Source organism: Ylistrum balloti, unplaced genomic scaffold (assembly GCF_031769215.1).
Source record: "Ylistrum balloti isolate Yb309-2 unplaced genomic scaffold, AGI_CSIRO_Ybal_v1 Utg370094, whole genome shotgun sequence".
NCBI classification, from domain to species: Eukaryota; Metazoa; Mollusca; class Bivalvia; order Pectinida; family Pectinidae; genus Ylistrum; species Ylistrum balloti.
The window spans coordinates 20,498-308,855 of record NW_026782124.1 but is presented as its reverse complement, the minus strand read 5'-3'; the positions used below and the strand labels follow the sequence as shown (position 1 = coordinate 308,855).

Here is a 288,358-nt window from a genome sequence, read left to right as displayed (position 1 = left end):
ATAACATATTAATACATTTCGACAAAAACATGTCTCTTTTTGCAGCATTCAGATTCAATTCTCCAATCACTATAAACAAACATGTACCAGTGTATAGTGCTCTATCTTATGTATATTTTGAAGCTTTTTTTATTTTCTTGTTATTTCCTCTACTTTAATTTCTAGTTTCACGTTTCGAAATTTATAATTAAAGAAGATAAACAAAATTGCGAAAAGAAATTAAACAGAAATCTGTGACAATAATCAGTTTGTCTGAAAAAGTAATCTAAAGGTACATAATATTATGTAGATGTGGATTTAACCAAGGAAGACCTCGTGTTTCATATTAATACATTTTTTGTCTATCTAAGGGACCGTCAGTAGTAAGATTTATCATGAAGTAGAATATCTATACTCTGTGATTATAGAATAATAGAACGGTGTTCTGGATCTAAAGAATAGAATTTGATAGATCACATGGAACCAAGAGTTCCCACGAGAACTGTTCTAATGAGATATTTCGCATCACTCTTTCATTGAAATCAATAGCCTTCAGAGAAAAATTTACATTACCTTCCAATGGAATTCCTTTCTTTTGAAAGTGAAATAGACAGCTTCTATGAACGAAATCAGCTGAGTTCTGGTCGGAATTGGATCATTCATCTATATCTACAGTTTCTGTAACATGGTGCGTTTTTTCTATTTTTATTTGAGAAAAGTCTGCAATGTACTTCAATATGAAACTACAATTACAGTTATTTATATTTGGAATGTAACATATAATATATAATCAAAATCCTTTCATTCAATTTCTCTTACAGTTTTACGACATAACTCAATATGTATTTGTGTTTTACGTCAATTTGTGTGTTACAAGTTTTGATAATTATGCTGGTGGGTTGTTAGTATAGTGCAAAAATTGTAGGGTTATTTGGATATTTGCCTGTTGCAGATTATTTACATTACGTATAGTAGGGTTATTTGCAGGGTTATTAATCTTTTAAATGTTGTAAGGTTATATTGTATAGCATTTACATTTAAAGTTTTGCAGGATTATTTTGTATGTCATACACTGTAAGGTGTTATAACCCTAGCGGGTCATGGGACGATAACCCACTAAACAAACAAACAAAGGTGAGACAATTTGTACCATTATCTGGACTGGGAATGTGATACTATCATCAAAGACATGACTGTAACGTATTTATAAGAGAAATTGGATTCGAGAAGTACGTGTGACTTAATTGTTACAGAAACAGACTACTTTATATAAATTGCATGTGGAATTCTTTTGCGGACAAACCGTCCTTATTATTAATAGGATTGTCGTTCTCTTCAGCAAAAAAAAACCAGAGACCGCCCTGAAGAATTTACGATTGTTTTTAGAGTAAAACAGCGGAAAGAAAATATATTTGTTTCATTTCCTACGAGGGTCTGGACAAAGATGACAAATGACGTTTTCTCGGGATTACATACGATTCTCTTACAAAATTAATGTCTTGTCAACAGAGAAAAAATACTCAACACGAACGGAGACAAAACCCTGAAATTTGATTTTGTGCTCTTAGTATTTCGGTGCACATTTTTTTCCCTTTTCGTAATTTTGGTGTTTGGCCATTACTTCGGTTTTTAGATCACATGTTTTGTGTCAGGAGTCAGTATGGTTTTGACTAATATCTTACTACTCCCTGCTTCCTGTTTCTTTTCCTTGATGCAAACTTCACATGTTGCCTGTGTGTTTCTAACTGGGTAAATGAATGATGGATGGAATGACTTCAGTCTAATAGCGCCCCAATACTTGCCTGACAGAAACGGAGTGAATTTTTACGAGAATGTCAAATCGGTTCCTCTACCGAGATTAAATATCGGAGGAAAGATAGTTTCGTGTAATGTCTGAAGAGATGAGATGGAAGTCTGAGCAAGCCATTAAGCCCGGAAGTTCGTCAATACGAGACGTTTCTATTTGCAGTCACCTAATTGAGTTCTCCAGGTATGTTTCACGGCATACACATGGCTAGTTTACAGGTATTAGCCTATTAACACTTGGAAGTACATTTCGTAGACAGGTATGTCCACAATCCATCAGTGGTGACCTTATTATTTAAGCTGAATGCTGGCATTGATTTTGTTTACAACACTTTGTTATTCAAAGAGTCTATATAAATGAAGTGGACGATAGTTTTTAATACATTTTCATCTGTCCATCTATACGAATTAAAAGATACACGGTATATTTTTAATCGTTTCATAGGATTATCTATCTGTGTTTAGGTAGCATAAGAGTATATAGGGAAAACATCAATCACTATTATACAAATGGCAAACGTGTGTGTTGTAGACGAGATTGCTTGTCTGTTGTAGACGAGATTGCTTGTCTGTTGTAGATCTTAGGTATTCTTGAGTTACAAGGTGAGTTTTTTCTGGGTCTTAAACCTAATATATTTTGTAAAGTGGTGCAACTAATAAACATATATGCAAGTTAATAGTAACTTATTTCATTTATGACATTTTTTTTAAATTCATATTTTTATACAGAATGAAATATATATGATCAGATATATATAATTATAGCGTTAAAATTTTGTCATTAAGAATATACATGTGTTTACATTGTAAGTTTTAATGTTAAAATATGTATCTATATATAAAATTAGTTTTTCTTTTTAAGAATTGTATAACATTGTAGAATAATAAAAGTCAGATGTATTATATGTTTTAACACTTGCTTGTGCATATTTTTGTATAAACATGAATTGTACATTTTTGGATTATTATTATCATTATCTGTGCCAATAAAAAATGTGCTGATGATCTTGTTATTATCTTTGATAATATTTAATCAAAGACACAAAGCACTGAAACAAACAATATCATTTTTATTTACACTATATATAATTAATATTACATACAAAACGTATATTAATCATACATAGCGGTGTCTTGAATTCAGTTTTATTATTTATGTTATTTAAGTTTATAAATGAATAAATAAATAATTTAATTAATGAATAGTAATATGTTTGTAGAATATTCACATGTTTTCTTATCTTCTGTTGCTTTACAGTTTCCCAATGGAATGTCTATTTATCTAACAACAAAGAAAGGAACACTGTCTAACTAACATATTCCCATTCATGAAACACGCTTCATGATCAGTTCGACATTCTTCTCAAATCTACTTACCAGAGACCTAAATAGAATAAAGGTCTCTATTCTACCCATAAACATATAATAGATTGACTGTTTCACTATTTGCTGGACAAAAATCAGTTAAATTGCTTTTTTTTTTAAACATCTCGGATCAGAAAAAAATGTTATTGATGTGATATATTTTATTATACTTTTCACAACTTTATTATACACCCGGAAAAATCACTTCAAATTATCCATCAGTTATTTGATACATAACAATGTACTTGCATAACATTTTTACATAAGAATTTTTTTTTAATCAGAAATTACATGATTAAAAAATCACAAATTACATGATTATTTTCCCCAATATATAGATGTATGAAAACATGTTTTCATGATATATTCAACATTCAAATATGTACAAGATCATGTTAATTTATATTCGCTAGACATATCTCAAAAGTACATTCACATTTTCCATCTATATACTTGACACGTGTCACTATTACGTGACATATTATGATGATGTAACATATCTTACATATACGTAGGAATATTTCACAGTTTACATAACATATTGTACTGTAATAACAAATATCACTATTCATTTGACTAACGCCACTATTCCTGTTAGGAATAACCTATTGAATGATTGACATATTTTCCCATTTACTTCATATCTTTTCCATTGCATATTTGCAATATTTGGGTTGATATCAAGAAAATGGAATCTTTTAAATATGTCAATCCATTGGTGAATATTGTAAGTCTACTTTTTTGCATCTGCCTGAAAACAATTATTATGATTATCTGTTAAGTATGCTGAATGAGAGTACACATTACACAATGTTACGTTAGAAATATGATAGCAACTCGGATAAAAAGATATAAATTTCGTTTTATCAATTATGATGAAATGAAGTGATCGTTTTTGGCTGATGTTTTCTCTTTCTGATTTATTTGTCCTTTGATATCGATGAAGTACGATTTGTAAATTATCATGACTAAGACATCCTAAATGACGGACCCAATCGACTGTACCTTTATCCGGAAAATTGTGAACTGGATATTCTTCAGTGTATATAATGTGAAACGCTAGCCTAAGGCTTAAGCAGGACTCGTCTTCAAAAGTCAAACTTGTACATTACCATTTAACCGTTGTTCCTTGAAAGAAGATAGTGATAAATGGGTTATGGAGATGTAATCATGTGCAGAAGCAATGTACAGGGGCGCTTCAGTGTTAAGTCCCTTGCGTAATTTGAAACCCACGATCCCGTATTTCATTTGTTTGAGAGTGACAGGCACATATTTACCCAAATTATGGACACAATTTATTTTCCCCAAAGAAACTAAGTTTCGTATATTGATCCCTGTTGAAATTCCCCTAGAAGCCAATCAGATAGCTTTTACTTTTGGTTGATTTGGTACACAATACCGTGGAACATTTCTCGTGATTCAATAAAACCCGCCCTTGCCGTCCAGTCTCTTTGTCGCTGTGAAATAAGCGACATAAAACTATTTTCTTTTCAAGCTTTTTTATAACACAACGGTTTTCATGATCCCCTGAACAAGACTAAACCTCAACGATTTAGGACGAAGGGCCCATTCCTTTCCTTATTCATGGCTCTCTACGGGGAACGTCTGAACACAGTATCAGTTACAAATTAATAATCAGCTACCAATATTCAATTCACGGTTTAGGCGAGAAAATAGATTTTGTGGCCATAAATCGCAGACTATGGTATCTCTAATCAAGCAAGTTTGAAATAAGAGGAAGTTGGGAAACTTCGAGACGATAACACCAGATGGTTTCACTTTCTATATGACAAATAAATAAGAAATATATTGTTCGGAAGAAGGAAAAAAAACAAAGCATTCTGTATCAGCAGGAGAACGTTATGGAACAAATCGTCCTTACTACGGCTTTAATGCGCATGCAACATGGGAACGCGCGCACGGGATGATGGGTAATTAACCAATGGCTCATCACCATAAACAAGATGGCTGCCTGACCAAAATCGGAAATGAAAAAAAATCAACGGAACTTGCTGAAATGAGTTGCGCAAGAAATCAAAACAGTTCAGTTGTCTGGTCGGCAGGTGTCAATGGTATGATAGGCCGTTATTTATTTCAGATTTATCCTTTTTTCATGTCACACACATCTTCAAACGTTTTTTTCAATTAATCATTCTTCCGCTGTTAGCAGACTGCAATGTATTTGTTTCATGCTAGAACACGGATGATTTGAATATATACAACTTTAATGGTATATGAGTTTTTTGCGTGTAAATGATCCAAAGCGATCGCAACCATTTAATATACTATATTCATGATATGGTTTTGAGAATAAAATTGAATCCCTTGTGCTTTCAGAATAGTCTAAAATGTTTATAACATTACAACACTTTCCGAAATCGTTCCATGATTCTGGGAGATACTAAGATGACTCATAGATTTGACATAATTTCATTTATTAAATGTTGCGGTACTTACACAAAACAACACAATGGCTCATGAGAGTTGTTTCAGTATAATGTTCACAATTGTAATTTCTCTGGAGGGACGTCCGGAAACATCGTTACCTGTCCGTTTTCTATGTTAATTATGACTGATGGCCAGTGCTTTCCACATTGGTATGACATACCATATCAAGCCCTCATCACTCAGCCTTCGACAGTACTGAAGGCGCGGCTCTCCCCTCCCAACTCCTCCCTGGGGACAATCGAAAGGCTCACTGGCATTTAGGATAGATTGAAATTCGACACCATGGCGAAACATACTAATATGATATTAGCATTATCATCCCACGTTTGGTAAGTAAGGGGTCTCCAGTGTTATCGCTAACTGACGATGCTCATATAGTAGACTTTTTTAAGAACAAACGATACGTGATCTAATTAATACGGCAAGAACTTTGTTTAGGGAAAACTTGAAACGAACCAAAATATGCAGGCAGCGTGAACTAGATAATATACATTGAATGCAGAAATATTTAAATGGTTGACGAACGAAAACAAGAAACAAAACAAAGTGGTTGATATATCAAATACTATCAATGTTTCAATGAAAAAAAATGAAACAAGTCTCACTATGATACATATTCAATAACCTTGTATTTAAATGCGTCAAACATCCTTCAAAACGACAGTTTAGTCGGCCCACGTAACTTCGGGTAAGGACCCATGGATCCAACGTGTGTGGGTCTACAATCCATACTCGAGGCGGTTTGTGTTGAGATTCGGACCGGTTTATGCTCAAATGGTTTTATCCTTGGGCCAAGACTCTTTTTGCTCCAGATGGCATTCAGCGGGCCTCACGCATGGTGTTCAGTGAGGTAACTTCCAGCTTCTATCCAGCATGAAAACGATTCTGTCAGATCGAAGTGCGATGAACCCAGCAAACACACAAACAAGCCTAATAAAAATCACACATTGTTACCTCCAATAGAAGAGATCTTTTTCCGAAATATACAGGAAATTGTTTGGAAAAGAGATCGACAAACGGTTCTGAAAATCGAATATCTCAGAGCAATTCTGAAATGCTAATCTCTTGGAACTATAAGGTGATATGAACACATATCTAAATACCAGCGATTTGAAGTCTGAAGGCGACGTTAGTCTAGGCGGATTATGTAATTGGGCTTTAGCTAGAGCAATTAAGTACAAAGGCTCACATTATGTTATGGTAATTTTATGGCGAAAGCTGTTAAAACAAAATGAAAGCATATCAAACAACAAATCGGATTGTGGAACTCTGGGAAAAGCTGCGCAAAACGTCGTGTTAAACTTTGCATGTTATAAAATGTTAATAACTGTAATACTTAGTTTGTCAAAAATAAAATGTTTTTCATTTTTTATTACATGTCTAATACTCCGAGGTATGGAAATAACAGCGCGCAGGGAAATACTGTTTCTCGTTAATGATCTGGTACTATACAAGCCCAACTCCCCAATATCGATAAGGCATATTCAAATACACCAAGTATGGGCATCCATGTACAAAAATTGCCAATTTTACGAAAATGGTGTTATTTTAAGTCCTCTAGGCATGTCGTTTATAGTTCTCTGTCATTTAGTATGCACGCTAATCCCCAACTATAAAAATGCTAATGTGATATATACTTCCGCTTTCGCTGCAACGTTTCTCTTGAAATCTTATTAAATAAATTCGAACGCTCAATAAAACGGCAAGAAGTAACGATTCCGAAAAATATGGCAGAAATTAAACTTGATTTCGTCCTCAGAATGCCACGCGCTATGGCCGTGCGTTGTCCATACTTTGCACGTGTCGATACACGTACTACGACACCTAACGTGTTATTTTTTCAATCATAAACATCTCTGACTTAATGAAATTTCCCGCAAGCTTTGTTTCTCAATTTCACTTAATTAATCTAAAAAAAACTTTAGACGGACTTGTACAAGAACGCATGTCGTTTTTTTATTATTATTATTACTCTGGTGTTTTTGTAAAACTCCAGTTTAAAGACTTTTGTGACCATCGAACTTGTTGAGTAACAGCTGTAATTGTGTGGTAATGAAAGAGTGTGTATTGTGATGCATAATGAAGATGGATAAACTGTGAATCGGAAAATATACAACAGACTATTGATCGCGGACACATAAACATTTTCTACACATTTACACAGATTTCGGGGATCTCGTTCAAACTTAATATGGGTGTGTTAATTATTTCATACAATTTTTATCTATCTGTTGCTGGGATTGGCGGCAGGGAGAGACGTTTTTTTCAGTGGTTCAAATTTTTGCTGGTTTACTAAAATTTTGAAGCAGCAATGAGGTATTTTTAAGGAACGACCCATGGGTCTCTTTTACTTTCATGTCCATTTTCACGATTTTATTCAGAGTGTGCCCTTAAAAATAACGAAAAATTAAAACCTCTCTAAAATGGCACCCTTTACAGTATAAGTCAGCGTTTAAAAACAATATGTACATTCTTTTATTACAGCAAATGTTTTTTCTTTACGTGTAAATAAGAAATATACTTTTATATAAGAAATTTTGTAGCCTGGTATATGAATGAATTGTTAGCAAACAAAACCAGAAAATAAATTCAACTTAAAACAAACGTGTCCCTCCTCAAGACATAGTTTTCTCTCCCTGCTCATGACACAGTGTTTTGTCGGTTTTGTCGTCCAGCTCATAGCACGTTTTTGTCTCCCAGTTCAAGACATGGTTTTGTCGCCCAGGTCAAGACACGGTGTTGCCTCAGTTCAGGACACTCTGTTGTCTCCCACCTCATTTCTCCCAGCTCATGACACGGTTTTGTCTGCCAGCACATGACACGGTTTTGTCTGCCAGCACATGACACGGTTTTGTCTGCCAGCTTATGACACGGTGTTGTCTCCCAGCTCATAACACGGCGTTGCCTCCAAACTCAAGACACGTTTTGTTCCCTCAGTTCATGACACTCTGTTGTCTCCCACCTCTTGTCTCCCAGCTCATGCCACGGTGTTGTCTCCCAGCTCACAACACGGTTTTGTCTGCCAGCTCATGACACGGTGTTGTCTCCCAGCACATGACACGGTGTGGTCTCCCAGCTCATGACACGGGGTTGTCTCCCAATTCATGAACGGTTTTGTCTCCCAGCTTGATCACGGATTTGTCTGCTTTTCGGTGATAAGGTAGACAAGAAGGACAGAATGAGAGATATTTGGAAATCATTTATCTTATATTGATAAAGATTTGCTCACTTCAAGTAAATACTAGAGACACACTGAGCAGGGGCTGTTGACAGAGGAAGTCCTCGGGTATTGTTTGTCATCTAGGAATTTGGAACGTGAGAATAGTCTCAGTACCTGAAAGTACTACTTTCACACGATCTTTCAACTCTCTCCTCATTATAACACCATAATAGTATATCTCTGTAATTTTGTAATTTGTCCACTTTTGGGTCTCACGTGAATCATTTCCCGATGATAAGTTAAGCTTTCAGATCTTACACCAGGCCAAGACACAACGAAATCTTAATGAATGTCAGTCGCTTTTCTTCTTAATTTCTAAATTACGGAATACTTCAGCTATCAATACAAAATAAACGGACAGAATATCGTGCTTAGTGACTCTACCGACAATGCCATATATAAAAAAAACTTATTTTACAACAATTATGAAACAAGTTTTTCAAACTTATATTATCCACTATTGTCGGCCTGAATGGAAGCGTGCGAGGGGTCTTTATGTGGGGTACACGAGGTCAACCCACGTGAACGGACAGGTGACCCTATACTTTTTCACGTCCGTTTGGGGAATCGAACCTAGGACGGCTGATTGAAAGGCGAGTGCGTTACCACTGCGGCATCCGACAACCCATGCTGTATATTTGAGAAGATATTTGTGAGAGGAAAACAAGTAAATAGTTATACGATAAAAACCCCTAATCTCTATCATATTCTGTTTTTCGTTTTTGTTTTTAGGCATTTCTTTTTATATCAAACATACCTGGCCACCACATGCTTTTCAAGTCTACACGGAACTCGCTACTCGGTAAGGGGGAAATAATCATTTTAGACACCAGGTGTGTAGACGTCGCAGATGACAACTTAGGTAGAATTTTGGAAGGTATAAAGACAAAAACAACACCAGGAAAAGTCAGATATTGTTTTTTTTCATAGTACATCAGCGTTCATAAAAGATGCTTATATCGGTATGGCGGCTCCAGGGCCTGATACATGTAGTTTATACAAATCCAAAGTCTGACGAGGAAACCGTCATACAACAACCTCTATAGGCCTTCCTCGATGTCACATATTATACACAGACTCAACGACGCAATATTTCTCCCGGAGACAATCAGCTAAAATGTCAGCCATCCCATCACTAATAACAAATGCAAACTTTTTATCAGTGTTGACATTCTCATCCACAATTTTACTAATTTTCGTGTTACTTTCGCACCATTCCTTTCACACAAAATATTCATTCGTTTGTTTTTCGCCAGTTTCGTATTTTTTATCAACCTTGTCAGTTCCGGTTAGGTGCTGACGTCACATTCCATGCTCTGGACCGTCCAAGGCTGAGTTTGGCGTACCACGTGATAATGCCGAGGTGTCATGGAAGGTGACAAGCCCGCCCAACTCGACTGCAACATTGACACTCCGATGATCAAATCTCAATCAAGACTGTCAACATTCTCCAAATTGAACGACCAGTACATTTGAAAACTGTCACAATCGTCGATTGCGTCGAAATTGATGATATTCGCGTTAGAAACCTCAATTGTTTTTGTGTCATTTTGTACTTTATGAGCAATATCCTGTTGTAAATGTCTTTGTTTCAGCGTGAAATGAGATCGAGAAAAGTATCTAATATTTATTCAAAGGGGAAATACTCTTGGTTTATTTCACATGTGAGCAGATGTTTTAAATTTGAATAGATGTAAATATCTATACCATGAGATCATTCATTTTTGTGGGGAGTTTATTTTCGTCGGTTTCGTGGCTTATCTTAATCCGTGAAGTAATATGTACATGGACTGTAAAAGTTAGAATAACGAAATTAACTTAGCAATAAGTATGAAATCAAGTGTCAATGAAATAGTGATTATTAGCTTTAAGTATGAAATCAAGTGTCAATGAAACAGTGATAATTAACAAACCATGAAAATTGAGCCCCACGATACATTCAACAGAAGAACTTGTATTGAAGCATTCTTATTAACATTGTTTAGACTTTCTTAGCGGTGAGTCGCACAAGCGAGGGATGTTTGGGCGTATGTCTGCTATACATAACATTCTAAAATCTTTCAAATCATACTTTCTTCTCTCTATCCGACGTCCAGTTTAAATCCGTGACGAAAAGAATTTTGACCACATTTTGTGATCTGATGACACTTCAGTATCAAATCCTAACCGTTTCCAACTGTTTGTCGTTTCTGAAATATCTTCGGTGGTATAACTGATATTACATACATTAAACATTCCGCCGAAATGGCAAATATAAGATTTATAAATGTAACAAATATTTTTCGAAGACGAAAACTTTAGAATGCCTAAACCACACAGAGATAATAAACTATGCCCATTTAGTGTGGCGGTGCTTTGTTGACAAGCATCTTATGAGAGAGATAATTTCGATGATGGTGACTGAAGTTAGTCCTATAGGGGATGCATTGTAAGGGGTTCTCTTAAGGGGTTGATTCATGACCCAATGAAGCACATCCATCATGGCGCGAGGGAGTCCTCCCTCCGGAAAAGCCCGTACATCGTCACGAGTGTGCGCTTGGGAGAGATCCCCGGCGGAGCATGCGTCCATACCGCCACTAATGCATAGTGTTAATGGGATTTTGCTTATGGACAAAGGCGAGCATATACATCACCGGGGTAAATGGATGGAGGGTCTGATGTGGTGATCTGGTCACAGTCGTGAGAGTTTCTTCGCGTCGTTGGTGATCAGTTTCCAGTCGTTGAACCATGGCGCTGGTGTGACTGACCATTGCTTTAATGATGTATGGGTTTGTGTCCATCCTTATGTTCACGTGTAGAACAACACCGTTTGTCAATATGTTTCTTATCACAGTCATTCAGTATGCTGTCTTGTCTACAAAGTTTACCATAATCTGAGAAGTAACATATTTTTTTGTGTTCTAATTTATTCAATACATAATAAAACAAATATATCTTTTAATTTGGTTACTATTGGAAACAGAAAAATTGCATGTATTTATATATATCAAATAATATATAGTTATCCAGATATTTAAGTAAAACAATAATCCAAGTAACGGAAAGTCACAAAAAGAATAATTTAATTGTTTTAAAATTCCTCTTAATTTTAATTATCCAGACATTCCCACGTTTAATATTTTTTTGTATACGTCACTAGTGTAAATATACCCAGAAGCGTTTTTATTGGATGCACCATTCAGTAATAGACTGTGACGTCACAATATACACAATGACGCAACATCATGCATTGAAAAAGGTGAAACAAAATGGCTGTCTCTCTTTAACTTTACCCTCCAATTTCTTACTTAAACTTGTAACTTTTCTCAGTAATATCAAAAGTGTTTCAATTTGTTTTCATATCATGTCATGTTTTATGAAACTCGTTTCGCAGTTTTATCTTTTGTTTTCTTGAAATATCATGTGAAATGAAAGTTAATTTTAAAAAGTGACATATATATCATAAATTGCTTTTTTTAAAATCGATTTTACCCTAAAGGAATTTCACAAATTTAAATCAAATTTTATCCTGGATTTTATACACTTTGTCAGTTTAATAGACATTGTCTCCATTTCGTGTAATCTATTCCTCTAAATGTTTACACCAGCAACATTTCACGTTGTTGTGATGTCTTAATTTCGAACTATTCAATGTGACATGTTATAAAGGAAAAACTTTTTTGATACAAAAAATATGTCATCATTTTTTGACATTATGGAAGCTATACTCTTTATCCACTGACATTGACATTTAAAGATGAAAACAGAAAAACAGGAATTGTATCAAAGGCATAAAACAGAAATCACCAAACGTGTACTAATAAAAGTGCGGGATACAATTTGTAACGACTTTCAATATGTATCATAATACAACGTTATATGAGAAAAAACACCTATATCTAAGTATCGATACACGGAATGAGAAAAATAAGGATGGAGAGAACGCATAGAGAAGATCGTGGCCAAGAAAACAATGACGGTATTTTTTGCGCTACATTTCTTCTGTACATACAGAAATAAGTGACATGGTTATAGTAAGTACAATGTGCACCATTTGCAACAAACAAGGATTATCAATGGATCTAATTGTTCGAGAATTTCCGTCGAGATTTGACGGCAAATCACGAATACTTTCCGTCTTGTTTCATTATCGCATAATGGATATCGACAATGGCAATCAAACCCTGTTCCGTAATTCGTTTAACATAATCTGTATTGACGTGGATGTGTCCTTGGGTAAGACATTTCACCATCATCACTCTGGATTGCTTGCGACGGGACTCCCATATTTTGTTCAATGAGGTTAACACCATCATCTACAAGAAGATCCTACAAGACAATACGTGGGGCAATTAACCAAGTGAACAAACCATGATCAAGGGTAAATTAGAGTTTTACTGTCTGGAAACAAGGAGTACATGACTTATGTTCTAAAGCCTGCTGCCTCTCACAGCTTAACGAAACAAAGAAAATCGTATATATGGAAAATAAATCGAATTCTGAAAACATGTTAAAAGAAGATGAAGGAGATAACTCCTACAAAAAAATAAGTTGTACATTTGCCTATTACGGAGAGCACTATGATCAGGATGTCTCAATGAGGTGAGTCTTGTTTTGGTCCGTCATCACTCAAGTCAATTACTCTCGTCTGAAATAAGGCAATTTACAAGTAAGGTTTCATCAGGAACGGAATGCCACACACCTGCTAGTGTCGGAGAACATGCAGATAGAATTAAGGCGTGGTAATGAGGCGCCCAGAGTTCAGAGACACTACCTCGTCCACCGTAAAGTCACCACCTAAACAGTAACAGGCTACAATGCGGAAAGATTGATCATATATTCTACAAAATTACGTCACACTTTTAAATCCATTCCCCGGGACCTCTTAAGACCTTTCAGATATCTTACCTCGGCCAAGTTGCCACCTCGATGAATGTGATATTTGGCCGCGGAAGTTGACGAATAGACGACGTTTAAGACGCGCGCGCGTTATTTCGGACAGAGAAAACGGCAGCCACGTTTTGCTTCTCATAATTCGTCTTACAGAAAATCTACAGTAAACTGTTTGGTTTATAGATATGAGATACGAGGTGAAACTGTTGTGAAGATTTGTGGTGAAAAAATAGGCGTCAATCCCGAAGGGAACGAGACCAAAAAAAATAAATGAAAATAAACTATGAAACAATTTACTCTGTCGACGAGTCAACAAGAAGACTTCAAACACCAGCAGAAATCCCGTCCCTAGATGATAATAGTATTTATCATTGAACGAGATTTATTAAGAGAATATATATGAAGTTCCACGTGCATCTCAAACCAGAACATTTAACTTCAAATTCAAATGCGCCAGTTCTTTATCAGATGCCACGACAAATAAGAAACATAAAAAATAATAAAAAGAATGAAAAGAAAAATAACAATTTTCGAGCGGCATCAGCTTCGGGTTTGTTCGGCTATAATGTCATAGTATTTACAGACCTTCCATCCAGCCATGCCTGTCTCCGTCTACGTCAATAAAAACACCTTTGAAATATTCTGTATGAAAATAATTCGATCCTGGTCTTTAAATTGCTGCGAGGCTACAAATTACCTGCCCGCGAATTGATTCAAGAATTCTAAGGAAGATAACTCGTACAAATAGCACATAATAGTTATCAAATGTAGTGTATCTCTTTAAGTCATAAACTTAAAAGAAGCAAAAAACGGTAACGACCATTTTGTTATTCGTTGTTCGCATTTAGTACTAAAATGATAAAACGCCATACAAACAAAAAATATTCAAAAATGGCAAATTTACCGCGAGTCTATCATTTCATTTTTTTATTTGATCTTCTCGATGTGCGATCTAAAACAATTCTTCGTTGGTCGATTATTAAGTGAATTTGATATCTTTTTTACAAATGACAGTTCTTTCTAAATGGGCTTACGATGGACTGAAAGATATGGAAAGAGATATTGTTACGTTTTCTGCTGATATGATAAGAAAAAAAGGACAGTTTACTGGAAATATACGTCTGCATTGCATGGTGGCCTGCATTGAGTTATCACAACAAAAATTTCTCAGCACTAGGTTTATTTCAGTTCTGACGTAGGTAAAACCTTATGGTTTTTATAAGCGATATTTCCAGAGTGAATGTAGTTTAAAATTTGACAAAAGTCATATGCGTTGTTATCAAACATTGCCGTCGATTTCAAACTCTGTAATAATATCAATTTATATTTTCTATGTTGTTTTTTTCATCAATCTACTCTCCTGACACGAAACCCGAGGATTGAGCGTTTTGTTGATAAAGATCATTCTGAAACTGCCGCTGTTTTAGTGGGTAGCCTTGTTAATCGTACTTATGACAAGCTTTATACGTGCATGTCAAGAAAGATACGTAACTTGTATAACTTGACACGTAGTATGTTCTGCCAGGGTAACAACAGACGTAGAAAGACGGAAAGACGGAATTACCATGTAACAGCGGCCATTGATAGCAGCTGGGAAAATATACTCTCCCCCACCGTCCTGTTCTATACTCCTCGTGATTAAGAACAAATACAATTATATCTATTAAGGAATTCTTTTGTCAATGTGTTATTATCATCTCAATGTTCTATTAACAATGAAAATCGTCTCAAATTTCGCTATCCGTGTAGCTGTCAGAGACCCACAGAGCCGATCTATCAACCGACTGGCGGGCAAGACCACCGACCCTGCCATCTCCGGCTGGCTTGGTGGCGCTAATGTCTTCTATGGAGAGAAAGACCGTGTGGTGAGTGTGTGTGTGAGAGAGAGAGACAGAGAGACAGAGAGAGGATACACCAGAGGATTCATAAAAGAGTGTTGGAGAAAGAACGTACGAAAAGGCGGAGAGACAGAGAATAGTCAGAGACAGAAAGCAAAGGGAAAACTATAGAGATAGGCAGATTGTCATTGGTCAGATCTTTGGAAGGGGAGAATGAATAAGTTAAAGATACCCTTGCAACAATGTGTAGGGAAGAAGTGGAGATATATTTGCAAGAGAGAGAGAGAGAGAGAGAGAGAGAGAGAGAGAGAGAGAGAGAGAGAGAGAGAGAGAGAGAGAGAGAGACAGGGAGAGAGAGAGAGAGAGAGACGGACGATCAAGCAGACACACAGAAAGAGACACAGAGGGAAAGTGAAAAAAAAAACAGAGAGAGAGAGAGAGAGAGAGAATGGAGTATGGAGGCAAGACAGATCGCCCCACAAAGAGAAAAATTAATAAGATGAAAATAAATGTATGTACCCGATCTCCTATACAATACGAACAAGGAATAAGAAATACTATCTGTGTGTGTATGAGGAAATTATCAAAAACTTTGCTTATGTTTAGAGGCGGAAAGAAAGCACAGAAAAATAGGGAGAAACTGAAGCCAAGGCTGTATTGAACGAACAATTAATACGTGGAATGAGACAAAATAGAAATGATGACAGAATATGTGATTGAGAAATAAAAAGGGAGCTGTCATCAAGCAAAAGCGAAGAGAGGAGGAACGAACGAGTCGACGATATCGCAACATCAGAAGGATAAGATATTTGGAGAAAAACATACATAATTACAGAGGTGCCTGGATACTCAAAAAAACGCACATACCTGAACACACGCACTGGATAAAAAGTCGTGTCTTAATACACACACTGGATATATACAGTCATGTCTGGATACACACACTGGATATATACAGTCATGTCTGGATACGCACACACAAGAGATATAAAATCATATCTGGATACACACACACTGGATATATACAGTCATGTCTGGATACACACACCTTGGAGATATATAGTCATGTTTGGATAAACACACACTGGAGATATACAGTCATGTCTGGATACACACACACTGGAGATAAACAGTCATGTCTTATTACACACACCCTGGAGATATATAGTCATGTTTGGATAAACACACACTGGAGATGTAGAGTCATATCTGGATACTCCAAAACTGGAGGTATACAGTCATGTCTGGATACACACACACTGGAGATATAAAGTCATATCTGGATACACACACACTAGAGATATACAGTCATGTCTGGATACACAAACATTGGAGATATACTGTCATGTCTAGATACACACACACTGGAGATATGCAATCATGTCAGGATGCACCCACCGAAGATATACTGTTATATCTAGATCAACATACATTGGAGATATATAGTCATGTCTGGATACACACATCCGGGAGATATACGGTCATGTCTGGATACACACACTGGATATCTATATTCATGTCTCGATACACACACTGGAGATATACAGTCATGTCTGGATACACACACAGGAGATTTACAGTCATGTATGGATACACACACATTGAAGATATACAGTCATGTCTGGATACAAAACACTGAAGATATAAAGTCATGTCTGGATATACACACTGGAGATATACAATAAAGTCTGGATACACACACACTGGAGATATACAATAATGTCCGATACACACACACTGGAGATATACAATAATGTCCGATACACACACACTGGAGATATACAGTCATGTCTGGATATACACACACACACAGGAGATATACAGTCATGTCTAGATAAATTAGACTGGAGATATAATGTCATATCTAGATACACACACAATGGAGATATACAGTAATGTCTAGATCAACACACACTGGAGATGTACAGTCATGTCCGGATACACACACACTAGAGATATACAGTCAGGTCTCGATACACACACAATGGAGATATACAGTCAGGTCTCGATACACACACACTGGAGATTTACAGTCATGTCTGGATAAAACGACACTGAAGATATAAAGTCTTGTCTGGATACACACACACTGGGAATATACAGTCACGTTTGGATACACACACACTGGTAATATACAGTAATGTCTAGATCAACACACCCTGGAGATATATAGTCATGTTTGGATAAACACACACTGGAGATATACAGTCATATCTGGATACTCCAAAACTGGAGGTATACAGTCATGTCTGGATACACACACTGGAGATATAAAGTCATATCTGGATACACACACACTAGAGATATACAGTCATGTCTGGATATACAAACATTGGAGATATACTGTCATGTCTAGATACACACACACTGGAGATATACAATCATGTCAGGATGCACCCACCGAAGATATACTGTTATATCTAGATCAACATACATTGGAGATATATAGTCATGTCTGGATACACACATCCGGGAGATATACGGTCATGTCTGGATACACACACTGGATATCTATATTCATGTCTCGATACACACACTGGAGATATACAGTCATGTCTGGATACACACACAGGAGATTTACAGTCATGTATGGATACACACACATTGAAGATATACAGTCATGTCTGGATACATACATTGGAGATATAAAGTCTTGTCTGGATACACACACACTGGAGATATACAGTCATGTATGGATATACACACACTGGAGATATACAGTCATGTCTGGATACAAAACACTGAAGATATAAAGTCATGTCTGGATATACACCTGGATATATACATTCATGTCTGGATGCAAAAACACTGAAGATATACAGTCAAGTCCGGATACTCACACACTGGAGATATACAATAAAGTCTGGATACACACACACTGGAGATATACAATAATGTCCGATACACACACACTGGAGATATACAGTCATGTCTGGATATACACACACTGGAGATATACAGTAATGTCTGGATACATACACACACACAGGAGATATACAGTCATGTCTAGATAAATTAGACTGGAGATATAATGTCATATCTAGATACACACACAATGGAGATATACAGTAATGTCTAGATCAACACACACTGGAGATGTACAGTCATGTCCGGATACACACACACCAGATATATACAGTCAGGTCTCGATACACACACAATGGAGATATACAGTCAGGTCTCGATACACACACACTGGAGATTTACAGTCATGTCTGGATAAAACGACACTGAAGATATAAAGTCTTGTCTGGATACACACACACTGGGAATATACAGTCACGTTTGGATACACACACACTGGTAATATACAGTAATGTCTAGATCAACACACACTGGAGATGTACAGTCATGTCCTGATACAAACACATTGGAGATATACAGTTATCTCTCAATACACACACTAGAGATAGACAGTCATGTCTGGATACATACACATTGAAGATATACAGTCATGTCTGGATACACACACACTGGAGATATACAGTCATGTCTGGATATACACACACTGGAGATATACAGTCATGTCTGGATACAAAAACACTGAAGATTTACAGTCATGTCTGGATAAAAAGACACTAAAGATATAAAGACTTTTCTGGATACAAACACGCTGGAGATATACAGTCACGTTTGGATACACACACACTGATAATATACAGTAATGTCTAGATCAACACACACTGCAAATGTACAGTCATGTCCGAATACACACAAAATGGAGATATACAGTCATGTCTGGATACACACACTGGAGATATACTGTCATATCTGGATACACACATCTTTAGATATACAGTCATGTCTATATACACACACTGGAGATATACTGTCATATCTGGATACAAAGACACTGGAGATATACAGTCACGTTTGGATACACACACACTGATAATATACAGTAATGTCTAGATCAACACACACTGCAGATGTACAGTCATGTCCGGATACACACACAATGGAGATATTCAGTCATGTCTCGATACACACACTGGAGATATACTGTCATATCTGGATACACACAACTTCAGATATACAGTCATGTCTAGATACACACACTGGCGATATACAGTCATGTCTGGCTACAAAAACACTGAAGATATACAGTCATGTCTAGATACACACACTGGAGATATACAGTCATGTCTGGATACACACATAAGATATATACAATCATGTATGGATACTCACACAATGGAGAGATACAGTCATGTCTGGATACACACACACTGGAGATATACAATCATGTCTGAATACACACACTCGAGATATACAGTGATGTCTTAATACACACACACACTAGAGATATATAATCATGTCTGGATACATACACAGGATATATACTGTCATATATGGATCAACACACATTGGAGATAAAAGGTCATGTCTGGATACACACTCTGGGGATATACAGTCATTTGTAGATATATACACACTGGGGATATATAGTCATATCTGGATACACACACACACTGGATATATACTGTCATGTCTGGATACACAAACTATAGATATACTGTCATGTCTAGATACACACACACTGGAAATATACTGTCATGTCTGGATGCACCCACTAAAGATATACTGTTATATTTGGATCAACACACATTGGAGATATATAGTCATGTCTGGATACACACACTGGAGATATACAGTCATGTCTGGATACACACACACTGGAGATATACAGTCATATCTAGATATACACACACTGGAGATATACAGTCATGTCTGGCTACAAAAACACTGAAGATATACAGTCATGTCTAGATACACACACAGGAGATATACAGTTATGTCTGGATACACACACATTGAAGATATACAGTCATGTCTGAATACACACCCTCCAAATATACAGTAATGTCTGAATCCACAAATACACTCGAGATATACAGTGATGTCTTAATACACACACACACTAGAGATATATAATTATGTCTGGATACACACACAGGATATATACTGTCATATATGGATCAACACACATTGGATATAAAAGGTCATGTCTGGATACACACTCTGGGGATATACAGTCATTTGTAAATATATACACACTGGGGATATATAGTCATATCTGGATACACACACACACTGGAGTTATACAGTCATGTCTGGATACACACACACTGGAGATATACAGTCATGTCTGAATACACACCCTCCAGATATACAGTAATGTCTGAATCCACAAATACACTCGATATATACAGTGATGTCTTAATACACACACACACTAGAGATATATAATCATATCTGGATACACACACATGATATATACTGTCATATATGGATCAACACACATTGGAGATAAAAGGTCATGACTGGATACACACTCTGGGGATATACTGTCATTTGTAGATATATACACACTGGGGATATATAGTCATATCTGGATACACACACACACTGGAGATATATAGTCATATCTGGATACACACACACACTGGAGATATATAGTCATATCTGGATACACACACACACTGGAGATATATAGTCATATCTGGATACACACACACACTGGAGATATACAGTCATATCTGGATACACACACACTGGAGATATATAGTCATATCTGGATACACACACACACTGGAGATATATAGTCATGTCTAGATACACACACACACTGGAGATATATAGTCATATCTGGATACACACACCCACTGAAGATATACAGTCATGTCTGGATACAAAAACACTGAAGATATACAGTCATGTCTGGATACACACACTGGATATATATATTAATGTCCCGATACACACACTGGATATATACAGTCATGTCTAGATACACACACACTAGAGATGTAAAATCATTTCTGCATACACACACAATGTATATTTACAGTCATGTCTGGATATATACATTGGAGATATAAAGTCTTTTCTGGATACACACACACTGGAGATAAAAGGTCATATCTGGATACTCAGACACTGGATATATACAGTCATGTCTACATCAATTACACAGGAGATATAATGTCATGTCTAGATACCCAGACAATGGAGATATACAGTCATGTCTGGATATACACACACTGGAGATATACAGTCATGTCTGGATACAAAAACACTGAAGATATACAGTCATGTATGAATACACACACAGGAGATATACAGTCATGTCTGGATACACACACAGGAAATATAGAATAATGTCTGGATACACACACATTGAAGATAAACTGTCAAATCTTGAAACATACAATGCAGATTTACTGACATATCTGGATACACACACTGGAGATATACAATAATGTCTGGATACACACACACTCGAGATATACAGTCATGTCTGGATACATACACTGGAGATATACAATAATGTCTGGATACTCACACACTGGAGATATACAGTCACATCTTGATACATTCACTGGAGATATACAATAATGTCTGGATACTCACACACTGGAGATATACAGACATGTCTGGAAACACACCCACTGGAGATATACAATAATGTCCGGATACACACACACTGGAGATATACAGTCATGTCTGGAGGTACACACACTGGAGATATACAGTCATGTCTGGATATAAAAATACTGAAGATATATAATCATGTCCGGATACACACACAATGGAGATATACTGTCATGTCTGAATACACACACACTGGAGATATACAGTAAAGTCTGAATCCACTAACACACTCGAGATATCCAGTGATGTCTGAATACACACACACACACACACACTGGCGATATGCAGTTATGTGTGGATACACACACAGGAGATATACTGTCATTTATGGATCAACACACATTGGAGATAAAAGGTCATGTCTGGATACACACACAGTAAAGATATACAGTCATGTCTGAATACACACACTCAATGGAGATTTACATTCATGTCTGGATGCACGCACTGAAGATATACTGTTATATCTGGAGCAACACACATTGGAGATATATAGCCATGTCTGGATACAGACACCCTGGAGATATACGATCATGTCTGGATACACACACACTGATATTATACAGTCATGTCTAGATACACAAACACTGCAGAGATACAGTAATGTTTGGATACACAAACATTGGAGATATATACTCATGTCTGAATATACACACACACTGGAGATATACAGTCATGTCTGGATACACACACACTTCAGAGATACAGTAAAGTTTGGATACACACACACTGCAGAGATATAGTAATGTTTGGAGAAACAAACAGGAGATATACAGTCATGTATGGATACACACACAATACAGAGATACAGTCATGTCTCGATATACACACACTGGAGATATACAGTCACGTTTGGATACACACACTGGATATATAATGTCATATCTAGATACACAAACACTTTAGATATACAGTCATGTCTGAATACATACACACTGGAGATATGCAGTCACATCTGGATATACAAACACTAGAGAGATACAGTGATATCTGGATAAACTCACACTGGAGAGATAAAGTCATGTCTGGATACAAACACTCCAGAGATACAGTAATGTCTGAATAAATACACACACTGGAGATATACAGTCATGTCTTGATGCACACACTGGATATATAGTCATTTCTGGATACACACACACTACAGATATACAGTAATGTCTGGATACACACACACTGGATATGTACAGTCATGTCTAGATATACACACTGGAGATATATAGTCATGTCAGGATACACACACTCGAGATATACCGTTATGTCTGGATACTAACGCACTGGAGATATACAATAATGTCTGGATACACACACACTGGATATGTACAGTCATGTCTAGATACACACATTGGAGATATGTAGTATTATCTGGAAACACACATACTGACAATATACAGTCATATCTGGATACTCAGAAACTGGATATATACAGTCATGTTTAGATAAATTAGACTGGAGATATAATGTCATTTCTAGATACACACACACCAGAGATATAATGTCATTTCTAGATACACACACACTGGAGATATACAGTCATATCTCGATACAAAAACACTGAAGATATACAGTCATGTCTGGATACACACACAGGAGATATGAAGTCATGTCTGGATACACACCCTCCAGATATACACTTATATCTGAATACACAAACACACTGGAGATATACAGTGATTTCAGAATACACACATATATTGGAGATATACAGTTATGTCTGGATACACACACACTAGAGATATACTGTCATGTCTGGATACAAACACTCTAGAGATACAGTAATGTCTGAATAAATACACACACTGGAGATATACAGTCATGTCTTGATGCACACACTGGATATATAGTCATTTCTGGATACACACACACTACAGATATACAGTAATGTCTGGATACACACACACTGGATATGTACAGTCATGTCTAGATATACACACTGGAGATATATAGTCATGTCTGGATACACACACTCAAGATATACCGTTATGTCTGGATACTAACGCACTGGAGATATACAGTAATGTCTGGATACACACACACTGGATATGTACAGTCATGTCTAGATACACACATTGGAGATATGTAGTCATATCTGGATACACACATACAGACGATATACAGTCATATCTGGATACTCAGAAACTGGATAAATACAGTCATGTCTAGATAAATTAGACTGGAGATATAATGTCATTTCTAGATACACACCGGAGATATAATGTCATGTCTAGATACACACACACTGGAGATATACAGTCATATCTCGATACAAAAACACTAAAGATATACAGTCATGTCTGGATACACACCCTCCAGATATACACTTTTATCTGAATACACAAACACACTGGAGATATACAGTGATTTCTGAATACACACATATATTGGAGATATACAGTTATGTCTGGATACCCACGCTGGAGATATACTGTCATATCTGGATCAACTCACATTGGAAATATACGGTCATGTCTAGATACACACCCTGGAGATATACTGTCATTTCTAGATACCTATTCACTGGAGATATATAGTCATGTCTGGATACACAAACATTGGAGATATGCGGTCATGTCTGGATACACACATTGGATATGTAAAGTCATGTCTGGATACACACACACTTGAGATATACAGTCATTTCTAAATACACACACACACTGGATATATGCTGTCATGTCTAGATACACAAACTTTAGATATACAATCATTTGTTGAAACATACACACTGAAGAGATACAGTGATGTCTAGATACACACACTGGAGACATACAGTCATGTCTGGATACCCACACATTGATGATATGCAGTCATATCTCGATACAAAAACACTGAAGATATACAGTCATGTCTGGATACACACACTCGAGATATACCGTCATGTCTGGATACACACACTGGAGATATACAGTCATGTCTGGATACACACACTGGAGATATACAGTCATCTCTATATACACTCACTGAAGATATACTGTCATATCTGCATACACTCACTACAAAAGACAGTCATGTCTGGGTAAACACACTGGGGATTTACAGTCATGTTTGGATATACACACACTTTAAATATACAGTTATGTCTGGATACACACACTAGAGATATACTGTCATATCTGGATACACACACTAAAAATATGCAGTCATATCTGGATACACACACTGGAGATATACATTCTGTTTTGGATACACACACATTGGAGATAAACAGTCATGTCTGAATACATACACTGGAGATATACAGTCATGTCTGGATACAAACACACTGCAGATATACAGTCATGGCTGCATACACACACTGAAGATATACAGTCATTTCTCGATACACACACACTGCAGATATACAGTCATGGCTGGATACACACACAATATATATATACAGTCCTGACTAGATACACACACACAGGAAATATACAGTCATGTCTGGATACACACACACTGGAGATATAGTCATTTCTGAATACATACACTTTGGAGAGATACGTCATGTATGGATACACACACTGGAGATATACAGTCATGCCTGGATACACACACAATGGAGATACAGTAAATTCTGGATATACCCACACTGGAGATATAAAATCATGTCTGGATACACGCATACTTTAAATATACAGTCATGTCTAGATACACACACAGGAGATATAGAGTCATATCTGGATACATAGACACTGACGATATAGAGTCATATCTGGATACTCAGAAACTGGATATATACAGTCATGTCTAGATAAATTAGACTGGAGATATAATGTCATTTCTAGATACACACACACCGGAGATATAATGTCATGTCTAGATACACACACACACTGGAGATATACAGTCATATCTCGATACAAAAACACTGAAGATATACAGTCATGTCTGGATACACACACAGGAGATATGAAGTCATGTCTGGATACACACCCTCCAGATATACACTTATATCTGAATACACAAACACACCGGAGATATACAGTCATGTCTAGATACACACACACTGGAGATATACAGTCATATCTCGATACAAAAACACTGAAGATATACAGTCATGTCTGGATACACACACAGGAGATATAGAGTCATGTCTGGATACATACACTGGAGATATACAGTCATGTCTTTATACACATATACTGGAGATATACAGTCATGGCTGGATACACACACAGGAGATATAGAGTCATGTCTGGATACATACACTGGAGATATACAGTCATGTCTTTATACACACACACAGGAAACATACAGTCATGTCTGGATACACACACACTGGAGATATACAGTCATGTCTGGATAGACATATACTGGAAATATACAGTCATGTCTGGATACAAACACGTTTGAGATATTAAGTCGTGTCTGGATACACACACACAGGAAATATACAGTCATTTCTTGATAGACACATATTGGAGATATACAGTCATTTCTAGATACACACACACCGGAGATATACAGTCATGTCTAGATACACACACTGGAGATATAGAGTCATGTCTGGATACACACCCTCCAGATATACACTAATGTCTGAATACACAAACACACTGGAGATATATAGTGATTTCTGAATAAACACATATATTGGAGATATACAGTTATGTCTGGATACACACGCTGGAGATATACTGTCATATCTGGATCAACTCACATTGGAGATATATAGTCATCTCTGGATACACACACATTGGAGATATGAGGTCATGTCTGGATCCACACACTGGATATGTACAGTCATGTCTGGATACACACACTTGAGATATACCGTTATGTCTGGATACTAACACACTGGAGATGTACAGTAATGTCTGGACGCACACACACTGGATATGTACAGTCATGTCTAGATACACACACTGGAGATATAGAGTCATGTCTGGATACACACACACTTTAGATATACAGTCATGTATGAATTCATACACTTTGGAGATATACAGTCATGTCTAGATACAATAACACTGGAGATATACAGTCATGTCTGGATAGACATATACTGGAAATATACAGTCATGTCTGGATACAAACACGTTTGAGATATTAAGTCGTGTCTGGATACACACACACAGGAAATATACAGTCATTTCTTGATAGACACATATTGGAGATATACAGTCATTTCTAGATACACACACACCGGAGATATACAGTCATGTCTAGATACACACACTGGAGATATAGAGTCATGTCTGGATACACACCCTCCAGATATACACTAATGTCTGAATACACAAACACACTGGAGATATATAGTGATTTCTGAATAAACACATATATTGGAGATATACAGTTATGTCTGGATACACACGCTGGAGATATACTGTCATATCTGGATCAACTCACATTGGAGATATATAGTCATCTCTGGATACACACACATTGGAGATATGAGGTCATGTCTGGATCCACACACTGGATATGTACAGTCATGTCTGGATACACACACTTGAGATATACCGTTATGTCTGGATACTAACACACTGGAGATGTACAGTAATGTCTGGACGCACACACACTGGATATGTACAGTCATGTCTAGATACACACACTGGAGATATAGAGTCATGTCTGGATACACACACACTTTAGATATACAGTCATGTATGAATTCATACACTTTGGAGATATACAGTCATGTCTAGATACAATAACACTGGAGATATACAGTCATGTCTGGATAGACATATACTGGAAATATACAGTCATGTCTGGATACAAACACGTTTGAGATATTAAGTCGTGTCTGGATACACACACACAGGAAATATACAGTCATTTCTTGATAGACACATATTGGAGATATACAGTCATTTCTAGATACACACACACCGGAGATATACAGTCATGTCTAGATACACACACTGGAGATATAGAGTCATGTCTGGATACACCCTCCAGATATACAGTCATGTCTGAATACACAAACACACTGGAGATATTTAGTGATTTCTGAATAGACACATATATTGGAGATATACAGTTATGTCTGGATACACACGCTGGAGATATACTGTCATATCTGGATCAACTCACATTGGAGATATAGAGTCATGTCTGGATACACACACAATGGAGATACAGTAAATTCTGGATATACACACACTGGAGATATACCGTCATGTCTGGATACACGCACACTTTAGATATACAATCATGTCTGGATACATACACACTGGAGATATACAGTAATGTCTGGATACACACACCCGAGATATACCGTTATGTCTGGATACTAACACACTGGAGATATACAGTCATGTCTGGATACACACACACTGGATATGTACAGTCATGTCTAGATACACACACTAAAGATATATAGTCATGTCTGGATACACACACACTGGAGATATGCGGTCATGTCTGGATACACACACACTGGAGATATGCGTTCATGTCTGGATACACACACTGGATATGTACAGTCATGTCTGGATAAATTAGACTGGAGATATAATGTCATTTCTAGATACACACACACACCGGAGATATACAGTCATATCTCGATACAAAAACACTGAAGATATACAGTCATGTCTGGACACACACACAGGAGATATAGAGTCATGTCTGGATACACACCCTCCAGATATACACTAATGTCTGAATACACAAACACACTGGAGATATACAGTGATTTCTGAATACACACATATACTGGAGATATACAGTTATGTCTGGATACACACGCTGGAGACATACTGTCATATCTGGATCAACTCACATTGGAGATATACGATCATGTCTGGATACACACACACTGGAGACATACAGTCATGGCTGGATACACACACAATGGATATTCACAGTCCTGTGTAGATACACACACACAGGAAATATACAGTCATGTCTGGATACACACACAGGAAATGAACAGTCATTTCTTGATAGACACATATTGGAGATATACAGTCATTTCTAGATACACACACACCGGAGATATACAGTCATTTCTAGATACACACACACCGGAGATATACAGTCATTTCTGAATACACACATATACTGGAGATATACAGTTATGTCTGGATACACACGCTGGAGATATACTATCATATCTGGATCAACTCACATTGGAGATATACGGTCATGTCTGGATACACACTCTGGAGATATACTGTCATTTCTAGATACCTATTCACTGGAGATATATAGTCATGTCTGGATACACACATATACTGGAGATATACAGTTATGTCTGGATACACACGCTGGAGATATACTATCATATCTGGATCAACTCACATTGGAGATATGCGGTCATGTCTGGATACACAAACTCTAGATATACAATCATTTGTTGAAACACACACACTGGAGAGATACAGTGATGTCTAGATATAAACACACTGGAGATATACAGTCATGTCTTGATACACTCACTGAAGATATACTGTCATATCTGGATACACTCACTAAAAATATTGTCATATCTGGATACACACACTGGAGATATACATTCTTTTTTGGATACACAGACATTGGAGATATACAGTCATGTCTGGATACATACACTGGAGATATACAGTCATGTCTTTATACACACACACTGCAGACATACAGTCATGTCTGGATACACACACTGGAGATATACAGTCATGTCTGGATAGACACACACTGGAGATATACAGTCATGTCTGGATACACACACATTTGAGATATATAGTCATGTCTGGATACACACACTGGAGATATGCAGTCATGTCTGGATACACACACTTGAGGTTGATGGTCGTTTCAGGTTACACATAGACACCCCTATATGTTCAATAGCTTGGAGAATTTTTCTTTCGTGTTAGGTTTTTGTTGAACAAGGGAGATAACCTTAACAAGCTGATCGACACAAACAAATTCTGAGTTTGTCCAGTTGAGCTTGTTGGGAGAGATGAATTTACGATATTTGGAATCGTGATCTATAACATGATTTCAGCTGTGTTTATGACGTATTCTTTAAGCACCATAAGTGTCTCTCATTGTGACAAAGCCGACATGAAACGGAAGACAAAGATGATTTACAATCCACTCCGTACTTAAAGATCTGAGAGCTATTAAACGCTGACTCAGGGAAAAACCACGAAATTCTGTCTGGCATTAACAAGTTATTTTCCATTTCTCAATTTATTCCCGATTGTAAAATCTACAAATGTGACGTCGTATCTGATATAAGAAAATGTGTTATTGCATTGAAAAACAATACATTTTTTTCATTGAAAAACATCGTTAGGAATGCTTTCGGTATAGCTAAATAAATATTCAACAAGAAAAAAACATGGATTCAAACGAAACTTGGAATGCTAGGAAATTTTCATAAGTCTCTGATCATTTTGTCTTTTTGGCAAAGTAACGTGAAAGTGTACTAGGGAGGGTGAAGACGTTATGTGTCATAAGGAAGTCTGAATATGCTATCATATGAAAATGACATCGTCACAACAACTTCCCTGATACATGTCAGCTGATACAACCGAGCGAAAAGCGAACAAGAAACGTTTGGTGGCGTCTAAATCACACCACGCGAGATTCCAACAAAATATAGATAAACTGGCCTTACTTTGTCAATCTAAAGTCAGCGTTAGATTTATTAGGGGCCGTTTTGCACGTGACCCCGACCAGCAACTCCTCGTTAGCGAGACGCGTTTGAGTTTATTAAGCATATTTGTTTCAAGATCCACCCTGTTCCGACAACAGCAAGTATTGCAAGAACGTGCACTTCTGGGGTCGAGCGCTGTAAATCAAGAACCCGGATCAAAAGAGCTGAGCAAATGAAGTCCGTTTAGCTGGTACAGCAACGCCAACCCAAGCTTCTCTAGGCAGCTAAGTACCATTTTAAATCCATACATTTTATAAAGCATGACAAACGTTCGTTTGATCTTGTGAACAGGGTGATTTACTAGATCGATAAGAGCCGCCATGTTTTATTTCTTATCATCAAGGGTTTCTATATTAGATTTAGGTAGAGTATGGCGACCACGCCGGACGGTCACTTTGAATGGTAGGTAAACATTCGGCGGGAAACACGCGATATGGTGACCGTGTGGATAGCCACCCAAGGCAGACATGCAGATACGTAAACAGTCGATTAGTGACGTCACACATTCATGCACTGGGGTCAATAATGAGATCCTTATTTGACCTCTGCACAAGATTTGCCTTACGATCTACGGCCATTCAAAGCCGGTTATATGAGGTCAACGTCACTCGCTATCAACACACTTGGCATAAAGTCAAAAGTACCCGATAAGAATTTAGGAAGTCTTCCTAAAGTAAATGAATCATTGATAATGAAAAAGGTCGGTGTGTATCTGCGTCAATCCATCGTGTTACTCCGGCCATTTCTCTGTATTTTGTAGTCTCGTTTGTCTTGGAACGCTTCATAATAAACGAAACTTTGTTACATACACATGTAACTCTTTGATATAATTCTCGGAGAGCTAAATAAACTCTATTGTTCTATTTTACAGTGGAACTTAGCTGGTCTGAAGAATTTGGTGTTATTTTACAGTGGAACATCGCTGATCTGGAGAATTTGGTGTTATTTTACAATAGAATCTCGCTGGTCTGGAGAATTTGGTGTTATTTTACAGTAAACCTTGTTGGTATAGATATTTTGACGTTTATCGGTCCATGAACAGTCAAGGTAATTTTGAGGCGGGGTTTCCCTGTATAAGCTTTTGACAATATCCCTGAAGAACATAGAAGAGGCATGTCGTCCAAAGCAGCTAGGGTTACCAAGTGCAAGGACATCACCAAGTCAAGCAAAGACCGTAGCGAGTAAGGAGTGTCGAACCACACACCTAAGGTTCGTCGTCCAATTCTCTACCGGCTGAACTATTGCGCTCATAGACATTTTGGTTCTGTCGTATAGATGAATAGCGATACACATGCAGCGTGTGTTACATAATCCATTTGCAAGTAGTTTACAGTGTGTAAGATAATCAGATTTTTATACATGGTCTTTCATATATCGTTTTAGGTGAATCGATACGAAAACTTGTTTAATGAGGTAAGTTATAGATAGGTAGATATATAGTCTAAACAAACAACTGGTCATTATACCCTTCCCTGGACATCATTTGTCCATTACATGTTCCGTCTGAGATATGACCAGTAGTTACTCGCCATATCGGTCCGTAATGGATGGACAACGCCGATCGACTTGTGAGAGTTCACAACCTTGTCGCTTTGTGCGTCACACTGGTCTCCGGACACGCGTCAGCCGGACATCGAGTGACTCCCAGGGAAGACCGTCCTGTGAGGGTCAAGTAAAGAGTCAAGCTACAATCTTGTTCCAGTCGGTCGGGGACAAATATGGAACAGGTCATCTTTTCTCGTCACATTACAGTCGTACTCTGTTAAACACGTGATGAGCAAGGCGCCATTTTGTCCTGGAGTGTGTCCACCAACATTTGTAATTGTCAACACGATTCTGGTCTTTTCGCAATTCGAATTCAGCTAAAAATGGAAAAAGAAGGAAAAAGAACGGAAAATGAGATGTCTTTCAAGTCGTTCAAATTTAGTTTCATTTAAAACTTTAAAACTTCAAAGTTAAAAAGTAATATTGTTCATTATATACACTTTGCCACAAAAAGGGATATTATAAAAAGAAATTAATTTATCAATGCAGTAATTAATTAATCAATTTAGTTTGTTCACTTTTTATGGCTCCGTGTCATTTAGATTTTATATTTCTATATATTTAGTTACTTATTTAAAAGTCATAGAAATATTATCTTGGTGGTGGTAAAAGTTTCAGCGATTTCAATACAACATCAACGGAGAGAGGGAAAAAACGAAATCGTGATTGATACCACACCACAGCGGTTTAAATCGGTGTTCGTGTGAGATTTATAGTAGTAAACGTGAAGAGTATTGTATATTTTGATATAACCTTGTACATGTATCTGTCCTACAGGTCTTTAAACTTTATATACTACCCCTCATTCAAAGGGAATAAATCGCACGTGCGCTCGGAGGAAGTACGGAGGATATTGACCGGCTGCTAATCGTCAACAGGTTTATTTCGGAAACTAAATACCGGCTCCCAGTGGGGAATTATAATGTCATTATTTAAAACTCCTTTGGATTAACTTTAGCTGAATCTCTTAGTACTTACGAATGAACTATGTATTTAGTCTAGAGCACGAATGTGAACGTTTTTTCAACGCATAGCCCCTTTGACAGCTCAAAAATATTTTATGTGAAAGTAAAATACTCTTCAATCTAGTGTTGTTATATTTTCTGCGACACCAAAAGCTACCCTGACTTCTGATGATAAATTAGTCTTCGCTTTTCAACCAACATTAATTCGGAAATACAACGAACAAATTCTCCGGATCCCACAGGACATTTGAATAATCCAGCGTCATCAAAGTGAAATTTTAGAAAATTAATTTCCATTTTAAATCTACCTGTTAAACCCCGATGCTCCTACATCATCAGTTTGGAAATGAAATGTTAGACTAAATGATTAACCGACATTTATAAAGATAAAGATGAAAGATCTGTGATAAAGTTTTAAATCAATCTCGCTACACTACTGATTTGTTTTCAATTTTACTTACTCATTTGATAGTGTGTTTATAATGTTTAATATTTCACAAAGTAAAAACACCACAAAGGTTTACTCATGAACAATCAAAGACAACTCGATCCGTGAAAAATTTCACAGAAAAAAAAGAATGGAAATTTTACACCAGGAAATCGATACCCGAGGGTATGAATCCAGACTAGAGACATTCACTTACATGTTTGTAACAAATTTACTAAATCCTTGTCATTTCATTTCACAAAGCTATCAAATAGATGAAAAATTGTAAGTAAAGGTGTTTGTTAGTCTGACTGACGATTTAGTCCAAACCACAATGACAAAATAGATGATGATATATTATCGTCTTTGGAATATTTCAACAACAATGTTGTTATTTTTAAACATCTTCAGCATAAGAAAACTCATATCAGGAAAAGACACGTGTCAGTATAAAAACTGATGTCAGGACAAAGACACGTGTCAGTATAAAAACTGATGTCAGGACAAAGACACGTGTCAGTATAAAAACTGATGTCAGGACAAAGACACATGTCAGCATAAAACCTGATGTCAGGACAAAGACACGTGTCAGCATAAAAACTGATGTCAGGACAAAGACACGTGTCAGTATAAAACCTGATGTCAGGACAAAGACACGTGTCAGTATAAAACCTGATGTCAGGACAAAGACACGTGTCAGCATGAAACCTGATGTCAGGACAAAGACACGTGTCAGTATAAAAACTGATGTCAGGACAAAGACACGTGTCAGTATAAAAACTGATGTCAGGACAAAGACAAGTGTCAGGACAAAACAAACGTAGTTTACAGGGTACATTACCACAGACAGTGAAAAATAGGGTAATCAGGTGTATAATGAAAAAAAGTGTTAAAATGCATTTCATTACAATAGTTTCAAAGTTAAATGGATGAGAAAGCATTGATGTCAAGTTTTTATGATGTAGTATTGTATAGTGTTCTCTACACGATTTTACATGAATGAAATCTAAATGTATAACGTTCATTTTGTTTTATTCATAGTATTGCGTTTGGTGTTGTTACGTTGCTTTCTTTGCGTTGTACTGTAAGTACCGTTCTACTTCTCAGCAGTGTACTGCAATGTACTGCACTGAGCTGCACTTCAATGTACTGCACTATACTGTGATGCGCTGCACTTCAATGTACTATTTAATACTGCACTGCAATGTACTGTACTATACTGCACTGCAATGTACTGCACTATACTGCACTTCAATGTACTGCACTATACTGCACTGCAATGTACTGTACTATACTGCACTTCAATGTACTGCACTGCGCTGCACTTCAATGTACTGTACTATGCTGCACTGCAATATACTGTACTATACTGCACTTCAATGTACTGCACTATACTGCACTTCAATGTACTGCACTATACTGCACTGCAATGTACTGCACTATACTGCACTGCAATGTACTGCACTATACTGCACTTCAATGTACTGCACTATACTGCACTGCAATGTACTGCACTATACTGCACTGCAATGTACTGCATAATACTGCACTGAGCTGCACTGTATTTTTGCAGTTCGGTGCTTAGTACTGTACTGTATTACTAAGCTGCACTGCACTGCAAAGCTTTGCATTGTACAGCTTTGTACTTCTGGGCTGTTCTGTACTGTAATGTAGTACAGCACTTCATTGCGCTGTTTTTATTGTATTGTAATTTATTGTACTGTACCCCGTTTCCGGAATCATATATTGCTCCGTATCATTATACCAGCCATATTCAGATTCCTTTCTACCCCACCCCTCCACAGCAGTAATCACCACCCTGTCAGTAAACCTCCTTTCTACTCACCCCCTCCACAGCACCGATTCACACCTTGTCTGTATACCTCCTTTCTACCCACCCCTCCACAGCACTGATTCCCACCTTTCCTACACACCACCTTTCTACCCACCCCTCCACAGCACTAATCCCCACCCTGTCTAGACACTTCTTTTCTACCCAACCCCTCCACAGCACTAATCCCCACCCTGTCTAGACATTTCTTTTCTACCCAACCCCTCCACAGCATTAATCCCCACCCTGTCTAGACTCCTCCTTTCTACCAACCCCCTCCACAGCACTGATCCACACCCTGTCTAGACTCCTCCTTTCTACCCACCCCTCCACAGCACTAATCCCCACCTAGCCTACACATCTCCTTTCTACTCACCCCTCCACAGCACTAATCCCCACCTAGCCTACACATCTCCTTTCTACCCACCCCTCCACAGCACTAATCCCCACCTAGCCTACACATCTCCTTTCTACCCACCCCTTCCACAGCACTAATCTCCACCTAGCCTACACATCTCCTTTCTACCCACCCCTCCACAGCACTAATCCCCACCTAGCCTACACATCTCCTTTCTACCCACCCCCTCCACAGCACTAATCTCCACCTAGCCTACACATCTCCTTTCTACCCACCCCTCCACAGCACTAATCCCCACCCTGTCTAGACACTTCTTTTCTACCCACCTCTCCACAGCACTAATCCCCACCTAGCCTACATATCTCCTTTCTACCCACCCATCCACAGCACTGATCCACACCCTGCCTACACACCTCCTTTCTACCAACCCCTCCACAGCACTGATCCACACCCTGCCTACACATCTCCTTTCTACCAACCCCTCCACAGCACTATTCCCCACCTAGCCTACACATCTCCTTTCTACCCAACCCTCCACAGCACTAATCCCCACTTAGCCTACACATCTCCTTTCTACCCACCCCTCCACAGCACTAATCCCCACCTAGCCTACACATCTCCTTTCTACCCACCCCCTCCACAGCACTAATCCCCACCCTGCCTAGACACCTCCTTTCTACCCACCCCCTCCACAGCACTAATCCCCACCTAGCCTACACATCTCCTTTCTACCCACCCCTCCACAGCACTAATCCCCACCTAGCCTACACACCTCCTTTCTACCCACCCCCTCTACAGCACTGATCCACACCTTGTCAGTAACCCTCCTTTCTACCCACCCCTCTACAGCACTGATCCACACCTTGTCAGTAAACCTCCTTTCTACCCACCCTTCTATAGCACTGATCCACACCTTGTCAGTAAACCTCCTTTCTACCCACCCTTCTACAGCACTGATTCACACCTTGTCAGTAAACCTCCTTTCTACCCACCCCCTCTACAGCACTGATCCACACCTTGTCAGTAAACCTCCTTTCTACCCACCCTTCTACAGCACTGATTCACACCTTGTCAGTAAACCTCCTTTCTACCCACCCCCTCTACAGCACTGATCCACACCTTGTCAGTAAACCTCCTTTCTACCCACCCTTCTACAGCACTGATCCACACCTTGTCAGTAAACCTCCTTTCTACCCACCCATCTACAGCACTGACCCACACTTTGTCAGTAAACCTCCTTTCTACCCACCCTTCTACAGCACTGATCCACACCTTGTCAGTAAACCTCCTTTCTACCCACCCCCTCTACATCACTGATCCACACCTTGTCAGTAAACCTCCTTTCTACCCACCCTTCTACAGCACTGATCCACACCTTGTCAGTAAACCTCCTTTCTACCCACCCTTCTACAGCACTGATTCACACCTTGTCAGTAAACCTCCTTTCTACCCACCCCCTCTACAGCATTGATCCACACCTTGTCAGTAAACCTCCTTTCTACCCACCCCCTCTACAGCACTGATCCACACCTTGTCAGTAAACCTCCTTCCTACCCACCCCCTCTACATTTCTTTACATCCTGTTCCGTACACCTTCTTTTTAAAATCCATTCTAACGTTGTCTCTGTTTTTGTATTGTATTAGGTTTTACCAAATTTCAACCAAATTCCTAAAAACTGATTTTTAAATTTTATTTCTCTATAGGAAGTGAATTTGTCTTAATTTTTAAGTTCTTTTCCAAAGGTAGGCGATATTTAAAGTGCAAACATGTAAAATTGATTGAAATAAACTTTTCTGACATGTTAGCAAATTACGTCTAACTGACTCATTTTTCAAACTATTTCTGTCGTTTTAGTGCCCAAAAAACTGTGACGTCATTAAAGAAAATTGTCTTAGGTAAGTAAGTAATTAAAGTAGAGGAAATGACTATTTTTAGAAATGATACCGTTGTACACTTTAGCATCTCAAGTCGTTGATTGAAACTTGTTTGTTTCAAGAACTTCAAAACCACATTTCAGTATAATTTCTTCATCAACAGCAATGAATTAATATACAATGTAAATCTACCGCAATGGCTCAGTCCAATATTCTTTTTCTAGGAAGGAATTTTTTTCTTTTTTTCTTTTTTTCCATATTACACATATACGTATTATGCAATACTAAATGACATAAGCAAAAAAAATGGGTTTCATAAAAAAGAAATTAAAAAGTATGTTTTTTAAAAAAAATTAATAATTTGTTTAAGTAACAAAAGCCCTGAAATATACAGTATACATTTACAATGTATCCATTTGAAGCAGATTTGATTATTCATTTATTCATGATTTGAAATATACTATAGTTAAATCGGAAAAAAAATTATAAACGATTTTCGAAGGAAAATAGATATTTCATGGTGTCAAATATTTTTAAGACAAGCGGTGTGGATTTCATAAACTATCTTCTGTATGTGTTTGTCAATAGTGTTTTCTTTCCTATGGATAATATTTTTGTGATACATTTAGTTTCTGAAAATGGGGGGTTTGGAAGAAAACGGTTACGTATACAAGTAATATGGCTTTGGAGAAGTACTATATATCATTTTTATTGATATGTATTTTTTTCTGTGCATTTGACGAAACGAATATTACATGGCTCTAGAAAACTCCTAAATGGGATAAAAATATATATTCTTACATGCTTCAAATAAAAAAGAAAGCTAACTTAGAGATTGAATTGTTCACGCACTCGCCGATATGTCAATATATTCAGGCGATCACAAACATCTTACGACAGCTGCGCGTGTTTACAAGGAATACAAAACCCTCGACACTGTTGCAGCAAGATTTGACAAAAGATGAAGTTTAAACTTGTATTTTATGTTTATAGGTAAATTAAAATTAATATTGGCGTAAAAAGAAACTATGCACATATACATTTCATTAAACAACATCGTACTTTAAAATGAAATTTAAAAAAGTTTTTTATCTTTATTCATTTTTACTGAAATGCATGCATTTATTTTCGGAAAATAATACACATGGACATTTTGCTATTATAGCTATTTTTTCTAATTATTTTGCTGTATATGCAAATTATCGTTGACGTAATTTTCACAAGTAAGGTGCTGTTTGGCGGATGAGGGGGGTGAACACTGGCCAACCTCCCGACCCCCATCAAGACAACCACACCCTAAATGACAAGCCAATCAATCTTCACACTTCTGGTATATATAAAAACAACAAAAATGCCAAGTTTTCTGTTTTTTATTATATTCACTACATGCACGACATCCGCTGTGTTTTTTCGCCCGTTTTTAACTGTTATATCTTAATGATAAATTTGAAATGAACGTCAAAAGTTGACACGCATCTCCTAAAGAATCGCCTAAATTACACACGTCATAAAGTCAGTTTAGATCCCATCTTAAAGTACACTTAGAGGAAATATATGTTAAAAAAAATTGTTGAACAATCATGTGAAAAGTCTGTGCTAAATATGCTTATTTTATTGTCTAAAAATAAATAAATACTATCTTTTTGATAAAGCGGCTTGCTTTATCACATTGATAAATGTCGGTTTAAATATTCAAACCTGAAAAACAATAACAAAGAAATGTTTCTGTCTCGTTAAACAATGATAATAATCTTTCAGTACAGTATAGTGTTATCCTGTATATTTATTTGAAACAATTGTTTACAATTGTTATAACACATTTGTGGAGGAATAGAGATTATATTTTCTGCTTTGGAGTTGTTTATTTTCTTTTAAAATAATTAATTTTGTTGTCAATGTATTGCTATAGTTATTTTTTCCCGTAACACAGACAGAATAACCCTGTGACTCGATTGTTTATGTTGGTGCTAAATGATGCCATCAATAATTAACTATTTATATCAGAGGAAACTTCAACTTTAGTACCCTCGAACTTTACGAAATATCCATACATTACACATCAGTACAAGGAAGAAATTACTATTACACTTCGCTTTGTTTTTACACATTCAACTTTGCTCGTTTTATTTAATTTACGACAATCGTAGATCTGGTGAACTGGCGAATAACCTTTGCCCATGTCAGCTGTGAGATGGATACCTACCGTCCCGAGGTCGTCCGTCACGGCTCCTGTTCCCGAAAGTCCGAGGTTGTCCGAATGATGAACGACCGCGTTCTTGATTGATGGTTTCGTCCAGTCTACCAAAGAATGTTGTTTTAAAATCCGATACAACCAAGGACCACCCTACGGAAGAAAAAAATACGAATCCCCGATTTTCTCACCGACGAGGGTAAAGATACTGGTGCTAATTCTGTAACTGGCTATTTCAGAATGAAACCGATGAACTATTTTGATATTCCGAAGGTGCGTAGGAACCTCAAATTTGAATGTTTGATGGATACTCGCCACAAAACATTCCAGTCAAATTCGATAGATTTATGAATCAAGATGTCGAAGTAAATAATTTGTTGTATCAATTATTTCATCTTGGTATCTTAATTTATAGTGTTTTAAAAAATAGATAAATTTGAAATGCCTTAAAGACACGCGGCAGTTGTTGTCGCACCACACAAATGCTTCATGATAATGCTTTTATCTTAGATTTTTTTCATTGAAAATATATTTTGCCTTCATCAGTATTTTAAGATATAGACATAATATGAAGATATCTCGTTTAAAATATCTATAAAGCTGTGTGAAAAAATTTTCCGGAATTAATTAATATCCTCTACCGTGAAAGACAATACCCTTTTGATGATGAATAAATTATTTATTTTCCATCTATAAATAAAATATATATGTTTAAATTATCATATCAAAACCGATATGTAATATGTGACATCACCATTTTGAAAGAATATTTAATTTTCTAAATTTGCGAAAGGTAAATGAAAAGGAAAATAAAATGTAGTATTATGTCTTTATGTGTTTTTGGCTCCTGAGAGGAGCCTTTATTTCATAGTAAATTTGAGTTTTAACTATTATTTTTATTTCACATTTTTAAAGATGCAGTAACGCCATCAGCTCATTTAATAGATGTATTGTGGTCATTTGTTGATTTTTTAATTTTTATTTTGCTTGAAAAATAGTAAATAAAAATGCAAAGAATTATTAAAAATATGTAAAATGTTTTTACAGTTGTTTTGGAGAAAATCCGTAGTCCAATTTAATTCCGCGCTTCATATCAATTCAACATTGCCATCAGAAACGATAGCGCTAAGGTAGAGTGATATCCCTATTTGGGAAATGACAGATTCTCACAAAAGAAGATACTGTGTTATCAAGGGTGCCCAACCAAGTGACAAGGCAGATTTCAGATGTATTTGTTAAAACCATTAACTATGCTAAGTGCTTTGTGTTAGAGGGACACACACGATTTTACGTAAAATATTGCCATATATTTTAGAAATGAAATATGTCTACAACGAAATTAAATGAAGCCTTTCTTACAGACAATATGCGGATTATGTATTTTTAATTCAAATGGTATTTATTTACATATATATGTAATAAATGTTTTAATACTTTTCTATATATATATATAATATACACTTTAATACATTTAATTCTATATATATAATATGTTTTCTAATACGTTATATATATGTAATACATATTTCAATACATTTCCCTCTGTATATCCAATGTATATTTTGATACATTTTTTATTCTATGTATGAAAAAACACATAAAACCATTAAATGTAGGTATGATAAATGTCATAAAAATATTTAAGAATTTTTCTTTTTTAAATCCTGTCTTGTACCTAATTCATGGGAGGATGATAAGATTATTACGATGCAATATAAATGTCAGTATTATCTTTCTTATTTCAAATAGTATCTGTGACAGTTGCTGGAAATACAATCATACACAGTATGATTTAAATGAAGATTGTACAAAAGGCATACCAGTGAAGAGTATATTTTTTAAACATAAAGGCAGTATGGTTTAAATAAGATGATTTCCAGGGTGATGTTAACGCTATGTTTACATTGTAGTCTATGATTGATATAATATTACTTTAGTATGATGTAAACAATACTATTTACATTGTTGTTGGCATGACTTAAATGAGATTATATTCAATACGATGTAAACAATATTGTTTATATTTTTGTTTCGTATACAGAATAAACTGACCAGAATTTCATATCACAATCATGCATGGTTAATGACATTGTAAAGTACATATAAGTGTTTTGCTTTGTTTTTGTTGTTGTATGTTTCATCATCATCATCATCATCATCATCATCATCATCATCATCATCATCATCATCATCATCTTCTTCTTCTTCTTCTTCTTCTTCTTCTTCTTCTTCTTCTTCTTCTTCTTCTTCTCTATTTTTAACATTTTATATTCAAGTTTTTTCGACAAAAACTTATGATACCGAAAACTCGCATATTTTGGATACGTATATAAATACTCTGCAAAAAAATGACAATCAACAATACACATCAACTTTCCTTATCGATAACAATGCAATATTTCTGAAAATACAGAATATACATCGCATGGGACCTTAAGTTTCCAAATCCCTTGTTTAATTAGGCCATCGAAACTATGCTTTAAAGCACTGAATGTAAGTAATATATATAAGTAAATATTGTATGTAAGTATATGTCGTCTTTTACTCGTGTACAGAGGATTATTCACGGTATAAAAAAATAAAACTAGATATCAGCGAATCTAAGTAGCTGTGGCATTAGTGTACTCATACGTAACAGTATATTGTCTTGTATAATTAATATCCTATGTTGATACTTACATAATGATATGTAAATAGGACATGTATACCTTATATATTACGTATTCATAAAGATATAGTCCCTTATTTTCCACATTAATAATCCACATCAACATTTTTCTCTTATAAAAGTCGTCTATCCGTTTATCTCCATAAACTCCTCTCAGATGATCTTAATAAACTAAGATTATCTTCGAGGTGACGAGTATGTTATCAATATATATCAAACTAGTTGTAATCTTATCGACATCATTAATTTATCTTTTATTTTCATGTCAAGTTTATGTCAATAAAATCTTAATTCTATGTAAATGTTTTGCCATTAATACATCACTTTAGAATAATATGAATATTATGATATAAAATTAAATACAAAATGATATTCAATTCGATTAGGAGATTAATTTTAACGGTATTTACCATTAATAGATTATTCAAGAATAACGTACGTTTTCTAAGAGTGTATCTATTGAAAAATACCGGTATGATAATATTTTGAATTTGACTATTGAATTCAAGACTATATATTATCTGCAATATAATGTATACGACAGTAGGATTATTTTCCAGCACAACTGATATTATGTTATGTGTACATTTGATACAACATACACATTATATCACACATATCTAGCCGACGATGATGTCAATCAGATAACTTTCAGTACATGTCACGAGTAACACCTTAGTATAAACTAGTTTACCCTCGAACTGCTGTATCTGAAAGGGGTCTACTTAGTATTTAGGACCAGATGTGGACAAGCCATTGTAAATAATTGATGATGAAGTTGAGAGATGCCTTCAGCATCAGATAAAGCGGGACACATGCACCCAGCCGCTGTACCAACTTGGAATGGCGGGAGCGTCTTTCATGTTAGTCTATCAAGTCTATCTCATGCTTAATCATCCTTTGTTCAATTCTGTTGGGAAGCAATTCGAAATATCCTTCATGTAGGTATAAAGGATTGTAGTCTTACGATTGTCATTAACCAGCATACAAGAGATTGGGTGGGTAGATTGTGGCTGCGTTTTCTCCTCCTTTTTAACACAGTTTTCTGTACTAATCAGACTTAATAGTTGGTGATATATGACTTCTATTGAAACTCAACCCGGCTAGTCACAATAGCCTGGAATTGTACAAGTTTCTGAAGTTAGAATTATGCATGCAAAAAAGCACAGACACTATAATTTGATTAAAGACTTAAATTGTATCGAGAAATTTGAGACTGAATTGGATTCTCTGCGTCCCGTACTGGCGTGTCTCACCGCTGGCATGAGACAATGAGACTGGAGATGGGAAAAATAGCAGTCCACTATTGACCATTGTTTGCAGTAGTCTTCGGATGTTAAGTATATAGTATTGATTCTAAGCGAGAATGTGTCATATTTTTTGGTTAATTTTCTCTCCTAGTTATACCAAATAATACCCCTTGTCACTCCAATTGAATACGCCAATGTTCAAATGTACAAGCAAGCCAGATTGTATTTCGCTGAAATTACGGTATCACACTTTTTTAAAAAGTCGCCCGATACCGTGTCACTTCCATGGGCTACAGTTTGAATGGTGTACTCTGCTTATACGGTGTCATAGTGGCGGCACAGATGTGGTTTGTGGTTGAAAATAATCCGTGATATAGGATACTGTACAATTGCCAGATCAAAACTTCAGTTTTGTGGCAAGAAGTGTAATTGATATTGTAACAAAAAGGAGATATGTTTAAAAGACGCATGACGGAAAAATTATCTTGACCGGAAGCGGAAGAAAATTCGGTTTGTAACGAAATCACTTTCATTTAAACGTAGAAAAATAATTCATTGTTCCAAAAAATCGATCGAGTGATCTGTTTAATTGAAAGTTATAAGATTCTTCATTATTTTCAAAATTAAGTTTTCAATCTTTCGTCTGTTTTCTGACCTTAATATGGAATCGTCCCGTAAATTAAAGTTTTAAGATGAGAAAATATTTATTAAAAAAATATTAGCAATAAGCTGTCGAGACTAGAATATTTATCAACCAATGTTTTTATTTCTCTAGGAAACCGTGATTGATATTGAGTTTGCGAATATTTCAAAGAGAAAAAGGAATAACACAGAATCGACCTGAGGGTACCATCAGTACGTTTGGGACGTGTACAAAACTGTTTCAAAGTGACAAAGTTTTTGAGGAAAACGTTTTCTTACTATTTTTTATTCGGATTGTTCGGTTTCCAATGGTTTCGAACTTATAGCTGTCGGCTTGTCTAAATGCAGACTAGGAACATATTTTCCGGGTTGGAGGCTAGGGAGATGGACAGCACCCCGTAAACTATATAGAACTATCCCGTTTGACAGGATAATTGACTAATGAAATTACAATACAACTCTCTCCAGTTTTGCACTTGCGAAAACATGCGTAAAACGACCGAATCATAGTCCAACGAGACCCAAGCGGATATTTTAGTTTTCTGCGAATTTGCCAGCTTGACATAGCTTGTTTTTGTGAACGTGCCAAGTGAATGCAGACGGGGTTCATAAATATTCATAACTAACCTGCCCTCTTGTATCATATATATCTCTGAAATATCGATAAAACAGCAAAATACCCTAAACAAATGACAATAGAATTTTTATTTTTTCCTGAAAATTAAAGTGTCTTCTTCTTTAATGGCTAGGTCAACTACAAATGCAACTGGGAAACTCTAAAGAATATAAAAATGAAATAAAGTTTACCGACTCTGGATTTATTACCGACTAGTTCTAAGCCCTTGATGCTGGGTCTAATTGAAAGCTCTTTTGCGTATTTTTGGTACGAAACCGAACTAGCTGCATTCACATCGCGCGTTTTTAGAACTGAACAAATATGTAATTCATATATATTGCTTAATGGCATTTTAAAAGTGATTTTTTTAAAACATTTATATCAAAGAATACTCAATAATTAGAAAACATTCTTTATTAAAGAAATCAATCCGAAATGCAGATCTCACTGAACTCGTGCAGTCGATTAGTGAAATTAACTTTGAATGAAAAAAATACAAGTATACCGTAGGTTTTATTATGTTCAACGAAGAAGAGTATAATGTATTCAAATTAAGTAAATGAAATAAAACAGGGTATCTTGCCGCAAAACATTTCGTATATCTAACGAATAAAATTGAAGGAAACGAAGGAAACTGTACAAATCTTATTCTGAAAAAGTGCACTTTATTCTACCTAACGACTATCCCTTCGCTACAGAGAAAATTATTTGAAGTAAAAAAACTTCCGCGGGATCTATATAGAAATCTCCTTAAGGCATTTTCCAGCAGGAAGTTAAATGGAAAGTATTTAAAACAGTACACGACTGGGTTTGATGGGATCCATGCACGTCATTCATGTTTGTGTTAATGACATTGACACAGCTTACAGAGACATTTTAATCTACTAATTCCTCTGATCAAACGATAATTATATGTTCCAAATAAAGCTCCGGTAGATACTGGGTAACTTACTTACATGTTCTCGAATGCGTGCTACTTTGAATTGTTTTCAATTTAAATTGAAGCAGCTTATCTCTGATTTTTTTCAACCACTAAAAGCTATTTATCTTCTGACATTAGAAGCAACATAAGGATCAAGTGGCATAGAAGTACCTGATTTGAAAATATTCCATGGTAACTGCAAGAAAGTGCTTTGAAAGTCTTACGCATCCACAGAACAGAATGTGTTCACAAATGCCAATCTACCATTTTAAATATTAATTATGACCTATTTTTTACTTCTGTATAATCGCAATCGAGATCATATAAAAAGGACATATGGAGTGTCTGTCATCTCGTAATTGTTCGCTGTTGTTGCCGTCGTTCATGGAAATGGTGAGTTGTCGTTCTTGTTTCTTAACTTTCGGGGGATGATACGTCTTTTGGTGTAATTGTCGTTGTTCGTTTGTTCTCACTGTTATTGTGCTTGATGCTGAACACATTGCTTAATTTCTAATCATTATTACTACTATGTGTGGTGTTGTTATGCTGATGTTTGGTTTTAGTTGTTGCCTGTTTTAATTGTATATTGTTTTTGTTGTTGTTTCGTTGTTGTTTTGTTGTCTAGTTGTTGTTGTTGTTGTTGTTGTTGTTGAGTTTTTAGTTGTTGCTGTATCTCACGCTGTCTGTTCCTTCTAGTTGTTCCTGCTGCTTAGGCTGTTGTTATTGTTGTCTTTACTTTTCAACCTATATCTTTATCTTTTATCTGAGGTCATCTTGTTATTTTTTCGTCGAGCTGACTCCGCCCTGTGTATCTGGTTCATTTTTGAGTCACAAACGTATCATTAAACTGTATTTTCAGGCCTGACGTGATTCGTCACAACGTCACTCTGATTTCGTCCGTGATAGAACGGCCTGGCGATGAAGTAGACATCCTACTGAGCTAAACCCGGGGGGAGGAACACGTCCTCAATAAACTTCCTAAAGAAAGAAATGTACAAATGATACATATACATGATTATAGCTTTATCAGAGACCTGAAAATAACAAGCAAATGCTGTCACAGCGGAATCATCCTTAAATTAGTGAGATATTTGATTGGTAAGTTCGAAATCAGCAGGTACGATATAGTTTCCATGTAACAGAATATATAGAGCGACATTGTTGGAGGCCAAAGCTTTTTTCTACCCGAGATAATTTCTCATTAAAATGAATTTGTTAGTAGATAACTTGACAAAGGATTTTTTAACTTGTCTCCGCTAGGTAAATCATGTCTCCAGCCTGTAATGAATTGATATGTCAGACTCACCTGCCACCTATCATTACAGAGAATGCCGAATGGTTTCCTATGTAATACAATGTATTTCCAGAGAACAGCAGTATAATATCGCAGGTTTGAAGATATGAGTATCGTAACTGAATGAAAATAGCTAATTTCTTCAATACTCGTATATGTAGTCATTTTTAATACCATTTCGATAGGAAACGAATAGAAAATGTAGATCTTGGTCAATACAAGTAGGTAGTGTCAAATTCCCTACGACGGAAACATCAGACATTCTAACGAACATCAAACATGTCTATTTTTATATCACACAAGGAAATAGAGTATTTTTCAATGAGATCAATATGACAACAGTAAAACTAAACTTCTCTAATTTCTTTATCAACCTGCATTTCTCGAAATTCTGCATAGCAGGTTTATCTGTCAGCCGTTGACAACAGCGCAAGATTCTGGAAACGTTTGCAGAAGAGGAACCTGCTACAATGTTTGATTATGGTTAGGATGAAGAGTGATACACTTCCTAAAGGGAACATCTACTGTAAAATCTCCTAAACTGAAGGCACGCCTTCATTATCTGGTTATGATATCTTTCTTTCCAAACGAAGACGAACAGTGGTTATGAATTTTACTGGAGCATATTTCGTGAAAAGTAGAAATATCTTGAAAGTAAAATTGTGAAAGTAATTTAATTCCTTGAAAAGTGAAAAGTGCGTCTAAAGCCGCGAGGAAATTATAGAATTTCTCGTTGACAGAACGCTCTGACAATAGATTATATGTATTCTTACGGAAACAAACTGCATTTCTCCTTTTGCTGCGCTGTTTTTGTTTTCTTACAATGCTGATTTCCCCAAAACATTACTGCCATGTCTTTAAATGTTATTTATATATACATCTCTATATATCGATGTATGGACTATGTCCATCGTATATACCCACCAGAATTGGAAGAAAGGACATGACATACTCTACTGCATCCACTTATTTCAATCTTTTCCTACCAAGAAGCCAATGTAAAAAGCTTTCTACCGAACTCTATGAAAAACGTGATAATTTCGAATTACTTATCGTTTCTCTTTCAGAAAATCTGCTTAATCTGCTTTTACCAAAATAGCGTTTAAATGTCGCTGTTGATTCGATATTCAACGTTTTGTTCCCAAAATCATTTATGATTCCATGCAAGATATAAACACCTAAAAGAAAAAGTCATAACACATGATTTAAGGAGATGTAAATGATTTTCAAACCTTAATTCAAACACAACATAGAATTCAGGATGTAAGAACATTTTGGTTTTCCAGTTGGGGATAACTAGCGAAGCGTTTAACAAACAGCGATGACAGGTATCCGAACGAAGAAGGAATGATAAACAGAACGACACATTCTATGATAAGAATGAAGAATGGGGGAAAAAAGAGAGTTAAGATATTTGGGTTTAGTTTATTGTTGTTTTACGTCCTATTAACAGCCAGGGTCATTTAAGGACGTGTCGGGTTTGGTCGGTGGAGGAAAGCCGGAGTTCCTGGAAGAAACCACTGATTTGCGGCCGGTACCTGGCGATTGCCCCACGCAGGCCACGTGACCGAGAGGTGGAGGACTAGAAATAAAAATGCTCAGATGCCTTAACAACTTGGGCACCACGGCCCATTTTATGAAGTATGAGAGTTTGAGGAAAATGCTTCAAAGGAAATAAAAGGAAAAGACGAAAAATGATAAATGATGAAAGGAAAAAGAGAAGTTAGTGAGTATAAAAACAATAAAGAAAATACCAACCTGTAAGCAGAATCTTAAATTCAAATATAGATTCGATGCATCTTGGGGGGGGGGTGGAAACAAAGGGAAGGTTCACATGAAGACTCCTTAAAAAGTATAGACGTGTAGTAAGACAAAAACAGGTGTTCCAGGAGGGTAAGCACCTTCTGCTTTATCGACGACACCCGCCATGTAAATTTTGGTAAGTAAGTAATGTCACGTTCCTAAACTAAATGAGAACAAGGTAAAGAACAACGGAACTCCCTTATGCAAACTATGAAGCATCAAACAGTTGTAATTTACAATACTCATCTTCAGTGACTTTCCCAATGATCCTTTTTAAGGAATTTGTGTAATTATAAAGAGAAAATGTAGTAGAATACAGGACAGACTGCAATGGTTGAAATAAACTTAAAGCATAGAAAAGGAGACAGCAGGATTGGGAATGAGAGTCACATCAAACGGGGAAGTAAGAAAGGTAAGAAGGTCTGACATAGGAGACGGAAGAAATAACAGCATTCAAAAGGGGAGTCATGAAGATTAGTGGAAAACTGGTCTAGGTAAAAAGGGGGAAATGGAGTATGAGCAGACAATAGGGTGTGCAAAATAGGGAACAAAACTAACGGCTCAGGGGAAGACCGAGGGTGCTTACGCAGAATTGGCTGAAAAAAGAATGGGAAAGAGGTAAAACAGGACAAGAGAAGACAATACGGCCTAGAGAAGGAGAGAAGAGACATACTGGTAAAAATGAGAGGGGTAGACCACAGGGTATAGAGTCAGGGATGGAAAGAAGATTAAAAGTCAGGAATGATATGTTCAGTATAATTCACTTATTGGATCTGCTGTATTTAGCTCTAAAGTTGTAATAAAAGGTGCCTCTCACTTGTGTGTGTTTTCTACAAAGTAAGATGATATTAGAGGAAATGAAAGAAATGAGAATAAAGGAAAAACTCAACAAAGGGAAAAGAAAATATTAACCACTATATACCTTTCCGTTGTATATGATCTTGTCGGGGGAAAACATTCACTGCACAACACATGATTTATGATTTAAAGTTTATAGCTTTTTAACAACATTTAAATGAAGATTTTTTTTACTCCGTAAAATCGTAATGAGATAGAAGAATGCTGAACATTATTCCGTAACAGTTAGCGCTAATGGGATATTTCTTCATAACTATTTATGTAGGCATGTCTCCTAGGAGGTCCCCGAAAGGGGAACCGTACCCACCACTTTAAAAATTGGTTATTGATCCCATAGCAACGAAATGGAATCTTACCAATAAACATATATTCAAATAATGTGAAAAAAATGCAAATTTAGCTTTCGTTCATTTTTTAATTCTGTTAAAAATCAAATTTTGTGTTATTTCTCTATTTGCTTTATTCATTCTAGACAGAAAACAACAGTTGCACCCTTTTTAGCCCTCTCTCTTAACTGGAGAAGCTATTGAAGAAACGACAAAACGAAATGGTCAAAAGTCCTTCATATTCTGACGTATCTGCCATTAAGAATAATACACACTGGTGTGGACAGCACCTACTTTCACTCCTTCGAGAAACCGTTAAATACATAACATTATCTCTATTTAACATCTGGGTGTAGTGTTCTCTTTCACTGATAGAAAACAAACACAATGGAACATATTAGCCCACACATGACAACTGTTAGACTGAAAAAAAGCACACATCACTTCTTTTAGAATTTTTATCTGTTCAAGGAGTTAGAGGCCATGGGTTTGGATGGGTATCGATACGTCAATCTGCGGTCAAAGATTTATTATTGAAGTCGGTGTGAATGGAATTGTTGGATACCCGAGGCAAACGGCGGACTTCATTATAAATCGTGAATGTCCCGGGATACTTGATCACCTTATCGCTAATTTCGATCACAAAATATATTTATGAAGGTTTTTTGAATTGAAATTGGCAGCTATCATTTTAAGATAAAACGCATTTGATGACTAGGATGATTTTATACGATATATATTTAGAGGAAATCAGAGCAGCCCTTAGTTAAAGAATGTTCATGCCTTGATGTACAAATACAATACTGAGCCACGTCGTGTCGCGATAGTGAGATGCTATCTGGTACCACCCGACCGCCCATTGTACCTCCTCTTTTATAATTGATACTGTCGTATATCTATGTTATTACGGCCGATCAGTGAAATCCTAATTTCGGTTTTTAATAAACTTGATAAATATTGGTGTTCGGATCGTTTCTCTTCAATGATATTTCACGGGTTTTGCGCGAAGTATACAAATGTGACGATAGTCAGCTCTGACCGTGTAACTTGCCAGAGGGGGACAATATCGTCCTCGTACGGAAGTCTTACCGATGTATCGGATCGACACCAGAAAATGTCCTTTTACGGGGAGTGTATCTTAAGTTGAATAGTCAATTACGGAAACTCTTTAGAAATTTGGATGAGCCATGAGTATGTATTGAAATTATGGTTTCTTTAAAAATATGTGAATTACCAGCAACTCTTTTACCAGCCTCGTTTCAAAACATGGCATTAAACTTGGGTTTTGATCCTTCAAGAATATTAGCCAATTGGCCATGTTTATTTAATAATGTTTAATTATTGATAGGCTTTGTCTATTGTGTGTTTTAATAAACATGTTCATTAATGTTTATGACAGAATTAATGAATGTAGCTGGCGAGATTTTCCAGTGTCATCATTAACACTGTATTACAGTTGTATGAACGAAGTTGTCAACGATTCTGTTAGTTGGTACGTATTAGCGCTCTATGACGAAATACACTATGGGTGAAATATTGTATAGAACAACTGTTCGCATACTTCTGTATTATTTGTGTTATCTACCAACCACTGAAACTAATATCTTATACTCGCAGTAAAGAAATTGTCGGTTATCATTTCATAACTACCGCTGGAAATTTTAATTCCACTGAAAAATGGACAGCCGGATGACGTAAGTATACATTTGAATGTCAACCGGACAAAGGCAAGTACTTCATGAGGCGTGTTGCGTTTCCCTGTTGACTTTCAAAAGCCAAATAAGTGAAGCTGTTCGATGTTAAAAGTGACGTATATACGATAAAAGAATTACTTTTACGGTACTTTGAATGCATTTGGAAACAAAATACTATATAGTGCACGTTACGGGTATATTTCGTCCCTTTTTTGTTGGTGTTGTGGTGAGTATATCCTTTCCTGTTATTGCTTCAGAAAAATATTAATATACATACTGTAATTCACATTGTAAATTTGAATGAGAATCTGTATACCAGAAAAATAATATCTAGCGAGGTATATTTGATTCCCCTTGACAGTAAAGTCAACACCAGATATCAGCTATAGAGTCTACACAGTAGAAGCCGTTGGGTAAGATGCAATCATTAAACAAACAAAACACATATTAAATTGTCTTTTCTTCAAAAACATCAAACACTATAAGTAAAATAGAAATCTCATGTGATTTTGCTCACTTAGGAATTCATAATTAAACGTAAAAAACACTTGTAAAATAATTTCATTTAACACAAACTCACAATGTTATCAAAAAGACGGCTACAAGTGGACATGACATGTTAAAAATAGCTAACACGGGAAAGCGAGGAAATCCGTGAAAATTGTCCCTGGGAGATTAGGAAAGTACTTCGATGTAAGCGGATCCCCTCACACCTCCGTTCGTTGAGCGGCAGAGACAAAACTAAAGGCGAGAACATGCAACACTTTCATATGAGACGCACTCTGATAGAGAAAAAAACACGAGCTCTTTGTACTACACACCGCAACTAGCTTCATAACCGAGGTGATGTTTTAACATTACTTTACAATTAATAATTTTACAATATAATTGAAAACTCATTAATATTGCACAGTCTACGACCCAGTGTCCCAGTGTAGGTATCCACTGTCTCAATATTCATAGCTATCCTAGGTATCCTAGTTACCGTAAGATAATTAAGCTTCGAAACAATGCCATATTTATGCTTTGATGGTTTAACGTAAAGTCATCACACTCGGTAATAAGTTTTGTTCCTGTTTAGAAAACTTAACCCATTCTTACTTTTTTTAATTTTGGATAAAGATGAATAAATAAACTTATTTTTAATGTCCATTATGAATCTATACCTCTTAGTATCACTTAAATACTCTACCTCGAACAAATGCGGCAATTTTCTAAAATATTAAATATGATAAGTAAGTACATATATTCTTAAGATATCACTTAATGCTTTCAATGAATTTATTTCATTGACAAAATTTAGATTTTGTAAAATTGATTCCATTTTCTGACTTTGTATCAGAAAAACAAATATTTAAATAAAAAGAACTTTGTAACTCGTGACTGGATTACAGATATCTGTATCTATCTTTCATGATAAAAGTACAGCATATACATCTATACAGCTGTATGCAGAAAACAGTTGCCATAAACCAAACGCGAGTGCAATAACGTCAAAAAACAATAGGAAATCCACGTTAAAATACAGAAGAAGACTTAATGAAATAGGCGATTCCCTACAGACGTACTGTCAGTAACAATGTGACAGTAGGCCTGATTATAGGGACCCAAAGACTGAAACACCGCCTGCGTCCGACACCAAAGAAAATAGCGCCGTTCCTACGATAGCTCCCTCGAGGAAAAAGTTTTCGTATAGAAGTAAACAGCACCAAGGAGACAGTAGATACAGCCCTCAAAAGACATAGACCAGGGAATGAAAAGTACTATTCTCAGTTAAAGAAAGATTGTTCTCCAGTATCTTTTGAACTTTTACCGAAAGTCACACAGTTAATATCCCACCATGGGTTTGTGTTAACTGTACGTGAGGTATTTCTTTAAATGTCACATTACATATCGTTATAGTACTAAAGTGAATTAGCTGAAAAATAAACATGTTCATTCCTTATGTAGCTATGAGAAATCACTCGAGGTTAACTACTTTTTCCCCACATTTCGTGGTTTGTATTGTGTAAGTATTCATGAATCAAACTTTCAATTGCGTTTCTGGAAACTAACTTTCGTCATGATTCGCGATTTGAAAACTATAAATTTCAGGTGTTTATTGCAGCCAATTTTCGACATCTATCGTCTCGGTGTCTCTTATATCTTTCTTTTGTTGTCATCCGGTTTTTTATTGCTTTCTCGTCCCCTCACTCCTGCTGCTTTCAAATCTCATAAGTTCCTGATTTTGTGTCTCATCGTGTCTGAACAGTCTTTGTTGTTTAGGTGTTTCCTCTGTTATTGTGTTCTTGTCTCATCAGTTCCTGTTATTTTGGTGTTTCCTCGGTTCCCGTGTTCTTGTCTCACCAGTTCCTGTTGTTTTGGTGTTTCCTCTGTTCCTGTGTTCTTGTCTCACCAGTTCCTGTTGTTTTGGTGTTTCCTCTGTTCCTGTGTTCTTGTCTCACCAGTTCCTGTTGTTTTGGTGTTTCCTCTGTTCCTGTGTTCTTGTCTCACCAGTTCCTGTTGTTTTTGTGTTTCCTCTGTTACTGTGTTCTTGTCTCACCAGTTCCTGTTGTTTTGGTGTGTTCCTCTGTTATGTGTTCTTGTCTCACCAGTTCCTGTTGTTTTGGTGTTTCCTCTGTTATTGTGTTCTTGTCTCACCTGTTCCTGTTGTTTAGGTGTTTCCTCTGTTATTGTGTTCTTGTCTCACCAGTTCCTGTTGTCTTTATGTTTCCTCGGTTCCCGTGTTCTTGTCTCACCAGTTCCTGTTGTTTTGGTGTTTCCTCTGTTCCTGTGTTCTTGTCTCACCAGTTCCTGTTGTTTTGGTGTTTCCTCTGTTCCTGTGTTCTTGTCTCACCAGTTCCTGTTGTTTTTGTGTTTCCTCTATTCCTGTGTTCTTGTCTCACCAGTTCCTGTTGTTTTGGTGTTTCCTCTGTTATTGTGTTCTTGTCTCACCTGTTCCTGTTGTTTAGGTGTTTCCTCTGTTATTGTGTTCTTGTCTCACCAGTTCCTGTTGTCTTTATGTTTCCTCGGTTCCCGTGTTCTTGTCTCACCAGTTCCTGTTATTTTGGTGTTTCCTCTATTCCTGTGTTCTTGTCTCACCAGTTCCAGGTGTTTTGGTGTTTCCTCTATTCCTGTGTTCTTGTCTCACCAGTTCCTGTTGTTTTTGTGTTTCCTCTGTTATTGTGTTCTTGTCTCACCAGGTCCTGTTGTTTTTGTGTTTCCTCTGTTCCTGTGTTCTTGTCTCACCAGTTCCTGTTGTTTAGGTGTTTCCTCTGTTATTGTGTTCTTGTCTCACCAGTTCCTGTTGTCTTTGTGTTTCCTCTGTTCCCATGTTCTTGTCTCACCAGTTCCTGTTGTTTTTGTGTTTCTTCTGTTATTGTGTTCTTGTCTCACCAGTTCCTGTTGTCTTTGTGTTTCCTCTGTTATTGTGTTCTTGTCTCACCAGTTCCTGTTGTTTTTGTGTTTCCTCTGTTATTGTGTTCTTGTCTCACCAGTTCCTGTTGTTTAGGTGTTTCCTCGGTTCCTGTGTTCTTGTCTCACCAGTTCCTGTTGTTTTTGTGTTTCCTCTGTTATTGTGTTCTTATCTCACCAGTTCCTGTTGTTTTGGTGTTTCCTCGGTTCCTGTGTTCTTGTCTCACCAGTTCCTGTTGTTTAGGTGTTTCCTCTGTTATTGTGTTCTTGTCTCACCAGTTCCTGTTGTTTTTGTGTTTCCTCTGTTCCTGTGTTCTTGTCTAACCAGTTCCTGTTGTTTAGGTGTTTCCTCTGTTATTGTGTTCTTGTCTCACCAGTTCCTGTTGTTTTTGTGTTTCCTCTGTTCCTGTGTTCTTGTCTCACCAGTTCCTGTTGTTTAGGTGTTTCCTCTGTTATTGTGTTCTTGTCTCACCAGTTCCTGTTGTTTTTGTGTTTCCTCTGTTCCTGTGTTCTTGTCTCACCAGTTCCTGTTGTTTTGGTGTTTCCTCTGTTATTGTGTTCTTGTCTCACCAGTTCCTGTTGTTTTTGTGTTTCCTCTGTTCCTGTGTTCTTGTCTCACCAGTTCCTGTTGTTTTTGTGTTTCCTCTGTTCCTCTGTTCTTGTCTCACCAGTTCCTGTTGTTTAGGTGTTTCCTCTGTTCCTGTGTTCTTGTCTCACCGATTCCTGGTGTTTTGTTGTTTCATTCTGTTTTTTTTTTCGCCTTTCCACTCAGTTGCATTTCATTGTTTTATTAGCTGTTGTTAAGGCGTCTCTTTAGTTACCCCTCCCCTCCTCCTCTGTCCTATTGCTTCTTTAAACTGCTTGATGATTCCTTTGTTACTTTTCATTTATTTCCCTTACCTAACCTGCCACTTTGCTTTTTGATCGGTTCCATTTATTTATTTTGATGTTTTCAATCCCTTAAGGTTTATTTATACTTTCGTGTTGCCGACAGCCTACTGAAAGTTATATCAGAAATACATTGGTATACTTGTAAGACTAAGTATTAGATCGTGAAGTTGCAAAAATTATAGCTATAAACAATACATCTTACTTCAGAAGTTTAATTATATAATAGATAAATAGATATCTTGTTATTGTCAGTATTCAAGTCATGACTAAATATCCTTACACTAATTTTACACGATGTTATAAATATCACAAGTACGCAAGCGTTAAATCATCCATAAATTTCTTGATACCGACATCATTTGGTCAAGAATGAATCTGATCAAATGGTTAACTCTACAAGATGTCAATTGTAAATCAGAAGACACTTACCATTCCGGAACATAAAAGTCTTTCTTTTGTTCACATTTTGGAATAGTTTCATCGAATTTGAGCTTTAATCAAGCTTCTGTTAGCATTTTGATATATTGCTTTTGCCACCATCAACATAAGGTAGGATAAACCCTTAAGTTAATATTCTTGTCACGATTAAAAATAACAATTGATATAAACACCCGTTTCATCCTTCCATAAATGGGTCTATGATAAAAAGTGGGTTAATTTTGGATGTGATATAAATGTTTACATTTTTAGGGTAAATGAAAAACTGTTAAAAATGGAAAGGCAAAAAAATGCAATATTCTTCAGTAAAATAATAAAATTGTTTAATGTTTGATCAATAAATATGTCAGCTTAGATACATATAACGGCTTTTGGAAATAGAACGAGGTCTTAACAATATGTAACTATACAAACATCCTGTCTGTATTCCGGTTACACGGAATAATTGTGGATTAATAATAGATGGTTCTACTCCTCTGTTTTACCTGCAACCAAATAGACAGGGTCAGTATGTATACCCGGATAATAAGCTTGTGAAATATAGATGGACTCCGGTGAACATAACTGTCATGGACTGTGACGGTTGGATGACTAGAACAGGTAATGTGAGATGTTCAGAAAGAGAGAACCAGCATCATTGAGCCGTTTACATGGAAATATTAATCAATTATTCAACAGGAGATATTAGAATATGACCACGCCTCATTAAATCATAAAGACAGGGCTACTGGAGGTAATATGTTGCTCCACATCATTAATCATGCGATGATACCCTTCAGTAATTAGTACAAGTTGTTAAAGTACAAAACAACTTTCACAAACTGTTTTACGACTCTTACGCAAACACAATATCGCTTCATTGCATGACATCTGCACAATGTAGACTAGAAAATGCACAGTGGAAACATTTCATGGTAATTTTATTCAATGTGAAATAAAAACAAATGTTGAAACGCCCCATTGACGATCATTTGAGATATATCAACATGGCGATATCGTTTTATTTCAGCACATGTCGTTATTGTTCAATGGAATAGTTGTCTCGCTTAATATTTGATGAGAAGGTATAGTTAGAGATAAATACGTTCCCGATTTTTTTCTTTTGTTACTGTTCTATGAAACATAAAATACTTCGAAAATTATATCTTCATTTTCAAAATGATACTAAATCTTTAAAAAGTGGATTTTTTATAATGTGTCCTTTTTCTGACAATTGGTGTAATTTTTGAAAAATGTTGATCTAGAAACCGGCTTCAGATTAGAATATTGACAATGATAAGCTGAAGTTTTGAAGTAACTAGTGTAATAAAGTGTTTTATCTATTATAGAAGAACGTAAAGTAGTCAGTTCAATATTCTAATTTCAGGTCGAAGGATTAAGTCAGGATTTGTGATTTGATTATCTCTTCACTTTGACTATAATCTTTCAAGAACACCTGGTCGGACTCTCGTTGTAATTATATTGTTCATATTTTGCCTTTGTTGTCTTTATTTTGAGTTTTGATTAATAATTTATTAATGTATGGATATTTTTATTATATTTGACAATATAATTGTTTTCAGTTTCTACACTTTGACAATGAGAGTTTAGTTTGTCATATCTGTTTTTTCAATCAATGACGTCCTCTTTTTTATTAAGAATATATCATTTCTATTTCTCGTCGTGTAAGACAAGATACTAATGTTGACTGTTTTAATTGGTTTTACTAGTCACATTAACATAATTGTTTGTATTGTTCACCCATTTCGTGATATGATTCCTGTGGGAAAAAACTTCATGCATGTCAATCAAACGAAGCATATCTCGACCCAGATATAACAAGAGCAATAACTTACAGTGAACATTTTCAACACATTAAGGTCAATTTTGAAAATACGTTATTTTTTATCATTTTTAAAAGAAAAAATTGTAGATGTGCACTTTGGGATTCAAACTTATCTACAATATATCACCAACACTAAAATATTCATTTATTCGAAAATGATTTCGAACACAATCGATTTAAAATTAGTCTTATAGTTTCATTTTGCCAATGCAGTTTATTGAAATTGCATAATGAGTTACAGTTGATGAAGTGTAGTCAGCTTATATGTTTCACTATTTTTTTGTCAGCGGTTATTGAGAATGTATACATTCTAATACTGAAAATTATCATTAATTCATATAATGTATTATGGCGATGCTAATACTATTATGACACATATTTTCAAAAATCGTTAAATTTTCTTTGCCTGTTTCATTTGCTCAATTGAATTGTAAATTATGCTATTTTAATTTAAAATACAGAAAAGACTTATATGTTTTCAATGTTCATTTACTCAAAATATTATGAAATTTACAGAACACCACCACGTTCCAGGATATCTATCAATTAACCATACATGTTTAATTAGTTCGTTGATATTATCACAAAATTGATTTCACACTCGAAAGATCACAAAGGTTATGAACACCTATATATATATATATATATATATATATATATATATGTAAATGCATAGCTTTCAATTTATCAATCACCTATACCTAGCTGTTCATTTTCCTAAGTACACTAATGAAATGAAATGTCCATCAGGAAAAGACTAATCTAGGCAATGCCTGTTGTTCAATCCTCTTGTGTATAAAATTAAATTTATTATTGATTGGAATAAAACAATGCAAATGATTTATAGACTATAGTGAATTCGAACTTGCAACTTTTATCGTTATAGAAAACAAATATGAAATTCTGCAAGGAAACTTCCACCTTTTTAAACATTATTTCAAACCAATTTTGAACGTTAACCTTACGTTTTTAGATAAAATAACAGAATTTAATATTTTCAAACAGTAACATTCTTAGGCCTTAAATTCTCTTTAAATTTCGAGACAAGATGACGGCCAATTCTTTGAAATCGTGTATTACAACATAATGAAAACTATTATTATTTCTTTTCAATAATAAATTATTTTACTTACACAATGCAAACACTATCCTACTGTTTAAAGACATGTGTTTGATATGCTGTCTCAACATATCTTATGAGATGATCAACAAAAGCTACAGATATTTTACAAATTTTGAAACGACGTATGCTTGCTTTATACGGAACGCTTATCTCAGTTTTCAAGTACTTTTCAAGTAGTATTTATCTGATATTAAACTTTTCTTTGGCTTGTTATTTTATTTTCTAATTGAAACAGAGGTATGATGGATAAAGTCCTGAACCATTGGCATGCTGTTTCACGGTGAAAATTAAACTTTACATTTGATTCGCCTTTTTTCTGTCAATGTGTGTTGTATATCCTGTGAAGCTACTTTACACATCTTGCATTATCATTTACTAAGGTCCTTTGTAGATCCGAGGTGCGTGGTACCCTACCCAATTCAGGTTTGTGTTCCTTAGGAGGCAGAGGAAAAACAGACGGGTCAGTGCTGACGTGGATGTGTCCTTGGACAAGGCAATATCTTAATTGTTCTGAATGACATGTGACGGGTTTCCCGAATGTTGTTCAGTCTAGTCTCCGCCTCAAAATGACCATGAGCTATAAGCTCCGCAAACAAATGAGATTTCATCCAGAACTCACGTAAGAGGGCTCATCATCCTGTAGTATTGGTATCTCTCTAGCCCTACTTCATTGTCGTCCTTTTGTGTTTAATGCGTGATGGTTAAACCAGTCAAATGCTTTTCCTATTGTTGTCTCCCCTATGATTATAATTGTGTTTCGTTTTGTTTGAAGTCTTCCAACTCTTTTTAATGTGTTTCCTTATATTTGGTGCCTTCCAATTCCTTTTGTAGTATTTCGTATGCCTGGTGTCTCTCCTCGTCTTCCGTTTTGTTTGAGTCTCCCCTCTCGTATATACTATAATTTTGTATTGTGTCTCCCTTCTCCTATACATTCTTTTTCTTTTAGTTTGGTGTCTCCCCAGTCCTATCTTAAATGGTTTAATGTAAAACAAATATTTCAATTGTCATGTTTAAATGTTGAGATATCGGCATTCACTTCCACTTTCATATTTTTCTACGGGTAATACAATATTTGTATAGATATATAATGAAAATAAATCATTATCATACAATTATGAATTGTTGTTATTCTTACACACACAAAAATTCGGCACTTTGTCTCGTTTTAAAAGTCTTTGATTTTTTTTTATAATTAAACAATCACTTGTAAGTTTCAGCGAAATTTTACAAGTGATCGTAATTTTTTTCAAAATTTGTAATTTTTACAAATATTCTTTTATTATCTCTTGAAAAAAGGTCCCATCATAATAAATTCATAAATTAATTTTGAAATGCAAATTAATGCATATTCAGGCCGCTAAATGTTATCAATGCTAGGCGCCTTACATCATTAGTTTATCCAAAAATAGATCTCAGAAAACCCTGGTGGTCTAGACTTGTACAAATGTTTTCGGTATCTTCTTATAAAAAATGAATATTCGAAATGTGTGTCATGAAATTTTTGCTCTTTAAAATGAAATTAAACATATTGTTCAAATATAGGTCCTCTTGCATTATGTATTTCTTACATCAGCTCAATTGCTTCCTTCGTTTACGGTTTCCTGGCATGATGATATCATAAATTTTGCTGCAATAAACAATTCATCATTTTAGCACTAAAATACATTATGCATAAGCTTATGTCATCATACAGTTTAACTCTGGTTATCATCCGATGCCATAGAACTTCCAGATAGCCCTTAGTCAAAAGTGATAAACACTGTCGACCGTTTAGCATATAAAGCATAAAGCTTACATACAAAACTAAGTTAAAATCAGTTAAATTATCTCCATCATTTTTTCATTAACCTGTAAAAAATTTGAGAACTCCGATAAGGCCTAAGTGACACATTTATAGCTGTTGGCATTTTGACTTGTTACTGGGTCTAAGTTTAGCAATGTTTTTCTGATGGCATATTGCTACGGCTGCTGGGACTAGCTACTCGAGTTACCATCAATACACTGGGAGGGGTTCCGAAAGGCATGCGGAGCAGTTAACGTGCACTGAAATGGGCGTGGATTTCATGTGCTGATAACACAAACGTTTGCCGGGTATCCATAGCTTACGTATCTTTAACAATCCCCCTCCTCCCCTACGGCATAAGATAAGCCTATCTCACCCTCGGAGATGGTGCCTCCCTGATAGTGCCGGGAAAATATTCCGAACAGGAAAGTAGACATAACAGAGTACATGCCATGGATCTGTCATTCTCGAACGAATTGTTTAAAGAGTTGCCAACTTAACATTTTACATTTATGAAAGACAAAAGATATATTTCTGAATCTATTTTATAAAATGAAAATGGAATATGAATTTTGATGAAGGGTCAAGCAATATTAGAGCATTTTGTTCCAAAGGAAAAAAACAAATTCTTCAAAGATAAAAAGAAAATGCGTCCGCTTCCTGATTTTTGTAAATTGACTATACTTTACAACATCTCCAAATCAACATCAGTAGTTGCATTTCGGCAACAACGCTGCTGTTTCTCAAAACAGCCAATAAAAGGAACATACGAATCGTTACTGTACAAAAGCACTCAATTGCTTGTATTTGAAAATATCCATACCTTATTTTTAATTGGAATAGGTGACATAAACTGATTTTCGTAATAAGGAAAATCAAAATAAAAAAAAAATTAACAAAGTTTGTAAAAACGATAGAATTACCAGATAGGATTAATTATTAATTGGAATATCTTTTTAACGTGGTCAGCATTGTACGTTATAAACGTGTTGTTATTAACGTAATCATACCCTTAAGTATGAGATATAATAAATGATTAATGATGATTAATTGTCAACAATTAACGTGAAGTAGAGCGACTTATTCGTTTACTTCTAGTGCTATGTAGTATCATTTTTAAGTCGACATATTTCGGTGCTGATCTCGAATTGCAGTGTTATTCTTTACACAATTCCATTTTACCTCAAAGAGCCATTTTATCTGCCTTATTTTGTTGTTTTTTACCTTTGAAGGTTGGTGTCCTATTGTTGACAGGAACAACAAGGTTTAGAAATATTATGCTTGTTTTATTTGATGTTTGTAGAAGTGTGGTTTCTGAATTTTATGACTTATCAAAAGTTGTATGAATAGGTAAATTTTTGCAATAAACAAGGTACAAAGCTGACTTTATGTTTATAACTTGTTGCCTTTCAGCATTCGTTTGTGATTGTGACTTAATTAAATTGTGATAAAATATCTAAACCATAAATTTTAAAAAAAATGTTTGAAAATAAATTATATTTAGTAAAAACCTGAGCACAAAACATCTTGATTTAAACGTTTCATTTTCACTATTATATGTTTGTTGACCTTTAATGACCTCTGCCTGACGGGACGTGCTTTCACCAGGTACAATAAAATGGCGACGGTCTTTGTTCTTTGTCCTTAGGCAGGTGTAACTCACATAGTGTTTCGACAATAACATCACCGAGGTTGTTTTTTGTTCATTAAGGCACTTTCATATCTCATAATGAATATTAAGTTAAATTGTAAGCACATCAAAAACAGTAATCCATGTGTATAGATATAAGGAATAGGAATTGCTAGTTACAAAAGATTAACTACCAGGGTGTGTTTATCTGTGTTATGACTTTTTTTAAATAAATGAGTTAAACAAGAACTCCATTTTTGCTACAGAGTACAAGTACCCTTCCATCAATCTTATGTCACCTACGGGTCTAGTGTTTGTTTCAGATGGCAAGTATTATTCATAAAGTCACGGTTCATAGTCATACCACAACGGCCAGATTCAACATAACTGTTAGCATGAAGCGTGAAATTTCTTTGTCGTCTTCTGTCAGAAGAAATATGAAAAATAGGACAATAACGGTAGGTCTGTCATCTTAAGAATCATATGAATTTCTTTATCACTGATGCTAACCTCGGTAACAAGCCACGTCTTCGTGCCTGATATGCTATACAACTCACGATTTTCCTTTTTCTCAACCCCTCATATATGAATATAGCCCTTCGTCTTCAAACCTCAGGCCTCTTCTTTTAAAATGAGCCCATATATATCTAAAAAAAAAAATAGCCATGAACTTTTTGGAAAAATACCAAAACCATTATCGCACGTAAACCATTTTTCTCAGTTTGAAGACAACAAGATGAACAGTACAGAAGCATTTAGAAGTGTAATTCCTAGGATACTATTAGTAACACAGGCCAGTTTTATTACATATGATTCCATGTTTTATGCTAGTTTGCCATACTTCGGCATCGCCATTTCGACTCCGTTCCATTCTACGGTTACGCAATTATATAGATGATGCATTGCTAGCGACCGGCGAAACTGTCACATGTTGAGGAATTATGAAATAGCTCTCAACATATTTTTAACAGAGGTGTAACCATTCCATTTTCCGTGTAACGCTAACTCGATAGAATTCTTCAACACATTCCATTTTCCTAAGCCAAATAAAAAAGCAAACGGTTAAAATGTGAGAACTAGTGCTTCGAAACGTTCATTGGCCTCCCGAGCGCGAAATCAACACATTAGCATCCTCGCTTGGTAACTTTCGTGCTGCCATTATGCAGTTTTATACGTCTTTTCATCATGATATTTTGGTGTTATTTCATATCTCTCAATAACAGGTTTTAATATTTAATAGTCTACCATATTGATCCCAATGGTCTTCCTTAGTCACGGTCTTAGCACCTTCAGATTCGGTATCAAGGGATCATATCGAAATCGACATATCCCAAAAACTATGAAATATGTGATATTTCTGGAATATCGCGTTAGGAATGGTCTGTCATGACTTTGTGAATATGTATCGGTATTTTAGAATCGAAAGTTTTGAGGTTCTGAGGTTCAGTTTTGGGTAGAATGGTAATATAAGGCATATATGGCAAGAGAGATATGTTATAACCTTCATGAATTCAAAATAAATGTACAAATTCAGGTATTCATTGCGAAAAAATTCAGGTAAAATATCAAATTTGATATGATTTACATTACGATTGTGTAGCTTAATGGCCACAAATTACGTATTGAAGCTAAACGAATTTTATTATTTCATCCATAATCATTGTTGTTCTTTCTGTACTTTGAATAAGAATTTATGAAACAGGATGATATGATTAAAAAAATAACTTTCACTATTGAAATATGTGTTGCGAGCACATTTCAAACAAGGCCACCTTGAAATCTTTTCAAAGAGGTTTTTTTTCAGATTTGAATATTTTTTTACATAAACATTGCAAACATTTTTTTTTTCGAAAAAAAAAACAACAAAATATTCAGAACAGCAAAATTTCTCGGAGTTAAAAGAATTTGGTGATAGTAACATAATTTAACAAATATTTTATTAAAAGTTTTTGCTTTTTAAGATAAATTTTAAGTTAGTATTTCCATGTTTTAGTCATTTCTTTGTCCAACTTGTGTTTGAGGTAAAATTATACTGTATGAGATTAAAGTCTGCTTGAGACAGGAAGATCTTACTAAACCTCATATATGTAGAATTAGTTTGGAAGTTTCCTCGTGGTATAAGTTTTCTGCATCATTTACACATTGCTGGCGATTGGTTTAAGAGATTACGATTAATCTACATACAACAATACACAGAAGGGAAAAAGATAATATATTAATAAAACTGAAATTTTCGGATAAGTTTAACATATATTCTATATACACTTACACAAATAAAATTTACAAACGAAAAGGACAAAATATGTGACTCAATAATGGTAACATCAAGACATACTAATTCTCTCTCATTTTAATTAGCTGTATATCTATCCAGTATATACCGGCATTCATGAATTTATTACCTCGAACACCTATCTGTAGACCGTGCCAACATTACAGAGAAATAATCAGAAAATGTATAAACATCTTTAGCGAATTTTATTTCCGATAATTTTTTTGTGAATTAGAAGATGATCTAGCATTATTTTGTGCCAAGACTATAAAAATTTCAAACAATTAAAAACTGAAATTCTTTTTCAAAAGAATGAAGTTACTGAACAAAAGTGATATCAGGCGCTATATATTCACTAATGAGGTAGAAAAAATATAGACCAATTAAATTCCTGACGTTGCCGTCTCATTCCCATGTGCAATGATTCGTGAGTAGAGCATGGACGGAAATGACCGAGCATCCCTCTCATAAATTATAACCAATCAGAGACTTGAATAGCCGTCACTTGGGAGCTATAAGTATACAAAACAGGTGCAAAAATAATTCTCGCCGGCATAATCTACTTAATTGTTGTTATTTACAACTACTCTTCCTTTCTAGCTTCCTGTCTCGACCGTAAATAACACAGGATTAGAGGCAATATAAAGAGGAACACTGGTGATAGGGGACTACACACCACGGACTGAGAGATATGAGGAATGGAAGATATAGGGGAGGGGGAAAAGAGAAGGAGGTCTGCCCAGGGCCAGCAACACAACGAGAACCAGATATATCATTTCTCCTGTTTGGTTATAACTGTCAAAGCTTATTAAAATACAGTTCTGTCTCTGGTGTCAGGAAAGCGATGGCGACGCAAGCCACAGCAACCAGACTCCCGCCCTACCAGAGAACACGTACCAACTATTTGTGGTACTTCCTCTACCCACTTCCTTACATAAACCTTAATACGTTCCCTGTAGATGCTTCTTTCTATTTCCTCAACAATACACATTTCTTAAATTTTCGTTTCCAAATAAACAAAACACATATGTTTAAATAGATTTTTCCCTAGTGAGAATTCTTGTCTTTCGGAATACATCCCGGTGTAAAATTCAGTAATCATTCTTATAGAAACAGTTGTTTATATTACTTTCTAATATAAAAGATGAATTTTCACGAAACGTCGACAATTACTCAAGCAAGAGAAGAATTATAAAAATTCGCTTTGGTATGGTCACAGTTGTGTTTCAACGGAAAAGTGAATAAATAAAAAATATTGAAGATATACATAAAATGTCATGTAAGAGTGAAGTTTAAAACAAATAATGAAATACAAGAAAGCATTGGGAAAGTAATTTGTCCGAAATTATTTTCCTTTTCCTAAACCATAAATCATTTATTTAAATCGCCTTGAATATTAAATCAACTTAGAAACCAATTTGTCTATAACATTCAACACTACATTGTTTGAGATCTTCCATATGCCCCTATATCTTTCACGTTGTGAAACACTGCTAAGTACTACCTCCCACTTTTGACATTCCTAATTACTAATTGGAAAGCTGTTCCACATGCCCCGTTCTCGATTTTCATAATTATAAGACGATTCCTAGCAAGCGAAATTTTTTGTTAAGTTCTGACAGCACTTTTCAGCTCCTTACAACATTCATAGGTAATTTTAATTGAAAATCACTAACGACTGCGCTGTTCTCCGGATACACCAAAGATTTTAAAATGAGCAAAATGAACTAATTATGTCAAATTATCATGTCATGAGGAAGCGCAGGAAAAAAACAGGCAACTCGAGGACCCGTGCTGCCAATACATTAATATATTAAGTTTAAATGGCGGGCATATTTCCATTGGTAACAACAGTAATGAGTAATGGCGTCTCGGACAAAAATAGAAGTTGTTGCTGTTGTTGTTGCTGTTGTTGCTGTTGTTGCTGCTGTTGTTATTGTTGTTGTTGTTGTTGTTGTTGTTGTTGTTGCTGCTGCTGTTGTTGTTGCTGTTGTTGTTGCTGTTGTTGCTGTTGTTGCTGTTGTTGTTGTTGTTCTGTTTGCTGTTGTTGTTGTTTTGTTATTATTGTTGTCGTTGTTGTTGCTGTTGTTGTTGTTGTTGTTGCTGTTGTTGTTGTTGTTGTTGCTGTTGCTGTTGTTGTTTTGTTATTGTTGTTGTTGTTGTTGCTGCTGCTGTTGTTGTTGTTGTTGTTGTTGTTGCTGTTGTTGTTGTTGTTGTTGTTGTTGTTGTTGTTGTTGTTGTTGTTGTTGTTGTTGTTGTTGTTGTTGTTGTTGTTGTTGTTGTTGTTGTTGTTGTTGTTGTTTCGTTGTGTTTGTATTTGTATTGTTAGTGTCGTAATGTAAAGTGTTCACGTCGAGTTTTTTTTCTTTTTGTGGGGGATGGGTTTGTTGTTTTGTTTTTCTGTAGTTGTGTTTTGTTTTAGCTTTTATTTCAATTACTAACCCTATTTGTATGATATCTTCATTCTCCTCTCAGGAAACGCTCAAGGACAAAGACCTAAGAAGCTTATGTGATAACGCAATAACACGGAGAATTTGTCATCATATAACACCATACTCTGCAAATCACTTGGTACAAGGAGACAATGAGGCCATATCCCGGCCGCTAGGGGGAGATGCTTGTCTTCCTGTTGGATCGGCCATGTCACTCCTGCATACTTAAATCACAATGATTCATACAAAAATGGACAACAAACTTTCGTTTTAATGAAGGCGAAACATACTTTAGATAGTAGCCTGAAGCGAACTTTAGACAACTGCAAAATATCAGCAACGTATATGCTAAAATTGGAAATGCACGTATTTTAAAATTGAATTGGTATCGAAAGGCCAACACAAGCGCAATTTTAAATGAAATATTGTTTTCATTTTTTATATAACATCGTAAGATAAGACTTCTCTGCCGCATCATAAAATTGCATCTATAACCTATTTTCAAGATATTTATTTCTAAGTCATATTTCAATATACTCTGTTTACCTAAAACTGTTATTCAAAAATGTCGATTAAATGTATTGTATATACTACTTATATGAAACTATAGTCATATTCTTTATATACAAATATGATTTTAAAAAAACATCATCACACTTGGGCAATATTAGAATTTAAATTTGATACAGAAATATATCAGATGAAATTGAGAAGAAACAGGAAACTAGACACAGAAGTTGGCATAAAACAACCGGAAGTAAACGTGTTCCTGCACCCGATGTGGCTCAAGTTTTTATATATTCTGTCAAACCAAAGTCAACATATAGGTCACAGTGATCAAATATATGGGGAACTAGTGTTTATTGGTTTAATGATGGTTGACAGGGACGTGTCGTGATTGAAAAAAAGTCCATTTATCCTGGATTTGTGGAAAGAATATTTCCGTTCCCTACTCAAGATGCAATGAATGACCTAGAAAGTTAGCTAAATTTTTTTTCTGGAATTGGTGTACCTGTACCGTTCCACCTGTGCCTTATTGTGACATCGATCTAACGGCTGTTCTGTTCTTGGTCGTGTCATTCAAGTTGGTTTGATTTCCGATGTAATGTAAGGCTCCATGCCTATATCTGTTGGCTTAACATTATCCTCATGAGTGTTTGTCTGTGAATGTTAATCTCCGTGAATACTACCCTCACTTGCAATGAATAAAACAATTAAATATTTTATGATACAAACTTAATTAGACCTTTGCCTTTTGGTACACCAGCAACACTATCAAGTTATTCTTTTCATTTTTCAAATATTGCTGTATCTATATGGAGTTCTATCTAAGGAATACTGCTCTCTTTTGGCCTGTATCAATATGATAATGTTAATTTTAAACATAAAAAACAAATTTGTCCTTTGTCACATCAGCAGCGATTCATGATAGTTCTATTAATTTTCCAGTTTCGACTTTATAAGTGTAGATGTGCTGATGATAACTTCAGGAAATCGTACCCTCGTTAGTCATGTGAGGAGTGAGTAATCGTTTGTTTATGACACAAACTTTAATGCTTCGTCCTTTGATCGACAACTTTTCACTCAGGCATAGTAACAGCAGAAAACACACGGGGAAGCTTTCTTTTCAAAAGCCTTCTGAATGGCAGATGATTTCAGATTTTAAATGAAAAGCTACATGTCCATTTCCGAGCCTGTATTTACATCTTACAAGGTTAGTATACGTTGTTCTGTTGTCGGCTGTTTGGAGGGGGATTGTGGGTCGGAGTAGGTGAACTGAAGGGATTTGAACACCTAAAAAGGTTAAGTAGGAACATCAAATGAGGAAGGTTTGCTGGAATGGAAAATACAAAAGACAGTAGTTCTAGAAGCTGGGCAATAGCATGCAGGATGGAATCTGATATAAATTGGAAATGGTAGTGAATACTCTCGATAAATATATAGAATGCTGAATATATAATATGGTGACGCAGAATGCACAAAAATACCAAGAGTCACCTGAAGAGAGAGAAAGAATAATGGTAAGAAAGTCACGTGATTATGGACATGCATAGCCTCAGTAAGTGCCATGGGGGACTAAGGAGGAGGCTTCAAGGCTTCTTCAACGGAGGAAGATAGAAATAGAAGTTTGCAAGTAGGTCTCCCGGTGTCAAAGAAAATAAAAACTCTGAAGCATGCCCCACAATGTCATGTTAGCTTGGAAGTCTGAAACGTTCTTCAAAGTAACACAGAAGATCATCGAGGTTCTAAAGCATAAATCATAGTGTCATAAATGGTTCCCTCAAACATCCCTTATGATGTTATGAAGAAAACATAGGGATGGCTGACAGTGACATCGAGTCCCTCAAATATGCCTCACCATATGATAGAAGAAAGGTCTCTCAGACTTTCCCAACTTTATCATAGAAAAGGTGGCTACCAAGCATGCTTCACAGTACCACAATAATTAAGTCTCTAAGACAAACCTCACAGCAAGATACAGGAGAATGAGACTCGCGAACATTTCGGACACTTTGATAACTCTAGAAACATTTAGTGGCACTTTGAAACAAGATTTTTGAAACGTTTTTAAACACGTAGACTCAAATCTCTCAAAACATGCTCCCAATAGGTGACACATCAGAGCCCGAGTTCACAGGAAAGCCCGTTCGGTAGGTGAGAGTACAGGACGCGGACAGAGACTGTGATGCCGTGTAAGACCTCTATATCCCGCACCTCTGTGTGCCAAACCCAGCTGCCTGACTTGCCACTCTGCTATTCCGGTGTACTCCGTTCTACGCTCGCAACCGTAATGAAATTCCTCTGAAATCTGCTTACCTTAAATGTCATTATTCGTCTAATTGGCCCAAAAATTGAATTTCCCCGCAAATATTTCAAATGAACTAACCTCTGACCCTAGAGAAAGTGCAAAAGATGCACTGAAAGTGACAAAAAGTAATTTTGGAAACTTAACTGATTAGCTTCTTTCCTCAGGGACCGTAGGCCTTGGAAAGAAACGTGTTAAATTACCCCTGTTGAGTAAAACGAATCCAAAGTGTGAACGAGTTTTTCGCAATGCAGAAAACCTTGCAGCTCTGTTCTTGACGAAACGATGGTCTCCCATGTATTGCCGGGGTTCACCAGAGACGCCTGTGTAGGATATAACACGTTTAGCTGTTGCAGTATTATTTTCTTTCATAATGGTCAAATGGTGTCCCTGTATACACGCGAACACTCCACTGAGGGACGTCAGGCCGACAAAAATATGCTCGGATGAGCCAGGTGATAAAATTCTATCAATTTTATTCCTACACCGATGATTTTGGTTATCGAAAGGAATTAAATTTTTTGGCTGTCAGGCCAGATTGCTTCATGAAGCAGTCACAATTCCAACAACACGTTTTTTCGCGTCCTAGTCTCATGATATTGTTTGCTGTTTTTGTCTTGATGTTTGGCGCTTATTGCGTACTTTCGAAGTTCATCTCCCTCATCTCAACCACGTGATTTGTCATATATACCGATTGGGTGTTCATCGAACAAACAATAATCAGAGCTAGTTGATAATAAGGAATGGTTTTTGAGAGGGCGGGATGGTCCGTCGTATCATTAAGGAGGCCGAGTGAATTTATTTTGAATGAAGTATGGGTTTCAGACATTTTTTAAATGTTACGGGAATGATCCCTTTTGTTTTGTTTCGGTTTTGTTTCGGTTATATAAATAATTAGGGCTTACTTTATCCTGGCAAGTGATTGAACAAAAGACATGTTTACTTGTATTTATATTTTTCGGCTGTGAGAAATGTAAGAGACTATTGATATGAACTCTTTTTCTTAAAAGGAATATTTATCAATACCTAAACCAGAACAATATTGTCATTAAACAGAATGAGAGAATGTTCATCAGAGAAATAATAACTTCATCCGTCTTACATGAATTGCACATTAAGATAACAGAAGGTTTGTGCTAACATTTGTAATGCCAATAACTGATATATTTTTCTCTTTTCTGATATTGTCAAATATTTCCATAAGCTAATTGCTGGTGCTATTCAAAGGGTTGAAAGATCAATCGAGATACGCTGTATGCATTTTACAAAAAAAAGTTTAAGGTTTCACAAAAACTCATTACATAGAAGTTTTACTGTATATACATTAAGTATATCCTTATGATTTTTACTTTAAATAAATTGAAAATGATTCTGAAAAAAAATTAAACCAAAGTGCATCTTCGTCCTGACAAGTAACAATACATCGCGTTATGTAAGCTGAGTTAATTATCTCGAGGTTAAGCCTGTAAGCTGAGTATATTATATCGAGATTAACTTTAGGTTTCAGTTTTATTGTGATTAAATATGTAAACGTAGTGAATTATATTGAGGTTAACTCTAGGTAAACTGAGTATATTATATCAATATTAGCTCTAGGTAAACTGAGTATATTATATCGATATTAACTCTAGGTAAACTGAGTATATTATATCGATATTAACTCTATGTAAACTGATTACATTATATCGAGATTCACTTTATGTAACCTAAGTATAAACTGAGGAATAAATAACAGACATCGAGGTCTTACAGTATATGTAATATATCATGTATATAAAATATGTCAATATCAGTTTGCGAAACAAACTAGGCTTGAACGTAGTTTGCACCTAAATGTTTCGAGTGTTGCATTCATCCGGACTTTTCATTATTCAGCATCAACATCCTTCCATTTGTATCCTCTTCTATTTGTGTAATTAATGAACAAGACATACCCGATTGTAGACGTGTTAAAACAAGCAAATGGGTTATCTAAATTTGCATTTTGATAGCCCATTAGAAGAAAAATGTCTACATGAAACAGACAGGTGTGATCTGCTTTCGCCCTTATTGTTCGACCTGCCATGATCTCTTGGCTGTTTTATACACGTACCTTTTGAGACTTATACCGTCGATTTGCTCATTTCGACCTTGTTCCCTGTATCTTCGGTTTCTTCTCTCTGCCCTTTGGTCTAAATATAATCGTACTTTAACATCTTGTTCTGATGATGTTGTACCTCAATAAGAAATAAAAAAAGGTTCTTGCGCGATGTTAACTTAAAAAATAGTATGTAATATGAAAACTTACGAGACCACAAATGATAAAAAAGAAATTTGTTAAATGGTTTGACTTCACCGAATGTGATTCATTGGGGTAGATTTGGACTTACATCCATCCTAATCTTGGTAGGATCACTGGTGCAGTATTGAGAATCAGGTCACTGATCTCCGAACGGTCAGTTATAGACGATTTAAGATATCAGTACTACATCTATGTCATTAATCAGAAAATGCTATATAAAGTTACCTCGGAATTTGTAGGTAGGATTTCTGAACAAAATATATTGTAGTTCCTAATCTGCTTTCAAGGGCAAGAGAGGAGGGGGTCACTTCGAAAATGAATGTCAAAGTTACCATTATGATAACATATGCGTACTTTTAAAGCACCTTAAAAATATTAATTACTTAATTACTTCTATTTACGAAACAAAATGTGTGTATATTATGTATCTATGTGTTCATTAGAAGGCCAGTATGAAATCTAACACACCATGCATTTCTTAGATGATAAAAAGGGGCTGTGCTAGATTTTTAACAATCGGTAACCCAGCGACAATTAGGCGCTTTGTTGTTCTCATGACAGGAGCAGATTTTAGAAAAGATCGGAAGACTTGCGTTTTAGGATCATATGACTGTTTGGCATAGTTCTGTTGACGTTGTTTATATTGTTGTGTTACCCTCAAATCATTCATAGTGAAATTAAGTTAATTTGGTATTATCATCTATGAAAAGGTAATATTTGATATATTTGGTCTTATCAAACATCATATCTGGGTGTATTGTTTGGTATTAGTTACAACGTAAATATAATATTTAGTGACATAATTTGGTATTATTTACAACTGCAACACAATATCTTGTATATGTGTTTTATTAAGTTGCAAACACACAGTCACATTTAGACAGCTCATAACGCAGACTGCGGTATGGTTATACTCTAGGTAACCCACAGTCACAAATCTATCAATTTTAATACTTATGATTTTTATGACTTAACCTATCGACTTAGCAGGGATCGAGACTGAAAATAAGAAATAAAATGCATTGATGAAAAAATCCTTGTAAGATCAAAATACTTAAAATGGGTAACGAGTGTATTTAATTCATGCACAATACATGGGCTAATTGAGAACAATTGACAGGCCTGTACTTCAGGACAGATGTACCAAGGCTGAAATTTAGTTATGGGTGATGTCATGGCTATAGTGTAAATGACAAATCAAAACCGAATCTTCTGTTTGATTAAGGTTCAATTTGAATACCTAACAGCGATACATCATTGTAGGCATAGTGTAACACATACAAACTATTATAAGTTATTGCATAATGATATATAAACTGGAATGACGTATATTTTTTCATTTCAAATACTACAAATCTAAAAGAATTATTTTAAATACGGTTCATTTCTACTTTTGTTGTATTGACGTATTGGTATTTTTTCATGAAAAAAATACCGTTTCGGTTCACAACAGTGTCTGCGCTCATGAAAGGGCCACCGTTATTAAAACACACCTAAGCCTACTTCCTCAAATAGATGACAATACTATTAAACATAATATTAATTTTTTTCGTTATGGTCACTGGATTTCAAGTAAAATGTCGAGAGAATGCTTCCATTATATTTCATAGTATGAAGGCAAATTATATATTCAAATAATTAATTACATAACAAATATGTGATGATGTTTTATGCATATTGTTAGCATTTCTGAGTATATTAAATGAGACCCAGGAATTCTATTAAATTGCTTTGGAAAGTAAAGTTTAACACATATATTCCTATATTAACCTAATAATTTTTTGTCATTATGAAACTTTTTGAATATTATTTTTTTTCCGATTTTCGTTGAAAGTGCTGAACCTTCAGGACATTTCACACTTTAATTCTCGCCTCATTTAAACTTAAGTTCTTTAAAATATTTTTTGAAAATATCCTGTTTGTGTTATTTTACTTCTTATAAAGGTTGTTGACTTTGGTTGAAATCATATTTAATAAATTTCATCAATATTTATATCCTTTTTTCACTTATATATGGGTTTCCTTCAGTTTTTCCGCACGTGTACTGAAAATAACGAATGAAAAAAGTGATATTTCAAACTTATGGAATCCTTCAACCTGACGTATTCCGGATACAAGACTCGTAAATCACGCACGCTGCTGATGCCACGGAAGAGCTCACCCCGTATAGTCATGACATCATCATTATTTGTTTCATACTTTATGGCTTTTCTTAATCAAAATCCACTTTTTTGCAGATATGTGCAATGATGGCTGTGCCATATTTTATCGCATGGTACCACATGCGGTGCTGCCACACGCATCCTTCTGAACCACATTGAGCTCTCCACCATTCACATTCAGTTGCTAATTTTGTTGATATGATGTTTTTGATTCGTGATGTTTTCGTTTGATGATTTATTCTACATTTTGTCTAACATTGTACTCTGACCAAAGGATTGTAAACACCACTCAAGGAATAAACAACGATTCAACATGGGCAATCTTAACTTGTAGCACTGGTTTTACAAAATTTGGACATAGCATCCAAGATACGGAAAAGCTTTAACGAAAGTTCACATGGAAATCATTAATGGAAAATCTCTTTATGATAGGCACTCATCAAAATATATTTGCATTTTTCATCATTGAAATAATAAGTGTTTGTGCTTGATAAACAGGTTAACGACACAAGTTGTTTTTCGCAATATGAAGTATGTGAATTGTAACTGTCATATAATGTCGAACGTTACTTTTGTTTACTCGTTTTGACCAATCTGAATTTCAGAATAGAACACATGTTTACCATACGGATTAATGAATACCACAACCCTATTTACATAATAACTTTAGTCTGTCGTTAATAGGAAAATAATTGATCACGATGTCATCAAGCTAAATCCAAATTAACTTATATTTTATGTAACATGTCCTTCACATTCAAAAGCTATAAACAGACGCGATCAAGAAGAAGTTTGAAGTCATGTTAGTGTATATTTGACTGTGGAGACGTCTTGGATTACTGCTGCTGAAGCACGTTATTGCAGTACTTGTCATAGAATACAGTTTTACTGTCTCTTTAAGGAAAGTGCACACCTTCTGAACTGTAGCTTATACGACTTTATTAAAGCCCATATCACAGGTGTTCACTCTTTAATGACAAACAGGTAATATGTAAAAATGCACATTAAAAATGCTGACGAGTAAACGGCTGACGTTAACAGGGTTCTGCCACATTTAATATTATTTCTCTTGGTTATAATCTAGAGTAACTGCTACCGTTGTTAAGCGTATATCTGAAATTGGAATATTGTGAGATTTTAAATATCTAAAACAGAGACAATAAATAAAATATTCTTGTCAGTCTCGGAAATATTTATAATAAATATCATAACGGTCATGCTTTCATCTTTGAGTTCAAATATTCCAAAGAAATATTAAACATTAATTGGTGGTATGTTGATTTCATTTTAGTATTTCTCATTTCAAATAAATAGCAATAAATCTTATATAAATAATAGCAATATACACCATCTTCTTGTACATAATTTTAGCAATATGACATTAAAATCTATTGTCAATGGGTAACTTGAATGATAAGTATTATAGTTTTAAGAGGGAGAGGAGAATTAGACAAATATTTCTTCAAGCATGTGAAAACCGTCGTCGGCAAAAAACGACAATTACTTAGGCTTAGACTGCTTAAGAGATTGAAAAGCACGTGATGTCTAAGTGCATTGTCATATTATTTTTAAAGCATTATTTTGCATAGTTTATCCCATATTTGAAGCAAACTTTGAAAGCCCTAAATGGGACAAAAATGGACATCATTTAGTTGTACCATTTCTTTTAAAATTTTAAAAGGCCAATTCTTTCAATTTTGATTGATATTCTCTATTGATAATAATGCTGCCTGTTTGTATAGCACCCGTTGTAACCCGTTTGTGTAAGTTTTTATTGTACACTGTATAATCTTTGGTATTATCTAGCATGCATTCCGGGTATATTGTTCAACGTGAATCATAACGGGGTTCAATTTCCCAATATCAACATTTCGCCTTGAAAATACATTCAACGTATAATGAAAGTTACATAACCGGCATTAAAATATACATAAAAAATAATGAACGAATGAGTTATAACGACTTATTGGTGAAATCCAGGAAAGAAATATATAACTGAAAGCAATTATTTTATTTGGTTCTAGTACTCACATGGTAAAGATAACATATTTGTTTCCATTGTTATCAATCCAATTTTAAAGAGTTTGTTTCAGATCAGTTACTTCATCGGCGACAAACCTATTATTAATAAACATAGAATATAGTAATATTTATTTAACAACAATAACAAAACAGTTTATACTTATTTTCAATCAGTTTTATCAAAACAATCACTTTTGTTGGCCTGGTGGCCAGATTGAACCCCATGTGTTGAGGTGTATATTTAAGCGGCACAAAAAATACGATAACATTAATTCAAGATTCACTCGTTTCGTAAAGTCCGTTTTATCTGATGGGGAACAGCATGGAATGCCTTAGGGAACAAAGCTGGTTTTATTTTTAATGAAAACAAAGAACGAGACTAAGAAAGATAGAAATTTATTTACCTAGAGAGAATATCTAGACTGCCGATATGTACTCCGAATGACTAATAAACAAGACAGCAGGTTTGAAATTAGATCACGTTGGAAAGTGATTGACTCCTCATACAGTTTGATCACATAAATCGATAAAGATATCAATTTTAAATTTTCATTATTTTTTAGGCAACGACGAGAAATATTTCGACATGCAGCCGTAAAATTAACAAAACATATTCAAATGTTAAACTCATGTAATTTCTATATAAATTTCAATAAAATTGTCATTGATATGACATGTCATAATAAAAACATAATCTACATGCATACAATTTGAATTTTTATCAAGTGTGGCCTATATCTATCTGCCCTAATACTAATAGAAACGCGCTGTTTTATGTCTTCAAATTTGAAATGTATTCGAAATCCGTTTCTTAAAATATCAAAACCATCAATTTCAGACTTATATGTTAAGCAATTTTATTTACGTAAATGCGAAGAAACTTCAAAACTACTGTCCATTGAATATCACTTTTTACCAATCATAATATACTTTTTTCCCAAACATAAAAACTATATGAATAATGATTCAACACGAGCAATAGATAATATTATTTTAAAATACTGTTTTCAATACGCTATATATGATTACATGTATCATGATGCTATTTATTACTATATTATAATTTCTTACCACAGAAAATATTCAAATCGTTTAGCGTTGTGAACCATGAGATATTTAAGATATGAAAACCATGAACACCTTTTCATATTGCATAAATTTTGTGTTTACGACGTGAAAAAGCGTGAAAATAATTTTAGTATCGCTTAATTTAATAAATAAAATTGATATTTTTGTTTGCCGCTCCAAAAAGTAAGAGTATTATTTTTAGTATTGCATAATATTTTAAAACTGATACTTTGTTTACAAAATAATAAAAAGACATGAATACTAATTAAGTTATGAATTATGGTATTAAATTTTGATTTTATTTCCGTTGAAAAGATACGCATATAAGCTATTTCCGTTTTACATAAAATTATTAATTTTTGGCCTATAAAAAGGTCATGAAAAGATCACACGGAGACAGAAAGATGAAATAATGCTAGAGAGCTATCACACACCCACTCGTATCCACATCAATCATTTTCGATTTAAACACCGAAACATATTAACAGTGATACATCAAACAGGTAAACGCAGACATGTATATCAGAAAAAACAGTTTTATACCACAAATAAGTAATAAAACGTATTAACACAATAATTTATTATCCATGGGTCTCTGTGATCTTAGTTTTAATCTAATCCCTCATGATCTCATCGGACATTGGGAGGAGGCACAGACCTACAGTTTTTATCTCTTTTAAGATTTCCGTGCATAATATGATCTAATAAACTAATGTCATTTTGATTTGTTTAATTTTATTAAATCAGTCTGACAAATTTATTGATGTCAAAAGTTGCATTTTAACAACAAGGATAAATGGGAAATAAACGTATGCTAAAGTAAGGATTTTAATTCGAAATGTTTACTGCAAACCAACACAAATATTTTAATTAAGAGTCGTATGAGGTTTGAAGTAATTGTTGATTTACCTTTTGATTAAGTTCACCAGTTCATTGTTTTATGTATTGTTTGTTTCTTTATTATCTTGATAATAAATAATATTTTATCTTTATCATTCTCAACTTTAAATATATATAAACTAATCGACTAATTAGTTCAATTGTCCTTGCTGTTTGTCTTAGATTAATTACTCTTTTCTAAACCACTTTTCATGACATTTCGCTTTTTCACCTACAAGATAGGGTTACTTCAACTATTGTTCAAAAACAAAGTTTAGACAGCGCTTGTCTTCATTGGAAGAGAGACAAACAAAAATGACTGCTCTCTGCTTTGGTAATAAACAATCGCACTCCATGAGAAAGGAGGTGAATGCACTCCGACTTCCGAAAAGCATGCCATTTTTCGTTTTGAACGACTTGGGTTTTAGCGTATTTTCTCATAAAGTAGAATTATCTGTTTTCAAAAATAAATCCACGAAACAAAAGACAAAAACTGATAATATTATCGGAAGCTTTGTGAGTAGATCTGGACGGTGGTTGCCTGCTGAGTGATGGTCGTGAGGGAGAATTTTCAGATATTTGGTACAGCGTCTGATAGATCTGATGTTATACATCTATATAGCCTCCCCGACCTATGGCGCATAATTAACACCGGTCCATTTCTGCCATTAGATGAAGCCTATGACAGGATGAGGATATATTTGTCTTAGCTTTCGTTCATATCCGGAACGTATACGTCTTCTCCTTTCATTTGATATCCGAATACGACCTAAATTTCCTCTCAACATCGATTTTCTATTTGAACCTCGGGACAGTAAACAGAAATTATTGCTAAAGCCATTTCCTACTGCATCTAGAGGGCAATTAGCAGAATGAGTCTAGTCCTGTAGCCCGAACGCCAAGGCACATCGCTCATCTTCAACAGCAGTGAATTATTTTAAAGAAGAAAAAGTGAGAAAAAATGCAAAAAAACTAAATACTTGGCCGTCAACATTTTGTCTGCCAGGATATCTACACTGTACACTGCGCTACATTTTAAGCATTTTGTTTTTATTTCTTTTTATTTATGATGTTGTTTTGTTTGTATTTTTGTTTTCTCTTTTTCTCTTATCCTCTCGTTAGCAGAATATGTCCTTATGACTTAAAAAAAATCATTATCATTTTATTTGTTTCCAGGTTTAATTCAGTTTGATAGTTTAAATTGTTTTACAAAAGAAACTTCTTTAAATAGTTTGTAGTGACCACTGCTCGTGCAGACAATCAGATTCAATTAATATTTTTCCCTGATTTATGATGTACGTATGTACGTTTTAAGAAGCTTTTCCATCTTCACTATTCATCAAACATTTCGCTTGATATATATCATAATAGTGATGAAGTAACCGACGCATGTGTAGCCCTGTGCGAGAACCTGTATGTTCAAACACAATCCACTGTCCTTACCACGGAAGGTGAGATATACAGCAGTTATTGATGGCCAATGAGGTACTCATTGATTTGTTGTAGTTTAGAATGACCTGAGTAATGCGGTCAACATCCTTGCGATTCATTGTCCGGACGGACTTCTTAACAGTGGAAATAAGGTTGACGAAAACAATTAGATCCACAATTCAACAAGACCAATAATTGTATTGTCATACACCACAACCAAAGAGGGGAGAAAGATGTCTGGTCTTATTACCGATGTTTCTGTCTGTGCCCATACATTATTAATATACTTACACTTGTCTCGAGCTTAGCACAAATAGAAACTCAGTAGAAATCAATTGTTTTCTTCTTCCTGCTTATTTGTATTTGTACCGTATACCTTACGTATTACAGTGCTGATTGGCTCTAGAGGTATTTTTGTATGTTTCTCCACATGGATTCTGTACTTTTTTTTTTTACTTCATTCAGTCAAACAAAATTCACTTTCGCTGTTAAAGAAATATACAGAAATTTCAATCTGAAATCAAAAATTTAAATTGTAATCTTTTGGCTTTTATTTCGAACCGTTTGTAGATTTGCAGTCACCTCTTAGGTTTCCAACATTTAGACCCTTGGTATCATTGAATTATCCTAAAAGAACAAAACATCTGTATGATGTAGTTTTACTCATTGCTTGGCGCTACTGTATCTAAATTTGTATTAAAAGCTCTTATTAATTGTTTCATATCTTTGGGGATATACTTCGATTAATTATATAAATGATATAAACAACAATTTATAAATTTAGTTGAAACAGAATCTGTTGATGGATAATACAGGATAATAATATTATAAAGCTGTTTTATGCTTCTTAGACTCATCAATGATGCTAGCTTCCAGAAGTGTAAAGTTAAGAAAAGTGTAACCATTCTAGATAAATTCGACCAAATATTATTTGTAAGTGGAAATATTTAAAATCATAAGACTTAATCGTTTACTTTAATATTGAGCCAAATCGTATTGACAAAATATTGATGTTCCAGGAAAGCTTTCCTAGTTTTCTAGCAATATTAATTTCACACATATACATGATATTATAGATATAGAATTGGACTTTAGTGAAGAACAAAAGATTTTCGCCAGGAGATGTTAATTTCTTTAGTTTAATGACCTTTTATATTGGCAAAGATATAAAGGATCTTTTATTTATGACACGAGTCAAGGATTTTTTTTTCATGACGTAACATCATTGTTCATGTCATGACATCACAATCGATCTCGGACTGATGCAGCCAATGAAAACTGCTCCAGTGTATATAACACTAGTGACATATGCACAAAGATGTTAAACTGGCGAATTCAATGAACAAAGGTATTACCTAATATATATTTCTTTTGTAAACATAACGAAGTATCATTTCATCGAAACATAATGTAACGGAAAATAGAGAGAGAGAGAGAGTTCTGATATGCTATCAATAGATCTGTCTTTGTCTCAGTGGCTATTCTCTGATAAGTCCACCCGTCTAGTCTTCATCAAACCTAATTTATTCAACAACATTCAATACCCTACCATAAAGTTCGTTTCCAAAGACTATTTCCTAACATCATGCTGTAAAGGAAACCTTTAAAAAAAACAACGAATATTGAATATCTTGTCACCTATGATGCTGGAATTGGAATCTTATACTTAGACTCGCCAAATGATTTACCAAAGACAAGTACAGATTCTACTTTATATTACAGAAACCAAAAAACACCGTATTATTCTTAACGAATCTGAACGTGACTCAACAAATACTTAACCTTTCAGAGCTGGAATGAAACACGATTAAATACGGGAGACAATATTCATCCTGATATAGAAATATCACTGAAAAAGGAATTTGTTTCGTTCTACAGGTTCACCAAAGCAACATTGACTTCATCTTGAGTTGTCTGTAATGCTTAATGAGCAATATCGTCGGTGCCTATTTTTAATAATTATTTAAGAAAGACAGGATTTTAATACTTCTATGAATTTCCTTTTAATATTGGTAATATCAGGCTGCATATTACATAGGATTCTTTTCATAAAAGAGACACAGAAGATAAAGTATCACAATATCAACATATAATATCAAAATTGAAATTTAATATCGATACAGAAAGTTATGATGAGCAAGGAGGCTAGCCAATAAAATTTCCTGTACAACAAAAACCGGAAGCGGAACTATAGTGACTGTTTCCTGCGCAATCAGAAATAACCTACGATACATTGGAAATTAATTCTGAACACCTCGCCCAAATTGCATTACCTTGCATCAAAGATGACCATAGGGAATCGGCAGAGGTGTTGCGATTGAGTGGATGTTATACAATACATAAAATAAGTGGAATTTTTCAATTAAAACTCAGTATTTCGTACATTATATACCGCGGAAAAGTTCAATTAAAGTAAACAGCTGGTACGTCCTTTTATCACGTGACAGTACATATAGGGGCTTTAAGTGTGGAAGTCTAGAGAGCAAATCAGGATATCAAAACAAGCAATAATAAGATATTAAATCATTGTTATAAAATACCCAAACATACCTGAATAAATTTAATCCGAATAGTAAAAAACAAAATGTGCTTTATCCGAAAAAAAGTCGGTAACCAATTTTGGATTTTCTATCCAAAACAAACACGCATGTTTATATAGAAGGAACGCCATTTTGTTTGGTGTTTCCCAATGGTTTACAAAGTCATATTTTTCACACGATATTGAAGTGTTGTTATTCCAGGAGCTCGTAGTAAATAATGAATCGCCTAAAGCCTAAATGGATTTCATATCTATATCGGGATATCGATACATTTTTTTTCTTCTGATTTTTGATTGAATGTCTTTTGTTCCAATTTACTCTTTATTTGGTGGGTTTTTTTTCTTGTTATTTTGTTTCGTTAGTTGATTTCATTTTAATGGTGTTTATTTATTTATTATTTACTTTTTAAAGTATAATTTTATTGAAGTTAATTTAAAGTCAGGATTGGTAGAATCCACGGGTTTATAGTTCTCTATTTTTATCCGATATTTTGTATCCTATCCCGACACCATATTGGCGATAGTATGAGATCGTTTGTGATATTAAAACCTATATTAAGATAGTTTTAGTTTTCAATTTAAGACCAAACAATAGATATTAGATTTTACATATTGTACAAAAGACACACAAGTGAATAGCTCCTTGATACAAAATTCTTATTACCAAAAACTCTAATAACCAAAACAATTTAACATTCTTACCCTGAACAACTCTAGAGATCATTGATAACAAACTGAAATAAACGTGTCCATGTTTTGTTTAAAACTGATATATATACTGAAACATTCAATGTTTTATCATTACCATACCAATGTCTAGGTGAAAATGAAGAATGTGTCTCTACGGATACCAGACTGAGAATAGGCGGACTTAAGCTTATTGAGTTTAAAACAGAAACATATATTGAAACGAAGCATATTCGTTATGGAAAAAAATATTCTGACACTTTGGGGCATCAACTGGATGAAATGGAGTCAAATATGTTTGCTAAGTATCGTCACAATAACTTAAATTATGGAGCAATAAATTCTATCTATTAGTTTCAACAACAAAGAGATACGCTTAATCCTGGCAAACAAGCGTCCTTTTTGAGTGGGTGAATACCGATTTTCAGAGCAGCACTATACTGGAATACTACTTTAGAAGGATAAAATCGTTCAAATGTTATCAGCTTTAGAAAAAAATTTCTGTTATTGCATCAAAAACCTTAAATCCAATAGGTATTCTATTATTTAGCCACAGAAATATATTAGAAAACTCTATAAACTAATTTCACATGTACACGGGATATGATTCGGACTGTTTCGGTGACAATTTGTCTGTTTTGTAAAAACATTTAAAGGTAATTAAATAGGAAAAAAACTATATAGATAGTCATTAGCAGAAGAAGCTGTTACTGCAGCACTTAGATACAATACAGATACATGATAACAATGTCTAACCCGTATGTCTGGTATTGTTATATAATTCTCTGTCTCCAATATCAAATGCTGAACCCCTATAATATGGAATCTCCATCGACATCTTCCATGTCCCCTGTGTGATAGTCATATCTGCTCAAAAAAGCAGGACAAATCAATGTTTATTTCTCTAAATGTTGATTATATTTGTTTACACCTCAATAATATGCCCTCGCCATGTTTGTTTGAAATCTGTATAATTAATTATGGTCGGCGCCTGTAACCGTGCCTTGAGCATATGAATAATATAAATCACTAAACTTTGTCGGTGTTATTGTCAGGTCTGACATCGCCATTGTCATCAGCAGCGTTGATAACTTCATCATCAAAGTAGGATTAGCCTTCGTTAGAGAAGTCCCTGTCGATATGTCACGTGATAGAATCAAACATGGCGTCCATGCGTGACCAAGATTTCTAAATGTGGAACTAAGCCTCCCTTCGGTACCTCCACAGTATCTTTCAACATATTACGTCAACATGACGTCACAGCTGAATACAACATATATCTCCTAATGACTAGACCTTATACAGACCAAAGTTGACACTCAATGTGATTCCTTACAACTTACTCTTCACAAATGATACATTTCTACCCATTAGTCCCCACAAAACCCGTCCCTAGCATTACATTTAGAGATCATTTTATTTCCAAGTAATTTATATTAATACGTACACAGCGCATCAAAATGACCAATGAAAACGTTACATCAGTTGAATATGACGTAATTACAACGTAAAATATCATATGAACATGACGAAAGTAACATAGATTCTGTAATTTAAATAATAATTCTATCCATAAAAACAGATATTCTGCTGATCACGACCGCATTCTTCAAAGCACTACACAGTCCATCTGCTTAACTCTAGGTCAGATGTGCCTTTTGCTTCACTCCTCTTTATTACAGGGCTGTGTGTTTAGTCAGATTATCATATGAAGTAAAGCATTCAGCTCTGTCAATAATTACAGCATTTTTCGAATTTGAGCAGAGTCGTCTCCCATTTAACATGGGAGAGACATACAGAAAAACTGTGTTAAATGTTTCCTTGTTTTTATAATATGGCCGAGACAAACGTTATTTGTGACGTAATTTTTTCTTTAATCATTAACATTGTATCGTTGAATTTTAATTTATATCAAGAAATAGTTCTACAAAAAATAAACACACAATAAACAAATATAAATTGATATAAAATATATGATAAGAAAGAAACATTTAAAAATGGCATACATGAATATACGTTATATATCAATATTATGTATTAATGAATAATTTCCAAATTATTACTGATTATTCAAACCCATTGCCTCGCTGCCTCTAATTACAAATCAAACACACTCAGCCATGCAGGTGAATCAGAACAGTGACATTTGCACAGGTAAAATACCCGGTCGATCAAACCAATCATTGAGTTAGAAATCTGTCCGGATCTATTGGGTTCCACTCGACGATTATTACTCTGGACCTACTTCCGTAAATCATCCCTGTGCATGGTTCATGCTCGTGTGGAGAGCTTCAGTTGGTTTTGGTTTCAGTTTTACACTCAGGGCTGGCTTTATAGGTGTACCATATTGTTTCGTGAACATGGCAGGACTCTTTATTGGACAATTAACTCCTATAAATACCAGGATAAACAGTAAACATGATACTTGTGGTCGATTTTCATATCAAATTCTTTGCAATGATGTTGAATTATTTAATTAAACTCTCGCCGAGACATATGTTTTTAATGTTTGCCATTCTGCTAAAATAGTGAAATCTAATATTTGTTGCTGATATGCCAAAGGTGAACGATCCTTGTTTCGGATATCTAGAACAGGGAAACATGGCAACACACCAATAAAACACCTGGATCTGCGATGGTCAGTCGGATCACAGCAGATTTATTTTTAACACTAGGAGCAATTTAAGGAGGAGAGATAATGATAATATTGACTTAAGGTTATTAAACTGCTTGATAAAAAGGTCACACTTGACGAAAAGCGGCATTTTCATGCATATTAAAATTTCCTATAATGTATAGCTTGGAATTTTTTTTCCGAGATTTTATGTTCATATTTTTGTTATTTTGATATTTTATCCTTCGCGAGTAAATTTTTGCTTTTTGTGATTTGTGTTTTTTTTATATTTTTTTATCTTTTATCTTCATTACTACTGAATGAGTGTAAAATTGTAACATTTTTAAAGTATAAAATTTTCTACGAACAAAATTTAAAAAGTCGACAAAACTACATAAAGTTGAGCAATCATGCTATGAACGGTCTATTACTCTTATAAATTATATATATATTTTATAATTTTTCACGCCTGCTTGCCATGGAATGGGTCGACTATTTAGAACATGACCTATGCCCGACAACTATAAAGGCAACACCATTTAACAAGTATATATCCCGGCCATTGAATGAGAGGTTTATTTGTGGCGATAAAAGAGACAAACCGTAGTAAACCTGTCATACGGTGGAATGATGAGACTATGCAGTGATATACTGTTGTACAATATGTTTGTATCTTTATAGCTATGTCCCGAGTATTTGGTCTTCATGCCGTGCTCGCTTACTCATCCAAGATAAGAAAAAAATCGGATCATCTCATCGAACGAGTTGTGTTTAAATACGAACACACACACACAGAAAAAAATATCAGACTAACTGTTTGCCGAGAAAAAAGACAAGCAATTTTCTGTTGTCTATTTTCGGATCTCAGAATGTCATAAACCTGATGACTAGTTTCTCTCTTGTAATACCTGCCAGATTAAACGGACATACATGAAGCTTTCAATTAGGAGCGCATATCATATTGTCCCTAAGCCGCATATCTAATGTCCGAAATTGGCGAGCATTGTTATGCCCGAACTCCGGCCAATGTCGTCCCACGCTGGTTACACGTGTTATCTGGACGCGCATCTCGTGTCCAGTCAATATTCATTTATTCTTGGTCAATAACGGGAGTGTAGAATCAGATTGGCTAAACCTACTTGATTAAGTTATTAATTCTACACATCCTGTTTGGTGCAGGAATCTACATCTGCCGACAAGACCGGGGCCGTGTCTAAGACATCCCTGGATTGTAGGCTTTGTTTTCGCCCTTATCACTCCATAATACAATTTCCATAATTATTTTTTCCATCGATTGTTGTCTATGTATCATATTTCAATATTTTCCTGTGTTACGAAGAAAGAACCGCTCAGTTAGCTCCACACTCTACAAAAAATAACATGTTAGGGAAGAAAAGAGTTGTTCAAAGCTTAAATTTTCTCGTATAAACAAAGTGTTTAAGTAGGATAGGCCCAAAAAACTTTATTTCTCATATTTTTTCTTTAAATATAATTTATTACGTTTCGAAAGAAATTTTATCCTGCTATGAGAAAAAAAACTCTATAAAATATTTGAATCCATATTCTTCGTTGTTTTTGAAAGGAATCGGCATCATTGCATGTCACAGGTGATTTGATGTATCGTGGGATCTTAGTATATAATGAAACACTTACGTGTGTTCCGTAACTACTCTTTTATACAATATGTATTCTACATCAAGAGATTTGTATCAATATATATCAGTTTATACTGTCTGATAGATCGTGATACACAAAGTGTTTTGAATCCTTTCTTTATCGCTCTTTCTATAAGTAGTAATACGAGATAGCAATACATGATGCATTTGGTGGTGTTATCCCCGTCAAACGGTATAGATAAAATATTGGCGCATAGAAAAATATATGTAATCATAAAAAAATATAAACGAATAGAAGAAGGAAATAAATACAAGGTAGAGAAGTATTTTTTTCATGAAAATAAACAGATTTGAAACTAATTTCCTCTTAAGGTCAGCAAGTAACCTATCGTAAATTAAAGGGGCGGGATTTTGACCCATGCCATTTATTTATTCATTTATACAATCAGATTTTGTGGACATAGGTCTAGATGTGAGTGGGCTGGAATGCCGAAAGGAGTCTGGGAACCCCGACTGGACCTGGACTGCCGCGGGAATTTTAGTTACAATTGTGTAGTTTACATACACACACCGATAACAAGTTGAGACTGACAAACACCAGAAACGGCGAAATAGTTTTATCAATAAATAACTTTCTAAATACATACAGATCCGATACGTTAGAGGGAGTCGTCAACGTGTAGCCTATGGTCGGTCTGGAATTTAAACAAACGGGGAATTGCTTCACCAGTGTTTACAAAGCTGCTGATTGTCAGTATTTATAACATTTTGTGTGTTTTTTTAGAAATATATTTTACTCCCGTCAAAACAAACCCTATTTATATATAAATCTTATTAAAATCTTCAGATTAATAATAGGATATGAAATTTGCAATTTTTGTATGATGATTTAGCACCTGAAGTGACTATAAGCGCAAATAATAGGACAATATCCTATTTGTATTTTAAATGAATATTCGTTGATATTAGTATATATTGATATTTATTTTTATTATTGTTTGAAACGATAATCAAAATGTTTCAGATGACGTTTTGTACTCTAAGCCATCAATTATATGCCTGCCTTCTAATACGGAATTTATTTTTTCGTATGCAAAAATATTTAAACTTTTCAAACACATGAGCAGAATCGTGATATACATATTCAAATAAATTTAAATATACTAGCTAACTGCTAGTTAAACTTAAATGTCAAGTTTTACATAAAATGTAATTGAAGACTATATTAACATTTGATTACATGCAGAAACAGTCTTTGAAAGTCATATTTAAAATTTCTTTTCGATACTATGACTTGGCGTATTCTGATGTAGAGAAAAGTGAGAAATTTTTTTGAAATATATTTTTCTAAAAAATATTCTTTTAATTCTTTTAGTGCACCGCACCTCCTCTTATTAATGTCCACTTTCAAACACTTCCATTTATCTATTAGTATTTCCGTCTAGAACTTCAATGATTTTGGTTACTAGTCTCACTTAAGCCTGATAAGGACGTAACAGCGGTATTAGTTATTTTAATAACTATATCTTTTCACATGTGTTTTTTTTTACACAAACCACACAACTATTGGATATTTTTTATGGTATCTTACTTTCCGGAAAAAAAATAAAGAAAAACAACAATGAAAATGGTTTTAATTATTTTATTTTAAACGTGTAAAAGTACAAAAATAAGTGATAATATATGATAAATAATTGATATGTACATTATCTGGGAATGTAATTTAGCATGTAACAACAGTTCGGCAAATAATAACGATATCACTAATGTGCTATTTTTAAAAACAATCGTCTCTTATTCCAACAGTTAAACTCTATAACAGTCGTACATTTGATCATGATGGTTGTGTTTTTATATTTCTTAAATATTCTCGAATTTCTACCCAACTTTGCCTCTTGGTTTGGATTAATGAATATAATGATAAAGCAATGTGACGGATTTCTATGGAGATTACAACCATGGCGATAATTCAAATGGAAGTCTTTCTCAATGATGTTAGTATAGCGAAGCGCGTGTATGCACTACCCATGAGAGTAATGCCAACCTAATTCCATTTATCTAACATTGCATGTAACAACAATATGGGAACTTCTGACAGTTGGCTTGCACTAAGTATTTCTATACCCATTACTTTAAATATTACTTGTCAATATGCCGTGACAAGGTGTTACCGTGAACCAGTGTTAGTTAAACGAGGAATATAAGAACAGTTCTTTTTACAAACAAAGCTATCCGTAAATAGAAGGTTAGATATTTGCAATGACGTGTAAATTAAAAGACAACTTCATCGTTAAACATGTATAGGTAAAAGTTGCAGGTTGTTATATCAACAATTTTAGCAAAAAAACTACAAAGTGTCAAATCGTAAATATATTGTATTTTATTACATTAAATATATTGAGTAGCAGAAACCTTATAGGCTTAATACATTGTTTTCTATGTCGATTTCTCAATGGTATATTTATATAGGTTAGATTTAATAAAATCCAATGAAACAAAAAGTTTTAAGAAATAATTATCAAACATCTTTCAACATGGAGCGTTTGAGTTTCAAATGCTATTCATCAACTCATAAAATCTCAATAAATATATCAATATGAAAATAACATTTAAAATACAACGCATTGCAACAATTTATGTTGATAAAATATGTAAATAATATTTCTGTGTTTGATATATGACATGTTGTAAACAATGCATATTTATCTAGCATGCACATATATATACGACATGACATGTTCTAACTTATGCCTTTTGAATAATCGTCACGTATTATCCGGGAACATTAGAGAGACGCAAATGTATTGAATCTAAATTATGATATTAACCATTCGTTTGCATTATTTAACAAAATATTTGCGTATTAATTAGAAAAGTTTAGTGCATTCAAATTATATATTTAATATCCGTGTAAATATTGATGGGCATCATAATTTATTGAAAGAATCAGAAATCACAAGGATATATTTTTTAGAAAAAAAGATAACTTCTGCAATGCTTAAAAAGAAAAATGACTCACATTAAAAAACATATTTGTGAATGATACCTCGGTATTCATTTTTCCTAAAGTATGTATGCGTGGTTTAGTAATTTCTGTGATTTTCCAACATACTACCGAAGTTTTAAAGAAGTACTCGCCGTTTGAGTGAACTTTAACATAGAACTATTATAGAAAATGTCACTTTAGATTTCAAAGAACTGAAACTAAAATTAAAGAAATATTATCAGTTAGATTGCATTTGGGTGTTCTGACATGCAAGCGCATTCTTTCCCTGTTTTATATTTGGGTATGTGTATGATTATTTTAGCAATTAGCAACACGAGAATTAGTATTATTATACATATATGAATAAACAAGTAAAGGCTTATTTACGATCTTATAAATTGGCAGCATATTCTTTAGAACAGTGTGGAAAATACGAGACAACCTACAGATTGGAACTTGTCAAATGCTAATTTCTATACAATGTTATGAATACATGTTAACTTCGGTCTATCGACTTTATCAATAGGGAGGTATTGGAAAAGATAGTATCAGTAAAGTGAAATTACTGCAAAGTAAACCGGCACTACTTTGTAGATAACTTTAATATATATTAACCTTCTGTGAATGTGTTATCAGTTTATGGTCCACAGACACGACCAGTGTATGGTTTTATACGCAGCATAACGCAACGAGACATGTACTTATGATTATTAGTTTTGATTCATATCTCAATATTAAAATAACTACCAAGGACGCACGGAAATTTAAAACATTCCTGTAAAACGGTCTTTAATTTTTTTTTATATTCATCTTAATATTTCGTTCGAAAAACATATCAGCAATGAACAATTTTATAAATACATTAATTTTAATAATAGATCAATGTTAACTATGAAAGTAAGCTTCATAACGCACTATAATACTTGTTGAAATTCAACACGGACTGTTCAGCGAACCATATCGGCGATGGTTTGATAATTGATAAGTGGAGCTAAGAGTCATTTGAATCTTGTATAGGGGAGAGTTTTGTGCTTAATGTTCCGCGTCATAAGCATAAAGGCTGTTTACTCAATTAATGTATGTCTGAAATATTTATATTCCTAATTACTTAGAATATACTTAATGAACACCAGGAAATATTCATTAAATGCGCATAACAAAGAACAATAGCAGGACACAAAAAGCGTACCCATGGTGAACTGGCATGCATACTGGATTTGTTAGAGTTTTCTGTAGAGAGGTAAAAGACCATACATATTCTAATGAGGGATTACATTTCAAATCATTTGATAAACTATTTTCATGATATTAAGTTAGTGGAAAAGAAACAAATGATTTACATATCGCATTCTTTTCTATCTGACTCAAAATCAGTCGGAACATTCACACCATCTTAAAAAATATTGATATCATTTTGTGGTAAAATAACATAAAATTAACTATTTTCAAGGATTGTTGCCATGATTATTAAAGTTTAATCTTTATTGGATGTCGCTTGTATTTCCGGTATATATATATAACTTTATTATCTACCACAGATTACAATTATAATGTGTATTTATAAATAAATATCTATAATATGTCTACCCGAGATCAACAAATGGAATCTTTATATTTGTTACTATAATAAAAGTTTTAATGGGAATAACAATGATCAGATAATATTCTATGAAGTTATCTTGAAATCTGACAGACTAGCGTGAAAACTATATAAACTGTTATTGTTAACTCGGAGTAGAAATGAACAACAGATCATCTATAAGATTATGCATTGACGGATGCGCTGATTGAAATCAAAGAACTTGTGAGATCGGTCGATCTAAAAATATCAATAAAAGGCAAGTCTATTTGATGCCTCGAAAGATAATAAAAATATGCAAAGTCTCATAATAAACGGAGTCAATTGCAATGTCAGTTTCACATTTTACCTATTTAAAGATATGTACGAATGTTATTACTTATGTATATGTGCCGTGAATTTTAATTGCAGTCATAAAGAGAAGTAAGTTTAGCAAGCACGACCTGGCGGATAACAAACTATCCCATCATCACATAAGCTGGATAAACTTTTATATACACCTATTTTGTGAAGAAGCATGTTTAAACGAACAGAAATGCAATGAAAAATAACTGATCATATGTTTTACATTAAGATATATAGAAATAAGGATATTAGTCAAAACAATAAACACAAGACTTACGCAGCTCACCAGAATGAAGACGGAGTTACATAACGCATGTAATTCAAACGTATCAATGATCTTATCAAAATATGAAAAGATATAATAAAAACGGATCCATGACTCCGAATGTTTTCTATTTCTTTATAAATATGTTGGTTTAAGCGGGAAGATATACCGAGCAATATCACAACAAAATAAACAGAAATTCTATCATAAAACCTTGTAAATATTACTGAATGTATATTTCGTGTTGTACGGAATATTGCGAAGTTCGGTTTTCTACAAAGTCCATGTAGAAGATGATAAAGCTCATTTCTGTCGTATCTATTAAACTCTCTATCATATCAATGTTATAAAATGCTCTTTTTAATCATCGAAATATCATTTAATAAATGGTTTACACTTCTTATCAAAATATGATTTCAATGTATAAAATATATGTATAAAAAGAAAATCACACAAACGAAAATTGGTAAAGAAGCATTTTGTTGAAGAGATATTATCACTGATTTGTTACACACATAATGGAAAAAACATATTTACTTTTTCTCTGTTGCTACAAGTATGATCATAAGAAGACAGAAGGACAGAACAAATAAGACAGACATGTCAGTAGGGAAAAAGGAGACGGTACGAAAGGACAGACCAAACCATACAAATAACACCACAGATAAAAGTGACATATAATTAAAGTCAAAAATTATCCTAAGTACAAAAAATAAACAAAAATACTGACGTAACGAATGAAACAATGAGATATAAAAACAAAAAACGTAAATATCAAGAATTCCGACAAAATAAAAAAAATGAAATTTTGACAATCGGAAGTATATTGCTCTATTTTCTAAGATAGTCTTCCTAAACCAGATGTGCACCGTTTCCCTAATACAAGCAAAGGGTTTTCTTATTAGCTAATTATGGCTGAGAGAGAAACTCGAAAGCAATTGTCTCGCATACTCAATAGGACAAAAAGACAAAAACGGCATTGCTGAAGGCATAAAAATCATTTAGATATACAATTATTGCAAAAATTGCGAAAACGAATTTTAACAAAGCTGAAAATGACATAAAATCATAACCCTTACATACTTTATTTTCAAATTGCAAGCAATTGTACATGTCTCTTGCACCTGTGTCTTCTAACCTATTAAGAAACAAGTAGCAAGCTCCGCAGTATTTTAATGAGGGTTTAACAGATGAAATGGACACTGGAGCATATTACGTCGCTATGTGCATGAGTGGAAAACTTTGGAGTCTGTTTCCCCACCCGCGTTCTCATTTGGCTCTCTCTTACCTCGCCACGACGCCGACAAACAAACCTTGTTAGTACACAACTTCAGCACCACTGTAAAATTCCTCCTTTTTCGGAATAACTATCACACTATAATTTGCATTAAAAAAAGAACGTGTTATTATCCATAGTCCGAGCTAAAGACCCTATCGCCGATTATATCTCGAGGCTTCCCTGTGTGTTCGTTCGAGCGCTCTCTCGACATTTCTGCTGGAAAGATCACAACAGTAAAAAGGCGCCACAGAGAAACGACAACATTCTTAATTATTCCTTGTCCAAAACAATTTCTAATGCTCACTTGGTATTATAAATGTAACTTTACAAGACTAGTGCGTTACATTTACATTTCGACTGTACACCTGCCGAGAACGAACACGTTTAGCCCACCATCTCATCACTGCCTGCCTCTTACCGGCATGGCGCTCCCAAGCCTTGACAGCCCCAATTTTATATTTCACGTCGGAAAAAATGACAAGGGAATGTGACAAGTAAACATGTGAGTGTGGAGACCCCGATCAGGCTGGGATAACATATGTATGTAAATACAAGTGAGGGATTTTATATTGAACTTGATGAATTACTGACCAGTCTGATCTTGGGGCCCTGCTATCGAATAACTGTCCAGCGAGGAGAAGATATGGAGGGAGTGAAGGCGAGGGTGTTCACACTCATCGACAGGCAACTACCAGCACCACTACAATTAATACATGCATCAATAGTAGTTATCCACATACAGCATATTAAACTCTTTAAAAGGGCGATATAAATCGTATGGGAACACGCCTATAGTGGGAACAGGACTGTTTAATGTGACAAGGTGTCTCTGAACTTCTAAAACGTGTGAAGAAAACCATCCACCAGATATTCATGACAATCCTAGCGCTTCATGAATTTGAAATATGAAAAATAACATCCTATTTCGGCCTTGATTGTTTTCGTTATATTAAAAAGTATTTGCTCGGAGAATCAATGTCTACATTTGAAATTTAAAGACATAACGTCATGTTATGGTGGCAGTGAGGAAAACCTGATAATCTATTCGGGCCTTGTAGAATGATCAGCAATAAATAAGCTCGGTGTTTGGACAGATAAGAGAGTACCCACTGTGAACGTATGACTAGAACTACCCTATAGAACACACACAGCGAACGAATACATTTCCTCAGTTTTGAAATATGACAATGTATTCAGTTCTCATGGAACGTTTTACAATAAATTACTCCAGACGTTTTCACACGAATTTCGAATGCAAAACCACAATACTACGGAAGGAAGGCTTTTAACGCTAGAGAAGAAAGTAGAGAAAGGGGGAAAGACAATATATATCCCACCTTTCTCGAACAAAGTGTTATGATAACAATCAATAAATTACATGTGGATGAATGGTTTCGAGTTTCAATGGAATACGGGATCAATTGTGAATATATCTAAAAGACACTGAAAAGAAAGTGATATACTCAAGAAACTCGCTTAGACTTTCACATATTGTTCCTGTTGTTTTGCTGTTTGGTTAATGTCGTGTGCTACTTAGTTACGCACATTGATGACGTCATCAGCTTTTTTTCTGCTTTCCTAAGTTCAAGTAATGCTGTTCTGTCTTTGTGTGTTAGATTTTTACTAAGGTCCAAATCATTCAAAATATAAAAAAAAATATTCATTACTTAAAATATAAAAAAATGTATTGATCATAGAAACAATCAGATATAAATTTATTTATATCCGTTTACAATAAATCACGTGATTCAATTCAAGATATGCTTCATTGTGACAGATGAGTCTATTGAATACACTCTTTATTTCTGCTATATAGTTTCGATCGATAAAAATTACATAACACTTTATCTGATTTATCCAACAAAACGATATACAATTTCAAGTGTTCCACCTCGAATGTGGAACGACACTGGTCTGCACTTTATACTACAGTTAAGTATAATGGTATACAGAATTTTGGTATATATTTTCATCGATGAAGTGAAATACCTTGTGATACATTGAACGCCATTGCTAATTAAAAAAAACTAATCTCACAGATAAGGTTTTAAATACTTTGTAACACGAATAAATAAAGGACACATGAGATTAAGCACTTTCTATAAGCTTTTCAAGGACGTAGCATTTTTATCCAAAGCTTGTTTGTAATATAAATCGTTTCAATCTCAATCTTATTACATAATTCTAATATGTAAGTGATTTGATGAAAATACTTCTTATACAAACAAAAAAACAAAAATACTAGTTTCTGCAAATAAGCAGAACAATTGATTTTTTTTTATGGTTTCATGAATATAAACATATTTATGTATTTTGTCAAGTGTTTACCTCATCTTTTTTATTATTATTTTCATTTCTGTTTTTATGTTTGGTTTTTTTTATTCAGAGAATTTGAATCTAAATGTTTGAATTTTTAAGCCATGGCTATATTTTTTTTTATTTGCTAATAACATATTCATCATAATTTCTGTGCCTTTAAAATAAACTCATTACACAACACGTGGCTAAGTAAAACTTAAATGGATAATTGTTTTTAAGTGATATTGGTACAATGCTCGAGCTTTCAAAATAGCTGTTTAGACAAACATCGAGGTAGCATCTCGTGTTTCTACTGGAGAATGCTGAAGCAGAAAGCGAGTTTATGTGTGACCTAGTTATGTCAGATCTGTCGTGGTAGCTATTACGGTTTTGAGGCTCTGACGACTGTTAAAACCCGAGAGTCGATTCATTAGGACCCCTGTCCTTTGGGAGGGCTTCGTTTCGTCCCCAGACATCCTGACAGCAGGAGTTGGGAGAATATTGCCGAAGTCGTTACGTATTTAGCGATTACTGAACTCTCCCTCCCGGGGGAGCAGCTTGTCATTCGCCACACAATGGTGTCACGACTCTGCAAAGCATCAATAGGCCAAATTCGATATTAAAGTAAGAATTATGTCATGCTAAAACAACGATAATGAAGATTCCGGTTCTAATCGCATTGAAAATGTCGTAAGAATTAGAGAAATGGTAAAGTGGGTATTGTTGAACGCAAATTTTACATCTTACAGCTGAAGGCCGTTTAATATGTCACACGAAACAGTCCAGTTTAATTCAGAGAAATTATATTACAGCGACTTTGTTTCGCACAAACGATTAAAGAAAGCCCATAACGTCACGAGGACAATGACCTTAACATAGAATTGACAAATCGTGTATAACCATGGACACCAAAAAAAAAATGTTATCGATTTTCATTTATCGGATCTTCAATGAAAATAGATAAAAAATTATAGCCGATCAGAAATTAAATACCATTACTGGAAAATGTTAGACTAGCCGGTCAGTACGCGTTTCAAAATTCACATATACAAAATATTTCGTCTGGTTCCAGGGGTATTAATTCTTTTTTATTACGTCTGATCCCAAGACTTTGTTTTATAAATTGAGGCACATTTGTAGTTTTACGAGAGCGGCCAGTCTGCTTATGGAAAATGTTTGAAATTCAGTTGACCGGACTCACAAACTCTATAGATAACTTATGTATTCCGTTTAATAGTCAATGATGAGCGTTGTTTTGTTGGATGCGCCTCTCTCAAGAGTGTCTTAAGGTTCGTTTTCTTTGTCTTTTCATTCTTTTTGTCTTGACCATATAACAATCGTTACCAATGCAATGAAATTTAATGAAATGTATCGTGGACATAATGGACTGGAAAATAATGATAAAAAAACAAAGCAAAAAAACAAAAAAACAGAGAAAAAAACCTCCCTCCGCCCAACTGCCGTCCAAAACAAAACAAAAACACTAAATGGCCAGCATACATATGCATGGTTACTTATTATTTTGCAACACCTTTCATCAGTTCAAATCAACATTACCCCAGAATGACCGTTATCTTTCATAAGCATTACATTTTGAGCTCCTGGGGGATTGTAAATTTTTTCTTGATGTACACATTTCAACGAATTAGAAACCAAGACCAAATACATCCATACCATGTATGATATGTCACATCTAATGAAATGTAATTTTATAGATTGAAAACTTTAAAATTTAAAACTATGAAGCATAAATATATGTTTAGGTACATTATATAATTGTTTTGTTTTTGCTGTAAACAAATGATAACCCTGTAACGCCTACCCTTTCGGAACCCAAGAATTTGTATATAGTTTAAGGTGAATTCTAAATTGAATTTTCTATTTCTTTTTAATCCCTCTGTCATTTCTTAAAGCTGAATTTTAGATTTTAACCTTTTTTCTGGTACTGTATTATAAGGATAAAGAGATTCTTAAACACTGAATTTGAAAATTTGTCCTTTTGTACTGATGTTGTAGTATAAATTAAGTTTCGTCGATGATTAAAATTTCCACATTTCTAGCAACCTTTTAAGTAAATAACATGTATTTTTCACGGATGTCCATGAAAAGGACGATGGACATCCGTATTAATTTTCAATTTCGAAGTAAAACGAAAAAACCTTGAAAATAGCAGACGTATCTTAAGCTGTTGCTGAATACATTAAAAGTTACATCTTCTCTCTGGATGTATACTCTCTGTTTTATTCTGAAAAATTGCCACAATGCTTTATTGTGTACTGAGGCTATACCATACATCAAACTGGTGTTTGATGTTTTGGCTTTGTCTATTTGTTCCTGAATTCTGTGTCATGGCGATCTTACCAATGTACAGTGATCTAGTCCCTGTGTGTTGGTGATGATATATATTTTGTCATGTGTTTTGACGTTGAGATATAATGTATGTTTTGTCCCTTTGTGTGTGCTTGTGTGCTTGTGTATACTTTGTCCATATATGTGCGCGCTGAGATATATTTTGTCCCTTTGTGTGTGCTTGTATCCATGTGTGTGTGTGCACTGAGATGTATTTTGTCTTGTGGTTTGGCGTTATGGTGTCCATCTATGTTGGCACTGATATATTTTGTGCCTGTATGTTGGTGCTGAGAGTTGTAGTGTCACTGAGTGTTGGTGTTGAAATATGTTTTGTCCCTGTGTATTGGCGTTAAAATAATGTACATTGTGTCCATCTGGTTTAAGGTGAGATATGTTTTGTCCCTGTGTATTGGCTTTAAAATAATGTACATTGTTTCCATCTGGTTTAAGGTGAGATATATTTTGTCCCTGTGTTTTGGTGTTAAAATAATGTACATTGTGTCCCTGTGTGTTGTCGCTGAGATATATTTCGTCCCTTAGTGTTGGCGCTGGCATAACCTTTGTCTTGTGTATTGGTGCTGAGATATCTTTTGTCCCGATTGTTGGCGTTGAAATGTATTTTGTCCTGTGAGTTGGCACTAAGGTGTTGACGCGTTTTGGCGCCAATGATATTTTGTTTCATTTTCGGCACTTCTGTATATTTATCCAAGTGAGTTTACCGTTTGGCATTTTTTCACCTGTGTCTTTACTATAGTAAATTAGAACCTAACGATATGCATGCAATGCTTTAATTCATCATTGATGACTAGAAAGACGAAACAGCTGTATGATACAGTTTAATGCATTGTTTAGATATCTTGTTTCTGATTCTAAATTTCCATTCTGACGTGCTATTCACGTGTGTCTCCTTTGTTTTGTTATCTTACTGTGAAAACGTTAATTTTGGTGGGAATTTTGTTTTCGTTGAATTCGTGGGCACTCCAAATTCATGAATTTGTATGTCCACGAAAAAATGAACAGATTAAAGTTGCCACTTATGTCACTTATCTACTTATGGAATTCGTGAGCATGATTTAAGCAATTAAGCAATCAAATGTATATTTTTAGAAACCCACGAAATTTGAACCCCCACGAAACATTATTGTACAGTAATTTAAAAACCATTTTTTTGGAATATTTTTTCCATCAAAGGAAAGGAACATTCGAATAAGACGTTAAACACACACCAACCAGTATCGAAAATATCTAGCAACATTTCACATAAGGCAGAGGTCGACTTTAATAAATACCACATCTATATATTCACTTGCAATGGTCTATAAGGTTATAACTTTCAGATAATAATCTATAAGAAAACTGAAGTTTACTCAAATTGACCTCAAAATACATTAAATATCAGTCGAATGATAAGTTACTCACGATAATAACATCTTAAATAAATCATTTCTGTACAATAGACTCAGCGTTGAATATCTATTTTAATGTTAACACCGTTGTGACATTATCGGGGATGAAAATCAGCCATTTTGGAATACAAGTGCACAATTTTTTTTATGATAAAACAATCTGTAACATGTATAGTATTTGTATATTAACGGGTATTTCCAGTTACATTATAAACACATAATCTTCTGATGTTCCTTTTTAAAAATTAAAAAAAATTATCGAATTTTTCTTCACAAGTGCGGAAGTGACTTAACCTAAACGTCTATACATGAATTAGGTATGTTCGAACCTGATTGAAGTACAGTGGGTATGAATACAATGTGATGGCGATACATGGCTCTGTGACAAATGACACTTCATTCATTACAACACAACTTCTATTTTTCGTTCCACACTGATAATTAATGTTTAATTTAAAATCGATGATTCCATTGATTTTCTGGTTAGTATCATTGTCTGAGTTTTTGATGTTTTCCTAACTGTAATACAACTATTTATGTCTCTAGTAGTGTCACGTACTCTACTTGTATCCAAAAAAGGTGAAACGCAATGTGTTTTCATCATTATGAAATTCAAACAAATGTTCAGGGCAGCCGACCTTAGATACTTTTATTCTGGGAATGTTTTGGCGCTGAAAGAAAAACCCTTCCTTTTGCAAAAACCAAACTTTCACGCCATTTTAATGAATCCAATAATGGTAAAACGCGCATGGACATCCATCCCCATTTAACGCTTCCTCCACACCTTCATGGTCATGTGACCAACTCCTTCCCGCGTAAATCAATAATTGAGAGAAGCAGGCTAAGAACGGTCGCGTTTGATTTATGTCAACGAAGCATTAGAAGCATAGAATTCTCAAAAATGCAAAAACGTGTTAAAAGATGTAGGAAAAAATGAAAATTTGTCTCTTGCATTGACAACTGAAATTGCGAAAATTCTTCTTGTATTGCCAGCTGGGTGCGAAGATAAAGACGATTCTTCTGTTATCATTTTTATCATTGTCTCCTCATCAATCAAGCAAGTTTTGTAATGATAAATCATACATCACGTCCTGCTATTTCTGAATATGGTTTCCTGACAAGTTAGTAGTCTTGTTGATAAATATGTATATGTTTTCTCAATAATAAAATATTGAAGGCAAGAAATGTCATTTCCGTAAGGTTTGTCAAATCGAAATTACATTTTTTTGAAATGATCTATCTCATAAATATTTCAAAGATTACTTATAATAAAACTTGAATCTTGTTTCTATTGCCAACAGAAAATACTATATTTTATGTGTATGAATTTTAATGGTAATATATTTTTGCTGTAGTTTTTTTTTAGATATTTGACTAATGCTTACAAGTTTACAACATAGATGGTGTCCTTGACAAAACAATCAAGTATGTCATTATAAAATCTTTAGAGAGGTTCTGAACCTGCATATCATTCTTCCATACAATAATATATATTAGTTATGTAATTTATGACTAAGTGAAAAGTTACTTATTAATTGAAGAAAAGAAGTTTTGAATAAACTCAGTACTATAAGAACATTACACATGAGGAATGTTATACGCGCTAGTGCAATGTTTTGAAGCATTTATTTGTAGATGAAAGGTTAGTGATAGTATAAAGAAGTCATGACGTAGGTGATGAAGTACGCTTCCTATAAGCGTTGCTATTTTTCGATGGTTCAAATTTCACCTGTGTTCCAAACACTTGAAGCAAACTGGATTTTTTTTCGGTGAAAGTCATCCCACGGCATCTTACTTCCTCATAATATCCTAATCTTAATTTTGATGTATTCCTTTTTTCGCGATTTCCTGCCATCCTCAAAAATAGTGGGAAGTAAGACACCTTGAAAGTGGAAAGTAAGACACCTTGAAAATGGCAACCTTTAAATAGGCGTAAGTCCCTGAAGTTTGTCGCAAGCTAATGGAAGTTTCCCTTTTTAAAAAAAGTGTCCAATATTTTAAAAATATGAACGTTATTGATTTTGACATTATCTTATTTCGAAAAATTTTAATTTCTCTCCGTTCCCTACTAGGTTTTCAAAATCAATGTCCTGGGCATCAATGACAAATTCTAGAAGAACGAAACAGCTGTATGATGCAGTATAATTCATTATTCGACGCTACTGCGATCTCTTGTCAATTCTTTATTGTGAGTAGATTATTTTATGCGCGACTTGGTCACCTGAAGCACTAATTATATATCATGACATGTGCAACAGATAGAGGTTTTTTCTTAACTATAAGGCTTATATTTTAAACTTGTAATATTGAAATGTATTCATATTGACATGTGGATTCATTGACGGCGTTCTCATCATCTTCCTGCGCTCAGGTAAATGATGATGCATTAAAACGCATAACAGGAGAGCCTAATGCTAATTATGTCGTCATTATTGATATAAGTCATTTCTAGACTAAATTCTATTCATTAATAGGGAACTATTCACTCTGTTTTCGAATTAACGGTATAATCTACTAGTCAAATGTAATGTATTCCGTGTTCATCATAGTCAGGATGTGACTCTGTTTAACAATTAACAAAGTTTTGTTTATTTTGCGAGAATTCTTACGAATAAATGTACAGATATTGTGTTGACAATGTTGCTCTGTTGAACATTGTTTTGTGTAACAAAATGATTAATTGCTTGTAAGCACATTCTGTTTTTATCTATTAATTACAGCCTAGAATTATATACTTAATGACTGTTGTGTTCATTTCATAGTTGACTGCAAAACATGATATTCAAATTCTCAAGTACATACAATTATCATGAATGAGCTTAACGTACAAGATTTTGTCATTAAATTTATCATCATAATGTATTTTCTCTGTATAAAGAGTATCCGGTGAGAACGGATTACAAATGTCCGTGATAAAATATTGTTTTTTTTTAAATGTTAACAAGGCTTGCTTTTGTATATGTGTTACGATATCGGTTTCCCTCTCTCGGCCAGTAGACAGGTCTGTTACAAGAAGTATGTTGTCTCGACGATATTAATTTACGAAGTAAATACCGGTCAGAAAAACGCCATCTACAGGTCAGTCAGCGTAATATATGATCGGATGGCGATATATCATTCCGAACGCAGACTTCTGTTCATGGCAGAAAATCACTATAAATAGCAGTGGTATCTTCAGAGTTTGTAATCATTTCGTTGTATAGGTGCCACCTAATATGTGTTTATCATGCATAAAACATGGTTGATGTTGGATCTACCAGTTATGCTCGAACCCAAAAATCCAATTGCTGAATGTACTTTTTCAGCGACGAGAAAAGTGGTAATTAAAACTGAAAATGGACATGCACTCCTAACCTGTGTGGTTTTGTCGTTCGGTGATGTAGATTTCGAGAAGAAAGTAAAATAACTGAAAATTAATCTAGGGGAGAAAACAAAGGGCTCATTGACTGTAACTTAATTCTTTTCCTATTTTCAGGAAACGAAATTACCGTGAAATACCCTGGACGTCAAACAGGCATTTTCAGGTAATTAGCGAAATACCGACAAAGAGTGCACCTTTTGTGACGCGAGACGCGTGCAGAAATCAACATTTTTTTCTTCTATACTCATCAATTACATTATGGAATTCAGCGGCGTTTTTCTTCCAATGCAGTTGGCGGCTTCAATCATCTCTCGTTATCTCCGGGTGCCCCACATCGAGACGGCCATACCTCGCGATACGTGGAACTCGCAACCATCTCCCGCAAAACATTTCCAATCTTCAGTCTGTCAGTCGTTTCAGAGATTACTGAAGTTCCACTAATATTGCGTCATGTCGGTTTCCTTGAAGCACGTGCTTGTGACCGTGCATTGCCTCAGAGAAGGATATCGTCGTGACCTAAACATTGATCATTATTGCTATTTTGGGAGACATTTATTTTGCTGAAGTAAAACGGGTTATCTCCCATGTGTGTGTGTGTTCCTATTTAGCTGTGTAAAGTTCAAGTTCAACAACGTCTGAATGCGGGAAACTAAGGTTGTATAAACATTTTACAGAAATAAACAGGAGCTTTCTTAAAATTTATGAACAAAGAAAATTGATTAACCTAGCCATGTTTGGTCTGTTGACGATCATACTATGCTCAAATTAGATGTTGAGACACTGGCCATCACGCTGAACAAAACAGGTGATAAAGATTGTCTCTATAAGTTCTGGTATCATTATAAAGCATTTCATACTGTAGTGCATTTCATAGGGTATGCTGCTAGCTTGGCACTTTGTTTCTTTGCATGAAGAAAACCACTGTTACCTTTGCACAGAAGACAAAATTCAAAGAGTAAGGAGCCATGTGGAGTAGATTGTTAGAAAAATTAATTTTTCATTAAGACTATGTTTTGTAAAGACGAAAAACATGTATTGAAGTGAATCTCGTACGGTTTCTTAATAACATCACAATTTATTTGGTGACAAAACATTGACAAAAGTGACATATATCGGACATTCCAGCAGGGGCTCAATGTCTGTTTTTTATTTTTTTGCTTGATTGTTTTTCATCCTATTCATTTCACACCACATGTTAATAATGGCATGCCCCAGTTGCTCAAAGGTTAGTTAGTGCTTACCAATGGTCAGTGACAAATGTTGCCAATGAATAAACAAGGACTACCAAGGCAAAATTTCCCCTAATAATATCTTGTAAGTGTAACCCAGCTTTGGGCAACTGGGACCAGGTGTTAGGTGACAGCTGAAAGGCCGGTAACATCTACATATATCAGGAACATAAGTTGAAACATGTATATCATGTTTATAGGTAGGTAGAATTCGATTACCAAGATTGAGACTCCAGAAATATATACTATAAATTCATATATTTCTATTTTCAAAGGGTTCTTTAAAAAATAGAAAAGTAAATTGTTTTCGTGAACATTTGATTTCGTGGATGATTAAAGCACAGCAAATATACCTACAATTATTCGTGAATTATGAGTACCTACTAAAGCAATAAAAACAAACCTGCCGCCAAAATTGATTGTTTTACAGTATCACATAAATATATACAGTATCTCATGTTTCTTTCTCATTTGTTTTGAAATGGCCTTTAGTTGGATGTAATTATTTTCGTATGCCCATTAGGCTTTTGCCTGTATTTATAAATAGGAAGTGTCATTAGTTCAATTAGAGTTACAATACAATGATATGTATTGAGGGAAACTTATATACTCGAAACCTATATTCTTGTAGTGTTTACTATTACCAATGTTGATGCCTTAATGACAGGTTTAATTAAAGAAAGGTAACGAACCTTAACACTATTCCTAGAATACCTATCAATTTGCAAACGAATACTCTATTCGGATGTATAATTGACTATTTCGTATTATTCACAAGGCGCTCAATTTCTCTCTGACGTAGTTTTATAGGAATTTTTTCCCCGACTTTAATCACTGTCTGGATTATTTTTAAACAACGAAGAAAACCAATACTCCTGATGAAGCGGATATGAGCGTTTTAACTACCAAGTCGTATGTTACAACTATCTGGAAAAACACGAGACCGCGACTTCTATGATATAACCAAATATCCTGAATTCAGAAAAAAAGATCCTAATTGATATTGCTGTTTATCAAACTGAGTAGAAAAGACGAACAATTAACTTCAGCTATCCGTTGATTGGAAAGAACCGGTCTTTAGATCAATCGCGAGATGTACCTCGGTAGACAGGAATATGGAATAGCCTTGAATGAGTGACTTTCACGTTCATTTTTATATTTAGGATTTACACAGGAAAGGTGTATATAAGACTGAATGTAACATACAGCGCATGTAGTCTTGATTGATGCCTAGATACCCCAGCTATAGTAAATGAAATAACAAGGACATTACGTTTCATGCTCGTTTTTCGTTTAACTTCCTCTCTATATAAGTGATCTATGGAAACTCACGTCAAGGTTATCATTATGGAAATTAAAATTAGGAACTAGGACAAGTCAGACAGACAGAAGGAACATATGGAATAAAACACTTGTCATTCGTTAGATTGTGAGTTAAGAAAAATGAAAACCTGTTGTTTGGGTCCTGTTACCATATATCACAGACTTCTAGACGCTCTTCGTTTCTGACTGACTGATCGATGGTGCGTTTTCAATAACCAAAGGAACGCTGTCGAGGGAAAGAAAAAAATAGTAGATCCTCGCATGAATTTTTCACGCAGGAGGAGAAGAATGTTGGCATCCACCGTCTATTTGTCTTTTCTATTAGTAAATAAAGACCACATTCAATATCATTTATCTGAGTAAAGTTTTATTTCCTTGTGAGTGGTGTAGTCTGAGAGACGAGAAAGGCACTGAGGTCTGCTATTGACCAGGATATCACCAAAATGAATTTTGTCAAATAAACCATCATTGGTTCCAAATAAAATGCCGTATGTCATCTCCGGGCAAATACTACATGTAATCTTGTTTAATTACATGTGTAGGAAGACTAAAGATGAAACTTAGAAAACTAATTTATCATGTTATATTCGCAAACATACCGTTGACTGAATGTCCCGACCAATCCATTGGAGCACTGTAATACAGTAATGGGACCATGCCACGGTCAGAATGAGAACTCCAATCAGGATTCCTTACAACGACCTGCATCCATTGGTTTTCAGAACCGTCAGCTTAACTGCAAATTATAAATCATGACACTTTTTTCAATTTTACATAAAAATATTACAATATTTGAATTATTTTCTCATGTCGATCATTTTAAGTCCAAACACATGTCCGTTCTCTGATCGATAGCAAACTGGTTTGCAAATAATACCGTGCCCTATTCGTTTCTAGCCTAACATTGAAAGAACTTCTCTTCGGAAAACTTAACTCATATCTTCTTAATGTAAAGCTTCTGGGTGAGGAAAAATGACATTGCTTTTTCCAGTGATATGATAGTTTGCTACTATCTTGTGTGGACAATGTAACCGAGTCAAAGATGGGTCGGGGCAGTACCAAAACGAATCCTATTAGTATGAGTCACTGTAAAGGAATTCAGCATTGTAAATACAGCCGCAGATTCGTATTGTCGGAGAGCGAGAAGACATCGAAAACAGCAACGAAAAAAACTCCGAAAAACTGACAGCTGAAAAATGAGAAGAATAAATTTAATGAAGTTAAGTTTTTCCAAGATTTCCATAAATATCTGTCCATTTACAAGTTACAAAAATGGGTAATGTATTTTATTTTTTGATGGTTTTCATAAATATGGCAAAATAAAAAACTTCTTTCTTACGTGAACAAAAGCAGTTACTGATTCACTGTATGAATATTTCTGGGAGCAAACACGTAACTAAAAGTATCCAAGGTAAAGCTAATATTTATCTTATCTTCATAAATTGCTTGATAATAAATAGAGGACGTAAGTCAGCATTATTTCACAAAAATTTTCAAGTTGTTTTATACATCACGTGAATATATCATATGACACGTGCCCACAAAAGTCTAGCAGTATATTGAGTTGTTTCTTTTAAGCAATTATCAAAGCCGAATTTGATGAGATAATAGCCAGAACCAGGCACTGCCAGTTTGGCGTATTACAGTAGTGATGTAAGGGATTCTGTTACTAATTGCTACAAGAGGATATATCCGGAACGGGGTGATAATTACAAAACAGCAACTCCGAGGACATGCAACATTACCATGTCTAAAAGTGCATGGAACTCGACGTTTGACGCGCAGAAAGACTCCCCCTCCCATGTTTGTTATTTCTTTTTTTTAACTTTCTCAAAATTCATACGTAATATGTCTAACTGTTCTTCACATCTTCAATGCTTTTGTCTGGTCGACAAAAAGGCTTGAACTTAGTAATACTGTTTCAAAAGCATTGGCTCCATAGCATGAGTGGCATTTGCCGGATTAACGAAACCCGCGTGAACGAAATACAAAGTACATTCGGATACTGTATATTTGGTAAAATTCGCGGGGGAGTTGATTGCGCCATATTAGTAGTCATCAAAAATCTTGCGCAATTAATATTTAAAGCACACATTTAACATCGGCAAAAATATTAGCCCTACGAAAATTAAACAAGTATTCAGTATAAATCCATTACGAACCGACTCGGTGATGGTTGTACATTGCAGGTTGTTAGTTTCGAGGGTTTGAAACTTTGATATTTTCATAGATGGAATACGAATGCTAAAACAAAACCCCGTGAAAATAAAAAAAAGCACAAGTGTTTGGTAAAATCTTTAAAAAGTCATCCGTTACAATTTCTGCCAGAAATCGAAACAATACCTGCTTCTGGCGTGGGATTCAAACTGTATCACACTATTAACATGCATTTTTGTAGGAAACATGATATCTGAAGACTTAAGAACATGCGTTGGTTACTTATTCACTAGATATATTTAAATTATTTTACCTGTTATGGCATTGATTGTATGTTGAAAGAAAAAAAATATATATAACTATCTTAATTTTTGTTTAATTCCATAACTTACCGGAGACTAGCGATTGTTAAGACCTAACAGGTTTTAATAAAGTTCTCTTTTTTGTAAAATACCTTTGATACAAAAGCTAATGCACACTTGCATGAGGAAAGACTGCACAATGATTTTACAGAGAAATATAGTCAATATGTCATCATATGATTAAAAGTTACTAATATTTAAAGAAAGAAATGATTGATTTTAACTTATAACACAGCCATGCAATTTAAACCACAAAAAGTATATTTGAGTAGTTGTGTTACCTAGATCTTGTGTATGTGACTGATTCAACAAAAGTGGTCTGACAAATATCATTTCCCTCTCAACTATTGCTGCGTTAAATCGGGGACATGAAGATGAAGTAAAAAAAAATATCGGCTGGAAAGCTGTTGGGTGATTTGTCGTCAGCTGGAAGGTGGGCAAGTGTGTTAAATATTTACCCAATTAATCCTGGTCTCGTTATCTCTGCGAGACTTTCTCAAGTCGACATCGACAGCAAATACCACGGCAAATTCTGCGGGTTTAATTTGATTAAAGGAAAGTTTAAAGCGATGTGAAGCTAACGGAAACCCTAATATTGGAAGCTTATCACTACCAAGCCCTGATAAGACAGCTTTGGTGAGCATTGAAAGAAAACATCAGTGCTGCACTACACATGGTAAGTGCCGGACAACCGTATGGCCGCGCGTTTCCACGCCAGAACCGTCTCTGAGACTACTAATGGCTTCCGCCTTGGTTTTTGTTGGATTTACACTAAAATTAAAACGAATATTAGGCCGTACAAATACAGTGAAAACATAGATTTCCTGCACAACCGAATCTGATGAAAGACATTCTTGCTTAATCCTCACAATGTTCACTGAAATGGTGAATTATGAGCGAGAATCACTAATAGTCGAGAATACGAGAGACAGATATTTAGCTTCTTAAATTATTTCATTTATCATTCTATCACAGTGAAGTTACTGAGAGAGTCGTAAGGAACCTTTAATTTTTGTACTGTAAAATATAACTGAAATGAGCTTCATTGTCATTACAATGTTGTAGGTATAAATCTGACATTCCTCCACATTATAAATTAATAATATTTATACGTATCAACACTGAACATTTCACTGTTATGTAAACATTTAGACTGTTAACGAAAGCGTTACTAAGCATTTCAATTGATGTATAGTAGGAACTCCAAAACTAATGAAACGACATAATAAATCCTCTAAATAGAAAGATGAAACTGGGTAGACTAGAGCTTATTAATATCTACATCTATAATGCTGTCGTTCTTGTAGTGTGAAAAAGTTTTATCTCGTTTAAATATCAAATGCAGGTTAATACAAAGAAAATGAACGTGCTTCTTTGTTGATTTAACTAAAATTGAAACAGAAAAACAAAACAAAAATACAATTTCAATAACCTTCTACATTGTATACATTGTATATAATAAAAACTCGAATTCGATTCCAATTGTCAACAATTGAGGTGTCAGAACAGAATTGCAAGTAAAGAAGGCGACAGTGCAATGGTTAAAATTATAGGTTTTGTTGATCAAGCAGAAGACATTTACCCTTTCAGAACACCTGTTTCTATTCTTATTTTTACTCTTCTGGAACACCTGGTCTTATTCTACTTGTACTTAATTGTCAGTGTGTAAATCCTTTGATTTTGATTACGATTTAGTAAGCATGTCGGTATTACATTATGTATCATACCTCCCGTCAAAACATGGGGAAAAATAAGGTAACTCATCATGGTTTGCCGGAGTCAATTCATTAACCTTCGATAGACTTACACACCGAGATGTCACGCTGTAGATGAGGTCAATAACATTCTTAGTAATTCGTCACATCTTAATGTCCATTTGTGAATTACCAGTACCTACAATCCGTCATTATGTATTATTTTATGTATAATTTCGCTTTCATGATCAATCAACAGTAGGTCACGTGTAAATTACAAACACTTAGGTAGACCTGGGCGCGAAAAGTTGAAGGATCTAAAAATAAGCTCTACGAATATGTATAAAAAGCTAAGCTTTGTATGTAAAGGTATCGAGTGGTTAACAAATCGCTTGAATCGAATTTTACGTAACACTTTCATTTAAGAAGAAATAGACATTAAAGAATTTCATAAATGTCTAAATATGTTTGTACCATATAAACTCGAGCAGGCCAATGCTATTTCCTTCGTGTGTCTTTCAACCGACTGATGAAAAAGATGCATACCGATCTCGAGTGTCTTGTTATTCAATGTATAATACCTTTAATAACTTCAGACATTTAGACACCAAAAGGTTAGATTTTTTTTGTTGTTTTATTCTTTAGAATTGGATGAGCTTTCTTCGCTTTCCATACGTCGACATTTCTGATACTACTACATTCGCCAAGGTTCTGATTTTAACAATCGTGTTATCGGGGGATGAAATATCTTCGTGTACAATGGAGATCTCGGTGTAGCATTGAAACGAAGGTCTTAGCTGAATGATGCAAACAAGTTTTGGTGAAAGATGTAAACAGAAGATTTATATATGTAAGAAACAAAAGTTTTGGTGAAGGATGTAAACAAAATATTTTGTGTAAATAAGAAACATAAGTTTTGATATAAGTAAGAACCGAACTCTTTGGTGTATGTAAGAAACGATGGTTTTGGTGTATGTAAAAAATAAAGGCTTTGGTGTATGTTAAAAACAAAGGTTTTGGTGTTGGTTGGAAATGGATTGTTTGGTGCAGGATGAAAACAAAAGATTTTGATGTGGAATGGGAACAAATGTTTTGTTGATGATGGAAGCAAATTTCATTAGTTATGATAGATCTTGTGATGGATGCAAGCGTACCGATGCGGAACGATTTCAAATGCTGTGGTGTGGGACGGGAGAGGCCTCGGACGAGTGAAGATGTCTTACCTGATCCGTTGTTATATGATGAATACTGAAAGAAGAAAATATCAACAAGTCAGCAGAATCTTCATTCAAAATCAAAATAAGAATAAAGACAAGTCGAAGATTTACAAAGAAAGATCATTAAAGTGTACAAGGAGACCATTCATTCCAGAAGGGTGCTCTCATTCTGCTTCATCTACGATATCCGAACCAAAAAAAAATGAAAAATGGAAAATATCATATAAGAATATTATGAACACTTAATTTCCACATTATCATTTTTAATCTCCCAACAAAAACGTTTTTCACCAATTCACGAAGACTATTTTTTTCTTTTTGTACATCTGTTAACTTCCGGTTTATAAAGTAATTGAACCGTAACTAAATATCCGGCCATGTTATAAAGAATATCCAAAAACTGTTGTCACTTTAGCGCTGTTCTGACTTCTTTGTCACTTTCAATCTTTGACAGGATCTGTCTGAGCTCACTAAGACGACTGTTCTATGGAAGGGAGCCGATAGTAGACGAGAAGACCATACGGCTAAATGCCGTGACTTTGGACCGTACAGCCCCCGCGGATCGGTGAGGATGGACATTCGTACCCCGGTAATTGTGTACAGGTAATACATGTTTGTCACCTCTGCACGAAAACTCTCTCAGTCACGCCGGTCCACTTTGACAGTTCCCTAAAATGACCAGTGCTTGCCGTAGTCACTCTCCAGTTAACTATCTTTAATGGCTGCCTTACGGGAAAATGACCACTCAAGCACAAGTCAGCAGTCCGCTAACGTAACCCAAAACCTGCAATCCTTTTGTTTGATAAATATCTGTAACAAGAAACATTCATCAGCATAGGAGAAGCAATTACTTTTATTTACATCCACGTTCAATGTATTTTTATAAGATTGATGGTCCATCCAGTGGTAACGATGGGTTCTTACACGGGTTACAAGGAGAGTCGGGCTCCCTGTTGAACAAGAGGCATCTCATTCGACATTTTGGTCTGGATTCTGATTTTTTAAATGTATTGTTCTTACACAGTGTATGGAATCTAATGAATTATTTTTAGAAAGTATGAATTCTTTATTTAATTTCCATCTTCAGATCGAATCCATAGGGTGATTTATACAAATGTAAAATGATGAACAAGTATAAAAAGAGACATTAACCGTGGTTATGTTTTGAAATGTCAGCGAAAAAAAATCGGTTAAGCTAATAAGACAAAAAAAGTAGAAAACCTTTTTGGGATTAATCGCAATTCAATACGAGACTAAAGACGATGGTTAGAAGCTTACGTCAACTGTAGTAAATAGGGAATAGGCAGCACGAGGTGTAAACAAATTACCCTGCCTACGTCAGACAATCTATATACTAGAACTACAATACATATATACCTGCCAACGATCGTTTAATTACAGGTAATAGATGAGAATACCTGTATAACGCTAGACTCCATTTTTATTCATTTACGGAAGAAGAAGATGGTGATTTTTTTTCTTACCCTGTACAGTCATGGATTGCCAGAAAGATTTATAAACCTTTGACGTTAAAGCATGTGTCCAGTACAGTTTCGCTAAACAAACTACCTCTAGACAAAACTATATAACATATATCTGGTATATTGATGTGGAAGGAATCTCTCAAAGTCGAGTCGGCGAGGTTAACATGTACTCCAGCGCTTGTTCTCCATTTAGACTTGGTCTCCAACAGCCATTGTAACCTGTGACGAAACACAAATGGAGTTATCATCAACGTTTTTTAATCTTTAGACTCAATAAACTACATAATTATTCGAATTTTGCACTATATATAGAAAATAAAGGTCACGAAAACGACAATAGAGAAACAGATAAAGTCACTATGACCTTAACGTTTCAAACTGTACAGAGACTTTAAAAAACAACATTGATTAAAAAATAAACATAATGGCAATCACAAATTATGTTAATTATAATAAAATACAAGCAACGAAGCCAACCTCAGTGAAATTTCTTTTGTAGATTCCCCATACGTTAAGGTGTGCTGGTTAAATCCTGTTAATTACGGATCTGAAGATATGTTGCGGTTTGTTAATTTCTTTCGAACTCGAACTCGTGACCACAGACTTTATTACTTATGTCCACGCCTGTGTATATTGGTATACAACGAATGCGGATGTTTCCCAGCAGGCGCTCCTACGTCATACACCAAACATACGAAGAAATGCCCAATAAATGTTTTATTTACGTCTGCAGTTCCTTGAAAGATTTGCGGTCAGTTTAACCTCAATTGACCTCGCGCTGTTCGTGTTTGTCCAGGTAAACGGTGGCCAGTGATTTTGCTAAGAGGCAATCCGCTTACCTGACCTGTCTGCGGGGTAGCGGACGGGTCAGCTGTCAATCATGATTGACCACATCAAGGGTATTATGTACACAAATGTCGGTAGATCGTCCAATAGATTATAATGGGTTATTAACAGACAATTGACAAGTATTTTATGCACGTGCATGCATATAAACGTGCACACAGGACTAACCGTGAAGAAAAACGGACGTCGCTAGGCAATGCCGTATAAACTGGGGGTTTTAATACTTTATTAACAACATGTTTTTGTGTTGAAGAACATACTTGTAGGTGTGAAATGACACACGTTAAACATCACTATTTGATCACTGACTTAGCAATGGAATTAATTGGTTAATGTAAGGGGCATACTGACAATTACACGGAATCTGGACGGACTTATAAACAACACATAAAACGACTTACTTACTGGTAGTACCTAAATCAAGGAAACGGACGATAGACATGATAATCTGGGCGACTTCCGAAGTGAATATTAGTGAACGGACGTTTTCCATGTAAAATCTACGATTTCTCAGCAATCGGTAAAAAGTCGTGATTAGATATGTTCGTTGACCTTTTTTCTGGAGTGGACTTCTGGTTTTGCTAATTGGCCCTATCAAGCCATTTCAAGGGTCCTATTATGTCATAGAAATCGTTTCTCTGTTTGTTCTGCTAAGCACCTGGTGCACCATGATTTTACCGGATAAATCATCGGTGTTAATGGGGCGTATGACGGCTATGGCTTGTAGCAGACAATGGACAGATATAATATTTATTTTTAATATCACACTTCAGATGAAGATTGAATCTCCTAAGATTTGTAAAAAAAATGTACGGCATTATGTGGCCAATCTAGAACAATAGCCTGGAGATCAAAGCTACATGGAGATCAACACCTGCTGGCTTGATTTATAAGGGTCAATAATCGTGGTCATTTGGCCTAATTATTGTGAGTGATCGTCCTTTGTTGTAGTAATGGAGTTGTTGGGGAATCTGACGGGGACTCCTAGGGCAATTTCCACGTTAACAACATGCTGTACGGAAAACAGCTGTTACGTCATAACAAGTGCGAAGTTGACCGAAACAATGGAGCTTGTTTATATTATAACAACCGCCAAAATTTCGTAATAAAATTCATATTTTTTAAAGACAAATAACAGTTTTTTTTCAGTAATACTGAAAATTGTTTCAAACCTACAAAGAGAGACATCTGTTGAAGTGGTCTACCCGTTTCTATACAATCTTGAATGCTCCGATCAAGCAATAACAATATGGGGGTTGTCGGGTTTTGGCCCTCGCTCGTCCGACTTCACACTTATTAAGGGCGCATATGAACGTGATTTCTATGTTAGAAAATATCCTCGTTAAGAGTTCTTATATTGAAGTGATATATTTCACAGTGTTTTCAAGCGTAACATTCAAATTTACTTGTCCTCGTCGAAATACTTCAACGTAACATTGTGTGTTCATGACCACCCAAAACACCTTAAAATAACCCGATTTTTTTTGTGTGTGTTTCATGTTCAGTCAACCTTGTATTGACAACGAAAATTAAACTTGATGCATATTCTTTCCAAAACCTCTTCTCGGTTAATTCCTTGTCTTGCATAGTCCTTATAAAACACTAACAAGGTAATAATTTAAGATATTACCATTAAGCTGACTAGGTGTGACACAGTCAGTCTAGTGTTTCGAAAAACTCAGGATATCAGATATCTTTTTAAAGTACATAAACATTATTATTCTAATTCGATGGAAAAACTTCAAAATCTGTACGTATTGTACCTTATGTTAATACGTGAGCAATGAAAACAGAACTTGTTCGGAATATGATAAGAGTAAAATTGTATTTCATTGCGTAAACTCTCCGCTCTATTATATACAAACCAGGAATGCACATGAGTTCCACGTGGTTGAATGGTGGTTGCCATTTCATGTCAATTTGAAATTTAATTCCTCCGCAAAATATGATAGTTTATGATCTATATACCTGAGTAATTGTCCCTCAATACTTTACCTGTCCTTTTTTACCTGTAAAAAACGTCATATAGCGTTTTCGTATATAAAGGTAAAGTTTATTGAAAGGTTGAGATCACACACGAAGCATTCTATATTTTAAGAGTACACCCTCCAATTTTGTATTATAAATGTCCACAAACCACATAATGCATTAAAGAAAAAAACAAATACATACTTCGATACATGTACTCTCAGACTTGAAAGGAAAGTGTTCGCGTACCGCCCAACTGTCTAACCTATCAATGACAATCATCTACAGCTGTCTGGGAGTGAAATCTTACATTGTCATAACGTTAATGAGTTTTCAATGTCATAACTGCTGTAGATATGCTAATATTCATGTTTATGAGAAATGTTTCACGGAAAATTAAAATGTTTTTAATTTTTGTTCTCCTGTGAGTTTAATTTTCGACAACTAAAAATCATACTTGTTTCTTTTTTACGATAACAACAAGTTTTATTTCTTCCATATATTGCGAACACAATGGCACAGCTTGTTACAAATCAGAACCTATGAAATCAGGAAAATTCTGCCGTACACTGTACATGATGATGTCATCACATATCATTTGCATGTATGATAGATGTCAACGGCAAATTGATAAATCTTATGCGAAATGAAACAAAGCAAACACGTATCCTTTGCACTGGCAAACGTTCGTGCATTGGCCAGGAAATGGCATGGCGGTGCAAGAAAAAGCCTTTCCGATCAAATGGTTTTCCATCATCTTCTCGAGCAGAAGATTTTTTTTGCACCGTTCCGGAGTACTTGGTTCCCATCTTCTTCCGGAGCATTTTGTTTTCCTTTCCTTCTGTCATCATCCGGAATAAATGGTTCCAGAGGAAGTGTTTCCAGCCAAGTGTACCTGGACTAACTCAATCCCAAAGTTTCATCTGCAAATTTCTATCTCTCCTGGCCAAGGTCAAGATCTAAGGGGTAGAATGTTAACGTTTCAACCCATCATGTTTGGCATTTTCTGGAGATATACCTCCACGTGCGTCACCAACGTCGATTGTATACTTCCGGGTCAGAGGTAGGGGTTAAAAGAGGGCATAATGTTCAATATGAAAGATTTACACACTGATAGTAAAATTATCATCTCTACAACAAATCTACATTTATTTATAGGCAAACATCCAATTCAAAGAGGTGTGTTGTTTTCCCTAAAATACATATTATTTTCAGGGACTTCTATTAATATCTTTGGGGCACGAACCTGGAAATATCTATTTGCGGTCTCAGTCCATATGGTTTTCCTTACGTTCCGGATCACGCGAATTCCCTCGTCTTCCGGAACATAGAATTTAGAGTTGGATTATCTTTTCCGTTCTTTTGATGTCTTAGCTAAGCACGTGGAGATTTCAGATTGATTTTGTATTGGTGAATTGCACCTGTGCTTAAGCCTTATTGATATTGTATAATACAAAATGGCCCTACCGTTCAGGTGGAGTTGTATATAATGACTCCGTGCGAAAAGCAACTCAAAACAAAATAAACAACATAAAAAATAACACGGATACAAGCGACACAAAGACATAGATATCCGGTTGTATTCTATCGAATACATATTTGAAAAAATATGAAGACAAGAAAACAACAAGACTAGAATCGATGCAAAAAAATATGAATTAATTGCAGTTGGTTGAATAAAGATTTGGATTTGTTCATCCTTTTTAGATTGATAAGATTTAACGTTTATTAACATTTTACCGTAAATCTTACGATATTGGAACACAGTCAACAGAAACAAAATCGTAACAAAATGAACTGAAAACAATTGGTTTAATGAATAATTTAAATAAGTTGTTTTTAAAGATTTATTCAAATGAGCAATTATTAAAATTCAACCGCAAATTATTTCAGGTAGGATGTACCTTACACAGCCTATCGTAACATTCCTAAAGAAGACGTTCATGTGTCGACTATGATATTCCAATTGTAATAACTCATCCTCGAAAAGGATAGTGAGATCGTCTTATTACGTCAATATATAGTCCTGTTTCACATCTTAAACGATGATATCGTATGCACGTGCTGCGTATTGTCTATCACGTGGATCTATTTATAGGTGTATATTTCCCCTCCGCTAGGTATTTTATTTACATCCGTCAATCTACCAATGACGTATCTATCTAGATCTAACACGAAACGTTTAGATACCAGTTTTGTCATCTTCTTTTTACATTAATTCATTAATTGTGATTCTATCAGGTGTCTAGCTAGCAGACATATACAAGTTAAGGTGATTTAAAGAAAGATTTATCTTCTGTCGTTATCTCCTAGGGTTGTGACATTAATAGTCAATACCGCTATACATTACTCAAGAAAACACAGACGAGTAAAATCATATCCACCGCCACTTTTATAACATTCTTTAACTGTGTATTTTGGTGATATTAGTCCCATTTAGCGCCACTTTAACTAAGATTTATTTTCCCAGATTATTTCAAATATTACCGTTTAATGGGAACTTACTTAATGTGTTGGCGACAAAAAACGTCATGTTGAATAGTGTAATAAACATTGCCCAAGGTATTACATTAAAGAGTTTAATTGACGGCGTTGTCAGGTCTGAAATATAGTTGTCACCCAGACGCTTTGATCTTCGATGACAGGCAGAGTCCGTCGGCATTCTCTGAGTGTGTGTGTGTTTGTTGACTAGGTCCACATGCTTTTATTTCCTCATATTTCATGTTCTGGATCTGTAAATTGTGTTCTATTTTCTCTTAAGAAAAACAGACCTTAAACAGACTGAAACGATGGAATGAGTGACCGCAATGACAAGAACCGGTGTGGGACGGGTCCATTTTGTATCAAATCCTTCCTTAAACTCTATTCGTTAAACTTGAAAGGTATAAGTGTTGTCAACGGATTTTTTATTTATCGTGCACCCATATGAAAGTCTTATTGTTGTCTGTCGTTACGCTACTTGTTTTGCTATCGAGTAGATGAGACCATTTGCTTTCCAAGAGATTGAAAATACCAGGGTTTACTTTGAGTTCGTAATACGTCTTCATAGTTTTGGAAATCGGATTAAAATTAGATATAAAATTTGGAACAATTGAATAAGTGCAGATATATATAAATGAACCACTATATCAGCCTATGCGTTGATGACACCGGATCTTCAGGTACTAATCAATTTGCTTGATAAGTGTGACTGCCTCTAACACGTTTTGTTCACCTGGACACAGAATCATTTTCACTTGTTAAATATTGATACTCAATCAGAATGTGTTCAACACTTAAAAACCTGTGAGTAACTGATCTTCAAGACCACGAGTTTATGCAATAATCTCATTTAAAAACTTCTTTGTTCCATTTTACGTCACAGTTGCTTTGGAGATACCAATATCCGGTGTCGTCAACACAAACTGACTTCGACTGCAAGCATGGTAGGTCCCACTCACAAAAGCATTACTCGGAATACATTTTTCCTTTATTGACTTAGCACTTATCAAATATGATCGCCGGGAAAAAACCTACTGTCACCATTCCATGATTCTTTTTCTAAATAAGGGTCTCATATTGTATCATCTTTCTAAACAACTATTGTTTCCTTATGTCTCACTTGACACTATTTTTTACTTTAAGTTGAGACTTGTGAAGAAGGCATTAGGTTCTGTCACCAGGCCAAGACATACCAAAGTCAATGAAAACGGTAGTCACGATTCTATCTTGACATGCTTTAAAATAAACAACAGCGGGGTAGTTTTTAAGTTCACCCTAATGAAAAAGCACTATTCTGAAATAAACAATGGGATCTCATGGTATGTCTACTTCTGATATCACTAACGACACTAGAAGAATTTATTGTCGAAAAAACGTATCATTTTAATCGCCAACAACTCATAAAAAGATAATATACAGCATTCTTCTTGATAAAATCTGATAAAGAATTAAATAATTATGCGCGAGCTCTGTCGTTAGGGGTTTCCGTTTGGCATGTTCATTTCATGAGCGTGTGTATTTTCCTTGCCATGTGTGAAGAGCTAGATCAAACGGCGCGAGGTACTTTGAGCAGGTCCCAGAGTCAACACTCGCAAAACCCTATTACGGCATCACCGCTGGGAGCCGAATTTTAGCATTACATTTATTAATGAAAAATCACCATAAAAATTATTCCCTTGCTATGAAAGAATTTTCGTTAATTTATTTTCTAAAGGAGATAGACTTGAACATGGTTAATGAAGTCACTATCGACGCTTAAGTTCATTTGACACAAGATTGAAACTTTAGACATACATCCTAACAATATTTGATAAATTTCGGCAACTTACAACCTCAAGAGAATCTAGATGATGGAGCGATATTGATACAAAGGTCACGGATTCTTGAGGACGCTATCACACACACGGAACGTGAGTAAATAACTATCCGACATTTAGCTCTCAGAATCCCAGCGGGACTTAAATGCAGCCACTTCTATAATGCTTCAAGGTCAGATTTGCTAAGCAGCTAAATTATAACATAAAATGTTTTCATATGTTCTGTGTAAAGCACGTGTCATTGGCGTACTTACTTTTACATACATATATATACTTGTACTGCCATTGGGTCGTTACGCATGGGACGAATGTTTATTCTGACAGTCATGATTTAGAATTTGTTGTCCTCTACTTTGATCAAGTTTTCAAATGATCGAATTCAAAACTCTTAAAACCAATTTGAATTTAATTTTAAGTCTTATTCAACCGTATTATCAATTACACAAATATTGATATAAATGTGTTTAAAAATAGATTACTTATTCGTCATTGACCATTCAATATTTTTATTCAAAAGTAGTTCAGGATGATAAGTTTGAAAGAATATATAGATAAATCCTGTGCTACGTACAAAAGGCTTAAATATACCGTGTTTTAACTGAACATAAACCGCTGTTAACTCTTTTATTAAACTGCGATCTAAAACTTACACCAATTGGTGATTCGGAGTTTAAATTTGTTTGATGTCTTTTAAATATCATCTTTATAAGAACATATTTGATGATGTTCCACATTAAATTTTGTAATTATGATCTCGAAAGGAAATAATGTTACTATGAATATAATATACCTTTAGAAAATACACATTTTTGCACCACTGGGAAGATTTTTTTAAACTCTCGAAGACCTTCCGATGGTCGATTTACGTTGACGTAAACAGTATTGGTGAAAATTAGACGTAATACTTGTAGATTTAAATTCTACCTGAAAATAGATTGTATTGAGTGTAATTAACGCATTGAATTAAAGCCACATTTTTGTCAGAAAACGGAACCGTCAAAGACAACCTCACAGAGAGAGGGGCAGGACGGAGGGGAGGAAGGTCTTTTAACAGGGTGGAAATTAGTTTCTTTCAAAAGAAGAAGAGGTTAAACAAATATGTCAAAGAGGCGGGCAAATCAGTTAGTTACTTAGCATCAAAAGACAAAACCTTTGAATTTTTTTATTAAGCTGGAATTGAGTTGAGAGAACTCCTGGCGACTTTAGTGGGTTATTCATTCAATGAAAGGGGAGTGATATAAGGAGTTACCTAGATATTATACACTCTGTATATGTTAGAGAACTGTGTTTGAAAGCACATACTATTTTTGTTCACAATACAGGTGGTCTCCGGTGGCACAGCGTCAGTTTTTGGCAGATAATTTTACTACTGAATGAGTTATCGGCGAAATGTTTGCCTGAAACTTGTTAATTTTTAAAATATCTGCCTGGAAAGTGTATATGTCAATTATTATATTTAATATTTTCTAATAAAGGTTCCCTCTTACCGAATTTCCAAAATCAACAATCTTGATGAAATTGTAGAGCAGTCTGTCATGAAGAATCAATAAAAAACACACACACCACAAATTTCATTGCAACATCCAATGTCTTGCGAAAACATGGGAAACTTTTTTTTATATTCATCAGTCGACATCAGTCATTTTGACAAATGTCAAACTCCCATAGACGTCAAGGCGATTTGATTTTAAATGTGTTTTTCCTAGATATATTTATAGAGAGAGAGAGAGATTCCAATTTCGGTTTGTCAACATTTAGGTAAGTGCAATAATGTAAAATATGTCAAAAGATGACAATTGCTTAAAATTAAGGAGAATTGTTGACAAATATTAAATGCAAACATATACTTTAAAAATGTAAAGTAAAACATTGAATTAAGCTGTATCATACAGTTGAATCATCCTTCTGGGACTCGTCAGTGATGCCAAGGGTCTAACTTTTGAAGCTTATGAGGCGACTTAGAAAAATCCAAAAATCAACGAATAAGTTTGATATATATCGGATAATGTTAGAGGGATATTTAGTAAGTGTGTATGTTCTAAATGGTGTCACTATTTGGATGAATTAAAACGTCACTTGCAGATTACATAAACCTCGGGGACTACAAGTCCACCAAAAGTGTCTACCTCCTGCAGTCTCGAACATTGTACCAAAAAAGACACAAGTGATTAGCACCTTTTCATACCAAATCAGAATTTGATACAGTAGAGCCCCAAAAAATTAATTGGGCTGCATGATAATACTGAACACAATAACTGATGACGTATTTAACAACGATAGAAGGGTTGACGACGTAAGACTTTTTAAAACAGGGACATTTTGAAATATCATTTTTTCTATTGCTTATCAAATTAATTAAGACCGGTATTGTGTAATAGGGCGTTATATCGTCGTTATAGAAGACATCCGATTAAAATGACGACATGAAAATCACGCGCCCCGGAGGACAGAAACAGCAATTAGATTAAACTTGACAAACACGTTTTTTGACGCATATGAAGAATATTAGATATTCGATTTGAGTGACACTTCCACCGCAGATGTGAGAATGATCCAATCGGTTTTTATCTTATTAAACGTATATATGTGGTCTCCCAAATACCAGACTTGGTATCAACAACCAAAAATACAAAACAAGAATAAAGACATGTTTATCCGAAATAATTGTGAACATTCTCGTTAAGTACCTTAACAGTCTCGAACAGGCCGGTGGAAATATGATTATTGTACAGAAAATTGTTGTAAGATAGTTTACGGCAGAACAAAAGGGATTTTTGTCAGCGTCCCTTTGGTCATTTGTAACAAAGGTCAGTCTTACGTTAACTGTGTTTTGATGACCAGTGGAGATGGCGGGAGTCCGAACCATCTGCCACCGTCTGGTGTTCGCCGTTCCCTCGGGAACAAACCGGACTGCCAGACAGACTTAGGCAAGAGATGGAAATGTAATTCAATCAAGTATATAGAATCGTTTTTAATACATAACATATATTCCCGGGTCATTCTAATTTCTGATACAGTATATAAAGTGCGATGATATTGGTACGGATTCGACAAGCGACCTTCTAACTGTATAAAAGGGACGATAAGACTTACATCCTAAAGTAGTAGCAGTATCACATGACGATCTGATGTTGGAGACAAGACGGCCCAAGTTCACTTACTGGACCTCGCGAGGGTCGGGAACAGCATCAGCAATGAGGGAAACCATTAGGATCCGTCTGTGAGTCCCGATCGGACTAGGAAAATACACGGATAAACCCTAAACACTATAGAGCTACATCAGATACGGGAAAGTTGGGAGTGTATCTCTAGTATTGTCTTAATATATACACGATAAGGCAACGGCTGCAATAAGAAAATGTATTTGTGTTTCGCTTTAACTTTTTATGTGTCTTAATAAATAATTGTCTGGCGAATATATTGGATATCTGATCAGAATCAGCATAAAAAGCTTCCCCGGTTTTCTAATCTACTCTAATGCAGAGATTTGCACCGAAAACACATATATTCTTAGTCTTTTGGGAAAATTTTAACATTTGCTATAAAAACATCGTTTTATTCCATGAATTAATCTAAGATGTACTTTATTTGAATGTGAAAATACCAACTCCCATTATGATAAGATTTGACAGTACTGTCTATCTTCATTTGTCCCCCCTTTCCCCCCACCTCATCCCATCCCCACTCCTTGTAAAACATGGAATGAAACCTAGTGGTTTTGCAATTGTATAATCACACTAATATGAACCCGTGTAGTTGGAAAATTGAAAAAAAAATGATAATAACAATCTGAACATTTTCTATGAAAACAACGGGTTGTAAACTGGGTGCATTGCTTACTAAAATAATTCAAACAAAACCCCTTTTTGGTGGAATGATCGTTTCTCATGCCAAAAACATAAAAAAGAATCTGTGGGTTTGGAGAACACAAAGAGCCCTCATCTTTGTTTTGTTACCATTTTGCTTTTTATGATCTTTTTAGCACGATAAAAGCATAATACTGGTAAACTGAATCACTCCTTTTCTTACTGATAATATCCCCACAAACACTCGTTTTTCTTGGTCGTGTATTATAATTCACAAAACAGTCCTTGCGTCGGACTAATGTCTGATTTAGTTTGTGTTTAAACTCAAATTCAAATATATCTTTTTTCACATTTGACATTGATTGGTAAATTTTCATTCATTTAAAATTTCAGGTGTTTGTCCTTCGTGTTTACATAATCGTTAGTATGGTGGAAGTCACCTATAAAATTATCTTGAAATATTATCACGAAATATTATCTCGTGTTATTTCAGAAATTTTCCATATCTTCCAGTTTTTATCATTCTTAAAATTGTAATTTAACTATTTGTAAAAAAGAAGTAGGGAGCTTTTTCGCTTTGTTAAAACTAATTAGTTGAAATGCCTACAATGTTTGTAATGTTTCTGGATCTTGATAAAACTGTAACTGCTTTAAACTCGCACGTCAACCTTTTAACTGCAGCGGTCGTTATGTAAGGGCGTCGGACAACATCATTGGTTGAGAAACGCACAATATAAAATTTGTCGGTTGGAAGATTTGGCGCCAAAGAATTTCGCACGCCACCATCACGGACATACATAAGGCGGAAAAAGAATGTGCGACTCGTTGAAATGTGCATGGAAATGTCTTTTTGGTGTCTCGGAAGAGATGTGGTAGAATAGTTTGCAGACAATGGGCAGACCATGGTTAGGGTAGATTGGAAGAGAACGGTGTCGTTGCTAGAACAGGCTGTTATTGGCAAGAGACAACGAATTGTAATAAACATGAGACAGGACGAAATGCTATTGACCTGAGACGGGACAAATTGCTACAGGCGTGGGACAGGACACATTGCCACAGGCGTGAGACAGGACAAATTGCTACAGGCGCGGGACAGGACAAATTGCTACAGGTGGGAGACAGGACAAATTGCTACAGGTGGGAGACAGGACAAATCGCTACTGGTGGGAGACAAATTGCTACAGGCGTGAGACAGGACAAATTGCTACAGGTGGGAGACAGGACAAATTGCTACAGGTGGGAGACAGGACAAATTGCTACAGGTGGGAGACAGGACAAATTGCTACAGGCGTGAGACAGGGCAAATTGCTACATGTGGGAGACAGGACAATTCTTTATAAGCGTGAGACAGGTCAAATTGTTACAGGCGTGAGACAGGACAAATTGCTACTGGTGGTAGACAGGACAAACTGCTACAGGCGTGAGACAGGACAAATTGCTACTGATGGGAGACAGTGCAAATCACTTTTGTATTCGATATATACGTTTTGTCAGCATGTCATTGTAGACATACATTGTTTACACAACGACGATGATAAAGTTGTGAGTGGCTTTTTTACTCAAACTGAGAACTGACGACCTCTTCAATGATTTGGTGATCACAAAAATCAGTATAATCACATAAACATGTGAATTTCACTTTACTTCACTCAACTTCACTTTCTGGAATCGAACTCTGTCGTTATTCGGTACGCCATTCTACTACCAGTTTTGTTTTTAAAACTGAAATTAATATTTTGTATAGATTTCCTGGCAACCATAATTGTATTTCTGTTCGTAGAAAAAAAAATCATTTGCATTCCCGACTCAATTCTGAACAGCTTTAATTAGTTGGCAAAATAAACGGCATTAAAATATACAATCTCGTAAATATTAATTCTGACATTTTGAATTCATCTTCTTCTGAGCTCTCTTCAGTTCCATAGGGAGATGGTTTCAAAGTGATGCTAACAGTCACAGTGAAAACGACGTTAAGTACAGTTGACGTAATACACATTACATGTGCCTCGGAAAACCAAGTAATAATCTCGACGTCGTAAAACGAAATAGCACCTCATCTCTCGGAAACAAGTAATGCCAGGAAACATATATGTGTATACGCACTAATATATACAACAGGTTTTTCCGTTATATGATGGACGGACTCCCGAGGGAGTCCTAAGTATGTCTGGGATGTTTTATACGAGGGGAGATAATCGCCCGTTTCCGATGACTTTGCGCGAGAAGAATGGAGATTATTTTTTGCCATACAAGGCACTTTCTATTTATACAGATTTAATGTATAACAACATTTGAATAAAAAAAATTCAATATCAAGTATTCAGTTTTTCCATTTAATACTTCAGCGATGATTTCGAAGTTATTTGAAACCATAACATCGGTGTTAATTCTTACTATTATTCTGGTAAGCGTGTATTTGATGATGATGCGCTCTCCGTACCTCGTAATGTTATGGTCCAAAAAGTGCAAGCTACTGACGAAGTCCAAACTCGAATGTCTACAACCTGATCCGGACTTTATGACTTCCATTAAAAGCTGAGAATGTCGCTACGATATCAGCCATTGCAAGAACGATAAAGTGAAATAATGGACTCTCAAAACAGTGAAAAGCACCATTAAATATCCAAACATTAAGATCCGATACAGTAGAATCAAAACTGAAATACAATGCATCATACAGCTTGTTTGTCCTCCTACGACTCGTCGGTGATGCTACGGTTATGCATGATCGGACGTACGGATGAAATGACGGACAATATCATTTGTATTTCTGCTTTTTTTCTTTCGTTCCTTCCCGTTTTTCTTTCTAAAGATCGAATTGAACAAAATACATCGCCCATGTCGTCAATTTAAACTTTAATGTCATAATTGTATAATGTCTGTCAAGTGATGTAAATGTATTATATTTGACGTATTTATGAAGAAGAGTTCGCACGTTTTAAGATTTAGTTTCAGATCCATTTGTCTGATTTTGATACTAAATATGTTTAAATCAATACAAACTGTACATGGTCCAGCTTAGCGGACGACAAGGACAGACGGACGTCTGTACTACAAAAGTTACATCACGCGTGTTGCTTGACGCGCCTGCAGCATGTCTCCCATTCCTGGTTCACGCCCTCTAAATTGACAAGGTCGATTCCAGGTGGCGTCCATGTTTCATTTTTACTTTTTATACTATTTGAACTTATTTGTTTGTTTGTTTGTTTTCAGTAATAAAGAAATGTGATGGTCTTCAAATGACATTTTGTATTTTCAGTTTGATTCTAACAACAGAAATAAGGATATATTTTTTTTATATCGAATATCGTTTATGCCTGAGTAAAAGTATACGCAATAGTTGTACTTCCGGTTTATAAACACGTACTTCCTGTCTTTAACAAATAGGTCAATGCGAGGATATACCATGAATTTGAACCTCTAGATAAACAGTGTATTAGATACGACAACAATGAATTATAAACAAATATATTTATGTTATGATGGAGCCCTATATTGTGCTCCTCAATACCGCCAGGCCTCGTTATAAGTCTACACGGGTTGCCCCTGCCCCATACGCCCGTATCACCGTACCCCTATGGGGCTATCCATCATGCCCTCCTCCCCTATCTCCCCCTCCCTGTTAGGGCGCCCATATGTTCTCCCCAGTTAGCTCTATCATGCCGTACAGAGGCTGCTGAATCTCGCGTCATGTTTTAATTTCGCAGATTAATATAAATTTACAAAACGCGTGTTAGGTTAGAACCTGTTTATATTGCTAGGAGAGTAAGATATCGTTAGGAGATTGGCGGTGGCGGGCCAAGCTGATTTGAAGATATTGGGGATTTTCTACTAAATCCGAAACATTTATGTCGAGAAACGCTAGAAATGACACCATCTAACTCGTTTATTGGCCATATTGACTATGTTAAATTATATTTAGATAGAATAAGCACACCAGAATCTGTTGAACTCTTAGCTGTTACAATACTAATATCATCCACTCTGATATTTTTTCTCCCCCCCCTCCCTTTCTCTCTCTCCTTCTCCCGAATTCCAGCTATGAGGAATTTTGATATCGCCTTATCTCCAGAATAGAAATCCAATTCTGATGGCAGCTCGCTAATGTCAAGCCCGCGACAAAATCTACAATCTCCAAGATATGTATTTGGTTGGGGTTGATACGGTATCTGACAGTTGAGGTTTCTCTGACTCCAGAACCACCGATAAATGCCTATAAATTCCACAAAAACACGTTCTCCCTCGAGGTTACGTGACAAGCCCGGGCAAAAAACTCCGAGCTGCCAAATCTGCCGGCTTAGATTAATGGCTTAGATTGCAAACGAAACCGCTATGTTGGGGTCTTTCTAGGCCTACCTATAGTCAGCCATTATACCATTCTTCTAGCATATCCTTTATCAATCATAAAAGGTTAAAACAGAAATACAACAAAGCACGCGGAATTTCGTCGACATTAGGAAGTTATATATGTAACATCCACATTGAATCCAGGTTTTTCTATTTTTTTTCTCTGACTTAATGATAAGATGCAATGGTTTCGGTTTTTATTTGATACAGATTTTAAAGAGACAAGAATTTGCGTTAATATGACTGTCGACTCCGTCTGTTGGGAGTTGCCCGTTTTACGTATCAAGGGTGATTTCAACCATTTCACTAAGCAATTCAACCCTTCAATAAGGACGTATATCCGTAGACTTTCTATAAAATTCTACGATCGTTGAAGATAATAAATTTTAATTTAACGATTAATTTGACTATTCGAACCATTTTTTTCCAGATGAAATATTTAATTAAATTTTGATTATGAATTTACCAATATTACGAGTACAGAGATGCCAATATATTGTCACCTCAATCAGAAATATGCGGTCACTAACCTCTTAACAGCCTACATATCGGATCAGAAGTATTATTATAAAAAGAATAGGAGAATAGATCATATGTTCAATATCCCTGAGGCCAATTCTCTGCAACCTTCTACAGACGTTCCCGCGCCAAAAACGTAACCCCGTTTTGCGCGTCATGATGCGAACGTATCAGTCTAAATAACAACATGATATACTAGCCAGGCATTAAAGTTGTCAAGAGGAGACACGTTGTTTCTTTCCGTTCTATATCACTGAGAGCATTATTAATTTTTGCTTCATGTTAAGTGTCCATTTGGCTAAAAATAGAATCTAATGTATTATTGTTATGATGCATGGTCGTAGAGAGAAGAAAGTGACCAGCTACATCCCATAATATTATTATTAAATGTTAGTCAACACCCCTCTAATGAGAGCTTCATTCTCTGTTATATTAAAGGGAGGGTTTCCACTGTTGCTGTCCATTTCCCTTCCGTATTTATTCCTTATATTTTTAACGTTTCCCACAAAGACATTTCAAAAGGACTCCAGACTTTCAAAGAGGCGAATAAAAACGTTATTTTTGCAAGTGTCACGACGTCACGTGACAAACATGTTATAACAAGTTACATCACGTGATAATATGTCGCACACTTAGGGAGAGGAACTTCCGTAAAATCCGCAAAATACAATTTTAAAAAGTCTTAAAAGTTTCGTAAAACAAAACATTGTCGTATTTCTGAGGCCAAGTTTTGAACAACATCGAATGAATCAATTGATCTTCAAAACTCAGGCATCATATGACATTCAGACGGATGTCGACGTTTTCTCTGGGAAGGGGGATTGAGGGGGGAGGGGGGAGGAGGGGGCTTTAAATCTAGCGTCATCGATTCCAAATGTTACCACATTTTCATTTGTCAATGTCTTTTTTGCTGTTGTTGTTATCATCGTTGTTAGTGTTGTTGTTGTCTTCGTCGTCCTCCTCCTAACGACGTATTTTCTGAATCAACGCCAAATCATACACATGGACATGTCCACAGCCTCAATTTATTACCATCTCCTTTTCATCTAAAACATGGCCATAGTGTCATTTTGTCACTGAAATATTGTCGCAATAAAGCAGAACACCAGTATGAAGTATTGACTATAGATTTTTACGACATATGTAGAATCGTTCACCGGGACGTAAGTTGGTGCTGTTAGCACATACATATTAATGAAACATAACAAGCAACGTTACGTAAAATGCGTTCAACACCTCATAGTGGAACTAATACCACAACATTAAAAGACTAATAAACATTTGAAACGGTTGTAACGTGACAAATGACAATTTTTTGTTGAATGAGTGATAAAATGAATTATTTATCATGGATACCACAATGTAGATTATTAGTTCCATGAATATCTGAGTTGCTATATTGTTGGTTTGACAAGGGCACATACACCTCTTTACATTCAGATTTAAAATATCGGAAGTAAGGATGGCGGAAGGATCGACAAAGGGATGAAGGAGGGAAAGGAGCGTGGAAAGCAAATCTTATGGAAAGGGAAATTGCGTTTGGGAGAAGATATTAGGGAGGGGGGAATTCGAGCTATGTACGGGTGTCGTACAACGTTAGAAGGAGGAGGAGGGAGGAGTTGGAGGAGGAGGGATGGAGAGAAGGACGAGAACTGTTACACGATACTACTGTCCGTTGCAAAGCTATAGGGACATCATAAAACGATAGAATCAAGTATCAGATACCAGCAAATAAAAAGGACCGAAATTTCATTAAAGTTTCACCAGAATTTCCTGTTTTATAGAGCGAAATGATAATGGCTGTGAAAATTGCTGTACACCTAGAGAAACACCGGTATTAAGTTACTTCATAGAATGAAATATGGATAAACTTGTAAACATGAAACACGTCTGAATATTTATTAAAATGCAAATAGAACTGGGCCATAATTTGTTTTTCCAATGGATCGTTCTGTTTATGCGTTGTTCAATGATATCGTTGATGATGCCCCGGTGTAAATGTTGTTTATACAAAAACTGACTCATTCGAACTCGGGGAAAAAAGAAAACGCTGGAATGATGCAACATGATCCCGTGTCCCTTGATATTTGCCATATGGCAGTAAAAGTTTACTTCGCTCGTGAAAAACTCAGGTTTTGATGCATGGTTATGTCAGGGTGTTGGCATCGTCGCTTTATTATGTGTCCACTGAAATCGACGACTTTCCCCATCCCGATCTAATTTGTGTATTGTTTATAGTGCAGTAGAATATATTTACAATTTCCACTTTCACCATATTGGATGTCCTGCATGAAAAGGCCACGTAACGTAGTGCGGCTTCCCAATAGACTGTGTTAGTAGATCACTATTGACAATCTTACAAACGGATTAAACAATTAATCAAGGCATACACATGTACTCAGAAACTGTTTTTGTGTCGCACTTCAATTATCAAAATATACGTGTTATTTAAACTTATATTTTAAATGTTTTTTGTGATTCAATTCAATACAATTTTACTGTACCTTCTTTTCCGATATTTAGGTTATCGCTCAGAAAAATGTGCTAATTTTGATAGGGTTCAGAAATAAAGTTTTCCAGACTCTTGCATGTTGGAATCATTGGCAGTCCTACTTAACATCAGAATGTCCGAAGTTGAGCAGGATTAGTGTTTCTGAATGTTTACGACGGTAAAGTGTGGAGCTTTATAACCGGAAATATCAGCAACACGCGTTTGACAATGATATGATAATATTTGTATTTCAGAGAGAGCAGTTACCAGGGAGATAAAACGGGAACATTAACACTCTGTTTTGTCATTAGCATCCGCATAGGTTGTCGTGTAAATTGTTTCTATGTCAGTGTATGTAAACCTATTCAGGTAAAACATATGCCAGGTAACATTGTAGAAAAGAAAATTTCCAGATAGTTCAAATCATTGTGAATTTCAAACCGAGAAAAAATCTGGGAACCACACATGGTTACGGGGAAAGCTGAATTTAGGATAACCACACTTTTAAGGCACTCATGGCAGACAGTCAAAGACTCTTGTCTGGATAACAGCAGTTAGGCAAACAAGGGAAAGCCAGCACATGCTCAACTGGGTTTGTTCTGTTTGCCGAACTAAGGGGCTGTTCCTAGAACCATATTTGCTGAGTTGAGGGTTCGTAATGGGCATAGCACTTGTCTGAAAATCAATTTAAACATATTTAAGTACTCGAAAGGATGTTCTGTGCTGTTTAGCTCTGTGCACAGGTACTTTTAGAGAATGAATGAGCCTTTATGTGGATTTCCCTGAGTATACTAGAGGTCATCAAGAGCAGATAATCACTGTGTCATAATTGCGGTAATGCCATTCACTACAATAAACTAAGAGTTTTACCGAAATCCAGAACTGAACACGGTAACAAAGAAATAAGAGTGTTCTCGAAATATTCTGAACATTGGACATTTCAAAGGTGAACAGTAGCATTTGTCTCTGATTGGATTTAGAGTCGAAAACTGTCGTCAATATACGGAAACAGTTTCGGATATAATTTTCAATTGTGACAATTTAAACAAAGTTCGATTTTTTTTATCCCACAACACGTGCACGATGTCTGATGGAGTGACGTCTTAAAGAAATGACATTTGAATTAATTTATCCATTGGGATTTCTTATGGATTAAGATATCTTGTTAATTTTTTTTATTAATATTAATCCCTTGGTTGATTGCATTAATTACTGCCGTCTTGTGGGGCGGGCTCACTCGGGTTACCACCCGGCAACAACAGCGATCGGTCCGTTAGTGAATGCTGGAAAATATGGACTGGCCACTACCGATTCTGTTGGTTTTTGCCCAGGGTAATGCTTGCCAGTGTCTCGCTGTTGGCTCACCTATGTTAGAAATACGTCCATGTTTTCCACTCTGAAGATTTCGTGTCACTGGAGACACGTACAGTTGGAATCATTATACGTGCCGTAATTAATCGTGATTGTAGAGACGTAATACTTTACTGTGGACCGCCAAGACACGCCCCACTCCCCAGCACTGCGCCGAAATGGCGACATAGTTACAATCATACAATCGCCAATTAGTTTTCATCAGTCTCCTATTTCTCCGACTGCTTCAGTTGGGGATGTAAGTGTAGATCAAAAAATGAAACAAGAAACGCTTCGCCAACCCAAGCGGAAAGTTTAATAATTCAACAAGGTCCGTTTGATTTCTGTCTCAGTCTGACTCAGTTTTCTTGGTAACCCGAGTCCACCTCCCCTCCGACATTTGCTTTAATCCAAGATGTATCTGCTAACGCATTAATTAATCTTTGAAAGTGTTAAATTGGAGGTGAAAATATAATTGGACGGTTGTATATGCCTCAAAGATTTTCTCGAAAACAATCAAAATTCTTATCAAGTTATTGCGCTGACTCCAACGATTCAATATACAACGACAGGAAGTTCAATAGGTCTTCATAATTCTACTTTAACTGTCTTAAATAAGCACATCAGACTTCTTCTAAAATATTAACTTTTTGAGATAGAAAGTGATTGTATTACATTGCTGAACAAGACATCTTTGGGAAATTACGATCCGCTTCGTTTAGTACGTTTGATTCCAGGGTGTCGCTGTTATTTCAACATACGGAATATTTGGCGACATTTTCACACGGTGAGCAACGATATCATGAAAACAAAGTGATTAAGAGAACATTGATAGATTTAAGACTTTTGGGAACAATAATTTCTTTTTTCTTATCATGGTTTCTTTTTCATCGTGTTCTGTTCTGGATTGTATCTAACCGAGTAGTGACAAAGACACAAGTTACTATTTTGCTAATCCAACTGTTTATCATTGTGATTCGAAACCAGATTCAAAGTGATCTCCTGGTCTTTTCATCGATGTGACCTTCATTTATTGATATCATTTTATTTCGATAATCCTACGAATAACACAAACGAGTTCTTCCTATTTCGAAAATAATGAAAGAATTAATTAATTAAATCACTTTACAGGGATTTGTCAATTTATCAAATGAGGTACATTGTCCAATGAAATTCGACATGTGTTGGGTCACTAAGACAAATCTTTATTCTGAAATTCGCCAATGGAAAAATTAAAAAAATATAAGAATAGTTGTGTTGGGTTACATCCGGGATATATTTCGTTGTTAGAAGGTCAGGCGGGTATATCACTCTCGTCTTCAAAAAATAAGAATAGTTATGTTGGGTTACATCCGGGATATATTTCGTTGTTAGTAGGTCAGGCGGGTATATCACTCTCGTCTTCTCAAAGTGTCAGAAAGTTTTGACAATGTAAGGCTTCAATGTCACAAAAAATGCCGTTCTCTCTGTTTCATTGATGTGTGTAAGCCTTTAAAAAATAATACTGGTATCCATGACATGACCTTTGCTTGACCTCGATGGAGATCACTTTGCCATGTCTACCCGGAAATGAATAAGTGCACTTCCTGAACTTAGCATAACACGTAATACTTCAACCTTACTCAAAATTATGCTTAGTCGAACGCGCCGAAGAATTCAGCGTGCCTCGTTTTCAGAGAGACGCGAATTATGATTAACGTGTTTTATTAAATGATATTAATTAACAAGCAGGCGTTTACAATTAAAATGCAGTACACATTTTTGAAATGTGTATATCTTTTAAGCTGTCATGTTAGTAATTATGGTTCTCAGTTACGCAAGCTTGTAGTCATGCGGTAGGTCGGATATATTTCCTCGGTACTGATTCAGAACTAATAGAAAATATGGCGGCTCTTTGTTGAGCTCTTCACTGTAAATTAACGCTTTAATAAACACCATTTATATATGGTGAACATAAATTGTTCGGATGTTGTCAACCTGAAAAACGCGTACAGTTTTAAGACTTAGGTAGTGAAATACGTTTCAGATTACGGAATAACAAAGACCACCTACATCATGTAAGCTTGCAGCTCCCTTCCCTCCTGCCCTTACCCTCTACCAGCTACCCGAGCGGTTGACCCTGGGTACATAGATACTATCCTATGCTAGATATCATCAGCCTTTTGTGAACTGTTTTTGCTATCGCTTAGACCCCGGGACCTTTCTTTTGTTGAGAAGCAAAACAGAGCACGAGATGAGGCAGCGTGCGTAACACGTGGGCTGGCATTTCGTCACGTCATACAAAGCCAATGCCCCACCCCAAGTGCCCTTGACCCCGGGGGTAAGTCAACACGTGCTCTTGGTATTACGTACTCTACACTCGCGCAGATCCATTGCATACATTCGTACATCGACACATCGACGTCGTGAAAGACATCATTCAACTCTGTTGAAATATTGAAAATTGATATCAACCTGCGTATTGAGTTATGAAGGCCAAACACGACAATCTAGACCCGCGTGACTAAACAAGGGGCGTAATGTGCACGATATCTGGATAAATAAACAAAACCTTTTTCTTTGTTGTACGTAGGTTTTTGTGTATTTCATGTAATTTACCAGGTAACCGTGCCTCGCGCTGATGATTGTTAGCGCCAAAGTAAATAACGGGGTCGGCAATGATCATCATACGGTTTAATATGACCAACTTCCTTTTTACGTCGGAAGTTCTCTTTTTAAAACAAGCACCAACGTAAAATTGAAATCAACACTTAATCATCAGCGATCAAAGAGAAAACGTTAAAAGTAAACACTTGTTCAATACATAAAAAAATATATAATTATATAATTGATAACACATCTATTATAAAATCGAAACTTCTTCGGGAAACCTCGCCAACTTATTTTAATGTGCACAGCTTGTTTTCAGTTTGTTTGCTGCTGCTGTTGTTGTTGCTGTTTGTTGTTGTTGTTGTTGTTGTTGTTGTTGTTGTTGTTGTTGTCGTTGTGCTATTGATGTTGTTGTTGTCGTTGTGCTGTTGATGTTGTCGTTGTTGTTATTGCGGTATAACGAATTTTATAGTGTTGTTGTTGTTGTTGTTGCGGTATAACGAATTGTATATTGTTGTTGTTGTTGTTGTTGTTGCGGTATAACGAATTGTATATTGTTGTTGTTGTTGTTGTTATTGCGGTATAACGAATTGTATATTGTTGTTGTTGTTGTTGTTGTTGCGGTATAACGAATTGTATATTGTTGTTGTTGTTGTTGTTATTGCGGTATAACGAATTGTATATTGTTGTTGTTGTTGTTGTTGTTGCGGTATAACGAATTGTATATTGTTGTTGTTGTTGTTGTTATTGCGGTATAACGAATTGTATATTGTTGTTGTTGTTGTTGTTTGTTGTTGCGGTATAACGAATTGTATATTGTTGTTGTTGTTGTTGTTTGTTGTTGTTGTTGTTGTTGTTGTTGTTGTTGTTGTTGTTGTTGTTGTTGTTGTTGTTGTTGTTGTTGTTGTTGTTGTTGTTGTTGTTGTTGTATAACGAATTGTATATTGATCAAGAATAACATTTTCGTGTTTTACACCTAATGGCGAAGAGAACGCTCAGCGTAAAGAAAAAGACTATTCCAATTAGATGTTCTTGTGAATAATTGTGATAGTGTATGATATACATCCAAAATGTTAATCCCATTTCTACAGTATCCTTCTTGAACAATATCAATACCATCAGTCTATGTTCTATTGAAAGAACGACGTGACTGGATGGGGTTTCGTTATAGCTTAGTCTTGAAATTGCGAAAAAGTGGTGGACGGTCTGTTGAAATTTATAATAAAAGGCATGCATAACCCATGTTATTGAACACCAGAAACTTAAAAATCGTAATAGACTTTTTATGCTAACTTCAGCTGCGTCGACAACAAAAATCAGATTTCCAAACTGATAACGGCATGTGACAGGGACGTGAGTTGTCAACGCTTCTCTTATGTCTATCCATTGAATGGTGTGACAGAATCATAGAAGACAGTAATGTATTTAAAGGTGAATCGGGTATACGATTTTCCATCATTAGAAAATCTCGATTTTGCTGAAGATTTTACGCTTACTGAAGCATTTTATATGAACGTAATGAGTGGTCTATCGTTATACACCTTCTATTTGGAATGTTTGTAGACTGAAAGGTGACGTATGATCGAGTGAAGATGGCGCTGAGATTCTAAGTAAGCTGAAAAAAAGAACTTGAGAACACGATCCAAAAGAAAGCTCCAACGATCTATGGATTTAATCCTATATCCATGAGTGACGACACAACCTCCCTGGCCAAAATGTCATCCATTTCTTCACATTTTAGAATCAACGCTTTTATGAGTTAGGAGTTTCCCTTCAACAAAGCCGCCTAGAACTATGTCAGTAATAAGGCGTAATTCCTAAAGCATGCGTGAACCCGGTCCTATCAGGAAGGCGGTCCTTTATAGGTTGCCTGAAGGCGGAGATGGAAATTGTGGAAATCAAATACCTTAGTGTTGAGGCAGACCAAAATGCACACAACACCACAAATTTTATCGTCCTAACACTTTCTTCAGTCGATCAGAATCTTGAAGAGTTTACCATCATATGTTGCCAATAGTTCTGACCTTGTTGCACTGAAAACATCGCTCAATTTAAACATATTTTAACTATACACCGATGTTATCCTATAGATGAAAATACAAAAATAGCTATGATCTGCTAGCTGTTTCAGAATAAATGGTTGAACTTGAACTTGACTACTCGTGTAGTAACACCTATCGGAGATATGATAGGTTGAAGATCCCCAGTGTAACGTCAAAATTACATGGCATCATACGCATTGTGACGTCACAAAAGATATGTCGGCAAGATAAAATTCTGAAATATCAATGCTTGGGTCTTTGTCCCATTGATTATTGTTTAGTGTCTGGCCGGACAGCTATAATTCTATCTATTATTATGCCTGAACTGTACGTGAATTTCGTCAAATCAATATCCTCGACAATAATAATTCACAAAAAGGGTTATCACGTACTATCTTTGATAGACTGCGATCAGAAGGTTCATTATTAAAGCGTACTACTACTTTTGATTTTCCGTGCAAAAGACATACTTATTTAAGAAGCAAATCCCTCAGCTCTCAAAAATATCATCCGTCCGTTCATTAATCGCCGTTTACAACTCACCCTCTCCGAGATTTTGACCTTTGACCCATGACCCTTGACCCCTGTCACTTTATGATCATCTGTCCTTGTATACACGAAACATACCTCCGTTCACAATAACAATCAAATACGGTCTATTTTGGCATTTCTCATTACGATGAAAGAAGATTTGTGTTACACGATCAGGTTACATTTATCGATACACTGATCATTCGGTCCTTATTAAGTATTAAATACCTGCCATACAGTCAAATCATCACATGGCTGACAATAAATGGAATACAAAAACACCGCCAGTTTTTAACAATTCCTTGAAAACACTTCCATTTGTATTTTACGTATTTGTTTCCTCGATGTAACGGGATACCCCAGGCAATGGTGTAAAGAGATGCTCTCAATTTGTGTCGATACTCATTGAATCCATTGATACGTAAAACCTGTATTGTCCGCAAATTTCCTGAAACATTCTATACATATTTTAATATGACGACCATGTCCTTTGTCGTCAGTATAATTATCAGACTCACTTTACTCCACCACTGGCCTTTTAACCGTTGGATGAGAGAGATCCCCGAGGACCAGTCAATACCGACTTATCAACAAAATCTCAAAATCGATGAAATTGGGGGTGGGGGTAGGGGAGAGAGTGACGGAGAAACAAATAAACAAAAGGTTTACATTGAGGCCCTTGGAAACGGGTGAACACAATACAAAACAAACAATAACAAAAGAAAATCGCATGTTCCGGAAAGGTTAACGCCTTCTGCTTCATCGATGAAATCCGCCATGGTCAACCCAAGTAAGTGATGACACGTTCCCACATAAGAACTAGGCACACAACAATGAAACACAAAGCCATTTCAAAGGCATCGAATACATCTAACGACACAACGCAAAAGGAAATGGATTTTTTTTTTCAAATTAATGGCCATGATGGCGACCAATTACCTACCAAAGTCGTATCTCTGGAACCCTGTTGTACACGTAAATGAAGGACTTCGTGTATCACTAATACAGTTCATGCTGTAAAAATGAACCATTGCTTGACATTACCAGCACGAAAGGAAATCATTGACATATGAAATCCGCTACAAGTCAGTTAACGTCCGATATCACCATTTAGACTTCCGGTGTCCATTGGAGACTCTCCGTTTGAGTATAACCAGGTCGGACAGTCTTACTTTCCTCGCTTTTATCTTTCATTTCGTTATTAATGATAACTTTATTCCTCTATCACAACAACTACCACCTCCTCTTCCTCCTCCTATTCCTCTCCACCTCCTCCTCATCATCATCATTATCCTTTCCTCTTCTTCTGATCTTATTCCTCTTTCACCATCTCTTCACGTGAAGACAGGTATGAGAAGGCAAGAAGACAGGGATAAAGGGTGGGGCAGACAAAGATGGAAAGAGAAGACAGGGATAGAAAGAGGAAGACAGGGATAGAGAGAGAGGAAGACTAGATGGAAAGAAAAGACAGGGATAGAGAGAGTGGGGGGAAGACAGACGATGAGAAAAAAGACAGCAATAAAGAGTGGGTCAAATGGGGATGGAGAGAGAAGACAGGGATAGAGAGCGGGAGGCAGAGATGAGGAGACAAGAAGACAGGAATAAAGAGAGGGACAAACGGAGAGAGAAGACAGGGTTGGGGAGAGGAAGACACGGCTAGAGAGAGTGGAAGACATTGACGGAGAGTTAAGTAGACATGGATTGAGACTGAGAAATACGCGGATGAAGAGAGGGGAAAAGGGGAATGAGAGAGGAAGACAGGAATGGAGAGAGGAAGACAGGAATGAGAGAGGAAGACTAGAATGGAGAGAGCAAATTGTATTCAGAATGAGGTAATGAGATGATACTTTTAAACTTTTTTTATTGAATTTCTGATATATACCACAGCCCCTCCAACTATACAGTTTTTCTCTCACCTCTTGTTTTCTAATCCTCGTCCAAAATTTTAATTTGTCCTCCTGCATTCTCTCTGTTCCATATTGCCCGCCTTTGTTTGACATCTTTTCTCTTACCTATTCTATATACGAGAAAGTCCGTCAGTGTTCATCACTTACGATAGCACAAGACCTTCGCTGGCGATGTCCCTTTAAGTCTGTCGTTTCCTTTCGTTTCATTAAATGTATTTTTCTTTTCATAAGTTATAAATATGTTCTCATTTGGCCAAGTCACTCACCTCGGCAGTGAAAGCTATGTATCAATGAGGAAAAGTCACAGTTCATTATTGCGCTTGCGCTTGCGCTGGCGTATTCGTTCATCTTGACGGTGTAACAAGGCACAATTTGCATAAGAAGGATAATTATGACAGGATTTTGACGTCTTGGAAACTGTTTCATCTCTGACGGGCTCATGCTCGTGCATTACTTTATTATACCTGTATGCATATCTGAACACGCACAATTGCGCATCAGCATTCATTTGAGGTGGCCAATAGTGACGTCATAATCTGTACGCAGTCACACGGAAAGTGATCCAATTAACATACGTAACAAGGATGGAGATGTTCATGTCTCCAGGGAAAAGTTCTAGTCCTTTTTCATTAAGTACATTTATTGATAACGATCTTACCATAACTTCATAATTTTCATAACAATCCTATCCTATTCCCGTTCTGCGGCCGAGAGGAAACTAATCACCTCTACTAAGTGTAGACCCGGAGCCGTGAAGATCGCTTTCCGCATGGGAGAGTACTTTGTTTGCCCTTTCACCAACCTGTCAGCTACCCGTGCTAGAAACGGCTGGGTTCTGATTTGAGAGCATGGTCGGAAGTAATTGAGAATTTTTTTATGATCTGTGACTAGTAGATGGGGCATGATAACAGGGTCCTGGGCATAAGAATGAAATAGATCGGGAAGGGAATTATATATATATGATATTGAAATCGGAGTCTGGCAGTTAACACTACCTGAATTAGCTCCCACACGTGGTTCATTGATAGAGAAAGATCGTTCATTACCCCTGCAGACCGTTACGGTAATGGGCAGATCAATTATTACCATGTAATATAGCAAACCCATCAGTTGAACAAACAACGAAACCTATCTGTTGGTGACGGGGAGCGACTGTAGGGTAAATATAACGAAGTTATCCTTCGGTTAGTTGACCTCGACAGGTGGCGCTAGGTACACCTTCCCGCGTCAGACATCACAGAAATGAACCAACAGACTTCCTTCTGGGATGCAAGAGTGACGTCATCATTACGTCATATATCAATTAAACGAGCTGGCTGCTGACAGGTGCGCTGAAAGCATGTTCGTTTAATATCTTTGCACAAACAGCATGCGCAAGTTTCACTAGACGTTTGCTATGAATTTGGTTTGTCATCATCTTCATATTCATATCAAACCACTTCTAGCAATGTGTTTTTCTTTTTTTTTCTATTTTATAACGTGCACTTTCATTCATGAATTCATTAAATACGCCAATAATTTTCCGTACTTTCATCTTCAGCACGTTTGTTAAAGGGATCTAAGTTGTTATTGTCTCTGGTGTTCAAAGTAAAACGCAGTAGTCATACAGATATCGATACCATTTATCTGTTTCTGGCAAGAGTTGCAAGCAGTCGAAATTTCATTTGGATCTGAATCCAAAACGTTGCCAGATGTATCTAGTTATTCCATTATTTATTGTTATTATCATCAAAACACTTCAATGAGATTTTATTTATTTTCTATAAGTGCATTATACTATATTTGTAAAAGTTTTACTAGACTTGATGAATTGACCAAATCTCAGTCATTGTTTCTGGTCGTCAGCTGTAGTGTACGTTGCATGAAATAGACATGTCGGGAACATTCCGTGTTCTGCATTGCAGTCACGTGATTTGTTGATTTCATTAGTTCATTTCAAAATATTTCCTCGTCTATTTCTCCAGAGTTTGTGGTGATTCTTTAAATATATTTTTTTTTACAATAAATTGATAAATATTATATTTGTTATCAAAAATATCAAATACAGAAGGCTTATTTTAGGAAATTTCTAAATCTCTAAAACGGAAGCACTCGGATATTTGTTGCGTTCTTCTATAATTGAGTAATGAAAAATCAGTAAAATGTCACCATACATTATTCTCTGGTGCGGGTAAACTTATATTTCACAGGTTCGGAAGACAATAGGGCCGCTTGGGTTGCTACAAATAAGAAAAAATGTCTGGTCTTTGATGGAAATCAACGAAACTAACTTAGCGATGAAAACTCACGTTTTAACATTTCGTCGGTATGTGTATTCAGGTCTGTTTCAGTGGTCATGGAACGGAAAAGCATTAATTTTTTTTGGACTTGTATTCAATGCTAAGCCTAGAAGATGATAATAATATTAGTTAAAAATGCCTTGATATACCATGGAAATGGATTTGACAGTATGTGTCATCAAATCCAATTCCTTAAACTTGTATATAGTACTATTGTATATAGATATATGAAATTAAAATTTGTATCAAAAAGACCCTTAAAAACGTCGTTTAATATGTAAAGAAAACGACAACAAACTCATGAAACATGGTTTATTTGAAATTAATCTAGTTTTTATTTAAAGAGTATTTTTTAACTAAATGCAAATCTGTCGAATCTAACTATATAGAAATGCAGCCATTTATCACTTATTTTTGCTGATTATCGCTTGGCTTTGTGACGAGTTTCCTGTGTCGTATCAGAATGTGTCGCTCTTCGTTTAGCCTTATCGTCCGTTGGTAAATGACAGTAATTGTTTGACGAAAACTTGTGAAAAGATTAAGATATACATGGCAATACTTTTGTAACATTAATTCTGGTGCGAAAAAGATAGAAATAAAACATCCATTAGCATATCACTTTTCCGGATGTTTTAGAAATCTATTGATTTTCAGAAAGAATATAATTCTACTGTTTGTATTTTCAAAATTCGGAAATAAAATTGAACATATGAAGCGATAAACACATCTGAAAATATTTTTTGTTTTCTTATAATGTATTAATACATATACAACTTAAAACATAACCTTTAATTACGCCGGATTTACCAAACGTTCCGGCACTTATAACCAGTATTGACGTGCTTAAGTTTACTAAACATAATGTTATGAAAAGGTTGTTCATTTTGATGTCACTTTCCTTTGTAACAGCTTGACAGGCCGAACGCTCTCAGCAGACCAAAGCGGCTACGACGTATGGGCGTGGCTCCCTCTATGAACAGAGGGCAGGTGCCCCTATCAGGGGTTTGTGAAACTGACAACCAGGACCACCCGACATTCTCTAAACCTTTTAAATCAGTTCTTTAGGCAAACCTTGACGATAGATAGGTATTTATAAAAGAACTGTTTTCAATAGCTGTATTTTTGGCCATTTAAATTCTGCTTTAATTTATTCAAATATATTGATCATAATATTCGAAAATTTCAAGTCATAATACCCATAATTGAAGATGAGTTTAGTCAATATTGAATGTCGTACGTATGTGTGTATTTTCCCCATTACACAGCATGTTACCGCAATGCCAAAACAATACGGCTGACATGTCTTATATCCCAGAGTTTTAAAAATCCGGCAACTGAACATTTTCTTTTCTTCTCCAGTCGGTTTTTGCTTACGAGTTTCAATATTCTGCAATACAATGTAGAAACCAAGATGTCCAATTTGTTTATATGAAAGAGAATTCGCCTTTAAATTTGGAACTGTATATATATATATTTCAAAATGTATATGTATAAGTACTGTAATCACGAAGAGCGTGTGTGTCATAGAGACTCAGCATGATCTAAGTGTTTGCGTCCTACGATGGTCTAACGTTATATTAGACGAGATGAATATTGGCGTGTTGTTACCATAATATAATTGTTATTGTTTTGTGTTTCGATATAGTAAAATATATTTTGTCCTGGTGATAGAGAAATATAATTCTTTGTTGCAGCCAGATAAATCATGTCTCACAAGGACGAGGCAAAAATGAATCAAAAGACAAGAAGGGCGATAACTCTATATATTATATTTTCCGTATGGCAGGCAATAGATAATGTGTGGTCACTTTTGTTGCTAGATAAGATTGTTTACATTTTGGTTGAATGCTTTGCTTTTTTATATCTTTGTTTGAGGTTTTAGAAGATGTGCTGGCTAAAGACGGGTTCACCTGTAAATCTATGTGTATATATTCGAAAATTAAGCCCAGATTACTCATATACCTATATCCAACGTCACGAAGCAGCGTTTTTTTTATCTTTCACAAATTTTTTCTTTTTAAAAAAATGCGGTATTATTTTTTTTTCAGAAAAGAGTTCGACGGAGAGAAAGTTCTGTATCGATAGACAGAATTAATTATGCCTGTGTTTCCTCATTGTTTGACTATAAACCACTCGGATGTAGTATTCTATCGTTAGTTTCCTTTACAAAACCACCATAAAACGGACATAGTTTTAATCTGTTTTCGGCCATCTTTTAGTGTTTCCCCTGCCATTTTTATCTGTTCTTCGTCACATTTATAATGTCGTGTAACGATGGCTAGTTACAGAGAAGGCTGTGCAGTGTCGCTAAGATATCGGCTGGTGGCCGCCTTCCAGCCGCTGGAACCATTCAGCCCGCGCCCGCCAAACACACCAACAAGATTTGCATTGATTCCGGACATATAAACACTATATTGTGTGAAAGCACCAGAGAAAGTTTCTTAACCCAAACGTCTGCTCGCTTGTTCATGAATAATGGACATCGCGCCATTACCAGAGGGAAGGGAAATTCCTAGCTTTTAATGATAGATGAATATTTTATATACAGATGCGAAAACCGATTTACAAAACAATATTACACAAATAAGGATGATTACTTCCATCTGGTTGGCGTCATATCCGGTTTTTTCTTCTTCTTAACCACGCCCCTTCCGGTATAAAAAATGAACTACACGGCAATTACAAACCGGTCGGTTTTTGTTTACACTCGATAACATTACAATAGAAGTTCATACCTTCCAGCAGTTGAGAATAACGTGTCAACACAGGTTATATGCAGATACATTTGCACACGATTGATTTTCAATAAAAGGGGAAAAAATGGAAATATTTTATACCCAAACCGATAGATTCATTCACTGATAGCTCCCTTTAATTGATTTGGTTTTAGATGTAGTCAAAAATAGACAGGGTTATGAAAATTGAACATTAAATAGTCATTGCTATTTACTGATATTTAGAAACGTTGGCATCAATCAAGCTAGATATACAAAGTAAAATCGACTCCGAGAAGGTATACATTTTCCTGAATACCTGTGTACCGTTCACATTGACACTAAAACAAGAAGAAATTGTCATTTCCTTGAATGTAACTTGAATGTTCCCGAACAAAATAACTTTCCTGAAAACAATTTCTGTATGATCACCAACCGTTGGTAACACTACGCATACCGCTGTCGTCGGGAATATGGAGAGTGAGCGGGCAATCAAACTGTATGGAAAAACCTTCTCGACTCCAAACTCTATCTAAAGCGGAACCAGCGAACAATTTGTCCCTCATATCACCAATCGTAAGATTTTCCGAAACTTATATTTGTGGCAAAAATTGATAATGTTCCTGTGATGTTGTATGGGTAATTCAATGTCTGAGCAGAGCGTTGTATATATTTACAATTGTAATGAGAAGGCTTGACACCATCGCTCGGCTCCTCCCCACGCGGAGACTTACAGCATTTCGACTAGCTGGCTGGCGGTTCGCTCATCACTGTCACGTAAATCTGATAGAAAAACACAGTATCCATAAAATATTAGAACCTGTCTGACAGTTTCTGGTCTGTGTACAAGTCCTCTTGCAAGTTGACAACTGGGCAGTGATCCAAACTAACGATCACAATTAAAGGAATATAAAAATTCGAGTATTCATCCACTGCGTCTGGTATTAAAAGGTAAGTTTTCTAAAACTTCTTTCTATTTATCTTTTTGATGAATGAAGATGAAGTACTTTATTTATAAGAATTGCACGTGAATTTCTCTTTGGCGCTCGTTATTTCTCACGTGCCTTGACGAAATCGCCCAATCAAAAAGGTTCACTCAGACGGACGGATCACCTGATAACGAGGGTCCGGCACTGATTAAAGTCAGAAGAATCAGGTTTTTGTCATTGACTATGTAAGGTTGAGAGGGGCTCGTAAGACATGACAGGGGCTGACAGCACGCTCCTCCTCTCCTCCCTCTACGTATAATATTCAATATTTGTTGATCTGTCTATTTCAGCCCGCTTTTTCTTAGTAATTAAATAACTAAGTCCTATTTGACGTCATTGTTTATACAAGTTGACGTGTCGTATACAACACTTGGTGTCCGAAGTAGTTAGTCCGTACACAATTGGTGTCCAAAGTTAGTCCATACACCCGTTCTCATTCCGACAAGTGCGCTCGTTTTTACCCGTAAACCAAAAACACCCTCGCCAGTCATCAATAGGGAACATCGTGTTTAACGTGTCAGAGTAATGGGATCTGTCGAAATCTCAGACACAACTAGCCACACACTATAAACGGCAAAACTCCACAACCAAATAAATTATACCAGACCTGGGTTGAGTCGAAAATCTCGTTTTCTAGATTCACCATTAGTTATTTACATTTCTGTGCACGAAAAATAAATGTTTTACTGTAAGAACGAGACTCTACGTAATATAATTGATAATTGATCGGATTATTTCGGGGGTTTTTTAATGTGAAAAAAGAACCAAAAGATATCACTTAAAATGCTGAAATCTGTTCTAATAGGTTGTTTGAAATATTTATTTTTACTACTTTGAGCTAATTTGAGAAAGAAGAAAAAGGTAAATCTTTCTTTTAGTTACTATTTTTTTTTTTATTTCATGACGTGTTTTTTATTATAATTTTTTTTCAAACCAACCCTGTCACACACCGTTGGTATTTATTCCTCATTAAATTTTATAGTTGTGGTATTTTGTAATTCAGGCCGGTTGTTCGTACTGATAAGTGTTGAACATTAATTCTGCCTCTACCATAAATATAACGTGTGAGGCGGGAATCGATCATTGAAACAGGCAGCTCACAGATACCTTATCTGTGGTAGATAGATCTACCAAGTTCTTCGTAAATAAAACCTCCAGTTGACATTTGGAATAATTTTAATGAACTTTTCACTGCTCCGAGTCTCCTGATAACGGTTCTTATCGAATAAATGTGTCTCTGTCACAGTTCCGTTAGATCTCGTGCTCTTCACGTGCTGTTCGGCCGTTTTTCCTGATGTACAAAATATGACATTCGATTTTAATAAATGTTGTGATTTTAATGTTTATTTTACAGATCGATTACGCTTCAATAGGTTTGATTAAAATAATGTATTAGCATCATGGATATCGTCGGGGACCAAACTGGATTTGTTTGCTGGAAAATGTTTGTATTATATTCAGCAATCTAAAATATTTCATTTCAAGTGTTTTTGAAATTGAAACAAAAGGTATATTTATATAGATACAAATATGATTAATTGAGTTAAAACATTATTGTAATTAAACAGAAGCATGTTTAAAAGAATAGGTTCTAAATGATCACGTTTATTTATATACCTGTCCAGTAGCTAATTTTGGGATCAGTTTCTAAAGTCAAAAACAGGAAAATGTGAAGGCGGGACTAGTGGATTTTACTGAACTATTAAACAAGTTTATAAATATGATTGTGAATATGTCTAGATTTGTTAATAATCAAGTAAGAAAATATAATGGTGTTACGTTGAGGAATTTTCGACAAGGAAATCTTGACCGCTGTTAGGTATTACTTAATAAAGATCTATATATCACAGGGACATGGTAGTCTGTTCCATGTGTATTTGGCTCTGTATCCCGACATATGTATAACATTTTAGGGGGCTAGGTCAATATTAGACCAAATGATACGATATCGAGTATTGACCCCAGTAAGTACAATCATATTCTAAACACGTCAGGATAAATACTTATAAAACATTTTCTCTGGCCCCTGTGCTATAATGCTTGGTACTATTTGTACCTGAATTTGAGTTTTAATGAAGACAGTAGTTAAATGTCAGTCAGTATGGATATATACGTACACTGTAAGTTAAGGTCATTAAGAGGCATATGTACCTTCTATCAGAAACTCGTTATTTCTGAATATATATACTTCTCTCAATAAACATCTTCAGTGTTATTTACACGTGGAATATCAATAATTACATTGTACATGTGTATATTCTGCGTGTTTAATGAATGCATATCCGACAGGAAATGTTCCCTTAGGTAGCTGTGTCTGAAATATCATAGCTTTAGCTATCCCGGGGCTATCGGTGATCGATCACGACAGAAATTGATCTATCGATCTCCAAACACGTGATCCGGTTGAAGTATTTTCCTTGAATTGTATCCCTGTCTTCTCGCTCAAGGGAGGTCTGAGGATGATAGAAACCAGACTATCTCCTTCTTCGTTACACATACCCATCGGTCAGTCTTCATGGGGAAGGGGGTATGCCCGGGGGACCACAGGGGTCCAGCGTACAGGTGTTGTGTTGCAGATGCTGACAGACAGGTGATCACAGACAGAGGTGGTTCACATAGCGTATCACAACCGATCGCTCCAGCATCCCAACAGTCAAATGTATCTAACCGCGGTAAACGGTGCTATCGGCTTTCAGCGCTTGTTTGTCTTATGTAGCTGTGACGAAAAACAGACTTTTAATTAGTGTCATACGAATGGAGATATCGTTTTCTTGAAGGTGTATCCACATCTTTATTTGTACCACAGGTTACAGTAACATATGCCCTGCTGGTCGTAAACAAAGACTAGAAATAGCGCTAATATTTGGACTACTTCAGAGAAACAAATAGTAAATATCCTACAGTCCACTTGGATACAGAATACCACCCGTTCTGTCAATAAATCTCCGGTGATAACTATACTCTTAATCTCCATATCAAACAACAAACCTCACAAACATCTCATGAAAAAATGATAAATATTTACACTTCTATTTTTGCTGTGTGAATATTTTCATTCGGAAGTAAACATGGCTAACAATCCTAGGCGTGTCGCATTTGCCCGAGGGCCGGGTTAATTGCCCGTCCCTCTCCTCCATTGACCGGCCACTTAGAAGACCCACGCAGGTAATTCTACAGCAGTTCGGATGACGTATAAAGTGCTGTGATTTTTATTCTTGTTATCGTAAATCATGCACAAGTTTACTAGAGCGAGCTCACTATTAACGGAGACTAAATCAAGTGAATCGGATAACATAGCAATATATCAAAAACAGTCAACTCTATCTTAAACGCTCACAGACATAAACTTTCATTTGTAAATTAAAACTACACAAGTTCAGATTGAATCTTCTTAAATACATAAAAAAATCTCCCTGGCATTATTTGTTGCACAATTCAGACCCGAATTTTTATAAATGTTAATTTGAATCCGTCTTGTGACAGAAATCTCCCCGGGAATTATGACCCCGGCAAAATATCTATCCTATATTAGTCGTTTTACTTACCAGTGAATGACTGATGTCAGCCATCTTGTCTGTTTTGTTCACTTTGATAAATGAGAGAATATGTTAATGAGAAAATCCATGGAACATATTTTGTGTTTTACATTCTGAAATCATTTTTAGTGTAACACAATTGTATTTGTAGAATAATATATTTGCTAGCTGTTTTACTGTACAGGTTTTAAGCACCAGATCACTGATGTCAGGGTTTTTTTTCATTAGAATAGATCATATACCAACAGATTCGGTTGTCTGCATGTAATGAGAATTGAGACATTTCAGTAAAGAAATATCTTATGGAAATGAGTCGATGACGGCGACGATAGCGACGCCGATGACGGTGGTAGGGGTTGTAGGAGACTGGGTTGATTTACCAAACATTAGATCTAAATTTTTATATAGTTCATTTAAAATCTATGCTTAAAGAAGGATTTTATATAGGTTTCTTCAAAACAAAACAAAACTGATCAAATTATCTTGGATTCGATATTTTATTCTGATATTCAAAATTTTGTGTTAATCTTTGATTAGTTCAAAACAAAACGTAATTATAATAACATGTCATTATTACTTGTACACAAACCATGATTGACGTCACCAACTGGAAAATTTGAAAGATCGGTTCGTTTATGTACGTGACCTCATTGTATCTGTTTTGTACTTTTGCATTAATTATTAGTACTGGAGGACGGAGGAATGAAATAAAAACCCCGGGCGACAGCGTCTGTATCTGTGGTGTGAAGGAAATTTACATGTGTGGGTATTGATTTCAAGACCGGCATGCAACTCCAGCATATATAAGAGAATACTTATTTTGTGGGCGTGACCGTATCAGCCTCCTGAAATTAGTAGTGGGATGTCCTTGTTTGTCTAATTAGATAAATTAATCGTTCCCATATTTGGTTAAATTACAGCGTATATATAAAAACTCGAAAGAAACGGTTTGTTTTGATCAGAGCTGCGCGTCGTTCTTTTTTAATAAATAAGTCGATTGTATTCATTGACTTTAATTTTTTATACTATAAACGGCTGTGAATGTCATTTTTTAAAAATACACAATACTTCGTTTACAACTCAGCTGTTATAAAATTCTAATATGCATTAGTTCTACATTGAAGTACCTAGCGACAGATATTCAAACCCAGTCCACAGATATGTAAAGAATGTAGGAAACCAATCTTAGTCATACAAGTATCGTCCGTGCCCTCAAGATTGTTGATAAATAAAAGGATGCTATATTTACATATATAGATACACACCAATAAAAATATTTGACTAAAATTTTATTATATGTTGTAAAATTTATGATTTGTAGTCTGTCATATATTTGTAAATATTAGTGAATTTCTTTAAACATCATGAGGTGTAGATCATCTTGACTTGATTTGAATTTTGAGTTATTTTTTATGTACCGTAGAATAATGCCGACTATGTTATGTGATTAAAATATTTGTCATATCATACGGATGCTTCCAATGTAGGCATCGGATTGCTACGCTCAAAGTTTACATAACGAACTGTCACTTTTTCTTAATTGAGTTTTTTTATGAACAAAACGTATATAAATATATTACCTACACTTACATAACAGCTATCATGGCCTAAACATTCGTTATGGCTAAATTACGGTTAATAGGTCCTTTCGGGTGAGTCATTTCGTACCCGAGGGGACTGTAAGTCGAACGCCCCTAAGGTTATGAGTATCATTTGTGCGTTTGACACTTACACAAACTAGTGAATAGTGCCATGCCCTAAAAATGCAGACGATAAATCAAAGATGGGCACTATAGAATTTACAGCTATTAATTTTCAGTCGTTGTTTGTGTGATATTTAATGACTTGTTATGTTTTCTTGTCAATAAATAAAGACTAATAAAGGCAAATAATTTACTTACAAATAATTACAAATGAGTTATGAGATATGCCAGTACCACTATTAAAAATCGAGTTAATTTATATCCATTAAACTCTCCTTCTCCTCACATACACATAACATAGACAAACCGGGTGGTATTCGGGCTTTTAACTGCAAACCTGTCTCAAGCTTCATGTTGAGAACTTTCACCTCAAAATGACCATGCGACGAGACTGAATCGAACGCGCCGCTTATGGCATTGCGTGTTATAATAATGAACCATAGGACCCTTAGTAGCAAACACAAAGTGTAATGAGCAGGGAGAACCAGCTGACGACTCTTCACTTAATTGGCTCGATAGAATTGAATCATATGAACTGCAGAGTTTATCTTTTATACAAAGGCCTCAAAATAGGTGGGTGGGCCTTCGTGTCCTTTCGTGTCGACGTTGACAGAAAAAGCGGGGTTAAAATACTACAACTACCTTTGTTATGAGTTAAATTAAGAACTTTGTATTGCCGTGAAAAGAATGCAAAGAAAAAATACAGAAAAAAATATAATGAGACAAGTTCTACGCATTGATGGAAATGAACAAGTGAAAAACGCAACTGGAAATGTACACCGGTCGAAATTAACACCGGAGCATTAATCTGTCTCATACATCAAGCGTTACTCTGAAAATTACGATATTTACATATATATGTTCTCTGTGGAGTATTTTCATGGCACTAATCCTGTCCTATATTTACACAGACAATGTTTTTTCTCGTCTCCGGGAACAAGGAGATGTAGGATAATAAAACAGCTTACATAATTGGCGAACTCACTAAGACTGTTCAGATATGAACACTGGTACAGTTGCGTACCACCACCCTAAAACGCCGGTCCATCTAGGGTTACCGTAAACAGATACGTAATCATAGTTTAAAAGAATTTCAAAATTATTTTATACTAAAAAAGAGAATTTAACAGAGTCAAAAAGAGATTTCTATCTGCTATCAAAACCGGGGCCACACGTGGACGTAAATTATTTTTTAAAGAAATAAGTTGAATCAATTAAAATTGTTTACCTTGAAAATTTACTCGATCCTATTTAGAAATGAAATGGAAACTTTATGAAAAGGTCAAAATAAAATTCTGTATTGTCATAAAGGTCAAGCATGTCGAATAATTCCTCAAAGTATCGATTCATGGAACTTGAAAGATTTCCGTCTTACAAATCAACATTCCTTGAGACCTAACCTGAATGTTTAGTCGTTATTTATTGTTTGCTCTTACATAAAAAAAATTCTGAATTGAGCGTTTAGAAACATACTCTTAACCAACGTGATCTTAACATAAATCTCCAACAGCTTTATGATGGTCGCATATGAAATATAATACTAAAATGTTTCTTGGAAACCTAAACGGGTTGGTTTTGCAATATTTGGTTACAAACATTTTGAAATGTTCACGAAGTTTACAACCTTACTGTTTTTGCAATAGTTGTCTCTTTTAAAGTCAACATTCCCTTAACGAAATGATAATAATAATAATAAAATGATTAATTTTCAAGAATATTCGGAGCAGATGTTGTTGGTAAGCCTTGAGATGATTACACAAATTCATTATAATTCTGCGTTTCCAAAAGGCATTCAATACATGTTACCTGCTATTCTAACTACATAAAAAACTATATATAAGAAATGATTTTTTTTTTTTCATTTTAATAAATGTTTCGTATTTCCAAGAAACTTATTAAATACCGGCTCAAACTGCGTCCGTTTTGGGCTTTAGTTTCCGAATTCTAAATGCAAACCATAAGTACAAACAATCATGATAAAACGTTATCTTTCTTTTTTACAGAATTAGCACAACAATGCATTCCGTTTTACAATATCCGTATCTTCGTCCAAAAAAAATGTGACTTTTTTTCGGTACATTGATTGTGCTGTCTCCGTATTGCTAAATGCGCTGTATTTGCATTGTACAAAATGAATTCCATTTCCGTTGTACTAAATGCGCTCTCGTTCTCTTGTACTCTGTTTCTTGTAGTAAATATATTTTCTGTCCCTTTTGTAGTAAATGTGTTGTATTTGCTGTCGTGTTATGTGTTCGGATCACACTAAATGTCATGCTGGACGTTTTAAACCCGATTATATGACGAGAATTTACGTATCACACCGTCCGAACAGTCGAGTGGTCAGTTGGTGATTTAGCGTGACAGAAAATCCACATTATGTAGTTCTTAGGGCCGGAGATCTGAACGTGATGGCTATCAACCTAAATCAAGCAAGTTTAATCAAAGGCAATGAACACATCTTACTATTATCACGTAGCACATGCATGCCCTCAAAATCAGCCTCACTCTGACTGACGCTCAAGTTGCTACTTTTCCGTGTGTCATCCTTGAAAATTTTCAGCCACAAGATCACCGGTATTTTCACAGGGTTTTAAATTGTAATCCGGAATAGCGTTTTCAAATACTTGTACTTTCAAGCAATTGATTGTCAGTTTTTTTTCGCAGTTGTCTGATAATTATTCAGGCAGACTGATATCCATATATCATAAATAAAGCTAAAGATAGATTTACTCAACATTATTGTTACCTAGAATTTCATTTAAAGTAGGGTTGGAAGTATCCTTAAACGAATGTAGATTCGACAAATAATATCAAAAATACGTATTAATTAAATATATAAATATCACAGGCGGTTTTATATGAAAACTTAAAAAAAACACGAAGAGAGGGAAAATAAAGCAAAACAAAACAAAAAACAATAACAAAAAAGTAAAAAATACAAGAAACAAAAAACAAAACAAAAAAGCAGGAAAACTCCCCAAAAAGACAGCTGACGCGTTTTGCCCCTTAATTTGAAAATACTTTGTACGATATAGTGATTGTTTAATAGAAAAAAATGAAACATCGATTAGAGTAAATGGATTCGATAAATTATCTGACTCAGGAAAACATTTGATATGTGTTGATGTTTTTTACAGCAAACACAAGATATGGAAGATAATCGAAAAATATGGCTTTTTTTTACTGAAACAGACGACCTGTTTTACATGTCTTTGTCTGTAATATAACTAGGACTTACATACAATATATTATGACTTTTTCAGACCCGTGCTATCGTTGTTTTTGTCATAGTTTTAACCTTCAATGATACCAGAAGATCAAACCACAGTAACATCTCCATCAAGATATGAACTATCGTTTGACAGACCAGGAACGTGATGTACGTTCCGTATATTTAATTTTTTTTTTCAATATTTAAATGCTGTATCAAACAAATAGTTAAAGAGAAATGTTGTTCTATGGTATATATGTATAAACTGGTATACATACTTGTATATATATATGATGTAGATAGTTATGTGATGTACACATACATACAGCTGTGTATTTAGTATTAAGGTATTACCTACATATCTACCGGGAAACAAGAACGACTCGGGGATGTTATAAACAGGTGCAAAATGAGTTCATATTGTCATTCTCATTCATTAACAGTTGACAGACCATTTATTATACAGCTGAAATTTATACTCGTGTCACTTTTCGGCTCGGATGAGTGTATTAAATACCGCCAGAAATCGCCAGGCCTACCTGCGGGCGATTCACCTGAGCCATTCCTTTTTAACGAACTGCCCCGAGCAATATATGTTGTAACGGACTTGATGCAAATACCTTTCGTTACGGTCATACACACGAAACATCGCCTGCTCGACATAGTCCTAATATTATTCATATAAAGTACTATCTCCAGGACAGAAATCCAACGGAGAAGAGAGGGAGAGATAGAGCAGGAGAGAGAGAGAGAGAGAGAGAGAGAGAGAGAGAGAGAGAGAGAGAGAGAGAGAGAGAGAGAGAGAGAGAGAGAGAGAGAGAGAGAGAGAGAAAAATACCCTCGAACAAACAGTCGGAGCGATCCACTAAAGACAATGTCGGTTTGAATGGATCTGATGTAAATTCTACGTTGTTAGAAACAGACGAGTAAGGTAGCTGAATCTCATTCTCATGGATTAAACGTTTAGATTTTTTATCGTGTATGTAACTTCCCGAATTCCATACGGAATCTGACCCGATTTCCTTCTTGAATCACGAAAAAAATTGTAATTTGAAACATCAATCCCCCCAAAAAAACACAAATAGCTTTTAATCCTCATTTTTGCGTCGAAGAAAAAAACCCAAAAAAACTGACGAATCTTTCTGTTGAAAACTTACTGAACAGAGTAGATTTCGTCATACCGTACATATTTCGCTTGTAACAGGAAGTAAGGTTTCAGCCGAATACTACTAAACAAAAGTCTCAACCACCCGAGAAAAAAGTTCGCTTGAATTAAAATTCCAGATAACAACACACATATTTGTAGAGCAAATAATGCAAACTTGGCAGTGATCGGAGATATGTAGTTATAAGATCTAGAAGTGAGTTAAATACTTGTGAAAAAACCGAACGAAAGTTAAGAGTAGCGATCTGCAAACACATCAGTGTTGTCCATAGGTTACGATCGAGTAACGAAATAGCCGGAACACAGACACTGAAGGAGAAGTCCGGCCAAGGGGAGTGGAGATGGGCAGAATCCGCAAAGACAACCAACATATCGCTTGGCATCGAATGAAACGCAAAAACATTGTCCTGTACCGAAGTCATCTCACAAAAAGGCATCACGTGTCCAAAACAGAAAAGTTTCAGTCATCATTTGCTTGAAAACCAAGGAATTCTACAGCAAAACGCACTTCCGGTCTATTGCGAATATCCAACATAGTATTAGAAAGTACGTGCAGTGTTCGGCAGATCGTCTGGGACTGAAAACTATCTAAAAGACGTGGCCACTATTAGCAGATCACAGGATAGATCCATCACAGCTTCCGAAGTGTTGTCAGAGCGCGATATCAATATTGAGCATATTGGTGAGATGGACGGATGGTGACAAGAGTGGGATGGTCATCCATCTCCCGTTCTATCCATCATTTAACGTAGATAGTCCACAACAGGATTCCTCTCCGTCGTGCACTTCCGACCACCACGATTAAAACATCTACAACAAATATTTAAGGATTTATTAGAATAATGCCGCGATGACTTTCCGTAAAATAATTATATTTACTTTGTTCGCTACAGGAACAGTTAGATGAAAAATTCTTTATAATTCTTTCTTACGATTATTTCTAAAAAATTTTTCAAAGTCAGTACTTGAAGGGAAAGTGACATGGAAGGTTGAAAGACATGTACTATTCATTTCAGTTTGAACAAAGATATGTCAGTTTGAAGCGCCAGTTCAATATAAAAAGGTTTCCTAATATTTCTGTTTCCTGGTAATCAAAAAACAAATTGTATTGCTAACAAAATGAACATTGATCAGAGACTAAATTGGAGAATTTGATCAATCTGTACGGCACAAAAAACAAATGCACAAACCCACTGTAAAGGTTCAAGACATTTTCATGGACAGGTTAGAAATCACGAGATAACTGGGGGGAAAAGAAGCATGAGGCATTTTTCCAAACACAGGTTAACAGGATGTAATCGTGGAGAAAACACGGGGAACTAGAGAGTAGAACAGAGAAAAAAGACAGGTGTCCCAAATTTTACAATACATAGACATCAGACTACAGTGTTCTCACGATAACACTAACAGAGGAAAAAATCCTAATAATCGTCATATCCGGTTGTTGGTATTTATTACTCTCAGTTCAAATCACGTGTTATGCAATCACCGGAAGTTAAAAGCTCATTTAGTGTATACTCATTACTTGTTAAAAAGGGATTCGCAACCGGAAGTCAATCACTAGCATAATGTGTTTATATATATATTTAAAACCGGAAGTCGTCGTTTTGAAACAAATAATGAAACTGTACAACTTGAAATTTGTAACGAAAAATGAAAACAAAACTTAGCGGGTGTATCCACTGATTAATGCTTATTTAAATTCAATCAGATGGGAGAATCAATTCTATAAAGAATGGTTGGACGGGAAATGTTATTCACGAATTTTTAATGAATTTTCTTGATAATAATATCTGTTTTTCTCACGGCCACACGAAGGTAATGCACCCGTGACGTGCTTCGCGTGTAGGAACTAGTGCGCGTGCCGTAACCGACACCTGAATACGGAATGATGAAGGTGTTGGAAAGGTGGGAAGCACTAGGCATGGTATCGGAGTTAGTCACGTGACTTTACTGAGTTCTTACCTTCAGGGAATACGCTCTAAGGTACGATAGGCGTTAAACATTGTATATTTTAAGATCCAAAGGCTGCCAACTGTTTCTTTTCTATAATTTTTGGTTTTTGCTTTTTTTTGCTTCAAGATGCACGCACAAAGTATTAAACGGTCCATTATATCTGTTTCTCCACTATCATACATGAATTGAAATAAATGTTACACAATAAGAAAACAAATGAACAAGATTGTAGCTAACCTGCTACAACAAAGATAGATACCAACATGTCAACAAAATTTAATCTCAAACAAAAATTCGATGAAACGAGGGCAAAATATGAACAAAGGAAAGACCTATGTTAAATATAAGGAATATAAGACCATGTGTTCCGTATGAGTAAGCGTCTTAAACTTCATCGACACCCGTCATGTAAATATTGGCGAATACAAGTAAACAATGTCACGTTCCCAAATGAAACAAAGAAAACAACAACGAAATCACCAGGCATTCTGTTGACTATCGCCATATTCATGTTTATGGTACATTTTCCTCACTAGTCTCTTCCTGTCATACTCAAAATACCCAGAATACGAAATCGAAGTAAACTACAAACCGCTTTGCAATCACTACTGAACTTTTAAGTTGACATCGCCAGTATTTGTGGCGTCTATGTCTTCTATTCATCACCTATTTCTGCGAATTGCTGATTGAATATCGTACCTGTGTGTTATACAGCTAGTATTACCTGTTTTAGACGGAAGTTGGAGAATATGTTTGCGGGACAATTGTATTGAGAAGACTTGGATATTCAGCAATAATTCATGAATGTCGATCTGTGGAAGTTCCTATGGCTTCTAACCCAATGAAAACAAGAAACATGATATCGGAAAAGGGATTTGATGTCCGTAGCTAAATTAATATTTTACCGTGTAATGAAATTACCGACGGATCAGCTGTTCTACAGGTAAACACAGGTAGACACGATTTTCCTGGGGAGAGTGTGGTGTGTACAACATGTACTGCTAGAAATGGTGTCACACGTTCACACGAGGAGGGCAATCTTCTGGAAAAAATATGCCATGTTTTTGGCAGGATTCCTACTACAGCAGTTCTATAAAAAGATTCGTCATGTCAGTACATTGTCTCTTTAAGGTTGATTAAAAGTGTCTCATTTCATCAAAGGTGGGAAAATTAGGAAGTTATTGTCCAAAACATCGTAGAATTTATAATTAGTAATTTAAAAGTTAAGTGATTTTCATTTAGTAAATTACGTTATTTAACAAAATTCTGGATGTAAACGGTTAGGCGATATATTTACACATTTATAGTAAATAGTATTCACTTAATCGGAATGATGGATCAAAGGATGATGTATGCCATCTTATGGTGAAACCGGTACAAATTCCATAAGAACCTGGTAGAGGGTTTAAATAGAACCGGCACAAATTCCATAAGAACCTGGTAGAGGGTTTAAATAGAACCGGTACAGATTCCGTAAGAACCTGGTAGAGGGTTTAAATAGAACCGGCACAGATTCCGTAAGAACCTGGTAGAGAGTTTAAATAGAACCAGCACATATTCCGTAAGAACCTGGTAGAGGGTTTAAATAGAACCGGCACATATTCCGTAAGAACCTGGTAGAGGGTTTAAATAGAACCGACACATATTTCGTAAGAACCTGGTAAAGGGTTTAAATAGAACCGACACATATTTCGTAAGAACCTGGTAAAGGGTTTAAATAGAACCAGTACAGATTCCGTAGGTTTAAGCAGAGCATATAAAGATTTTGTAAGAAACTGGACGAGGAGTCATGAATAAGTAAAAATTATAGTTAATATTTGAATTTTGAAAATTCTATGTTGTATATGATATATTTATAAGTTAGACGTGTGTAGAGCTAAAAGAATCCATAGTCGGTTAACCGCTCATGTAGTTTTTGCGTGTAAATATAGATGTTTGAATCATGGCGGTTAGAGTGTTAAAGTATTTTTTATAAGACGATAAATCACCGATCAAACATTAATCATTGAAAAGGTAATTTATTATTATTATTGTGTTGGAATGAGCTTTGCTTCTTGAAAATGTCAGCTGATCGGTCCTACACCTTATAGAGTAGGTAACGTATATATATGACGCTGGGGTTTCTTGGACATTTGAAGAGTTTTAAGTGTTTATCTAAATGTAATAAACATATCGTATTTGACAAAAAAATAAACAAGATAAAAAACAAAACAAAAAATCATAAATGAGCAATGAATGTAAAACATTCTGCTTTATGTTGAAGACTTACTGTTTTCCTCTTTTTTTCCCCCTATGTCCAAAATAATATATATACAGATGGATTACCTCGCAACATTAACAACATATCTTAACTTTTAAATGAATTCTCTATTGAACAGTGTGACAGTTCGACATTTAATTTCACCTAATATATATGATCTCCCCTTTGGTATCATCTACATCACGACTGATCATTGGCGAGCAAAAATAAAATATCCCTTATATAGACTTGAAGTTAGAGTGCTTTCCCTTCAGGAAGTTGTCGATTAGTGGAAGTCGTACTAACTTCTTCACTGTTCTACAAAAGCCTATCTTTTGTGCTCTAGTCTCTCTCACAATTGAAATGATTTACCGTTATCCGTAGCGAGTATTAAGTTTAGAGAATTCTAATTGTTTTATAGGTGTGACACCGTGTGGATCATCCGTCTTAATTAACCGTAATGTTTACTGAACAAATGGAGAATTTTTCACTCCTCCTTTACACTTTGTTTCAAAAAGTAGATTCCTTTTCTTATCCTGGATTTTTTTCTGCTAGAAACGTGTTTATATTGCTGCTTAGATTAACTGATCTTATTCATTAACGGAAGTGACGCATTCATTGAGAGTGCACACATAAAGCATGCGTAATCAGGTTTGCAGTACACTTGATGTATGGCGTCTCATTCCTGTACACAAACATTTCAAGGCCACTGACACTTAATAACGACACATACTTCCCCTTTTCCAGTTATTTTTTCCTTCTTGTGAAGATTGTGCAGTAGAGAACTAGGAGGATTGTAGGGATTGTTGTTGTTTTTAGTGATAATGGTAACTATGACCGTTTTCTGTATGTTAAAAGTCATTTCGTCACCCAGCACTCAAGAGCATGATAAATGGTTGAGATCGTTGTTAACGAGAAATATTTTTTCAGTATCGACGGTCTAAAATCAGGTTTGTAGATTTCTTAAGCATGTGCGAATGTCCATAACCGGAAACGATGTTTGCATACTTCCGGCTAGAATGAAGAGTTCTACTGAGGACGGAGCAACAATTTGAACGTAATACAACCCGGATAGTTGTATCAGTGGGTCTAACTAGATGGAACTATCGATGTTATAGCATTTGAGGTAACAGTCTGTCAAATTGCTGCCATACTTCCTTCTTTGAATATAAAAAATCCTTTATAGGACGTTACCATCGTTAGAATTAAATGTCAAATATGGTTATGCGGAGGAACAAATTTGACAACGTTGAATAAAAAAAAAGTTATTTAATATCCTCATATGGTTCTATACACAAACACCTGTAGCAGGAGTCATTAGCCAAGGTTTTATAATCGTTAGTTTATTTTCCAAATTGATCAGTAAACGCAGGTGTCGTTTACCTAGGTTTACCTACCACTACGGAGTCGTAAATCATGGAGTGATTCATGAAATAACACAGATTATGCACATAAATTCAAGGTTAACGTTGAGACCGCTATCAAAATGTCGGCGTCTTTGTATCAAAAGACTTCATCGTTTTAGAACTCTAAAAAAATTCTAATGGATTTCAAATGTGGGACATTACACTTTATTTTAAATGACTGGGTCCCAGCGTCCTTAACAGGTAATGAACACACTCTACACACTACAAAAACATCTCTAACATATTTTCTTTAAATATATATATCTCACCTCTCATCTTAGGGTCGCATTTAGAAACGTAAACGACCCAGAAACCTAATCTGACGTAGAGATCCTGATAGGTTTCTGATATACGAAGTACATGCATGTCGACTTACTTACTATAAAGGCGTCAATTTGAACATATTTTGATTTTCACTGTTTACAGGAACTGTACATTTCAAACAGTCGTATTGTCGGCAGTGTTATTGTGAGTATCGCAATATAGAGACCGATATGACAAGTGCACTGCAGTTAATTATCAGTAAGTGTTATGGCGAGTATTGTTTAGTAGAGGGCGCTGTGACTAATACACTGCACTAAACGTCGTTATTAGTGTAGAGGGCGCTGTGACTAATACACTGTACTAAAAATCGTTATCAGTGTAGAGGGCGCTGTGACTAATACACTGCAGTAAACGTTGTTATCAGTGTAGAGGGCGCTGTGACTAATACACTGCAGTAAACGTTGTTATCAGTGTAGAGGGCGCTGTGACTAATACACTGCAGTAAACGTCGTTATCAGTGTAGAGGGCGCTGTGACTAATACACTGCAGTAAACGTCGTTATCAGTGTAGAGGGCGCTGTGACTAGTACACTAAAGTAAATGACGTTATAATATGTGTTGTGATCTCTCTGTAAATGGCGCTGAAACAAGTCACGAGAGCGACTATAACACGCCAAGTTAATAAAGTTATTTACCGAGAGGGCGCTGTGTTGAGTTGTATTTTGACGAGTATTGCACAGTAAATAACATTTCAGTAGTATACTCCATGTTTGTGTCAATGATGCCTGATGGCAGATCTAGTGGCGAGTACTGCAATGTAGATCCAGAGACATATATGTTATATATGTTTCTGGTAGATCGGACGAGGACGAGTTAGCGCTTAAGAGCCAAGCATAATGGACATCGGACGTAGATGTTAGGGCGAGTACGGTCCACAGGAAACCCCAGCATTAGAGAGATCGGACGTAGACGTTAGGGCGAGTACGGTCCACAGGACACCCCAGCATTAGAGAGATCGGACGTAGGCGTTAGGGCGAGTACGGACCACAGGACACCCGAGCATTAGAGAGATCTGACGTAGATGTTAGGGCGAGTACGGACCACAGGACACCCGAGCATTAGAGAGATCGGACGTAGATGTTAGGGCGAGTACGGACCACAGGAAACCCCAGCATTAGAGAGATCGGACGTAGATGTTAGGGCGAGTACGGACCACAGGAAACCCCAGCATTAGAGAGATCGGACGTAGATGTTAGGGCGAGTACTGTGCTATAGAACACAGCAGCACCGGGGAGGTCGGACGTAATGAAGAGCGCCATCTTTACATATATCAAGTTTAACCCGTTTCAATTTAACATTTTCACTTAAAAGTCCATCAATTAAACAGCAATAGATGAAGATTTAATCTCCAGTTCAGCGACAGTGGAAGGCTCGACCATGTGTTTATGAAAATAGTGTATATTAACAGCATTCAGTTACATCTCGCCCTGATATCGGGCTCCCATTGTACTGGTTTTCACCCGCCCCGTGTCACACTAGTGTAGTCATATTTTCAAATATCATATTTCTTACAACTAGGTATAATTTTGTGTAGATATTGCGCCTACACCAAAAATGTGAAATACCACTCGGTGCATATTCAGCTTCACTATTGCAGCAACATTTTCCATATTAAACTTCTGGAGACGTAAACAAATGATGCTGTATGGACTAGGAATCATCATATTTACCAATTTTGTGGAAACCGTTGTGAAGGAACATTCATGAATCCAAAGAATTGCACTGAGGTTTACTGTGTGACGTCAAGGTTACCAAACAGTGTAGCGTTTAAAACAGACAACAATAGTAACTGTACGGAATACCCAACCAGAACGTTTAAGTGCAGTTCCACGTTGCTGGGGTAATGTATTGTTAGGATTCTGTAATATTACAGATATACGAATTCGTTTAAACACTGAAAACGTAAACGTGTGTTAATCCGTTGAGGAAATACGGTTTGGGGGAAAGGATGTCGTCCACAGAGGGGGGATATATGCCCTAGGGAGGGAGAGGCGACATGCTGGTATTCGGAATGGGTGTAAGCCGCTGGTATTCTTTGATAACATCATGTCCGTCATCTGATGGTTTTACCACATGCTTGCGTTGGTTTAGGCGGTTTTTTATGAGGTTCGAACTCGGAGCACTGTGTTGAGTGATGTTTTAATCAGAGAGTTATTTCAAACCCAAGTACGATTTACATTATACATTATGGCGTAAGTGCAGTGTTACGTAATGAACTTACTGACTTCATGAAGGAATTGCCGCGGAATGGCACAAGTCTGTTCGCTATAAATATGAGATGTTGTGTATCATTTGGGATGTAAATATAACATCAATAGATAAACAAAACTTATAAGCTAAACACAACAAAATGGATAATATTTCTGAGTCTAGTGTTTACAAAAAATGTTCGGTTTTATTTGTGAAACATAGAATTTCTATATTTGATAATATCTGTTTTTTTTAATTTGAGGACAATATTTGATGGTGTTTGCATGGCCTTAGGTGTGACTTGTGTTGCACATTGTGTAGGCTTGATTGTGACGTAACTTTCGTGCAATTGCCACGCTGAATCCATATATTAAAAGCAGGTTCTGCCCCCAATAAAAGAACACACTGAAAGAATTAGAACATTTCATTCGTCTTCGTATGCCGCCAATTCGTGTGTATGTCTCTCAGCGTCAAGTCCGGTGCATCAGACTCATTTTATAAGTAACATTTAAGCGGCGCTGTGGAAAGCACAATTGTTCTTCACCACGACGAGCGAAGTTCGATTCCCCGATCGGATGTTAAAGTATATAGCGCCATTGCCAAATTATATTTTACCATTCTGTCGAGTTCACCTCTCGGTGCCGGCTGATAAGGTATATATAAATTAAATGGAACTAGTTTCACAGTGGCTGTAAAAAGAATATATTTTTGTTAAACTGCAATTATAAAATCTGACATTTTGATGTGTGACACTTTAAATCTGATTGTGTGCGACACTCGGGTATCTTACATCATTTCAGCTGAAGCCAAATTGAAATCATTTCCTACATCTTTAGGAAAAAGTAAGTAAGTTAAGAGGACATCAGCTCGTCTTACTGCGCCGGTATTATTGAACAAGTCATTGACTTCACACCACACCACACTTGATAACTTCTCCATCTTTTCCTCGAAATATTTTCTATGAGTTTTGAAGTAATTTGGGCCGTCATTTGTACGTGTAAGAGAGATTCTTCTTGACAACTAAGTGATCCACCGCATAGAAATACATGTTTGCAGAAAAAAAGCATTGTTTGTTTAATTTTAAATGTTCTTTTCTTACTCCGTTCGTTATGCGGAAAATGTCTCGCCATTCTTTGTGGGAATAATCGACAGTTTTCGTGTTAACTTGACAAAGGCAAAACATAACACTTATAAAGGAGTCGTTTATCTTTTAATGACTTAAGTCGGACGCAATAAAGACTTTAACTTGTTTGGGTTTTTTTCATAACGTATTTACATCTTTGTCTCTCCTTTAAATATTAATTAGGAACAACTCTCCACCTTTGTCAAATCCCATTTGAGAAAAAGGCAACATTCGACATTAGATATGAAGACAAGCGTTAGCATGTTGAAAAGTTAAGAGGATGAAGCTTGTTTGACCAGGCTGAAAAATAGCCCGGACGATTGACCATTGGTCATACCGATAGCCTTCGGACATTTTAATTGGGAGGGGTTAGTTGTTACCAACCACCCGGTCAAACCGGACAGATTATTATTATCAAGTGTGTATCTATACATATCTCTGTTTGTGATAACGGACCAAATTATAAACAAATGTTTAATCTGTTAATGGCGACCATAGTGTCACAGACAGGGCAATGTAGTACCGGTAATGAGGGGAAATTTAAGGTGATGAGGGATGAGACTGGAAAGGCATGATAACGAACCTCTTGGCACAACAGGGGACGCAACTCGTCCCCAGGGGGCTAGGGGCCATGCCAGTACCCTAAATTCTATCACGGTTGAATGATTTCCAATTACGATCCGCATGTGACCCATGGAAACCCTTATGTAATATAAGAAGAAGAAAAGTGCAGAAGGGTCCAATTTGATATGGGCTCGTTCGATAAGGTTCGTCAATGGCGTGGTCGAGACTTCGGTCATAGCGAACGCGCCGCACTGTATTATTCAATCAAGTCTCTGTATGAACTACGAATGATTTTACAAATAATGCATTTCTCGTGTCATACAAATTCATATCATTTAAGGCACTATGTGTTTCATCAAAATTGTTAATTACAACAGATCTATATAAATTTCCAAGATTTTGAGGATAACGTCTTCTAGCAAAAATCACAATGATTATTTGTGGAATGTCCGTTTTATTTTGATCGAGGAGGACCCTATTTTTTATAAATCCTAGAAGATGTGCTTAACCTCAATTAAATATTTGTTGGATCAGTATATCTTGTATGGAAATTCATTGTTCACTGGGTGTCACAAGAAGAACGATCGGCTAAATCTAGATAATCTCTTAAACCTAGTTCATCATTATTTTTTTTTATGTTTTTTTTCTCTACCAAATTTAAGATTATAGATCAGCATACATCTACTTAATTGACGAAATAGGACTGCGGAAAAATTCAACATCATCCAGTTTCGAAACATACATTCAAAGAACTTTCAAATTGGCGCCTGGTTTATTTTATCTGATACATAAAGTGTAAATATTTGGCCGTTTTTAGGAACCGGGCACGGGCACAAGACGAAGCAGTTTGAGTTTACTTTTTAAAAAAAAATATGGCGTGTTGTAAATAGATATTTCAACGTGTGAAATCCAGCGTATTTACTACCTCACGTATCTGTCAAATCGGGCTGTCAGATTAAAGTAAAAAAAAAATTGCCAAGAAATCTATACATCAAAGTTTTATTGATTTGAATATTTACGACTTTCCGTAAGTCTCTCTTTCAAATTATAACTGAAATGTTAATTCGATACAAAATGTACATATTTTGGAAACAAGATATTTCACGGATGCCTTATTATGAATTTTACGTCTACATTTTTTTACTTAGAATTTTATCATTGGTGTCATTAATTGCATTACTTAACGTAGGCTGTCATATATGTTATTATTGTAATGATCATTATTCGTCCTGTCTTGAATTTTAGAGTAGAGATTCAGCTGTAATTTTCAACTATTAAATAATGATTTGGTCGTAGACATCTAAATATAACCCCTGTTTTAATTTATGTATCATTCTCTATAATTATTAAATAATAATTCCATTAAACTCCCATTTTCTATGAACCAAACATCATCGTAATTGCATTAGCCATAAATAGCTTTATTTCATGACATATTTTGATTTTAAAATAAAGTTTAAAAACACAACGAGTCACTATAAGTTATATACGTAGTATATAAAAAACCGAACAAATGAATCATTCCTACGAGTTTGTTAATTACATGTCAAAATTAATATGGATTTCGAAATTAGAGTTTATTTTAAGTCACTTCCTTGAATCAGTTTCCATTCTGTTCAGTTGCATATTTAATGAGATATGCAAATTATATTTAACTATGCATGATGTGGTTTTATAGTTTAGTGTCTTTCTCAAAGTTCGATATTTATGCGTCAATCAAATCCTCGTCAATCGAAAATTGGTCACGTTTCGTTTGTTAAGCGCTCTTCCTGAATTCTTTTTTAAAATATACGATTTATTTATCATTCAGTTGATTAAATGCTAATTCAGGCCAAAGAATGAAACTAACATCACGAATGTTATTGTCAAAACGGAATTCGCTTTGTTAGTTTAAAGAAGATTTTCTGTATTTCAGTAATTTATAAGTATGGGGAGATATTGTCACTATTATTCGTAGTTAACTATAAAGGTCTGTAATAAAATGTTCGGAAACATTCATTGACTTATAAGCAAATCAAATGATTTATGTTTGTTCAAACAGGATAAAACTTGATACAATACTCTGAAATAAAGGTATGGTTTAAAGTTTTGAAATTTGATTAATCACTACATTTTCAATGTCTTTATTTTATCCGAAGTTAATAAATTTCTAGATTTGTTTATCTTCAATTTCCGGAATATCAGTTATTGATAGCAATTTAGAAGGGCATGTGTTCTAATGAACTTCAGTGATATTGTCAGATATACAGAGTGATCAGGTTAGTTTTTGAACAATACTTTTTATTCAATATTCAACAATTTAACACATACATGACATGTATGGGATGGGAAAACAAGCTTAGAACTTATTCTAATTCCTTTCCCAAAGTTGATATAAAACTATATGCTATATAAAAAATAATTCTTTAAAAAAATGTGTTTCTAAAATGTCAAGGTGTGTAATTTTAAAGAGATACGTATCAGATGGCTGTATTGATTTTTATGGACGGTTGATTGATTTAGCCTAAGTGTGGGGTTCGGACGTCATGGTATAGGGTATACAGGGGTAGACATGAAGAAGATGGATGGGGTGTCAATACAACAATAACAGATACAAGATCATCGAGGTAACAGGAGATACCGGGACAGATTTACCCCAGATAATACTTTATAATGACCTGACACAACGGCCCCGGGGTACAGGGCTCTCGCCACCCCGCCCCATACAATACGGTTTGACACAACAGCCCGGGGGTATAGCTCTCAACACCCTACTCCGCACAATGATCTTTGACACAACAGCCCGGGGGTAGGGCACAAGCCACCACGCCCCATGATACTTTCTCTGGACAGATCATTATAAACATGTTGAAGATCAAATCTATACCAATTAAATGTTATATTAGTTTAATAGAGATTATTGGCAGTATCCGCTCCAGGTCCCCCGGGGCCAGTCATATCAGAAAACTTATCTTAAAATAGAATAAACGTGTACTTAAAATACAGGGGTATTTATTTCATTTAGTTTTAATCTCTTTCTCTCTCCCTCCACCCCCTCCCTGTGCATTTCTTTCTGTTTCTTTCTGTGTAGTGTGTGTGTGTCTCCCTCTGTGTGTGTGTGTCTCCCCCTCTCTCTCTTAATATACAAGCATAATTACAAATCTCCAATCAGTTTCATATATATATATATAATTATGCTTTTAGTTATTGTTCGAATCTAATAGGCTACACAGGTATCAAATCAACAATAGAGAAATATTCTATAACCCATCTCTAAAATAAAAACATTCTCTAAAATTTATAACTCATTATTTAAAAAGGATTTTAAAATTATGACAAGGATATGCTGATTATAAACACCAGTTTAATTAAATGTTTTATTTAAATTTCATATCCTGCTTTTATGGGGTTGACGAACACCAGCAAGTAATGAAAAAAATATATTTTCAAGTTTTATTGTTCGAAATAATTTATTAACCACGAAAAAATATAATGTTTAGTTAACTATATTACAGTTCTGATGAATTATTGAAATAATAAATAGCGATATTATTCACACGCAATTTTAGTAGCAGGGTTGTAAAGTATCAGGAAAATAAATTATACAAACAACTTAATACAGTTATTATGATAATTTACATTTTTTGTTTTCCCTTGAGAATGTAAAGAGAATTAGAAACACTGAGAATCGATACCATCTCTTGTTTAAAATTCAACTTAATTTTATTTGAATCTTTTAATTCTGATTCATGTTTCCTGTGAAGGTATAAAGCACCTCTTTTAACAATAAATTTTACGGGGTGTAAAGAAAACGTGCCTGTTTCTAGTTGCCTACTCACTGTGGTGCGATACTAATTTCTCATGACCGAATCTTTGTTTACAATTTTTCCGTTTGAAGATATGATTTAAAAAGACACAGAGATTAAGCGATCGACGTGTATACCAACTTACAATTATTAACTTGGGAGGAGGAGGGGTTCATATGTTTTAACATTTGATATCTTGTGCCCGTTGTTATATATATACATATGATATATATATATATATATATGTGTGTGTGTGTGTGTGTGTGTGTGTATAACAGAAACAAGAAAAAAAAACAAAATTGAATAAATAAATAAATAATTTTATCGTTACAATATACAACATTAAATAATTTGCCTACTGACGAGCCGATATATTAATTCAACATGTAAGAACAGTCTAAGTCTCAGATCCATGCTTTCTGTAGTCAAACCACACCACTGATATATATTGTCAATAAAAGCAGTGATTCGACCTTCAAGATCTTTTTGTCTGAAAAATGAAAATATCGAGAAAGGAAGTTAGCTGCAGGAGCTGTTTATATCAGACTAGAAACGTAGTATGTATGTTTCAGATGAAATTGATCCGTTTGTGTAACATGGAAATGAATTCCGTGCCAAACATATTAATATGAGATGTCCATTTCAATATTTATGACGTCAAATACTATTTAGTAAGTATATATCGTCTCCAAACATTAATTTAAATGTATTATGTAATTTGGATAAAAAATTCCCACACAGACACAAAACATACACATGAAATGAATTGTAACAAATCTAATTTCATGAAAACGTTTTATATATTTTGATCTGTTGCAGTTTGAATAGAAAATAAGTATTGAAAAGTTAGGACACGTCTTAAGTTTCAATGTGCAGGTAACATATGATATACTATATTGTTATTTATTTCATTCGTAGTCCATTCAATTTGATGAAAACTGAAATCTGAAACCCTGTATAAGACGAAACTAAAACTGGATCATTGTACCATTAACTAACCAATATAGGGGGGGGGGGGGGGGGGGGAATCAAAACAACAACAATGAAATCCACCAGTTCTATGTGTGAAATGAACGACTGACCGAATACCTCTTTAAATCAGGGTTTCCATACCAGATAATATTCAGTATAATGTACAAATGTGAAATTCTATGAGCACGGTATTTTCAAAATCGTTAAATGGATAAACTTAAACAAATATCTATGTGAATATTATTTTTTTATTCAAGAAATATAAAAAAGAACACGGAAAGAAAAAAATAAAAGAAGAAAAGACAAATCATTTCCGAATAATTTCCCGGGAGCTGTTGTCATTTTTATTTCTTAGTTTAAAGTTGATTGTACTTAAATACGTGAATTTTTGAAGTATCAAATGATGCAGTTTGAACTGCAGTGAGTATTGAGAAAAAAAAAAAAAAAGAAATATGTTGCTTCTGTTAAATGTTTGTGGAAAGAAATATATACGTGTATCTGTAACTGATTGAAAACAGTAACCCATCTCGTTCACGGAGTTGAAAACAACAACACGAGCACGTGCTAAATAGGTGACGTAGTTTTGAATATGTAATGAGACGAGTCAGTCCAAGTCGTGTCTAAATGTAGTAGGCGTGGTCAGATGACGGATCAAAGTGTCCGGAATTGTGGAACGTAGTGACGGTTTTATGTAGATAACAACTAACTTGCCGGGTTACATGTCAAGACAGACAAAGTTAGGTCCTTAATCTCCCTCTCTCACAAATAGTACGTCTTCGGACAGTGTATTTCCTACTTTGTCAAGTAAAATAAAAACAGAACAATGTAGAAGCGAAATATGGAAAGAAAACTGCGGTAAAATGTAGAAATAAGTAAGTGGAATGTCATCACCATTCACCTATAAACTTTCACAATATAATTCTGTCTAAAGTGACGACAAATCGTGTTATGTCATTGAATTTATATAGATACTGCAATATAGCACGTGTGCAGGTGAGCGACTACAGAGGCTGGATGGTAATGACATATATAGAAGTGAGAAGGAATTAAAAACAACTTAATCTGATCAAAACATAAACTAAAACTACGACAAGCTATTGATGTAACTTATATAATTCTCCCCGTCAAGATTGAAGTATGTTTAACATGCAACACATTTAACAACATGCACAGTAAAGGTTTTTATTTTTAAAACGTATTTTATTGCATAAATGAAGCAAAGTGTTAGGCGCAGATTGATACTTCTAACACAGACCCTCCCTACAATATATATTGTAAGAAATAGGATATAGTGAAATTACAGTGAAAACTGTCTCGTGTGGAAAAAAACGTAAGTTTTAAAAGAAATTCGCATTAAAAAGACCAACTTGATGTAATATTCATTTAACCATCTGCTAAATTTCATGTAATTTTGCGTATTTCTGAAAATTATAATATTTAATATTATTATATTTGTTTCAACAATAAATCTACATTATATATCGATAAAACATCAAAAGTTGAAGCATTAAATAAATAAATAGATAAATAAATAAATAAATAAAACATCTATGGGTATATTAGCTTGGTAGGTATAGTTTTATTTTTGTTTTTATTCAAAAAGTTATTATTTAAGAATGTGTGGATTGCTATCTGATACAGGTGTTTATTTATCCATCGCTTGTATGTTTGGTTAGAAACCGGTATGAAAGTTTAATATCCAATATATGTTTATTTCTGGATGAAAATTTGTCCTCCAATTCACATACATAATGTACAATATTAATACCTCATTTTTTTAACTGTCAGATACAAATATATTATTACTACATTATATTTCATGTGCAAACTTATAGTGTCAAATATTGTACCATACCTTACTGATAATAACAATTTCAGTCCAACTCTCATGAAATTCAGCGCATCCTTGATCCAGTCACTGGACATCAGGTGTAGAGAGGTCAGATTGTTTTTGTGTGGGCTGTTCAGTTAAAGAATAAAAACCTTGGAACGTTCGTGTCGAGTTATTATCACATATCATTTCAGTTTGTAATATATACTGGTGTGGAATTAATTTCAGAGAAAAAAAGTTTTTCTTTCCTTTTTTTCCCTAAATATATTTCAAAATAATTACCTTTATACCCACATATAAAGAAAATTAAAAGTTACAAGGGTTACATACTTGGGAGAGTTCGGGAGAGGAAACTCAGGTCATAAAACACTTTATGCCAGGACTTGAGGATATACTGTTTTCTTTTTTCCTTTTTATAATTGGCCAATATAATTGAATCACAGGTAGAATTGGTTTAAGATGTGGGTATCATCAACTTCAACCTTGACCTTTGACTAATCGGTGACCCCAGGGTCACACGGATGCGGATGAGTGACTGGCTGAGAGGTAATGGGAGTGTCATTTCTCTGGGCCCCTCGACCCTGTACCAGTCGAAACGGTCAGACTAAGCATTTGAGAACTTATCTTCTCAGCTGTCAGGTAGAAAGCAGGGAGCGAGTCAGTAACACGTCTTCCTCTGGTTTGACGTTTTGACGGATAGAGAGCAAGTCACCGTCCGCGTGCTGTTGTGCTTTGTTTACAAATCTTCCGGAGTTTACACACTTCATTTCTACTTGTGTTTATCAACTATTCATAAAATTCCTTGGAATTTATTAATTCTTACAAACGAATTGTGTGGAGTGTTGGATTTACTTGGAAGTACAATACTTGTAAAAGTTTTTTGACTCCAGGATTACTTCTCTTTGTATCACTCGTCAAAAGTATTTAATTTCCAGTGGCCATTTTTTCGAAGGGTGAGTTTTGTGATGGAAGGTATATCATTCAATATGCCGTTTGTTTTCTCGGCGACATGCATGTCCCGTAGCGACCGCTGTCAACTTTTGAATATTTATCACAGAGGGTTTAGATAATTCATTATTTCTGTGTGTATATGTGTTAGACACATATATCACACATAGTTCCCTTTAATTAGAGGGCTTTTCTGGTTTGGTAGACATTCTAGTAATGTAGACACACGTGTTTATTTTTGTGTTTGTAATTTAGGAATATAAACACACTTTATACACAGGCGAAACACAAATAGGGACTACTTCTCTTGGCCGAGAAACTTTTAACGGACAAAAATGCCATTTCGATCTGGTACTTCACCCTCCTGCTTCAGCCTTGTCTTATGACGGTTTTTTTTTTTTATTACAAATCAATTCCGAGTGCTTCATTTAATAGGAAAATAATGACAGTGCCTACATTTCGACTAAGCAGATTTAATAGATAGTATCGGGAATTCATACCTTTGGAGTAGGGCGGTTTATGGTCAACGTTAAGAGATGTGTGTGTGTGTTTAACAATTTTTTGCCGACGACCGTTGTATAGTGTGATAACGGAAAACATTCTGTACCGAATTCATGTCCACGGGGACTTTCACTCAGGGATCAAAAAGGGGGTAAACCATCACTCGGAGATAAGTCTCCGAACAAGTTCCAATGACAATATTGGTGTTTTAGGAAATTTTAGTGGAATTATCATTATCATCTATTCAGTCTAGTAATTCTCCGGGGCAAAAATTAATAGCATCCACGAAGGATTTTCCTAAATATCGGGTCAAAGTATGTCTCTCTCAATGTTTAATTTCCTTGCTTTTTGTACCGTGGTTATTTTATCGGGAGTAACGAAAGTCTTGCGTCATTAATTCTGACGAGTTTGTTGTTGGATGTAAATCTCCACAGACACTTCCTATCCATCCTAACTTGGTAGATGATAAAGCTCACGTTTACCAACGTCTCATCGACTGTCTCATCTTCATTATCTTCGTCATCGCATATTTCTCTCGTGTATGTCACAATCATGTTAAAACACGATAAGAATATATGAGTATATATATATTGTGTGTAGTTTAAAGCTGATCAAATTATGTTTCTCGTACAAAACATGAAATTTATCAGATAGAAATTAATAATTCTAAAAAACGAAATGCTATATTTTTTTCTATAATCAATAATATTAGAATTATTTATACTATCCGGAAATATCACCCTTTTCTTTATTTCATTTTTAAAAAAATCTATTTTATATTTATATAAGTTTATAAATTGATTTTGTATCGATACAAATTTGACTGAGATAATTTCTGGGTATGTTTTCACGCTGTCATGGATATTTATTGTGTAAAGTTATCCGGAGTGAATTATTGACACTCCAGTCACGGCATGTGGAATCCTGATATATCGATGGCAGCATAACGTTTTCAAGGGTCAGTTCATGCCACGGTATTATCCGGTGATATCGGAACACTCTAACCAAGCATAGGAAGTCTTCGTGTACAAAATATGTAATATAGAAAAACGTGGAAAAGCCGTCAAAACTATCAGTTTCTACATATGTAAGTAATTTGGGCATGATAGCCAGTGTTGGCTGAACGGGGCGCAGGACCCGACGAGATGAGTTTTGCAGATAGAAACACATACATCGTATTTTCATCTGCGGAACCATTACGCCGAGCCGACAGTACGACGCCGAAAGTGGGACCCCGATTTAATAAAAGACTTAGTACCATACAATAAATACCCCGACAATACTGGGATTTCAATAACATCCTTCACTTAATTTTAATCCAACTGTAGCTTTTATATTTTCCTTTTTTTCTTATTATGAAAATTTTATTTAAGCTTATTTTATTAATCTTCATTTTTTCTGTAATGGCTTCTGCAGGGATTCACATGTGTAAATTTCCACACTATTTATCTTAATACGCTAATGACGAACAAATCCTCGTGCTTAATTAACATAATTCGATACCATCGCTAATGCAGAAAATGAGATACAAAATTTCGGGATTTACCCAGAGATGAAAAAAAATCTAAATAAATCAAATTTATATCGTGTCTCTTATGCAATGGTTTTATTACCCGTCGTTTAGTTTAATAGTCTGATTTAATAAAAATCTTTTAAGATTATGTCTTGGTTATCAAAATGTGAACAGGATATCAAAAGAGTTGTTCGCATAACAAAAGCAAGTGAAACAGACCCATGAAAAAAAAATCAAAGAACACGTTTCGTCTTATTTTCCTGTAATTTTGTCTCTAGCTTGTTAGCCAGCAGAAGTCATCAGGTTTTGTTTGAAGTGTTGATTGGACCAATATCATTGAAGCCTGTTTGAAATAATCGGGTTATTGTTATCATAATAAAAGCATATACAATTCTGGGGAAATGGATGATCGGGCTACATGTAATACCATTCTGGGTGGTGCACTTTTAATATCCGCTTTTTTTCCATACGAAATCACCTTCAAGATTAAACATTGCACATGAACTGAATTAAATAATATAACAAAGAATAAGGTACAGAAATTTAAGAAACATCATCAACAGACAAGAAACGAATATATTTTACCAATTAATTCAAGATAGTATTATTAGCGATATTAAATATATAGGATTAATGCCATGTTCATGTAAATCTTAATGAAATTCATAATTAATGGTGATGTTATCAGCGAATTTATATTTTTATTTCGATGGATGGATTTTTATGATGTATCCAGAGAGAACGCCGGACCGCTGGGTTCTAATTTTATCTTTCTAATTTTCCAATATGGAGAGTATTTACTATCTGTCCCAATTCTTCCTATCCGGAAAAATGTCCCGGTAAATTAATCCGTCGGGTCCCACAACTATATGGCACTTTCCGCGCGGATGCGAGCACCTGATGGTGAATAAGATAACAACGGTATCATCTTTTAAGCAATTTTCAATTACCGTTAGTTCCCGTCTCTCCAGACATGGCTTTTTTAGGTGTCAACTCTATATACTATACACCCCGTGTTAAATTGTAAATTACTTCACTAACTCGATTTTCCATATCATCAGTTATTGTTCCTGAAGAGAGTTTTTAGCTGATATAATTGTTTATAGTTCATTTCCAGAGTGTTTTGTATTTATACTTATAAGTAATTAGATATTTGTGGATATACAATTTAGTGCTATGATATAGTATATTTTTCTTTCGTGGTTTTTATCACCATAGAAACAACTATGTTTTCTTTTGTGATTACAGTTTTTTGTTTATATAGAAGATATGCAGAAAGTTGGTTGGTATAGTATCAAAGATATACTTTTATTATATAATTTCCATACACCACGAAGAGAAATACTAGAACATTCATTTTCATCGATTGACAAGTTGACAGTATAACTGAATGGCAAAGCAAGTTCTATGGTATTTTGTGGTACAGACACGCTGTAGACAAGAGTCGGGTACTGGACGTGTAAAATAATTTCAACAATGTTGTAAATATTTAAGCTGTTACATCATTAATTAAGATTCTAATCTAATTTTAAACGTTAAGTTTAACATTTCAAAGTCGAGGTCAAATACAGTAATGGAAATAGGCTTTATAAACATACGTCTTTTTTCGATTTTCGGCTTACAGTCGTATGTCCAGCTGACCCCGAATATTGTTGACATAGGCTTAGTGTATCATATACGAAATAGGGTCATAAGCTATTCAAATATTTAAAGGATCTTGTAAGGAATTGTGGTTCTAAATGAGCAAAGCGGCGTATCTAGTTTGACTGGCGGCAACTATCGCTTACTGAGTAAACGAAAAACGTGATTCACGACTCAAATTTGCGCGGCGCGACCGCGGCTCGGCTGTGGATTGGCTAAGCTTTAGTAAATATGATTAGAGGGCGAATTTGATCGATTCTTGGTGGGCGGAGCTAGGGGCGTGTTCGGACGATTCCATTTTGACATGCTTGGCAGTGTTAACTACTTGTAACGTCTCGGCATGTCTTTGACGATGATTGAGCAGCAGTCTTGTCCCGATATTGGATGTGAATTTACTGCTAACACCGGTGAACGATATTTGTCAATGAAAGTTAAATAGTAATTCTTAAATATATCGTTTTTGGTTTTCCAAGTGTGATTTTTCGCTGTCCCGGGACGCCGTGGAAGTTTGTGGGTTATATGTAAACACGAGACGGCATTTCATCAACAACACAACACTACACAGGTTAGCTCCTTTACTCGTGTGTTAGGGAGCGGCCCCTTCTAACTAACCGAGCATCACACTCCTGTTTTTTCATGCTTGTATATATTTTGGGTCGGTAGGAGCGCCGAACGTTTTTATCTGATTTGAGATGTTATCAGCGAAGTTCAGCAACGGGCCACGAATCGGAAAATACAGCTGTGATGGAGGAACAAAACCATTAAATTCTTGTCTTTTTAAACCATGCACCAAAATTTTCATATAAAAATACACGTCAAAAAACTTGTGTTTAACATACCTTGTGAATTTTCACGCTAAATGTTGTCCGCAGCGTGGCTGTTAAAATAGATGTTTTGACTGGCGTTTAAACTATCGGGATTCGTACGTAGGGCCTATCCAACCAGCCGAAGATAAATTGGCATACGAATAAATTTACTATAGATATGTTACGACCCCTCCACTTGAACTAAGTGGTGGTCCCCATTCCACCGGGCCATTCTTCTCCTTTATGTAATTTCAACTTGACATATATTTGGTTGCTAGCAGTGTCGAATACTTTGGAAGCCCCTGCTGTCGATAGTTAGCTCGCCCGAGGCTGCCATACCATTGACAGGTCGTTCATTATACCGGTCGCTTGTAACGTAGGTTTTGATTGACAGATTTAGAAGTAGTAGCCACGAGTAGAGACAGCTAAGTTGCTAAACTAGGCGAGTGTTGACGCTGTACTGCTGAAACGTTTACCAACTTTGACAGTTCACCGTCTCTTTGACAGGGCCAGCGATCTGTTTATACCAAAGGGGACACTACCAGAGAGGAACACGGAACACTGAGTGGGCCAAAGCGGGATCTTGTAGGGGCCGAAAGGGCCGGAGCTACATGAACACGGCCCATGGCTCAGCGAGTATGTATATACAATGTACCGTAGACCAAGCTTTATTTACAATTTATTTATTATTGTGCTGTGCGAATATATTGGATTGAGAAGTGATATATGATGGACTTTTGAACTACTTTGTCATTCTGGATATGGATGGGAGTATAATTTTTTCCACGTCTATTTTAATTTCAGTACGAAAATGACATCCCGGCACATTACCCTGGCTCAATCGCGGGTATGGATGGCATGTACGAATCACATCGGACGTTACCCAACCACCCGGCCCTCCATCAGGGTAACCTCACGCCAGGCATGCACCAGTACCCCCCTTATACGTCCAGTAGTTCAATGCCGGGGGTCAGTTCGTCTCAGGATAGCCAGTTAAAGCGAGATAAAGATTCAATTTATGGGTACGTAATAATTGTTGTTTGTGTGTGTGTGTGTGTGTGTGTGTTATTGACCCGGCCAAAGTTTATTTCGCGGGACCACGTGCAACCCGTGCAGTCTGGGCGCGCGCTATACTTTCGACATAAATGTAACACCCCCTTCATTGTCAGGTGTATGCCAACATGTCCACTTACGCACACGACACATTATAATCGAGTAAATGTGATGAGTATTTCTATATTATTTACAGTACCATGTCTTTGTCTATATATAACCGCCGTTCTGTAACACTACGGCCGTGTCCGCTGGTTTGACACCGGGCGGCCCGATAGACTCGACCATGTTGGGATCTTTGTAAACACGCCAGACAATCTGTATCACTGATGAAATATTCACTAACATCATATATATTCCGTGATCTTTTTCTTTCTCGTTTCAGACACCCACTGTTTCCATTATTAGCACTTATATTTGAAAAATGTGAACTAGCTACATGTACTCCGCGGGAACCCGGGGTGGCTGGAGGGGACGTCTGTTCGTCCGAGTCATTCAACGAAGACATAGCAGTTTTTAGTAAACAAGTTTTAGTAAGTATTAAAAATAATGTCACGAAAACTTTTTCTCCTTGAAATGAGTTCAAAACCATTTAAATCTCAGTAAACATGAAAACATGTTTGAATATAATTTTATTTAATGTTTTTTGGAGCAATTAATGTTATTTACATGAAAAAGCTTGTTTATAAAACAAAACTAAAATTTAATTTTAAATCATTGTTTACGGGGAAAAAATTAAAATTTCTTATATGTTTTAATTCAATTTTATTTTCAGAAAGTTTTTCATTACAATAAAATAATTTAATTTCGATTTGATATTGCCTAGCCTGACAAGAGCTTATAAATCAAAAATAAAGATGTAATTTATTACTATGCAACACATTTGATATAAAAAAAAACATCAAGTCTGATTCTGGGGGATTTGGAGTTTTACCATTAACAGCCGAGCTGTGCTAGCAAGAATGGTGTTTATATATACGTTACATCACTAAGGATTTTGCCATCAATCGGAAGTAATGTATTTTGAATGTTCGCCATGTATATGGAGAAAATGGAAAATCTAGCTCTGGGGCCTCGCATCCTAACCAGAGAGAAATAACCGGACATTTTATGATTGTTGAGCTTCATAAATTTTTCTGGATACATGGTTGGTCTCGTGGGATTTTCTTTATGGATAATACTTTGGAATGGAAGAAACGGAGAATAAATGATTTTTCATTTTCTCCTATTTCTAGGCACGGTCGGAAAAACCGTTATTCTCAGCAAATCATGAATTAGACAGTGTGGTAAGTTTTTATTTTCATTTATTCTTGTTAAATTTGATTATTTAATTTCTTAAATAATTATTAAATAATTTTTACTGTTTTGGTTCGTTTAGATGTGTCTGGTATTATTTATATCATTATAACTGTGAAAAAAATTACTAAACTCTTGTCTAAAATGTGTATATGTAAGTCTGCACTGGCCTGGTATTTTGTGAACACTGGTTAATTTATTTTGGGAGCCAAGTTTTTAGCAACACAGAATACTCGTAGCTAATGAACCATGGATAGAGATGGAACAAGAAATAATCATATCCCAGGTCCCCAAAAGCACATGGCCAGGCAGGCAAATTTCGTTGAAAAATTGGCCAGATGTTTTGTGAAACTACTAATGACCGAGGGGTCTGTGTTTTTCCCCGGCCAAGTTGGCCTAGGAATGTGAAATGGTCGCAAACGGTCCAGTCTGAATATAAATTTCCCTCAAACAGCGGATGTTGGGATATTTCTTTCACATGTGTTGGTAAAAAAAAAAAAAAAAACCATTCTGGTTCTATCGAAATACAAATTGGAAAATGAGAAAATTCCAAGCTTTGTCTAGGTGTAAACTTTGAGATAAAATTTCATGTGTATAATGAAATGTTTATTCATATCCAATTTTAATATTTGAAATTTGAGCTCTTATTTTTCAAGAAAGAAACTCTATTTAATTGCTGTTTATCAAAACGATTTTCTGTTTTTATATGCAGATGATACAAGCCATACAAGTCCTTCGATTTCATTTACTGGAACTTGAAAAGGTACGTTTTTAATCTGGTGTTAATAATTTAATATTGAGTGTAATAATTTCTCAGTTAGGCCCCTATGAGACATTCCGTTAACCTCTGACAAATTTAAAAGCTGTTGCAGACTTGGGTTTTAATTGCATGTGTGTATCGGCACTTATCAGCCTTCCTTTGTTTGCGTTAGATGATAGAGGTATGCGGGATATATCGTGCCCTCTTGTTAGCTGACCCTAGAAAATCTCCTGATAAGTGACAATTATAGACCAGGATTTTCCGACCTCATCATTGCCCATATACGCACTGTCTTAAAAATATCGTCGACGTAATTTCAGAAACAATACCCTTGAAAGAAATTAAAACCAAGTATGTACTGGTACGAAGTTGATGGTATGAAAGTTGTGGGGATTAGATTTCTAAATTAATAGATTTTAATTATAAGATTTAATCAGTTTTGTAAATTTGATGCTCAGAATATCTACTTTTGTCTTTCATAGTAATAAAAAAAAATTGTTTTTCTTTTGCAGGTCCATGAACTTTGTGATAATTTCTGTCACAGATATATTAGTTGTTTAAAAGGAAAAATGCCAATAGATTTAGTGATAGATGATAGAGAAGGAGGAAGCACGACATCCAAGTCTAGTTCGGACAATCCTCCGGATCCTAACGATGTTGTTGACCAAGTAAGTATTAACCTTATTTATTTTTACACTTTTCTAAACAATTAAAATGGCCCACAAAATACCTTTAAAACAGATAACACATCTTGCAGAAATATTAACATCCTACATTGGATTTGTTACCAAATTAAACCTACAAAATTTTCCTTGTGAGGTTAGAATTTAATAAGATACTTGTGAATGACATCCACAATGAAGAAATATGATTAACACTATAAAACTAATATCTGTTTCTGTTTAAAACATTTTATCTTTATTAAAATAAGTGCCTGTATCAAACATATACAAGATAAATACATAGCAGTAATTTATAAATTCAATTATTAACATGCAACGTCATTGAGAATTAATTAGAGGTTAGTAGGGTGACCCATATAACGTTGAGTAATAAGAGTGCGGGGTATCCCTGTTCTAAATAGACCTGGTTATGGGACTGAAATGTACAGCCAGACCATCCTCTCCATTTGGGGCTAGTCAGAAAGGGTGTCCAACCATTCCGTTTATGGGCTATCCACAGACACACTATTACCATTGAGAGGTCATAAAAGTGACAGCCAGTCGGGTCAAGCTACCCACTTGAAATCTATTCTACTTGAACATTTTATTGAATTTTATTTTATCAGGGATTTATATCCACACAAGGAATATACAAAAGTAGTCCGTACTTCAGGGTGTAAATAGTTGTTTCTAGGTATAAAACGTTATTTCGGTAGGAGATGTGAACACCGTCGAGGGACACATAAATCACACGGTTAATATGTAGAATGGAAGTTGATGAAGCAGACGAAAATTGGCAAGATGAAATTTGATTGTCATGGGGCAAAAATTTAGCTAGAAATGTCGTCGCTAAAATTATTGACAGGGAATGTATTTTGTAAATTAAATATTATGCTTGGCTTTTAATTCATTTTTCAATATGGCCTCACCTGAAGTCTCCAGTGAGACTTGAAGTCGGAGGGGGGAAAAACTCTTTGGAATAATTAAAAAAAAAGTCTTCAGTAACAGCAAGGCTCTCTGCATTTAGATTAGTTTAATGAATAACTATACAATTTTTAAAGTTTGAGGAAAATTATGACCAGAGTATATTTGTCTTTCAGGACATTTTGTTAACGTATATTAATTTTTAACACTTGGGCTGTAGGAGTGATGGTTTTTGAGAAACATGATTGATACAAAATATATTCTTGTGTTGTGCATTAATTTAGAGAAATGTGTTAACCGATGGTGGAGTGTATATACAAGTATTATTAAAAATCTTAATTTGTTTTCTGGGCTAATTAATGATATACTTCAGTTTTTAAATTTCTGGAAGGTGTTTGGACTATTTTAATGTCAGTAATTGGGTGTTTTGTTGTCAATGTGTTATGTGTTGAAGGATCGTAGTGTGTCTTAAGATTTCAAGTATATATAGTGATAAATCGGTGCAGTTTGCTGATAAAAATACGAGGCTTGTTGGCAGATAAAGACCCAGGTTTACTGTACACATTTTAAAATTATGATAAATGGTTACTGAAATAGCACATTGACTGTGGAAGTGTAGGTAAAACAAGTTTGTTGACATGTGGGTAAAGTGATGTTAATTTCAGGCCTGGCCTAAGGTCAGTCCTGTCCCAAACACTCGAGGGACTTGGGTCCTGGGAAGGTTGTTGACAGAAGCCCTGTCTAAGGTGTCAGTATTAATTGCCTGTGTTGTCCCCTGCTTTGTAAGGTGTATGGAACATATGATTGTCTATGTGCGTGATAGACCACCTTTAGACGGTTTTTTTCGTGTTTGGTATAGAGTGGGGAGTATGTCGGTCTATACTTCACAATAGGTCTTTATCTAGCCTTGGTTAGGCTGTAATGGACACACTAATGACTAGCCATTGTCCCCGAATCTACAGAATATTTAAAATAAATTGTGGATGGGCCAACCGGATATTTTTGATAGTGTGTTGAAACGTTGGAATAGTTTTGTGTTTAATTTATACAGATTTTTTTGTCGGAGAAAAGGTTGTATGCTATTATATGAAGTAGTAGGTAACAATGTATTAAACGCCAAATTTTATCAACAGGGAATATTTCGGTATTATTATATATCAAAGATGTTTGCTTTGAGGTGAAATATGGAAATTTTTAGTTTAAATGTATGTTAGTACAAACATAACATAAAGACAATGCCCCCCCCTCCTCCTCCCAACCATCAAAATAGTAACAAGTTAATATGTTAGTTGTATATAAAGCATCGGGCCTAATGTACACATGCAGTTTATTTAACATACAAAAGAAACATTTTAGGTTTTATTAAATTACAGTATTAAGTATTCTAGATTGGAAACATCCAGCACTTGCACGGTGGGCTCGGCTATCAAAATTTCTCTACACTCCTTCAAATGCTACACAAAAATTCTTTTTTTATTTATTTGTCGTATTTACTAAGCTGAAATCACTTGAGAATACTTCAGGTTATTTTGCTATATCGTTCAGGACTCGCCAAGCAGACGACCTGGTCCTACAGGCCTAATTGATTTCGTAGCTCTCCAATTTGACATGAATACCAATTTTTTATGATATTTGACACTGTAAGTCATCGGATCAGTTGTTTTATAAAAATGATATCGTGCATGTCTCAAAAATGTTCTCGGTATAGCTAATCCTTTTCAAGAAGAACAAAAAAGATTTTGAAAGATGTTATTGTAAATAATGGTTGCCGTCATAGTTTGATCTGGTCTTTTATCTTAGGTTCTACCTACCTCGGAGATAGTTGTTATCAGTCTGAATGGGTAGCTGACCTCATCTCAATGTAATTGCATTAAAATTGAGTTTATTTGCTGTATTAAACATTCAGATTTACTGAATCATATGTACACAGCTCGTGTGAAAAAATTAAAGTCCGGTATGGACTTTTAAAACAGAGACGGGCTTAGCCTGTCCATGGAGTAAGATCTGTGTTTATTGGTATATAGAAGGAAGACGAATGTTCGGGTTCATAAATTGTGAAAAACGTTTTGTGTGTCACGCTTGTCGAGTGAGGGAAGATCTAGATCGTGACAAGAGGAGCTGGCTCTGCTAACAAAAACAATATTAATTCTACCAAGTTTAAACACACTTGTCAGTGGAACAACTCGTTACTTTGATTACTGCTAACAGTTTTTTTTTAATTATTACAAACTGTCTCTTTTAAAGAAAGGAAATAATTTACACTATTCAATATATATTTATTTTGACTCTGAAGACATAGAGGGTTTCTTATAGAGAAAAAATACTATCATTTTGTCATTTTATTGAGAAGTTTCATATTGATAACAGGTAGACTGTTTGATTAATTTTAACGGAACCTTTCAAAGTTAAGTTCGGTCAGATTTATGTTTCAGAATAATTTATTCATCATTCAACCTAGAGTACATGATTACAGTAATTGAATATTCTGAAGGCCTAGATTATCAAGGTCTTGAAAGTATTTCTATTCTAGTATTTTATACTGGGGTATGTTGAGTTAATAAGGCTCCTGTTTCAGTCAGCAGAATACAATCCCAGGGGAATTAGATTTCACCATGTCTCGAGATTTCAATTGGCAAAATGTTTTCTGAATATTTAGCAGCTGTTGAGAAATTCAGTGTTTTTAATACTGTAGAGAATACGGTTAAAGTAAATGTCCAGAAATTGTTCGTACTGTGCTGTACATAGTTACTAATGCACACAGACAAACATAATGTACTAGAGGGTACTACCTGTCAGTCTCAATCAAACTATTTGTTTATTTGCTCATGAAATTAATTTCCACTATATTCAGAGAGAACCTGGTATAATAGAATAACTATAGAGTAAATGTGACAGAATGATATCGGGACAACTGCTTGAATAAACAATATAATATAATCGAATAAAAATACAGTACTGATAGAATATGTGTGACAAATATTTAGCTTTATGGCTGCTGGCGGAGCTGTGGTATCTGGCCAGAATGCCTTTGTTAGGGTAGATCTGACCATTGGTCAGTCCGCTGATATTCACTATAACTGATCTTATCCTGCTTTACTAGCGACTGGATTTTCCATTTACTTCCATAATGACCATGGGGAGTATTAGTATCTGATGGTCAGATGAGGGGAAAATGGACCATCCAGTGCACTGGTTAGCACTGGTCAGCAGCATCTGACAAAGTCTGGTAGAACTTGGTCAAGGAGGAAATTTCTGAATAAAGTTTAAGAAAAAAATAATTTCTTTTCATGAAAAATATAACATTTATTTTGGAAATATAAAAATAGAAATGGCTTGAAAATACACATTTATACGGAGAAAACAGTCAGTGTGCTATGATATGCAGGGGAGTCATATTTTTTTTGATGGTGATATTTTGATTTGATAGTAGTGTTTTTTGTTTGACCGTTGGGAATGTTGAGAGAGATGTGTGTTGGTATAGACAATGGCCTCTGTAACAGCTCCTGGCTATATCTTTGTGTTGTGTGCTCTGGCATAGTTTTCATGGCAATATCGGTGATGTTTAGTTGTCAGGAAGGTCAATCATTCTCCGATTGGTTTATACTTATCATTTATGTTTTTAGTTTAATTTGAGGAATTTACATCTGTCAGGCGATGTGTCAACATCCCAAGAATTTTATTTAACAATGCTAACTCTTCAGTGCCAACACTCTAAATGACTTGCATTTTGTAGGATTTATTGTTAAAGGATTTTTGTTTGTTTGGAATCCATCAGAGCAAGTTCAATAGTCACACTGATACTGATCTATAGATATTATGTATTAGTTCTATATTTAGAATGTTAATTTATATCATATGACCACTCCCCTCTCAAAGGGCCTCTTCCTCTGTCCTCGGGACCACTTATGTAGAAATCCTATAAAATAGTATGCAGTAGAGATTATATCCGAGCAAGGTTCTACCCTACCCAGGGATGCCATCCTCCCTATCCCAGGAACCTTCCTTATATGTAGAAGTAAGATTCTGCCCTACCCAGGGGATAATATCCTCCCTGTCCCCAAGAACCTGCTATGAAGATGCAAGGTTCTACCATTACTAGGTTGTGCCTTCGTCCATCCCTGTCCTGGGACTGTGTATGAATAATTATACCCTACCCAGGGGATACCTTCCTCTCTGTCCCCGGGGACTGACTATGTACTGGATGGTACTATATAGAGATGATAATGACCATTCTGTATCCCTGGAGACAACATTTCCCATTGGACATCTCATACCAGGTGTATGTATTACCTGTCAGATCTTCCCAGGTAATCCCACTAGGACCCCTTCCTAATCATTGTTTTATCACACCTGTTAATTAATCACCAGGTTTCTACAACAATGGGAATGTGTATGGTATGTCCTGCTTGCAACTTATATATATATATATATATACATATGTATTAAGCATACCTATGGCTTTCATTTTCCATATCTACAATTTCCATTTAAGTAAACAATTGGATTGTATCACCCAGTTTATACCCAGTCTCTTATCCAGGATAGCAGGACACTTTATGATTTTAAGAAAATTCACAATGCATATTGTCAAAGATTTTAGATAGATATTCTGCATTTTGTGCTATCGGTCTTGATGGCATGGGTATGTTTTAAAACTACTGAATATCAATTTTATTTCCTGCTAAAGTGCAAAGTAATTAGCTTTGTTACACCTGTGTGGTATACACACTTTCAGTCTCTACAGAGACACAAAAAAAGATGTTTAAAGCATGTTGCAAAAGGTTTATAGTTAAAAGGATTAATGATTTCTCCAATTAAGAGTGTTGAAAATTTGACAGGTCACTAGATAGATGAGGGGCTCAAGGTCACCACTTTCTAGGGGCCACACATGGGAACCACATATTCAGTTGTAATGGTTTATTACCTCCATAGCATTCCAGTGGGGTCAGAGTACTTTGAAAAGCCAACAGATAACCATCTCTCCTTCGGGCAAACCCTGCTGGCAGCTCTGGTTAAGGGGCAGGGGGTATGGCCATTTGGTCCGAGAGGGAGCACTCCCATCCCCTAGCCTATGGTGTATACAGCCATCCCCATGTCTAACAGGTGTTTGTATTTAAATCTGTTGGGGCCCCAAGATTGTCACCAGATAAAAAGTTCAATTTGTAGATTTCTATCTCCCCCCTGAGATCCCACCCCCTAGTGTATACATCCCAGAAAGATGTGACAACCCTGAATTAACATTTTATAGAATATTGTTTCTTTTGTTACCTTACTGTTACCTTACAAACTTAATTTTATAAAACATTTGTCAATATTTCTTTGTTTTATTGTATATAACAACACATAAACTCAAAGTGGAAAAACTGATTGTCTTTCAAAAAAGTAATTTAATTTACATTGCTGGTAATTCTCGATCAATTTAAAGCATTTGGTTGCCCATTGATGGGAGTGGCAGGGAAAAACTGCACTTTACCTTAGCTGTTCCAAGGAGATAACATCACACAAAATAGCTATGTTATTATTTTCCTAGAGGGTAGATAATAGAATTGGCAATGGTTTCAAATCGCCCCAAATCGAGTGAGCAACACCTAGCAATTACGACGGGGACTGTACGGGCAGGTGTATCAACGGTTTTATGGATGTAGGTCGCGCATGACTTCCTCTCGGCATTGATGGCCCGTAATTATTATGATGGTAGTTTAAATCTGTAATATAAAACGAGATCATTATATTATTGATCAGCTGGATGAAAGGTGAAATTCAATGTTTACACTTTCCATTTAACTTTGGAAACAATTTTGGTGGCGGGTACCTCCCCAAAATACCATTAATACACACCCTACCGCTGTCATTATATTAGCTTAATGGCAAACCTCTTGTATGCTACAGTACTTTCTATCCAGGTATAATTCAACATCTCAAAATGACATTCTCGTTGTACTATACAACTGATTTGTCTGTGATGTTATGACCACCATAAAACTCTCTCGAATGTGATCTGAAATCGTAGCTGGCAAATGAAACATTATTTAGTCAAGCCTGACACATTTTTCACAGTTCACTGATTGGGTATCACATTGTTGTGTTTTATATGTAGGTTTTATTTGTTAATAATTTACAAGAATCCAATAAATTGTTGAGCACATATGTTTCAGTATGGAGATGGCACATGAATATTTTTTGTTGTTGTTATTTTGTAATGTTTCAATTAAAATCACTAGGAAGCAATTTTTGTTCATTTTTTAAAACATTTTTCAGTTACAATATTCGATTCATCTGTGAAATAAAAATAAAGTAAAAAACGCCATATCTATAAATAAATCGGGCTAAATGAGGCAAGAGATTCACCTGTAACTTTGTTTTCCAATAAAAAAAAAATAAAAAAAGCTAAAGAGAACTATAATTAAAACTTAATGTTGACAATATCGATAGACAAGATTCTTGAAATTCTGAAACCAGGAAATAGAACAGTTTTCACAATAGAACTTGTTAAAACTTGTACAAGAGTGTGGATAAAAGTCATAGTTAGCACAAGTTATGATGTGTCAACTGCAGTGTAGCCACGCTTATCTAATGACGATGGCAGGACCTGCATGCATATTTTTATTGGCCATAATTTGACACGCCTGCATCAACAATAATTACAGAAAGCAACAAAAAATACAGGTTCACATGACAGAAATGAGGTTAACAGTTTGCACACCTCTGATTACCTGATTTCTTGGGTATATATTGAGATGTTGCTATAGTGCTCTTGTCTACGCCTGTACAGGTGATGTTGGGCTGTCAATGATAAAGTACTGTCACTTACACCTTTTAAGGTGATGGTATGCTATCATTTACACCTGTACAGGTGATGGCGTACTGTCATTTACACCTGTACAGATGATGATATGCTGTCATTTACACCTGTACAGGTGATGGTGTGCTGTCATTTACACCTGTACAGATGATTGTGTACTGTAATTTATACCTGTACAGATGATGGTGTACTGTCATTTATACCTGTACAGGTGATGGTGTACTGTCATTTATACCTGTACTTATGGTGTACTATAATTTATACCTGTACAGGTGATGGTGTACTGTCATTTATACCTGTACAGATGATGGTGTACTGTAATTTATACCTGTACAGATGATGGTGTACTGTAATTTATACCTGTACAGATGATGATATGCTGTCATTTACACCTGTACAGGTGATGGTGTACTGTCATTTACACCTGTACAGTTGATGGTATGCTGTCATTTACATCTGTACAGGTGATAGTGTACTGTCATTTACACCTGTACAGATGATTGTGTACTGTAATTTATACCTGTACAGATGATGGTGTACTGTAATTTATACCTGTACAGGTGATGGTGTACTGTCATTTTACCTGTACAGATGATGGTGTACTGTAATTTATACCTGTACAGGTGATGGTGTACTGTAATTTACACCTGTACAGGTGATGGTGTACTGTCATTTACTAAAATTACAAATAGAAATGTACTGTGATAGGTGTTTATGGTTTTTTATTGTGCTGAAGTTGAATTGAAGTGTTTGAACGTTGACAGTTTTGCCTGTAATGCTGTTGGTATACAGGTATCCCATTGTTCCGATGTTGTCAGGAATGTCATCTCAATGAACTGATGTTGTCAGGAATGTTGTCTCAATGAACTTGTTAGTTTGCAGAAGTGTGACCAGATACAATAAATGGCATCATATGTGCCTATTTTTTCATTTTATAGACAACGTAAGTGTACAAGCTGAAAAGGTTTATAAATTTTCTTTGTTAGTGATTGTGTCTACTTGTGGACAGAAATGTTAGGTTGGAATTTTCTTCCTATAGAAGTTATCAAGTTTGACCCTCCAATTGTCATGGTGTATTTAAATAATGGACAGTGATGATCAGACTACAGATTTACTTTTACCTCTTTGGAAAAAGGGACGAGGACAGATCATCTTGTTCCTGATCAATGTTGTCTCTCTGTAATGGATTCCTCTATTTGGCTAAAAAGATTTGTCAGTAGAGTTTTATTATTGTATAATGTAATATTTTCCTCGGTAAGATGATTGCTTGGTTTTATGTTGATCTGCTAGCCATGCTTTATCAACATGTTCTCCGAGACACTGGAGCAGAGACTCTGTAGTATTGGCTCTTTCACAGGCAAAGCTTCTTGTGGCATAAATATTTCAGGAATTGATGATCTAGTGATTGGATTAAAACAGTGTAATTTTAGTTTACCTACAATAGCAGATATAGATCCAAGTCATAGTTGAGTTAGATATACAAACCCACACTAGTAACCATTTCTTTCTAGGGCACGTTTCACAGTGTATATTTGGTGGCAGAATCCATGATGTCTTGAAGCCAATATTATGCTTCTCTTTAGTGGTCAGTTACTAGGGTAAAGTTGTAATTGTTTTCAGTTAGGAGACACAGATAAGGATATAGTGTGGAAATCTGCCCTAATACCACTGCATAAAATGAATAATGATCTTGGGAATATCCCTTAGCATCAGTCTATAGCAGTCCTGAGCTCTGTGCGCACTCCCCAAATATAAGTGGTGAAGTGAGGGTAAATGAGGACGATTAGTATCCAGTGTTGTCACTTAAGCTGGCGAGTCGGGATATGTCAGAACCCAATGCTTGGTTGCTAAGGAGATTGAATGTTTAATATTGCAAATTTCATTTCTTGGGTCCCCCATGTACCGTATCTGTGTATTGTAATTACTGACTGGAACTAAATATTGTATTGCTTTGAAACGGGGCAAAAACCTCCCTAGCTTTCTTTAACATGGTGAAATTCTGCTTGTTTCTGACGAGAATCTAATTTAGATTCTACTCATCTCTTGGATAATGGGAGGTCTGTATGTAGATGGCATTGCTGTGAAGGTCTGGTGCTACAAAACTTATTGTGGGGCACACCAGGCCACGCACAAGTGTGCAAATCATCCCTCTAAATGAGCCGCTCGGCCTGACGATGAGACGAGGACAAAAACAGCTTCGGTAATGGCCAGTGATGATGATCGCGCAGTACCATAACAATAGGCTGTCGTGGCGGCCATGGCCTGTCCTCTTCCTCATAATCTGATAGAGAACGTAATTTGTTGTGATACCAAGTCGCTGTAGGTGTAATTCCTCATTTGGCAAGATGTAAAAATATAATCATCTGGATATGTTATGCTTTTCTCTTCTGACCGCTGCTTAGGAAGGGATTCCAGCAGGTTGCTATGGGGTACTCCCAAGACAATCGCTATGGTGATGACTTAACCCATACCCTAACGCTGGTTGCTCCACGTCTTTTTGCGATACTTGCCATTTGCTTTCATTCCACTTTCGCAGCTAATCAAATTTCTCACGGCCATATAAAGAAATTCCATCATAACAGAAAATTGTCATGTAATGAATACCAATGGTATTGTGGATCACAAGCCTTTGGTGCATGAACTTGTTTCAGTAGATTGTGTTTTATAATGAAATTCATTTGCCTTGGTAAATTCGTTTGGATTATAGTTTTCATCACTGATGGCAAAAGTTGTAGATTTCTTCCGTTAAATTGAGTGCTAGAAGAAAAACTGTAGCCATGCTCAATTTGTTGTGTGTTATTGTAGTTTTCATTACAGATGAGGAAATCAGTAAATTCAGCGCAGTAAATTGGTGCTCGAAGAAAAATAACGAGTGTGTTTGAGTGTGGGCTTGCCTAGCCATGTCCTGAGGGGCCTGACTGCCAAACGTATGTTGTCACTAAATGTCCCCTAAAAGGCTAATTCGCCGTCTGCTCCAGTGTCTTGGCCCCGGTTGGGGGGTCTTTGTTTGACTCTGAAATAATTAGAGGTGTTTGTCGAGCTAGCTATGAGGGTGGATGGGTAGATAGACGGGGATAATCCAAACTAAACACGCCCAAAGCTCTGAGTATTGTAGCCTCTTCATGCTTTATTTGGCGATGTTTTAATTGTGTTTCTGCTTTGGTCCGTCTCATTCATCTGTGCAAGGAACTACACGTAACACTGGTATAGTGTATGCCTGTGGAGATTTCATTAGGTTTATCCATTCAGCCTCAATCTGACAATAAGCTAATATAAGTTTATGAACACTTAGCTGCCTCTTTTTTGACACATGACAGATAGCTGCCAATATGATGATTTGTTGCCCAAGAGTTCTCGTGGATGGTTAGGATGCAGAAAATTGCTACATTTTATCATTGAACAATACACTGAACTGTCTGTTCTCTCTGATGTTTTGTCATCTTCTGTCTGGGCTGGTAATTATCGTTCTAATTTACCTAATATACCTAAATCGCATGTCAAGCCAGAGGTGGAGTTTTTGTGGTAGTGTTTGTACTCCCTAGTCTACCTGTCAGTATACTATTTGGGTTTCTCCAAATTTTTTTTGTTTACTTTCATGCTTGAGATGTATGTTAATAATACACCTGTGTTCTCAATTATCGTCAGGTGGATGGGTTGGGGTAACGGATATGTTAGGAGAGCGGAGACCTTGTTTTTGTCAGCTCTAAGTTTCCAGTGTAGAATAAGGTCCGGAAGTATTTACTATCACCGGCAGGCTGACAGGTTGCTTATATGGGGCTATAGGCTTCCATTTTTGGGATTGTGTTACGCAGGGCCGTGCTTTTCATTTTCATCAGTTTTGAGTCGCATTATTACAGAATTTGTGAGACATTTTGGTGGTCTGGTCTAATGAACTTGATGGTCTACTGGTCAAACAGTTAACAATGCAATATAGAAATATAGATAATGCAGATTTCCTTAAATCTGAGGAAAATCTTGTGTTGATTTTACTGTCATTTGTGATAATTTGATGCAAGGTATGATGTGAAAATTCTCTTCCCATTTTCAATCCAAAGTTTTTGATTTTAAGAGACAATGTGCCATTTATGACATAAATTCTTTATATCTTGGTGACTTGTTTCCTACATGCCTAGCACTATTATTGATGCAACGAAATGAATGAAAATGTTTTGTGTATTTATGTATACATCTTGGTTAATGCAAAGGGCCCTGTAGATTGTAGGGTTTGGAAGGGTGGTCACCCAGAGCCTCTGGGTCGAAGGTAACCAGATTATGTATTACAATTGGTGATGTAAAAACCAGTTCTAGCCCTGTCCCGTGCTGCCAGTCCATTTATGTTATCGATACGAAGGGAGTCAAAAAATTTTAATTTTTAAAAGGGAAATTACACCACAGACGGTGAATATGTAGACAAGTAGGATTGTTTAGCTATGGTAATTACGTCCTTCATAACTGCCATTACAGTGCATGGATTTCCCCAGTTTAACCTCGAGTCAGAAGTACAGAAGCAGTCATTAGAGACAATCTTTATTCTGCAGACAAAACCTGTGATTTTAGTTATAACAGAAATTGTATATGTACATAGCTCACGTCTTCACTTTTCCTTATGATATTGGTTGGAAGTCTAGCTTACTTACTCTGTTATACAGTAAAAAAATAAAACACTTTAGGATATGTGCAGCACTTGTATATTCCAGGAAAAGCTGAAGTTTTGGTCTGAATTTTCTCTTTTATCTCTAGACCTCTGATAAACAGAAGAAAATCATAAAATAAACGTTGATAATAAAAACTTTGCACATTTAAGGAGCCCATATTGATTTTTTCCTAACATGCAGTAGCATCTTTGGAGATCTGCATGTTAAATATAGGCATTCCAGGCCATTCATTCACAGCGCTAGGACGGAAAGCCAGCGGGGAAAAGTGAATTGCCGATTGCCCCGAATGACAGGAAAATCCACATTCAAAACAACACTGATTACAAGTGTATTGTTCCTCATAAACGCAATCGCCCACTTAAGCCCTTCTCACGTCACTCTGTCACGGCCAGCTGACGATCAGCTGATGGGCCAGGCGATGGTAGTGTCGGCACAATCACAAGTCGTCGTGCACCGGGAGGCAACACTCATACTATAGTGGGGCCCCACTCGGGGCTCACCAGGCCCCACTCTGGGCTTGCCAGGCAACACTCTAGGCTTGCTAGCCAGCACCGTGGATCAGCAGGCTAATAACACTTGAGACGACCCCTGATAATATGACATCCCTCACAACTTTGTCCTCAACCTCCTCATCTACTTGTCCTCACACTAATGACGAGAGATATGCTCAGTCACTGTTCTTGACTACAAAATAAAAGATGTCAGCAGACACAATCTTCAGTACTTGATTCCTTTTGTCAGCTGAGGATTCTCTGATCTTCATTTAACTCATTCAATTTTGACAAAAAATGAAATAACTTCGAAATTCACAGCATGTTTCACAAATTAAAAAGAATCTTTTTGATATTTATCACACTACTAATATATTATTGTGTATTGTTTTTTCTGCCACATTGTCTCTGTGTTATAATATGTGACAACAATTTTGACACAGGTGAAAGAATTGGACTCGACTCAGGAACTTTGATTTCAAAAGACTTTTGACTAAAATTGCGAGATTTTCATGGAGACATCAGTAAAAAGCATGAAGCAGTTTTTGCTGTTTTGTGACTGTTGAGTGGAAGAAAACTAGAATTGAAAGAGATGTATGCTTACAGACTTTTTTCACAATAGTGCTTACGAGTGGTATACCAGTTTTATTGACTAAAACTGTTAACAGTTTAGAATTTTTATGACTGGGGAAGATCTTTTAATGTGTCCTTAGTTTGAGTGAAATTGTATGAGTGAAGTTTGTTGTGGCCGAGTTTGGCAGACTTTTCCTGACAAGGTGTGGTTTCCATTGCTCTTCCAAGTTCCTTGATGAATTTATAAATTTTGTTTTCTATAAGGGGCTATTTGTCCCTCTGTTACAAGGAAGGTGTTTTCTGGTTTTAACCCCAGGTGGCGCTCTTAAACATGCATATTGTTTGTTTACTTTGGGGAGCTTGGTGGATGGAAGGCTGTTCTGACCACTAGGGCCTCTGTGGTTGTAACTTGGTTACTTGAAACAATTTTGATGTGTATTTTGGTGTGATGTGAGAGCTGTGTATAGAACCACTGTTTACTATTTATAAACAGACTGGACATGTTTATCTAGTAGGTAATGTATACCCGCCATGGCTGATCACTGACCGAATGGTTACCTACTTTCATAGTCTTTTGTGCATCCTAATGGAGTCAAACCTCAAAATTCTCACAGAGAAAACCTAGCAGGGAATTCGAGAATTTGATTTTTGAAAATTGAAATATTCAAATTTTGAGATTTCATTTTTTGAAATTTTTTTTTTATATATATAACAGAAAGCCAAAGAATCATCAAAATAAGAATTATTTGTATATTTTTTTAACGGATGTCACACTCAAATAAGTGTGCATCAGCAATCCACTTTGGCTTATATAAATAATAGCTGTTCTAAATGAGCAACATGCAAGTTAAGAGTTATCTCACCCTGCTATGGTTTTCTCTGTTGACAGGGCCAAATGTTTTCTTCGATGTCATCGATGTCGTCATGGGGATGCAGGGCGTAGCCATGGAGACAGGATAGCCCTTGGGGAGACCATTGTGGTTACCTGTATGCAAATGACATGTGCCTTGTCTCCTGAACCAGAGGTTAAAGGTCATGGAGTTTGGGGAGTGGTCAAGGTCGTGGAACAATGAGAGGCTCGCTGTGGTAGCAGTAGTGTGAAGGAACTGTGACAGACTGACGCACTCCGTGTGAATGTAGGTTTCGGACAGTTTGTACGCAATTGGTGTAGCGTAGAGGCAAATATACCAGCATAACAACATTTGAGAGTGACCTTGGACCTGTGATTTTATACTACATGGATACATTGTAGACATAAGTGAATTACTATTGAATTTCTGGAGATGTCTGTGTGGAAGACACAACCATCTTGTGATAGAGGCCCTGGGAACAGCCTCATCCTAAAATGTGATGAGAAGGACTGCTGTCCATCATCACTGGGATCACAGCTCATCACTTGATCCTCAACCTCTTGTTTAAGTTTGTTTATTATTTAACTTTTGTGTATACTAAGTCAATAACTTTGTTCTCTTTAATGATGTAACTGGTCACGTTTCTCAAACTCGTGCTTGGGTACTGCATCTTCCAATCTGATCTTGCACATTCTTTAAATCCCAAATTGCATCACGACCAACAATTTGGTCACATTTTATAAGATTGCCGTTTTGTTTATGGTAGTAAATCTATGTTGACATTCTATATACAGATTTGTCAATAATTATATACCAAAATTTGAATTGGGAAGGAGAAGGGAGTAACATTTTTCAAAAAATTGTTATATAGAAATAAAGAGAGACGATTATTTGAGTAATATTTAGTATGAAGAGAATCTAATGCTGATTGGTGGCAGGCTGTCTGGCCATAAAGACAATCACAAGGATACAACTGTACATGCTACATATCCACACCAGCTCCAGATCAATTAAGATCTGGTCCTCCCATTTCAATTATCGCATAAGGAGCTAACTCTACATCAGTATCGAGCTGTTTGGAATGATAGTCGTTATTGTAGTCATTGGAAATTGTTCAATTTATATAACTTGGGCCTGCTATGATCGCTGAAGCTGGCGAGATGGGTTTAGATTGTGCGATTTGACTCTGGAGTGAAGACCTAGCGCTGTGGGTCTCTCTACTCATTGATTAGCCATTGATTAATAGAAATAACTATGAACACAGCCTTGGATGGATGACGGGACAGCTCGTCCTTCCCTAGGCTCCATCAGGACCTCTGTGTGTGTTTGTGTGTGTATGTATGGGGCTGGACACATGTTTAAAAGTGCCCATCATAACACACAGTACCACAGCTGACTAAGTCCATGCCCTAGTACCGGGTTTCTGTTTACCTGGCGTTATTTTGGTGTTTCTGCCTGATTTACTTATGATATCATTAGAGAGGCTAGAACTAAGCCTCCACAATACAGAAACTGGCTCGGGTTTATTTGATTTGAAATACAATCCTGACCTCGGGGCATATTTTACTTTTGTATGTGATCGGAATCTTGATGTGCTCCTTTTTTTTTTTTTTTTTTAACAAACCATAGTGCTGAACGTTTACCTGTAAAACACCTGACCCAGGATATTGTAGACCTGAAGGTTTCAGAAATATGTATACAAAAATATATCTATATATAAATTTTGTGTTATTATATATGTGGTGTCAGAAATTTTGATTTGTCTCTTTTATGTTAGGCAGGGGTATACTTGAAGTACCTGTTACTTTGTTTTTTTGAGCAATTGGTTTATTTTCTTGATAGAATATCTGAGTTGGTGTCACTCCTGCAATATTTGGAGTTGAGGAGAGGCTGCCTAGACATTCCTTTTTAACTGTTAGTATCCCGTTATCTGTATGATCCTGTTTGACAAGGCTTCATACACGTTTTTTTTTATTTTATTTTTTCAACTTTATGTATATTTGTCATGATGTGTCACTTCTATAGAAAAAAAATCATTGAGCATTCAGCTTCTCATATTGAGACTTGAGACAAATTTTCATGGAAAAATGCATTGAATGAATCTCACAGCATAGCTTTAAATTTTCTCATGAGCAAAATTGAAAATGTTGAAATTTTTATTTATTGAATAAAACTATGAAATTGTTTTATAATGCTGAAAAAAATCAAGATCTAATTCCTTAATTGAACATCTATTAATTTTGGACATGATTTTAATTATCAATGAAAATGTTTTGTAAATTCTAATATAAAATTTCTGATGTATCTCTTTTTTGTCATTACGTAAAAGTTATTGGTGTGAACTAAGGTCAATAATATTGAATATATATATGTAATTAACTGAAATTTTTTGAAAAGTTTACATTTCATTATCAAAAAAATTTGATTTACTTTTAGCAGTGTTCATATATGTGATTCTCTAGGTGTTCATTTCAGAGGTGCTTCTATGTTGAGTTATCAACTTTTTTTTTTCTTTCGATTTCATTTCTTCTTCGTATCTGAATTCATGAAATGTTTTTTAAAAATTTCGTATTGTCCTACATTACATTGTTTTCTCTCGTTTTTTTGAGTGGACGAGATTAATTAGCACAACATAATATTATATGATGGTGGAGTTATCATAATTTGTGCAGGTAACAAAATGTTTATATATATATAATTCATTTTTGAATTACCGAAGTCATATATATCGCATCATTTGTATAATTATACCTGTCAGTGGGTGTTGGAATGGGTCCGTGCGTGTGTAAGTGATCCGGTGAGTTCACGAGTGACCAAAGGAATGTTTGGTATACAGAAACAATAATTATATTAATATTGCATTCCAGTTTGTAATTATTTTCTAGAACATAAAGCTATGATTTCTCTTTTTAAACATCATTTGAAATCGGGAGGGCGGTATTTCTAAAACAGAATCTCAAAGTTCAACAACACTTACATACTGCATCTGAAGCATTTTATTTGCGTTTTTAAAGATATAAAAAAAAATTGGATTAAAAGAGAAAAAAAAAGATACTTTGCTTTAAAAAATAGAATGATTTTTACAGTTTTTCAATTTGTTGTTAAAGAATGAAGAATTTGTTATGTGTGATGTTTTATTGAAAATAAGAGTTACATTGTTTCATATTGGTGGTCTTGCATTTTAATGATTTTATCATATTTTAAAAAAAATATGAAGATTTTCCGTGATGTTGTCTCTGTGTATGTGAAAACTAAGCCCACACCCTGTGAAGTTCTAGTACTCTGTTGTTTGGACTGTGTTATTGACCATTGTCTTCAGAAGATTTTTTTAATTCATTTTGAAAACGAGCAGGAAATCCTTCGTGTCATATTTTTGTTAGAAATTTTAAGCGATCGAGAGAAAAGGCATTCTTCTGTGATTTAAGGAATACCTCCTTTTTTTAGTTTTTCTTATTAACTTTAAAAATCCAACTTAAGTGTAGGCCACTTAAGTGCTCTTTTTTTATTCATAAGTACTAGATGATAACAAATCTTGGATATATATTGTTTCTTTAATGTTTCATTCAACCACAAATGGTGCCATATTTAATTGTGTGAGAGATTCTATTTTGAAGATTATTGAGAGAGAGAGTGAGTCGGGAAGTTGGTACTCTATATTATAACTGTATCATAAGTCACTAATATCAATAAAAAAAACAATGTGTTATCAACAATGGCATTCTGTCTCGTACTATTTTATGATATCATAACATAATTATAAATATGAGAGGGAACACTAGTTTCGTATTTGATACAGAAAATACAGGGCACATATCGCAGAATTACAGGCAAGACACCAGAGTTGGATTAATAAATACCGGTATACGGTACCAACTAGAAAAACAAAAAACAAGAACATACTAGTCTCAGGTTTAGTACAGGGAACATACTAGATTCAGGATTAATCATAGCTACATTCTAAAGATATACTACTGAATTGACCAGACTGGGCACATGCTAAAACAATGATTAATACAGGGTACATACTACAATCAGGATTTATCCAGGGTACATGCTAAAACAATGATTAATACAGGGTACATACTACAATCAGGATTTATCCAGGGTACATGCTAAAACAATGATTAATACAGGGTATATAGTAAAATCAGAATTGATCCACGGTACATTCTAAAGATCTATTAAAAGAGTATATCATACAGGGTACACGCTACAGTCAAGATTATTTGAATATATATATCAGAGAAAGAAATAATGTTGGGCAAGTACTGGAGAAAGCATTGGTGTCGAGTACCTACTGTAGAATTAATATATAGGTAGATACTAGAGTCATAATTGAGGTTATATACTAGACTCGGAAATAATGGATCATATTATGTATATGTCACCTTACTACTCATAAAAACAAAGCAAGCAGATTTATACAGGCAATCAAATCATAGTTAAATCCCTTGGCTTGGCTGTCGGAGTTAGAGAATCATAGCCAGTCGACTTAGTCTGCCCCATAACCCTTACACAACTGTTGACATAAACCCTTGTACACATCTGGTACATAGGGTACTACATTACCAACCAATTTTTACCGAATGAATTATATTTTTTAAAGAAAACATCTTGAAAGTTACAGCTCACGGGTAAAGGTTATATTATTTGGAAGTGCTAAGTACATCTGGTTTTTGCTGTGGAGTTTTTAAGTGAAGGCGGTATATTAGGGGGATGGTATTATGGAGAGGGAGGGGGAGGAGGGTACTAACAAAATGTATCTGGTGTTATGGAGAGAAACGTTTGCTATACTGTGTGTTAGTGCAGCACTAGATCTCAACACCAACTCTGGTAGAGCACATGTGTTTACTTATTCCGGAGACAGCTGCCGCTAAACCCGCTATAAAACCTAGGATGCTCTCTACAAATGTTTCCTCACAGTTGAGAAGATCAGTGTATGCCCCTTTTGTTGTTAGGACACTGTCTTGGGACATCCTCCTGCCACGTGGAAGATGCTCCAACTTTAAGTCTCTAAACTACCATGTCTTTACAATACAAGAAAATGACATTTTCCTGTAAAGATAAAGTTGGAAAAATTTTCTTGTAAAATATGTCTCCATCATATACAAGATTTATATATACCCTGATGTCATATCAAGTAAAATGGGTGGTCCCTACATTGTTATTGTGAGAAGTAGCAAGAAAAAAAAACATGGGGATCTCAGTCAATCTGTGTTTACCGGCATAATCTGGCGGAGAAAAGAGGACAAATACTTGCCCATTGTTGTGCGTCTTAAGTCGCATGGAGCCAAACCTCCTCACCTTTCAACGGAGAATAAATAAATTTTATGATTCATTGCCCAGAGCCGTAGCTTGACAGGTAAAATTAATCCAATGGTATTTTTACATGACCATGAAATTTGATGCTGATTTCATGCGGAAAAATTATGCAGATATGACAGATGAGAGTGATAGCCAATGAATCTCGCGGTCCATTCTAGCTTTGTACAGGAGAAAACAATGGTGTTTTGTTTGGAGAAAAACATACTGTGTCAACACTTTAGCCCTCAAGTAAATGTTGCCATGTGTGGAATGGAAAGTTAGAGACATTATCATCGTTTAATGTACAAAGTATTTTTTCCTTGTTATACTTTTGATCTGTAGTATTAGGGACATTGTCTATAGATTGTAGATGTATACAGAAGATGTATTCACCGTACTAAGTCAGTCCTGGTCTTGGTTGGGTATCTACTATGTATTGTTTGCACTTGATGTGTAGAGGCTGTTATGCTTAGTGTCCTATACATATAGCCAGTTCTCTTAACTAGTGTAGTAAGATGTAAGGATTTGTCAGATATAGCAATGTACTAATGAGGGTCATGCCAACTCCATGTAGACGCAGTGAAACGTTCACACCTGCATACAGGTAAACAAGGCCTCTAGATATTGTTTAATTGGGTTTATTTTTGATGAATTTTTACGTGCACTGATATGAGTACATTAAGAATTTTTATGGAAAAATGGACAATTCAATATTTTAATTGGAAATTTGATATATTTGTAGTTGCAGCTTATTGATACTTGCAATCGATATGAATTTGCTTTGTAAACAAGGTACTGTATCACAATTAAGAAAAATTCAAACTGGTTGTAATTGTGCAACAATGGAAAGTAACATATCAAAAAAATGTAAATAAAGAATTAAAATCTATTTTCTTTTAAAACAAAATTTTGGGATTTGATTCTGAAATGTCTTTGTCGGATTTAGAGGGAGAGGATGTTGATGGGTGTTATCACAATTTCATGAGGAGATTAAAAAGTCCTGGGACCGTTGAATGAACCTTTCCTGGAATAGGAGGGCCTATCCAATACAAACAGGAGATAGCTATCTGGCAATTCCTTCTACACCCGCACTCTGAAACGGTTATTATAGTGGGGATCACATTTTCTGACAGAAGGGGTCAAGTTAATTTAGAATTAGACCATTTGCCATCGACCACCGTAAATTCTCGGCATTTGCAGCGTGTGTTTGATAATTCGCCTGGCCTTATTGATTTTTGCGTGTTGTATAATGTTGATTTTAAATATAATAGGAAAGACTATCCGTAGTCTCGCAGTGACATATTGAGTTTTTCTATCGCGTCCTGAATTAGTTTTGTGTGGATATTATACTGTGTGGGAAGCGTGTACATCTGAATGTGAGAGCCCCTCTATGCGATTGACAAATGCCATATTTGGATTGAATCAAAGATAAATTCAATTCTCCAATATCGTAGATGTGCATTAGTGACAACACGGTAAAATGGAAATATTGCTGAACATCTTTTTAGAGAAATCATCCTGTATTGTAGAAGTACACTGTGCTGCAATCTAGACAGACTGGTATTGGTATATATGGGTCCTATCCAACTCCCGTAAAAATACATTACGTACAAATGATTTTAGTATCTTGTCAAGTTATACGAGAATCAAATCAGCACAAAACGACTTAAATCATTTGCCATTTATGAGTGCTCGGTCTCCGACAAAAGCATCTTGGTGTTGAGAGTGTTGTTTCTTCTTGAGGGTAAAATTTCATTGCAAAGAAAGGGACGCCACATCCTAAAAGCTTGTGGATACAAAATGTCACATGGAAAAGGACCTCGGGTTTTAAAAAGGTGTTGATATATTAAAGGGTACTATATGTGTATGTACTTTCCCTGAAAAATTTTGACAATATGAAAGGGAAAGAACACACAGCGTCACAGATTTTGATAAACAAAAGACCAATGAAACAAATGGGGAGGGGAAAAGGCTTGGATATATGAAAAGGATGTACATCCTCACCAGGAAGGCACATTGTATAATGAAAAATATCAAACTTTGAAAATGTTGTTTCTCCTGTATAGGTTAACATGTAGAAAGTATATCTGAGCTCTAAAAGGGTTTTAACAGAATGGAATGCATGGACTAGAAGCCCGAGCTGCAGCCTTTTTGAATACCTGTTTAGGCTTCCCAGCAGGAGCATTGGTCCTAATTGTAATTTGTCATAACAATTATACAACTACCTTCAATGTGTGTATACAAAAATTGCTGTATTTAATTTCTTGCTGGGAAATATTTCCGGACATAAAATGACAATATCATTATTTCCTTCTGAAGGTTAAATAGTTTTTACAAACACCAATTCACTGAGGGAATTGATTCTAATGGCTTCCTTGAATTGTGCAATTCCAAGGTTGATCTTCATTTCACCATAGCAACATCGTCTACAAAACCAGCGTGGGACATGTTTGCAATGACCTTGTCAAAAACTGGATCCAAATTTTACTAGAGACCTTCAGTAACTATATCAACACTTTTGATTTTCGATATTCCACCCCCAGGATTTTAATCAAAGAAAAGCCCAATTTCCTGTGGTCCCATAATACCAGTGTTCTCAGATGGCCTGCTGAGTACACTGAAATGTCAAAGGTCATCGTGAGGGAAGATACTTATCACTGCTTATCTCCCTTGTCTGCCACCCCGACAGACAGTTGTGTATGTGTAGCAAGGCACTCGCATATTTACGTTTCCCCAATTTCTGATTGGGCCTCGGTAGATTTATACCTGTATTGTCCAGTGTCGTGTCTGGACTGTTAATCAGTGGCAAAGCACACCCGGACATGTACGGTGTATCTACAGCACGTTGTATCAATACTGTCGCTTATAAGAACTGATAGCAGCACTCCACTGGTCTTGGTTTTACTCTGGTGTCTTAACGTTCCTCATTTGCATGTAATCTTTAACACATAATTGCAAAGCAATACAAACCAAACTTCATATTAAAGGTAAAAATTGTTGAGGCTAGAGGCCGATCGTTTATTGAATTACAACCGTGTCTGCTTTCCTGTGCAGCATCAAGCACTTCCACGCCACATAATGCCGGGATGCTGGAGCGCCGCCAGATTGAATAGATGTATTGGCAAAACTATTGTCCTGGGTATAACTCTGTCAATAATGACTTGACTGCATTTTTCCCAGTGGCATCTTCCACAGTTTCTGATGAGAGAAACAGCGTTTTAATATCACACTGGTCTGTTATAATCATAAATTCCCTCCACTTTAAATGATCATCAACATTTTGACATACTGAGCAGGCTCCCAGATAGTTTGTTGTGGGGGGAAATTGAGCCGGTGCACGGCTGGATGACTCCGGGGCGGGGTCACTGGATCTATGGGGGCAGGGCACTGCTAACTAGCACACAACAACCCCACAAATTCACTTACTCTCTGGCTTGCATGCCAGAAAATATCTTCTTCACCTTCCATTATGGCACTAGGTCTCTTATGTTTGGAAACAGCAACATTTACGGTGAGGATATATGTTTTGGGTCGGTGAACTATTTTTCATGCAATTTTGTTTTGTAGCCTAGTCAAAAACAGTGATTGTCTGGACAAGTCATATTTGTCTAATTATAGTCTGGAAACAAAGCCTAATTGCTGACTGATATACATTTTGTTAAATGGCTGATTTTCAAATTAAAAAATTATTTTGTCAAGGTTTTCATACCAAACATAAAAAGAAACCATTATTATTTAAAATATTAAAAATTTCCAATTTTTTAACCAATCAAATAATTTCACTTTTGTGTCAGTATTCTTGGCATCTTCAGTTTTATGGTAGTGCTAAAACAAAGTCTTTTATTACTCATTTAATTTTGAGAAATAATGTTTTACTTTTAATTATATTTTATGTATTTAGAAAATTTGATATGCTATATCTTGTGAAATCCTTGAAAAACACTGTCTGAAATGAAAAATAAAAAATCAGATACCATCTTCATAATCAGAAAAATCAGAATATTGTTATGTACCTCGGTCATTTTATTGCTTGTAACTGAGAGAAAGTTATTGTTCTGTATAAATTCATTAAATGATTTCATCACAGGTTAAGTACACTTTATATCGTTTTATCTCCGAACAGGAAAAGTTGCCAATATTGTCTGCTTTTAAACATATTTCTTTCTATATTTACACATACAAGTATCGATAATTTCATTATTACTCGAAGCCATGTGTGCTAAATTTTATTTCCTTTTCTAACAGTTCCCATTGATAAGCACATATATGGAACAGTACTTAGGCACTAATTATTGCCTGTAACCAGAAGTCATAAAATCACAGACATTTTCCTGTAGTGTTGGGTTTTTTTTTTTTTTTTTTTGACTCGTAAAAAATATTCGAGTTGTTGTATTTAAAATTATCAGGTAATCACAAAGTTGCTTACATGAATGGAAATATATGTTATGATTTGTGCAGAAATTTGAGACGTATAATCTACACAATCTTGATCAGTGAACGACAAAGAATTCTAGAGTGAAAAAAACGTTATTTGCATTTATTAGACATTTAAGTTGATCAAATTCCCGTTCATAATGATCAAATTTAAACAGATACATCTGAATAAAAAAATATATCGTCGTCTGTCAGAAATGTATATATAGTAGAGATGTTGGTGAACTTTTTTGACAGGTTGGTAGCATATTGGACTGTTTGGACTATGCCCTTATCTCCAAATTTGGCAGTGGTAGTTTTAATTAAGTGCTGAGTCTATGGACTTGTATTGACATATTAAACGGAAGCATTGAGGTGACGAGATAAACATCAGATAGGTAGCAATATACCAGTTAACCATCTAGCTTGCTGCCATAGCCTTTTGTTGTCCAAATGTTTTAATCAGCGGACAGATGAACGCTTGGAGTTCCAACCCGCGTCACAAAATGTGAGAAGTTTGTCACGGGACATTGTCTGAGCACAATGGATAATGCTTTTATCCCGACATAAACTGACGTGATATGATCTGTTTTAAATGCTTCAACTGCAACCTTATCTGTAGTATTGGCACACCAACCTTCTGAGTTCTCTGTCAGTGCTTCTGCAATCTACAAGGGACTCGCTGAAAAATGGGAAAAATTATTACCAAAGTGATGAGTGCTTTGAAAATATTTAAAACAATACATTTGATTTTCTATCACAATCTGTTGATCACAACAACTTACCTTTATATAGCGTTGTTGGATAGCTTTGAAAATGAGAGTATACCCAATACATTTCACTCAAATCTTTTATCTCGGAAACGTTTGTTTTACATATAGCTGGTCCCCAAGCAACGGTGATGATTTGACGGTAAAACTACCATGGGTAGGGACTTACTTACGACAGTTGAGCGTCGATGGACTGCTCAGAGCTGTATGTAGTATTGTGATGTAATAGCTCTGCTCGTACCATTAACGTAGACAGAAGGTCAGGCCATGCTCGCAAATACATAACTATGTCGGTGTAAATACCGGAATAAATTCTGTCATAATGCTTCAGAGTAGAGTACTGGTGTCAGAAATATGCCACAACGTGTCCAATAGAACACTAGACTGTTAACACTATGAAATAAGCTGGTATCACAATGCTCATAAAGTGGTAATCTGTGTAAATACAACTAGCTGGCTGTTAAGTCATTGATACTCTGTAACTTTCTAAGTCTGTAGAGGGGCAATGTCCCTTCTTAAGTTTGTAGAGGGGCAATGTCCCTTCTGAAGTCTGTAGAGGGACAATGTTCCTTCTGAAGTCTGTAGAGGGACAATGTTCCTTCTGAAGTCTGTAGAGGGACAATGTCCCTTCTGAAGTCTGTAGAGGGACAATGTCCCTTCTGAAGTCTGTAGAGGGGCAATGTCCCTTCTGAAGTCTGTAGAGGGGCAATGTCCCTTCTGAAGTCTGTAGAGGGGCAATGTCCCTTCTGAAGTCTGTAGAGGGACAATGTCCCTTCTGAAGTCTGTAGAGGGGCAATGTCCCTTCTGAAGTCTGTAGAGGGGCAATGTTCCTTCTGAAGTCTGTAGAGGGGCAATGTTCCTTCTGAAGTCTGTAGAGGGGCAATGTCCCTTCTGAAGTCTGTAGAGGGACAATGTAGAGGGACAATGTCCCTTCTAAAGTCTGTAGAGGGACAATGTCCCTTCTGAAGTCTGTAGAGGGACAATGTCCCTTCTGAAGTCTGTAGAGGGGCAATGTTCCTTCTGAAGTCTGTAGAGGGGCAATGTTCCTTCTGAAGTCTGTAGAGGGACAATGTCCCTTCTGAAGTCTGTAGAGGGGCAATGTTCCTTCTGAAGTCTGTAGAGGGACAATGTCCCTTCTGAAGTCTGTAGAGGGACAATGTCCCTTCTGAAGTCTGTAGAGGGACAATGTCCCTTCTGAAGTCTGTAGAGGGGCAATGTTCCTTCTGAAGTCTGTAGAGGGACAATGTTCCTTCTGAAGTCTGTAGAGGGGCAATGTTCCTTCTGAAGTCTGTAGAGGGGCAATGTCCCTTCTGAAGTCTGTAGAGGGACAATGTCCCTTCTGAAGTCTGTAGAGGGACAATGTCCCTTCTGAAGTCTAGCAAAATGAGCTTTGTTTGTTTGATTGATTGAAATGTTCACAGTTTGTTAAAAAATTCACAAGCAAAATGAAATTATAGATTTAGTACAGAATACATTGAAATAGTTACACAAGCTTATCAAGAAAGAAATTTTTTAATTTATTTCAAAATATGATTTATTTGACTAAAATGAGCAAAGACTATAGAAAGTTGCTAGTTGGAAATATTTTCATAAGGAAAAAAACTCCATTTTCACATTGCTTGTTCGCAAGTACCATTTCAAATTTAGAATAAAAAATTGTTTAGAAAGTATGATACTTATGGTGTCTTATAATCATGGGACAGTGTTGAGAGTTGTGAATGGAGCATCTTTCAAACGATGAAGAGAAATCAAAGTCGTACAATTTTAAGCTGGACATTCAACTGAATTATCATTGTAACTGGTCAAACCCTGACTAGCTTGAATAACAAAAATATTGTAACTGATATCTAGTAATTTAAAGTACATAAAAATTCCATAGGCCTAGAAACACAAGATATTCCTACAGTTACATATAAATACTTCTCAGTAAGATCTCTCTAGAACTGTGTTATGTTAGTTACTTATTAAGGCTGTTCGCCTTTAATTTAAATGAGCCCATGATACCATGAAGACATCTTTTCAAGTTAATAACATTAAGAAGAAGATTTTAAAACAATTATGAACACCAGGATACAGTTTAGGCTGAAGTCTTCCATCAGCGGTGTATATAGTAGTAAACCATACGAGATGTGTATCAAAACGAAGGTGTTCAACAACTTGTGTATAGTGGTGTTACCTTGGGCAATCAAAGATGGTTCATCACTGTCGAAACATGGATAAACCATCGATAAAAATTAGCAGGCTCTTAGAGGTCATGGCAATCGCTAAGGTGCAAACATCTTAATAAAAAAATACATTTTCCTACGGAGATTTGTATCTTGAAACATTCCTGTTATAAGATGTGATGTATTATTGTAGGAAATTTGCCATGTAAATTAGGATCAAACAAATGGGGAGCTATGTATCACAGTAGTAAATGATGTTTGAGGAGGGGAGGGAGACATCCCAGCAGCCGAAACCAATACTACACTCTAGTAAATGTCAGAAGCGGAGGTCCCACATATAAATCCCTGTACATACTTTGCTTCATCAAATGTGCTAAATGAATTGACACAAAGGTAGAAGAAGTGCTTTGATGGTTTTGAAGGCACAGTTACTTGATTTGGAGGGAGGGATGCTATAATTTATAGCAGACTAATTCACACATAATTTTACGAGAGAAATTACTTGTTGTGATGGGGACTGTAGTGCATATGTGTGCCATCGTTTACAGAGGCCTGTTGCTATAGGGTGCTGTAATGTGAGAGAGATGCAAGTCAATCCATTCTGTGTTCCCCTTTATATTAGGGGTAGTTAGAAAGGTCACGACAAATACAGAGCAGGACGTCTTCTCATGTATCAGGCCACTTTGATGGTTACGTCAGGGATAAGCCATGCTGAGGCAACACATGGGCGCCATTATCATCAACACTGTGTCCCCCTTAAACTCCCATCATTCCATGCCATGTCCTCTTATCCATCCTATAGCCCACTCTGCGCTTGTAAAACTTACCACCAACAGTCCTATTTCCATCCTGTTACCCCCACTGCAAAATCCCCTTGGGACCCCTGCCACCCTCCCATTGCCCTTTAGGTCCTGTCCCCCCCACAACCTTCTGCCTCCCCATCATCCATCACTTCCACCTTGCACTTACAGTGTTGCTGTCAATCATTTCTAATTTCTATTATTTTCATTCATATTTTGACGTTTCCAAACCTTTTGAGGCATTGCAAGGAACAAGCCTTCATTTTGAATCCATTCCAATATAGATTTAATCACCATCTAACGAAAAAATAAAATCAGTTTTAAAAAGAATCTTGAATTAATACATCTCCTTCAATAGCAGTATCCAATGTCACCCAGAAACCAGGAAATGGTATTGTGAAAGGTCAGTCATAGAACTAGGTCAAGGTCATTATTTCAATAGTTAAAATTCTTTGATTGTGATTGTTTAGTTTTAGACACAATGTTATGTATGTAGTGATGTTGACATATCGTGTAATTGTAGAGTCCTGTTAAAAGTCCAGACAGCCTCGTAGCTGGCTATATATAGACTTTTTTAATCACTGTCAACAGTTGGAGTACATATATACATCTCGTAAGGAAATGACAGGATCAGTTTTAAAATAGTACACTAAACAGGGCATTTAAACAGTTGTATAGAGTATCACAAAGTCCTCAACACACCGTGGACATATATACAACCAACCACAGGTGCGTGTGAGGCACAGTAAAACTCTGGGTTCCTTACCTTTCTCGATATAAATTGGCACAAATCTTACAATGACAATTATTGATTTCAAATTACACTTTTTGTCTGAATAATTAATGGGTTGGGGGTAGTTTACGTGGAGAGATAGCGGGAATTATGACAACATGTGTATCAGTTTTAGTAGGGTATCGCTTCCGGCTGGTCGCTGATGACCACACCTGATCAGGCGTACGAGAGGGGCAGCTTGTACTCTGTTAATTCACACCTGTTGTAGTAGAGACGGCTTTGATGTCAGAATAACGTGCGTCCACATCATCTCGCTAACATACAACCTGCTCTCCGTCGCATCATTACAACAAGTACAACATTCTGAGCTATATCTGATGGAATAGAATTGAGGGTGATGGTAACACCAGAACAATAAACCGTCACCCACAGATGAAGGTTTCAACTTTATTTCTCCTGTCAACAATATAAAAACCCATCTTGTCACTGAGAGTAAAATTACACTGACCATGCACTCCTGGTAGGGTGGAACATACTAGGGAGTTCTACCTGACTCCAGGGAGGGAGACTGAGCAGGTTATCATTACAACCGTGCACTTTTATCAATATAGGTGGAGCAATAAAATTCGCTCAGGTGTGGAAACATCAGCGCTGTGTCACCTGACGACAGCAAATGTAAATTTTTTCTCCTAATCAAATCTGAGCATCTTGATCCTGTGTGCGTCCTGTTATGTGGTAGACTTTCAATGTTGATCAGAGAAACGTTTGATGTCGGTGTGAGGTAGGTCGTTCTTATGGGTCACAGCCGAAAAAAAAGAACTCACACAAATATACGGTAATTTATATACATAAATGTTAATAGATTGTCACCTGCCCAGTTCACTGATAATAGCCTTTTATTGTGGTGTATCTACCAATAAACAGTAAATCTTGACCTTAGGCCCAGCACATAAGGCTTGACCAATGTCCTGACACGTAAAGCTTGACCAGTGTCCTGAAATAAAAAGCTTCAAACTGTTGACCATGTGCTTGCCCCAGCATCTAGAGCCTGCTTATTGTTCCGGCTACACAGATTTGGTGCAGGGGTTGTCCTCGGGCATGATAGTGTTGCAAGGTAAAGAGAGTGGAATATATTTGATAGGGAAGGTGTACTCAATTATTGATGAGCAACGCAAAGGGATAAGGTTTTTTGTGTTTGATCAATTGGCCAATTGTCGGCGCCCAACATGCATACTTGCATCATGCAGCTTCTCTTCTACCAGATATGGTACAAGGTTGATGGTTACTCACTTTCCCTAAACAATCCTCTATTCTTAGTCAGACGGCTTATGGTGACCTAGTTAATTGTAAATAAAGGCAAGGCAGATTAAACATTAATATCAAATTTGAGATAAAGTTGTCATTTTCCTTTACCAATCACGATCGCTTGTAATGTTCAGCAGTTAATGGTATTCCAGGCATAGCTTTGAATTAAATACTGTTTCTTTGTTTCACATTTTCTAGTCCTTACTTACACTGTCCTGTAATGTCCTGTGATTACCTAACAGAAAAATTCACCATCCTGAGTTGCTTGATTCTCGGGTGATTCCTGAGATTTTTTTCACAAATCCGATAATTTGTTCTTTTGACTAACTATGTAACAGCGCTACCTGCCTTAAAAAAGAAGTCTTGCATAAGATGTTTTGTCGATTTTATATATATATATATATGTTACTGGTTCTAGACGGGCGCGGTTCCGGATTTGATCAATAATTTGGAATTTGATAACTCCTGATCTTTTTTTGTTTTGCAGAGGCGGCCCTCACAATGTTTGATAACTAACTCCTGATCTTTTTTTGTTTTGCAGAGGCCGCCCTCACAATGTTTGAATTTTAGCCAACAAGATGACACCCAATCCTCACGCTCCGGAGACACACCCATCACAACTAGTCAATCAAACACCAACTCTTCACAACACGCAGACAACAACAGTGAAATAGGTAAGACACTTCATTCTTATGTCATCACAGCGCTCCGGAAGACACGTCCAGCTCAACTTGTCTATCAAATACCTGTTTAGACACCAATCTTATCACAACAAAATCTCATACTCCAAAGACACATCCATCACAACTTTTCTATCAAATACCTGTTTAGACACCAATCTTATCACAACAAAATCTCATACTCCAAAGACACATCCATCACAACTTTTCTATCAAATACCTGTTTAGACACCAATCTTATCACAACAAAATCTCATACTCCAAAGACACATCCATCACAACTTTTCTATCAAATACCTGTTTAGACACCAATCTTATCACAACAAAATCTCATACTCCAAAGACACATCCATCACAACTTTTCTATCAAATACCTGTTTAGACACCAATCTTACCACAACAAAATCTCATACTCCAAAGACACATCCATCACAACTTTTCTATCAAATACCTGTTTAGACACCAATCTTATCACAACAAAATCTCATACTCCAAAGACACATCCATCACAACTTTTCTATCAAATACCTGTTTAGACACCAATCTTATCACAACAAAATCTCATACTCTAAAGACACATCCATCACAACTTTTCTATCAAATACCTGTTTAGACAACTATCACATCACAATAATTTCTCATACCTCGACGACATGTCTAACACAATTTGTCCGTCAATACCTGTTAAGACAACAGTTTCATCCCAAATAGAATGTCTTTCTGAAGTTAAGGACAGAAAACGAGGTGATATGTTTATTAATCAAAAACAGCACACAATAGGTATCCCAGCAGTAGTGATGGCATACAACATACAAAAACGTTCTGATAGTATAAATAAAACACAACATTCATGTACCACACACACACACACAGATTATGACCAACGTACAAAACAACCTACAACATCCATTTTAAACATTTATAAATCCTACTTATATTTTGGGTACAAAATCACCATGGTAACGACCACTGACCCCCTCTAAGATATCCGCTCATTAACCGCCATGGCTGTTTTAAGTACAGGGCAGTCAATTCTTGTAACTTTTTCTGTTCATTTTGACAAATAAGATACAGATGTTTAATCTTAGAGGAGAGAGTTAGAAAAAGTGCCGAAGGAAATATTTTCTGAGCCAATTTTGAGTTTTTTGCGGTAGAATGAGTTTGGATCCCACCAGTAGGGAATGAAATAACCCCCTAGTTATCATTGGACGTAGCCCTCCCCTGAAACTCTACACCACACTCCTAACAGCTTTTAGCAAATGAAATGGAAAACTGATGGAATCTAGATCATATGTAAAAAGTAAGTCTGTCTGCTGAGTAGACATACACTGGGTAAATTAGTAGGGAGGGGGTTGGGTAGTTGTATACTAACCCTTCAACTCAAAATTGCTACCATGGTTACAGATTCTTAAGGTCTCTGTTTTGTCTTGGACCATATGATCAATGTTGTTGACTGGAAACCATTAGGCCATTTAAGGGCTCAAGTCTGCAATGTTTCTTTACTTTCAGACTGGACATTGGTCATTCTAAATATACACTAGTGTTGATAATGAAATCCTATTATACTTTTGAACAGCAGAACTGAACTAAAATGTTTTTGACCAATGAAAGACTATTTTATGTTGGAATTGGTAAGTTTTTGTGGTTGAGAACTATCTTGTTTTGGAACAGGTGTTAGTGTTAGCCTGTTAGCCTGGCAGACGACACTGACAGAACATCACCTGTATCATGGCAATGTTCATGTTTGGGGGGAGGGGAAGTACATACACTTCCAATATGTACTTTACCTATATATATATCCAGACGAGGTGTTTTTTACATTTATTTTCTTCACGTAGTCTGGTCTGCTCTGACAGGTGCTTTAGAGTAAATACAGGCAAGTCTACCCCTCTCTATAAGTTTATCCTAAGGTTAGAGCAGTGTGTAAGCTCCCTCTCCACCACATGTCTTTCATGTTCACAGGGATGAGAAATGCGTAGCCAATGAGTGTGATTTAATATCGTTTGATGGAGTAGGAAGTTTGTAAATTGATAATGTAAAAACTAGAAGTGTTCAGAATGCCACAAACTGTATGTTACTGTGCAAGGGCAGTGAAGGGGAAGGAGGGCTAGCATCAATTAGGCCAGAGTCACACAGATGCTGCTTTTCACAGAAGCTAGAATGGCTTTAAATTCCGCCAGTTAGCTTTAAATTCCAACAATGATTAATTAGTGGCTGCTTGTTGCTTCTCGGTTATACCTGTACAGGCGTGTCTGGGTATCATGTCCCCACTATCACTTTCTAATGACATACAATTATTTTGGGTTAGAGATTATTGTACTTTTCGTATTCTTTTATTCATTCTTTCAATTATTCTGATGATATTTTAGGTCCATGATTATTTTGGGTTAGAGAATATTATACTTTTATGTACTTCAATTTGTTCCTTCTATCATGTTGACGATATTTTACATCCATAATTATTTTGGGTTAGAGATTATTATACTTTCGTTTACTTTAATTCATTCACGCAATCATTCTGATAATATTTCAGATTTATGCACATGGATTTTTCTCTTGTTTCTGAAATTAGGATTATTTATCTGAATTCAAAGTTCAGTTGAACTGTTGGTATTTTAAAATAAAATATGAAATATTTCATCTATCTGGTTATGTTTTTCAAAACAATAATTGAGTTTTTTAATGAATTCCTTACTTTAAATCTAAGAATGTACTAAAACATCCTGTTTCTAATTTTCTTAAGAATGTCTTCAAGTAATTATAAAAAGAAAATGAGATAATCTGATTTTTTCTTGAAATCGTATATGAAATTGATTTCAGTGTGAGAAGTTGATTACCGTTGGAGTGTTTATACAGATGGTAGTAGTGTTAAAACTAGAGAGATAGTATTAACACACGTTAACAGCGTTGTTGTGTCAGAAAATGTGTTGTCCTTTTTTTTCTCCGGAAAATTACCATGATAATGAGGGAGGAAGGCATTGTTAAGGTCTAGAGAGTTCCATTACGGTTGTGCTCAAGTCAATTTTCTGGTTTGTAAGAACAGTTTCTTTGTGGCCGATGGATACAATCACGGGTGCTGGTGGGACAGACAGCCTCCCTTTCATGTGATGACATTCCCAGCTTATTGAGGAAGAATGGTCGACCATTCACAAGTTGTAACTTTGTTTCGTACATAACATGTGCCCTTGCAGCCAGGCCCAGCAACAATGCTTAGTATAAATAGCCATGTAGAAGCTAATTTTTCCAGTGATTGGCCCCGTCTTTTGTGATATTTTTCCTTGCATGGCTTTTTTCCATGGATCGAGCTAGAAACATTAATGGTTTCGGCGGTCTAGTTACTTCATTTGATTGTATTGGACTGAATGTTTTCTGCGTGAGTGGCTACCCCAGGATTGTTCCAGGGCTCCTTATGCTTAACGGTGTCCTCCGCAGATTAAAACCGATTCACGATTGTGTGTAAATGCAAAATCTATAAAGATCGAAATAGGCAGGCGGAAATGTAAAGCCGCGGGACCGCATTAAGAAAGGGAAGTTAGCAGAAGAATGGCAATAATGAGGCAGCTAGCTAGACAAAAGTAAATGTGCTATTTAATAAGACAAGCAGATTGGATATACAGTATAATGATTTCTTGGCGTGCTATCAGAAAATGTTCAATATGAGTATGGGTACGTAGGAGGGGGAACGGCGTGGATCAAGACAAGCGTCCCGCTTTATTTAACTATAGAGCACCGTCGGACCCAATGAGATTGGTAATATGTTGCGTTCACTTCACTGAGACACACGTGTGTTGTTATTACTAGTATTGTGTACACATATACACAGTATCAACACCCTGGAGTTATTTCAGGTAAACAGTAATGATCACTAATTAAATCTGTAATTTTGCTGAAGAGTTCAGTAACATTGGCCATGGATAAGGACTATTTTTCAGAAGTCCCTTCGTATGAATTTAATACTTGTAGATAAAGAATAGAAATTTGAATAGGTTCATAAATTGGCCCTCTTGAGAATGGTGACATGGCCTATCCTCTCCGACCACGATTCTGTTACAAACAATTGTCCAAGTGAAATCATCTGCAAAGTGTACCTTATCTGATCTTGTGCTCCATACAGCCACGCAAAATATACAAAACAAACACGCAGCCCAGGCAGGGGGTGGCCGGGTAGATGGCAGCACTGTTGTCTCGGGAGGGCGGTCTTCCGCACGCGTTAACTAGGGGTATCCATGGCACCATTAGTCTAATGTAAAGTGAATTTTATTGTACAAGTTTGAATTGTCCTTGAACTTAAGTTACTACAATGTGACCCATCATACTCAATAGTTATAGAATTTGTTGGTGATTAGTCCATCTGTCGCCATTTCATTCATTGAATTACAAAACAATTTTTTTTTTTGCTCAATATTGATATATTCAAATAAAAGAATTTGGTTGAAAAGAAATGTTGATTAAGTTTGTTGTAGTGTTGTCCTTTCATTAAGTACTTAAAAGTTTACCTAAATACCTCCCAAGTATAGGATAGACTTGTTGGGGAGGAAGGAGTTCCGGAAACATAGTCACCATTACACTATTCACTTCCTTCCCTTTTTCTTAAATCTCTTTTTTAAGCTGTTACATCACCTTTTCACCCTCCCTCTGCTAGAGTCCGCTTCCATTGCCATTTAGTACTTTCGAGTCTCAAAGCTAAAACACCATCGTCCACTTATGATCCTACTACCACTGAACCAAACATTTCAACTATCTCAATATTTTAACTAAAACTGCTACTAGACTTGAGATTCTCAAACATATCTTATAATGTTCTATAACTCTATGCCAAGAACAACTCTGTCATTTCTAAACAAGTGTGGCTGTCGAGAGATCTGCATTTGTTTATTCAGCTTCTCCATGGAGGGAATTTCAAAGTGTCCTGTCGGAAGTTCATATGTAATCCCAGTGTTGGGCTGGTATAGAAATGTTACCTACCCATGTTCACCTCTGAGCTAGCCCGTCCTAAAACTAATCGTAGTAATAGCGCTTTAAGTTAGTCTCAAATTCGACCTGTCAAAATGAGCATTTCAGAGTTGTCCCAACTCTTTGTTACGCTTCCCTTTGGTTTAAGTGGGATTATTGCCTGCGAGTTTGATCCGGCTGGATAATATTTGTCATCCCTGTGGATCAATCAAGTCTATATAGAAACAACGAAATGGACGCGCTTGCCAGCCGAGACAGGCTTTAGGGTCACACAGAAAAATCTGTTCTCCTCTCCTCGATGTTTTTGAGATATAAATATGGTCGATTATATGAAACCCATTTCAATCCATCGTCATTTATTTCAACACGCGTTACGCCATTACTGTACATACTAGTGTTAGATCAATAATTCAGTTTTAAACATTTTACACACTACTAAACTGTAATATCGTGCAGAACCATAAATTACATTACACCTTTGATTTTTTTAACACTATTTAAATTTACATATGTACGATCATTTTGAAAAGTGCTAGCTTTTAGTTACGGTGCAATAAAAAGCTTTTTAGTCCGAGCATTCTCAGCCTAACTGAACCAAATCATTATAACCATGCATAGGTATGAAAGTGTTGAACTAGTTGTCCTAAATATACATCTAGAAAAAAACCTGAAGATCTGCCCTTAAGTATATAATATCAGTCAGCTTCAAGATATGCTGAAGTTTTTTTTCTTTTTAAATGCTGATAAATAAAAGTAATTTTATAATCAACCTATATATCTTACAAGTTCAAATGATTTTTTTTTAAACGTGTAAAGATCAGATTTTTTTTTTTTTTTTAATAAAATTTTAAACTGATAGACATAAAGTGAAAAGTGATGGTAAAGTTAGTATGCTAGGCTGAGTTGACAAAGTTTGGAATGTGTTCGGCCAGGTGAAGTGTGCTCCATCTTGACTGGAGGAAAGTGATTAAGTTGATAATGTTATTTGTCCATGTGTATGGGGCTGGGGGTGAGTCAATACCTACCGGGCTCACCAGACACACACTGACCCCGGCACATACACCTTATTTTCAGTGATAAGAGTTTAAATTTTTACAAACAATGAATACTGATCTTCCCAGCAACTAAACTAAATTGGGTTGACAAGGTGTTGGTGGTGAAAAGTTGTCCTCGGATAATCAGCGTGATTTTGGTCAGGCATTCGCTTATGGTGGTAGAAGTGTTACCGAGCTTTATACCCCAGTATTTTATTATCGATTTTTGTCTGCGCTTGCCCTTTGTGAAGTGTGTTCCATGTAGGACCTTATCAGGTGGTGAATTGGACTCTATCAGCAAGTCTTCCTTACTTGTGGTTGTTGAGCAGAGTAACTGATCCCAATGGTCTGTTACATCCACAAACACCCTACACACACGTTCTGTAAATTTAGCCAATTTCCTTGTACTTTGATACCAAATTTCTGTCAGTGTAACGTGAAAATTTCATCACCATTCGGAAAAAAATGTGCTTTCTTATCCATTTCTCTATTAACATTATTTGATTAATTAGGGAAAAAAAGCTGATACAAGAAATAATTAATTACGACAATGCTCATTCCAGATTTGATACATTTAGATCACACCTGTGGATGATCCAATTTCATAACGGACTCCAGATAAAGACATTTCTGTCAATATCAGTGCACAATGGAACCTGAATCCCCTTTTTCTGTTCAATGTATAACAAATGCAGTAAAATCCCCTAAACACACAAATTTGCCATCTTATCGTGTTTTCTAACATGCTTGGCAGGAAATGTTTTGTCGTATTTGTGGCCAATAGCCGTGCTAGAGATGCTCTCAGTTTGCTTTCTGGAGGGATTTAGAGGGCGGACCGATGTCGGATCAGTGAAATAGCCCATGTTTGGAGTGTAAACATACAAGTAGAAAAGATATTATAAGGATCACTTCCAATGAAACCGTTTTGTTTGATTTCAAATCTGTTCATTCCACCGATTAAATGGGCACCGAGGCAGTTAATCTGGGTCCCTGTTCTGCTTTGAGTAAACATGGCTGCCTTGTGTGTAGAAAAGATCGGCCTAACGCCATTAAAACATTTATGTCCGTGTAAGCTGACAGAATTGAATATCTTTGCCATAATATTTAGCTTTACCAAACAATTGTTGTGTTTGTTGAATACCCTTCTGTATACAAGGTTACTTTTAATAGTATTTGATCACTGGTGGGACTAGTTTGGAGGGGGAGGGGCTGGGGATGGGGGGGCAATTCTTAAATAACATGCTGTGGTAAGGTAGTTTTGTAAGGTGTAGGGGATATATGTAGTGTGTACACACATAATAAATGGTTGAAGGCAAACAAGATGATAGGGATTGAGCAAAAGTTATGACAACATGATGGTTTAGATAAATATAACAGTTAACCATATTAATCATTATAACAGCAAATTCTAAAATGGAAATTGATATACACACATGTTAAACACTACTATCCATAACACACATGCAACTCCTTTCCCCCCTCCCTATCTTTCATAGGTCTGTAGTATTGTTTTTCAGAGGTCTGATAGAAGTAAGAATGAGTTGGTTTGTAGGTATGTGGAACAGAATATTCATGAATATGTATAAAGGTCAAATTTAAACCTCGATCTGTACATTTTTTTTCCTGATATGGAAATGAGGTCCCCCCTCCCAGTGTTAGTACACAATAAAACCTACTGCTACAGTGAAGAGATATTTAATCGGTGTGGTAGTTTAGGATGAATTGTGCCTCTGACATTTTTATATCTCCATCCCTATTTGTTAGTAAATCAGAAAGTAACGAGAACAGTTTTTAACCTGTGAACTTTGATGCTAAATCGACCATTGACAAATGGCAAATATTTGAAAATCTAATTCCTGTGCTTGGGTAAGTTAAATCGCTGCGTCCCATTCTCTTGCTTGACACGTTTTAAAGCCTGTAAGCGGAGTTTTGTTAAGTCAGTATTTCCACTTGCACAATTTGAACGTCATAAAAAAGGGATTTGTGGCATTAAATGTTTGACGTGAAGTAGTAGAATTAAATTGGTATTAAGACGAACTATCATGTACATGTGCACAAGATAGCATTGAAATTGCCATAGACATATAAAAGTGGGTTTTCTGTTTGAAAGATGAGGTAGCTGGTCATATACATTGTGATGTCCTTACTGTAATGGTCGTATTGTGCCCGAACTCGTCTTGCGCAGAAAATAGGGTTTACCTGACACTTATATATGCACATAGCTAATTTCTGAAATCTTACCCTTTTAATGAGATGCAAACATTTTGTTAAGTTAGCTTGGATTATTCACATGGTTCTGATATATTTAATTGCTTTTAAAAAGAATCATATCCTTTGAGTCATTGAATGAATTAATTTATGAATATGTTAAAGTATTTAGCATTGTTGGTCCGTTACCTTTATCTGTTCATAGACCATTCATGGACAAAAGAATTGTTGGTTTTATTTCTCTGTTAAAAAGGAAAAGTTTTTCATATTACGGAATAATGATTATTAGTTAATATGAGCCTATAAAATGGAGAGAATTAATTGTGCAATCAGTGGTAATAGCAGATACATAGAGGCAGAACGGAGACTTAATGACTTGATGAACTAGTGACTAGGTTAGATTCTGGTGATTTAGCGACACTAGGCCACGCATGTGTACATTGTGACAAATTACATATAATCATATTGAAATGATAAAAATTATAGGGTATTTTATTATAAACTGTAGACACGGGACCACAGCGAGAAGGAAATTTACAAATTTACACGGCCGGAAGAAAAAACGTTTATGTATACAGTGTAATGTACACAAATTATAGGGTTCCCAAAATGAATTAAAACACTGCAAATATGTTTTGTAATAGTGTAAGCCGTCAGGAATGAAAGCCCTAGAGCTTATATACTATGCTGTTGTTTAAAGTCTAACCCATAGAAAATTTTTACTAAATTTCCAGAGTGAAAAATTTTAAAAGTGTTAACTGGGAAAAACATTATTTTCAAAATGTCACCTATAAATTGTCTGTATTTTACTGACAAATTAACTTTAAAAAAAGCTGGTTCTTTAGTGTTCCTATCAATAAAACAATAATTAAGTTTCAAGTTTTCAATGTAGATTGTGAAGGCATGGTTTAATTCAATAGGAAAATATAACTTATGAAATATAAATGGCCAAAAAATGATGCAAGCTGTTGCACTGAATAAAAAATGTATATTATGTGTTTATATAAACTCAAATTCAAGGCCTTTGTTTGTAGCAGTCATGTGTTGAGTACTGTGTCATGTCTGTCTGATGTGCCTGGGATTTCATAGTAGCCAAGAAATTATAAGGACAGACATACCTTCCTTCATTCAAATCCATTTTAAAAATATTTGATATAAAGGTTGAATTATTTGTTACATGACTTTACATACTAAATCTGTCTCCCATGTTGTCTTACAAATTTCTTGGTCAAATTGAAATATTAAAGATGCTGAAAATGGTGGTTGACTCAGTTTTGGAAATGTACTTGATTGATGAGGAGTCCAATTGACATTTTAATTTGAATATTAAATCCTGTAATGCCATGTAGACAGGTATTTTTGTTAAAAATGAGAAAATTAAATTAAAACAAGTTAAATAAACCTAACACTGTTTAGAGTGGATTTTCTGAAATAAGAACAAAAGTTGAAACTTATTAAAGGTTCTAACATTTTGTAAAATGTAATTGATTGATCTTGAATGGGAAATTTAAACTAAGGCGTATTATCATTAAGGAAGCATGCACCAAGGAAAAAAAGTTGTGATTGATCAACAATAAAAAGCTTGGATTTGAATATTATTAAAGTTGCATGATATTAAAAATGAATTTTGATAAATATTCAATGGAGAATGGAGTAATTCAGAGTAAAAGCAATCTGGTGGGAATATTAAAAACTACTTTCTTGAAAACCTGCAGATGTTATTGATTGTCCTGATTTCATTTTACCCTGTAAAAAATACTTTGATCAGGTTTAATTAAATCTAATTAAAGGTTCCATTTCTTCGACAGGTTGTGGGTAGATTTTTTCTAATTATTCTTTTTAGTGTTTTTCTGGTGTCTCGGGCCATAAACTGACCAGTGTGATGTTAGTAAACGCTGACCAATGGGTGCATTGTAGTCAGTGTCCACTACCTGTACCAATTACTGGTATTAATATTGCTGACCAGTATAGGGGTCAGAAATAATTAACATCCGGGTTGATTGGATATATTGTTGGTCCAGATTCCGAATTAGGGAGCTGTCCTAAGGATGACCACCTCGGCCCTGCCATCTGACCGATGACCGCTTCAGGTCCATCCAATCAGTGATATATTTGCTGGCAGCTCTGATTAATATACGAGTATGGCTTTTCAATCTGCCCAAACAGAGATCATTAGGTGATTTTAATTGGAAACATGTTCCATCAGGGTAGAAGACATTAAACGTGTCCACTCTCCACTTTGAGATGTCAAGATACCCTCATAGTTCACATACTGAGAATTAATCCCCTTCAATAACCTGTAGTTCTGTTTAGTGTATATAACCTTCCCCCAGAAAGAAATATAGAGTATTGTATGGCAGCCATTTGTGTAGGAATTTTGACCAGTGATAGCTTGGTGTTGTTTTAGACAGTATAGTCTGGAATTGTCCAGTGTACCATTTCAAGATAACGATGTTTTGGTAGGTCAGCTAGTCCCAAAGGGCCGGTGGATGACCACATCTTTGAAGGGGCAGAAATTGCCTAATGACCATTAGTGTGTGTCCGTGGCTTGACCTAGCCCATGGTCAGTGAAACTTGACCAGAAGTGAAGATAAGAGTCAGAGTCTGTTATACCCAGGCCATGCTCCAATGAAACTGAGATAATTTGTTTTCAAGCCTTTAATGAAACCCATGTGATACTGGTGTTAGAAAATTTGCTGTTCATTGGGTTTGGTTGGAATTGACTAATTCTAAGAATTTTTGCAGTAGGCTGATTTTTATTCCAACTTGATAAGGATATTAGTAGACGGTAATAGAACCAAATTCTTCTGATTAAATAAATCTGTTGAAAGTAATTCTGAGCTAGAGTGCCTGTGATGAGTATCAATTTTTGAACTGGTGAAATAGGTTTCGTACAGATGAGTATTTGTGTAAGCCTTTGAACCATATTTAATGATTGTGTGTGCAATAAGATTTAAAGTTGTTAAAATGTCACCAATACAGATCAGGCAAGCTTCATGTTTTTCCGTATTTAATTATTAAGAAATGATGCACAAGTTAAGATACTTATATCAAATTCTGTAGGCAAATTATGATTCATCTGTCTTGCGTAGTAAAATATTTGAACTTTATTCTTCATATGAACTGAAGTTGTTTTCCTGCATAAAAAATCAAGGATATATCTGTAGCATTTTTACAGGTAACGGGATGTCTCCTGTTTTTATTTTTCTAAAATTGAGTTATTGATTAAAACAGATGAATGATTGAATTTTTATATTTACCCAAGTGCTTTAAAAGACAAGTTTATTTTGAATGCATGATAGAGTGTGTAGTATATACACACAGAGCTCAGAAGTTTATAAACGAGAGTTGTAGGGATATACATTATAAATCTGTTCACTTGTGAGAATTGTGTAGAATCGTGGAATAATTTAATTGGCTATGTTTGTGTGTTTGTGTGTGGTTTTGACATGAGTCTTTAGCAGACGTCTGTGGGTTACCTATCCGGGGAGGCTAGAGAAGATTGATGGCTACTCTAACTGGTGGTTACCCCAGAATCAATGCTAGCATGGCTTACAATTCAACACAGCAGGTTACGAGGTCATCTGTAATTTTACAAGTGTCATTACAAGCTCCACCCTTCTTCAAAAAAAGCCAATCATAACCTGAAATGTTTCTTGACCTTTGAACCTTCTGTGTGTTAATTTTACTTAGCTCAAATCACCTTTTCAGAGACTGGGAAATGTTTGGATATGTAAAAGATCACTTGATGTGTAGTGTTACAAACAGTTTATATTTTGAAAGAATAATTACACTGTTTCATATTTTATGGCAGAAGTTGTGGAATCTAAAATTGTTGTGGATTTATTTCAATCTCTTGTGTCTCACAGCAAACTTTGTCTTCTTTTTACCAAGTAAATCATAACTTAAATCACAACTTCTTGAACATATTTTGGTACTTCAGAAATTCCAGGTGTTTTACGTACTAATAAAGTGTTTTTGCCCTGGAAAGATAACATGAAGAAAGTTGTTGTGAAGATTTAGTCAGATCGAGTTGTAGAAGACTTTTTGTCATTATTTGCTAAGACTGATAAATACCTCCTGGAATTGAAGAATAATGGAATGCTGACATTAAGCTAAATCTCTTGTTATAGAGCGCAGAAAATTGACAGGATTTCTAAATGCCAAATCATAGACGACCAGACGTCCGATTTTTTCCGAGGGACTATCAAATTACCATTACCTATCGAAAAATAAGTACTGCAATGTTGTTCCATTTTCTTGTTTAATTTTTACACCCTGATAGATGTGTTTCTTTAACAGCAGGCAAATGGAGATATGGGTTAAATAGTATTTTAAGCAGACACCAGCAGTAGATAGGACGCAGCATGGGTGGGGATGACTGGGGAAGATCGCCCAGGCGATTTGGACCCACCCAGTAACAACACAGTGACAGTTACGGGTAGTATTTCCTGTGAAAACCTCATCTTCACTGTAGAAAACCATGGGAAAAAACACTGTGGTCTTATTGTTAAGGAAGAAACGGTAAGCGGTGATTCATCACCAGGCTGGCTAACCTGGAATGGTGAGACAGGGGAGATAACCCAAGCTAGTCTACAGCTAGAAGTAGTCCATGATCTGACATCATCATATCTCTACAATTATATAACATTCTTTTTGTTATTCAATTTGTATATCTCCAGCTGCCGGTAATTCAATAGAATGGTTTTATCTTTATGATGCTTTCTCTGCCTCCCATGATCGTATTGCCATACCGATAGGTCTAGCTGAAGAACTTGGAAGTGAATTGAATTGCACTCCAGTTTTCGTCCATATTTTCAAGTATGGTGATTTCCTGGTGTAAGAGCTACAGCCTGTATTGATTCCATCTTAGCAACCTATGGTGGGCAGAAGCTGGAGAGAGCTGTCCCGTCCATCGCGTGATTGACGCAAATCAATGGGCCTTGTTCATTTCAGGAACTGTGTGAATTATGACATTCATTCCTTGGTTGATTTACGAGCATCCCCATACTATGCAATGTTATACATACACATTAAAAAGTTATTTTTTCTATTGTATTGTAAGGAATGATTCTTTACCAGCTTGAAATTAAATTGATCTTTTATATTTATACATATATATATAATGATTTACAGACAACTGACTGTCAACAAACATGTACCGATAAAGATTTACAATATATTACCAGGAGTCTGACAGTTACACGACTTTATCATTTTCTCTTTGCTTTTCTAGTTTATAAGAAATACAAGTGTTAGGCTCATATTCTACTTGGAAAAATGCATCAATATCATCATGTATTTTCTTTCTTTTTTTTTTATTATTGAATTCAAATAATAATAATTAAAAAATGAAATCAGCCTGTGATGTCATTTCTCATAAATTAGTCATTTGTGTAAAGGTTTGGTGTGTGTGGGAGAATTTATTTTTAGATTTTATCAAGCAGGTCTTTTCTACTATTTCTTTTTCTGTCTTGGTAACTTCCTTGTGGTTTCAGAAGGGTTAAGATAAAAAGTCGAGCTCTATGTATATATCTCTGGCAAGGTGCCGTGCACATTTTTACTTTTTATTTGTCAATATTGGTTCCTACCTGCTAAGCGAAGTGTCCTAGTTTCACTAGAGTTTTAGGATTTAGTCTCTATTTGTTTAGAATTTTGCCTGGTGAGTTTGATCCTGGCAACCAAAAGTTTCTCTGATAAGGGACTGTGGTGTGTATTATCAGTGTTAGGCCTCTAGAGAACTACAAAATCCAAGCTAAATTTAGGTCATACAAAGTTGTTTATTTATTTTATTAAGCACACAGTATGCTAATGTCATGGGTTTATCAGTTGATATTCATATTCCCCCTTTTAAAGCCGTCAGAAATTTAAAATGACACAAGATTTCTTATTTATTATCACATATATCTTTATTTCTTTATCAATAGATACAATTTAAATTTTTCTATGTAAAAAGCAAAAATAATTTTAAATATTGGGATATTAAATATTTGTTTTCCTTTTAGCTGGAAAAAATGTTAATCCATAAATGAGGGTATTTAACATTAAATGAAAATTGATTACTATAAGCAATATTAAATACTCATCCATTATTATGTAGATAGTTAAATATGACAATTACTGTTTTTCCATTCTAGTGTATAGGTAAAAATTCTGATCTGTGAAAATAACATCCTGGCCAGCTTTTTTCTCTGTCCAATTGATTAAGTTGTATTGGAATTTCTTCGTAAGTATTGACAGATGGAAGGTGGTGTTGTAAACTTGTACAATGGAGAATAGTGTTTTGACATGGAACAGGATTGTGAATTATGTCTGCTTTCTCACACAAATATATATATACAATCAATTTTGACATGTTTACATTTTTTTCCAAATTGACAAGGGGAGAGAAAACAAATTTTACATTCTGAAAAAAATATGAGGTGTGGATGTACATTTTCATACTTCTTACATTACATTTTTGTAGAAATCTTCATTTGATTACATTATTAAAATAATTCATGTATTCACAATGAAGAGAAACATGTTTTACATAATTTTTAAATAGATATATACACATGTTTGGAACATATGCAAAATGTTAACATTTATACAGATAAGAAAAAAAATTAAGGAAATGGTCGCTGACTTAATTATAAGTCATGATATATGAATTTATACAAACAGGGCCAGTAGGAGCTTGGTATGTTGTGGAGTTTTAAATGAAGGTAATTAATTTGTCAGTGGAGACCTGTCATATGGTCGTGACAAGTCGAGGGAGAATTATGTATCTTCAGAACAATTAAGCACCAGATATGAAATATAAAAGCTAGTGTGTAGCATGTGTAATTCGTATGTAATAATACATAAGGTTGGAGCTAGAAAAGTTTTTATGAGTGTTGACAGTAGAGCAGTATGACATGTCATTTGTTATGTGTCGGTAAGTGGCAATACTGTCCTGAGGGTGTTTTCTGTAGTGCTGCGAGACAGTACCCATCCTATTGTGTTATAGAGAAGGCCTGGTATTGACAGCAGATAGACTGGTCACTCATCTTGTTGAACTGTCACCAGCCACCCTGGGGCTGACTGAGCCACAAAACCTTCAGTATACCCTAAACACAGTCATTATCTGTGTGTTTTGTGTAACATCTGCATAACTACTGCAGCAGTGGACTGTAGTACTCGCATGTGGACAGACACGGACTCTACCAACATGTCACGAAAAATTCTAGGAAAAATGCTTGGTTTGTACCTTAATGCGTTTTAATTTGGTTGTTAATCACTTTGTTTTAATTCTAGTTTGTCAGTTTGACATTGTGAAATGTTTCAGCAATATCACAAAAGATTGTTAGAATAATGTGTGATAAATGTGTTATCTGTGTAGAAGGCCTACTGTAAGCTTAATTAATATTTTTGATATGTTACCATTCTAAAAAATAAAATAAGTGAGTTTTGAATTTTGTTACATTTTGTATTTTTTGTGATAATTTTATCATGTGTAAATTGGAGTTCAATCATAGGATTTATAGATATTACTAATTTTTAAAAAGATATTTTGGAAATGGCTTTTAATTGGTAGAGTTAGGATTCATTTTTGTAGATAGTATATTGAAGGTGTTTCTTACTACCAGTAGATACTACAAAATGATAGGATTTTTGAAAATGTCATTGAAAAGTAATTTTAACTGAAAAGTGCCAAGGGGATATCCTATTTCATGTTTTAAAAAATGTTGACGCACACATAATTATGAGCATAACTATTTCAAATGTGCACATGTCCAGAATGGTTTGATAATGTATTGATGGAAATTCGCTGATGGCTTTAGAAGGTAGCAGTGTTCGGGAGAGAACAAATTTACTAATAGGTTTTGAGTAGTGAACGGATCTCAGTCTGAACTCCCGTAGATCTGTACGGGTTTGTGATATCACTCTGACAAGTTTTGATGGATGGGCTAGGAAATCATTTCTGACAATCGGCCATATTTCCCTGCTTAAAGAAATTACATACCCATGATAACAATTTTTATCTCTGTGAAATCACGGAGCTCCCACATTGACGATCCCGGGTTTAGGTGGGGGCCACCAACTTTTAATCAAGCTTACATATTTTCTGCTTAAACGCATTTTCTATCTTCCCCATTTAAATCGTCCTCCATTGTAATTATTTAACCAAGAAGATTTTCAAACCTATGAATACGGAAGACCCTGTTGTCTGCCACTGGGACACAAGCAGAATGAGTCGGACAGACCCTTGGAAAGTGAATTTGTGGGATTTGGTTTTTTTTTTTTTTTTTATGTCTGTTATACAAACTGGAGTAATGGAAGGGTTTTCCTTGACACAAACTATTATAATGGACTGGTATATATTTGATAAATTATTGACATGGTACAGAATGATTGAATATTTCTCTGCCTTCAGTCCATATAGATAACTGTTGATTTGGTTTGAAAATATCTAACCTTATCAATTTCAGAAACAAAACTTTCTGGGGAATAGGTCTCGATAGATACCATGTTCTGTGTTGTGATAGGCCGCTTTTAAAACGGTAGCATGATTTAATATGATTTCGCCTGTGCCATTTTCTATTTTTGCCATTCAACACTTTTACAAGATTTTGGGTAAGATTCTTTCCGTTTTTATTGGATTACAAGGAAAATTTGAGAGGGGACCCAATGAAGTCTTTCATCCAATTTGTCTTTGATTGGGAATGAATTCCTATTAATTTGTGATCATTCATAGCCTCGTAGCCGAGGTAATTAAATTGCAGACTTGATGTGGGAAATATTGTTATTGAATCAGAAAATTTTGGCATTAGTGTCATGAAATTTGTGAAATGTACTCTAGTCTTTCCTTTCAGAAATGTCATTATCCACAAGCAGCAAGTAGAAGCTGCGCGTCTATAATGGTGGTCGCTGTAGAGGTGGGTCTGCCACTCCTGGCGTAATTGGGGAGGAAAGGGGGACCTCAGTTAATATCATAGCGAGATGATATAGGCTCGAGCTGGTCATAGACTAATACTTTTGCATTTCAACAGCCTTTTCCTGGTGTTATAGCACAGGGTCGAGGATTTTTATAGTTATACCAGTATTATCGTGCGAATTGAATTTGTGAGTTTTGCTGAATTTAATTTGATAACCTTTTCGCTCTTCAACTGCAATCACCATAGCATCGAGTCCCTCAAGTGCATCCAAGCACGACTTGAGTTGTTCATCACCTCAGTAAGGCACTACAGGGTCAGAGGTACAATCTTGTCGACTTTTATCAAAATAACTCTCTTCTAAATTACATCACAGCGCCCATTGTGTTGGCAGACAGATCAGAGGGCCCCAGTTTGAACCCTGTTCGGGTGCAATGACACAAACATCAACTTACAAACTTCAAAATGCAGTTTCGTTTTCACTAACGTATGTCTGTACTTAAATCCTTAGATTTTTTTCCTCAAAAATCTATTTACGATTAGTTTCACTATAAGGATTTGATAACGTGTTTATTTACACCGGTTATATGGTACAGTTAGACTCCCTGTTATAACCATTCACAGCAGGCAAGCAAATCTGAATGGATACATTATTTGTTTTTAACTTCTTTTCAGAATGCTTTTTCAATTGTAAATATAAATCACAAATGGAGATTGACTAGATTTTAATTTGAATATCCAGTTTGGTTACCAGACGGTATTTCATTCAAGAATTGCTTGGTTTTTTTTGTCGCAAACGTGTTGTAACAAGAAGACGCGAGTTTAGGTGACTGGTAATGACACCCAGCATTTCACGGGTCATAGAAGCATTGATCACCGATCGGTAGTGATTTGGTGAATATACTGTACTATTATAGGCGGTATCGAGTTCCTTCTATCGTAATTTATACCCGAGACTGTCCTGAATTTCAAAACATACCCCTTATAAGTAACCACTGAGAGCCCCAAGGGAGCTAGATTAGATAGGATGAGAAACCCAAGTCAACCATTTCTATAGGGTCTTATTGTTAGCATAGATATAGCTAGTGTTGTTATTCACATGACGAATTCCTTGGTTGGGAAGTACGAATTAGGTGTTGGTTTAATTGTTAAATCGTGGAATTAAATGTCGGTCTGATCAGGGTTAATGACAGGCTTGATGTATTGTGTGATACATATATACTTAAGAAGGCGATGGTGCTAATGTATTTCTATGCACCGTAATTTACTAACATCTGACATTTACAAAATATATTTAAATCCAGATAGATTTACATAATAATTGATATTTTGATTAGTATAAAAAAGTTACATTTTGTAATGTTAATGTAAAGATGGTATTTATGTATTCAATTGTATAAAAATTACTTATATATCGTAAATAGAAAATTCGGATCTGGGATCAATTTAGGCCTGTTTAAGTATCGAATCACATGTAAATGATTAACAGCAGACCAGCAGTGTTTTATCTGGTTATAGCAAACACACACAAAATTAGGCTCATTTTAGCTGGAGCTTCAGGTGAGGAAAGCCAGTACAGTCGAGTCTTGTGTCATCAGTAACTTTGGTTCTTATCCTTCGTCACAGCACTGTTAGCTTCTCCTGATATCTATACAGCCAATCTTTTGACAAAATCATTTGAAATGAAATTAACTTTTTCGTTTTTTTATTTATTCAAATCAGTTTAGCATGAAGATTTGAATATTTTATCACTGTTTTCTTTTCACTTGAATTTGGTTGAAGGTGTTTTGGACTACTACAGAAAGTTTCAGAAAAACGGAGGTTCTGTTTCCAGATTGACAGGTTTACAGCATTCCATTCAGATGTATGATAATACAAAACACATTTAAACACATACACAAGGCTTTATTCAATGCTTGCAAGGAATTTAGTTCCGGTAGAAATTGCAAGTTAAAAATGTATGAAGAATTAGAATGCCGATTCAAAATAACTTTAGTTTACAGAAGGAGATCCTACTTGTAGCGGGTCACCATTAAGGTTTCTGTATATTATTTATAATTTTTGGGTTTTTTTTTTGATTGAATGGAGTTGATCTTGTGCATTTCAAAATAAAATATCTTGTATAAAAATTTCTACGTAAGGTAAGATATTTATGATACTCTTTGCATGTCCTTTGTTTGAAGGTACAACAGATGTCACAAGCTTTGATCAGGAACGTTAAAGTTCTGTGTTGCTTTTAGCTAATTTTTGTTTATCATCTTATGTCTTTCAGGTGATGGGTTGGACAACAGTGTAGGGTCAGGGGAGGGAACTGCTGACGAAGACGCTGATGGAGACAGATCAAATTCAAAACGACAGAAAAAACGGGGAATATTTCCAAAAGTAGCAACTAATATCATGCGAGCATGGTTATTCCAGCATTTAACGGTGAGTTTAAAATAAATCAGAACAAATATTGACAAAGTTGAATGGAGAAAAATGTTCGGAAAATCAACAAAGAACATAAAAAAATGTAACTCAAGTATGACAATATCTTTTGAAAAGAAGAAAAGTCATTATATAAGCATCAAGAGCTTTGTGACTATCAGGACCAATATGTCTGAGTTTAGCCGATCGGGAGATAAGACGGAGAGTATGTCAGCGATACATCAGCAACCAAAGCTAAACAGTCATGACACCTTAATTTGCTTTCTGTTCCGTCGTAATCGCCCAGATTCATTTATAAACATATTTACACTGAATTATGAATTAAAAAATTATGTTAAAAAAGTGGAAAGGCAGCCTATAGTAGATACGAGTTTCTGAGTGATAACATTGGTCTGTAATTACTCCAGATTGTTCACCAAGACTTTTATAATGAAAAATGTCAGAAAATGATGAATGTTCTGAGGCTGCGGATGAGGGATGGAAATTTTGATGTAATTTGCTTTCATATCGGTGTATTCCTTGTGTAATCCCCTTTTTAACAAGTAGTTGATATGTCATTGCGTATCCACGCAGTTTGGCCAGGCCTTACTATATCACCATATCACGGCTAAATCCCCTATCATCAAGGATTTCATATTGGTCGCACAGAGAATATGAAATATGAAATATTTATTTTGTATCTCCAGATAGAAGAGTATTATCTGTGAAATGAATCTGCTACTAGAACGGCATGATTAGCATATAAAGAAAATGTCATCTTCCGCTGAGAGCGGCTCGCGCCATCCCGGACGGTATTATTGGGATTGGAAACAGCACTGATAGGGTCTTGAAGAGGGTTAACGGGTCGACCTCGGAAGGAGGGAGAATCAGGGGACTGAACTCACTCGGGAAATGAGCAGTACATGCAAACTTACATTTCTTCATTGTAACAAATATCTGACACTAGCTTCACTGCTCATGCTCTCTGTGTGTTCATATGGAGTCATTTAGAAAAGCCAACAATGGGTGTTGAAGCATACGAAAATGCAAGGACACGCATTTGAAGGAAACAGCTGATTTTCCACCTCATAAGGTGCGAGATTTCGTCCCCGACAAATGGGATGGACAAAGGTTAATAAGAACTCACACATGCGAACAATAGGTGTACACCAACCAATCACATTGCAGCTCACACACACACATAATGTCTCCCCCATAGCAGTCATAATTGTTTCTGGTTTTGATTTATATTGTTTAGAACATGTTACGTCCATCGGTAAACGGTCGTAACTGACATCCCTTCGCTGGCAGTCACACCCTCGTTGGCAAGACAATCCTTTTGAGAAAAAACAATTTACATTTTGTTGTTGAAATTTGATGAATATTTGACACTACATAGAAATAATACAACGATATAGAAATTTTAGAAATTAATGGTTTGTGAATAACTGATTTTTTTATGGTTGAAAAAAGACATAAAAATTTTCTCTGTAATTCCAGATATTGCATTACGATAGCAGGAATTTATATAGCTCTTACAAGTATGCTATTTGCATTTGATGATTAAACCAGAAAATTTCGACATTATACAAATTGTCTTTCATATGATATTTGAGAAAATTCTCTCCCTTTTCCCTCCCCAAAATTCACAAAAAATATTTAAATATATTCTATAAACGAATATGAAGTAATATTTCAGTGGTTTATTTGAGAAGTCTTGATTTCGATTCGTTGGTAATATTTTAAAGTGTGGAAAAGATGGCAGTTTGCATGTACACTAATTTAATGTCAACTGCTTTCGTTATGGGTTATGATTTGCCAGCAATTTTCCAACATTAGGAAATTATCTGTTATTGTTTCCAGGTCTAGATAGTGATAGGATAACATTGTTTGTCGATTTGTTTTCTTAAAAAGTAACAATTACCATGTTTCGGCATTTGTTCCATTGTTTTGTGTGACAATGGAGATGGTCGGGGATAGCGTGTGTGGTAGGAAAGGGCTAACACCAGGCTAATACTTTCATTAATGAACATCACGACACCAGTAACTAGGTGTCCTGAGCAGACGTCCATCCTGTGGGGAGGATCCTACACTGTGACAATGCAGACGACACCAACATATTATTATAGCCTATCATCCAATCTCACTTTCGTCTTTATCAGTCACCTCAATAAATTGTATCTGATTACTGTTTAAAGTGAAAAAAAAGAACGAAAAAGCATTTATTGATGTGTTTGGTCACTGAAAAGAAGGGGGTCATATCTTAATATCTGTTTTGGATCCTAATCTAGATTATACCGCCCAGCACAAACAGGTCCTTCTGGCTCTTTTGATTATCAAATCTGCTGCAAACAACAGTAATATCGCCTTTCTTTAACTCTAAACAAAGTCTAATTTAGAACTAGATCTTATCTACAGGAAATATTCAAAAACTAGTAGATATCGTGTATGATAAATTCAGTGTGTGTTTAGATTTTCATTCTTCTGGATGTTATATAAAGAAATCTTATTTCTAATTCTAGATAACACGAAAATTTTATGACATTTGGGTGTTCATTTCACAGAAAATTTAATGAGATATTTTGACAATTGATATTATCGTAATGCTGAACTGTTGGAACTTCATAATGTGTCCGAAATCATTATTAGATTATCGTAAAATCCCGCCAATGGTTGATCATTTAGACAGGTTTAATCACAGCGGATAGCCCATCTGTGAACTATATAGAAATTATTGGAAGATGACACATGAATAGGACCAGTCGTTTGGGGCAATGGACACAATCAGCTGTTTGAGTGTGACCAGTATCTCTGGTCATTGTAAGCCACTACCCCATACCCAGAGCTTTGTCTCGGTGGTCAGTACCTGTCCAGCTGCTTTGTCCGTCCCAGTGAATGACCACTCGACATTGACAAATTAGGTATTGATGGCCACTTCAAGTCTGGTCACTAATATTTGTTTAAAAGATTTCACCCTATAATCTGACTTTGGAACAGATTGTTTACTTTGTAAATATGAACAGTTTATGTTGAAATACAAGAAGTCAAGTACAGACAATGTTATTGGCACATTTAATGGTCTAAATATTTTTTCAATTATTGAATTAAAACAAGATTAATGATAATGGGTCAAAAGTTTCTTGTAAGGTAAACTATGGATGTTACAACAATACACTTTGATCTAGAGGTGCCTTATTCAACATAGATCTACTTGAGTATTTAAATTTCCTAAGGGATTCCAAATCAACGTGGTGACCCTGGTCTTTGCCAGAATGACTTGCCCATTATTTTTTTCCAAGGAAATTTTACGCTGTTATTCTCTAGTTTCTCAACTTCGCTTGTGCATACCGCCATTTGTGCGATCATGTGACCCAGTAAAGTAGAGGTCTGTGGGACAGAGGATGTAAATCACCTTCGGACTGGACAGGAAAATCACGGGTCTAGTGACACAGTCCTCATTACCACAAAAAAGTCTGACAGTTGTGCCTGTTATTATCATCGCTCACCACCTATTGCGTCCAAAATCAGCAAGAAAAGCTGACAAAATGACTGTTCCGCCACCAAAATGGCTTCCTCAGTGTTATAGCATTTAGAGTTTTACCATAATTAGGCGGAGATTCTTAAAACTTTTTAAGATCAATTGATCAAGTTGACAATTTGAGTATTCGTTTTTGGGGGAAAAGGTTAGGGTCTAAGTGTGGTGTCGGGGCTCGGCAAAGTTTGCCTATCTTCTGATTGGTGGAATCTGCAGACCAGACTTGTACGGTTGTTACAGAAGCCGACAAAGACATGGGGAGCTGATACTTAGTTCCTTCATTAACTCCTTAATAACCAGTAGTTTTTGTGAAATGATAGTTTATTTACATCAAGATCAGACATAGAAATTAAGCAGAATTAAATCTATTAGCATGTCTTCATTTTCCCCTTTAAGATATAAAGCAGACAAAAGAATGAGTTAATGCCAGATATTTTATCCAAATAATATCACATTCCTTAATATCATTTTTATTGTGGCATGTTGAAACCTGATAAGGAAACAAAAAAGCCAATTAATATGTAAATATAATCTAGTGGTAATATTGAAATGTATGAATATGCTCCCCTTTTTTTAAGTTTAGAAGCAAAAATGGAACATTTCAAATCCACAAGTTTAAAAATCTGACATACAAAGGTTTAAATATTTCAGACTTAAAGGACACTGTTTAGCAGTACTTGAATTGATAAATATTTTTAACGATATGGAGAAAAAAATGTGATAGGTGAAGCAGAAGTATAGCCCAAACATATTACAGACCACTTGTGTGGAGGGGAATGTGGTTACGCAAGTGTTTGGGCAATTTGAGAGTCCGTATTGGGGTTTGTTTGTAGAGCATCGGCAGGGGATCGTGAAGAAAAGGGACGACAATATTATGATCGATGGTTTGAGTGCATTGTATATTGTGATGAAATTGAAATCAATAAATGGCCAAAACAATGATGGGGTTTGCTGACCCCAATAACCTGTGGATCAGCACTTGTAGAGGGTATTGATCAACTTAAATGGGAGTTTGATTCAAACATGGACAGAGGTCCCTTCTAATTATCATTCATTTAAAACAGTCGTCCAGTTTGGGTAGGTTAATGCAGTTTTCTTCTGGTTTCGAGTGGTCCCTGAGGAGGGGTGCAATTTGGTACAATATCTATTTTACTTTGATTGAAATTGGATTGACATGTTTTGCATAGCAAATGTCCCAGTGGGGAAAACAAAGGGTCAAAGTTCATGTGTGGGTGCTCACTCACCAACCAAAGCTGGCGTATTCAGCTGGAAGCGTGCTCCTGTGTTGAAGCCGATACCTGCGACCATTACTTCTCAGACAAATACGTTTATCTTGTATAGATATATTTCCTTCCAATTTTATGTCCAATTGACTTCAAAATTAATACAATCAATTTCCAATAGACCTGACCAAAATTTACATAAAATGTTTTTTATTATTCTGCACATTTTATTTGGCACTTTATTGAATTACAAGGTCGAAAAAGCTCCTGAACACCGTCATTTACCAATAACTATCGAAACTGGAGCATTTAATTCAATATTCCGAACTGTAAGGCTAACTGGACAGATAAGAGGCCTATCAAATTTGCTGAAAGCCTCAACATTCTGTGTCTGTCGAGACATAGCCTCGTCTTGACAGCAGAAACACTGATCTCCATGACAACATGCAATAGCCTTTATATTCTTGTTACTTTTTTTTTTTTTTTTTGCTGCTGTTTTGTCATTGTTAAAGAAATATAAGTCTATGGTGTGTTTTACAGTTTAGCAATGAAATGTAGACTACAAGTATATACAAGTCGTTACATCCATGTAGATGTGGTTTACGTATGATTCTGTTTTATCAGAAAAAAAAGTTGGTAGTATATTATGGAATAACTGAATACCATAGAGAAATTGTGTGCAAACATTTTGTTTTTTTCTGTCATGCTGTTTTCTTGTCCATAAGTGATGTCTGTAAAAAAAATCTTAGTTTATAATGTTATTTGTTATAACTTATATGAATACTGCATCTAAAATTAATTCATACAGAAAATATTAGATTTCTCAGTGAAATGTTTGTTTTATTTGAAATTTAATTTTTTGACTTCAATAACAAAGATAATTTTCATGTATCAGTGGAATCTAAATTCAAACTCAGGCTTACAAACAAAATAAAAACAATAGAAAGATTTACAGAGACTTGAAAAAAGACCAGATGCTCCACAATGTTTCAGTGTAAAATGATTGTACAAGGGTAATTGTCTTGTAGATCCTACAGAATAAAGTGACCCTCTAAACAGCACAGAGTTGTTTACTTTCTCTGTATGTAGGTAAAGATATTTTGTTGATATGTTTTTGACATTGTATTTACATAGTTTGTTTTTGTTGACAGCACCCATACCCATCAGAGGAACAAAAGAAACAGTTAGCTCAAGACACGGGATTAACAATATTACAAGTCAATAATTGGTGAGTAGATTTCAATATTATCAACATAGACATTAAAAATACACAAAAAATAACACGAAAAAAATTAACTTGAAAAATCACCAGAACAGTTATCAAACAAAATTTTCAACCGCAACATGAGATTTATCAATACAATTTGTTCATTAAAACCAGTGATTTAGGGTGTTAGCACCTTATAAACATTGGCAAACATTGGGAACTTGGTGTGGACATTCTCATAGAAAACCTGCAGCATCAGCAGCAGTTATGTCCCCTTATCTATGGCGTTAGACAACAGGTCAGTTTAGGGTTGACCAGTAACCCACAAGAAAGACTGTTTGTTACATGGCATTATCCATCTGTTTTACTGGTGTGGAAGGTTGTGGTGGATGTGAGGAAGATTTAGGAATAAAGAGTAAAATCTTATCCAACCCTGAAACAAGAATAAAGAGGGGCTGGTTTGCAGGGTGTTGACGTATTCCATAGGTTTCCTGCAAGACTTCAGGCAAAAGCACCAGGGAGTTGTGTGTAGGGTGTTGATGTATTGGGTAGGGAAAACCACTCTCCAGTGTCAGGAGAGAAATGGAGGAGAGTAAACTCTGTGTGCTCACATAAATTCTGGAAGATGTTCAAGCTATGTTCAACATTGTGATGGTTTTGACATGTGAGAGAAGAGCTCCCTGGTATGTTTGTTGTGTTAGTGTGATGTATTGTCCTAAGCTCCAACCCACCGTTACAATTTAGGTGTTGCATGAAATTGCTGTGTTTTCAGAACAACATGCCGCTTCCTCCAGTCTCTCACAGTGCCCCCTAGTGTTGACGGAAGCAATTCAAATATATATACCCCATCATTCTGATTCGGAAATGTCAAAATTTTAGTTCATTTCATTTGGCAAAAAAAAAATGCAAAGGAATAGAACGTGACATTTGACAAAGAACAGACTTTAGTGCCAGGTGGCATAAATGAAAACATATTTTAAACCCAGAGTGTCAGCCCAAATAGAATGAAACATTTCAAAAATGAAAAAAATTCTGGTTGAAATTGTTCAGTATGTTTTGTTTCTAATAATATTGGTCTCTCTCCTGTGAAAAAAAAGATGGCACAAAGGAAGAATTTGATTTATATAGAAGAATATTTTTTTTAAACTGTATGTCTTAAAAAAGGAATTCATCGAACAAGATTGCGATTGTGCTTATTAGAAATTGGATTAAACAAAGGTGTTTTTGTAAGGACATAGGCAGGGAATTTCATTATCAAACTAGCCCCAGTTAGGATCATAGCAGTTTGCGTTGGGCTAGCATGAAGCTAGGTGATCAGTCTGTGGCTTTCTTTATGATCAATGTCAACAATTTTTATAAAAACTCCTCGACTGAATGGGGTGTTAATGAAAAAGTGTTTAAAATGCCGTGATCCGTATTTATGCGTACTTGGTACTGTCTCGACCTCCTCTTACAATTACACTCAGTGAAAACGGTATCTAGTGGTACCAACCATTGTCTATCTAACTAGCATAAGTTTAAAATAAAATTTAAAATCCGATAAAAGAGAAAGAATTATGCAACTGCGTAATATCAAGTTTCAAGATACAATCTAGGTTTTGAAACTTTGCGTTTTGATAATTGAACGGCTCCAAAAATGACACCCATATCAATCTATTTAATCACAAGCCAGTATTATAGCACCTTTGGAAATGAGACTATACCGGAAAGTTCAATTGTATGGTGTTTTTTTAAACTATTGAATGTTCAATAGAAAATAAAAGGCCTTTTCATGCTGATTAACTGGCATGCTGTCGGGCTGGTCCAGAACGTTGGTCTGTTGACGGTGTATGTTGAAGGCGGAGTATTGATGTAAACGATTCTGACACAGAAATGTCTTAATGATTATGAAATTATAGGCAATTACACAAAAACGAGAGAAAAAAATCTCAACAATATAGCCTTCAGCAAGCTACACGCATTACTTAATGGTTTGACCCTATTTAATGGTAGAGTAAGTTAGGAATTCTTGGTGTTAGAGAGTACAGGAGTATCTCACCTGGACATCTAGGAACCAGGACAGAGTGGGGGACTGGGCATCTACTGACCAAGGAGAGAGTGGTGGAATGGACAACCTGTAGCTACAGAGATCAGAGAAATGGTTTTAATGACCAGTGGTCATTATAAAGCTAGTTACTAGGTATAGGAGGAAAATTAACTGGATTTTTTAGTGACCAGATATGGAGGGAAGATTAACTTGACATGATAGTGGCCAGGGATAGGAGGGAAAGTTAGCTGGACATTATAGTGGCCAGGGATAGGAGGGAAAGTTAGCTGGACTTTATAGTGACTAGGGATGAAGGGAAAGTTAGCTGGACTTTATAGTGACTAGGGATGAAGGGAAAGTTAGCTGGACTTTATAGTGACTAGGGATGAAGGGAAAGTTAGCTGGACATTACGGTGAATAGGGATGAAGGGGACAATTAACAGGACATTCTAGAGACCAGGGAATGAGAAATCCATTCAGGTAACAACCTGTGTACAGACTCCTAAGTGTTTCAGCACAGAATAGATGACTTGGACCGTATATGATGTGATACGTCTACAGCTTCAAGATCTTTTGGATTAAAATAACAAATGTCATTTACTTTGATGTCTTGTCCATCTGTGTCTGTCTGACTTTGGTCACTCTCTCGGTCAGTTGCCCTGCCAGGACCAGCCCAAGGACGTCATCACATCGACCACAATCATTTTGCCTAACACTCCCGTCATAATCGAGCCTGATTGTAAAGCCAAAGTCTACATTGTTAGAAGCCTTGGCTAGAGAGAGGCCTATTATGTGTATTTTGAATAACCTGTTCCGGTCTGTTGAGCTAATTATACAAAAATTGCCTCTGGGTAAGAATCTACCCTCTGACTTTGTCGACTGGGTGACTCTCTCTTTCAGAAAGGCAAGATAGTTGTAGAGGCAGGGTCTGCCGTGATTAGCCATAAAATGGGCTCACATGGGGAACATTTTACCTCTCATTTCCCTTTTGAAATGTGCTCAGAATTAAAGTGTAATGAACCTCAAACTTGTGGAATAATTTCTGAAAGCCTGTGTATCTACCGTTTGCTTTTTAAATACCCCTGTATTGAAGCCGATGTAAATTGAAACACAAAGAGTCAGGTGAAGCGTGTGAGATGGCCAATTATTTCAGTTAGATCTGGGGTTGGATTCAGAGGCAGGTCAGGGTGCCCCCTCCTCCTATTGCCACGCCCTCCTTCCGACCTACAAATGAAGGGGAGGGCCATCAACAGAGTAGTTCACAAAGGTCGCTGGTACCTTTTCTACACACTTTATGACAGTGAAATGGACACCTCTGAATGATTGTGTTGTAGATGTCTTCCTGTAATAAATATCATTAATTAATATGACCAACAATAAACATAACAAACTACAGAAATTCAATGATGTTTATAGAATATTTATGACAAGTTAGAAATTTTCCTTGATATTTTGCATTAGAATTAAATTAATAAATTAATTTTCATATGAAAGAGTGGTATTTAATAAAATAGTAAAAACTTAAGATATCTAGAGATAAAGATTTAAATCTTGACAGACAAACAAGATTACCACCTTCCTTCCTCCAGATGTGGCACAATTTATTTACAATTCTTTCATATTTCAGAGAGAAATAATGCTTGAAATTCCTTCTTAATAAAAATTGAATTTAAATAGCAGTAGAACAGGTAATGAGATTTCACATCACAAATTTTAATGATAGGAAACTGTACTCACCTATTTTTAGCAAAAAAAAAAAATCTGCCTTATCTAACGAGTTATATAAAAGTCAGATGATATCTGGCGAAGTCGTTCTCTATAAACATATGCATGCATGAATGAGGCGAAGATTACATTTCTTTTTTTGAAAAATCACACGTGCTTATCCAAGAGAATGCCTTCAGGTGATCTAGTGAATGTGTCACTCAGATTCTTGGTAAACTCACCCCTTCATTGTCAATAGAATTCTACATAAAACGCGTCACAAATTTTCTCATAAAATCAGAACTAACGCATGCCCTGCCACCCATGATTCTGTGTATAACAGGCAACATATCTGAAGATGTGTAAAATCAACACAAATTTCTCATATTTTAAAATGGCTTGTATGCTGTCATCTTGTGTTACGATCACTTTAAAGATCTTGATTTCCAACCTTTTTACTATTGTCAATGTTTTTCTGAAGAGAATTTTGTGTCATGTATTTTTATTTTCATTTTCGGAGCCCAAGGAAATCATATACCTGTGAAGGGAGAGGAGATAAGGGATGATTTTAGAGATGTGATAATGAAAATCAGTGAGAAGGTTTTCTCAGATGGCTGTTGATAACAATTTTTGTGTTGCTGGTGTCATTTTATCGCAAGGAAAGGGAGTGATCTTTCGTTATTAAATCCATCTAAATCTGGAGAAATCAGAAGATTAATTGCTACTGAGAAAAATACAAATATATCATTCAAGGAGAAAGTATATATTGAAAATGTCGCATTTAAAATAAAATCTGTCTTAATCACAGTGACATTGATTATTATGAATTAGGTATTTAATGTAAATTTAAATCATTTTTGATCCTACGTTAATGCCATTGTTTATATAATGGCGTACAATGTTTAAGTATGCTTGAATGCTCGCAGAATGTTCATAAAAAACCCTGCCTGCCTAAATGGCATTTTCAATGAATGAAAGAAATGTTTTGCTAATTTTATGTAATAAATGTAAATCAATTTGGGAAGTATTTTTGTTTTCGGGTATAATTAAGACATTTATTGTTGTAATTTTTAAACTGGAAATTGAAATTTCCTGTACATGTTTTCCTAATGAGAAATGGATATGTTTCATTACTTATTAAGGAGGAAAAAGTTCTCTACTCACAATATCTACTTTGTTGCCGGGTAAAGGCCTACTTTCTCAGGACTTTTTTGTATTTTGTTAATGGAAATTTTCATTCAGCATTTCATATGAGTTAAATGGAGCATGAAAAAAAAATGACAAAATTTGACTTTTCAAAATTTGTTTTTAATTGATTCATTTTCTGTCAGATTTAAATTACATTAGTGACTTTTTATTTTGAATACAATTTTATCAAGAAAATCTTTCAGCTCAATTAGTACGAAGATGAAGAAATTTCCCGATTGAAATTTGATCAGAAGAAGAAATTAGAAAAAAGTGCTAGTGGTGTTATGATAGGGCTGAAGTTGGTGTGGTATGCCTTGGAACCGTTAGCTAATCTAGATCTGATTACTAGTTCTCAACACCTTAGATAAATTGGTTTCTTGAAAATACATGTTAGGATGAGATTAAACAGTTAAGTACTCGGTTGTATAACCACTACAAACCTCACGACTGGAAAAAACTACAATCTCATCAACGATGTCAGGTTTGAGTAAAGTTTTATTTGTCGGCTGCTGTTTAGATATTCAAGATAACAACTATAGACTCAAAGATGATGATGAGAAATCTTTGGTTTAAAAGAGATAAGGGGTCAGTCGATGAACATCTACAGAGAAAAATGGTTGTTAGAATTCTTTCATTCCAACATACAGAAGATCAATATCTGTGACAGGAAAGTGTTAACTAAAATACCCTGCCCAGCGATGTTTCGTGTTTCATGTTCGTTGATTTCGATCTGCTTTAGATGAAATTAAGAAATCAAAACGAACACCACTAGGTTAGTTACAATGGAAGATGTTTCTGACAGCTGCTGGACCCAAAATGGAAGCATGAATTATTTCACAGCTCATCGACCAGCATTAGGGACCGATTCTGACCCCTGTTTTTGTCCTGGGCCCCAAGGGAAGGAGTTGTGAGGGGTTGCTATCTCCAGCCCCTTGTGTGGCGGGGTGATGAAGCCTAAGGGCTGGAGTTTATCTTCACACTGCCATTCATAAACACAAATGAATCACAGCAGACAAATCTTGTTGAGATATCTTTGAAAATTAATTCAGAGATAATTTGTCTCCCTCTGTATTGATTGTTGATGTGTATTGACATTTTTTTCCATGCTTTTATGTCCTGAAATTGATTACTTAATTTCGGAAGTTTTCTCAATTCGTCTTGAGTCATATTTCTGAGATTTCTGGCCATTGTTTATGTTGAAAAAATTTTTTTTAATGCAGACATCTCTTGTGTATTGTTAATTTTTTCAAACTTTCGGTTCTGTGTTTTTTAATAATTTGTCAAAATATATTTTAAATATGGTTTTAATGTATTTATTCTTAAACTCTTATTTTTGATAATCCAGGGGGAAAAAACATTCTTTATTGTTGACTAATAATTGTTAGTTGGCTGTAATGTCAGTATTCAGTGATATAAGGACGTTCCGGAGATAGTGACCGCTTCGATGACTGCCCTCACCACTAAAATGTCATGTGTTGGTTTTATACTACAATTGTATCATTATGACCCAATACTCTCTAGCTAGGTGTCACACGTGTTGTCAGCTTACTTATCATAGACCAAAAAAAAATTATTTTAAATATGAGTATAAACAGATGTAAATATGCATAGAAAAACACTTTTCATTTAATTCTTATTTGGAATATATTTTGGAGAAAACTTCATAACTTTATTAAAATATGCAAATTTTGCTATATTTTCTTGTGAAGTCTAAAGTGTTTAGTACATCCGGATAGTTCTTTGAAATATTCTCATACTTGACTTATTCTAAAGTACTTGTCTACGCTGAAAACCACATCTCTGTTCACTGAGTCTTGGAGGCTGCCACAAGTCCTATAGGAGGGGACATGATCTCACTGTGTGCATGTTGACAAGTCAACTCCTGTTTCTGTCACCCCTTGTCAATACTGTCATCAACAGACTATACTAGGTGTCAGCACTTATGTGCCGTCTGCTTGGCTGAGTAGCAAATCGGGTGGAAGACTTGATTCTTGTTATTTTCATATTTCCTTTCACAACCTTAGACAGATATTTTCATATTCTTCCATAACACATTCAGGCGTTAGACAGTGCGATAAGAATGCCCAAAGTCCGATATGAAGATAAAATACTTTTTCTGTGACATGACCACTTTTATTGAAAACTGACATTTCAAGGTGTTGAAGGGATGAATTGTCGAGACATTGACCTTGTTTTTGTTGGGTTAAGACAACTCCCAACCACTTGATGATGAAGAATATCTAATTGAAGTTCAGGTTTATTTTGTTCAAATTTAAAAAAAAAAAAAAAAAAAAATTGAGCCTTTTTTCTTCTTTACTGTATGAGTTTTCCAGATATAGAGCAAATTTTATTTTTTCACATCGTCAACTTGTAGCATCCCTTCTGTATATTGGTTTAATTTTGATTTTTGATCAAGGTCAGTTTTAAAGTAAATTTGTGGTAATACATCTTTAGAGTGAGCATTTGTTAAGAACTCTTGACCATTTAGAAAACGTCTTATGTACTCAAGTACCCAATCATCAATTCTACTTTCAAACATTCAAAATATGTTAACTTTTAAAACTGTTCTAACATAATACCTGCCAATTGTTCTCTGTATAGTTTGAAAAAAAGTACATATTTGGTTTACATGCTGTAAAGTTCAAATGCTACATGGTGAACGAGTTTGACATTTTACTGACACACTGCCTACATGAGTACTGTGCCCCTTGTCCTCCCCCTCCTATCTAACTACTGATCCTGAGGACTCCCTAGGTGTGGAGTTGGTGATCAGTTAATGAGTGTCAGTTAAACAAGGACAATAGGGTTCATATTGAACCGATCCTGAGGGGGATTTATCAACTTTTAAAAGATCTTGTTATAGAAAAGGCCAACATTTCTCTTGTTTTCTTATTTTCTGAATTGCTCTTATAATGTTGTCGGGTCACAGTGTTAATTCCCTCATCCGCTCTTACACTGCTGTTTGATGACACAGCGCATGAGTCGATTGCCATTTAGAGAGAAACTACATGAATTTCAACCAATTCAAGTACCATGTTGAAATCTCAAATGGTCGCTTAACTCCATGAAATCAGACTCCACCTTTGACGACATTGATCGAGGTGCCTCGTTCTACAACTTACTACATGTCAGTGACGACTTCTGTTTGCAATTTCATGGTAGTTCTCTAGTTAAAATTGAATTACAAAAAACTAATTTGCAGCTTAGTTTTTTTTTTGTTTTTTTTTAACCAATATGGTGGCGAATGATGGCTCTCCTTGCTCAAATGTGTTCTGCCGACCATGTTGTATAGCTCTTTTTTCAGGTATTCTGAAAAAAACCAAAGAATATTATCAAAAAAAAAAACACAGGAAAATAAGGAGGAAAAAACTTGTTTTCTTTATCGGGCTTTTGTAGTCGAGTCTCGTAACACACAATCAATAACTGTTTGGAATATAATGATTGGTTGATTGATCCGACTTTCATTGAACACAGGACTACGACAATAGGCATACTTGCTGTCAATTTCCTGTGGTACTCTAATCAATGTTAGAGAATGGACGCAGCAAGACAACTAATGAAAGATGTGGAAAAAGAGCCCCGATTGAGTTTCTTCTCATAAAGATCCTTTACCAGGGGTGTGTCCTGGGTGTATTGTGGTAAACTGGACACAATGGCTGAGGTGGACAGGACAGGTATCCCTGGTTACCATAACCATCTTCTCCTCGGCCAATATCCTGTGTTTTGATGGTGGTTTTGTAACGACTTGGCCCCTGTCTTTGTGTTCCGCCATCGTTTGTCAAATGCCATCTTAATACCTGTATATGACCCCTCCCCTCCAAAAACAGATGATTGTCGCAGCCTTTGTCATTTCCAAGTGGGATAATCACCGCCCTTAGACAAACACTGATCATTTCCACACTAAAATGTTTAGCCATTTTGTAGTGATTTTGTTTTGACCCCCTCTTTTTTCTCAATGGCTAATGTAATGTCGGGGATTTAATCAAAAGTTTGGTGTGGGCTATTGTCAGGGCAGGTCGTTTGATGTGTCGAGTAGCCAGCTGATGGGTCTCTGTAACACTGAATGCAGTGTGTGTTAGATCCCCTTCACCCTAGACATGTTACCAGGTCTAAACCAGGCCGGGTAATGGACTTTTAATGATAGCTTTAGTGCCATGCTGATAGAGTTTCACCTCACCACCCTTTTCGGCATCCCCCCACCAAAATACTGTACTCAACACCACTCAGAATCTTCAGCACATCCCCCAGAGAAAAAAAATTCTCTTCTACTTCCAGATTAATAATCTGTTCACCTATACTTATGATTTACTTGAAACTGTTCTCTTTACATTATGGTGTTTTTAAGAGAAAACACTGAAAATATTTATATTTCATGAACATTAAAATGGAAGTAAAAACTGAAAGTTTAGGTATCTTGCAATTTTACGAGAATTTTGATGCAGTACAAAATACAACAAAGCTCAAATTATTGTAGGATATATAAACGGCTTCACAGAAAACAAAGTCTCGTTAGATCAGGAGATCATTTAAATAATCGTCTTGCATCAATTTATAAATAGTATTTGTTTGAATTACAAATCATTCCACTTCAAAGAAATAAGATTAAATATGAATGGCAATCTGTCAGAGTTAGTTGGGGAGCCTTTCATTGGGCAAACAAATATTCCACAATGTTTCAGAAGTTGACTATGCTTTTGAAGAGGCGTGAGGGTATTATATTGGATAGGAAGAGGCCTACATTCCTGTGTGTGTCATTTGTAGATTCTGGCAGGTTTAATACCTGTAAGTCTGGTTAAGTTGGAGAGAAAATACATTTATTGTATTCTGGTGTTTTTTACAGCCTGTGTTGCCTTCCGCTAGTTGTAACTATATATTTATGGTGGAATCAGTTATCGGTGAGGGTAATGGGTCAGAAAATATTGTGTTGTGTTGCTCCAGTGAGGAGCTGAGCTGTGATGGGGCCTCCAGCTGGGCTCGATGCCTACACTTAACACATTCTTCCTTTTTTTTTATTCCCGTTCCCCTGCCTGATAAGCCTGGCTCCAGGCTGTTAGAGCAGGAAGTCAAAAAACACCCAAGAAACTATCCGACTTGGCCACAGTTGGAATACTTAGCATCTCTCATATCTGTGCCCGATGATGATATTTCAGTCTCTATTTCTTGTGTTATAGCAGGTTTCGTATTTGTACCGTGCAGAAAAGTAAAACATAACTTGATGTCTAATGGCCTCATGACAACTCTTGTCATGCTGGTCCTTCACCAACACAACAACAAAAAAAAAAGAGCGCCACTTGAAAGACAAATGTTTTATTTGCAGCTCAACATAATAAGCATAACGTGTGTTGTGTAGATTTTAGGGCTGATTAGGGGAGAAACATGTATGGAACCTCAAAAATTCTCCAAAAATTGTCAAAATATATAGTTAGAGTGGAGAAGTTGACATGAAATGGTGTTACTTCCTGTAACAAATGTATTGTAGACATGGAAACGAAATATTGAGAGGACTTTTTAGAAACAGACTATAACTCTCATTTTGCTCACAGTGCCATTTGTAGTAGATATGTAGCATTTTTGACACATAGCATATAATCTGTCTGTTACTCGACCTGCTCCAACCAAGTATGCCTGTTTGTGAAGGGTTTATTTGTGGTTCATTGTTTTAAAATTGGAACTGCATGCCAATATCCCTGTGAAGGAGATCGGTTTTGGGACGCTGGTGAAGATGCCAGCCATTTTCTTCACCTTATCAGCAGGCATCTCGCATTACATTTTAATGTTATTTTCAATCCCTTATCAGAATTTTAATTTGTGCTGCCATGGCGACCAAATGAAGGAGGCTGCCAGGAAGTTAAATTTATTGGCATAAGACACTAACGATAATGAGTTGTCCCCTCCTTGGCATTTTTATGCATAATTCACAGTAAGGGGACTTAGTTGGTCATATGGAGGTTGACCCAGAATGCAATGCTCACTTCCTGACCACATGTCTTTCTGATTATATATATCTCATTTCTCAAATTTCAAGAAGATTTTTAAAAAAAAATTGAAAAAAAACCCCAAAAAATGGCAACTTTAAAGAGTATTTCTCCAAATAGTTGGACTGTAAAATAAAAATAAAAAAAGGAAATTTGAGATCAAATCTTTATACATCAGTATATCAATCTTTATTGGCAGGTAAACAATTAATCACAAACATGCTATATTGGTGGTGGTATCATAGTTGATGAAAGTTCAACATTTGGTGTTATAGATAGATATTTGATCTATTTTTATTGAAGATAATCAGAAAGAATTTATAATTTGACACATTGATACCTTTTCTTTTCCAAAAATACTGCAATATTATGAGGGGTTTTTGGCCATAATTCACTTGATAGTAAGCAATATCTCGAGGATGTGATGGAGTTCCAACAAAATCAGACAACAAAAAGATGAAGTGCTTACCTATCCAGGCGATGAATCCAGATCAACATTTTTGTCCCCGTCAGCACTTGCGTGGAAGAAAAATGATTTAAAATGTGCGGGGCCACCCCTAAAGACAAATAATATTTTTTAAGTCTCTCAATAAATCATTTGTGCCAACTTGATATAATGGCCTGCAAAGGAAGCTGGGGTCCTGGTTACCGGGGTGGTGGGGGGAAATCTCTCGCTGGGTGCTATCTCCGTGGCGATAACACCAGACCAGGAGTTGCTTCCCTGCTGTTACGTTTTTACAGTATATTCTGTATTATGCTTTTTTTACGAACGGCTCAAACTTTATGATTCATATTTGTGTCATTAAATGGGGGCTGCTATCGGTGCCGATTTTGAGATGTTAAGTATAGCCATCATCTACCTGACATTTTGAGAAAGTTTGTTGAGCTTGTGTTCACTTAGACAAATAGAAGTGTCAAGGAAATTCCATTCAACTTCAACACTTAAGGACAACCAATGTATTCACCCATGAAAACTTGTCGATCATTTTCAAATTAGCCTGACAACACTTTCATCAGTAACACATAGCTCCAATATGGCTGTATTTTGTTAGGCAGTTCTTATAGAAAATACTTTGTACATCTATAGGGGCAAATTTATTGAAAAAAACAACCTTAAGTTCTTTGCCTGTAGCATATTTTTTTAAGGGCTATATGAAAAAGTAATTAATGAAAAACTTATCAGTGATGATACTCAGTGGTTGAAAGACCTGATAAATTTCATCTTTTTTTATCTCCTTCTGGGATTTGATAATCTTATCCTAAAGTAGCACAATTGGATAATTATAAAGAAAGCATTGTGAGGGTTTTATTGGATTAGTCTCGACGTCACCTCCTTATGAGAGGTAGATCAAGTGAACTATAATAATTCAACCCTCAGAGGAAGCCTGTGACCCCGTAGATGAGGAGGAAGAAGAAAGCTGCTTACTTGTCGTGCATCGTTACGTTAGGGTATTTTCCCCACGTACACCAATCAATATATGGATTTATTTACACGATGGAGGTCCATCTTAACCCCTATTTTTTAATTATTGAGAAGATTAGATGTGCATTAAGTCTGATTAGAGAGACAATGGCAGCAGTGCAATTGATAATGACACAGGTCCACATCTCCCAGCCCTTGGCCTTAACACTGCTACAGAGGGGAGACCATCAGATATTCATGCTTGGCTTAACATCCATATGTAATAGGATGGGACATCCCTGCCATGTAAAGTGAAACATTGAAGTCGGCCATTCGCCCTTTCATCCGAAGCACATCCGCGAGGAACATTAAATTAGCAGATTTTATCCTCCGTTAACATACAGTGAAAGAATACTGCTTCCATACCTCTCTAATTTCATCAGATTATTTTTATTGCTAATTTTGCCATGCTTTTCTATTTTTGCAAGTGAAAATATCTATTAATTGCCGTACTTGATGTGCACTGAGCATGTCAGATAAGGTGCCGTGTCTTTGACCATGTTGACGAGCTACATACTTTGTGGAACAAACAATTGAATACAGTAATAGATTTAAATTATTTAAATGAAATTTGTGCCGCTTTTAACACAAAACAAATGGGAAATCTACATGATTTCGTGGTTCAGGGCCACAGCATTATTACGCTTGATGTTGTTGGTGACATTTTAGCATCACAGCGATCGTGTAATACCAATTATAACCTCGCACTTCCGTGATTTCCGGAGAAGGTAATTGTAGATATATTATAACCATTTTTGTATCTAACATATTTCTTTGGTCTCTTTATTTGTCACATGAAAAAACCTTTAATGGATTTTGTTTTCCTTAATAAAGTACCATCCTTGTATAACCTTGGCTGTGACGACAATATTAAAACCCAGAAAAATACAACTTTGATACTTCTAGTTTTCAGGAATATTGGTGTATTTGTTTTTGTAGAGGACTGTTCGTATATTTATGTTTGATATTTTGTTGTATTTCTAACAGACTTGTGTCATTATTGTCCTATAGTTAATCTTATCATTCTTTAGTATTTAAATTTTAAAATTTGTAAAGTGGAATAATTAGAACTGCTTTTCACATTATTAGAATTCTAAATGTGTAATAAAGCAAAGCAAATATGTTACTGCATTATTTTGAAATATGATAATGAGACTACTGAAAGAAGTTTACATAGGGCCTTCTCAATTAGAGTTGTGTATGAAATTTATTCCAGTGTGAAGTGGTTTCATATCATTATTGAGGCAAATTTTTTAGTAGTACACAAAATGAAGATTATTTATTCCTCGATTAGGAGCGGGAAATAAAAGAGAGGTTGGTAGTCTTATTGGAGTACAAGAGTTGTGGACTGATATTCAAGAGGTATCAGAAAGTTTTAATGTGTAACTGTTGATGTAATTTATAACCCTTGGCTTGTCCACCTGTTGTTGGCCTGCAAATATTAATGACCAGTAATTAGCCCTGGTCAGCTGTTACATCAACAGCCAGTGAGACCCTTAGATAGAGAGATTCCCAATAGAACAGTAATACAGAGGTTGAGTGTTGGGCTGGGCATGGCTGGGCTTACTGTGAGGAAGTCACTCTGGGTTGGGGCTGAGTGCATGATGGAGTTGTAACTCGGCCTATACTGGAAGGAATTGTAATTGGCAGGGACAGAGTGGAGTTTTGACCAGGCCTAGTTTAGATGGAGTTGTAACTGGGCCTAGACTTGGTGGAGTTGTAACTGGACAGGAACAGGGTGTGTAATAGTTGTATCTGGGAATAGACTGGGTGTGTAATGTCACAGGGTTGGTTCAGCGGTGGTTGTAGATGTTACAGTAGACTGGGACAAGCTGTCTAGGGAGACTTTCTTCATTGCTAATGTGATGTAATTACAGATGATAGGTTTATACAGGGAAACAGAACACAACACTAGCCTCCACAGAAAAGCTGTTAGTGTCGGCACCAGGGCGAGAGGAAGCAATACTACATTACACTGGCCTGGTGTGAGCCCTCTGTGTATAGTATATACTACAGTGTGTATGGTTCTGTGTAATTCATATTTACTAAATAAGCCAAGGACTGTAAGCCCCAGAGTGCTTATACAATAAGTCCAAGCGTTCTTGATTATGAGCCTTTTAGTTCTGCACTGAGTCTCAATTGTGAACTCAAGATTTTCATTGAGTGCTTGGATTATGAGCTCTTGATTTCTTTTAATGAGCACCAATGCTACTAGCCAAAGAATTCTTTGCACTGAGCACATATCCATACAGTGTCTGGATTACGAGCCCTCAAGCTCTACTTTGAGCATCGGGCTTGTTAGTCATAGATTTTTATGTTTAGTTATAGCGATTCCTGTTTAAAACCTGTCTGTGTGATCTTTGATAGATATTAAGGAACTATCTAACAACTATTTATGTGTTATTGAGTACAATGTAGATACATGGCCACCCACTTGTAATAGCTCCTTCCAAGCTGATCATACCATTGTCATTTATCTCCTCAATAACATAGAATTTATGGTGAATATTTGCTACAGAAACAACAGTCTTCTGGAGAATGTGTGATGTGCATACAGGGATTTGGGAAGGAGGAGGAGGGGGGAGCCGAGTGGCTGATGGGGATGATCCGCTTGCTAATCTGTAGCTAATTTAGAAAATATACTGTGTGTTATGATGTATATCTGCAGCAGGGGGCTGTAAGGAAGAAAGCGCACAGTAAGGCCATGAATTACGTTAACTAGTACTGAACATTGATCGGAAGATATATAGTGCAGCAGTAGCGTACTGATGTACCGTAATGCACAGAGCTTAGAGGATGCAGGTGATAGTTATCGAGGCAAGCATCACAAATCACACCAATAACTGTCACCCGCCATCATCTCTGTGTCAACAAAACACCTTGTCAATGTCGACTTGTCGCTCCCTCTATCCTGTTCAAAAACTATTATCAATAACTTACCAAAAACAAAGGTGTGATATCATTTTGTAATTTACGTAATTAGGGCGATAATATCAGCCAAGGAAAGACATTTTGAATTCTTGATTAAGTTGTGCAATAGATCTTTCACCATGACACGTTGTTGTTCTCTGAGAGAAATGTCCTCCATGCATGGCCTCACGGTGACAGGGTGACAAATAGTCCAGAGCTTGCTCATTACACATATTCAACATAAGTGTGGATTCAATAGCGTACAGGTCAGGTGTTTCGCTAGAAGACCTGGTCACGACTTCTCCAATCAGGTGGAAGACATGCCTGTCTTATCTGCAGCAGTCGGCACTATTTTTTGTGTGGATTTGAAGGAAAGACAACAACAGAGGTCAAGGAAAACGACCTCTAGGGCACTGTAGTTAACGTAGCGGAAGCAAATGGCTGCCACCCATAGTAGAATAGTTGTCTGCTGTCACCTGACACCCGGCCATCATACTTACCCTCGATTGTGGAAATGACGTGTGGGTCACATTACCTATACCCCACTCATACACACACTGCCCTGATTATACCCGGACAAAAAGCAACACCAGTCTATAACATTCTACCCACTCATCACACTGAGACAGATTTTAGTAGTCAGGACTCAGGATATACACATATCTTGAAAAATCTATCTTTATAAATTAGTAAATCCACACTTTTAGATTAGTTTTCTGAACAAAAGTTCAGAAAAAGTTTTACATTGTGTTTAAAGGTGACTGACTCCATGCTTTTTATAAATGCCATGTTGTAAGCATTATGAGACCAGCAAATTTGTATTACATATTTTTACAGTTCAGGACCAAAATCTTTATCTCAACGTTGTCAATACTCTGATACACATTCATCAAAAGATTTGACAAAATCTTAACATTTTATATCTAGATTGCTTTATCTGGCTTAGGCTAATGACTTTCAGCTCAGTGAATATCAGAACAGTTAAGGAAAGTTGATCAAACTTGACATTGTCTTTATCAAAAGGGGATTTGGCCTAATCTACCTTACAATCAAGTTAACATGGGAGAAAATATAGGCAAAAAGGTATTTAGGGATGGTGAGGGGAAAAGGGTGTTTATTTAGTATTGTTGTTCACACTGCAGACATGTAAACGGATTAAAAAACCAATGTCTGCTCTTTGTGGTAAACTGAAGATTTAAAGTAGTCAAGTTGTGCTAGAAACTGTAATGAATTGTGTCTGTGTGTAAGGAAACTGGAGCAAAGAGAAGAAAATGTATCAGACATCTCATTATGATAGTTATAAACTCTCTGTACATATGTGGTGCCAAGATCTCTATAAATTGGGCATTTAGCTGCCCCTGAGTAAAAAGAGGAGAAACTAGCAATATACGTTTCCACGGCAGCTGTTTATCATCGGCAAGGCAGAGCTCACTTACACGTATTCCCATTTACATCACATACGCTCAGCGCAATTTGAATTTTATGTTTTTAATTTGACGTATTACTGTGCTTTGATCGGAGAAGAAATGGAATTTTAAGTGTCAACCTTGTGGTTTTATATATACTCAACATATTCACATTTCCGACAAATATTGCTACATCATAGATAGATGTTTTTCCCTCTTTATTATAACAAAGCTTGATTACAGAAATACAGAATGTTTATCAAATTGGAGATGAAAACAAAAAATCACCCTTCAGAGGAATTTTCTCCTGTCAAAATTTTCATTGATTAGTGGGTGTTAATTCTACTTTATGGTGAAGGAAATGTTTTCCTGGCAAGCATTAAACATTATGAAGATACATGGCCATAATGGTCATCTGATCTGGTCAGTTGGATTGACCATTAATAAAGTGGGCTTAACAAGCTCTTAGTGCGCACTGACAGGAAAGGTCACCGGAATAGGAGCTCATGTTAGGGATCATTCACCCATACAACTCCTCTGTTTTCTCCCAGATATAAGAAAAACGGTCAAAATGAAGCGTGTGTTGTTTTACAGACTTATTATCCAGAGTAATAAAGGATATTACTACAAATACTGCTTTGTGAAATATCCTCCATCTTGGATCTTGGCGTAGGTTCAACGGTCGGTTTGTGACCAAGATTATAAGGATTTACCAGATACGGTATTAGTTGATACATCAGCGATTAGATCAGCCACGCAAGGACGGTCCACCAACACATTTCCTCACTGAGAAATCTTAAATTATTCATACATTTAAGGATAATGCCTGTCTGTTCCAGTCATTAAAACAAAACCTAAGAATTATCGCACATTACAGTGACATGGACGTATCCCAGGAGAAAGAATCTTTCCCCTCATCTGTTGGATATCCGTCACCAGCCACCGTCTTAAGGCTTCACCAGTAACACAGCATTAATTAAGCCTCCATTAACAGAAGAGTTCCACATCTATGGCTGTCACTAGGCAGACCACCGATTTGTCGGACATTTTTTGATGAAGTCATTTTTGAAGTGCGATAGTTCTGTCATTACTAAGTATATATGAGAAGCCCGCCACCGTTGAGGCCCCGATCTTGACAGAATGCATTAGCAGACATACGGAGAGTTTTGACACTTGTTAGGTAGCCCCATTGGCAGGCAATATCCATCTCCCTGTTTTGATATCTTCTTAATATCCTCAGCTGATAATTAGGCCGTCATTTTTCAAATTGATTTTAGATGTAGGTATTTATGATTGGTGTGTATGATGGTAAACACAATTACTCTGTGATAAGTATGTAGCATTTACATTTACCCCCAACCAAGTTCCTCCCCAGGTGGAAATCGTTACAGTTTATTCAAGTTTTACTTTCGATTTCAATTGCATTGTCCCTCATATACCCATGGCAAGTCTGAAATTATCCTGATTAATTTTTCAGATTTATATAAAATCTGCATGATTTGAAGAGGGGTGGCTATAAATCTGCCTGGGACTTTGATGGGGGGGTTCTATAGGGCTCAGCTAAGTGTATTCATGCTGCGTAGTCACACATAAACCTACATCACGCCTGCCATCTCTGATGTAATTAAATTAAGCCCAAACTCCCCAACCTTCAAAGCAGGCAACATTGCTTTCCTGCAATTTGAGTAATTTAAGACACTTCACTGCGTTGGCTTTGATCTTTGATACAACTATTTAGGGAAATACAACGTCGTGTTTATAAGAACATATGTATTATCTTTTCAAAGTAATTCACGGAAAAGACTTAAAGCGTGATTGAGCATGTTAGGTTTGCAAGATGGGGCAACACCAATGAGTGATGCTAACTACCTTCCTGTGTGGGAGTGATAGCTGGAGGGAAGCCCTTGACAAGAATGCCAGAAGGAAGAGAACTTTATAACCATTTTTCCTTCTTCATCTGTTTCTGTCTGTCTTAGGTCTTTCTCCTGTCAGACTCACCTTTACTTTTCTAAGGGTTGTATTCCACCTGACCTCCTGTCACATGACCTTTTCCCTTATCCTGTTAACCCCACTTCTTTCATCCCTTTTAGCCCATTTCATTATCACCATACAATGGCCCTTCTGCTGCCCTATTCTTTTTCCCCTCCCTCCCTTTCCCATCTATATTATCTTCTTACCTTCCATTTTAACCCTATTCCTGCATCGCCCCTCCGTCCATCACTGCCTTACCCCTCCACCTAACTATTGCCCCCTTTTTCAGCCACCCTTCATCCCACCTTTCTCCCCTTTTTACCCCACCCTCCACCCAACTGTTTTCCCCTTTTTAACCCCATCCTTACCCATCCTCCATCCAACCTTTCTCCCCATTTTAACCTTACCCTTTCCCACCCCACCTTTCTTCCCATTTTAACCTTACCCTTCCCCACCCCACCTTTCTCCCCATTTTAACCTTACCCTTCCCCACCCCACCTTTCTCCCCATTTTAACCTTACCCTTTCCCACCCCACCTTTCTCCTGTCCCTTAGCTTCCATACTAGCCAGGAAGATAGTAATGTTGATTAAGTGAGAGTTTTGTGGACAGCTGAGATGAATTTTCTGTCAAACTAGTGGTCAGGTCGGAGGTTCAAAGTGAGGCTTGGATTCTGGTAGGACAGTGTACAGGACTGTTATTGGCCACATTACGCTGTTTTTCTTACGCTTTCATTCAATAAGGCGTCCTCCATACAGCTGCCGAGTGTGCCAGCTTGCTTACTTATTAAATGAAGTACGGAAGCAGAAAGCGTCATCAACTTGTAACCCAATCTGGGAATGGTCGCTAACGAGAGAAAAGATGTAATTTGGGGTAGAACCGTCTAACGCTGAATCCTTCAGATCATGTAAAGTTGTCTAGCATCATTTATCATTTTTTAAAACTACATCTTTAATTTGAATCTGGTAAGGGGGTTCGGGTAGTGATGATCTGCTCTTTGGAACTCTCTAGTCGGATAGGATTGCAATTTGCTGGAGTTTGATGGGGAAATGGAAAGGTTGGAAATTTTGCCACTAATGAGCACTAGTCTGTTCAAGTGGAAACCATGGCAAATTATGAAGGCTCCAAGAAAACTGGTGTGTTGGCACCTTTCCAGCTCATCACCAATTAATCATCTGGGATCTCCAATCTTGACAGTTTGTCCACACCAAGTCACCATTCTTCTGAGGTCTCATCAGCTCAATAAACTACATCATCAAAACTTACAAAAAAATTTCCCTGAAAAAACGCTTACAAAGAAACGCATTAGTATCATGCCAAAAACAAAAATACATCGTTAAAAATCTACACCAGTTTCACACTGGACCATGTTAGATAGCTTTCACAAACCCTAATTTTAGAAAGAAAAGGAGATGTGGAATATTTATAGAAAGTGTTCCGATGTATGATAAATGAATAACAAATCTTTTATGAGGAATTTAATTAATTTTGTTTTCTTTCAGGTTTATCAATGCAAGACGAAGAATTGTTCAGCCCATGATTGACCAATCAAATCGTGCAGGTAGGTTGTCCTTGGTTATTGTATGTGAAAGAAATGAAAGTCATTATTGATTTGATTTGTTAACTCAGAAACCATAAGATTTTTATTTTGTTATACAAACAAAATATTTGACAAAGTGAGACTTTATAAAATTGAAATATCAAGAAAGGTTATTTTCACAATGGCTACCTTTCACCATGAAGATAAATTTTACCAAAATTTTGTACATTGAATTTAGAATTTTTTTTGGAAATAACTTGGAGTTTTACTTTAATTTTTCAATTTTCCAAAATCTACCACTGCATGGTTTGTAACCAAACAATCTTATGGTTTTGTTGATGGTATTTATACCCGTCACCTGTATTAACGAGGTTTGACAGTACCTCTCACCTGTATCAGGATGGTGAGTGTCATGTGACCTAGTCTGAAGTGGTGTGTTTGGCGTGCAGGCTTTGATATCACCCGTTCACATAAAGCCAATGTTTGTGGGTGTTTTCCACACACTCGTAGCCTACTCCACATGTACTGTCATTTTCCTGTGTTGTATTTGTTACATTGATGACAAATTCTCTTCCCAATTGGCATCAAAGTCAGGAAAGATGATGGGAAGAGTTTATGGCTAATGAAATTAACCTCATTTACGGTTCTTCTTGCCAAATTCATCAATATATAAGAGTCGTTAGGAGTAATTTGCCAGCAGACTCCGTAATTAATGTGGGGAGCCGGTACCTTAAACACTCCTCCTATCATAACTACAGACTGACGCTACACGTAATAATGTGTAAAACTTGGAGAGAAAGTTCCTTCAAATTCACTTAAAAATACTGTTGTGACATTTCAAAATTAGGCCTTGTATAGTGTTTTGTACTGTAATGAGATACAAACTTTCATATTGAAAATAACGGTATAGATTATCAAGGGATTTCTGTGAAGGAGTTGAAAGTGAAATGTTATGACTTCCATAGATGGTATTTTGTACTGTTTTCATATCATGTGCATGGAAGTATTTAGACAAAATATATGACTGAAATATATATATATATTTATAGACAGTAGAGATAAGTCAAGAGTTATGCCGACAAACTCGCTCTGTCAGAAAACGTTTGGGAAATCTCACAGTAACTACTGCCAAGGGGAGACTTTTCGTGTTAAGATTTTAGTTGGGTAAATATTAAATTTCGTGGTAATCACTTTGCTATTAACCTGTGCGCATGATGATATCAACGCCCCAGTCACTCACCGCAAAGTGGGATTCGGGAATGTGAGGCTGTACTTTACTTAGTAGCACAGCTTTTGATTGACCTAAATATCCTAGTACATATGATATGTTTTAAAAAGCCTATTTAACATTGAATTGGCATATATCAACATCAATTTAGTATTTATCTACACGGGCGCTCGTAATTAACTCTCAGCAAGTGGTCCAGAGGAAGCTAATAGATGAGGACTGTATCTTAGGTGGTATTACTCTTTTACAAATTGCATTTCTTTTACACTCATTATCTGCTGACAGTAACACCAGACTCCTAAGGGGCAAAAACTAGCATTTTATTGAATGCCCATTATGAGCCGGGGACTCGTAGAGGGCAACACTTGCCAAAATATTCTCATTTCTGTTTGTGAATCGGTTCAAAACTTGGGTTTATGATTGGACCCTCCGCGGTCCTCGTTTGGCAATCATAAAAAGGATATATCGTGGAATAGCTGCCATGAATTGGTACATTGATGAGTTAGGGTTGTTTAGTGAGATATATTTAGAGCCCCTCTCCATGACAGGAGGCTGTAAATGTGTAGAAAAACTCTAAATACTTGCATGGCATTGTCTTGGCACACCATTTATACGTTGATGCCGTTTTAAAGTTTTTAAGTTTCAAATGCATTCCAAATTACCCACGACTCGCGGAGGCAGACACCTATATAAGTATGTAGATGGTCGAATAAAATGAAAATATTGCCTGCGGGACCTAGTAAATGCATTCAGGGACACACATGTGCCTATAAGTATTTAAATTGCATTGTGAAACGCAAAGGATGTAATGCCTGTTCTGTTTGTTTGCAGCCCCTGGAAGCCATGGTTACAGTCCGGATGGTGGCATGGGCTGGCCCGACAACCAACCCATGGCCCACATGGGGCCCCATAGTAAGTTTTCTCCTTTGCTTGGCGTTAAAATTGTAAAAACATGCAGAAGTTTAATTGCCGAGCGGTTTTGTTGTATGCTACATATAAAAACAATCTGCATATCTGAAGAACATCTATTGATTGTTCAGTTTCCGACCCAATACAATATCTCTTTAACCGACGTCGAAGTACAGCAGTATTTATATATGTGGAAAATACTTATTGTGTGTAGAATTAGACCAAAAAATCTAATTTGAATATTCAACAGGATACATACATATTAGAAGGGGTTATAGGTTTCAATAAACATTTTAAAAAAACTTTATGACAAGTATAACTGTGTCTTAGTGTTCAAATATTCATACAAGCTGGTGCATTTTAGAGACTATCAGTAAACGATAAGAATAGCGAAATCAATTGTGTAAGATAAAAAATTTACTGCAATTCTGCTAACTGCAAATGTATTGTATAGAAAATGTCTTTTTATTATTTTCAAACAATTTGAAAATAAACAATGAATCATTGACAGACTGCTATTTGTAAAGCTTTTTAAACATTCTCAAGAATAACAGATGGAATTGGTAATGAATTTCTCCATTATATTATATTTGAATTTCTTTGTCTACAGAGCTGCAAAAACAGGTAACTGCATCATGGGATGTGATTTTTTGATAGTCTGGGGTCCTTGAAATGAAATTGAACATTACTTTTGTGCATTGCTTTCAATATTGATGTCATTATTTTCTGTTGGTAACATATGGTTGTTATTAATTGCAGTGCTCCAAGGTCGACCTGGCAGTGACATGTACGACCCTATGAAGGCCGGATATCCTCACATGGATGGTTCACAGCGCTATGACATGTTAGGTGTTCAGGGTATGCATGGTGGAGACATGTATGGAGCGCCCCCTGTCACAGGAAGTAGTTCCTACTCACAAATGTCACAGTTACGTCCCCCTGTTCATTCGCAGGCCATGCTAATACCTGGACATCCACATCATATGATGATGGGCCACGGGGCTCCGGGAATGAGCCCACATGGCATGTCAATGGGTTCCGCACAGAGCCCACCTCTTCATAGCAGCATGGAAAGCATGGGTGGACATATACAGGATATACATGCAGGGTAGGTGTGGTCGCGGTGTACAGACTTGTGCGTCATGCCTGGCTGACTTTCCTGTCGCCATACACCGTTGTATTGTGGTTGTCAAGACAACAAGGACAAACTTGTGTGCGTTGGAGCGTGGCCCTGGGGTTTGACTTGGACTAAGGCCAGTGTTTATTTTGGTAGTTTTTAACTACTCATGTCAGTGATATGGTGATTGGCTGTGGTAATCGAAAGTGACGAACAGACAGAATCGGACCAGGTCCGGGAAGGGGATGTAATTCCAGGCTGTGCATGTGACAAATATCTGTCGAATGTTATTGTGAGCATAAGGAATATACGCTACATGCCAAATGACGGTCTATACCTGGTCAAATCAGCAAAAAGCTAGTCAGTGTCTCGTCTCCTTGTGGAGGAAGATGGACAGACAGTTGCGATTGGTGTGACCAGCCGGCGAGTAGGCTGGTCATATGGACATGGAGGGTGTGTAAAGGGCCAACTTGCCTCAGGTCGAACTTATGATATACTAGTCTTTTTAGATGTTCCATGTTATCTGTATGGGGATTGGGGAAAAAAACACAAAGATGCTGATAGTATTATCCTGTTCAGGAAGGTAGCCATGTGAGACTTGTTCAAGTATTAGTATTTATGAGACTCACAAGTGTCGTGTAGTTTTAGCAAGTCGGATTGAGTGGTGACACCTTTGAAATACCTCGTACTGCCAGGGTCGTACCAGTTGTAACGATCAAATATAGATGTGTTTTTTTGCAAGCATTCCACTTATAAATTAAAAAAAAAATATATTTCAATTTTTTTCTAGATCTACAATTGATTTATGTATTTTTCTGAGATCCTGTTTCCCCAGTTTTGCGTCTTCTCATTTTATTATTATAAATATATGTTTTTTTATAAGTATTGAGATAGGAATTTCACAATATTTGTTATGAGAAGTATCACAATAATCAATGTCAGTATTAAATATATAATGATCTGTAGAGAAGAAGCAAGACTGGGGAGATCGTCAGAAAGCTCGTACCATATATACGCAAACATCTACGGCACTAATTGGCGGTGCCCATCAGCATACAAGATAAACCTTTCCAGGCCAGGCAAATTTTTCTGTTTGCCTTGCTGACATTCGTTTATTATCAGCTAAATCACAAGGTCAGATGCCGACCAGCAGGATCAGGGAAGGATTCCCAAGGTCGTGGATACTTCTCAAGGTCACTGAGAATTCATTCTCAGGAGTGTCTTAAGGTCAGTAGAGGACAGTTTGTGATTTGCTGCTGAAGAACTATATATAGATACATACATGACCAAAATTGGCCAATCAGATTTGAGCTTTAAAGTTACCTCATACATTTTTTTTTTTTTTTTTTTGTTGTAAAATGCCATTTTTGAAAGAATGGTGGTAATAATGGTGCATGTTGGACAGAAGGATTTGGTGCATTATATTGTGTATAGTAGAACGGGAGGTGCATGTGCGTGTTGGTGCTTGGTATCAAGAGAGCGTGCTAGCGAGCGAGAATGGCGCACAAATGACAGCAGAGGATTTTATTGTATGATGAAAACCTTGATTTGTTTGATTTGTAATGCCTCATGTGGTTGAAAGCCAAGCTGAATTGCTGTATATCTAAAGCAATAAAATATCAGTGTGATTTTTGACATTTTTGTTTCGTGAAATATATATTTAATTCTGGTTTTTTTCTGGTTTATTTTCTTTGTTGCTAGAAATAATGATTTTATTCATGATACAAACTTGGCATTTTACCCTGCTTTTTTTGGTAAGGAATACTGGCTGGGATTAACTTCTAAAGCATAATATTTGATGTAATGACTTTGTATAGGCGTCATGATCGTTTACAATACTGAGGATTATGAGATCAAATTATTTTTATTTGTAGTGAATCCTACCTGTACTTAGTTGAAGATTATCCTTCCAAAGTGATCATGAAAATATATTTTGTGTTGTCATCCTCCCCAAATGATTATCAAAAACAATTTTTTATGTTGTCTTTATCAATAATATCAGGATCACTTATGAAAGAAATCACACTATTATACTATTTTCTGAAGCAACGTAAAAATCTGTCGCAGGTGCCATTTTATATCGTGTAAGGGACTGTAATGTGAAATGCTGGGATGACATCGAGAGTTTGAAGATTATCTTTTAATTAATGGTGTACGTGTTATTGTTTCCTTTTTTGGTTGAGCCTTGATAACAAAGGTATACTGTATTATTCAAGTTCAAGTTCAGCAAATTGATAATATCTATTACAGAAATCAACACAGTTTTCGTAAATTTGAAAATAATGTAAAAACTCTTAACAGACATATGGAATACATTTTAGTTTCAAGCAGTATTAGTGTTCAAAAAATCATGAAATGATATTTGAAAAATCAAGTGCTGATGTTTTCTAATTCTTAATCAGAAATTAATTTATAAGTGCTTCTAGTATTTTTTTTTTTTTGTTTTTTTTTTAGTTTGAAGTTATGAAAAAATGATTTGTGAGAACATTTAAAGACATGATAGTTTTCCAAGTGCTATTGGTGCAAAAAAACAAGTTTAAGTTGTAAGTTTTCTTTTAAACAAGCTGGTTTTTTTTTTTGTTTTTTTTTTTGTGGATTTTAATACTATGATTTTAGTTCCCAATGCTTTTTAACCTGTTTCCTTTCCACTTTATTTTTTTTCTTGCAGAAAAGACCTGATGTTTTATACAAATTTCTGATTTTAAACCTGCAATTTTACACCTTTTTTGACATGAAGGTAATTTATCGAGCCATTGTATATTACAATGTCTACAGATTTTACTTTCCAACAGTAAGGACAATCACGGGCAATTTCACCAAAAACTTGATAGTGTATGGTATGCTTGTTTGAGAGTGAGCGAGACTGTGAGAGATGGGTGTGGCCAATGGGCGTGGCTGTATGTGATGGGCGTGGCCTATTGGCCAGGAGAGGGCTGGAATAATTGTCAGTATTAAATGTTTGCATGGAAGATGTGAGAGGAGTGATTGTCGCCAAGCTTGGAGCTTAGTTCTTTTGAATTTAGGGAATTTTAATACGAGATTGTCACATATTTTGAGTAAAATTCCAGAGAAATAAACTGTTGTAATAAAATATCTTTGTTTTTGTATTGTGTTTCAAGGAGATTATCAATTTGTAGTTCAAAATAAAGAACACCAGCAGTTGCAAGATTTCAAAGAATGCATGTCATAAAGAAATTCTCTGTAATGTACACCCTGAATTTATTGTTAATCCTGCTGTATTGAAGACATGTTGAAAATATGTTAAATCATTTGCCAGGGCAAAAGACAAACACTTCTGTTTCCATCACTTCTGTATATGATTTTGGGATAAGCTGTTTGGTTTGATGAATTTGCACATTATATGATAATGTATCTATATTGTCGCAAATTATTTTTGATAGTTGGATAAATGCAGTGTAAGATTCCTAATGAAATAGAATAATATTAGTGATCTTGGTGAAATCCCCAGTTACTCACTAATGGAAAGTATGTGAGTTACTGTGAAATCATATTTTTGGGGGAGGGCTCAATTTTCATAGTTTTGTCAAAAAATCTCAATTTCATAGACATTTGATTTTGTGAGTAAATATTGCTCGATAGATATTAGTTTCAGCATCATATGGATGTATGATTTTTTTAATAGTACCCACAAAACCAAGGAAACAAACCTCTGAAGAAAATGAATTATTATACATTACATAGAAATGTGAATCAACCTCGTGTAAATACTTTCTCAGTGTAGTTGATTAAAATCTCATTTCATTACACTCAAGTTCATATTCTTTTTAACAATTTTAAAATCAACACACAGCTGAGTTAAATGAAAACAAAAATCACATATGCAAAGTATTGGTAAATGTTGAGGGTTATACAATCCTTTACATTACAATAGGTAGCAAAGAGATTTAGCTCAAGGGAGGAAATTGATTAAAATCCATCTTTGTAGATAAACTGATAGGTACAAACAGTCTACACATGTAAATGTTCTAGCATGTTACTGAAAAAAAGGTTTTGAAATGAAATCATGAAGACAATTTTTCTTCACTGTTTTCCATGATTGGTTCAGAGTAACCCTGTTTCAACTTCAACCTTTCAGTTCTGAAATCTATATGAATTTACCCTTTCACGGCATATACATCAATATGAAGGTATACCATGGTTAAGCTTGATTTCAGTCATTTGCAAAAATCAGGTAACAGAGATCTCTTTGACATTTGACAACAATTTTACATATTTAGAGAGCATATCTTCACAACTATTTCATGCATGGATGCACTACACAGGTACAAGACATGTAGTGTATTAAATAATAGAAATTGTGACCTCTCTTCATCATATAAATTGTGACCTCTCTTCATCATATCAATTGTGACCTCTCTAAACCATTGATATTGTGACCAACATTGAAATTGTGACCTCTCAACATCATAGAAATTGTGACCTCTCTACAACATTGGTATTGTGACCTCTCTACATCATAGAAATTGAGACCAACATAGAAATTGTGACCTCTCTACAACATTGGTATTGTGACCTCTCTACAACATTGGTATTGTGACCTCTCTACATCATAGAAATTGAGACCAACATAGAAATTGTGACCTCTCTACATCATATTGTGAAATTTGATATTGTGACCTCTCTAAACATTGATATTGTATTGTGACCTCTCTAAACCATTGATATTGTGACCTCTCTAAACCATTGATATTGTGACCTCTCTAAACCATTGATATTGTGACCTCTCTAAACCATTGATATTGTGACCAACATAGAAATTGTGACCTCTCTACAACATTGGTATTGTGACCTCTCTACATCATAGAAATTGAGACCAACATAGAAATTGTGACCTCTCTACAACATTGGTATTGTGACCTCTCTAAACCATTGATATTGTGACCTCTCTAAACCATTGATATTGTGACCAACATAGAAATTGTGACCTCTCTACAACATTGGTATTGTGACCTCTCTACAACATTGGTATTGTGACCTCTCTACATCATAGAAATTGAGACCAACATAGAAATTGTGACCTCTCTACAACATTGGTATTGTGACCTCTCTAAACCATTGATATTGTGACCAACATAGAAATTGTGACCTCTAAACATCATAGAAATTGTGACCTCTCTACAACATTGGTATTGTGACCTCTCTACATCATAGAAATTGATATTGTGACCTCTCAACATTGGTATTGTGACCTCTCTACAACATTGGTATTGTGACCTCTCTACATCATAGAAATTGAGACCAACATAGAAATTGTGACCTCTCTACAACATTGGTATTGTGACCTCTCTAAACCATTGATATTGTGACCTCTCTTCATCATATCAATTGTGACCTCTCTAAACCATTGATATTGTGACCAACATTGAAATTTTGACCTCTCAACATCATAGAAATTGTGACCTTTCTACAACATTGGTATTGTGACCTCTCTACAACATTGGTATTGTGACCTCTCTACAACATTGGTAATGTGACCAACATTGAAATTGTGACCAACATAAAAATGGGGATATCTCTTCATTATAGAAATTGTGACCTCTCTACAACATTGAAATTGTGACCAACATAGAAATTGTGACCTCTCTGCAACCTTCACAGTTTGACTTCTATTTACCTTTTTGTGATACCAACTGTAGAACATCTAGACATGTAATCATTCAAACACAAATTCGATAAATTAGGGAAACTATGAAAAAGAGAGATTTAGGCGGAGACACTTTTAAACGTACAAGGAGTATAAAACCATAAGTTCCTAAAGTGTAAGCGATTTCTGCTTCACAGACGACACTCGCCATATAAAACTTGGTCAGTTCAAGAAAGTGATCTAACGTTCCAAGATGAGAACAAGGTAAACAACATAGAACCACCAGGTACACTAATAACAGTAAGAACATTGAGTCGTTTTGTGACACCAACCAAAGAACATTGAGGCGTTTTGTGACACCAACCAAAGAACATTGAGATGTTTTGTGACACCAAGCAAATAGCTTTAAATCGTTATGTGATACCAACAAAAGAACATTGAGATGTTTTGTGACACCAACCAAAGAACATTGAGATGTTTTGTGACACCAAGCAAAGAACATTGAGATGTTTTGTGACACCAAGCAAATAGCTTTAAATCGTTATGTGATACCAACAAAAGAACATTGAGTCGTTTTGTGACACCAAGCAAATAGCTTTAAATCGTTATGTGACACCAACCAAAGAATATTGAGATGTTTTGTGACACCAAGCAAAGAACATTGAGTCGTTTTGTGACACCAACCAAAGAACATTGAGGCGTTTTATGACACCAACCGAAGAACATTGAGATGTTTTGTGACACCAACCAAAGAACATTGAGGCGTTTTGTGACACCAACCAAAGAATATTGAGTCGTTTTGTGACACCAACCAAAGAATATTGAGTAGTTTTGTGACACCAAGCAAATAGCTTTAAATCGTTATGTGATACCAACAAAAGAACATTGAGTCGTTTTGTGACACCAACCAAAGAACATTGAGTCGTTTTGTGACACCAACCAAAGAACATTGAGTCGTTTTGTGACACCAACCAAAGAACATTGAGTAGTTTTGTGACACCAACCAAAGAACATTGAGAAGTTTTGTGACACCAACCAAAGAACATTGAGTAGTTTTGTGACACCAACCAAAGAACATTGAGTAGTTTTGTGACACCAACTGAAGAACATTGAGTAGTTTTGTGACACCAACCAAAGAACATTCAGTCGTTTTGTGACACCAACCAAAGAACATTCAGTCGTTTTTTGACACCAACCAAAAAACATTGAGTCGTTTTGTGACACCAACCAAAGAACATTCAGTCGTTTTGTGACACCAACCAAAGAACATTGAGTAGTTTTGTGACACCAACCAAAGAACATTGAGTCGTTTTGTGACACCAACCAAAGAACATTGAGATGTTTTGTGACACCAACCAAAGAACATTGAGTCGTTTTGTGACACCAACCAAAGAACATTGAGATGTTTTGTGACACCAACCAAAGAACATTCAGTCGTTTTTTGACACCAACCAAAAAACATTGAGATGTTTTGTGACACCAACCAAAAAACATTGAGTAGTTTTGTGACACCAACCAAAGAACATTCAGTCGTTTTGTGACACCAACCAAAGAACATTCAGTCGTTTTTTGACACCAACCAAAAAACATTGAGTCGTTTTGTGACACCAACCAAAGAACATTGAGATGTTTTGTGACACCAACCAAAGAACATTGAGATGTTTTGTGACACCAACCAAAGAACATTGAGTAGTTTTGTGACACCAACCAAAGAACATTGAGTCGTTTTGTGACACCAACCAAAAAACATTGAGATGTTTTGTGACACCAACCAAAAAACATTGAGTCGTTTTGTGACACCAACCAAAGAACATTCAGTCGTTTTGTGACACCAACCAAAGAACATTGAGTAGTTTTGTGACACCAACCAAAGAACATTGAGTCGTTTTGTGACACCAACCAAAGAACATTGAGATGTTTTGTGACACCAACCAAAGAACATTGAGTCGTTTTGTGACACCAACCAAAGAACATTGAGATGTTTTGTGACACCAACCAAAGAACATTGAGTAGTTTTGTGACACCAACCAAAGAACATTGAGTAGTTTTGTGACACCAACCAAAGAACATTGAGTCGTTTTGTGACACCAACCAAAGAACATTGAGATGTTTTGTGACACCAACCAAAGAACATTGAGATGTTTTGTGACACCAACAAAAGAACATTGCGTCGTTTTGTGACACCAACAAAAGAACATTGCGTCGTTTTGTGATACCAACAAAAGAACATTGCGTCGTTTTGTGACACCAACAAAAGAACATTGCGTCGTTTTGTGATACCAACAAAAGAACATTGAGATGTTTTGTGACACCAACAAAAGAACATTGCGTCGTTTTGTGACACCAACAAAAGAACATTGCGTCGTTTTGTGATACCAACAAAAGAACATTGTGACACCAAGCAAATAGCTTTAAGTCGTTATGTGATACCAACAAAAGAACATTGAGTCGTTTTGTGACACCAACCAAAGAACATTGAGATGTTTTGTGATACCAACAAAAGAACATTGCGTCGTTTTGTGATACAAATATAAGAATATGGGAATGTTTTATGACACCAGTGAAAGACCAATGAGTGGTTCGTTGACACCCACCATAGAATATTTATACTTTTTGTGGCTGTGTAAAGTTATCCTTCGCAGGTTTAAAGGCGTGTGTAGACAAATAAACTATGTGACGTGTTCGATGAATATGTAACCCAATTATAGGGATATCTATCGAAACAAGGGAAAAAACCCCACAAATTCATCTTTGATGGAAACTTAGCTCTTTTTCTAATTTACATATAGATGTATCATTGCTCAGCAGCATTTCCCTATAAAACGCCTATTTGTCGCTCTGAAACACAAGGATTCATCAAACGAGCAAAAAAAAGTTTTAAAATCATGGAAACAAAAGAAATGGGTTTATCTTTTTCCCCAATCGCGTCAGCCTAACGACAATCAGAGAATGCAGATATATGTATATAGAAGATACTGGTTTGACTTGTTGAGAGAACCATACACACAGTATACAATAGATTGTCAATTCAGCGGCTAGTGAGAGGGCACAATTCATTTCTGTTCTGTCATCGAGTTTTATTCCTTTGTTGTTTTAAATATATGTTTGATTCGTGAATTGATTTTTTTCAATCAAACGTTTTTTCACAGAATGCACTAAACCAAGCCAATCGCCTCCAGTGGGAATGTCTCCACATTTTTTCTGTCTTCCTTCTTTTCTTTGATTGTTTCTTCTTTTTTTAAATATCTGTTCTTCTGCTCAACCAATGTCTTATAAATAAGTGGTAGTTTACCTCCCTTATTTATGCGATATCCACTCTCGCCAGTGAACATCCTGACACGAGTGACACAAATCCGGATTAGGATTAATTCATTTCCAATTTAGAACAGTGGATCAGTTTCCGGTTATTTTAAGCGGAAATCGTCAAAGTAGTAATTTATTGCCCGTGATGAAAATCGATTAAAGTTTATTGTTTATAATAAATGCTTACATGCAGCTTAGTAAGGAGAAAATGTACGCGTATAGTTTCTGAGACTGTTAATATCACTAAGCAATTCTACATTATTGACCTTTCTGTGTCAATCTTCAATGAGTCATATAAAACTGAATATGCGAAAACACGTAATGCATCATATCTTCAATCGAACTTGAAAACCTCAACCACATATCCCGGAAATTAAAATATATTCAATATTTATAAATAGCAAATGAACATAGCAATATTCGATAGGGAATGAACCGATTTATTCTTTTGTAAGTTTGAGACCTAATTTGAAATCAGTCGATTGGCAATAAATACCAATGTGCAACGATATCAAGGTGTCTATATTTCAACAATTCATTCCTTCTTGTCCCCCGGGACTGAAGCTATGCCATACACCTTTCCAATCTTTACATGACAGGTACCTTTTTGCTTTCCACGTCCCCCCAAATCACTATTGCTGATGTTCTTTCCCCTCCAGATGTGTCCACAGATACTCTACAGCAATTAGTTTCTTCCTTCCTCGCCCCAGGTCTATAAGACAATAATTGTAACCCATCTCCCCATTCCTTGTCACCAACACCCCATCCCAACATATATAACTTGGTCCCAATCAACCATCCCTACCACTACCCTGCCCCTACATCTATAACTAGGTCTCTATAAAGCGTCCCTGACCATACCAAGTCCCTACATCTATAATTTGGACCATATAAACCGTCCCCTCCCATACCCCGTTCATACATATATAACTAGGTCCCTATAAACCACCCCTTCCCCTACCCCGTCCTTACATATATAACTAGATAACTATGAACCATCCCAGCACCTACCCCGTCACTACATATATAACTAGGTCCTTATAAACCATCCCTTCCCATACCTTATCTTTACATATATAAATTGGTCCCTATAAACCATCCCTTCCCCTACCTCATCTCTACATATATAATTAGGTCCATATAAACCATCAATGTCCCTTCTCCGTCCCTACATATATGACTAGGTCCCTATTAATCTTCCCTACACCTACCCCGTCCCTACAGATATAAGTAGGCCCCTATTAACCATCCCTTCCCCTAACCCGTCCCTACATATATAACAGGGTCCCTGTAAACCATCCTTTCCCCTACCTCGTTCCTACATATATAACTTGATGACTATGAACCATCCCAGCCCCTATCCCATCCCTTATATATAACTAGGTCCCCATAAACCTTCCCTACACCTACCCATTCCCTTCATCTATAACTAGGTCCATATAAACTATCCCTTCCTCTACCCCGTCCCTACATATATAACTTGGTCCATATACACCATCCCTTTCCCTACCTCATCCCTACATATATAACTAGGTCCCTATAAACCATCCCTGACACTAACCCGTCACTACATATATAACTTGTTCCCTATAAACCGTCCCTGACCCTACCCCATCCCTACATATATAACTAGGACCCTATAAACCATCCCTGACACTAACCCGTCACTACATATATAACTTGTTCCCTATAAACCGTCCCTGACCCTACCCCATCCCTACATCTATAACTAGGTCCCTATAAACCATCCCTGACACTAACCCGTCACTACATATATAACTTGTTCCCTATAAACCGTCCCTGACCCTACCCCATCCCTACATCTATAACTAAGACCCTATAAACCATCCCCTCCCCTACCCCATCCCTACATCTATAACTAAGACCCTATAAACCATCCCCTCCCCTACCCCATCCCTACATCTATAACTAAGACCCTATAAACCGTCCCTGACCCTACCCCATCCCTACATCTATAACTAAGACCCTATAAACCATCCCCTCCACTACCCCATCCCTACATCTATAACTAAGACCCTATAAACCATCCCCTCCACTACCCCATCCCTACATCTATAACTAAGACCCTATAAACCATCCCCTCCCCTACCCCATCCCTACATCTATAACTAAGACCCTATAAACCATCCCCTCCCCTACCCCATCCCTACATCTATAACTAAGACCCTATAAACCATCCCCTCCACTACCCCATCCCTACATCTATAACTAAGACCCTATAAACCATCCCCTCCACTACCCCGTCCCTACATATATAACTAGGTCTCTATGAAACACCCATTCCCCGACCCCATCCCAACACATATAACTTGGTCCCTATTAACCATCCGTGCCCCTACCCCGTCCCAACACATATAACTTGTTCCCTATAAACCGTCCCTTCCCCTACCCCATCCCTACATCTATAACTAGGACCCTATAAACCATTCCCTACCATACCCCGTCCATACATCTATAACTAGGTCCCTATAAACCAACCCTTCCCCTACCCGGTCCCTACAAATATAACTTGATAACTATAAACTTCCCCTGCCCATACATCGTCCCTACATATACAGCAAGGTCCCTATAAACAATCCATTACCCTACCCTGTCCCTACAAATATAACTTGGTCCTTATAAACCTTCAATTACCGTACCCCGTCCCTACATATATAACTTGGTCCCTATAAACCATCCCTGCACCTAGCACATCCCTACATATATCACTTGGTCAATATAAACCACCCCTTCCCCTACCCCATCCCTACATCTATAACTAGGTCCCTATAAACCATCCCTGCCCCTACCTCGTCCGTACAAATATAACAGGGTCCCTATAAACAATCCCTGTCCCTTCCACGTCCCTACATATATTACTAGGTCCCTATAAAGCATCCCTTTCCCTACCTCCTCCTTATGTATCTAACAAGGTCCCTATAAACCCCCTCTTCCCTTACTCCGTCCCTACATATATAACTAGGTCCCTTTAAACCCCACCCCACTTTCCCCTACCCAGTCCCTACATATATTACTAGGTCCCTATAAAGCATCCCTTCCCCTACACCATCCCTACATATACATGTAGATCCCTATAAACAATTCCTTCCCCTTCCTCGTCAACATAAACATATGTAGATCCATATAATGTTTCCTCTCCCTACCTTGTCCCGAAGTTCTTAAAAACCTCATCATCCTTGCTTTACCAACACCCCATGTGCTCAATAAGCCTACCCTACCCCAACTTTCAGTCTCCTCTACACCAAGTACTCTGTTACTTATTCCCCCATGTCTCCATCAGTTTACCCATATCTCTATACCAATCCCCATGCTTCTGTAAGTAACCCCCAGCAGCACTCATCAAGATTATTTGTGCCTAAACTTCTTGGAATAACCCCATCCTTTTCCCCGACCCCTCTGTAGTAGTCCCCATATATGTCTCCATCTATGCCTCTATGGCTCAAGACAACCACCAAAGTCCTCTTTACCATCTCTCTTTCTCCATCTCCTACATTCCCCGAGAGAACCAACATCGTTTATCCATCTCTCTTCCTCCCCCTTTCGCCCTCCCAGAGACAACCAATTCCATTACCCACCTCCCTTCCTCCCCTCTCACCCTCCCAGAGACAACCAATCCCATTACCCATCTCTCATCCTCCCCCTCTCTCCCTCCCAGAGACAACCAATTCCATTACCCATCTTCCTTCCTCCCCTCTCAACCTCCCAGAGACAACCAATTCCATAACCCATCTCCCTTCCTCCCCTCCCATCCTCCCAGAGACAGCCAATGCCATTACCCATCTCCCTTCCTCCCCTCTCACCCTCCCAGAGACAACCAATTCCATAACCCATCTCCCTTCCTCCCCTCCCATCCTCCCGGAGACAACCAATTCCATTACCCACCTCCCTTCCTCCCCTCTCACCCTCCCAGAGACAACCAATCCCATTACCCATCTCTCATCCTCCCCCTCTCTCCCTCCCAGAGACAACCAATTCCATTACCCATCTTCCTTCCTCCCCTCTCAACCTCCCAGAGACAACCAATTCCATAACCCATCTCCCTTCCTCCCCTCCCATCCTCCTAGGGACAACCAATCCCATAACCCATCTCCCTTCCTCCCCCTCTCTCCCTCCCAGAGACAACCAATTCCATTGCCCATCTCCCTTCCTCCCCTCTCATTCTCCCAGGGACAACCAATCCCATAACCCATCTCCCTTCCTCCCCCTCTCACCCTCCCAGAGACAACCAATCCCATTACCCATCTCCCATCCTCCCCCTCTCTCCCTCCCAGGGACAACCAATTCCATTACCCATCTTCCTTCCTCACATCTCATCCTCCCAGAGACAACCAATCCCATAACCCATCTCCCTTCCTCCCCTCTCTCCCTCCCAGAGACAACCAATTCCATTACCCATCTTCCTTCCTCCCCTCTCTCCCTCCCAGAGACAACCAATCCCATTACCCATCTCTCATCCTCCCCCTCTCACCCTCCCAGAGACAACTAATTCCATTACCCATCATCCTTCCTCCCCTCTCTCCCTCCCAGTGACAACCAATCCCATAACCCATCTCCCATCCTCCCCCTCTCAACCTCCCAGAGACAACCAATTCCATTACCCATCTCCCATCCTCCCCTCTCACCCTCTCAGTGACAACCAATTCCATTACCCATCTCCCATCCTCCCCCTCTCACCCTCCCAGAGACAACCAATTCCATAACCCATCTCCCTTCCTCCCCTCTCACCCTCCCAGAGACAACCAATTCCATTACCCATCTCCCTTCCTCTCACCTCTCACCCTCCAAGAGACAACCAGTCCCATTACCCATCTTCCTTCCTCCCCTCTCACCCACCCGGAGACAACCAATTCCATAACCCATCTCCCTTCCTCCCCTCTCACCCTCCCAGAGACAACCAATTCCATTACCCATCTCCCTTCCTCCCCTCTCACCCTCCCAGAGACAACCAATTCCATTACCCATCTCCCATCCTCCCCTCTCTCCCTCCCAGAGACAACCAATTCCATTACCCATCTCCCTTCCTCCCCTCTCACTCTCCCAGGGACAACCAATTCCATAACCCATCTCCCTTCCTCCCCTCTCTCCCTCCCAGAGACAACCAATTCCATAACCCATCTCCCTTCCTCCCCTCTCTCCCTCCCAGAGACAACCAATTCCATTGCCCATCTCCCTTCCTCCCCTCTCATTCTCCCAGGGACAACCAATCCCATAACCCATCTCCCTTCCTCTGCTCTCACCCTCCCAGAGACAACCAATTCCATTACCCATCTCCCATCCTCCCCTCTCACCCTCCCAGAGACAACCAATTCCATTACCCATCTCCCTTCCTCTGCTCTCACCCTCCCAGAGACAACCAATCCCATTACCCATCTCCCTTCCTCCCCTCTCACCCTCCCAGAGACAACCAATTCCATTACCCATCTCCCTTCCTCCCCTCTCTCCCTCCCAGAGACAACCAATCCCATTACCCATCTCCCATCCTCCCCTCTCACCCTCCCAGAGACAACTAATTCCATAACCCATCTCCCATCTCCCCCTCTCTCCCTCCCAGGGACAACCAATCCCATAACCCATCTCCCATCCTCCCCCTCTCAACCTCCCAGAGACAACCAATTCCATTACCCATCTCCCATCCTCCCCTCTCACCCTCTCAGTGACAACCAATTCCATTACCCATCTCCCTTCCTCCCCTCTCACCCTCTCAGTGACAACCAATTCCATTACCCATCTCCCTTCCTCCCCTCTCTCCCTCCCAGGGAAAACCAATTCCATAACCCATCTCCCTTCCTCCCCTCTCTCCCTCCCAGGGACAACCAATCCCATTACCCATCTCCCATCCTCCTCCTCTCAACCTCCCAGAGACAACCAATCCCATTACCCATCTCCCTTCCTCCCCTCTCACCCTCCCAGAGACAACTAATTCCATTACCCATCATCCTTCCTCCCCTCTCACCCTCCCAGAGACAACCAATTCCATTACCCATCTCCCATCCTCCCCCTCTCAACCTCCCAGAGACAACCAATCCCATTACCCATCTTACCTCCTCCCCTCTCACTCTCCCAGAGACAACCAATCCCATAACCAATCTCCCTTCCTCCCCTCTCTCCCTCCCAGGGACAACCAATCCCATTACCCATCTCCCTCCTCCCTCTCCTCCCAACTCTCCCTCCCTCCTCCCTCTCAGAGACAACCAATCCCATTACCCATCTCCCTTCCTCCCCTCTCACCCTCCCAGAGACAACCAATTCCATAACCCATCTCCCTTCCTCCCCTCTCTCCCTCCCAGGGACAACCAATCCCATAACCCATCTCCCATCCTCCCCTCTCTCCCTCCCAGAGACAACCAATTCCATTACCCATCTCCCTTCCTCCCCTCTCACCCTCCCAGAGACAACCAATCCCATAACCCATCTCCCTTCCTCCCCTCTCTCCCTCCCAGAGACAACCAATTCCATTAACCAATCCCATTACCCATCTCCCTTCCTCCCCTCTCACCCTCCCAGAGACAACCAATTCCATTACCCATCTCCCTTCCTCCCCTCTCACCCTCCCAGAGACAACCAATTCCATAACCCATCTCCCTTCCTCCCCTCTCACCCTCCCAGAGACAACCAATCCCATAACCCATCTCCCTTCCTCCCCTCTCACTCTCCCTCCCAGAGACAACCAATCCCATAACCCATCTCCCTTCCTCACATCTCATCCTCCCAGAGACAACCAATTCCATTACCCATCTCCCTTCCTCCCCTCTCTCCCTCCCAGAGACAACCAATCCCATAACCCATCTCCCTTCCTCCCCTCTCTCCCTCCCAGAGACAACCAATCCCATAACCCATCTCCCTTCCTCCCCTCTCACTCTCCCAGAGACAACCAATCCCATAACCAATCTCCCTTCCTCCCCTCTCTCCCTCCCAGGGACAACCAATCCCATTACCCATCTCCCATCCTCCCCCTCTCTCCCTCCCAGGGACAACCAATCCCATTACCCATCTCCCTTCCTCCCCTCTCACCCTCCCAGAGACAACCAATCCCATAACCCATCTCCCTTCCTCTGCTCTCACCCTCTCAGAGACAACCAATTCCATTACCCATCTCCCATCCTCCCCTCTCTCCCTCCCAGAGACAACCAATCCCATAACCCATCTCCCTTCCTCCCCTCTCACTCTCCCAGAGACAACCAATCCCATAACCAATCTCCCTTCCTCCCCTCTCTCCCTCCCAGGGACAACCAATCCCATTACCCATCTCCCTTCCTCCCCTCTCTCCCTCCCAGAGACAACCAATTCCATTACCCATCTCCCTTCCTCCCCTCTCACCCTCCCAGAGACAACCAATCCCATAACCCATCTCCCTTCCTCCCCTCTCACTCTCCCAGAGACAACCAATCCCATAACCAATCTCCCTTCCTCCCCTCTCTCCCTCCCAGGGACAACCAATCTAACCCATCTCTCCCTTCCCCTCCCTCCCCCATCTCATCCTCCCAGAGACAACCAATCCCATAACCCATCTCCCTTCCTCACATCTCATCCTCCCAGAGACAACCAATCCCATTACCCATCTCCCATCCTCCCCTCTCTCCCTCCCAGAGACAACCAATCCCATAACCCATCTCCCTTCCTCCCCTCTCACCCTCCCGGAGACAACCAATCCCATAACCCATCTCCCTTCCTCCCCTCTCACCCTCCCCGAGACAACCAATCCCATTACCCATCTCCCTTCCTCCCCTCTCACCCTCCCAGAGACAACCAATCCCATAACCCATCTCCCTTCCTCCCCTCTCACCCTCCCAGAGACAACCAATCCCATAACCCATCTCCCTTCCTCCCCTCTCACCCTCCCAGAGACAACCAATCCCATAACCCATCTCCCTTCCTCCCCTCTCACCCTCCCAGAGACAACCAATCCCATAACCCATCTCCCTTCCTCCCCTCTCACCCTCCCAGAGACAACCAATCCCATAACCCATCTCCCTTCCTCCCCTCTCACCCTCCCAGAGACAACCAATTCCATAACCAATCTCCCTTCCTCTGCTCTCACCCTCCCAGAGACAACCAATCCCATAACCCATCTCCCTTCCTCCCCTCTCACCCTCCCAGAGACAACCAATCCCATAACCCATCTCCCTTCCTCCCCTCTCACCCTCCCAGAGACAACCAATCCCATAACCCATCTCCCTTCCTCCCCTCTCTCCCTCCCAGAGACAACCAATCCCATAACCCATCTCCCTTCCTCCCCTCTCACCCTCCCAGAGACAACCAATTCCATAACCCATCTCCCTTCCTCCCCTCTCACCCTCCCAGAGACAACCAATCCCATAACCCATCTCCCTTCCTCCCCTCTCACCCTCCCAGAGACAACCAATCCCATAACCCATCTCCCTTCCTCCCCTCTCACTCTCCCAGAGACAACCAATCCCATAACCAATCTCCCTTCCTCCCCTCTCTCCCTCCCAGGGACAACCAATCCCATTACCCATCTCCCTTCCTCCCCTCTCACCCTCCCAGAGACAACCAATCCCATTACCCATCTCCCATCCTCCCCTCTCACCCTCCCAGAGACAACCAATTCCATTACCCATCTCCCTTCCTCCCCCTTCCAGAGAAAACTAATTTCATAACCCATCTCCCATCCTCCCCTCTCACCCTCCCAGAGACAACCAATCCCATAACCCATCTCCCTTCCTCCCCTCTCACCCTCCCAGAGACAACCAATCCCATAACCCATCTCCCTCCCTCCCTCCCCTCTCACCCTCTCCCAGGACAACCAATCCCATAACCCATCTCCCTTCCTCCCCTCTCACCCTCCCCGAGACAACCAATCCCATTACCCATCTCCCTTCCTCCCCTCTCACCCTCCCAGAGACAACCAATCCCATAACCCATCTCCCTTCCTCACCTCTCACCCTCCCAGAGACAACCAATCCCATTACCCATCTTACCTCCTCCCCTCTCACTCTCCCAGAGACAACCAATCCCATAACCCATCTCCCTTCCTCCCCTCTCACCCTCCCAGAGACAACCAATCCCATAACCCATCTCCCATCCTCCCCTCTCACCCTCCCAGAGACAACCAATTCCATTACCCATCTCCCTTCCTCTGCTCTCACCCTCCCAGAGACAACCAATCCCATAACCCATCTCCCTTCCTCCCCTCTCTCCCTCCCAGAACCACAACCAATCCCATTCCACCCATCTCCCTTCCTCCCCTCTCACCCTCCCAGAGACAACCACTCCCATAACCCATCTTACCCATCTCCCTTCCTCCCCTCTCACCCTCCCAGAGACAACCAATCCCATTACCCATCTCCCTTCCTCCCCTCTCACCCCTTCCTCCCCTCTCACCCTCCCCGAGACAACCAATCCCATTACCCATCTCCCTTCCTCCCCTCTCACCCTCCCAGAGACAACTAATTCCATTACCCATCATCCTTCCTCCCCTCTCACCCTCCCAGGGACAACCAATCCCATAACCCATCTCCCTTCCTCCCCTCTCACCCTCCCCGAGACAACCAATTCCATAACCCATCTCCCTTCCTCCCCTCTCACCCTCCCAGAGACAACCAATCCCCTTTACCAATCTCTCTTCCTCTTCCTCCTACTCCTTCCCGAGACAACATGCATGGAGACACCCACTGTTAATCAAGTTAAATAAGATGGAATTAACATTCGACAAGGAACCACAGAATTTACCTTTTCAGTTAGATCTGCTTTTTAACAATTCAGATATCCTAATATCTTTAGACAAGTGGAAAAATGTAAAAGATGCAATTTTAAGGCTGGACTGGTTTAATTAGATCTAGGTATGAAATACTATAATTCCGCACACGAAAATGTCTGTAATTGAGTGACGCGCGAAGGAAGACCTGCCAGTCCGATTACAGCCCAGTGGGGATCCCTTTACACCTCAGCGCCCTCTTCCGGGAGGCTCCTCATCGCTCTGACAGCCAGCTGACCCGAGCCACACCCATAAAACACACGTTTACTCTTTTCTTTTCTTTCGCGTATTTTTCTGGTTTATTCTTTTTTTTAATTTTCGTATGACACATCAAACAGGAACAGATTTTAGTGGCATTGATTTTAGTTATATGCGCGCATGCGTACATGGTTCAATATTCGAACGTGTTATTCGCTTATCCGTCGAGGGCGTTGTCAACTTTCACAGTACATTTTAGCGAATCGCTATCCATTTCAAACTTCACTGTTAAAAGACAGCATCGTAGCACAAATTGTACTTTGTATATATATATATCCTTAACTCAAATTACGTTTTAACTGATTTAGTTAGCACTTATCCTTAATTGTAATAATAAATTGCATTTTAATTGAGTAAGGTAGCATACGTCCTTAGCTCTAACAACAAAATCCCATTTAAAATGTGTAGGATAGCATCTATCCTTAAATCTAACAACAAATCACGCTTAGAATTGTGTAAGGCAGCATATACCCTTAACTCCTACAACAAATTTCATTTTAACTGTGGAAGGTAGCATACGTCCTTAAATCTAACAAAAAAATCCCATTTAAAATGTGTAGGATAGCATCTAACCTTAAATATAACAACAAATCAGCCTTAAAATTGTGTAAGGTACCATATACCCTTAACTCCCGCAACAAATTACACTCTGTGTAAGGTACCATGTACCATATACCCTTAACTCCTACCACAAATTTCATTCAAACTGTGTAAGGTACCATATACCCTTAACTCCAACAACAAATTACACTCTAACTGTGTAAGGTACCATGTACCCTTAACTCCAACAATAAATTACGCTCTAACTTTGTAAGGCACCATATACCCTTAACTCCAACAACAAATAACACTCTAACTATGTAAGGTACCATATACCCTTAACTCCTACCACAAATTTCATTTAAACTGTGTAAGATACCATATACCCTTAACTCAAACAACAAATTACACTCTAACTGTGTAAGGTACCATATACCCTTAACTCCAACAACAAATAACACTCTAACTGTGTAAGGTAGCATATACCCTTAACTCCAACAACAAATTACTGGTATAGTTTGTAAGGTACCATATAACATAAACAACGAAAAAATATACTGGAATACTATTTATTGTCAGGGTTACCGAAAGAAATTTAAGCAGGAAAATTGTAAGAATAGATATTACGCGAATGACTGAAAAATTCAAAAATGTCTCTAATAATTAGTGTCGATATACGTTTTTGGTTTATGTAAAACAACTTGTAGCACTACCAAATTGAGCACAAAAGAGCGAGAATAAATTTTGTACGAAATTCGGTACAACGGTAACATTTGAGGTTTCTTCGCGAAAAAAAACCAGTTTGGGTACATTATCTATGAACAGTTTAAAGTTTGGGAATTTTGAGAATTGGAAATACAACATTTGAGGGTTGAAACAGAGCGTCACAGATTGACTAACACAATATCGTACCCTGTGTATAAACACAGCATTTCCGAAATGCCTTAGAGTACATGTGGAATTATATTAGTAGAAAGTACATTTGTACTTTGTAATATTTGTACATCTGTGTCAATCGACATGAAATGAAAATGACAATAAAATAAAACAGCTGATTTTGTTATATGCCGGATACTTTGTGTACATCACCTTTTTATGAAAAACATACTTTAAAAAATACTTCAAATTTTATTTATATCAGAATAGGTTTTAAAATCAATCAAAATTCATTTCTGTTTCAAACACCTTTTTTGGTCATGATATTGTTCTGAAAAAAGTGCTCATCATTTAGCATGTTACGTAACGCACGCGCGTGAACTAAACTGCAGATGGTGTTTGTTTAATGACTGTCCGTCACATTATTTTGTATTCAGCAAACATAGACGTTTTAAATTTCGCGATTTCAAAAAACCCGAAAAAAAAAACTTGGGCAGGTCAAACGTACTTTTGTAGCCAGGAATTCTCAAAAAATAGCTACATGCTTTGTTGTAGAATTTCTAATTCCGGATAATTGCCTACATTTCGGATAAAGGGATACATTTCTGTATAACGTATCAAATTTCAGAATATAACATTTTGGATTTCAAATAATACAAGGATCCTGATAAAATATTATAACATAACAAGATTGATTTTCACGGCAATTTGATAAAAAAACAGCTGGAAAGTGAGTTGTTGCTATGTATATGAAGATACCCAGTGAAATTAGAAGTTGCGTGCTTAGCCGTGAGGTCAAAGGTCAAGTTCATTATATGAATGAGGGTGACAAAGGGAGATATATACAGGTTGGAGAGGGAAGTTCCTAACACTGGTATCAGTGAGAACGAGGGTGACAAAGGGAGATATATACAGATTGGGGAGGGAAGTTCCTAACACTTGTATCAGTGAGAATGAGGGTGACAAAGGGAGATATATACAGATTGGGGAGGGAAGTTTCTGACACTAGTATCGGTGAGAATGAGGGTGACAAAGGGAGATATATATAGGTTGGGGAGGGAAGTTTCTGACACTAGTATCAGTGAGAATGAGGGTGACAGAGGGAGATATATATAGGTTGGGGAGGGAAGTTCCTGACACTTATATAAGTGAGAATGAGGGTGACAAAGGGAGAGATATACAGGTTGGGGAGGGAAGTTCCTAACACTTGTATCAGTGAGAATGAGGGTGACAAAGGGAGATATATATAGGTTGGGGAGGGAAGTTTCTGACACTAGTATCAGTGGGAATGAGGGTGACAAAGGGAGATATATACAGGTTGGGGAGGAAAGTTCCTGACACTTATATCAGTGAGAATGAGGGTGACAGAGGGAGATATATATAGGCTGGGGAAGTTCCTAACAGTTGTATCAGTGAGAATGAGGGTGACAAAGGGAGATATACGGGTTGGGAAGTTCCGGCACTAGTATCAGTGAGAATGAGGGTGACAGAGGGAAATATATACGGGTTGGGAAGTTCCGGCACTAGTATTAGTGGGAAGGAGGTGACGGGGAAACGTACGGAGTGGTTAAGTTCCTGCCATTATGAATCAGTAGGAGTGAGTTTGAGAGGAAATGAGATAATTTTGGAATCCAAGTAAGGAATGAAGTTCTCCATACACATATCAGTGGTGTGCTATTTAGATGGGTGAGGGAGAGGGGAGAGGTAGGGAGTTGGAATTTTTTTGACACTCGTATCAGTGGGATGAGGTTTAGTGAGGAATGGAGGGGAGAGGGGGGATGGAGAGATATGGATTGGGGACGGTCCTGACACTGCATCACATATGGGCTCATTAGGGAGGAGGGGTAGCATGTCCACTAATGGATATCTCTCTGATAACAGGCCGACAGAGCGTTGATGTAAAACTTTCGTATCGTTTCGTGGGTTAGTAATCCGTCTCTGTCCCCTGTAGTCCTAAACCGTGACGATGTCAGCAGAAAGCTGGCGATTTAATGACTGTGCGATGACATTGCGACCGTAAATATTTACATCTCGGCTGTGGAAATGTCCAGCTTGACCCGTTATAGTTAATATATGAAGACTACATACTGTATAAAACGGCTGTTAAACTGTACAGCACAGTTTTCAGAAAGTCAAAAATCAATGAACACTTTATATAGCTGGGTCAGTCTAAATGTAAATAGAACAAACACCAGACAAATCATAAAAAATTATCTAGTAGGAAATATTTATTGATTTATTGATTGATTTATTTATTTTTCTGAAATGTAATTTGTCCAAAATAAACAAAACTAGAAGGAAGTATGACGCCAGTGATGAAGAACTTCCCAAATTTTTTTCAAGAAACACGGCTCGACTGATCAGTGCTATCCATCAGTTTTGTTGTAGTAAGTTCGAAGAAAAAAACACATATACCAAAGTGTACATGAATTGAAGGAAAGCTTTGAGTACGGGATTACACCTTGTATACGAAACGTTTAAACTCTTTCCCGAATTGAATCCCTGAATTTAAAACAAAGACAAACGCGTCGGTTTTTATTGTCTAGAATTGTACTTTTGGTCTGCACGGAAATAAATAAAACATATCGGTTAAAGTTTGAGGCCGGCATACAAAGTATTTTCCCGCTACGAAGTCGATATGCAAATTTGTCACATTGAAAGGGGAACAGCCGCTAACCTTTTTTAATAACAATGCATTGATTCGGAGTATGTCTCCGTGCCGTGAAACAGTAATTACACACGCTCAAATTTCGGTATTCACTAAATATGTCTAACGGTTTATCGTCAATAACTGTGTATTATTAAAATGATCACTTTCCCATTTAACGTGTGGTCGTTTCCCTATTTCACGTATAATAACTAGAAATCCAAAATCGAATATCGGGGAATAGCTGATGAAAGATAAACGTCTCTCACGCAGGCGGTGTGATTGCATTCAGGACGCAGCGTAATTTTCTTATTTTCTTTTGCTTGGCTTTATTTACACTAGAACTCTACTTATCAGTGTCCGAATGTCGAGGATCGGGGTTTTATCATTTTTAATATTTCAACTTTCAATCAAAAGTGACAGCCCTAATAAACGTCCGTTCATGGTCATTTATTTAGAGAATATAGACCCAAACTACCACTCCAACACAATGCTTGTCAATCGTTTTCCGATGTGAACAGCGGCTGGTGATTTAGGAAATTTCCCGCCCTTTGTTTTCTTCCATTAATTCAAGGGGATGTGTTTGGAAAGACAATATGGCGGCAGAGTGTTCGTTATGAACAATAGTGTCAGCGATAGCCAATAGGAAATGTAATTACTTCGGGGATATTGCACCGAGAAATATATTCGTCTTTTTATCCCACTGTTTCAGTCATTTGTGAAATAACAATTTTTTTCCTGGTCTATTGAATAAATAAAATTATCAATAGCAGAAAACATTTTGTTCAACACTATACATCTCATGATGGTGAAACAATGCTGATTTCTTTTATGATAAAATGAATTATTTTGATGAAATTTAATCATGTTAATTCAGTGAACATACCCATGTCATATTTGTTTGTAGTACAGCTCAATTTAATGTTTCTTTAGATAGATGACGTCACACATTTACAGATGGAATTGTGACGTAACAATGGAGACCACAGATATTGGGCGGTCATGACTTTAAGTGTGACGTAGAAATGTCCGTGAGTTTTGACTCGTGGCTCATTGATATCAAGAATTTTTAGACTTGTTTCATAAATCCACATGCCAAAGGGAAACTCGTCTAATCTAGTCCATTCCTGGAATTAGTGTGGACAAACTGCACTATTAGAAATATCAATATTTACAGGAAATAACTGAGATTCATTTTCGTTTTCAGAATTCATAACAAAAAAAAAACAAAAAAAAAACGTTTTCCAGTGTCATTTACTCATGAAAAGTAGGTGCACGAACATCCATTCTATACAATGCCTACATTTTACTTATGTTGATATATATGATAAAATCACATTTAAATTTGTTTACAAAAAGCAAACGTGTTTTATTACATGGTGCTACAATTAATCCGGATTTAAATAATAAAATCTGGTAAATCTAGTTCATAAACTGTGTTATAGTCTTACATACGGGAAATCTGGTAAATCTAGTACATAAACTGTGTTATAGTCTTACATACGGGAAATCTGGTAAATCTAGTTCATAAACTGTGTTATAGTCTTACATACGGGAAATCTGGTAAATCTAGTTCATAAACTGTGTTATAGTCTTACATACGGGAAATCTGGTAAATCTAGTTCATAAACTGTGTTATAGTCTTACATACGGGAAATCTGGTAAATCTAGTACATAAACTGTGTTATAGTCTTACATACGGGAAATCTGGTAAATCTAGTTCATAAACTGTGTTATAGTCTTACATACGGGAAATCTGGTAAATCTAGTTCATAAACTGTGTTATAGTCTTACATACGGGAAATCTGGTAAATCTAGTTCATAAACTGTGTTCGGGAGGATGTAGAGAGAGGGCCACATGAAAGTTAAAAAAACAAAAGACATAGCCTTCCTCAAGGAAAGAGACAAGTACCATCGAAAGATGCATCCGAGAGGTAGTAGTCAAGTTATACCGTGAGATAATGGACATTATATTCCTGAAGTAGAGGTCAACTTCCGCCGCTGTATGGGAACATGTTCTTCCTCGAGGAAGAGAACGTGCACCAAAGAAATGTAGATTACAAATACATACGTAAAGTAGAGGTCAAGCTCGCTCGTAAAGACAAGCACCGCCTTGTAAAGGAAATGCTTGAATGGGGTTAGGAACACACACGTCCGCGAGATAGAGGACACACACGTCCGTGAAATAGAGGACACACACGTCCGTGAGATAGGGGACACACACGTCCGTGAGATAGGAGACACACACGTCTTTCTCTCTTTATATATATATAATCATACACAACTATTTATATATATACATATATGGTATAGATGTATGATTGCGACGGTTCATTTGATTATACTAACAGGATCTTTCCTTCTGATAAACGTTCTGGTGTGTTGTGCTAACTGTGTCGCTATTTTTCGGACCCACTGATCTCATACCTTATGCTATTGTTGTAATGTTGTAACCTTCATGTCGGATGTAGGCTACTTTGGGGGAAAAGGATAAAATTTTCTGTTTCTAACCTATTGTGCATATCGTGTGCATGGTTATGTGCACATTTTGAAATAACCATTTTGATATTTATCTGATAATATCTAAATATTTAAAACTAGGTCAAAATTTGTACAAAATGTTCAAAATGAATACCAGAAATGAGAAAAATCGCCTCTTTCATCGTTTCTCTAGTTTTCATACATTTAAAGCTGATGTGTTGTAACGAATTTCAATTTATATATTTTAAATAATGTTCCTCATCCATGAAGATATTTAGTGTAACTATTTTTTAAGATTTATTATCGAAGTCTGTCTTCTGTGAAAAATTAAGTCATTTAGTAAAGAACTTCATATGTATTTTATTTTAATTCAACCAAACATTTGGTTAAGTATTCATTATGATTACCATATCTATCGCTTATTTTTCGTTTTCTTGTCAATAGTAGCAGAAAGTATAAAGATATGTATACACACACATTTTAATGTCTACAGCTTTGATGTTCAACCGTAAACCTTTAAATCAAAAAAAGAAAAAAGAAAAAAAATCAACATAGTTTGAGTGGGTGTCGTCTAAATATCGTTCAAGTGTACGGCAGAATTTACTTGACGCAATTTGATTCCACAATTTTCGAACAGTTGAGCATTTTTGAGTTTGTTTGCTGTATTTATTGCCCCGTCAGGGTCATTTTAAGATAATGGTTCCTTATGGTGGCTATTGGCTACCTCGCTAAACAACATACGGGACGCCCGTCGCAATACCACAACTACGACAGGGCAGTCAGACCGGTCTGTTTCGCCGTTTTCTGAGAAACACAAATTGTCACAAAAAGAGAGCATTGAATCACGCACCATCAACGGCTATCACAAATGTTATTTTGAGCAAAGTGATAAAATTCAAAACTTTGATATTTTCAGTCGGTTGATGACATAATTTAGTCTGGGTTCACTGTACGTTTCTTATATTTGTGTTTACGTGTACGTGTCTTACGTGTGTGTTCACTGTACGTGTCTTATATTTGTGTTGACGTGTACGTGTCTTACGTGTGGGTTCACGTGTACGTGTCTTATATTTGTGTTGACGTGTACGTGTCTTACGTGTGTGTTCACTGTACGTGTCTTTATTTGTGTTGACGTGTACGTGTCTTACGTATGGGTTCACGTGTACGTGTCTTATATTTGTGTTGACGTGTACGTGTCTTACATATGTGTTCACTGTACGTGTCTTATATTTGTGTTGACGTGTACGTGTCTTATGTATGGGTTCACGTGTACGTGTCTTATATTTTTGTTGACGTGTACGTGTCTTACATGTGTGTTCACTGTACGTGTCTTATATTTGTGTTAACGTGTACGTTTCTTACGTATGTGTTCACTGTACGTGTCTTATGTACGTGTTCACGTGTACCTGACTTACATGTGTTTAAGTGCAACAGTTTTATATTATCACATTTAATTGTACGTGTTTTCGATAATTCCTGTGTTCACCTGCGTACATTCGGTGTTAAAACCTGGGTCGGTTCTCAGTAACATCCCCCGTTCGCCGCCACGTACGATTAGTCATTGCGAAATTACGTAAACACTTTTATGTCTACATTTTTTTTCTAAACCCCGAAATCTGGATTTTTAAAAATTAACACATACATTTTGTCACAAGATACCAGGACTTACACTAGAAGATTGAAACAATGCGGATATCCTGGTTAGAATCAATGGAAAATAATTTTTTATGTGGATATATCGGTATTCAATGCTTTTTAACATTATATTGGAAAGTTGTTTTTGTAAACGATCATCAAAATCATCATCATCATCATCATCATCATCATCATCATCATCATCATCGTCATCATCATCATCGTCATCATCATCATCATCATCATCATCGTCATCATCACCACCACCACCACTTAAGGTCACACCTCGGTTATAACTATACAACAACAACTTCTCATTTACACAATTCAATGTAAAACCTTGAAATAATCCGCACCATAGATATAGCTGTGTCGTCCTCTTAAGACTCGCCAGTGGTGCTAGGGGCCTACATTGATGAAACTACGAGGAGAGAGGGAGGACAATCAAAATTGGTTGAAATCAGTTTTGAAATATAGATTGCGAAGTAATTCAATAAATTTCGCAATTGTCTATGTCAGGTGATCTTAAAAGTACGTCAGGTGCTTGTGTATATTCTTAACCAAAAATGTGGTATATGTGCTAAAATGTAAACCTGTATAGTTTAAGGATAACTTGGTCAACTTAAAATATAGGTTTTAAAAGGAAAAGACAGGATTGACTGCGTTCAAAGTATTGTTGAAAATTACTCGGTAACAAAATTATTTGAAAAGGGTAAGGCTTGAAAGAGAATATGGCTTGGCTGGAGTGCATGATAAAAAAAAAACATGGGGGTCATTTGAAACATTGCACGTGTTAACAATCACGGATATTAAAGATTGACTGTTATATGTCAAACTTAAGGGGGGAATGCTTATTGCTTCTCGTTAGGTATAATTTCATCTCACTTTCAAATCCATGTTTTAACAGGTACGATAAAACTTGTTTTATCAGTTAAGTCTGAAATAAGATCAAAGAATTATGATTTCGCAGTTATCATGGCTGTAAACCAATGTCTACATATCCACAGTTTGGAACAGTGAGTGAT

At 36.2% G+C, this 288,358-nt stretch overlaps 1 protein-coding gene and 1 long non-coding RNA gene across 5 annotated transcripts; one reads left to right on the top strand and one right to left on the bottom strand.

Annotated features, from left to right (window-relative positions):
• The first annotated feature begins 145,508 nt into the window (after positions 1-145,508).
• Positions 145,509-263,343, top strand: LOC132549971 (homeobox protein Meis1-like). Of its 4 annotated transcripts, none has more exons than XM_060213962.1 (13): positions 145,509-145,667; positions 177,626-177,754; positions 177,923-178,140; positions 178,557-178,704; positions 179,407-179,457; positions 180,180-180,230; positions 180,740-180,895; positions 211,217-211,349; positions 230,720-230,874; positions 236,763-236,839; positions 256,961-257,019; positions 259,058-259,138; positions 259,895-263,343. In XM_060213962.1, the coding sequence occupies exons 2-13, from the start codon at positions 177,743-177,745 to the stop codon at positions 260,245-260,247; spliced, it is 1,494 nt and encodes a 497-aa protein (XP_060069945.1). In that variant the 5' UTR covers positions 145,509-145,667; positions 177,626-177,742; the 3' UTR covers positions 260,248-263,343. The 4 variants fall into 4 exon arrangements, with proteins under 4 accessions (XP_060069945.1, XP_060069948.1, XP_060069946.1 ...); XM_060213965.1 differs by lacking the exon at positions 145,509-145,667 and adding an exon at positions 164,019-164,087; XM_060213963.1 differs by lacking the exon at positions 145,509-145,667 and adding an exon at positions 172,383-172,662.
• On the bottom strand, positions 155,403-177,380 carry LOC132549973 (uncharacterized). The gene is made up of 2 exons (XR_009554205.1): positions 177,152-177,380; positions 155,403-156,130 (listed from the first exon to the last, which is right to left on the bottom strand). It is a non-coding gene; the product is annotated as an uncharacterized LOC132549973 (long non-coding RNA).
• Positions 263,344-288,358: the final 25,015 nt, after the last annotated feature.

Bases quoted from the DNA above. Each gene is read 5' to 3' on its own strand.
- LOC132549971 (XM_060213962.1), top strand. The intron at 178,141-178,556 runs GTACGTAATAAT...TTCTCGTTTCAG, and splicing joins GATAAAGATTCAATTTATGG to ACACCCACTGTTTCCATTAT. The intron at 230,875-236,762 runs GTGAGTTTAAAA...TTTTGTTGACAG, and splicing joins GGTTATTCCAGCATTTAACG to CACCCATACCCATCAGAGGA.